General features: G+C 37.6%; 1 protein-coding gene and 1 long non-coding RNA gene across 9 annotated transcripts; one reads left to right on the forward strand and one right to left on the reverse strand.

Moving 5' to 3' along the window:
- Positions 1-213: 213 nt before the first annotated feature.
- On the reverse strand, positions 214-110,381 carry ATP11B (ATPase phospholipid transporting 11B (putative)). Of its 7 annotated transcripts, XR_011503268.1 has the most exons (32): positions 110,054-110,370; positions 89,006-89,122; positions 84,141-84,230; positions 82,398-82,478; positions 77,875-77,982; positions 77,558-77,686; positions 76,632-76,735; positions 69,803-69,850; positions 67,680-67,744; positions 64,709-64,790; positions 63,575-63,725; positions 62,491-62,688; positions 56,296-56,538; positions 55,529-55,704; positions 55,025-55,093; positions 53,642-53,715; positions 53,465-53,568; positions 50,762-50,943; positions 49,037-49,240; positions 44,243-44,396; positions 42,930-43,032; positions 40,129-40,274; positions 38,843-38,902; positions 37,145-37,272; positions 35,968-36,106; positions 20,232-20,297; positions 19,599-19,702; positions 18,163-18,328; positions 15,543-15,628; positions 12,246-12,371; positions 4,325-4,458; positions 214-531 (listed from the first exon to the last, which is right to left on the reverse strand). XR_011503268.1 is itself a non-coding variant. In XM_070509362.1 (31 exons), the coding sequence occupies exons 7-31, from the start codon at positions 76,659-76,661 to the stop codon at positions 450-452; spliced, it is 2,988 nt and encodes a 995-aa protein (XP_070365463.1). In that variant the 5' UTR covers positions 76,662-76,735; positions 77,558-77,686; positions 77,875-77,982; positions 82,398-82,478; positions 84,141-84,230; positions 89,006-89,122; positions 110,054-110,381; the 3' UTR covers positions 214-449. The 7 variants fall into 7 exon arrangements, 6 of the variants coding, with proteins under 6 accessions (XP_070365463.1, XP_070365462.1, XP_070365466.1 ...); XM_070509362.1 differs by lacking the exons at positions 12,246-12,371; positions 15,543-15,628 and adding an exon at positions 68,282-68,361 and having other exon boundaries at positions 110,054-110,381; XM_070509361.1 differs by lacking the exon at positions 12,246-12,371.
- A 65-nt stretch (positions 110,382-110,446) lies between these two features.
- Positions 110,447-146,364, forward strand: LOC106830647 (uncharacterized). Of its 2 annotated transcripts, none has more exons than XR_011503269.1 (3): positions 110,447-110,583; positions 133,855-134,035; positions 144,323-146,355. It is a non-coding gene; the product is annotated as an uncharacterized lncRNA (long non-coding RNA). The 2 variants fall into 2 exon arrangements; XR_001397959.3 differs by having other exon boundaries at positions 110,478-110,665; positions 144,323-146,364.
- Positions 146,365-288,358: the final 141,994 nt, after the last annotated feature.

Raw genomic sequence — 288,358 nt, forward strand, 5'->3', positions numbered from 1 at the left:
ATAAAAAAATAGAGTTTTCAAGGCAAACTTTTCAGCATAATTTACAGAAGCAGATTTAAATAGAACACTCAATAACCAAGCTAATACTAAAAAATACAATTAACTAGGAATTATCTCCCTTGTCTATCTTGATATTAAAATATAGTGGCCTTAGCAAGAGGCTGAAATGCCATTAAAGAGTCCCATAAGCACAAGGGACAATCCAGACAAAGAGATGGAAAATGTCTCTTTATTCAAAAATTTTAACATGTTTAGATTTAAATTAAGGGGGCTGGAAGGGGCTTGTGTTAATGCTTTTTGTTTGTTTGCCATTATAACTGAGTGGGTGTGAACTACTCCCCGAGATTTCAGAAAGCAAATCTGAGGAGCCAGCACGGCCATTACCAGGATGATCATGCTGAATTTGAGGAAAGGAGTTGAAATGGCTCCCACAAAGTACTACTGCCACTTTAACAAGTGGATGATTCCATTGTGGAGAGAGTCAAGATGCTCCTGTCGTTGCTACAGAAAGGATCCGATGCACTCCATAATCTAAAGTAACAGGAAGAGAAAAGTTTAGCTCACCAGGACCCATGTTTTAATTAAGAAAAAGTAATTTACTCTGAAACTTAAGACCAAAATGCAATTTGAGTATTAAAAAAGTCACTGATTGATTCATTTTTAAATGCTAAAGAGAAGTTCTTCATACTAGCATTGAATGGATATTCCATTTATATCATATAAAAACTTGGGAAAAATAAGGCTCTAATCATTATATAAAAATATTAGCCAAAGTTCAGACATTCCTTTGCATTAAAACAATTTCTAGAGGCAGTAAAGCATAAGACACTCTTAAAAATCTTAACAATTCAGTAAGAAATAAGTTTGTTTTAAGAGGTATGCATATTCAGTTTTACTGAAAAGCAACTAAGGTGTATTTTGATATCAGAGAAGCAAACCAACAAACAAAAATCCCATTTATCAAAAGTATGGAATGAAACAGTAGTATGTTCATACTATATTATTATTATTTTTTAGCTATAAATCCTATTCTAAAGATTTTAGTATAATTTGCTCGCACGTAGTAAATGCTTTATTCAATAGGTATCAAAGATACCTGTATGTCACTAGGGTTTTCACTTCACGAAAACAAGTGATCCTCTACTGGTCTGGAAAAGTTAACCACTGTCTGAATAATACAGCCTATTAGCAATCCATTACATAATATTTTATTTGCAGCTGTGCTAATTTAAGCTAAAATAACTCAAGAGCAAAAATAGCTCTCCATGCTTAAAATAGCCTAACCTATTTCAAGGACAATATTAGGATTACCAAGGCTAAGGTGCTTTTCTTAAAAACTAAAAGCACTTAACATTAAATACATTTTATGTAACTTTTTCCAGGGTTTCCACTTTCCTTAAACAAAAATGTTAGAGGAAGAGACTAGCTTTTTGGTTTTTTTTTGGTGAGGAAGATTGGCCTTGAGCTAACATTGGTTGCCAATCTTCTTTTTGCTTGAGGAAGATAGTCCCTGACCTAACCACTGTGGCAGTCTTCCTCTATTTTGTATATGGGACACTGCCACAGCATGGCTTGATGAGCAGTGTATAGGTCTGTGCCTGGGATCTGAACCTGCAAACCCTGGGCTGCTGAAGCGGAGTGCACAAACTAACCACTATACCACTGGGCTGGCCCCAAGAGACCATCATTGAAAATGGCCGAAATTCACTTTTACCAAATAATCTGCTGTTTCCTAGAGACTCTGTATGTAGATCAAGTTTATATCAATTAAGTGAGCACAGTTGTAATGAAGTTTGGAACCTAGAAACTCTACAAAGTTGGCAAAGAGGAAGACAAACTAGCAACAATCATACCAGTGGTTTACAGGTTCTCTAATTTTATTAGTTTCCAGAAAACCTTAAATAATATCTACCTTAGTTTAAGGAAGGCCTTGTTTACTACTGTCTCTCTAGCACCTAGAACTGTGCCTGGTACATAGTAGGCACTCAGTATTTGTGAAATAAATGAATGCAGTGAGACTGAGCATTTCTTTGAGTAAGTACTTATGCAAGAAAAAGTATGCTCAGACACATGACAAAACATAACTATCAACACCCCAATTATCTGGAGTCCTTTCCACTCCCAAACTGCCTATATTTTATATTAGCTTTTCTTCTTTTCCAACCATTGCTTACGTAGAAGAATCTTATTAGGTAAGTTTTCCTTCATTTTTGATCTTTTCAAAGCACATAGGTGCGTTCGTATGTTAAATATCATATCTGACAGAATATTAAAAATCTGAACAACATATTAACTATTATCTCCTTTCTATTTAGAAAATAGTTTTAATTAAGATAAAGTAACTGTTGGTAAAATAATAGAGAAAATCATTTATTGTGAAGTACAGCCTTTTAGGGTACAATATGGTATATCCTTTATACAGCACCCCGATGCTGCCTTTGAAACTGAGCTTGCAATAATGGCATATTTCTTTGATGACAACAATTAATAAAATGCAAGTAGAATTTTTGTGCCTGCATAGTAAAAGTTTAGTCAGCAGAGAGATCTGTCATATGAAAGCACTAGCTGTATTTCTCAAGTGATGCCCATTACCTCTGACGTTTCATATGTTAATGAATCTAAGGACGTCTACATTTTGTAATAGATGCATCAACCTTGCCTTCCTTTTAAATTAGAATGAAATAAAAACATAGAACAGAGGCTGTTCCAAAATCAAAACAGGAATGCCAAACATATTTCACTAAGACAATTATGTGTAAAAAACAAAAACAAAACTCTACATTTCAAAATGACTTTCAGAGTTTAAATATAATGTCAATGGATCTATGGCAATTTTCATCTAGCCCTTTGAGAAGCACCGAGTGGCTCTGCATACTGTGTGATTTTATCCACTAGAAAAAATGAACAGATCTCTAAAGACTTATTAGGTTATTCATTTGAAGAATAAAGGGACATAAGACAGTAGTAACCAAAAATACAACCTGAGATATCAGACAAAATTGGAAAGGTATTTATAGTCTGTCAAATAAGACATTAATTACTATTAAACATTATATTAGAAAAATAAAAAAATAAAGTCTTACAAAAAAAAAGCCACAATTTTAAGTGAAAACAAGTACGGATGATAACAGCCGTCTTCAAGAGAATATGCCAAACTAAATCTCATTATTCCTCGGGCAGGTTGAAAAGGGACAATGCAGTATAAAAATGGCTATGTGAAGAATAACGGAGGCATATTACCTAAATAATTGTTATCAAGAAAAATGGGAATATACATGAAGTAGAAAAATATTTTTTGGCTCATTTAAAATTAATTCTAGTTATTTTTTTAAATAGTGAAGATGCATATTGTCATTAAAGAGACCTTTCTGTTGAAGTAGAAATTTTAAAAATTCCGGAGAAGTTCAATAGTAGTCTCTTAGTCTAACTTCCACCTTAGTTCTGCACACTAAAGCTATCTTAAATAAAATATAATTATAAATTAAGTCCTTCTGGAACTTCCTTTGGGAAACTCATTGGCCTAGCTACATGACAGTGCTGCTTTCTTATAATACATTTTATAATACAATAGTGTAAGTCAAAACATAAGTCCCAAGAAAGTTAACTGCTCATGGTAATTCTTTTATGTAGAATAAAATTACCACAAAATGGAATCACAGCATTATGGAAATATTTTTGATCATACTTTATAATCAATAAATGGGGACTGAAACTATAGGCATTATAGTAACATAAGAATGCTATTTATAAATGCAACTGTACCATAAAGACATGGCCATAACTGAAGGCAAAGTGGGAACTAACAACTTTGCCAGTTACCTGAATTTTATGATACGTGAATGACATCATACTCATCATTTTTAAAACACAAAGTTAACCACATATTAAAAATTCTTTTATCAACAGATAAAAGTAGTGCCTCCTCCACCCTTTTCCCTGCTCTTAAGATACTTGTTCCAATCTCTTCCAAGCCAAGGCACATGACACTATTCACATGGCACGCTGTGGACTATGGAAATCACCATTTATATCTGCCCATATGTAACCCTTCACACACACCAGGACACCGCTGCTCTGCTTTTGGGAATATGATATCATTCACCTTAAGAACACCAAGGTGTGAAAAACGTTATTTCTACTCCTTAACATCCTCTAAATAATAATATGTCTCTTCGGGAAACAGATGAAGGAATGAATCCATTTCACTTTCAAATAAATTTAAGCCGCATTTGCCAAAAAAATTGGTATTTTTTGTTATGACCCACAAAAGAAAGCACTGATAAATACTCATCTGCAGCAAAGGTTACTTAGAGAAATTTCACACCTGCTGACATGGGTCGGACTACATCTTCCTATTACTCGTTCCAGCATTCTTCCAACAGATGCGCACACTGTTTCTCCTTCTGAGAAACAGCACATGGAGTCCAAGCACTTGATACTTGAATTTGTTTCAGCAAGCTGGAGGAGTTCAAGCAGAAAAAAAGAAGTTATTTACATATTTGGGCTTCCAAAAAGCATTAAAAAAAATTACAACAAGCACCTTAAAACCAAAGTAACGTATACAAATATACGCTTTCTATAGTATGGAAATATATGGGAGGCTTTAAGAGTAATCATACAAAAATATTTAAAAGGCACTGTCCTAAATTAGAGGTTGAGTACAATAATTATATAACAACAGCTGGATATTATTTAAATCTGCAAAGATTTTGGATTTTAACATTTTAATAATTTATTATGGCCAAAATAATTTACATCAACCACTTGGAAACTTAATGCACTCTAACTCTTTTCCATTTTTGTTTAGGTGAAACGCTCCTACAATTTCAGTTAAACACGTCTAGCAACTGAGAAAAGTGGAGCGTGAACGATTTGGCAGACTGGGAAATGACAACCAGGCAGGACCTACCCCCAGTCTTCAACAACAACAGTAACAGCAGCAGCAACAATACAGTCATGTGCCGCATAAGGACGTTTCAGTCAACAATGGACTACATATACAACCGTGGTCCCACAAGATTAGTACCAGATAGCCTAGGTGTGTAGTAGGCTATAACATCTAGGTGTATGTAAGTACACTTTATGATGTTCGTACAACAAGAAAATCGCCTAATGACACATTTCTCAGAACGTACCCCGTTGTTAAGTGACTCATGACTGTAGCAGCAAACACTTTATATGTAGTGTTTACTATGTGCCAGGCTCTAAGCACTCTACATATATCCAGTCCATAATTATCCTTGAAAAAAGCAACATTTACCTTAAATTGCTAAGCAACTATTAAGTGCTAACCATGCTCATAATCAGATCATCTTGCTTTTTAGAAATTAACTAATGGTATAAGTGACTAAGAAGTACTATTAAGATTTAAAATTGAATTAATTTCTGAAAGTGTGCAAGATTCATATGGATTCAGGGATAAATAATCCAGCAAGATAATTTAAAGCCATACTCCTAATAATTTTAATCCTGTTAAAATGAGGGAAAAAATGGTTATGACCACATAGCCCAGTGAATCCCAACCCCAGTTTTGACACAATCAAGGGTACCCCTCAATTTCTCAAGGGTTGTCATTTTAAACAAACTTATTTTCATTCACTCTCCTTTACATGCATAACATTGCATAACAAATCTTTTGAAAGTATGGAGGAAGAAAGACAACAAAAATAGATTCATTACAGTGTTGCAATTCACAAAGGTTGGGAATCACCAAGTGTCTAGTGTACGTGTGGCAACAGGGGACATTTGTGGAGACACTCACAATGGACAGAAGAAATGGATGGGATGGAAAGTAAATAACCTGGTATTCTGAACCTAAGCAACTGGTGTGGGCCTGCGGAGGGTAACCCTACCAAATACCAGGCAGACAAGAAAGCACGGTTCTTGTCTGGTGATTACCAGATGGTGCCAGTGTCCTAGGATCTGCTAAACACTGAGAAACAGCCAACTTTTACTTCTTTCATTGTAATACCTTGGTTTAGGACTGTTTATGGTACTGATTCTTAAATTGTGCTTTGTGAGATGTTTACAGAAACTTCACGAAAAAAAGTTCTTGGCCAATTAAGTTTGGGAGACACTAGTTCAACAAAAATCTACATTTTAGTCTAGACTTTTTGAGTAAAAGACTGCCAGTAAGTCAGGATGCATGCTCAGTCTCCAGAGGGAGAGCTAGACAGAGGGAAATTCTCAAATTTGGTTTTTCAGTAAACTCCCTCCTACTTAGGAACATTAATATTCAGAGGAATAGTTCAGGAAACGCTGGTTTAGGTAACAGGATTTCATCAGTCTTCAGTTTCCTCCTTGGGTCCCTGGGCTCTGATTCCTCCATCTCAAAATCAGGACTCTACAGCTCCTATATACTCAAAGGATAAGGTATGACACCTCAAGGAGGCCATTAAGGCCCTTTATAACCTTACCTCATGCTGCCTTTCCTGCTCCACTTCCCAATGCTCCTGTGCAGTCTGCACACAGCCAACCATGTGTTCCCTGCCTATGGGCACGTGTCAGGGCCTGTCACCAATTATTGTCAGAATGCTGACCCCTACACCAAATTCAGTTTAAATACCATCATCTCCACGAAAGGTCCCTTACCTCTCCAACTATCAATAATCTCTCTCTCTCTGTATTCTATTCCACTGCCTGTTTGCATCACTTAAATGGCACAAGCACTTAAATTCAACTTCTATTTATTGAGTAAGGCACTGTGCGGGTTCCTACAGGGGGTAGCAATCCTACCCTCAATCTACTGAGTTAAGGGTAAAGAAAAGGGTGGGAGATAAGTCAGGAACAAATAATAATGGCAGTTACATTAACAGGATGTTTACTGTGAAGGTGCCAGTTATTACAGAAGACACTTCTCATGAATTATTTAAAACTTAGAACAACCTTTTGGGATAGGCACCAACTCATACCAATTTTACAGATGAAGAAATGGACAGGTTAAGAATTTGTTCAAGGTCACCTAGCTGGAGCTTGAGTCTTGGTTTCTTTGATTTCAAAGCCCAAACCTCTTTACTATGCCATTATACTGCCTTCTTATAATTATAGTATGAGGCAGGCTACAAATATCAAAAAAGAGGAGGGAAAGCTCAAACCCAGCTGTTGTTGTTGGTATTAGTGGGAGGGCATGAAAGATTCGATAAAAAAGATGGCATTTGAAATACATCTTGAAGACTGGATGGGATTTCAATAGCTGGAGAAGGGGAAGAAAGAGCATCTTGGGCTAAGCGAAGAGAATGAGTAATTGTGTGTGGGCAGAAAAGCATGACGTGTCTTCAGCACACATTTAGCACAAGTGTAAGACAGAGTAGTTATGACTCCTCCTCTCTTGCAAAAAGACCAGTGCAAATCACAGTGTGACCCATGGATGAGTGCTGGTCGGAAAACACTGTCACTGGCCAATGAGGAGATAAGTGTTTCTGGTCTGTGAGACTAGAAAATTTTATGGCAACTTGACAGAATATTTTTATAACTGTTGAATCTGATAATAATTTAAAAATTGGCTTATTTTATGTATCTTTTGAGTTTCATTTCCTAGTAATTCATTTTTATTGTATTTTACAAACGTATTGGTCTGCAATGGACTGGAAATTAAAAACAACAAAACAAAACAAGAAAAAAACAAACTGGTCCTTCATCACATTTATCTGGGGAGCACTGAACTGGACCAGAAACTCAAGAGAGCAAGGAGTTCGTCTGGTACTTCTTAGTTTAACAACATGTGGCTTTGCCTAGGTAGCTGGTGCTCAATCAACTGATAGGGATTCACTGAAGTTGAAAGCCATAAAGTCAGCAGCATTTGAGTGTCTACGTAGGTGCAGAACACTGCTTGGGTCTGGATCTGATTTTAGGTAATCATCTTGCTTTGCATTCATCACCTTTCACTTTAAAACCTAAGGACAGGTGATAATATATGGGCAACCCAAAAGAGAGTAAACATCTCGAAATGTCAAAAATATTATAAAGAAATGACTCCTTCAGATCACTTTTTGAATTAAGCAAAATATATTTCCTTTTTTTCTTTACTTAAAAAAAAGTCCCAGCTGCTTTGAAAATACTGAATGCTGGTTAATTGTGTTTCCGTAAAGCTATCCACAGAAAACAGTATCCTGCTCTCCAGCAAACCTCCAAGCTCTACCACTTTCCCATAGACAGATCTCTGATCTCATATTCAGGAACTGGAAGCCCAGCGAGAGGACATGTAGCCATAGCTGCTAGTATAACTGGGAGTGGGAATGGGGGAGAGCATTTAGATCTCATTTCATTCAAAGCAAAGCAAGGAAATCATTACCTTTTTTTTTTGGACTACTTATAAATACCAGAAAAGAAAAAAAGTAAAGTAATGGGAGTAAGACTCTACCTGGTGGCACCAAGAAGTAACTTTTAATTTACCAGAAATTTTGACTGGTTGGTGAGACTCACTTTCCAACACACTTGCTTCCCAGGAATGAACACACAACTTAGAGCCGGAAGGGCTGCCAAGCAAAACAACTGTGGAGATTCAACATGACTATGTATGGCTAATATCAACTTCCATCTTGATAGAACTGGCCTTTTGAAATAAATTCTGGCTCACTGCTCTCATTTCCATTATTTTCATATCAATGGTGGTAAACATGCAGAAGTTTCTCCCATTGCTTCTATAAACTGTCTTCCTTAAATCTGCTAATGTTAAAACTGTCATATATTTCTACATTTTTTAAGTGACTCCTATGACATCTTACCTGTAAAATCAATTAAAGTTTTTTAAAATTTAGATAAGAATTATCAAACTATTAACCATATTTGTTCTTTTGCCCTTAAAACTGTTTCATATACTTCATAATCAAAGTGAGCACCTTACATAGCCTTAAAGGAGCTATTTGGGAAGAAGCCTTAAACTAAAATTAGGAGGGGAAAAAAAAGATTTATGTTTAAGGAAATGTTTTTCTTTTTAATGTGAAATCAAAAACAAGCAAATATTACTGATTTCCAAATTTGGTTAAGAATAATAAAACTTCTAAAACAAGTAATAGCTTCACCTCATTATTTAGAACTGCAAAAGGTGGCTGTCTAGCGATGGCATTTAGATAAATGCTGTTATCTCACTCAAGGTCTGTTACTCCAAAACATGTCTCAAGCTCACACTCAGTCTTCTAAACTCCCTTCCTTCTTTCTCCCCAAGTGAAATAAACGATGACTTTGAAAGGTAGCTATAAATATAAATAACATACCTCCCAAACTGTCTTTTAGGCATCTCCAAAGAGGAGGAGATTTCTGTATGTGTTGCCTAAATTTAGTTATGAAAATAACCATACAATAAGAATTCTATGTATTAGGCAAGCTTATTTTGATAATTTGGCTTATTCCTAGTTTCAAAAAGACTGAGGCCCTTTTATTTTAATAATGTGGCTACATAAATAACAATACACGACTAAGAATTTGTAGTTTAGGTGAAGAAGAGTATCAGTATCTGTGAAAAATGATAAAATTCCCAATTTTAATGGAGAGGGTAAATCAGAATAGCACTAACTAATGAACTAAGCCATGGCACAACTGATGTTAAGAATTCAATTTTCTAAGTATCAACCATTTACAGCATGTCACAGGATAACTATTTGGTAGAAATAATTCAATACTAATATTTTTCCTCATTTCAACCTCCAGATGAAAAAACTGCTCAATAAGTCTGCAAAGATTTGAAAATAAGATTAGGTTTGTGAATTGTCATATTTATCAGGTATGCATCTAGGTCCTGCTATTGGTGGCAGACTTAATATTATTAGTCTTTTAAATATCCAATTCTATTTGCTTACAAAATTTTATTGATTCAGAAAAGTGTAGCTTTTGGTGCCAAACAACTAAATATGGGCCATTAAGGTTTTCTGTTCCTTTGTAGTTCACTGCTTTGTTAAATGAGGCAGTAGCTGTAAGTATCTTTGTCACAGGAGACGGGGCCTTGTAGTCGGCTGAAACCGTTGAAAATGTTTGTTGCTGTTGTTGGTAGCCGGTTTCAGGTGTGGGGTGTAAGCACCCTGGTCCACAACGAGAAAGGTCAGCAGCTCCAGCTTCCTGTTGATAACTCCATGGTTGCTGGAAAGAGGACATCCAGAGCAAGGCCAGGAATTCAGAGACAAAGAAAGGACAAAACTATGGAGGCCTAAGAGGCAGGTGGCAGCAGGGTGAGATAACTAGAAGACCCTAGCCCACGGCAACATTTAGGGCTTAGCATAACACTCTGCCTGATTTGGCAAGGCTGAGCAGATTTTGATTAGAAAAACAACTGCCATTTCAAGATAGAAAAAATAGAAGAGGAATATTATATAAGTTATTTTTTTAAAGTGATTTTTATCTCAAAATTTGTGCCAAAGGCAGAAATACGTGAGAAGAAAAATAATCAAGATATATTTTATTTACCAATTAAAATTCAGTGATAAGCAGAAAAAAATTATAGATCAGGGCAACACCCCCAGCAATTCTACTAAAATCACATTCATGGTTTGGGGGGCCTTCTGGCTCCTTGTTTATAGGAAGAGAGACCGAACGTCACAAGATGATGAGAAAATTCACTTATCATCCCTTTCTAAAGGCAACCATAACAAGGCCCCTGTTATTTAATAGGAGCATTCTAAGAACCCAGTTCTCAACTGTACTGTACATTTAATGGACATACTAAAGCAGAGCAGCAACCAGATCCATGTCTTATGAAATATCCATTCCAACCTTTGGGGAACTTTTATGACAGAGGACATAATTTTACATTTTTAGTATAGTTAGGTCCCAAGTGGATTATCTGCTTTGTAGATTATACAGAGCATAATATAAATCCCAGCCAGCTCCCCCTCTTTACCCATTGAGCTCTTTGGCTGAGTTTTCCTTGCTGCCTAATCAGGGCATGTTTTGTTTTTGTTTTTTTTTTTTTTTTAAAGATTTTTTTATTTTTATTTTTTTTATTTTTTCCTTTTTCTCCCCAAAGCCCCCCGGTATATAGTTGTATCTTCTTTGTTGTGGGTCCTTCTAGTTGTGGCATGTGGGATGCTGCCTCAGCGTGGTTTGATAAGCAGTGTCAGTCCGCGCCCAGGATTCGAACCAACGAAACACTGGGCCGCCTGCAGCGGAGCGCGCGAACTTAACCACTGGGCCACGGGGCCAGCCCCCAGGGCATGTTTTAAAAACTAAAAACCTTTCTATATTTATCAAAGCAAAATATAAGATAAATATATTGTACAGATAATAAGAAGCATTGCAAAACAAAACAAAAATTCAGAATTCTTTTGAATTTCTTTCAATTAATAATGACTTAGAGTTGATTAATCTTCAACATTTTCCATTTAGGGGAATTTACTAAAGGAATATAATTTTAAAAAAATGTCTTCCAGAATAATTCAGATTTTTCAAACTATTATACCTGTTCCATGGTCTGATTTATAGTAGAGTTAAAGAATTTACAATCTTCAAGTAGCTTTGTTTTCAAGTTTCACCACTTATGAGGGTTTATCTCAGATGAGACAACAGCACCTTCTTGACCAGTGATTACAATATACAAAATGGCAAACAGTCCAAGTAAAAATATATTATTAGTAAGAATTTTTACCCTCCATAATTATTACCAATTAAAATATTTTGCATATCCCAATTAGGTCTAGAAGTGGTTGTTACGGTTTATTCCTCAAGAGGGGAGCGAATCAAGTCCTCATCAATTCATACTTCTTTATACAAAGATATAACTATGAAAGTTTGTGAAAACTAAGAACTGAGAGTTTGGTAAATATCAGTCAATAGAAGATTATTCCATACCGAGTCCAAGCACTCATTTGATCATTCAACTCAAAAGGTAGACTTAGGTAAGTAATTTAGTGTCTAACCACATTAAGATGTATGAAATGATACACAACTACAACTTCAAGTGGGAAAACTGATTTCAGAAATAATAGAAATAGCACGACATATTTTCAAAAGGAGAAGTGAAAAGAAATAATTTCTTGAATATAAGAAAATAGGTTGTGAGAATAACTTATTAGGTTAGAATTTGAGGTGAAATATGATTTAACAATATAACTCCAAAGAAGGCTTAATAAAATTTTCAGGGATGGACATACAAAAAAATGTAAAGATCACAAAAAAGGAAAACAAGTAAACAAAAACAACATACGAGAAACAGAGGAGGAGTTAGTAAAGTAAAAACTGAAATGTCAGGCCAGTTCTCCCATAGCATGCCCCAACGAGAACTTAGCGGATATGTGCCAGAAGGTCCAGCGCAGTACTACCTAGTGCACGCAAGAACTGTCCTGCTGGCTGCAAGCCTCAGCTAGCAGGTGCCTACTGTCCTCCCCTCTGTGCTTGCTTTCAGCAAATTCATATGCTGAGCTGACTGAACCCTTATCTTCTTCCATCTGGAAGGACAGAAAAGCAACAAGTCTCAGATTACAGAACAATACTCTCACTGGTATATAGGGTTAGAATCAAAACAGCAAGTTGGGGCCCACAATCTGTGAGGCACAAATGAATGTTTGCACAACACCACATTCATTTACTGTCACAAAAGAGAGCCAACAGCAGCTTCTTAAGGGTTATACAACAAAGCACACAAAACAAAGCCATGATATTCCACTGCAAAAAGTTAAATTAAAATCAGGTTTTCTTCACTAAAATTCAATTTCTTCTATTAAATTCCTTGCCATCAAGATGTAGGGTTCCTGTTGCAAAGGTATGTCCCATTTCACACTTCTCATGTCCCCTTTTCAGCAGACTTCTCTATCCTAACTGGACTTCAGGGGAGTAGAAGGGTCAATCACTTGGCCTTTCAAATGTCAGACAGTGGGTAAGGGGGTGCTGGATTGACTTGATTTATTTAACAAAATTAATTTAACCCTTAATTTGAAATATGTTTTTTTAATGAGAGTTTAATTTATACAAATTTCCATTATTTGCTTTTTCTATATTTGTATTAGAGACCTTCTAAGGAGTATGTAGTCCATAGCCATACTAATTTTAACCTTTCTTAAACTATAAAAAATGTCCTCAACGAATAAAAACATGTTTTTCCTCATTTCTATGTGTTTTCTCAGTTTTAGGACTACTAATTATTTCTATGAAAAAAATGCTATAGTGAATTTCTTACATATATAGAAAATAAAGTAGAATTCCTTGGTTTCAAAACTACAATAAGTTTATGTACAGATAATTTATTATTACAGCTTTGCCTATAATACAGGGAAGGGGAAATACTCAAAAGAAGTTTTCTTTTATTCAAAAGAATGTTGTTAATAGTTTTGTATTAATGGTTCTTAAGAAATACTAACCTGATGAAAGATGTGAAAGGTCTTAAAGACATTTGGTATCTGCACAATTTTCCTGTCACAACAGTAAACAAGCTACTGTGGATCACACCCAGGAATACTGTTCAATGCAGTTTAAAAACAAGATGCATTCAAAATTCACAGCATGTATCAGCAGACAGATGCAGGCGGGCACTTGTTCTTTGTGCAGCTATGAGCAAACGCCCACTCAGTGGTCACTCACTGCTCATTTAAGCACTGTTATTTCTGCCTGGCCTTTGACTAAGCATAGTATTTCTTCTTTTTGGTTTTCTATGATGCTTATAGTAAGTAAATAGTCCACAGTACGTAAAATGATCATTTGATAGGTGAAGAACGTGGAGGCTCAGAGAGGTAAACTAATTAGGTTAGGACATACAGGGAGCAGTGCCAAGGGCAGCTCTAGCATTCGGGCCAACTGTCTCCCCAACAGGGCTCTTCTCCTTTTGTTATACAACCTGATTGAAGAGCGGCTTGCAGCAAAGGCAACCTGACCAACATACTCTGCTCTCATTGTGTTCTTTCACAGATGACCATGAAGTTTACTACTTTATTACATTATTACGGAGTCTGGGATCTCTTTAATTTATGATCTCCTTATTTCATTCTTTTTTAGTCTGGTATTGCTCAAAAAATGTGGCTTGATTTAAGCCAACGTATGTGAAAATATGACTTCATAAAAATATTAAGACTATTCACAATATGAAAGTTATCTTCACTTGACAAGAGTTTGCCGGACTGTTCTTTCAAATAATGAGCTCTCCTACTGCCTTAGAGATAAATGATTAGATATTCAAAAATGTGATAAACATCCACTGTTTTCAGAAAGGCACAGATAAAATGTGATATACATATTTGGCTCAACCAAAGGTGAAAGTAAATCTTCAAATTGTTTTGACTTTAGTTCTTGTTTTAAACATGAAATTTAGTTGACTACCATTTGTTTGTTGTATGTGTGTATGTACTTATTTATTTATTAATGAGGACGACTGGGCCTGAGCTAACATTTGTGCCAATCTTGCTTTATTTTGTATGAGGGACGCCAACTACAATATGACTTGATGAGCAGTGTGTAGGTTCATGCCTGGGATCCGAACCTGTGAACCCCAGGCTGCCGAAAAGGAGCACAGAAACTTAACCACTACATTACTGGGCCACTCCTGACTACCACTTGTTTTAAACATGAAATCTAGTTGACTACCACTTAAACACCCATTTGTATATTCATCTACAATTATTACACCTTTGTAATTCAAAGTAGAATATTTCAAAGTAAAATATTAGCTTGAAGCTATAATAATAATTAAAATGGAAAGGTCTGGTAAAACTTTACAACAGCTCAAAATTATGAACTCATAGAGTTACATAAGAGGTCATTTAAGCAGTGTTTTGTCAAAGTCATTCATCTGATCAAGTGAACACAGACAGATCAGAAACCTTGAGAATAAAAAAGAATTTAAAAAATATATATGATTAAGAATTCACAAGATACTGACAGGGTGAGAAATTGAAGAGTGCCAAAACTAAAAAAATTTAGTTATACTACTTTCCCTTTTCAAATCAGACTGGAGATGAAGTTAATACATAGTTTTGGTAACGTAATACCAAAAGTCCTAGGATTTAAGCTTTCATTCTCTTTCATCAAAAGACATCTCTAGACTACTGGTTATTTTTTGTGAAAGCTGACAGAATGGATTTGTCTGTGGAGATAAAGGTCTATATAAAAGACACAAAATATATTTTTCAATTTATAGACGTACTAAACAATAGCAAGGATGTGAAATGCTTCAGTAGCCGCTACAGTGCACAAAGACAAATACGCACATCTATTTACAATACAGAGTAAGGCAAGATAAAAAATGGGCTACTCTCACTTGCAAGTAACTGAAACTTAAAACTAAATTTTACGATGAATTTCTGTAGCTTAAATTACTCAACATGCAGGAGCATTCTTAAATATGATAACATGACAAGCAGAAGCATTAGAATTGTGCTAGAAAGATAGGTACGGTATAAAATATATAACAAGGTACAGATCTCTGTCTTGTTATGCTGAATTTTCTTCTCGAAGAAGAAATGAATATATGTTTTAGGTTTTAACATATATATTAATAAAGGTCAAATTAGACAGCTGTGCTAACAAAATTGCCCCACTCATAATTCATGCCTCTGCTCATCTTTTGAATACTGTTTAGCTGACCTTTAGCATGCAGAAGAGTTAATGAGGTTCTACTCCTCCTACTCTACCTAATTTTGCTCAGCTGATTCCTTGCCCTCGACAATGGCTGCAGTGCGATGAACTCGTCACTTAAAGCAACTGTGTTGGAGTACATCTATAAGTGGACAGAAAAGGGATGGGACATACAAGTCAGTGGGCTGTATTCATCACCTAAGAGACAGAAACAGGACAAGCTTTGTAAAGACATCTGTTCCTACAACAGCAGGAAACATTATATACATATACATGACTGACATTTGTAGAGCTGCGGGCTTTGCCATTAAAAGTATTCTTCACTCTTAATATCATATTGTCATTCTGCAGAAAAACAAAGCTTAAAATAAATGCTGACAACTCTTCTTTTGATAAGATTTTTCTTGCTACTTTTGGTAAACAATGAAGTAGCTGACAATTTTCTAAATATTTCTTTATCATTTGAAATCAGAAGTGACAGTATAGGCTGAAATAATAAAGATTACTTCCTGTAGCAAAGGAATAACGTCACATATAGGCTTTGAATGTCCATATACTGTTTCAGCAAAAAAACACAAAATCCAGCAGGCTAGAAGATCCCTGAGTGGAAGGAGGGATTTTCTCTTTAGATAAGACCACAGGGGAACATCTGGTCAAGTCATTTAAAGGTGAATTTAGTGGGGCAAAAGGGGAGATTATATTGGCTTTCACATACAGATAAAATGATTGACTTACCACACACTCCATTTTTAATCAATTTTAACCTATGGTAAAAGAACCAAAATATACATAAAGTACTTTTAACTTTATCTTGTCTAAGGGTCCACCTTAAGGTACCAAATATTTCCTACGTAGTCCTTTAAAAAAGAGGCTACAGAAAAGGTAACAAGAACTAATTGTATCACCTTTTATTATCATTAAGAAATCTCTACAAAAATGCATCATAAGTTTGCAAATGCTCTGCCTAATGTAGAATTTCTAAGGATAAATGTAAATAAATCTGATTATTTACTTTTATAAAGAGTTAACTTTTAAAGTGATGTCATTACTATATTTTGGTGAAATATAATTTTATATAGGCCAAGAGGGAGAGACACAGGTGTTCTCCATACAATGGATTAAACATAGTACTCTTTTACTGTAAGTATTTATCTCTGAAGATCAAAAAAACAGATAGGCAGACCTTTTTTTGATATATATTTAAGTAATATATTGCAGAGTAGAAAAGTTTGTCCATACTAATATAAATATAAGCATAGGCAGAAAGAGTAATCAGATTATGCAAATCTTTTCAAGCCCACGGGAGATCAGTATGACAGAGCAACATCCTCATTGTCCTTATAATTATGTTTTTCCTGAGGACTTACTACATACAGGCCCAGGGTTAGGTGCTTTATATTTGTTATCTCCACCAGTCACGTAAGGTAGTAATGATTTTACAGAGGAGGAAACTGAGGTTTAGGGAAGTGACTTGATTAAGGACATACATTTCATAAATGGTTAAAACAGTATTTGCATTAAGTTTTTCAGGCTTCAGAGGCCTATGCTGCTTCAATGGTGTTAAAATGCGTATTGGCTAGGATTGAGTTACCAAAGCAAATAAACGTTAAAGAAATGTTGATATGATCAACTGAAATTAAAACCAATACACTGTTTAGGAAGCCTAACTCAAATCACTAAATACTTAGGGAACATATTCTATTTGTAGAACATGCAACTAAAATTTCAAAATTTAAATAAAATGTGCTTCCCATGTAGCAAATATGAGGAAAAAATCTCAACCTAGGCAGAACTAAATGATTAATAAACTCAGTTTTTACCAGGGCATAAAAGTCGATTAGAACGTATTCTTGAGGACAGGTATTCAATGCTATGCTATAGTTAATAGGACAAATTAAGATAGATTTCTAGCTCATGTCCAGGTCAAATATATAAAAAAGGCACATTCAACTAAACAGCTATCATTTCTTGAGCATCTAGTATGTGTTTGAACATTATTTCATTTAAATCTCATTATGAAGGCACAAAATAGACATTTCTATCATAATTTTATCCATGTGGAAACTGAGACGTAAAGTTACAAGCTACCCAGTGGTAGAACTAAGTTTTAGACTGACAATTATCAGGCCCTAAGAGATATATTCTTAAAAACTATGTAACATACTGCTAATATTTGCTGTACTTCAATATTTATTAATGTGTTTAGTGAGAATATATTTTATAAAAATCCATTCTGTGAAAATTATTTAACCAACTTATTTCATACTCTTTTATTGAAAACAATATAACCTGAAAAAGTATTACTCTGATTCTAACGTTTCTAAAGACAGGGATATATATCCCAATTATATATATAGCTGATAGAATACTGTGATATTATTTAAAACATATTTACTGTTATAATAGGGACATAACTTGATAGTTTTATATTAAAAATCTGCAGTTCTGCTAATAACACAATGTAAGTAAAAAAATTATAATTTGTCAGCAGTCATAAAATTAGTAGAAACAATAAGAAACAACTTAAAAAATATCACATTTAACAATTTTATATTGTAAAATACTTGATACAGGAATGGATAATTTCCTATTTTCTGAGATAAGTAAATTACAGTGACAGCTATGCATCTTTAAAGATCCCTAAATAAAAAGATATTGTATATAAAAAGTGGTTACCTGTGCCTTTTCAGTATTTGTAGGATGGAGCAGTCGGTCAAATACTTTCTTCACAATATCAAGAAATAGACAAGTAACAACCATGAGGATTATGGCAAACCAAGCAGAACCACTTGATAGGAGCTGAATAAATACAAAGTACATATTTTGGGAGCTCAAAAATGGCCTGCAAAGAAAAACATGGGCTTAATAAAAGTAGAAACTGACAAAACAGTTTCTTAATCAAGACATCATGTGAACTCACTATATTTGAACATTACCATTTCTAAGAATACTCCAGAAAAATGTTCAAGATTTGGAATCAGTATAGTTAATAACTAATAAAACAAAACAGACTTTATTGTTAAAAATAAAATCCAATTTAATCACTTTCAATGACAACCACAGATTTTATTATTAGGAAAGTGGCAAGTAGTTGACTAAATAACTCTTAGTGGTAATACAGACCTAAGAGACCAAGAAAAGCAAGAAAAAGTATGTAACAAAATATTTTCTACTAAGCAAGTAAAAGCCTGATTACGCAAATCGTAGGTTGAAAAGCTCTACCTAAAGCCTTTTCTTTCTAAATGTATTTTAAAATAAATGTACTCACAAATACTAGTTCTACATAGTAGTAGGTATTGTCAGGGCACTTTTTGGGTTTTTGTATCTATCATTTCAAAAGAATATGGGGAAACACAAAAAGAAAGGTAGAGATAAAGTGGAGTGAAAACAAACACGACAAATTATATTCACGAGTATCCTTTTATGATCTTAAACGGAAATTAATATTTAGCTAATCCAAGTTTTTTTGCCTGCCTTCTGTAATGTTTTTGCCTGATACAGGAATTAAAGGCATAGCAGGTAAATGTAATATAAATTCTCCAAATGAGAGACTTTAGTTGTCTATCACTTACCAAAGAATCTTAGGAGAGGTATTAATTTTTAATCTATCATAGTAGCTGAATATCTGATTTTACCAATGAAGATAAAGTATACTATTTATTTTTGAGAGAGAAGTTAATTCATTCATGAAAATTTAATGGTTCTATGTGATTTATTTTATTACATATATTAATAAATAATTTAGAGGTAGTATGGCTGGTGTAAAGAACATTAATTGTGGAGTAAAACAATTAGGGTTTAAATCCTAGCTTTGATACGTTTTAATCTTTGTGACTTTGGGGCTCAGTTTCCATACAGAAAAAATGGGGATAGTAAGATTATTGTGATGAATCAACGTAGTATCTTAGGTAAGACACCTAGAACATAGTAGGTATTTAGTAACTCTTAGTTTCTTTTTTCTCCTTACTAGTAAGATCAACTGAAAGAAGTAAATTCATCATCAAGATAGAGTCTCAACTATTCTGAGCAGAATTTGTTCATTATATAATCTATCACAATAAATTTTTATTACAGTAGAATCAATATAATTAAAATACAATATAGTCACTCACCAGAGAATCCCTCCATAAAACAAAGAAAATACAAAATAGAATATAATAGATCCCCAGGTAACAAGATGGTTGATCCAAGTCCAAAAATGAGTTTCCAAAGCCATCTGAAAAAAAAAAATTAAAAAATTCTTAATATAAAATAATACATCTTTAACTTCAGATAAAACTCAAGAATAAAATGTATTAATTAAAAGTAACTAAAGTTCCTACGGCAAAGTTCCTCAGAAGATAAATATTAATGAATTCTAGTATGAAATTGAACAATTTCAAGTTTACAATATTTTTCTTCTGTGAGAAAGCAGCATTGAAATTCCATGAGTACTTTATTCTCAACTCCAAGGCCTAAAACAACTAGTGTTGTCTTGCATTACATACAGACAAGCAAAATTTCAGAGATGAGTATTGTGGGGCTAACCTTTATGTGACCATAAAAATCAGCTGAGGCTTTCCAAAATAATGAACTTAAAAAAGGCTTTTTTGACAAAAATTAAAATTATTAAAATAGCAATCAGTGAAACTATTCATGAGTGAAAAGGGGAAAAATACCTATTTATGGTTAAAGAAATGAAGAAAATTAACTACAAATTATACAGACACAAAATGTGTCCAATGTTCCTAATTTCTGTACCATACCTTTACTGTGACTGTAATAACCATGACTGTGAAGACTAAGGTGCCAAATGTCCAGTTTCCAAACATCTAAAAAAAAGAAAAAACTATTATTGCATTACGTGTTAACAGGATGCTAAACCAGACGTAAAGCAAAAAGTACCTTCAGTCTTTACAAAAAGTCACTTGCGTTATTTAAGCCAGTTATATCTGAACTCTGTGACTAGATTAGTAAAGTTAAAGGAGTATGAGAAGAAACACCAGAAAGCATTATTATGTTTATTATTATTATGTAAAATGACCCTTCGGGTAACAACATCAGACTGGAAAGCCAAAGATGGGTTAGGAATTGTGTGGCACACTGTGTTTTAGTTAGAATGTTCTTAGCTGTTAGTGATTGCTTTATTCCTGTCACATAGTAAAAATAACAAAACTGTTCAATCACAGTTATTTTCTGAAACCATTCCAAGCAGAAGTTACAGCAGATCACCTGCCACTGTATTTTTGGACACAGAGTAGGCAGAGCAGGAAAAAAATTTACACACAAAACCAATACCTGAAAGGAAAGACAATGGTCAATGGAATTACTCCTCGAAGGACTCCATGTAAAAATGCAGTTAATGCCAGTCAGAAAGTATTCCCCTGGGCTTTATAGCCAAAACTTACTAAGGTTTATTAAAAATGCAGAATCCATTCCCAAAGAATGTCAGGATTTAATTCCCACAAATAAGAACACAACTAAAAGTTTACGTTAATTTAGTTTACAAAGTAGTCACAGTCTTTACCATCAGTTTAACAAAATTATTTAAAAGGATCTTTTTTAATTATAGATTTCGAACAATTAGCATTTATTTGGCAAATTACTTAACCTCTTTCCTTCACATCTTTCATTTGTAAAATGGGGAAAAACCTTATACGTTTCTATAAGAATTAGAGTATGCAAAAAGGATAGAGTGCCTAGTATGTAATAAGCAATCAATCAATAATAATAATCAACAACAATAAAATATCAGTTTATTTGTCAAGAGGAAAAGAATGGAAAAGTCATATTGAACCTCTCCTTATTTTCTTGCTTTTATCACCTCTAGAAATGACCTGGAAATACTGAAAATCAGTGGGTCTCACTCAACTCAGCTCTTGGAGGAGTGTCAGTCTCCTCTTTCAAGGCTACGAGGACAGATATTTGATGCAGCCGGAGAACCTGTGCCTGGAAGTGGTAACGACCACACACATCTATCCTCAGTAACTGGTTTTACGGGGCCCAGATTGGAGCAAGCTACGTGGTATCTTCCTAAGAAGCAGAGCAGGATTTAGGGCTCCCTCTTAGATTCAATGCCCTAGAGAGAGCTGCAGAAACACATTCACATGGTCTTTTTCTTTTTTTTTTTTTTGATAAAATTGGCAAAAGTAATGTATTTCAACCCCAGTCAGTCAGTTAAGACTGCTCTCTCTTTCCATTCTGACTTCCCCCTGAGTTAGGTGGTGATGAAACGAGTGGCAGGGGGCATTTTGGGGATCTGGCTAAAGAGAAGTTGAGTTGGGCTTATCACATTGGCTTGGGTTAAGTGGGACCTATTTATGTCACTCACAGTCACTTTCATGTATACTTAAATTAGTATTTCTCGTTGTAGGTTTTTTCCCTTAAAGAGGGCCTGCCAAAATGTTTGAGGTTTAGACTACTAAACCTGGATCTGCCCCTGCTCAGAAGAGACGGACATTCAAAACACTTTATATCACAATCTATCTGTTTTCTGGATCATTTCTTCTAACTGAATTTGTTACCTAATTACCTAATAAAGCCAAACTTATATTTTGAATTAAAAAGGATGATTCATTATTCATTTGTACACTCAACAAATAGTAATTGAGCATTTATTATTTGCCAAGTATCATTCCAGGCCTTGGGGATAAAGCAGTGATAAGATAAAGTTCTTGATCTCATGGAACTTACACATAGTAGAGGCGACAGATAATAAATAAATAAACCTAAAAATATATACTTTCCGGTAGCTATTAGTGCTATGAGGAAAAATAAATGTAAGTAAGGGGTCAGGAAGTGATGGAAAATGAGGGATATGGCATTTTACTGGAGCAGGCTAGAAAGGAGTACTTGAGCCAGTGACATTTCAGCAGACATGGATGAACAAGGAGTCAGTCATACGACCATGTGAGAGAAAAGCATCCAGGCAGCAAAGCAGCAAGTGCAGAGGCCCTAAAACAGGAACAAACTGGTCTGTTCAAGGAACAAGAAAATGAGTTTGGCTGGAGCAGAGGAATAAAAAGGAGGGTGGTAGGAAACACAGTTCAAGAGGTAGATGGAATGAGACCATAGTGGGATTTTTTTAATACTATGCGAAGAAACCCCTGGATGATTTTGATCATAGATATATGATCAAGTTCTCATTTTTAAAAGATCACTCAGGCTGTTGTGTAGAGAACAGACAGCAGGAGGGGAAGAACAGAAGCAGGAGCTGCAAGGAGGCAGTTCCTACGGTCCCAGAAAAAGACAGTGATGATTTGGACTGTGTGGATGAGGGGAGAAGTGGAAGCATTCAGGAGATGTGTGACATTAGAACGAATGTGACCGCATATGGACCGTGAGAGAAGTGCAATCAAGGATGATTCCCAGACTTTTGCCTGAGCAGTTGGGTAAAAGGTGTTTCATTTATTAATATAGGGAGATTGGAAGGGAAATGGGTTTGCAGAAGACATAAAAAAATTCTGTTCAGTTATATTAAGTTTGAGATTCCTATGGGACTTGTGAAGAAGGTATGTAGTTACTTGAACCTGAGGAGAGACTGGCAGAGATGTAAATTTGGGAGTTTTCAGTAAACAGGCAGTACTTAAGCCATGGGAAGGATGAGTTTACCCTGCGTACTGATAAAGAAGATGGCATAGCACTGAGCCCTAGGCCTCTACTCCATTCAGGGCAGTGGTTCTCAAGTAGGGGTGATTTTGCCTCCCCCAGGGGACATTTGGCTGGGTCTGGAGACATTTTTGGTTGTCATATCTGAGGGGGTGCATGCATATGTGCTACTGGTATCTACTCGATAGAGGCTAGGCATGTTGCTCAATATCCTACAATTCCTAAGATGAACCCCCACAACAAAAAATTATCTGGCTCAAAATGTCATAAGTGCAGAGGTTGAGAAACCCTGATTCTGAGGGTGAGAAGAGTGAAAAGGGACAGTCGGTAAGGAAGCCAAAGTAAGTTACAGAAGCCAAGAGAAGACAATGTGGGAGGCAGAAAGGCTTTACAAACTGTGCCCAATGGTCAAGTGCATAAGGGCTAAGACACACTCTTGGATTTAGCAATGTAGAGGCGGCTGGTGACCATGATAAGAAACCACTGGATGATTTTGATCATAGATATATGATCAAGAATATGGTTTTGATTTGACTGCTGGGGGCAAAAGCCCCACAGGAGTATATTCAAGGGGGAAGAGGACGCAAGGAAGTACAAATAGCGAAAAAGCAATAACTTCGTCAAATTTTGTTCTAAAGATACACAGCAAAATGTAGCCAGAGCAGTCTGTGGGTCAAAGAACTGTGGTTTTTATTAGAAGATGGGAGATATTAAAGCATGTCTGTATAGTGATTGGTTTGATCCAACAGAAGGTGACAGACTGATGATGAAGAAAAGAGAGGATAATTGCAGGAGCAAAGTCCTAGGTTAGGCAAGAGGGGGCTGAAGAATAAAAAAAAGATAAAAACTTTTTCCGTAACAGGTTTAACTTAACTATGCATCGATTTATAAAAGAATTATCTTCCTTAGAGTTAATCAGTTGTTCAATTCTCCAGTACAAACTCTCTTTCTTATAGATTTTAAACATCTGACCAATTGTTAGGTGCTATTGTAAGAAGCAAGGTATATTTTTCTGTTCTCCTCTAACGTATACTATATTTCATTTTCTATTAATTGCCTGGAATATTATTGGTGCTTTAAATATTTGTCTCATGAATAACTGTACCAGGAAATTCTATCATGAACTAGATAATCAAAGATACTGTAATCACATAACCTCTTCTTAAAAGAAATCTCTATCTACTTAGAGGAATTAAATTGCATATGTGTTCCTGAATGACGTGATTGGTAATTACAGTGGTTAAATCATTTCAATTAAAATAAAGGATACTGCATTCTCTGTGGAATACAGATACAACATAGCATATTTCTAGTCTCATCACAAAGTTCTTACCATTTAATGGTTAGGTTTTAATAGCTGATGACATGTATAGCATGAAAGAGAATTTAAGGACAGGAAACAAGGGGAGAAATCGTTAAAATTCCAAGAAAAAAATAGTAGTAAACACTACAAAAAGGTTTATTTTTCTCTTTCTCTCAAAATTACCACCTGAAATTTCATCTCCTCAGTCTATCCTGTGGTTGCTAAGTATTTCCCCCACAACTAATCTGGCAAATGTTCCAGACTAAGAAGGCTTGATGATGGGGTGAAGAATTACTTTTTCTTCCTTAATCCTTTCTTTCTCATTTAATTTTTGACACGGTGGAATAGTGTATAATATATATTTCAGAATAGTACTGAGTCTCACAATTACAACACCTCTACTGGAGAAGTCTAATGAGAATTAGAATACTCTAATAGTTTTTCCCTTTTTCTCCCAAGTGTCTACTTTTTGAATTTCAATTATTTTAGTTTTTCAAATTAGATATAATTTCATAAAGAGAAAAAAAAACATTAACGGTAGACATTTCTCTTTGAGTTCCTGTAAACTTCAGTAAAACAAAAACAAAATGAACAAACAAATTAAAAAAAAACCCTTGTTTGGGTGAGCTCTCATTTTTAAACAGCAGTTATCTAGTTTGTCATTTTCTTATCAAACCACTGAGAATGAGTGGAATATATATTACTGTTTGAGTTCCTGAGTTAACTAAGGATTCTTTTTTTCTTTATCCTCTTTTTCTTCTGGAGACTTCAGTTGAAATCACTTGAGTAGCAGAATGTCATGGAACTTTGAGATGGGAACTCAGCTACCTCTGAAACTATTCTCCCGATGTTTTCCTCCCTACATCACCTTAGTGTTCCACTCTCACCATGTGACTATAATTTCTACCTTTCTGTTTCCTTTATTATGATGTTTTTGCTCTTCTAATACATAGTCACGCGCTGTATCATGACATTTAGGTCAATGACGGACTGTATATATGACGGTGGTCCCATAAGATTAGTACCTATAGCCTAGGTACATAATAGGCTATACCATCTAGGTTTGTGTAACTACAATCTATGATGTTCGCACAACAAAATTGCCTAACGATATATTTCTCAGAACGTATCCCTGTCCTTAAGCAATGCATGACTGTACTCTTACCCAAGCCAGGATGCCTTCTGCCATTGCATTCTGGGCAAGTCTGTTTTAACTGGAGGTGAACTCTCTTAATCTGAATTGCTCCTCTCACATTTTCCTGTCACCTTCTCTCCTTATCTAAAATCTTAAGTAGTACCATCCCTTATCTACAATTTTAAATAGCTTCTTCCCTGAGAAAGTTTTCTTGCTGGGATCACAGAAAGGCAACATAAGCTATTTCAAAAAGTCTTCTGGACAACAGCAACGTTGTTAGAACAAGTGCGTCCTAAGATGAGATGACTTACTCTGTAGAGACCAACAAAGGAGGAGATAAATTCTTCTTTTTTAAAAAACACAGTCATTTGTTTTTAGTACCTCTCTAACTTAAAGTATACTTAATAAACATTCTTCATTGCTGTTTACCTCCCAATTATTTAGCTTTTTTAAAAAAAACGATTTCATTAGTAGCCAAATTCATAGAAACACAAAGTAGAATGGTGACTGCCAGGGGCTGAGAAGAGGGGGAAATGGACTATTGTTTAATTGGGGTAAAGAGTTTCAGTTTTGCAAGATGAAAAGTTCTGGAGATCTGTTGTACAACAATGTGAACATATATACTTAACACCACTGAACTGTACTCTTAAAAAAGTTGATTGTAAAAAAAGTATCACTTTGTATCTTTTAATTATGTGCAGTTTACTGTATACTAATTATACCTCAATCAAGTTATTTTATAAAAATGATTTCATGGAAGTCAGTATTTTAATTATTCTTGAAGGACTTAAAAATTTTTTAAAGTTACATCAAGATGTCTAACAAATAAATATAACAATTTTACCTTTTGTCAAAATTCTATTAATAAAAAAGAAATGGTGATTGTACTTTTCTATGAAGTCTTTAAAAACATCAATTAAAAAAACTGATCCTATCAGATTACAGAAATATTTTAAAGTTTTATGTTAAGCTCTTTTTTTCTAATCCTAAAACCCAGGGACCATTTCATATCTGAATTCATTTACTTATTTGCTTTTTTGCTGAGGAAGATTTGCCCTGAACTAACATCTGTTGCCAATCTTCCTTTTTTTGTATGTGAGCTGCTGCCACAGTGTGGCCACTGACAGATGAGTGGTTTAGTTCTAGGCCTGGGAATTGAACTCAGGCCACCAAAGTGGAGCATGCTGGACTTAATCACTAGGCCATTGGGGCTGGCCCTGTTAAACTCACCTTTAACTTTAAAACGTAAAATGAAAAGATTACCCAAATAATATATTCACCAAATTACGTTTGACAAACGTCTGTGATGATACTACTGTATAAGACAAGCCCCAGTTTCTAACTCATACTTATATTCCAAATATATATTACGGAGATTAACCCCTTATTGGATATATGATTTGCAAAAATTTTCTCCCAACTGTTGGGTTGTCTTTTAGTTTTGATACTAGTTTCTTTTGCCATGCAGAAACTCTTTAGTCTGATGAACTCCCCCTTGTTTATTTTTCCTTTGGTTTCCCTTGTCTGAGAAGACATGGTATTCGAAAACATCCTTTTAAGTTCGATGTCAAAGAGTGTACTACCTATATTATCTTCCAGGAGTTTTATGGTTTCAGGACTTATCTTCAAATCTTTGATCCATTTTGAGTTTATTTTTGTGTAGGCATGAGATAATGGTCTACTTTCATTCTTTTGCATGTGACTGTCCAGATTTCGCAACACAATTTATTGAAGAGACTGTCTTTTCTCCACTGTATGTTCTTGGCACCTTTGTCAAAGATTAGCTGTCTGTATATTTGTGCTTTTATTTCTAGGCTTTCAGTTCTCTTCCATTGATCTGTGTGCCTGTTTTTGTACCAGTACCATGCTGTTTTGACCAGTATGGGTTTGTAGTACATTTTGAAGTTAGCGATTGTGATACCTCCAGCTTTGTTCTTTTTTCTCAGGATTGCCTTAGCAATTCAGGGTCTTTGGTTGCCCCACATGAATTTTAGAATCCTTTGTTCTATTTCCGTGAAGAACATCATTGGGGTTCTGGTTGGGATTGCATCAAATCTGTAGAATGCTTTGGAGAGTACGGACATTTTAGCTATGTTTATTCTTCCAATCCATGCCCATGGAATCTCTTTCCATCTATTTATGTCATTATCTATTTCTTTCAATAATGTCTTATAGTTTTCATTGTATAAGTCCTTCTCCTCCTTAGATAAATTTCTTCCTAGGTACTTTATTCTTTTAGTTGCGATTGTAAATGGAATTGTATTCTTGAGTTCTCTTTCAGTAAGTTCGTTATTAGAGTACAGAGATGCAAGTGACTTTTGTAAGTTGATTTTGTACCCCGTGACTTTACTGTAGTTGTCAATTATTTCTAATAGTTTTCTGATGGCTTCTTTAGGATTTTCTATATATAAGATCATGTTGTCTGCCAACAGTGAGAGTTTCAGTTCTTTGCTTCCTATTTGGATTCCTTTTCTTCCTTTCTCTTGCCTAATTGCTCTGGCCAAAACCTTCAGTACTATGTTGAATAAGAGGGGTGATAGTGGACATCCTTGTCTTGTTCCTGTTCTCAGAGGGATGGCGTTCAGTTTTTGCCCATTGAGTATGATGTTTGCTGTGGGTTTGTCATATATGGCCTTTATTATGTTGAGGTAATTTCCTTCTATCCCCATTTTGTTAAGAGTTTCTATCATAAATGGCTGTTGGGTCTTGTCAAATGCTTTCTCTGCAACTATTGAGACGATCATGTGGTTTTTATTCCTCATTTTGTTAATGTGGTGTATCACAGAGATTGATTTGAGGATGTTGAACCATCCCTGTGTCACTAGTATAAATCCCACTTGATCATGATGTATGATCCTTTTGATGAATTGCTGTATTCGGGTTGCCAATATTTTGTTGAGGACTTTTGCATCTATGTTCATCAGAGATATTGGCCTGTAGTTTCCTTTTTTGTGCTGTCCTTGTCAGGCTTTGGTATCAGAGTGATGTTGGCCTTGTAGAATGTGTTAGGAAGCATTCCATCTTCCCTCATTTTTTGGAATAGCTTGAGAAGGACAGGTATTAAATCTTCCCTGTAAGTTTGGTAGAATTCCCCAGGGAAGCCGTCTGGTCCTGGGCTTTTATTCTTTGGGATGCTTTTGATTACTGTTTCAATCTCTTTCCTTGTGATTGGTCTATTCAGATTCTCTGTTTCTTCTTGATTCAGCTTTGGGAGGTTGTAAGAGTCTAAGAATTTATCCATTTCCTGTAGATTGTCCATTTTGTTGGCATATAGTTTTTCACAGCATTCTGTTATAATCCGTTGTATTTCTGTGGTATCTGTTATTTCTGCTCTTTCATTTCTAATTTTTTTTTTTTTAAGATTTTATTTTTTTCCTTTTTCTCCACAAAGCCCCCCAGTACATAGTTGTATATTCTTCGTTGTGGATCCTTCTAGTTGTAGCATGTGGACGCTGCCTCAGCGTGGTCTGACGAGCAGTGCCATGTCCGCGCCCAGGATTCGAACCAACGAAACACTGGGCCGCCTGCAGCGGAGCGCGCGAACTTAACCACTCGGCCACGGGGCCAGCCCTCTAATTTTATTTATATCTGAGCTTTCTCTCTTTTTTTCTTTGTAAGTCTGGCTAGGGGTTTGTCAATTTTATTTATCTTCTCAAAGAACCAGCTCTTTGTTTCATTGATCCTTTCTACAGCTTTTTTTGTTTCAATAGCATTTATTTCTGCTCTGATTTTTATTATTTCTCTCCTTCTGCTGACTTTGGGCTTTGTTTGTTTTTCTTTTTCTAATCCAATTAGGTATAGTTTGAGATTGCTTATTTGGGATTTTCCTTGTTTGTTAAATGGAGCGTGTAGTGCGATGAATTTCCCTTTTAATATGGCTTTTGCTGCATCCCATATGAGTTGGTATGGTTGTTTCCATTTTCATTTGTCTCCAGATATTTTTTTGATTTCTCCTTTAATTTCTTCAATGATCCATCACTTGTTCAATAGCATGTTGTTTAGTCTCCACATCTTTGTCCTTTTCTCAGCTTTTTTTCTTGTAATTAATTTCTAGCCTTATAGCATTGTGATCAGAAAAGATGCTTGTTATTATTTCAATCTTCTTAAATTTATTGAGGCTTGCCTTGTTTCCCAACATATGGTCTATTCTTGAGAATGTTCCATGCGCACTTGAAAAGAATGTGTATTCTTCTGTTTTTGAATGGAGGGTTCTATATATGTCTATTAAGTCCAGCTGGTCTAGCTTTTCATTAATTCTACTGTTTCCTTGTTGATTTTCTGTCTGGATGATCTATCCATTGATGTGAGTGGAGTGTTGAGGTCCCCTACTATTATTGTGTTATTATTAATGTCTTCTTTTAGGTTTGTTAATAGTTGGTTTATATACTTTGGTGCTCCTGTGTTGGGTGCATAGATATTTATAAGCGTTATTTCTTCTTGATGGAATGTCCCTTTGATCATTATATACTGCCCCTCTTTGTCTCTCTTTACCTGTCTTATTCTGAAGTCTATGTTGTCTGATATAAGTATTGTGACACCTACTTTCTTTTGTTCATCATTAGCTTGGAGTATCGCCTTCTAACTCTTCACTCTTTGCCTGTGTTTGTCATTGGAGCTCAGATGTGTTTCCTGGAGTCAGCATATTGTTGGGTCTTGTCCTTTAATCCATGTCGCCACTCTGTGTCTTCTTATTGGAGAATTCAACCCATTTACGTTTAGGGTGATTATCGATATATGAGGGTTTAATGCTGTCATTTTACCACTCCTTTTCTGGTTCTCCTGTATTTCCTTTGTTTCTCGTCCTGTGTATTTTGGTCTACCAATTGAGGTATGTCATTTTTTATGTTGTGTTTCTTTGTTTTCTCCTTATTTATTGCCTCTGTTCTGCTTTTTTGTTTAGTGGTTACCATGAGGTTTGTATTCAAAGTCTCATGGATAAGATAGTCCCTTTACTGATGGCCTCTTAGTTCCTTAGTCTAAACCGATTCAGTCCTTTTCCTCTTCCCCTCTTAAGTTGTTTTTCTCACATCTTATTCCATCTTGTGTTATGAGTTTGTGGTTAAAATTACAAGATTATTTTTGTTTTCGGTGTTTTCTTTCCCTTTGTCTTTAATGCTGTACTTGAGTGTTTGCTATCCTGCTCTGATTCTGTCTACCTATTTATCTCCTTACTCCATGCTTTGTAACCCTTTTCTCCCCCCTTTTTTTTTCAGGTATGAGGGCCTTCTTGAGGATTTCTTGTAGGGGGTGTCTCGTGGTTACGAACTCCTTTAGCTTATGTTTGTCTGGGGAAGTTTTTACTTCTCCATCATATCTGAAGGATATTTTTGCTGGATAGAGTATTCTTGGCTGAAAGTCTTTGTCCTTCAAAGATTTGAATATGTCATTCCAGGCTCTCCTGGCCTGTAAGGTTTCTGAAGAGAAATCCACTGAAAGCCTGATGGGGGTTCCTTTGTAGGTTATTTTCTTCCACCTTGCTGCCCTTAGGATTCTTTCTTTGCCATTCAATTTTGCCAGTTTCACTACTATATGACTTGCAGTAAGTCTTTTTACAGTGACATATTTAGGAGATCTGGCAGCCTCTTCCACATGGATTTCCTTCCCTAGGTTTGGGAAGTTCTCTGCTATTATTTCTTTGAACAAGCTTTCTACTCCATTCTCGTTCTCCTTTGGAATACCTATAATTCTTATGTTGCACTTCTTAAATGAGTCTGATATTTCTTGGAGACTTTCTTCATTTCTTTTTAGTCTTAGTTCTCTCTCCTCCTCTATCTGGAGCATTTCAACATGTCTATCTTTGATCATGCTGATACACTCCTCTATGGTGTCTGCTCAAGTATTCATGGAATCTATATTTTGTTTTATTTCTTCCATTGTGTCTTTCATCTCTAATATTTCTGATTTTTTCCTTATAGTTTCAATCTCTTTTGTGAAATAGCTCCTGAACTTGTTGAATTGTTTCTCTACATTCTCTTTTACCTCATTGAGTTTTTGATGATAGCTTTTTTGAATTCTTTGCCATTTAGATTACACAGTTCTGTGTCCTCAGGACTGATTTCTGGGTGCTTGTCATTTTCTCTCTGGTCTGGAGATCTAATATAATGTTTCATATTGCTAGAGGGAATGGCTCTGTCTTTTTGCATCCTGGTGTTATTTGGTGGCAGTTACCACCCATCACCACTGGGTGGGGGTCCAGAGCCACGTATTTTGAGCCCTCTGTCTTCAGAAATCCCAGGAGCTGAGGCCATGCTGAGTTGGTGGTGGGAGGGGCGCTTTCTCCTGCATGCTCTTGGGGTTTTCTCCCTCTGCTCTTGCTATCTGCTCTAGTGGGGTGTTGACTTGATAAGATCACCCCACCGCGAAAGTTTTTGCTCTGGTAGACGGCTTCCCTCTAGGCTGCAAGGGCTCTCTGAAGTCCTTGATGTTTCCGCAAATGAACGTCCCCTCCCCTGTTCCTTCCCTCTTGGAGGCTGCCTGTGGTCCTGGATCACAGTCTTTAGGGGAGGGAGCGAAGTTTTCTCTTACCCCATTCATCCTCCTCTGAGGGGGAGTGCAGCTTCTCTGCCCTCTGTCATATTGCTGTGTGAGTCTCTCTGACGTTTTTTGTGTTGTGTTTGGATGTCCTCTGTTGGAGTATGAATGTTCTTTTTGTCATATATTGGAAGGGAAAGATTACTGGGAAAACTCACTCCACCATGATGCTGATGTCACTCCTAAGCTACCAGGGTTTTTTTTTAAGGCATAAACCTGGCCACAGAGGCTCCCAGAGCAAATCCTCCACCACCTCTGCTCTGGCTTCTGCAGTCCTGCTTGCCCCCCAGCAAGCTCCCTTTCTCATCACTGCCTCCCCTTTTGCCGACCTAGAAATGGATCTGCTCCCTCCATCCCCAGTGTCTGCGAACAAAATGCATTTGTGAGCATTTTAAGCTTGCATAAAGCTAGGCAAATTTCATAAGTTTAATTCTACTCTTTTGAAGAAAAGCAATTTAAAAATTAGTCACTAGTTCAGTCCTCTTAATATATTTTTGTTCTCTGGCAAATTTTAAGAAGCAACAGTACAGAAATGTCACTTTTATGGTGTGCTGAAGATAAAGATCTGCCCATAGAAAAGCAGTTTGTAGTCAAATACACAAACAGGTACTCAGATATGTCACATACACTCTTCCAGTCTTTCAGATGTGAGAGAAAATTAATCAGGATTCTTATATTTTACTAAGGGGAAGGAAGACCTATTAAAAAGATCTGAGATAAACACACGAAGAATGAATAGTTCTTTCTTAAGTTAAAGAGAAATTAAGAATGAGTGAATACTTCAAAAACATTTTGAATATTAATCAATACTTATAATATTCATGATACTGCTAGACCTTTATACAAAAAATGGGGGTAGAATCTAAACTTCCCATGAACTGTCCTGTCCTACCTGGATGTCAAACTACTGCAACTCTTTCTCTTGCTCCTCTCTCAAGATGACTTATTTTGCATTGACTTCATCTTTACCTCCAGTCACTCCTCTTCCCATACTTCCCCTAATAATGTTTTCTACTCTAGGCTCTCAATCATTTGTAGATTTCTTGGGCAGACAACAATAATTATTGCAAAACAGAAAGCATTCATCATTGCTGACCAATGGGACAGGGACTAGATGTCTAAAGAGATTTTCAGTAGAGGGAGATGTGAGGGGAGCTGGAGCCAAAGGATAGGGGTCTGTGGGCTCAACCCTGAGGAATAGATGGTTGTAAGAGAGACTTTGGAAAGAAGAGGCGAGAGCATTCTAGAGAGGAAATGTAGTAATGGCTTAGAAGTAGAAACCAGTGCAAGTCCTCAGAGAGCCAGCAAGGTCAGTTTAATTTACACAGTTAAAGAGGAGAGTTTCAGGGAGAAGTAGATCAGGTGGGATTGGGGAAGACCGGGCCTTCAACATGATCTGACAGTAAAAATAAAAACAAATACTGCTAAGACTTTTTGAGTACTTCTATATACTAGCCACCATGCCTAATGCTTTACATATAATATGTCATTTAGTCGTCATAGCAAACCTATAAGGTAGGGATTATGCTAATTTTGCAGGTGAGGAAACCGAATCTTAAGAGAGGCTAACTCACTCATCCCAAATCACTCAAATGATAACTTCAACTTCAGGTGCCAGGATGGGAATCCATTTAACTGATTCCAATGTGTGTTTCTTTTCCACTATACCTGGTATACTGGTGGCAGAGAGAGGTAGATTAATTTCTACTGGTATATATCTGAGAGGGAGAACTGGTAGGCTAAAAGGGGAAAGAAGTGAATGACTTATAATTTGAGCTAAAAAACAAAAGAAACCAATAATTAACAGCTGGTAAAGAAAAAAAAAAACTTGTACTAAAGGCCAACAACAATTTACCCTTCATTAAAATTTTATCTTTTGCATAAAGATAATATACAAAGATTTGATACTGCATAAAGATAATATACAAAAATTTAGATAAAGCATGCTCAAAATTTAATTTAAAAAATTAACTAGAAACAAACTTAAACTCTCAAATTAAGAGAATTATGACATGTAATAGGACATTATATAACTGTGAAAAAATATTTTTGAAGCATTTTTAATAACATAGAAAATCACTTAGGCTATACTAAGGGGATAATTATAATATAGCTATAATTGAGAAATAAGGGGATATAAATTATTTGGCTAGTGAAAAATAGCAAAAAACAAAAAACAATGGAAGAAAATATGTTAAAATGATAGAAGTAATTATATCTGGGTAGAAGGATAACAGGTAATTTATTTTCTTTATATTTTTTCCTATAAATTTCAAATTCACCACGATGGGCACCTATTACTTTTAAAATCAGGAAAAAAAGTAGTAACTAGCAACAAAAGATTTCTTTAATTTTCTTTTCATCCAATGACATCTTCTGTCTTGACTCTTTTCCCCTCTTCATTCTGTCCAGTTTCCACCCCAATATTTCAGGTGGAAATGGGCATACTCACTATATGTTTGATGGTCCCTGCACAGTGGCAATACTGTGCAGAAGGGCACCAGGCTAATACTTGTTTCTCAAAGGAATTTAGGATTGTGGCTAAGTACACAGGCTTTGAAGCCATACAGATTTGAGTTTAAAATCTTCTCTTGTAATTTACTTACTGTGTGACCTGAGGCAAGTTTCTGAGGTTAATTTTCTAATACGCAAAAAGTAATAAATGATATTTTCTTCACACAGGTTGTTATTAGGATTTAATAAGCTAATAATGTAATACACCTGGCACAGAGAAAAAACTCAATAAAAGGTAGTTATTATTTGGGAAGTGCTGTAACCCTTATGCTACTCAAACTAGATTCATATTTTTGTCCAAATCAGGCTAAATATGGCCTCAAAAGTGAAGTGGCAGTAATATGTATGTTCCTACTCTACATCCTAAAAGAATGTGAATGGTTGAAGCCTCTCTACAATTGAAATCCATTTCCTTCACTGCACTTGCATATTGTGTTATTTTACTTGCTCAATTTCTGTATCCCTCACAAGACTTGAAACTCCATGACCGAATGTGTCAGTTACTCTCATATAACAGAGCCTCGTATAGTACATTGGAATGGTTTGTCCTCAATAAAAGTTTGTCAGAAAGACAAAACTTCATATTCTCCCAGCTGCAAATCTTGTATCTGTGTGTCTCCAAGTATATTTTGCAATACTACGTACTGCCAGTGGAACAGGGAAACTAAAGGTGACAAGCACTTTTAGTCCACCATAGAACACTGCTGTCATTTCCTTTCCGTCTACTCCATCTAGCTAAGCCTAGAAAGAGAAGTCTAGTTCTGCCAAGAGTCTCTCAACATGAGCATTCAATCAGGACACAGTAACAACATACTGTGCAGCACTCTTTTCTAATTCCACATTTCAGAAAAGTGGCCATTCTAAATAGTAACTTTTGACCTCCTCAGAATTGCTAGTGTACATGGAAGAGTATGGTAGCACTTCCCAAGCATGCCACAAGAATAATTCATGCAATTAAAAGCAAAAAACTAAACACTAAGTTCCTCATTTCTCATCTGAAGAAGGTGGGTCATATATCTTTCCAACAGGATTATTGTGAGGATTAATGGAGACGGGGTGCATAAAGCACTTAAGACACTAGGAAGGACTGAATTAACAGTGTTATTTTTATTAAAACGCAATCCTAAAGTGAACACCATGCAGGTGCATGAACATACTCCTGAATGAATTAATTTTTGAATAGAAAAATTGCCTAATAACTTGTTTCATATTAAGATTACTCTGTATTGCCTTTCTGTTTTAATCTTCATTTGCATGAAATTTTATTAAGTAAAAAAAAGTTTAAAATCTTTATAATTAAATTTTAACTTAATATCTGCAATTGAATTTTATTTTTTATGACAGAAAGTTATCAGAAACCCAACTAAATCAAATTATTAACAGGCATTCTTTAAAAAACTATATATTTTACCTGGCCATTTCCAAGCAGAGATGTATCTTTCTCCATTAGAAAATAGGATCCAAAAAAGAAAATAAAGGCATGACTGAAACCCAGGATGGTCCAATAAAGAAATGTTTTAATGCTTAGTTGACGGTTTTTACTAATGTCTCTGTAAATTAAAAAAAAGAAAAAAAAAAGAAACACATTAGGACTCATCATTTACCCACTAAATGATTATTACAATTTGATAATTAAAAAAACAAGATGGATTTTTAATTCAAAATTGCTTGAAAATATTAGCAGAAAGAATAAATCCAAATTTATAAACCACTGCTTATAATAACATCTGTGTAACAGCTTATAGTTCACATAATATATTTAAATACATTTTCTAATTTGATAAATATGATAGGCATAATACTTCAGTTTAATGGTGAAAAGTTGATTTATCTGTATTATATTCTATTGTGAACATTCTGCCACTCTGCCATGATTGTTTCTTTTTAGTGAAGTTATTTGAGTTAGATTCAGCACTGAGGCTCCTAATTGACTTCATGTCCATCAATAGATATTATGGAAAGAACAGTCTGTGCCAATCTTGGGTCAAGCCCAGTCCTAGACATCCTGCGAAATCAAGGAATCTTTTGCCATTTCTGGATAACTGACAGCTCTATAAGAGTGGGGATCAGGTTAATGTGGGAACTACCTGAGGAATAGTTCCACATCTCTGTGATTACTTGGTTCAGGGGATGCAGGAATAATCCAGGGGATATGGGACAGGAATTAATGTCCTCAACCCTGCATTTTGCATTGATTACTACTCATAAATTTCACAATGCTAGAACATGAACTAATTTTTTAGGAACTCTAGAGACAACCAATTACTGAATAACTTCTTTTGTGCACATGAAACAGAATATTGCTGGTTTGCAAGAGTAAGTGCAAATTACACAATCGCCCAATGCATTCCTAGGATGAAAGTGATCATTCCTAAAAACACTGGAAAAATTCTTCAAAATTTCTCTTTGATGTTCAACAATTACTAATCATATGACAACTAAAGTACTTTCGTCAGTAAAGTATTAATCACCAAGACACTTTCAAATGTATTCGCTTATTTTTAAGGTATTTTTAGAAATTGGTAACTATGTAATAAACTACTTGCAATCATAACTGTTATGGACATTTACTACTGGAAAATACTTACCGATACAGGGTGGGCTTGTTCTGTAAAACGTGAGGGTCTATATGCTGTTCCAATAGACTATATGTCAGAATAGGTAGGGAAGTAAAACAAATATTGTATAAAGTCAGGTACACGCTGTCATACAGTGTCTAGAAAAAGAAATTGGTAGGACTCTTGAGATTCTAAACTATGTATTACTACTATGCATATCATCACAAAGCAGCATATTAAAAAAAGGCATAAAAATTATGTAATCTGCTCAATTGACACAAAAATCCATTTTAACAATTCCAATTTGTTTCTTATATAGACATAAACATATAACGTCCCTAGATTTATATTCTTTGTGGGAAATGGAACATTCTGTTATGTCAAGTGATCCTGGAATTATAGTGAATTGAATCTGTATTTCAAGATTCTCTACAATTTGGTCACTGATGTAATTTTACACAATTCTCCTACATGTATCCTAGACTTCTTACTATTCCTTTGATATGCTACACATATAGTTCTGCTTTCATGGCTTTGTCTTCCCATCTAAGTCCCATATTTTCTTTAAGGTATGATCCAGGAGACTTTAAACATTGGCTCAAGTCCTTGATGATAGCTTCCTCTTCTCAACAGTCATATGTGCTACTGCTGGTATGAATTGCTTAGCACTTTGCCTATGCTTCATATATTGCTTTTATAATACTCTCTCTCAAATTATACTATAAACTCCCTGAAAAATCTAATCAAAATAGGTTAGGTTTCCTTTGTCATACGCTCTTAAAACATTCTTTATTTTATTCAAGTAAGCAAACATTGTTAATGGCAATCAATGCCCAAGCAAATATTTGGAATTTAGAGTTACAGGTTGTAAACAGAGGCGAAAATAGTGCTTAAGGATAGAATCAACTCATGAGAAACCTAAGATAGTTAAGCTCTTGTTATTTCGATAAATTAGAACGAATGTCTTGATCAATTAGAGATGTATAGTCTGGTATGTAAAAAGGGTGCTCAGTCAAAAACAGGTCTAAGTATGATTTAGTTATTAACTTAGCTACTATGTGATCTTGGGCAAGTTACTTAATCTCTGTGGATTTCAATTTCCTTTTCTATAAAATAAGAGCAGGTAAGAAATGGCAAATATGTGACATGTGTACAACTAAAGACCCACCATGTGTTCATTACAGCTACTGCTAACCAATTATGGGTTTTTTCCCTGAGCCTATAGCTTCAGAACCCTTTTCAATACAGCAGTCTTGGTGGCCTCTAACAATTATTTAGAGTTGGCTTCTGAGATGAAAGTTAGATGTCATTCCTGGACTCAATCATTAAAGTTCCCTCCAAATCTAAAAAAATTCTATGAGTGAAAAGATATATAATGATCTAATCCCCCAACAGTTATCTGGCCTGGCTTGACAGGGATTTTTACAGAAATATTACATGTAAGTTGAAAAAAGTTACCAAAATTCTCTCATAACCTGTAAAAAGTTAGTATCTATTTTTCAAAAGGCATCCAAATTAAAATATATTTTGATATTAACACTCACTTCAAACTGAAAATCAGAATAAATATTATGAATGCCATACTAATTAAATACACTAATTGGAAAAGTTTTGTCCTATTATCTGCAGGACTAGAAAAAATGGACAAAGTTCTTCCAAGTATCTACGAAAAACTGAACACACATACTTTATTCTAAAAGGATAAAACAAAAGCTTCTATTTACTTACTTGCTGAGAAAACAAACAGTAGAACTGATATAAAAATTGGGGTGTGATAAAGCACACATTCTGAAAAACAAGATTAAAACGAAACAATTAAAACATTTGGGCCTAAAAGAGAAACAATTTCTAAAAATGGCTATTAAAAGAGTTCAAAACACAATCTCAGTTGATATGGTAAGTAGAAGAACTGCCCATAAGAACTTGTCTATATAAAATGGGAAAATAGGATTCCCATTTTATTAAAAAATGCCTAAAAGTATTCTAAGCAGCACTGCCAAATGTCAGAATAAAGATACTCTTGATTCCTTTCCCTGCCAAGCAATACCATAATTTTGAATTTACAACTTTCCAACTATTATTCAGTACTTTTCATATATAGTACAATAAGTAAGGTTACTTAAACTGTTGGGCTATAATAGCTTTAAAATGCAAAAATATTTAAAACACAAAAATGGAACTATCAAAACATCTTTCCATTTTAATACACTTATGCCACAATAAAGCTATAATAATACGCTAGAAAAAAAAACTATCATCTATTAACACTATGCAATCTATCTTTTCTTTCAATGTCTTGCAGCTATTACTTAATTATAGGAATAAACGCAATAAAGGACACTCTGCTGTATTAAATGTCTCGGTAGTCAGGGGCTCTTAACATGGGTTCCACAGAACCCCGCCCTCCCCAAAAGGGTCAAGAGATAGAACAGTATTTCAACATAATTAGTTTTCTTGTAATCCTACCTATTTTATTTTATGCATCTAAAACCCCTACACTGAGCAGTAGTTTATACATCTCATTAGACTACCAAATGGTCATTCATGGTACAAAAAAGATTACAAACCTCTGCTTGAAACCACCATATTGAAGTTAAACAAAACTTATTACTGGTTCAGGACAAAACAACACTAAAGAAATCAAATTAGTTGTGTTCTAATCTGCATAGAATAAAATATATCAATTTTAAGTGTAAATTTTGATGTGCTTTGACAAATTTATACACCCATGTAACCACCACAATCAAATTAGAGAACTGTTCTATCATGCAAAGTTCTCCTATATTCCTTTCCAGTCAATTCTATCACCCGCACCCCCAGCCTCCAGCAATTACTGATTTGCTTTCTGTCAGTATACATTAGATTTATGACAAAATAATCAAACCATATGCCATAAACTGTTATTTTCACTTATAGAAACAATTTTTAAGAATATATGATAACAGCATTCCTTAAATTGAGACTTCAAATTACTATGGCAGTAATTGATTCTAAAATATCTCCATGAAACTCACCTTATAAAAAAAATACTGTACAAGGGTAGCTATTCTAATATAATAAAAATGACCATGAACAAAAAGCAATTTGGAGAGGAATTTAAATCTAGCTATTGCATAGTCACTGTTTCTTGCAGCTTGTCTTCCTTCTTTACCCATGATTCCTGTAATAAAGGAGACAAAAAGGCAAGTTCACTGATAACTGCTAAGCATAATTTTCATGATATATCTGTAAATATCTTAATTATCTATAGCAGCTGAACCTGGACTTAGGATCACTGTATCCTAATATACAGCAGATAGCAGATTCCCAAAAAGTTGTTCTACTTAAATCAAATTTTTAATTAATAAAAAGCTACAATATATACACCAGGTATATAACACAAATTTTCAAAGACTATAATAAAATAAAACACAATTAATATAAAAATAATATAGAAAGTTCAGCATCTAATAAGAACCTCAATTTTTACACTAATAAGCACAACGTACTAGTTAACAGATTTCTAATGGAAAGAGTGCTATAAAAACAAAGCTTTAACATCACTATTTCCAAAGAACATAAAAAAAATCCAAATTGATTTGAACCTAGCAAAAATGAGCATGTTTAACTGTTTTAAAACTTTCACACATAAATCAAACAAAATGTGCTTTTTAAAAGGAAAGTATACAAATCACTTGAAATCTGTACATAATGTTATCGATAAATAAGAGTACATTTCTTTTAGGTTACAATAATCTCTAGGTTTCAGAGAGTTATTGCCAAGTTTATTTTTTCAATCTGAAAGCAGCTTTGAAAAATTATTTTTCAAAATTAAAATTTTTAATTGTTTTCATAAAAGAATCAAAATGTTCTAAAATGTACAGGTAAAGACAATCACCTATATTCATAACACCTAGAGAAAAACACTATTTTTAGTCTATATCTTTTTAGAATTTTTCCTTCTGCATATTTTGGGCGTATTTAATATATATGGGATTATCTGTTTTATAATCTGCTTTTGTCACTTAATACATTATGAACATTTTTTATATTTCTTCGTCAACATATTCATTTATTTTCTTAAAAGAAATTCCTGGATGCATAATTGCTAGGTCAATAGGCACACATTTAAAATTTTGCTATACACAATAATGCAGAGTGTACCAATTTACACTCCCACTAACATTGGATTAGAGCATTTGTTAATCTATACCTTTGCCAATTCCAGCTTTTATCAATCTTTGTAATTTTTGCCAATCCGATAGGCAATTTTAACTTGCATTCTTTGATTAATAGTGAGACTAAACAATTTTTTCATGCATTTAGTTATTTGAGGTTTCTCCTTTTGTGACAACTAATGGCTCACATCCTTCCACACATTTCTATTAGAGTGTTTTCTTATTCTCCTTAATTTGCTAAGACCTCACATATTAGGAATATTAAGACTTTGTCATCTATTTTGCAAATATTCTTTACTAGCTTGTCTTTAAAACGTGTTTTTGAGGAGTGTTTCTGCCATATATACCAATCTTTTCCTTTATAGTTCTTTGCTTTGTTTGATTTTGTACTTAGAAGATCCTTTCATACCTCAAATTACAGGATTATTCATTAAATTTTTCTTCTATTACTTTCATGGTCTTTAAAAATTATTTAAACCCTTAATCCACTTGGAAAAATAATCCACTTGGAAAAATTTGTTTTGCTATAAGCAATGGAAAGGGACCCAACTTCTCTTTTTCCCCCCAAATAACTAGCCAGCTATATCAGTATTTTTTTTTATCAAATAATTTGTTTCCATACTTATTTGAAACATCTCCTTTGTTATACACTAAATTTCTAGATTTTTGAATCTATTCTAGTCACTGGTCTGTCTGTTATCATACTAGAGACAAACTGTTACAAATATTGTAGCTTTTTATTCTTTAACGTATGGTATAGGAAGTTATCAAATTGCTATGGAGATTTATGGGAAACAACAGCGTACGAACTAGAAAGAAAATTAAGTTTTCAAAATGAAGAGTCAATTATCCCAAAGAGGAAGGAGCGGATTTGAGACATACACTGGAAATATCAGACTCGATAATTACTCATCATAGGACATTATAGAGGCGATACCAGAGCAGGGACTAGCCTAACTCTACAATTCTACGTTTCAACAAAAAACTCATACTTTTCTCTTTAGCTTCTGTATTTGTATAATAAAATTATTGAGGAAGACAGGTCAGAACACGGTTTAAATAGCAAATGATTGATAATTTAAATATAATATTAGTATTCCGAATCCACTAAAAATTTTAGGCAAAAACAGAAAAGAAATTAGAATAAAGGTTATTAAATTAGAAAACTATTTGCAATTTTATATTATAGTTTGGTGTAATTTCCTGTCTTTAAACTTGTCTTTAAAATGAGTTGCAGAATCTGTAGGTTGACAAATAAAGTAAATAATAATAGCATCTAAAGCAAGAATTTAAAACCATGAAGGCAACTATGGAAATCACAAACTTAGAGGTTAAAAATGACAAAATAATGTGTGAAAGCACTTTAAAACGTACAAAATGGCATGTAAAAATAAAGTTACTTTATTATGAAGGAGAATTGACAAAGATAAAATTCACTTATATGGTACTTATTTCCTTGAAAATTTGGAATTAAAATATTCTAAATATTGGGCTTAATTATAATAGGCTTCTGATGGGAATATACTGTGATATATTACCATGTTCTATTTAGTTTTCATTCATATATTTGATATTGCACTTTAGTCTACAAAAGGAAATCTCAAAATCACCAAATAATTATATCAACTTTAAAAGTTCAGGAAAAAAAAATCAATCACCTATGCCAACATGTGCTTCTTGTATCATGCTTACGTCATTAGCACCATCACCAACAGCCAGTGTTATAGGTTTCTCAGGTGAGACTTTTATCAGTCTTATTACCTGAAAGACACATAACTAATTAGTTACTTATGATAAAATTTCAATTTTCTTGTATTTATATAAAGTCATTTATCTGAAATGACTCTGTTGTAAGAACAGTAGAGTAATAAAATTAATTTTATATTAGACAATAATATGCACTGGGGTTCATTTTTTGAGGGACGTCTCCATTAAGATGTCAGAAATGACACAGCAAAACAGAGTACTACCTTTGAATTTTATGATGAGAAGCAAGAATCTTTTAAACACAACTTAAATTTCTAAAAAGCTTAATAATAAAGTGTGCAAAAAAATAATTACACTTAATTGAACTTTGTCTGGCAAAACTTTTTCTTTCTCAAGAAATTATTCTTTCACTTGATACAGAAGATAATTATCTTCTCTTGTAATAAAATTTAAAAAAATTTTAAAAGCAATCAACATTAAATTTAATAAAATCAAAAAAAGGATTTCGTTAGAATTGTTGAACATACATTTATAAAGAACCTAGGCGTTAGCTCTGTTTGGTCTCCAGTTTTAGTCTCCATAGACTGGGGTATGTGAATTACAATAATATAGGCATTGTAGCAAAATTCCAAGAAGCCAAAAAAAATTGGATGTCTAATTTATTACCCCTGTATGTGAAACAATCAGTGTTTAGATGTGCACTGTGACAGTTACAGTCTAAGACTCCAAATACAAAAATATTTGTATAGGCTTTCATTTGAATCAAAGTTAGCTGAAATTTAATTATTTCCTGTATACAGCTTCACATCACAAGTTAATTGGCTTTTCAACTTTTTGCTAAAGTTCTATTTATCACTTAATAGCCATTTTCAACAAAGAGATTATTACTTTATGAGAACGCAAGAATAAGCAGAGATTAACAGAACTACCTGAAGGTGCAGATGAATTGAAGTCTCACAGCTAAGTAACTAGTTAAGTAACTTGTGAAACTTCAGTTATCACAGTTCAAATTTGTATCTTAGGAAAATCAGAAACTGCTATTACAGACTTTCTAGATCATTATGAATAGCTGAAACTTTAATATTCCTTCTGAAAATTCCAAAGGTTTAAGGTACACGGTTAAAATTCATAATATAAGAAGTAACTGACTCCTAGTAAGATTCATATATTGCATACCACCAAATGGAACTAGATAAGGCATTAACCTTAAAGAATACTTTTAGATCTAAATATCTTTATGGGACTTTTTATAACACAAACATACCTTTGCTTTCTGCAGTGGTGCCATACGACAGCATAATACAGCTGAACAATTTCTGCAAACATCCATAAATAGTTTTTCATGCTCCCTGAGGGCAAGAGAGAGGCTGGTCCCATCCACCACGAGGCCATGTTGAATCACGTGATCCTCTTTAATTCTAAGATAGAAAATAATTATATCTTCTGTAGGACACTTTGAAGCCATATTATTTACACTCATTTACTAAACAAAAGATTTTTACTGAACCATTCACCCATGGACTTTACTCTTACAAAACTGATAGATCAGGAAACAAACTGAGTTGTATTACCTGACAGTTGAGATTAAGCAGAACTGACAGTGACTGATATGATGAGTAAAACAGATGTATTCAATTTTACAATGAATTGATATATAGATTTAGTAACTATATTTTCTAAAATGTGAATTATAACACATAATCTGAGGATACTGTCTCAAATTGTATGAAAAGTCTTACAAAAATTAAAATGTTATTAGTTACACATTTAGCAATTCCTAATTAAAAAAATTAAATGAAATCAACAATGCTCAGGAAATTCAGGAGCTAGATTCATCATGTGTGTAAGTAGGAAGGAAAGGAAGGAAGGAATCATAACTGCCTCTTCATATTAACCCCTGTAACAGACTGTAATGCCAGATATTACTATGGTGGAACATGGATCACACTTCCCTTGTGACCATATGCTACACGAGTACTACTCAAAGTATAGTCTGATTACTGGCAGCTGGGTAAACTATTCATTGCCTGAAGAGACAAGAAGCTTGTATGAATATGTAAATCAACTACATTTCTGAGCACACTATTTTAACAGTTTCTCTTCACTCCCCGTTTGGTAATAAGACTTTCTCGATGAAAGAAGCAGTGCACAGATTTACATTCTGGTGCAAAGTCCTTTATGTTTTTGAAGGCCAGCACTCAGAGTAGCACAGTGCTACATCCACAAGGAAAATACTATAGTTCACCATTGGGTTCAAAGGATAGAAGACTGCTACAGAGAAATATCCCTCCAATTTTATTTTATTTTTTCCCCTAGCTTTATTGAGATTATTAGTGACATAAAACGTAAATTTAAGGAGTGCAATGTGACGATTTGACACATGTACATATTGCAAAATGATTACCACAATAAAGTTAGTTAACACCTCCATCCCTGCATGTAGTTACCATTTTTGTGTGTGTAGCAATAACATTTAAGATGTACTCTTTTAACAACTTTCAAATATATAATACAGTACTGTTAATTAGAGTCACCATGCTACACACTAGATCTCCAGAACTTAACCATCCTATAACTGGAATTTTGTACCCCCTGACCATGTCCCCACTTCCCCTAGACCCCACCCCCTGGCCACCATCATTCTATGATTTCTGAGTTCAGCTTTTTTAGATTCCATGTATTAAGTATTTGTCTTCCTCTGTCTGAATTTTTTCATTTAGCCTAATGCCCTCAATGATCTTCCACACAGTCACAAAAGGCAAGATTTCCTTCTTTTTTATGGCTGAATATTTGTGTGTGTGTGTGTATCTTTATACATCGTATAAAGATACACACACACACAAACACAGCTAAACACATCACATTTTTTTTATCCATTCATCCATCAATGGACACTTAGGTTGTTTCCATTCTCGGCTATTGTGAATAATGATGCAAGGAATATGAGGGTACAGATATCTCTTCAACATAGGGATTTTATTCCTTTTGGATAAATATTCAGAAGTGGAATTGCTGGATCATATGGTAGTTCTATTTTTAGTTTTCTGAGGAACCTCCACAGTGTTTTCCATAGTGTCTGTACCCTCGATTTTTAAATGAGAAGTAAATGAAATACAAGCTATAAAAACTAAATATATATTGATAGATTTCAGTCTTGTAATATTAATAAAAATCTTTTGAATTAAAATGATGTCTTTCATACTATGCCTAATCACTGTTGTGTTGCACTGTAACTAAAAAGTGGTAAAAAATTGCCTTTTATAACATAAACTTTTATGACGTAAATTTCTTAAAAATATATTTTTCTTTTCTTTATTAATTCTCTAATATCTGAAATCAGCACCTACAGTGACTGTTTTTCCTCCCTGGTGGCCAAACTTTACTTAGCAACCTGTGCTGCCTCCAATGTGTTCAGCGTAAGCACTGCCTGAGAACATGCCTCGGAAGAAGGAACAGCAGCCAAAAGTGGGACAAAGGCGATCAGTTTTCCTAGGGAAATTTCCCAAGGCACACTAATAAAGTTTTCCTCTGGCTGGGCTTCATAAATCAGCAAATTAGCTGAGAAGAATCCATGAGATATTTATGAAATATGGAAAAGCATCTCACAGTTCTGGCACATATAGATAGCACCTGCTCATCTCTGTAGCCTCATGTCTCAATACTTCCCATACCCTCTCCCATCTATTCCATTCTTTGGCCATACCTAACTAGAATCAATACCTTGAATGAGCCTCTTTCTCAGCTATAGGAATTTGCATACACTGCCTCCTTTGCTTCTCTGTGTTACTCTCTGATCATTTAACATTTCAGCTCTTAGGAAATAACACAGTCATGAGTTGTTCCACAAAATTTCCCTCTTCTGTCCACTCAAAGCTTTCTGTTCTTGCCTTAGTTACAATTCAGGTGTGACAGGTCTATGACAATATATTTACTTCTGTTTTTTCTACATTCTAAGTATTCTGAGAGTAAACAATACACCTTACATGACTTTGTGTTCCAAATGCCTAGATAGGAGACAATCAGTATATGTTTGTGAAGGAATGAATATGTAAATTAAAGCTTTCAAAGGTAGAGAATTCTTTGCTCCATCCAATGTTTTTAGAATAGACACTTCCTGAAAGCCTGTAAATCAAAATCCTATTGACTTACATGATTCTCAGAAAGTATGATTGTCTCAGAAAGTATATTTCACCAAAAAGGTGGTATCTTTAAAATATAAATAAATTTCACATAGCAAACCTAAAATTCATTTTAAGCTATAGTCTTCACTTTATAATACAGCTTTTGTACAAAAAGGGAAATGAACAACATCCATGATCTCAACAGATTTACTAAAAGCATATATATAGTAGACTTCCAGAAAATATTTTAAACACAAATAATTATCTTTAGATGGTTGATTATGTTATTAGCCATCATATCTTCTTTATCATTTCCAGCAATTTTTAAATGGACATTTATTACTTTTATGGTCAGGAATAATATTTTAGAAGGCATATTAAAGTAAATGATTCTGAGAAATTAATTTATATGTTTTAGAGAGCTCTCCTTGATACTTAAATGTTTAAGTAACCATAATGGTGCTAGGACTGCTCTCAAACTATAGTATAATTATCTAGATCAATCACCTTTTTGAACTCAAGCACTGAACCTTCTGAGAGGTGTAGTGTCTCTTTAAAACATCCCTTAAATAAGTTTTTCTTTGATGAAAGCCAGAGTTTAGTACCATATCAATGCCTGCATAACAAAAGTAAATAAAGCACTAAATGTACATTGACAACTGTGGCATAGCCTTTTCACGTTTGTTTTTCTGCATTAGTAGCACAAGACTGCAAATGACAGGTACTTGTAGAGATCTAAGATGCCTACACACGAGCAACACTGGTGCTTACACTGAAGCACTCCTTAATTTACTGTGAAAAAATTAGACTGCGTTAAGTGGGGGTTCCTAAATAAAGTTGATCTGCCTATAAACAATTGATTTAAAAAAAGAGAATGGATTTAGAGTACAAATACTTAAGAAATTATCTAAGAACAGTAAAACACAAATTTCCCAATTTGGTCATGTGAACTAGATCAGCGGCTGGCAAATGTTTTCTGTAAAGGGCCAAGAAGTAAATATTTCAATTTTAGGTTTTGTGGGCCAAGAGGCTAAATTGAGGATATTATGCAGGTACTTACACATAAAAGAGGAAATAAATTTTGACAAAATTTTTACTGAGACGGTAAAAAATGTAATAAAAATAATCAAATATAATTTTTTTTATAACAGAAGTCTACTGATGAGAAGAATGGACATTTTTTGGGGGGGAGGAATAACATTTTACTTAACTGGGGTTCAAAGTGAGTGTTCCCTAGCATCAAAATCAATTACAAACGTCCATCTGTTAATGCTGATCTGTAATGAGACTTACATTTTAATACAACAGAACTGTCTGTAATAAGATTTTATATTTCATCTTTGAATATGTCTTTTTAAAGAGGTGGCATATTAAAGTGTCACTAAATAATAAACACAATGCTTTGCTATCTAATTTGATAAAATAATCAACACTCCACTGTGCTTGAAAAGTGTAATATTAAAAGCCTGTTTTTCTTTTCTAGTTTGGACATGATGGGTAAATACCGATAATAAAAGTACAGTAAAATACGGCAATATGTGTGGCACTCAAAACACTACCGAGTTATAACTGTGTCTTTGTGATATGCAGTGTAGGAAGCAGCAGTGAGGAATGATAAAAGTGCTTCTTCAGGTCTCTGTCACAAATAGTACTCAACTGTGCTGTTGTAGTGCAAAAGCCTTCACTGATAATATGTAAATGAATGTATGTGAATGTGTTCCAATAAACCTTTATTTACAGACACCAAAATTTGAATTTCATACAATTTTCACAATGCAAAATACTATTCCTCTTTGGATTCCTTTTCATCTATCAAAAAACGTAAAAACTATTTTGAGCTCATGGGCTGTAAAAAACAGGCAGTGGGCCATTTGTGGCCAGTGAGCCATAGTTTGCTTGACCCCTGAACTCTGAGATCCAGATAATTATATTCTTACCTTCTGGCAAGCTGCCTCAATTGTTCAGCACAATCGCTGTCTGATTTCTGGTTTGTAAGTTCGAGAATGTTCATGGTTCTGTGAAAATGTCCACATGATAAACTCACACTAACAGCTGTTTCATGTTTATCTCCAGTAAGCACCCATACTTTGATACCAGCCATTCTCAACGCTTCAATAGTTTCTCGAACTTTATCTTGTAGTCTGAAAATTACAAAAAAAACAGAATTAGAAGTAGAGAATAATTTTTTGACTCTATTTTAAGTATAAACCACATAGTATAAGTAAGGTAAATTCTGGGCTCCTTGATCTAGGAATGTTACAATAGAGTAATACAACTGATATTTTTTCCCTTTAGGGAAGAAACAGGAATAACCAAATTAGCGATCATTTGATTGAAATAAAATCTACAACTTCCTATTTTAAGAGTATATCTTTGGGGCCAGCCCAGTGGCACAGTGGTTAAGTTCACACATTGTGCTTCGGTGGCCCAGGGTTTGCTGGTTCGGATCCTGGATGCGGACCTATAAGCCGCTTGTCAAGCCATGCTGTGACAGGCGTCCCACATATAAAGTAGAGGAAGATGGGCATGCATTTTAGCTCAGGGCCAGTCTTCCTCAGCAAAAAAAGAGAGGTAGATTGGTGACAGATGTTAGCTCAGGGCTAATCTTCCTCAAAAAAAAAATTAACAACAACAACAAAAAAGAGTACATCTTCAAAGTTGATTTTTATAGACCCAAACTAAGTATATGGTCTTCATAAAGTCCTGTTTTGTTACAGTCTTAAATTTCAAATTAGAAGATTTTCCTCTTTTTTTGATATGAAAATCTCATATCAGTAGTTTAATAATCAGACTGTGGACAATAAAGGACTACATAGCCTCAGGTGAATCTCAGAAATCTCATGAGGACAACTCAACAGTAAATGAAAACCTAAATTAAAAAAAAAAAGCAATCACCCTTAGATCTAGGGGGTAGAGGAAAATATAACAACAGGCTTAATTTGTAGAATTCAATTTAATTCAAGAAACTGTTAAACATACATTGAGATACATGCTGGGGAACAAAGACAAAGAATAAATGGACCTCAAGGAATTCACAAGCTAACAGAGAAAGTCTTTAAATAATTATAATATACTGCCACAAGGACAACATTGAACTACCTACAAAACATGGAGACTTCACAAAGAAGAGAATTTTTAATCCTGTTAGAGGTCAGAAAAGGTCTTACTGGAGTGGGGGTAATATCTGAGCTACACTTTATGAATAGGTATTCACAAATGAAAAAGAGAAGAATGGTCCAGGCAGAAGGTACAAGGAACAAAGGCACAGAATAGAATAGCTTTAACTATAGCTGTTGTTGAGAGGAGAACTACAGACAGTTTGGTACTGTTGCAGCATAAAGTGGAAGGGGGCTGTGGTGGGAGGTGAGTCTGGAGAAGTAAGCAGGTGCTTCAAGTCACTGTGTGGCACCTGCGAAGTATTCTAAAAATTTGAGCCTATAGGTAAAACCACAGATAGCTGGATTCTTTCATCTATTTCAGATATCTGACTAGAACAAAAATTCCATATACTAAGTGGGAAAAATTAAGGCTTGAACTGTCTATTTTGATTTTAAATACATTATAGGATGTTAATAAATGGAATTTACGTCATAAATTAGAAACACTTGGCTGTAAAAATCTTACAAGAGAAAAATGATACTGCCTATTTATCTGATACTTACCTGTCTTCTACTGCTGTAGCTCCAAGTAATATCAGGTCTTTCTCTATGAACTGGAAGACATGTGCCAATTTCTCTTCCCGTTGTTGCAAGGCAGTCCTGGCTTCAAAGAGGCGTCTGTCTATTTCCTCATACTCTTTAGATGTCAACTGTCTATAGGCCATACACAGAGTTCTTAGCCCTTTCTAAAACAGAAAAATTAAAGACAGAAATTGAACGAAAAAAACTACTGGGGAATCAAGAAGTCACTGAAATAAACTGAGGACCCCATTACCAAAAATCTATTTACAAATAACTTAAAAAGTACTATCATTTAGCGATAGGAAGTAAATGAAATGTCACAAAGCCCTAATGATCTGAGTTATGGGACACATATTATCACAGGTCTTTCAATTTCTGATGAGTTATTAAAAAGTTGCTCAAAATAATTAAGGTCACTAAATTGTAGAATGTTAGAGCCTGGTCAGGATCATAAAGATTATCTTATCTGTGTGTGGTTTTAAAACTGTTTTACCTAGAAAGCCAGGAAGTTCTATAATGATACGTTTAGGATTGTCAAGAGAGAGGCAGCGCCAGGTTCTACTCTCCTGTTTTTAACCACTATGAATCCAATTTTATTTACTTCAACAGAATTTTTTTTAACCAAAGGGGACCATAATTTCCTGAGGGTTCATGGTATGACAAATTCGCAATTCAAATAAAGAAGTCTGTAAGGTGGCCATTATTAAACAAACAATTCTTTCTAGAGTCAATGAATGAATGATTTTAAACTGTATCACTGGGGCCGGCCTGTGACCGAGTGGTTAAGTTTGCGGCCTCTGCTTCCGCACCCCAGGGTTTCGCCAGTTGAGATCCTGGATGCAGACATGGCACCGCTCATCAGGCCATGCTGAGGCGGCGTCCCACATAGCACAACCAGAGGCGCTCACAACTAGAATATACAACTATGTACTCAGAGACTTTGGGGAGAAGAAGAAAAAAAAAGAAGATTGACAACAGATGTTAGCTCAGGGGCCAACTTCAAAAAAAAAAATTAATAAATTCTATCATTATATCTTCACTGGTGAATTGGAATTACACAAAATTTAGGAATATATATATTTGATTATCTGCTTCTACTGGCTTCAAATTTTCTTATGGTGTTAATATTTGAAGTTGGCATCTAAATCTAAAAGCTTATAAAAAAGTTCCTTTTCTTGCTATATATTTTCCTCAGAAAAACTCAAAACAAATGTTCTAACAACAGAACTTGGAAAGGGTAGATTTCAAAATACTATAAGACACTATTTAGTAGATTTCTAAATATTTGCATTCATTGATTTATAAATGAACCACACCTATAACTGTTTCTCTTAAATAAAAGTTAAAAGACCATGAGAGTTATTAATATATAAAATTAATTAATTTGTTCTACAACAAAAATTTATTGAGTGTCAACTATGTGCCAGCATTGTTCTGGATATTAAAATGATAGCAAGGTAGAACAATGTCTTTGTTCTCATGGATGTTACATGTTACAGTGTGGTAGATGAACTAGATCATAAACAATTAGAAAACAAAAAATGGCAGAAAAGAAATGATAAGTAAAGGAGGCAGGTGAGTAGAGATGAGTATGGAGCATACATTTACAGAAATGCAGAAGTGAGAGATGATGAGGTCCTAAGAGTGACAGAGAGCTGCTGAATAATCTTCCTGTTCACACGAATTGTAGCACTTTGTTTTTATAAGACTCCCCCACATTCTTTTATTAAGAAGACATAATTCACAGACCATAAAATTCACTCCTTAAATTCAGTGGTTTTTAGTGTATTCACACAGTTGTGCAGTCATTACTACTATGTAATTCCAGAATATTTTCATCATCTCCAAAAGGAATACCATAGCCACTGACAGACACTTCCCTTTCCTCGCTTCCTCCAGCCCCTGGCAACCACTAATCTGCTTTCTGTCTCTATGAATTTGCTTATTCTGGATATTTCATATAAATGGGATATGTGGCCTTTTTGTGACTCTTCTTTCACTCAGCACAATCTTTTCAAGGTTCATCCATGTTGCAGCATGTATCAGTACTTCATTCCTTTTAATGGCCAAACAACATTCTATTACATGAATATGATACATTGTTTAATCCATTCATCAACTGATGGACATTTGGGTGTCTCCATTTTGTGGCTATTAGGAATAATGCTGCTAAGAACATCTGTGTACAGGTTTGGTGTGGACCTATGTTTTCGATTCTCTTTGTACACCTAGGAGTGGAATTGCTGGGTTACATAGTAACTTTATATTACTCTATGCCCTACAAGGAAGTGTCAAACTATTTTCTTAAGTGGCTCTATCATTTATAGTCCCACCAGAAATGTATGAAGGTTCGTTTCTCCATATCCTTGGGATTGCCTTATATATTTTTAGTAAACCTTCCTTCGTAATATAGTAATTTGAATGGTCCATACAGCCATAAGTGCCCTGACTGTAATAGGTTCAAAGAGAAAGCTCGCAAGTTAGCAGGTTAAAAGTAAAATTTTAACCAAAGAATGTGGAACCAACACATAATGTAACAGAACTGCAGAATTTCTATAATTTTTGATAAACTACCAATGCAAAGTAAAACCCAAATCTTTCACACATATATATACCTGTGTGTGTGTATATATATATATATATCTTTCTTTTACAGTTTTTTAAATCATAGAAATTTGTACTCACCAAAGCAAATTCATCTACATGAATTCTGGTTTTTTCTATTTCTCCACCTATACATTTAGGGAGAATTGATGACTCAGCTCCTTTAGCAAATAAAAACTTCTCACCTAAAAATAAAAATGAATCATTAAGCTTTTAATATTAAATAAATAAAAATTCATGAAAGTTTAGATTGGTTACCTGAAGGTGCCTGAACAATAACACTCATTCTCCTACGATCCGAATCAAATTCCAGAACATGAAGTAGTTTGTACCTAAGGAAAAAAAAAAATAAGACAAAAACTTTACTTTTTTTAATACTATTGTGCATATTGTAAAGAATAACTATAAAAGATAAAACGGTTAATTTAGAAAAAGAAATTAATCTCAACTACATTTTCAAGATGATGGGTTGTGAATCATTAATAACTCAGAAGATAGAAAAAGAAGGAACTGATAATTATCGAGCACTTAGCAAATGTCATGTACTTTACATACCTTATGTCATTTAATATGCATGAGAACCAAAGGAGGTAGGTTTTATCTCATTTTACAGAAGAAGACTATTAAACTCAGAAAGATTAAGTAATTTGTCTCAAGTTAAATAAGCTTGTGAGTGGCAGAGGAAGGACTGGAATCCCAGATCTGCCTAGTTCCATGTTTTTCTCACTAAAAAAGGTGACTGATTCTCAATTCTTTTTTCTGCCAAAACACACCTGAGAAATACAACACACTCAAATTAGTAACAGGGCTCATTAGAGCAGTGATTCTGAACCTGGGACAGGGCATGTGTGTACAGATGGGGGAAGAAAAGCTTCTCCAGGGAGCTGTAAAAGAATTTGTGTGGATGAGTCAAGTGTGGCTTGAAAAATCTTCTGGATGAATGTATACAATGATGCACATACAGAATGCTTTGCACATCTCAAAGAAAAACCCTGAGTGAGATGATGGTTTATAAGTTGATTAAATGAGCTAGACAAGCTCCCACATGAAAGCGGCCAAAGAATAAGCTCTATGTAGTTTGGAAAACCACAGCTAGAGTTGAGATATGATTGGAATTGATAAACCCATGAAAGGTATGAATATAAGAATAATGGACCAACTTATCAAACAGTGAAAATACCGGAAATAAGACAGCTGTTCCTTAATGTTTAAAGATGAAATCATAGGAAATATAAGGAAGTTTTTCTTTATTTAGTGAGTAGAAACCTAGGAAAGTCATTACCCCAGGAGTGTATAAAACACATAAGTAAATTCAAGAACCACTAAGCAAAAATACAGGTGAAAGATTCAGAGCAGAATACTGCAACGAGATGCAATGTAATAGTGACATCATTCTAGAGCAGCGGTCAGTAAACTTTTTCTGTAAAGGGCCAGATAGTAAATATTTTAAAGCTTTGTAGGCCATATATGGTTTCTGTCACATGTTCTTTTCTTAAAACAACTCTTTAAAAACGTAATGTAGTTTGCAGGCTGTACAAAACAGGTTGTAGGCCAGATCTGGCCTGTGGGCCACAGTTTACTGATGCCTGTTCTATACTAAATACTTAATATATGAAAAATTACAATGTAGAAAAAAATTACCGTTCCAGTTTTCCAAGTGTTTTAACTTCCACAGTTTCTTCAGAACTGCCAATAAACACAACGCCAATTCTATGGATTAAAAAGGAAAAGGAAAATTAGATTTAAGGGATAATATTTCATATTTCACAATGTCATTATAACTTAGCTTGCATAAAAACATTTAAAATATAAGTTTAAGACATATTTTAAAATATTTATTTTGAATAGAGCATTATTTTTAAGAACTTGAAGGATCAGAGTAGGGCCAAAACAATACACACACAAGTATTTCTCACAAATTATATTATTCATATTTCATAGTAACCAGATTTTTAAAGATACTTTTTCGAAATGACTCAATGCAAGCTTCACAAACTTCTGACACATTTCAAATTCTCATTTAATTTAAAATGCACTTCTCCTTTATGTGTTTATGAATTTCGTCTGACAATTTAAAGTAATTTTCTAGTGTTTTCACGTTTTTATTTAAAAAGCGTTTTTCGGAGGATTTGGAAATTAAACTACCTTGCAGCAGCTTCCACTAGTGCTTTTTCATCTGGTGAAGATGCATAGTACTCTAACTGGGAGGGTGCAAGGTTCGATTGCCAAGGACCATCACCAATGCCATCAGTCTGAACACTGCTAATCTGTACAGTGTGACAGAGACTGACTGCTTTAAAGAAGAGATCATGTTTTTTAATCTGCAGAAACATAATTAATATACACAATAAAAAAAAATCCCCAAATAACATTTAGGAAACCAGAAACAGAATTCTAAAAAATGTCAATAAATACAGTTAATAATTTGGTAACCTAAGATCTAGAACAAGAGTGTTACAATCTTGTATTGCCTGAATAATAATATCTGGTTGCTTCTGACTCCAAAATGTAAAATGTCACATTTGCTTATGACCCTTTAACATACGAGTATCTTTAGAGGAGGCATAACCAAATAGCAAGTAAAGGTGAAAACTCTTTTGTGAAAGAAGAGAGGTTTCAAAAAGAAATAAATTTAAGCTCTGTTTCTCAGCAAAGTCTTCTTTACTTCAAGGCAGTAAGGGCTTTCCTGAACTTAGTCCCATTTAAATACCCAGAAAAATAAGGCAGAAACATATTAAGTGACAAGTTAAACTGGGTTATGACTACAAATTCTCAGTGTTGAATCAAAGGATGTACATTTCATATATATCTTCCTTGCCCCACTAACACTTAAACTTCTCCTACAACCCACCAACTACCAAAGAGAACTATTTCAAACGAAACTCCTATTTATTAATTTAAAAATTACTTACTAGTTCAGTTTCATTTTCAGGACTGCTTCCAAAAGAGGAACTGGTTGTAAAATGGGATAAGTTATTAAGATGGGGTAAACTACTAAGATAAGATAAGTTTCCTTCTGAAGAGTCTGGTGATGGTCCTTCAGATACAAGTCTACCATTGATTTCTTGGTACTTTATGCCATTAATTGAACATTCCCGAAACTGCATCTCATTTTCCGTCAGTGTACCAGTTTTATCTGTAAACACATACTCCACCTACAGAGAGAAAACAAACCTTTGTGTTCTTGGTCCTATGTTAAACAGAAAAATCTTGTCCTCTGTCTCCTGAAGTCAAGTTTACCTATGAACTCTGATATACTGATGCTGAGATTCTTATAATCCAAGCACAACTGAATAATTAAAGATGCTATGGAAACAAAACAGGATAATACAAAATATTTTAAATCTACATATACTTTGAAGTTTCTAGCATCTTCAGGTGCATGTTCATCTGTAGAGTGGACTGATAATGTGGTATTAGTATTTCTTTTATATCTCCTGGATAAGGAGTTTTTAACTAGCAAAAAAGATCAAGAATGATCTTTGAGCAAGGGTGGAAGGGATGTTTAATAACCTAGAATGTGAAAGGGAATAGTCTAGGAGAAATGTTACAGAGCTGAGTACAGGAACACAAAATGATAGCAACACAAGAAGTCAAAAGTGGGAAGTTGTCTAAAATAGACAGGAAATTGAAAATAGGGAAGGAAACAAATTCAGTAAAAAGGAAAAATGATTAAAAGAGAATATTTTAAAGAGTAGACAAGACATATAATTTTATTACTCTTTGAGACAAACTCAAGAAAAACCCAAAAGAAGGAAGGTCCACAAAGAGAAGGATGACATAGTGAAGTCCCGATACAACTAGGATCATGGTGAGGATTTTACTACTGAAATGATGACTGAGAAAGAAGGCATTTAAAAAGGCAGGCAGACATCACAAAAAAAAAACTACAACAAACTTCAGACCAACACCCCCTATGAAAATAGACAAAAACCAAACCCAGAAACATATAAAACAGATTATATACCATAAACATGTAGAATTTATCCCTGAAATGCAAGATTGGATCAACATATACAAATCAATGAAACCCAACATATTAATAAAATGGTACTTGTCTTTTATTCTATTAATAAAATGAACATCTTGATAGATGTAGAAAGAGCATCTAACAAAATCTAAACCCTTTCATGATAAAAACATTTAACAAATTAGGGATAGAAGGGTACTTCCTCAACCTGACAAAATGTATCTACAAAGAACCCATAGCTAGCATCATACTTAATGGAGAAAGACTGAATGCTTCCTGAATCCCTAAGTTCAGGAATAAGACAAAGATGTCTGCTCTTGCCACTTTTATTCAACACTGTACTGAAGGTTCTAGCTGGGGTAATTAGATAAGAAAAAAATAAAAGGTATTAAGATTGAAAAAGAAGAGATAAAACTATCTCCATCTGTAGATAACATGACCATGTATACAGAAAATCCTAAGGAATCCACTAAAAAACCACTAGAACTAATACATAAGTTCAGCAAGATTACAGAGTAAAAAGATCAATACACAAAAAAGGGAGGTAAAGTTGGAAAAAAATTGTTTTGACCAAGATAATAAAGATAAGTGAGAGACTGTACTTTAAAGTTCATATTCTTGAGAATATTCAAGAAAAATACAACACCTGAGACACAGGAATTCTGCTATGTAAAGTAATAACAAAATCCAATGACTGTGCAGCACTCACTACATTCCAAGCACTGCTAAGTGTTCTAACTCATTTAATCCTCTCAATAACTCCAGGATAGGTACTAATAGTATGTATACTTTAGAGAAGAGAAAACTAAGAGTAAAGTTAAGCAACTTATCCAGTCAAAGAGCTAGCAAATGGTGAAACTAGAAATAAAAGATAAAATACTTTATCTTCGCTATGTTATGCTAAAGGTTGCCCAGTATCTACAGAAAATGTTTAATTCTAATTTCAAATGACATCTCTTTAGAGAGATGTCACTTACCTATGCAATAAAAAACTTTTAGATCAGGAAGAATAATGAGAATGAGGTATAAAAACATTACTATGATAAATATACGAGCGGTCAAACAGAAATAACACTCCAAAGTTGATTAGAATAGAGACAGACCTATCAGTCATGGAGGATTCTACAGAATTAAGATTAGATGAAAGGGACGAATAAAATAGATTAACATTGATTTAAAAAAATATAAAATCAACAAGTTTAATTTTTTAATTCTGGTGATAAAGAGATCACTGTACACCTTCATAAGAGTAGTTTCTTGAATAGTGAGGAAATGAAAGGACATAGGAGAGTGTGAAATAAAGTAGACTTCATAAACATAAAAATAGAATAGGAATAGAGGCAATAAACATATATGAAGTACTGGTAGGCTTAAAAGCTAAAAGAGGGGCTGGCCCAGTGGTGTAGTGGCTAAGTTCACGTGCTCTGCTTTGGTGGCCCACGGTTCACAGGTTCAGATCCTGGGTGTGGATCTGCATGCTGCTCATCAAGCCATGCTGTGGTGGTGTCCCACATAAAAAATACAGGAAGATTGACACAGATGTCAGCTCAAAGTCAATCTTCCTCACCAAAAAGAAAAAAAAAGTAAAAAGAGAGGCTGAGATGAATTAGAAATTAAAGAAAGTTATCACTTAAAGTTTCTTAAAAAGGGAGCAGATATAGGTATGCATACACAGCGTGAGCTTCTAGAAAAATGATATTCTATCACGAAGGAAAATGGAGGAGGAGAAAATTGGGATAGAAAAGGTGAAAGGAAAGAAAAAATGGAAAAAAATATGTTCAGCAAAGCAGGAAAAACAGGCTATGTTTTTAGGTCTTGAATATGTGATACAAAATTAAAGAAATGTGACATAAATTAATATTTAGCATAAATTATTAAAGCTCCCTAAACGCTACTAAAAATAAATGGATAAACTTCTGGTTAAAACCGGCAGGCTGAACAAATGTAATTCTCTCTGTTCCACTTGAAATTTCACCAAAATAAGAGTAAAGGAATAAAAAACCCCCAAAGAGAATGGCAGAAGACGCAACATGAGAAGGGAGACTTGATGAATTTGGAAGATGAAAAGGAGATGATGAGCGGTAAGTGACTTAGCAGGACTTAGAATCTGAAACCTAAGCACTGGGGGAAGTCTCTTCCTAGAAACTGCCAGGAGGCAGATGTGCCAGCTGCCACTGAATGTGAGAGTACAGGATGAGGCTGAAGGTGGAGGTATTAGGAGCTGTCTGAATCCTGAAATCTCTTCATAACTTGCAAACTTGAGACCGCCATGCACTCACTGGAGCAACAACTGGAAGGTTTATTCCCTGGAGGTTGAACCGGAGAGAATGTGAACTCTGCGAAAAGCTGAAAACAGGCATGGGGCAGCTTTTGGAAAAGAGAGGAGGCAGTGCACTAAAAATAGGAAGATTTCTACTTGACGACTGCAACAATCACAAGCAGCAAAAATACTAATTTCAGTGCTTCTCTCTGGGGAAACTGAGGAAAGACCAACACTGATATTTTGGGATACCCCAAAAAACAGCTGGGCTGCCAGGCTTTTCTAGGGAAAACTTTTAAACTTTTAAAAAACCCTGAAGATTAGCATTCATTTGAGGATCACCCTCTCCTCGAAAGGTAGAGTCTAAAACAAATTACAGTCAGTTCTGCTCTAACATTGTCTTGAAAACACAAATTTATTATAAAGCGCTTTATCAATATGTAAGGGAACAATTTGAGCATAATGTGACTTTGCGTTTGGTTATGCACATTTTTGTCTGTCAGAAACACTAAGTGAATGCAGAAAATTGCACCTAAGCTGTGTAGGAATACATGAAATGTACAAAATTCAAAGAGTTACTGGTTATCTCAGGTCATCATGTGTGTTATGAGCCACACCCATCCACATCTGGCGTTACAACTTTCCTTCTATTTTCAGATAACCTTTCTTCAAATACTTCACAATAACACTTACGTTGAAATATTTCTGATACCCACTTCCAAAAGTAAACCTCAGGTCTTTTTCAAGATAAAGTGCCATATTTATTGTAGTATTTATGTATTTCTTAACAATTTAGCAAGTGCTGTTTTTATTGGGTTCCTATCTTTTTATTTTAAATGTGTTACTGACAAAGTTTTAGTTGTACCCCAGTCCTATTTTCCCATAAGCCCTGTGGTTTTTTGTTTTGTGCTTGTTTTTGGTGAGGAAGATTAGCTTTGAGCTAATATCCATTGCCAATCTTCCTCTTTTTTTGCTTGAGGAAGATTAGCTTTGAGCTAATATCTGTGCCAATTTTCCTTCATTTTGTATGTGGGTCACCACCATGACATGGCTTAATGAGTGGTGTAGTTATGCACCAAGATCCGAACCTGTGAACCTGGGCCAGTGAAGCAGCGCACTGGACCCAACCACCATGCCATGGGGCTGGCCCCAGCCCTGTGATTTTTGCTGAGCAATTCTGCATAGTGCAGTGACTTTCAGGAATGCATGTCACATTAAAGCAGAACTGACTGTACTGAAAAAGACACTGGGAGCAAACACAGAAAATGCAGGGAGCAGAAGGCTTTAAATAGACTAGCATTAGTCTTCTCAGAGAGGTGAAAGAATAAATTATATTCACAAAACAGGAATAAGATACAGTCAAAAGAAGACTATTCAGGTATACTGGAATATTAGAAATTAAAAATATTACAAAAGAAATAAAAGAAATCAAAAGGTAAGTGAAAAGATAAAGTTGATGAATTCTCCCAGAAAGCAGATTATAAAAACAAATGAGTAAATGAAAATTGAAAACCAATGTAAGAGAATTAGAGAATCCAGATAAACACCCTGACATCCAAATAATAAATTTTTAAAAACCCCACAAAACATAAAAAGATGTTATCAAAGAATTAACACAAGAAAAATTCCTAGAACTGAAGGACATGTGTTACCAGATTGAAAGAGCTCAGTGTGTTTCCAGACTGAAAGGGTCACAGAGTACACTGCTCAATGAAAAAAAAAGGACTCACAGCAGGATACATCATCATGAGATTTCAGAATTATTGCATAAAGATCCTAAACACTTCCAGAGATTAAACAACAGATCATGCATAAAGAACAGGGAATCAGAACGGCACTGGATTTCTCAACAGCAACATTGGAAGCTAGAAAAAAACAGAGAAATGCTTTTGGAATTGTGAGGAAAAATAATTTCCAACCTGGGATGCATTACCCAACTAAATTATTAATCAAGTGTCAAAAAAGAAATAAAGATATTCTCAGATATCCAAAGTCTCAAAATATTTTCCTCTCACGCATCCTTCTTCAGGATGAAAAATTATTATTATTATTATACGTGTTCCACCAAAATGAGAGAATAAGCCACAGGTGGGAAGACATGGGATCCAAGAGACCAGAGATTCAAAACAGGAGAGAGGCAAATCCCAGGGTAATGGTAAAGGGAAGTCCAGGGTGACAGCTTAGAAGCAGGCCCAGAAAGAAGTCCAAATTGAAGCAGGAAGATAAAAGGCTCCAAAAAAACTGCTGCCAAAGAAAAAGAAAAAGAGAGAAATAGAGAGAAAGAGAGGAAAGAAATCCTAGATCACCTGATGTGTTTGCATATGTACACAGATGTTTCATATATTTGTCAGAGACTTGTATGTAGTATATGGAAATTAAGCAAATGAAAAACAGAGCAATTAACTCTAGGAGAAACAAATATATAAAAAAGAAAATGCAATTATAGTATTACAGGGCACATATAAAGAACTAGCAATTAGTGAGCAACACTAAAACAGTCATAATAATGTCAATAAATGAATATATATTAAATCGCAAATTATGATATAACAATATTGGGGGGCTATGGAGAGGTAAAGTGAGTATGCATGTGTCTGGGTATGTGTGTGGAAGTAGTGTGTAAGAGTTATATCTTTACATTCCATAGTAAATAATGTCTAAAATTTAAAAATCAAGAAAGAATATTATATAAAAATATAGTGTTAAATAATGGAAGAAATGGCTTAAGACTTAAAAATGGAAAACAGGAATTAGGTGTGCAGCAAAGTAGGGCTGTCTTTTGGTATGAGCCTCATAATATTTTCTGTTTTATTAGTCTTTGTGTAAGTACTGTTTTGACAAAAACAACAAATTAGAAAAACAAAACATCATTTTTACCTGTCCAAGCTCTTCATTCAGATCAGAAGTATTGACTTGTGCTTTCTGATCTGATTCTTCATGATAGAGATCAAGATCCCAGCCAATAAAAAACGATCCAAGAAATTTCTGCATTTCTACTGTCACGTATAATGAAATTGGAATGATGAAATTGTAGAGTACCAAAAAAGCAAGGAAGTCTGAAATAAATCTCAGAATCTACAAAAAGAAATTTTTTTTGATAAGAGAAAATATATGAGAATTTCTTCAGTATTACTGAAGAAAATTATCAGAAAGTTTCATGTCTAAACAGACAATCAACTACACTGAAATTCACTTATTGAACTATCTTATTAACACATTTCCTTTGGTTGTTTTGTTGCTCATTAGAATCTTGAACAAAGTGAAAAAAGAAAAGGTTAAATTCAAATTACTTAATTTATTACTTCAATGGCATAGAAGTACCACATTCTAACACACACTCTGTGAAAGGTAAAATAACTAATTGTGAGTGATACTGAAAATATGTTCCTATGATTATCTGTTTTATGGTCTCTTGAGATTCAAATTTGTCTCCAATATTTGTATTTTTAAAGTGAAATTTGGAGAAGAACTATTTACCAAAATTGCAGGTTAAATTCTCTTGGTAGTCCATATTTAATCAGTTTAAAACTTTATATGACATAATTTGTATTACTACTTCATACCATTAATAGACGGACAGGAAGACTCCTTGAATTACACTGACAGAATTGAAAATAAATCAACCTACTCTTTAATTCACTTATACAGTAAATGGAATAAAAAATTGAACTTGTAGTACTGAAATGGAATGCCAATGGAAACGATTTAAATTTTTGTGATCTCTTGTAACTATTCAAGTCATGCCATAGGGAATATAAGTACTTACACCCTAACATGCCAAAGGCATATAACACTACAAACATGCTGGCTTCTCTTCGTTTGCAGTGTCCTTCTGTCACCTTTCAGTAGTAATTGTTTAAGGAAATCAAAGTAGTCATTCCTATCAGAAGTCAGTACCAAAGCAATAACTGTGCCAAAGAATAAAGTTTCCTTTACAGGAGTCAAGAACACCATAAAATACCTTACTACTATTTCTTTGATGTTCTGTTTTTTGGTTATACCAAGGTTCATCCCATTTTTCTTCAGCTTGCCATGTATATTTCAAGATAGTACTGATGATGGCTTCAGCAATAAGGATTATGAGATAAATGATCAAAAATGTGTTCATTGACCTGAAATGAGAAAAAGAGAATGTAAAACATACCAATTACATGTTATTATATTCATTTGCTTGGAAATTAATACTGGAATTAAATAAGATAGAAAAATATGTAAGATATTACAGTAGCTATTTAAAGGACACAGTCTGTTTTTAAGAAATGATCATTCAATAGAATCTATTTACTAGCCATAAAAGAACCAATACGTAAGATTACAAACCTACTTACTATAGTTAAGTTACTGTTCAAAATGCTTATAGTATATAAACATAAAAATGATTATTTTTGACCTCCTCTTTTTTTTAAGATACGCTTTTTTTTTTGGTGACAAAGATTGGCCCTGAGCTAACATCTGTTGTCAATCTTCCTCTTTTTTTCTTTCTTTTTTTTTCTCCCCAAAGCCCCAGTACAAAGTTGTATATCCTAGCTGTAAGTCCTTCTAGTTCTTCTATGTGGGATGCTGCCACAGCATGGCTTGATGAGCAGTGCCACGTCTGCACCCAGGATCCCAACTGGCGAACCCCAGGCTGCTGAAGTGGAATGCACGAACTTAACCACTCAGTCACCCAGCCAGTCCCCCAGCCTTGTATTTTGAGATCTTGCTACACTCACTTATTAGTTCTAATAGTTTTTTTTGTTGAATGCTTATGACTGTCTATGCGAAAAATCATGCGTCCTCAATAGGGACAATTTTATGTCTTACTTTCTAATATTTATGCCTTTATTTCTTTGTCTTGTGGAACTGATAAGGCTTCTAGGATAATGTTGAAAAGAAGTGGTGAGATTGGCTATTCTGGATACAAGTCCTTTACAAACTATGTGCTTTGCAAATATTTTCTCATGGTCTGTGGCTTGTCTTTTCATCTTTCTAACAATGTCTCTTGAAGTGCAGACATTTTTAATTTTGATGAAGTTTAATTTAACAAAACCAAAATAATATACACATCCATAGTCATATTTGTGTGTAAATAAATGGAAATAGACAGTTTTCTTACTTTTCCACTGCAGATCGTTTCTGTGACTTGCTCTTGTAATTTAATGCCATCTTAGTTTCCATTCCAGTGTAGACAGCAACACCTGCAAAAAAAAGTCTTTTTAAAAAATCCTCTAGGATGTTTCACAAGAGAAGTGTACTCACTAGCATGAAAGCATCTAAGAAAATGTATTATCTGACAGTTGTTAGAACGTGGCTTTCCTTTAAGTCTTTTCAGAGTGTTTAAAAGGCTTTCCAAGTCCAGTTTGGGGGAACTGCAATCACTCAAGCTGCTGGATGGAAGGCATGGTGGTTCTGTTCTTCAGTTATAACTGAGACAGCTGAATGAAACAGATATTATTTGAGTTGGGATTGATGGAGGAAAAGGATTTGGAAAGATAAAGGTGGCAGGAAAGGCCATTAGAGATAGAGCAAACAATGTTAACAAAAAGAGAAATGGAATAGTACTTTTGTTAGGTTGGAACAATGGATGGAAGTCAGAGTTTGAAAGGTCCTGAAAGTCATAATCTGGAGTCTAGACATAATTTCATAAGTACTGAAGAGACAGTATGGAAATCTGTTAGAGTAAATGAAGTTAACACAAGGAAAGTTCTGTTTTTAAAATTTGTGCCTATGTGAATAACTTTGAGATGAGTGAAAATGACAGTAATAATGGGAATTAAACTGGGGAGTGAATGAAATTAGGCAAGACCAGCCTTATAAACAAAAACTTTGGAATTAGACCTTGGTTTGAATGCTAGTTATTAGTTCTGCATCCTTGGGCAAGTTATTTAATCTCTCTGCGTCTCAATTTCCCCATCTTTAAATGGGAAAAAGAATACCTCATAGAATTGTTGTGAGGCTTGTCTGACAAATTAGTAAAATGCCTAGAAAAAGACAAATGATCAAAAAATGTTCATGCCCATCCCTAAATACTAAGATTTGAGAAGCAGTGTAGGATTCATCGTGCCCTCTTCCTAAGGATTTGTCCTGGAACTTTCACCATTAGAATTATTCCCTGGGGCCAGCCCTATGGCATAGTGGTTAAGTTCGGTGCGCTCCACTTTGGCAGCCTGGGTTCTTGGGTTTGGATCCCAGGAGCAGACCTACATCACTCCTCAGCCATGCTGTGGTGGTGAGCCACATAAAAGTGGAGGAAGACTGGCACACATGTTGGCTCAGGGCTAATCTTCCTCAGGCAAAAAAACAGAAGATTGGCACAGATGTTAGCTCAGGCCTCATTTTCCTCAGGAAAAAAAAAATTCCTTAAAGGCAGGGATTATAACTCAAATGACAAAGGGCATTGAAATTATGGAAATGCAAGAAATCATCCAGAATGATACAACAGAGAGTGGTGCTGCTGAGGCAAATAACAGCAGACCTGTCTAAAGGCATTCAAATACACATTTTCTTTTACGAGTGTGAAAGCTGTTACTGTTAGAGAGGTGTGTTAAAATATAGGCTTACATGAAAGGATCTAAAAGCTCTGGAGGTTTTCTCTGGCTTCTGCCGTCAGAACATTATTATGGTTTTCTTTTTTAAATTGTGGTAAAATAATATATAACATGCAATTTATCATTATAAAGTGTACAATTTAGTGGCACTTAGTACATTCACAATGTTGTGCAACCATCCTCACCATCTAACTTGAGAACATTTTCATCACCCCTAAAGAAAATCTTGTACCCATTAAGCAACCATTCCCCATTCCCCACCACTCCCTGGCCCCTGGGAACCACTAATCTACTTTCTCTCTATGAATTTGCCTATTTTGGGTATTTCAAATAAATGGAATCATACAATATATGTATGGTCTTCTGTGTTTGGCTTCTTTCACTGAGCATAATGTTTCAAGGTTTATCCATGTTGTAGCATGCACCAGTACATCATTTTTTATGAGTGAATAATATTCCATTATATGAATAGTCTTCATTTTGTTTATGCATTCATTAGTTGATGGACATCTGGGCAGTTTATATCCCTTAGCTACTATGAATAGTGCTGCTATGAACATTCTTGTCCAAGTCTTTGCTTAAACAGTTATTTTCAATTCTTTTGAGTATATATCCAGGATATATCCTCAAATTGCTGGGTCTATAAGGTAATTCTACATTTAACTTATTGAGGAACTGCCAAAGTGTTTTCCACAAAGGCTGCAAGATTTTACTCTCCCACCAGCAACATATGAGGATTCCAATTTCTCCACATCCTCGCCAACATTTGTTATTTTCCGTTTTTTAAAGTACATGGATTTCTTTATCAGAGAGAATACTGAGAGATAAGAGATAGTACAGGTAATAGGAAAGAAGAGAATGAGGAAGAGGACCTCAAAAGCTATAAATATTCAGTGAATAACATAAGCTGGCTACTATATGGAGGGCCATTCCTGAAATGGGAGGAGCTAGTTGACAGCTAAAGGCTATCATCAACTTTACAATTTCCCTAGAGTTGACTCAGAGCATAGTGAATTAACTTGTATCTTCAACGCGGGAGCACTATGTATTTATCCTTTTGATTCAGTCAGTATATGTCCCAACAATACCTCGTATATAGTCATAGGTCACTAGGAATTTGTGGAACAAATGAATGGATAATTGAATGAGTCAGCAGTTTTATTAATCCAAGCTAAGAATAATCATAATGGAATTATACAGATGGCTTATTGCACCCAGGATGGTAGATTATATTGGTTCTTATCCACCATTAATAGAAGTGCCAGAATTATCTTCTTAACACTCAGTTTAGTTTCATAAGTACTCACAAAGAAAACGAAAGAGCAAGGTTCTAGTTCATTACTCAAAAATAGGGATTAACAAGAAAAAATACAATACAAAATTATATTAATACAATCTTTGTAAGAAAATTATCACAGACAACATTTAACTAAGTAGTAAATTATCCAACCAAAAGACCACAAATGCTATTCTTTAAAATATACTTCATATACAGCATCAATATGAATCCATAATTAAAAATTTCCAATGTATACAAACCAAAAATTTCTTTTGTGTTTTTCAGTCTGGCTCCACGAAGCAAGAGACTCTCTGGCCCCAGAGGTCTAGGGGAAAAAAATAACCAAAAGCATTGAAGATATTAAAAATTCAATTACATTCTAAAATGGCATCTTCAGCAGACGGTACTTGAGCTATTGTTACAAGACTGCTTTCATATAAACCCCAAATCTCAGCTACTTAAAGCTGCCTAGGTCAATCATGAGGTTAGTTACCATAACAACAAATATCTGCTTTAGCATTTCAGTCACTTTAAGATCAGTGGCTCACAAATAAGATTATGCCTGTACACAAACTCACAAAGCCACCAGTTTCAAAATTTTTAAACATAAAACACAGCAAAATGAAAGATTAATAAGCAATGAGTTTAAAATGTTTAACAGAAGATGAAATTTTGAGTAAAATTAATCAACAGTTTTCAAAGGGAAAATTCAAAATTAAAATGCAATGTAAACATAAGTTACAGTATGATTTGTGTATAAATGCATGAGTCTGCACAATTAAAATTACACTGGATTATAAAACATAATGTAGTAAGTGAGTTAGTACTTTTTCTAGATCAACACTAAAACTTGACTACTTGCATTGCATACTTCTTGGAGCACGGGTCTTCTTGGTGTTTGAATTTCTCTCCATTAAGGAGATATAAAACGAGAAGGAATAACTAGAAAGGAAATTGTATTTTCTTAGTGATAGCAAAATGATAAGACTCTGTTATGGATAAGTAAAAAAGCCTTAATTTTGTCGATATTCCTTATGTTTTTCTGAAACATACACACACAGTTATCCAAATCAAAGAGAATCTGAACCAATTCTGAAGATGTCTGCAAACCCAAAGACTCTAAAAAATTCAATGAGGTTAACAAGTATGGTTTTATTAGATAGTCATATTTGGAGTACACTCCACAGATATTCCAAAACCAATTATTGACGAGTCATAAAATAGCTCTTTTTCACTTGGTGTTGGTTCCAACAGTGAACAGAAAAACCTTGAGCTCACATTGGCATACAAAATTGGGACATAACGATAGAAAGCTTCAAATTAAAAGACAATTCATCATTTCACTCAGGTTGCTTGAGAAAAGAACACAGCTCATTTTTATCAACCATTCTAGGGGCTGAGGTAACATAATTGATCTTTTCCTTTACCAGCCATAACATCTTAACGCAGTTAAGACTATGTATCCACACATGTATTCTACTATGTCGCTATAGAAATCAAAATAAAATCCAGTCACAGTTATTCAGCAGGGGTCCTACACTTACAAACACCTTGTTACAGAGCTTATTGACTGTGTTCCTATGTTAACGTTTATTAAAAATGTGAATCAGTGCTGATGCATGTTTTTGGTGGCTTGCCTTGAAAATTTCATTAAACAAATGGTAACTCTTTATGTCAGTGACTTATTTCATGCAACCAGTATAAACTGAACATGTCTCCACAAAAGAATGCTAATTTGATTAGAAGTTCAAGGACTGATTCCAAGATTTATTCTAAATTCAGCTTTGTGGTCATGAGTAACAATGTAATCTCACCCTATCAGCGAATCTTTGAAATAACTCAAAGCCTTCTTTCATGTAGATGCCAGAAATTAACCTGAATATTGAGGAAATACAAACCAAAACAACCAGCCAAACAAAAAGTGAATCAGAAGAGTAAATAAGAGGTTCTGGATTGGACATTAAATACTATAGTTTGTGCTGAATGATTCTGAAATGAAGAAGACCATAACATTTATACTTGCTAAACATTACATAAAATACACTTTTTTATTCCAGACTTTAAGTGTGGTGGGTTTAAAAGTGTAAGGATGTGAATAAGAATGGCTATGTTTTCTCTTATGTAACTACCTAATATCACTGGGAAAAGAAATACAAGTACACAAATAATCTTACTAAATTATTTTGATATCATTTCATGGGATTTGTTTCATCCTCACTTGCTGCTACCGCAAATTACCAGAAGATAAAATACTAAATGCTTTAAATTAACCCTTTTGCATCATATGCTGCTTACTTACCTAATCTCCCTTTAACTTGATTTTAGTCCCTCCTCCAAACAATTCTCACTTAAAAGTAATTGGGTAATGCAAATTTATTCTTACCTTACAATTTCTTCCATTCTTTGAGTTATTATCATCCGTCCCATGAATCTATCAAAGAATTCACCATGTTACAAAAAAAACAATGATATATTACTTATGACATCAATGGGCAGAAATTTTACGTAGCTTTGGCACTATTCTTATACATGAAAAGAAACCAACTTTTTGAAGATACCAATGGTCCAATATTTATATTAGAAATTACAAAAGTAAATACTTATCAGTCACCAAGCTTTCAAATATTTAACATTCTTGCCATGTCCACTCCAGCTCTGAATGAGGTAATGAGTGAAAAAATGTTTTCAAAACAGCAATGCAAAATTTATATATTACTATTAGTTTGTTCACATGAGAATTTCTAATTGCTACACAAAGATGCATACATTATGTAGCTAACAATGAATGCTCTACACATTTCATCACAGTTTACTAAATAAAGCCTCCTGTGACCAGAATCATTCATTCACTCATTCATGCATTCATTCATCCAACAAATATTCACTGAGCAACTGCTATGTGTGAGTTAAGTGGTGGGGATACAGCAGTAAGCAAAAACCTATTGGTGAAATCCAGAGCTTCTTTAACTTTTGGTTGCCTGAAATCTAGAATGAGTGGCCTTTTATCACAGTGGACTTTCATAGCCTGGCCTTTCAGCACCAACTTCCACTACCACCACAGCTCCATAGGATAGAGTTAATTCATGTGTACAATTACTTTCTACTACAGTGGCAAGTAAATTCTGAGTTGAAGCAAATTCTAGACACAGCTTCACGTTAATCATTTAACTAGGCAAAGAAATATTAAGCATTCCTTTCCAAAAGTCCCCTATCATTCCTCCTGTTTCCAGGTCACAGGTGATTTATCCCTTGTAGACTTTAGCTTCATTGTTTCTTGCTAATCTCTTACTTTTACTTCCTTCAGCTCCCCATATCAGGGAGAAGTATTTTTTTTTTATTACCTCCACTTAATGGAATTTTACCTAGCCCTGGTTCCAGTCTCAACTTTGGATTTAGGTTCAAAGAACCAATTCAGCTGGTGTCTCCCTAGGCATCTTTCACAGACGATGTGTGATCAGTCTTTAGAATTTCCTGAGCTGAATTTCAACAAAAGATCTGCTTTCCTTCATTTTATCTGTCCTGTTAGCCTTGATTCTAAGGCACTCTTATATCTGTTCACACCAGTTCCATGCTGAATTAACTCATCTTGCACTTTCCTTAGTCCTTTCTCCAACCCACACTTTGATTTGTTTCAAAGAGGAAACAGCTTTATTATTCTCTTTTCTGATTATAAAGACTACACACACTCAAACAGATACATTTTATAAACTGATTCAGACAATATAAAAAGACACCAAAAGGAAAATAATCACTGGTAATGCCACTACTCAAATATAAACACCTAGTAATTTGGGGTACGTTATCCAGGAGGTTTTTTTCCATGCACATAGAGATAAATATACATATATGTTAAAAACAAAAATAGGATCACACTATAAGTACTATTGGCAACTGCCCACTCTTAACACGTCCTGTCAAAAACATAGGCCTATATCATTACTTTTAATGACCACACATAGAACTGCATTTGGGGGTTACTGCATAATTTATTTAAATAATTCACTCCTGATGAAAGTTTAGGTTTTTTCCAACTTGTGGACAGTCTAAACAATGTAGCCCTAAACAACCTTGTGTATATATCTTTTCCTATTTTCATTAAGATAATTCCTCAGAGTAGAATTTCATTAGAAAAAATTCTTAGAAGTGGAAGTGCTGAGTCAGAATCTAAAAAATAAAGAGGTGAAAAGAATAGAAAGAAAGAACTAAAGGAGCAAAGGAGCCAAGGAAAGAGGAAATGGTGAGTACTGTGAAAGAGGCGCCTGCTGGAGGCTGCTGCTAAACAAAAGGCTCTCCTCGTTTTTATTTCTCCCAGTGGTTTGGCAGAAACCATTTCTTTTCATACTCTAGCCTCTCTCAATAAGCTATTAAAGTTCTTTAAAAAGGAACAATGTAACCCTAATTAATAAACAGGTAATTGGGAAGAAACTGACAATGTCCAAAGGGGAGAAATTAATAAACAAACATAGAAAAATGCTTAGCAGTTCTAACAAAAAATAAATCAAAAGTAGCATTTTAAAACTATTATCTACAAAATTAGCAAAACTTTTAAAACCATAAAACTTAAGTTTTGAAATTATAAAAATCTCATAAAATTACACTTTGCTCATGTCAATAAAAATTCATCTAATGCTTTTGTAAAGTAATGTGTCAGTATGTTTTTAAAGGCCAAATTCTATTGGGGCTTTAATCCAATAATTCCACGTCTGCAGCTCTGTCTGTTCTTAAGGAAGAATCTAGTACTAGATTATAAACTGCAGGAGGCAGCAGCTACCATTGTTTCTTCACTGTTGTATTCTCAGTGTCTAGCACTATGCCTCAGTTCCTGGACGCACTCAATAACTGACGAATGAATGGACAATAAAAATGTTCACACATCTTTTGATCAAGTAATAATTTGGAACTCTATCATTCATCCATCCATTCAATGGATATTTATTGAGTGTCTACTACATGCCTGGTACTGTTTTAGGTACTTCAATTCAATAGTAAAGTGACACAAATCTTGCTGGCATATATCATAGTGAAGTAACTTAATGAAAGGGAAAACTTAAGTGCACAAATTAAGTATATAAAGATATTTATTCTTTCAACTGTCAACAAATATATAGTAATGCCTCTTATATGCCAGATCCATTTTAGGTGCTTGAGATACAGCAGTGAACAAAACACACAAAGATTCCTGCCCTTGAGTTTACAATTTTAGTTAGAGAGAGAGATAATAAGCAATAAACATAATAAGTAAATTACATAATCTACTAGAAGGTACTATGTGTTATGAACGGGGTAAGAAGGATTTGGTTGCAGTATTAAATATTCAAAGTAGGCCGCACTGAGGAGGTGATTCAAGCAAAGACTAGAAGGTGGAAAAGGAGTTAGACAAGGAACAGCTAGTGAAAAGGTGGGAGTGGATATGGCATGCTCAAGGGAAAATAACGAGGCCATTGTAGCTGGAAGATGAGCAAGAGGGAGCAGGGTCAGAAGTACGGCCAGAGAAAGGCTGAGGGTGGGGGTAATTAGTAAGGTCATATAGATTATTATAAAGACAGGGGTTCTGACTTGCAGTGAGATGGAAAAGCCACTGCAGGGCTTGAGCAGAGGAATGAAATGATCTGACTTACATTAAAAAGGATCACTCTGGCTGCTTTTGTGAGAAAAGACTGCAGGAGAAAGCAGGGAAAGCAGAAAAACCAGTAAGGATGCCTTTGACAGCAGTAATCCAGGCAGATGATGCTGGGTTGACCAAATTAGTAGCAGTGAAATTGGTGAAAGATGGTCAGATTTTGAATGTATTTTGAAAGTAAACCGATGGACTGGGATGAGATGTGGTGAGAGGAGGTGAGCAGAGAGGAGCTGTGGGGAGTTATGGCTGACCCCAAGGTTTTTGGCCTGAACAACTGGAAGGATGAACTGTCATCAACTGAGATGGGAAAGGCTGTTAACTGAAAGAGTTTTGGAGGGAAAATGAGGAGTTCAGTTTCCAACATGATTAATTTGAGATTCCTACTAAATATCCAAGTGAAATTGTGGAACAGAAAGTTAGATATAAGAGTCTGGAATATGAGAAAGAAGTCTGGGATGGAGATATAATCTGGGAGTCATCAACATGTAGATGGTCTTTAAAGCCATCAGCTCAGATGAGATCTCCAAAGGTTGAAAGCAAAACATTCAGGCAGAGAAGGGAAGAGGACCAAGGACAGTCCTGGGGCACTCTAACATCAAGCAGTCGGGGAGAAGAGGAGAAATCAGCAAAACAGATTGAGAAGGAGGGACTAGCGAAGTACGAGGAAAACCAAGATAGTGGAGCATCCTGAAGCCAAGTGAAGTAACTGTATCAAAGAGGAGGGAGTGATGAACTAGCCAACCACTGGATTTTGAATTGGTGAACTTCTTTATAATAAGGCGCTATGTAATATTTGTAACAGCAAAACAATGGGAGAGTTGGGTATTGAAAGATTAGGGAATGGTTAGGTTCTGGGACATTTATTTAGGACTATTATGCAGCAACTGAAAATGATCATTAAGAATACTACACAGTAAGATGGAAAATACTCTTTTTTTTTTTTTTTACCAGTGTGGTGCTGTTTTATTTTTATTTTTTAATTTTTTTGGTGAGGAAGATATGCCCTGAGCTAACATCTATGCCAATGTTCCTCTATTTTGTATGTGGGATGACTCCACAGCATGGCTGATGAGTGGATTAGATCTATGTCAGGATCTGAACCTGTGAACCCTGGCTGCTGAAGTGGAACACACAGAACTTTACCCACTCTGCCATGGGGCTGGCCCCAGAAAATAGGGTTTTTTTACATCACAAAAGCAATCCATATTCTTTCAAGAAATATTAGACAGTATGGAGAACAAAAAAGGTATTAAAAAGCAGCTGAAATTCTACCATCAGGAAATAACTACTAACATTTTGACATGTAATTTCTTGAGGATTTTCCTTTTCTCTGGACCTATCTATTTTTCTATCTTGCTACTTAACTACCTATCACATTTCTTTGTATATAATTGGGATCATACAAGAGCTACAACTCTGTATCTTATTTTATTTTAGTATGTTCCTATGTCATTAAATTCTTGGAAAACATCATTTTTATTATCTATACACTTCATCTTCCATCTGTACCACATACTCATTTAAGTATTCTCCTACTTGGACCTTTTTTATTTTTTGAGGAAGATTAGCCCTGAGCTAACATCTGCTGCCAATCCTCCTCTTTTTGCTGAGGAAGACTGGCCCTGAGCTAACATCCGTGCCCATCTTCCTCTACTTTATATGTGGGACGCCTACCACAGTATTGCTTGCCAAGCGGTGCCATGTCCGCACCCGGGATCTGAACTGGTGACCCCCAGGCCGCTGAAGTGGAATGTGCAAACTTAACCGCTGCACCATGGGGCCAGCCCCCATACTTGGAAATTTAAAATGCTTTCAAATATTTCCATTTTATATAGCATATAGTAAAGTGAAAAAATACAATGCTATGTATATAATGTCTTTACAGTTATGAGATCCTCAAGGATGGAAACTAAGCTTATTCATCTTATTTATCATCTATCATAATGAGCACAGAGGTGCTCAATGATAATTTGATGAATGAATGAATAAATAAAAACAGCAATAAAGTTTTTAAAGTAGTGATATAATTAATTATGAGCTATCTTTCTATTACAGAAGTCTTCTGTAGTAGTTACATTTATATTTAAAACAAAATATGGGGCCGGCCCAGTGGCACAGCGGTTAAGTGCGCACGTTCTGCTTCAGCGGCCCAGGGTTCGCCAGTTCAGATCCCAGGTGCAGACATGGCACCGCTTGGCAAGCCATGCTGTGGCAGGCGTCCCACATATAAAGTAGAGGAAGATGGGCACGGATGTTAGCTCAGGGCCAGTCTTCCTCAGCAAAAAGAGGAGGATTGGCAGCAGTTAGTTCAGAGCTAATCTTCCTCCAAAAAAAAAGGTTTTTTTCACTTTTGCCCCATTTTCCAAGAAAACGTAAAAATCATCCACCAAAGCACTTATCATATTTGATCTCATATTACTCTTATGCTTGCTTAATGCTGCATCATTTTTTAGTTTTTAATAATTTTTTTAGTAATTCATCGTCTGAGACCAGTAAACAATAAAAATCTTAAAGTTCTAAATTCTTCACAGTTAAATCTATTTTAAAGTTTAAATGCTCTTAAAGCATAGGACTCCAAATTTTTATAGTTAATTGGAAAACTCTATACTGCATTTGACTTTGATGAAAATGCAAGATTTTTATAACATCACATAGAGAAAACTCCATTAAAAATATATTGATCCAGAACAAAGATATGCAAGAGATTTAGAAAAGCTAATGACTAAGGATAAGATTTTGAAACATTTCAACGAACAGAGGAGGATATATAACATGACAAGAAGCTGAGGGTGACTTTTTATAATTTGGTTATAATTTACATTCTATGACCAGCTATTTAGTAAAAATGAGTTTAGTTTCTCATATAAGTCTCTAATAATAAAAAGTTGCTTCCATTCCATAGCCCATAATAATTAGCATATCACTGAAAGATGACTTACACGGTGTTTAATAAATTATAATATTAAAAGTAGTTAGTTCCTAGTGAACACAACGACATAGCCCTTGCCTTCATGGAGTACACACACACACACATCATTAGCTTATTTTCTTCTAAGGAAATAATCTTACTTCTCCTATAACTACTATTACAGCTATAAAATTTACTATTACAGTTAAAAAGCCAGTTCAAACTGAAGTAGAAGGTAATGGGAAGGAAGGTGTGATTAAAAGCACTGCTTTTTTAATTAATACTTTGGCTTAGAATTTTGGCAAACTCTGCTTTTAGTGTCTTTTTCCTCTTAAGTGATCTCCTCTTCCTCCCCTCAATCAAGTCTTTATTTAGCTAAAGATTCATTGTATGTTTACGATTGTAACAACAGGATCTGTAAACAGGATTTAAGATTTTATTTTTTCCTTTTTCTCCCCAAAGCCCCCCGGTACATAGTTGTATATTCTTTGTTGTGGATCCTTCTAGTTGTGGCATGTGGGACGCTGCCTCAGCGTGGTTTGATGAGCAGTGCCATGTCCCCGCCCAGGATTCGAACCAACGAAACACTGGGCAGCCTGCAGCGGAGCGCGCGAACTTAACCACTCAGCCACAGGGCCAGCCCCTGTAAACAGAATTTAAAACGAGTATGCTATCACACCATACCTGTACAAATCTGCTTCTGGCTGGTGACATTCTATGACAGCTTCAAGAGTGTCCAAATTGGCAACTGTTTGTAATACTGCTGTTTCTGGAACTGCCACATGTGTCTGAAAAAAAAAAAAAAAAAGGATTAAATTGAATAGTTTCAGGATCCAAATGGGACACTGGATATGATCTATTTCAAATCTCTTTTACAGATGAAACCACAGCATTCTGCACTTGAGATCACTCAGCTAGACAGCAGAAGAGAGGAGAAAGAAGAACATAAAATAACAAGTAGTAAAAGGAGCTGCTGTGATTACCTGTCTATAGACGCTATTTGCAGATAAGGAAATTAAGTCTGTGTTAACAGTCACTACTGCTCCAAGTTTATTATAAGCTATTTAATAGGAAAAAAATGTGAATTTTCATCCTTGGTTGTACTCTGAAAACTGAGAAAAATTTAAATGTGTCCTCTATTTAAAAAAGCACCAAGGGCCAGCCCTGGTGGCCTAGTGGTTAAGCTTGGTGTGCTCCGCTTCAGTGGCCCAGGTTCGGTTCCTGGGTGTGCACTTACACCACTGTCTGTCAGTGGCCATGCAGTGGTGGCAGTTTACATAGAAAAAGAGGAAGACTGGCCACAGATGTTAGCTCGGGGAGAATCTTCCTCAAAAAAAAAAGCACCAAAATATTAAAAGATTATATTTTTCCTAAAAACACTTTCCATTTTTCTTTACCTTGACTTGACTAAACCATGTGAGGCTACCCTTGAAATAAACAAAAAACATTATTTCTTTTAAAAAACTTAATTTTTTGAAGTCTCAGTAATTTAAAAAATTTCTCCTTTATCATGTCAAACTTTATTACCTTAACCAAAGGAAAATATCACTATAACCCAAAGGCAGTCTGTTTACCAAGAGCAACACTTTCAAACATATACATGTACAAACCTTCAGGTTAGTTTCTCCATCTAAACTGGCAGTTGTAACGTGACAAGAACCATCAAGTCGATCTGAGGACAGAAGCACCAAATCTGCAGGGAAAATTTCATCTTTGGCTACTCGAACAATATCACCCACCTATGAAGAATTTTGGGGAAAAGTGAATATAGATTTTAAAAGGCAAGGCCTTATTTTTATTGTGTTCTAAACAAATGGCCTATCACAATACTTTAATGTAGGAAAGCAAGCTTTTAACAAAAATATAATCAGATTAGAATTTGTGATACCAAAATATAATTGATTTCTATTATTTACTAAATGTATACCCGAATGTTTTTTGATCTGGTTTTTACAAGGCCACCACTTCGAACAACATAAACAGGAGCTCCATTTACTTCATTATCTGAGTTATGTCGTAACCAATCTTCATATCCCTGTAAATATCAAAATAATAAAAAATACCATTTTTAGTATAATTAGAAGATACTTTTATCAAATAAGACAAAGAAACATAAAAACTTTCCCAAAACATTTCATTCACCAGAATTGCATTCGGCTATTTTGATGCATATAATCACAGGCATCTGACATTCATTCCTACTAGAAACACTCTATGCTCTTGGTTCTCATTACACATGTTCCTGGTTTTCATAGTACCTCTCTAACTACTGTCTCAATTTCCTTACAAGAGGCTCCTTCTATGGCACATTTATGGGCCCTTTTTTCACGCCTCACTTTCTCACCTACAAGATTTCTTCTATCCATGTGTCTTCAAAAATTCTGAAATTTATATCTCTAGCCTATATGTCTCTTTTGGACTCTAAATGTGACTATCCAACTATATGCTTACTATCTCCATTTTGATGTCTCATAAATATACCTAAACATTTCAAAACTAAATTGATGACATTATCCCGCAAATCTGTTGCATCTCCAATGTTCCCCATCTTGACAAATGACATCGCCATCTACTGAACTGTTCATACCAGAAATCTGGGGAGTCATTCTTGATTCCCATCTTTTCCGAACAATTCAATCAATAAGTTCTATGGCTTCTATGTACAAATGATATTTTAGTCATAAAATATAAATTCACAGAGCATTATAGACAATAAATACAAAAAGTTGAACAGATTTTAAAACCAAGGTTGAGTTCTTTTACTTACTTAAACAGATCAAGAGAATTAATTATAACTTGTACTTCAAAAAAAACATGGTAGGCTATCATAAAAAAAGGACACAGACATAAGGTTTTCACAAAGAATCCTTTGATTAAATGTTAAGGAATGGCAATGTTTTTTAAGTGGAAAAGACTTCTTGTGCTATTTTAAAGAAAATTCAAGAACTCAGGGGTATAGCAAGAAGTACAGATAAAACAATATCCAAGAGATAACATTAAATGATAAAAGGTACAGAATGTGTTGTGCTCTATGCTACCATTTGTGAAAAAAATATGCTTGCCTATATGAACATTCTGTATAGATATCTAGACTAACGTACAAATAAATAATGGTTCCGGGGCTGGCCTCATGGCCGAGTGGTTAAGTTCGCGCGCTCCGCTGCAGGCTGCCCAGTGTTTCGTTGGTTCGAATCCTGGGCGCGGACATGGCACTGCTCATCAAACCACGCTGAGGCAGCGTCCCACATGCCACAACTAGAAGGATCCACAACAAAGAATATACAACTATGTACCGGGGGGCTTTGGGGAGAAAAAGGAAAAAGTAAAATCTTTAAAAAAAAAAAATGAGTAAATAAATAAAGGTTCCCTCAGGAGGAGAACTAGGAGACTGGGTGTTAGGAGCATAAGAGACTTTCACTATCTGTTATTTTGTAGTGTTTCCATTTTTTAAAAATATGTGGATGTATTACCTAAAAAATATTATAACACTATAAAATATAAAGCAAATATTAAAGATTGCTTTGAAGTTCTATTTTTTTCAGGGAGAAACCCTTTGAGAAAGTATTCTTAAGATACTTAAATTATGTTAGCCCCATTTAAGATGTGGTAGGGTCAACTTTAGAGAAATTTGAGAGCCAAAACATCTTTTCTGAAACTGTAAAAAGAGCACATTTCCTTTTAAAGTCAGATGACATTAACAGGAGAGCAATAATAATAAAAACGTTATCTTTTTTAACACAAGTTTGCAAATTCTAACTCATCCTACATATTACTGCCAGATTAATATTTCCAAAACATTGTTTTAATTCATTATCCTGTTCAAAACCCCCTCAATAACTTTCAATGCTTACAGGAAAGAATCTTTCAGCCTCCTTAATTTAGTATCAACCTACATTTCCAGTATTATCTTTTAGTACTTTCCTGTACAGGGTCAAACATTAGTTAGACATGTCACTTCCCAAAATAGGTCTTGCTGTTTCTAGCATTTGAGCCTTTGCCCAAGTTGTTTGCCTCTCACCCTTTTCACCAATTGTCATTTTACCCATATTCCAAGTCTCATCTCTAATATTTCTTCCATGAAATCTTGATTATCCAGATGAAGTATTCCACCTTTTCTCTGAATACCTACAGATCATTGGTTCTCACTACTACCTTATTAAATTATAATTATTTTTGTATTTGGTCTTACTTTCCCTACTTTGTAGGTTTAAAGCTCATAAAGGGCAAAGACTGATATTTACCAGAGCACTGTATCTTGCATTATACAACTAGACAGAAGACTTAATATGCAAACATGGTTGGGAGAGGTTAAAAAAAACAAAACCAACAACTTCATTCATATAAAGTATAAATAACTGGTAATACAGCTTTTCCTATTTTGATAAAGGGCAAAGGGCAAAGGCAGACGAAAAGGGGAGAAAAGAAGAAGGGATATGGAACACGGCAACTTTTACTTTTACAATTTTTCCAAAATTTATTCTATTGATCTAAAATAATGGATTTACAAACTTGAACAGTACATTCTAGTATGTTGTATGTTTATTAAATGAGTAAAACTTAGGAAGAGTTGCTGCAAAAGAGAAAACTATCAGTCCTGAAATTGTTTCTGAGAAGGGAAAAAATCCTTATAGATCAAATTTCTCTTTGAAAATTACATGACCTTTCATATTTCCCCTTTTGCCTTAGTTGTCAGGAAGCTCTCAAGTAAATTTAGTACTTACCTGCAATAACCGTCCTAACATAGGTTTGAGGTATAATCTGCCTGCTTCCTACCTTTAGAATTTATGTGTTTTTACTTAACCTATTTTGCAAGGAGACAGGTTGTCAATTATTATTATATAAACTCATTTTGCAGATATAAATTCACCAGCATTGTTTCAATTCAGTGAATAGCATCACATTCCAATTAAACCCAGTCTTTATTAGGCCAAATATATACTGGGAAACCAGGGCAAAAAGTATCAACATTTTACATTGCTTTAAAAAAATATATTCAATAGGTTCACTCATTCATTTATTCATCTATCAAAACAAACATTTTTTGCAGGTCCAATATGTGCACGGCCTTCGTCTGGTCACTGGAAGTAAACTGGTAAAACAAAGACTCTGCCCTCATAGAGCTCAATACTTGAATGCAGGCAACAGATAAACTAATAAACATTTACTCAATAGAACAACAGGTAGTGACAAATGACACGAAGAAAAAAGACCAGAGCAGGAAATGAGAGAGTGACATGGTAGTCAGGAAAAGCCTAAGACATCCAAGTGGAAATGTTGCACAAGCAGTTGTATACATACATGTATCTGAAGTTTAGGGAATAGTTTCAGGATACATATAAATTTGAGAACCATCAACAGATACATGGTACTTTAAGGCACTAGACTAGATAAAATCACCTAAGATGAAACTATATACAGAAAAGAGGTCCAAAGGACAAATATGTGTACTCTGATGAAATAAATGACATCTGCAAAACCAAGTAGATATGTAATTGTATGAAGTAACTTGGATGCTTACTGACGTACACAAATTCTAGTCTCCAATAAAAGAGTTAAGAAAGGGAAATCAAACTAAACGAGAGCAGCAGCATTATACTCTGACACACTAGATACATCACGTAATTGTTCATCTATGGACTCCTCTTACCCTTCTTGTGTAGGTAATAAAGAATATACTCATCCCAGAATTATAAAATGTTTGTCAATTTTATTTCCATGTCAATTTAAACCTTATCTCTAAATCTTATAAAATGAAAATTGATCATATTTACTGAAGAAAATTCAATTCTCTTTCAGGCAGAAGGGATCATCTCTGTGTAACTGAGCCTCCACCAAGATTTTTTGAGAAGTGGTAGTTATAAAGGCATGACATTTATACGAATTTACTTCTTACTCAGTATGTTTATACAATATTCCTGTTTTTCTACACCTATATTTTAATATCAATTCAAGATTTGGTTGAAGCTATTTCCCCTAGGGTTCTACTTTATGTAAAAATCAACTTGACCAAAGAAAGTTGTAAAAAGTAGGAATCACTACACAATTTTTATTCAAAATGTTCATGACAGAAGTACATGTTCCACTCCCTATAAACACATCTCTTTTAAATTTTATTTCCTTTAAATATTGCCTAACTCTACAAAGATAATTATAATTAAACTGTTACATATATAAATTGGTTAGTATATGTAAAATGCTTGTTTTTGGATGCTTCCTAGGTGTGTCAAGAGAACAACATATTTTAACAATGTAATCATTCCATGAGTCACCAGGTACATGAAATATAACAGAGAGGTTAAACTCAGTTTAAACTTACCATGTGCAACATCAAACAAATTTGCTGCTTTCTTATGGAAATTATTTTCACAAAAATAAATGTTAACTTTGAAGTGGAAATATTCAGCAACTTCTGAGTGACTTAGGGGTAAAACGATAGAAAGCCTTTCATACCTGCTTTATGGCGGTTACTGTTATCACAAAGAATAACGGAAGTCCACTGGTAATTGGACTGGTAGGTGTATCAATCATAAGCTAGATTTTAAAAAAAGAATGCAAAGTATTATATTCTTATATTGTGCACGTCACATTATTAACATCTAAAATCTCATACTTATTGGGAATTCTGAGAACACTATATAAAATGTTTATCATGGTCCAGAGTAAAAAGTAATAGGAGAGAATAATTATGCAGTCAGTATAGTTTAGTTCACAGGTTCACAAGTTCACTTAGCTTTTATATGGTGTTAGTAGAACATCCAAATCTATTGCATACCCACAAACATTGCCAGAGTGGACTCAGTCACTCTGCCTTCTTAACACAGAATACTTAACCTCTTCCTCAATATCTGCCTAGGCGGAGAGCTACAACTGCTCAGAATCTCATTTCACATTTATTTACCCATCCTGATAAACGCTCAAAAGTTTGTCAGCAATTTTTACCCTGGATTCAGAATAAACTCACCACTTAAGGAGAAAGAACAAGGAATGGGACCAAGGAAAGGGTTTTTTTCTTACAAGTGATTTTGTTACATCTAGTAGTGCCAGAGGGATACAGCTTGGAAAAATGATGCTGCAATTATTATCTAAATTATACAACTGAGGTTTCAATAAATTGCTGGAGAAGTAAAGAAATTTTTCCTGTAGTTATATTTGGTTAGTTAGAACATGGATCTAGCAATTTATTAATGTTCCTTTACTCTGGATAGGTCAATTAAATTTGTTCTTTTCCACAGACAAGCTGAATTCCTGATCTCAGCTAGAGATATCACAAATGCATGTGTTATGTGGGTATAGTTTAAATTTCTCACTTTTCTCAGAAAACTAAGCTGATGTTCTATTGATAGAAAATCAGAAAATCCTTCTCTGTTCATGAAGGAAAGCAATGTTCTTAAAAAGGAAATGTTTCCTCAAGCTTTAAAGTGATTACTTGGCAAGTTTTTTCTTCTTTGGAAATCCCAAGGTTCTCCTGAGAGAAAAGTTAGAGTTTATACAAAAATTCAATGCCACAATGAAAGAGACTGCTAAAGTATTATCAGAAAAGAATAATCTGTTTAAAAGAAAATGACAATCACTATTTTAAAATTTTGATTTATACTCAAGTTTTATAAGCTGTTGTCTTGATATTTTGATATTTTGGGAAAAAAAGCACAATGTGAAAATTAAGAAACCGTCAAACAGCTAGGAATGAATACAAATTTAAGTTAAGAAAATGGTCTACTGGATAAAAATCTATACTCATGGGGTTCTTACGAATTTTTAAAAAATTTTAAATAGAAGCGAAATTTAAGGAATAAAAAAAAGAAAAGCCAAACAAAAACTTACTTTGTACAAAGATGGTTCCATAGGCAGAAATGTGCCAAAACATGTGCTGTATGTTAAAAATCAAGATACTTATGCTCTGAGGCAGAGTATCAGAAAGATGATATTATTTTTTGGCCTTGATTATGGTTATCAGCAACACAGCACATCAGTGATGAAACAAAACACAATTAATCTTAGAACTCATAGGCTATTTTTTTAGAAATACAGATGTGGTTTAAATCATTGTATTCACTGAATAAAATGGGGAAGCTCTGCAGAAAAAAACTGGTCCCAAAGTCAAATGATTTAGAATGCAATTTAATTTTTCCCTGAAGACATATTTTTAGAAATCACGTCTAGAAATTTAACAAACTATTGAGTGACAAAGCTTACCTGAACCAAAAATATAATAAGAAAATAAAAGTTTGCAACTCTTCTGAATTGTTCAAATAAAGTTTTTGGAACAAAATTCCACACAGTATACTAAAAAAAAAGAGAAGAGATTGATAAATTAATATTCAAAAATAATATATACTATATAGATGTAACAACAAGGAAAGTAAAATCCAGATTTACTAAGCCCTTAGACAAATTCGTGTAACTCTTGATGCTACAGAAACTATTTATCTGGTTTTTAAGAGTTTCAGGACTTTTTTTCCTACTCTGTTTTTCTTTACAATATATTGGTAATTTTGGCATAATTTTTAAAAATGAGATAAAGTGGAACTTATCAATTTTGCTATTAAATTCTTGATTTTTTAGAAATTGAAGATGGCAGATCTAAAACAACATTTTAATAATTTATTTTGGACTTTGGTTACAGAAAACTAAATCTAATGCTAAAGATAAATAAGAGGTGATAGAAATGCTGATACTAGATACAATTCATTTCATACTTTATGTAGCTCATGTCAGAAATAGAGGAAATGGTATAATTATCCAATTATTCTTTAAGTGTGGAATATGAAAAAATAACTTAGAATGTGAAAAAGATTAAAAAATACTTTACATAAGTGATTACTGGTATAATCATCAAGAAAACCTCATAAAGGGCATGAAAATTTGTCACAATGTCAATGTTAAAAGTAAGATAGTAGAGTATAATGGTTAAGAACATAGATGGTAGGGGTTAAACTGCTGTAGTGTAAATCCTAATTCAAGGTCACTAAGTGACCTTGGACCAAATCTCTCTGCACCCACTTTGACCTCCATAAAATAAGGACAATAATAACAATAATGCATAGGGTTGTTATAAAGATTAAATGAGGTAATTAATTTATGAAGCACTTAGACAGAACCTGGCTCATACTAATAGCTATGTAAGTGTCTACTGTTATATTATTAATCAGCTTATAAACCTATAACTCTATATTATAGGTGCAGGGTAATACAATTTTACTTGTGTCACTCACCACTTACAACACAATTTCATAAATGAAACAGGGAAACACTTTATAGCACTGTTACTTTACCCTACGTACCTTCTCCCAATAGGATGTAAGATCCCTGAGACTAGGGACATTGTTTTATTTGTTGCTCTATCCCAAGCATTTACACTCCCACTTGGTACACCACTGGAGATCAAAACTTTAGCAGAACAGATGAATATAGCTGCAATGGGCTTGTTTTTTTTTTTTTTTTTAGATAACTACCCTGATGTCAGGCAATGAAGCCTTAATGGTTACTGATAAATTCAAGATTTTAAAGGAGGAGTTTACTTAATTTTCTCTGGTGCAATGTACAATGGTTTTGATTTCTGCAGTTTCGTATGTCAAAAATTCACTTCTTAATTAGTTGTTTGAGACCTGAAACAGCCTATCCCATATGAACAATTTTATAAACAGGGTTAGGTTCCCAGAAGAGCTCACAAAAGCCTATTTGACCCAAGGGTATATAAAGAGTAGTACAATACCTAACAACCTTTCTCTCTTAGGTGAAATTACATTTTCAGTTCTAATCCGGGATACCTGAAACATATTTTCCTGTGGAAGTGGTAGCACCAGTGGTTCCAGAATTTGGGGATGGGAACTATGCTCAGGGCTCTAGAGAAAAGAGAGGTATATATTTACTGAAACCAAAAGAAGCCACTGCTCAATGTGTACAAGTGAGACTGTAACTCTGGGTCAAATCATCTCCAGCCATCTTAACTGGAGTAAAAAGACAGCTGTCCCCACAGGGGTCAAAGTATTCCACGTAACCTCCTCAGTCACCGAATCAAATGTTTAAAACTTTCTAGAAATTAAGTTGGCAACATTCTAAGTTTACATCAATCTGTTTAAATCATAACAGTGACAATATATTGTGTCCTCCAGAATCTTGAAAAGAGCAACTACATAAACTGTCAGCAAGGTCATTGGTTTCAGGATATTTTCTCTGGCTAGCTCAATAATACAATGGAAAAATTCAGAATAAATAAAAATTTCTTATGAACACTAGCTTACAAATATTAGGACTTACTGTTTCCAGGTTTTCTAAAATACAAACATATTAATAGACGGAATGAGTCTGAATTTCTGCTTGTCCTGTCATATACAGAGGAAGGACTCTAGTAGAATAATATTAAATACAAAAATATTTTAAGAAAAATAATGATTTATTATGCTTTAAAATTCTTTTAATTATTATGTAATAATGGCCAAGAAAAATGAATTAGAAGTGTAACCTCTGTGGTTATATATATGACTAAATAATTGACCTTTTTTCCTCCTAAGGTCTAACATTAGTAAGAAAACCAAAGCATAGCTATAGAATTAAATCTATTGCAAAGAAGTTTAAATTTAAGATAAGGCAGTTAATATGGTAAATTAAACTAAACAAAGCTATATCATGCATCCACGATGTGCAAGACACTTGCACTATAAGAGGACAAAAGATAAGAAGTTTAATATTAAATAGAGGAGATTAAGAACAATTATCAGTAGCTGAATTACCAGTATTCAAAGATAAAGTAAATGAAGGAATACACAAATAATTAAAACAAAAGCAGTCAATGAGAGAAAAATTTAATGAAGAAGGTCATATTTGACATGGGCTTTAAGAGAGGAACGTTCAACAGCCTGAAAATGGCGCAAATAGAGGGAGAACATTTCAGGAAGGAAGGACAGCATGAACAAAGGCAGACAGGAGGACAGTTCATCATGGCTTTTGGGATAGAAGGTAATACAGTCTGGAAGGAGTTTAAGAGAACAATAGAGGAGTAGAAACGTAAAGGGAATAACAAGAAGTCAGCCTCATTTACGGTCAGGAAAAATTCCCGACACTGTCTATATAAATATTTACATTCTTGAAATTGTGGTCAAAAACATTTAATCCCCAAAGTTTTCCAGGACACACAGCCTGCAGTACAGGCAGAGGAGTTAAGTGGCCCTGTGAACTCCAGCAGATGAGAACTACAAAAACCAGATTTAAAAACACTATTCAAAATCCTAGACTGGGTCCAAAGCATAGATAGAAACTAAAAGAGAGTTTAATTTCAAAAAAACTGCAAATGGAAGGAGGATGAATTGTGAGCTATGGCTTCTCAGCACAGAGACGCTATCTAGTTCTCATAGCTATTGCAGGAAAACAGGAGGGAAAAACTACACCCTTATCAACAAAATATGACAGACATTAGAGTCCAGGGCTGGAAACGTAGCTCGAAATTTAAGGGGAAAATACTGGTAGTGAAAGGTCCATGAAAGCAAAATGACCCAAATTCAGAACATAAACTATCCAAACCCAGGCTGACGGCTAAACTATGCACTAAAAAGAAATGAACTACTGATACTGATACTTGCAACAACAAAGATGAATCTCAATAGTATTATGTTAAGTGAAAAGAAGTCAGACACAAGAGACTCGAACTGTGTAACTATTTATATGAAATTCTAGAGAACACAAAACTCTAGTTACAGAAAGTAGAGCAGTGGTTGCTAGTGCTAGAGGTGAGAAGGAGGGGGACTGGCTGCTAACATTTTGGAGCGATAGATATATTCTACAACTTGATTGTGGTGGTGGTCACATAATATTATACATTTGTCAAAACTCATGAAAGTGTACACTTTAAATTGGTGACTTTTATTGTACATAAATTATATGCAAAGTTTAAAAAAAAAACCAAAATTTTCAAAAAGGATTTTTATTTCTTGCACAATTTACTAAGAACTGTGTCATTAATTGAGAGCTCCTCTACTACCCTCGATTCTACTTCCCCTTCCTGCTCTTTGCTTTAGAACCACTGTCCAAAATGAGAAATGTCACCAACGGGTGTGTTGCATATGTAAATAATGGGAAGGCTGTAAAAAAGGGGCAGGCCAAAGGAACTACTGGCCTAAGATGACATCCTTGGGAAAGATGAGATCAGGATTAGAGAAAAAATATTAGTCACTCTGGAAGGGAGGGAAGGAGCAATGCAAAAATGTTTCTTAAGGTGGTCTATTAAGTAATAGCTATGATCTAAGGAGAACTCTATGATTAGTCTTTTTGATTTACATCCTCTACAACTACACTGTCCAAGACGGTAACCATTAGTTACAGGTGGCTATTGACATCTAATTTAAAGTAAATTAAAAATTAAGTTCCTCAGTCACATCAGCCACATTTCAATTCCTAAACAGACCTATTTGGCTAATGGCTATCATATTATAAAGCGTGGAAAACATTTCCATTACGAGAGAAAAGGCTATTGGACAGCATTACTCTACAATCTTCAGTTTCCAAATAAACTAAGACATCTTAAAAATAGAAAAAAGGAAACAAGGAAGAATATGTAAGAGTGAAACAGTACTTTGGTACTATAAAATGTTTACAGAAGAGTGATAAAATTGGAGGAAGTCAGACTTTAAAGTCACACAAAACTGAGTTCAAACTCCAAGCTCGTCGCTTACTAGTGTGCAACCCTGGGTAAATTATTTCCCAGCACTTCAACTGAAGAAACGAATACATAAAATGAGTATAACAACACTTTGCAAAAGCTATCTCAGAGTTGCTGTAAGGATTAAATGATATAAGAAGTACCTAATGAAGTGACTGACACATAGTATAAATATTAGTTCCTTAGTTTAATTCCAACTAAGGATAATTTTTAGCATGTTCGAAACCTGGTATTAGCAATTGGCAACTTCTTTTATTTTACAGTTCACAATTTTGATTAAGATAAATCTACCAACTACCATTTCCTTGAATTTTTAACGATATAAATGTATACTACAATACACAAATAAATCACTTTTCAAAACAAAATGGTATATATTTTTAATTAAAAAAGAGTTAATTCTTACCTTAGATGAAATGATCCGGTTATCTATAAATTTCTGAGGTGTGTAAAGGCCACTCTGAGGAAACCTGTTGGCTATGTAAATGGTTCTTGAGTCACTTTGATGTGGTGGGTCAAAACCCTGAGACCAAGCAAAAGAAAAAGTAATAATGGTCAACAAGGCTAGTTGTTACGATTCTTTACTGGTTTCATTTATTTATTTTTCTTTAAAGATTGGCACTTGAGTTAATATCTCTTGCCAATCTTTTTCTTCTTCTTCTTCTTCTCCCCAAAGTCCCCTAAAACATAGTTGTGTATTATAGTTGTAGGTCCTTCTGGTTCTGGTATGTGGGACGCTGCCTCAGCATGGCCTGATGAGCGGTGCTAGGTCTGTGCCCAGGATCTGAACCGGTGAAACCCTGGGCCACCAAAGCAGAGTGGGCGAACTCAACAACTTGGCCATCAGGGCAGCCCCTACTGATTTTATTTAATTGATTAGATTACACATATAATCACTGGCCTTGAACTGCATAGACATTCAATCTATTTAATTATTAGGAGAGGTAAGCCATATACTTTTTTCTTTCATAGGTAAACAGGCACATTATCTTCAGATATAAACCAACTTGATAATACTTCCAGTAATGAAAGACAGTCCATACTCTGTCAGAAACACCACCACAAGAAAAAAAAATCATACAGAAGACATACAGAAGCATTTGAGGACAAAGTTTCTTTCCTTCCCTTTCATTCCTGTGGGGTTTCTTGCTTTTTTCTTAGGATGGATTCCTACTCAGTGATGTGGAAAAGTCTCATGGAGCTCTGGCCTAGTCAGCACCTACCACATCTGATGACAAAAGTTTATATTTTATTTCTTCTACATCCAGATCAACTTGGTTTCAAAGTTCTTTGCTCCCAGAAGACTTACAATGCTTTGGGTAGTCTTGCCCAGATTCATTCTACAAAAAAAAATCATCTCTTTGTGCTAGTTACATTATCAATCGTCTCTCTGAAAAATGAATATATGTTATAATTCTAGCCTCAAGGTCCTCAAGACCATCTCTCAAGGTACATTTAGTAACGATCTCTAGTGGAAAAGTTTTCACTGGTGACAAGAATAGTGATATTTTTATTCCTACAGTATTGTACTCTTTTCCTGGGTGGCAAGTAAGTCTTCAGTACTCTTTTGTAGATCTTGGGAACTCCTTGACAGGCTGAAAGCAATCATCAAATGCAAGACCTTTTTTGGGTTCTAATAGGCAATGATTTGAAATTTCTTAGATTTTCATTTTTTTCATGGTGGCCAAGGGCTATGTACTAGTATTACTACGTTATTAAAAGGTCAATTAAACTTGGTATTCATAAACTACAATGATTCATTTTTAGACATTAAGGACTCTAACTTAGTAATCTACTAATTAAGTAATGTGGCTGCCTGATTCAATACTTAGCATCCCTGTAAAATTTCCATTAAGCACACACGTAGACAGTTGACATCCCCATATTATGTAGAGGATTATTTTGTTCAGTACATCAGAATATTAACAGTGTTATGTATGGTTTCCAATTGCTGTTATTCTTGGTTTTAAAAAATTTATTTTGTGATCTTAGAAACAACTAGTACAGGACTGTGCAAATTAAATGCTTTGTATGCTCCATAAAAAAAGCATGGTTTAACTTTGTTTATGCTATTGATATTGATGACCAGATTTTGTAGATGTGAATGTGCCATTATTTGTCTGATTTCAAAATCAGTTTCTTCAAGGACAAAATGTGGCATGCATATTTATTTTTCTCATAAATTTTCTTTTAAATATTTCACAACTGTGCCCTGTAATAACTCATGGGGGAAAAACGGCATGTCTCACAATCAGAGTTGGAACTCATTCCTCCATCTAGAATATCACAATCATTTTAAAGATACATGCCATTTAATTCATTCAACAAATATTTATTGAGTTTAAGTTCTATGTTAAGCCACGAAGAATTACGTGATTTGTTATATACTCAAGCAAACCATAACACGCTCAAACTCAATAAATAATTGAATGAACAAACAAATACTTGGAATGTGACTGCTATGGTCTATGGCTGTATTTCTCAAAGGGGGTTCACAGGAAGTTTGCCTGTGAAATTCATCAAGTTATAAGAGGGACACACAGGTAACTGAAGCATTAGACTGCAAGAGGCACATTTATTCAACATCCACCCTATAACCATGTTAACATAACACTAAGTTACACAACAAGCATGTGAGCTTCTGGGATAAATGAAAGAAAAAAGAAAGTAAATTTGAGCATGTAAAAGAATATATAAATCTTTAAGAAGATGCCAAGACAATGGAGACTGAGAACCACTGATACAGAATTTTATTTTTTGCTAAATTCTACCAAGATTGAATTTTACTACTAGGGACATCTAACATGAAGAACAAAAACAAAATGAAGACCCACCTAAAAATATATATATTTTTTATTTTTTACTACATATTTATACATATATATGTATGTATATATAAATAAATGCATGCACTTCCCAGAAGCAAATGCTCATGATTCTCCATTCATTTCTACTGGATATACCAGTGATCAATGCTAAAGTTCTGGAACTCTTGAGATTTATACAATTACTTCAAGGGGACACATTGAAATGTTCCAAAAATAAAATCAATTTTAAATTAAATTTTAAAGTCAGCATGATCTTATCCAATCACGTTACAATCAGTGGCATGCATATACACGTGGGTGTGTGTATTTTTCTCCCACACAAAATAGTTGGGTTTTATATTTGTTACTGTCATGTAAGTACAGCTAAATGTCCCTTATGGAAATTAAACCTATAATTTCATTTACTAGCATCATCATCTTTGCAACAAATCAAACTAGCCACAAATTAAATAAAAATAAAAGAATAAAACTGTCCAACAGTGAAGAAAGTGAATTAGAGCAGGGTCCATAAATGGGGTTCAGGTCTGTGAATCTCTGAAACTGCATGCAAATATGCATTTTTCTGAGAGTGAACACCGTTTTTTATCAGATTTTTATGATGTAAAGAAGCTTAAAGCAACTTAAGAAAAGTCTTGCTTTTGTAATCAATTCCCTATCTCAATATCCGTATTTTAAAAATGACACGAGAATCCTTATGTTTCAATAACACCTCTACTTTCTTTAACAGCAGTCAAAACAAACCTCTGTTATCAGAATTAATTGTGTAACTATACTGTTAGTGTGAAGTTCAAGTATAGTTTCACACTATTTCTAGCAAGATCAGCAATTCTGTGGCACTGAGAAAGAAATACAATCTGAACTCCCTAATCACTAGGTCAAGGCTACATGCCAGGGTTCAGAAACCTTTGGCACATATCACATTTTCTGTTGTCATCCCACACTACCCATTCACAGCCTCAAACCCCTGATGCTTGCCTGCTCCTTTCTCCTCTGATTTCATCTTGTCCCAGGCAAAGGAACTAAGACAGATTAATGCTATTCTAGCCACCCTGATTTTATTTTAATACCTGCTAAAAAGTAGAATCTATGCTCTGCAAGCACACATATTTAAACTATTTAAAAATAAACACTCATACTCCAAAAAAGTATGAAATTCAAAACCTCTTTTCTCTTCTGTTTGGATTTGTGAGCATATGGCAAATCCACAGGTACTAAAAAAAAGAAAGAAAGTGGGTGAGTATTTAAGGTAGAAAAAAATCTCATAGTGGCGATCAGGGGAAGAATTGACACATGGGACTGATTTGCAAGAGACTCTTGTAACCAAAAACTTATGAGGCCTAGGGAAATCAAATCAGCCAAGAGCTTTATAATTTTTAGAAGTTGATCTTTGACAGAAAGCAGTAGTTGGAAATGAATCATAACATTTTACATTTTCATACCAAATACACCAGCCTCTATACTATGTTAAAATGCCAAAGAGTTTATGAAAAATACAAGCATTACAAATAAAGGACCTAAGAAGAGATTAAAACTATAGTCCTATAACTATTGTCACACTTTTTTAACATAACTAAAAAAAATCATCTTTAGAGTTCACAGTGATCGAAGTAAATCTGTGACTCTTAAAATTCTTATATGTGATCTATTTCCTCCATAATAGAAAGAAAAAGCTTCAAAACAGACACAAAAAACCCCAAACACAACAAAAAGGTGGCTATTACTAAAAAAAAAAATAAAAACAGAAAACAATGAGTATTGGTGAGGATGTGGAGAAGTTGGAACCCTGGTGCACCGCTGGTGGGAATGTAAAGTGGTGCAGCCACTGTGGATATAGTATGGTGACTCAACAAAGGAAACACAGAATGACCATATGGTCCAGCAATTCCACCTCTGGGTATATACTTAGAAGTGAAAGCACAGACTCCAACAGATATTTGCACACCCATGTTCATGGCAGTATTATTCACAACAGACAAAAGGTACAGGCAATCCAAGTGTTCACTGACAGATGATGGATAAATACAATGTCGTACACACACACAACAGGATATTATTCAGCCTTAAAGAGGAAAGAAATTGTGACACACGCTACAACATGGATAAACCTTGAAGACACTATGTTAAGTGAAATAAGCCTGTCACAAAAGGACAAACATTGTATGATTCCTTTTATATAAGGACTAAGAGTAGTCAAATTCATAGTCTGCCAGGGCTTTAGTGAAGGGAGCTAGTGTTTAACGGGTACAGAGTTTCAGTCCGGGAAGATGAAAAAGTTCAGGAGATGGATGGCGGTGACGGCTGCACAACAATGTGAATGTACTTAACGCCACCAAACTGTACACTTAAGAATGGTTAAAATGGTAAATTTTACATTATGTATATTTTACCACAATTAAAAATAACAATTTCACCCATTTGGGACTTTACCATGGATTTTCTGGATTAGAAGAGTCCTATTTAGCCATAATTTAACCATGAGTAATAAATGCCTCATTTGCTAGACTGGTAATTACTATGTATGGAATTACATAGATGGAATCAAAGAGACATTTATGATAAAAATAAATGTGTGAGGTTTCAGTTCAGATCAAATTTAAAAGTCATAGGCCTTAGTAAGTAAGAATTTAAGGTTTCTATAACCAAGAACCCTAAATTTGATTTTTTTGCTCTGCCTATCCAGTTGAACATTGGCTGGATAAGGAGTGAAACTAGTAAATCGTGGAACTGTGGAATCCAGTTTGGAGATAGATGGATAAAAACAAATTTCTACCGAGGTTTCTCAAACATTTTCACAATCATAAACAATGGCAATGAAGACAGCTTCCTAGGTCCTCTTTAGTACATCAGAAGCAATGGTGCACAACTCTGAGACAGGCCAGAGACATGTAGTCAGTCAAAAAACAAATCTACACAATAACGAAAACCAACAATCTGTACTTCCTACCAACCCCACTTTCCACAATCTAGACATTCTACCTTTCATCTTGCCATAAGAAACATTTTTCATGTTTCTCAAAATCCATAACACTTGTTCTTACACAGAATGAAAGTGTATGTTGTTCCTGTTATCAGATAGGTACAATGTAATACAAGCATTCATATTTAGCAAATCAACCCACCTAATACTATTACTGAAACAATATTGCTGAATGACCATGCCCTTTGCTCTACAGGCTTTCCCAGTCACCCACTGTTTTCTGATTGGTTGCTTAAATGTGATTTCCTGTTCTCATTGAGAGAACTGCATGTCACAGTCCTTTATTACAGCTAGGATACTATATATGCCTCAAAGTCAAAATTGCTTTTGGGGAACAAGCCCAAGGGAAGAAACGAAGATTTCTAGGGAACATTTCAGAAATAAGGTTGGTACTGATTTTCACAATGATGGGAGGGGGGGTCTACTGGCATTTAGTGGGTGGGTAGATGAGTAGGTGGGGAAGAGAGACTACACATTCTGTAATGCATTGTAGTCCTGCCACCAAAGAAATGTCCTGTGAACCAGACAACTTCCAAATGCCCTGCCTAATATTCATGTTGATAACAATCTCTTTAGAATAATATGAACCTCCTATTTAAATATAAATACACAATATTTTGTATGGATTTGTGAATTTTTCAGGAATGTAACTACCATGCAAATTGAAAGAAAATATTTTGCTTTGTCAGACTTTACAAAGAGTTGTTCACTATTTCAGAAAATTGCATCACCAATGGGAATGTCACTTGAATTTGAGTCACCAATACACTACACTTTCAGCATCTTCATTAGGAGCCATGCATTCACAATGATTACAGCAACTGATAATTCATTACATCTAGTGTGGTTATGATTGAGCATTTACATACTGAAATAGACTTTACTTAATATAAACGTTATTTTTCCTTCAAACAACAACTAGGGTTTTAATGTTGATTTTTTTAAAGAAGTTATTTCCATAGGCAGGTTACATATTTAAATTTTATTTCAGGATGAGAAAGAAAGGAGCATTTATAAAACATTTGTAAGAAATTGGGAACATTGGGTGCGAAAGGGCTGAAAAGCAACTATGTACTTAAATGGCCAAAATGTAAGTCATATTACAAGTATTCACTATCTTGAGTGTATAATAGAATCCCTCAAGCTAGAAGCTGCTGCTGATACCAGCAGCATTCAAATCATGAAACAATACAAGAATACAACAAGTATTTCCAAACACAGATTTAAACAGGTTAATATATTAGGTAAAAAATTTTAAACAATAACAACATAAAAAATACATTGGGGCCAGCCCAGTGGCATAGTGGTTAAGTTCACATGCTGTGCTTTGGAGACACAGGGTTGGCAGGTTTAGATCCCAGGCACAAACCTACACACCACTCATCAAGCCACGCTGTGGCAGTGTCCCACATACAAAGCAGAGGAAGATTGGCACAGATGTTAGCTAAGGGCCAATCTTTCTCAAGTAAAAAAGAGGAAGATTGGCAATGGATATTAGCTCAGGGCCAATCTTCCTCACCAAAAAAAAAAAAATTTTTTTTAAATTGAAATCAAAACCAGAGATACTGAGTGAATCCTTTTAGTTATTTAGACAAGAACCGAAACAAAAGGTAGAAAGAAGTAGGGAAGGATAAAAAGGAGAGAAGATACACAATTGTTTTATTAATTTTATATGCTAGGAACCTGAGAAACATGCTTAAAAGAAAGTAAAACATGTCTATACAGCTCAAAAAAAAAAGGAATTAAAAAAAAGAATTCAGCAAACCCTAAACTATTGCTATGAAAATTTGAAAATTAAACTTTATGCACAGAAATGACTAGCAACACTGGGTCAAATATTTCTGGAAATGTATTTAAAAAACACAGAAAAGAATATTTTAGTATATTTTCAGCAAGCAGTTCATTTTCCCTGCATAATGACTATTAAAGCATAATTGCTGATCTATAATTCTTGCCTTCTGGTATCTTCCTGCGTGTAGAGAGTTTACTTTAGCAACCAATCAAAGAGAATGTACTGAGTACTTTCTATGTGCTTTGCAGTGTGCTAAGGACCACTGATGATAAAAAGAAATATATGACTTAGTCCCTGCCTACCTGCAGTTGATGAAACCTTAGTGATTCAGGCCTCCATTACTTACATTAGATATCATCTAATTTCCTCTTTCCCTCTCACATATTTAAGATCAAACTAGACTTATTTCTGGTTTCAGTGTGAGACACCCTGCATGGATATCTAGTAAGCAACTGGATATGTTTATTTAGAGGTTGGGAAAGAGGGTTGGACTTGAGATTGGAACCCAGCAAGCATAATGATGATGGTTAAAGTCAGAAATACGTATGAGACTGCCTATTAAGAGTATATAGAGGAAGAAGAGGATAGGGAAGAGAGAATTCTCAGGGCTATCATTTAAGACACATGTGAGAGAAAAGGACTACGCAAAGAAGAAAGACCATCAGAGAGGAGGGAAAACAAGAGTGGTGTGGCAGAAAACCAGGAAGAAAAAAGCACAAAAGGAATTATTTCATATGCTGCAGAGAAAGATGAGAACTGAAAAAAAGACGACTGAATTTAATAATTAGGAAACCATTGGTGGCTTTGGCAATACAGTTTGAATAAAGTTAAAAGGACTACAACAGACTGATGAATGTTGGCAGAGAGATGGATGGGGAAGTGGGGATAGTGGTTAAGTACTGAAAAGCTAAATCAAGTGAAAGATTTTTAGTGTAAGCAAATTATAAGCATATTTTTAGGTCTGAAATGAAGCATCTGGTAAAGAGGGAGAAAAATAAAGTTATGGGAAAGAAAAAATTACTGAAGGATCAAGGGGGGAAAAGAGAAAATGATCAAGAGCCAAGGTGTAAAGCATTAAATTTGGAAATAGGATCTCTCCTTATTTGAAATGGAGATAATTTTTTTATTTGAACATGAAAAATGAAGAAAGCTGAAATGATATACTATCACATTTTCCATTTTGGTAATTCTAAATATCTTTGTGATGAGGTAATACAGCCATCACTTGAGCAAGTGAGTTCAGTTACTCAGTGTGTGTTTACAGACTTCTCTTCCTATGGCTTTCTGCATACACTCATACTCCTAATAGAAGCTCAGACTGCTGTCACAAATCACATCACCAGTTCTTTCCTTTGTGAATCAATTAAATCTAAAATTCACATTCACTTTTTTATTACTAATAGATATTTCTTGTACAACAAAACTAAGAAACTTATAGACTCTTCAATTACTAATGGTCATCATAATGACTTCTGATAACCAAAGGCATTGCGTTCTCACAGTTTTGGATGTCAGAGACCAGTAAAAAAAATTTTTAATTAGGAAACTGACAGAAGGTTGCCAACTTTTATTCCTCCAAGCAAGAATATTAACAAAAAACAAAGTAAGCAAAATAATCTAAGACTTAAAAGATAGTTCTTGAAAATCTGAAAAACCGTCACAGTCCAGAGGAAACTAAGAATGCATGATGACTAAATGTAATGTGTTATCTCAGATGGAATTTTGAACCAGAAAAAGGATATCATTGAAAAACTAATAATATCTGAATAAAGTAAGGAGTTTAATAATAATGTATTAATATTAGTTCATCAGTGTAAAAATGTAGCATAGTAATGTAAGATGTTAACAATAGGAGAAACTGTGTGAGGGAAACGTATGGGAATTCTCTGTATTATCTTTGCAACTTTTCTGTAAATACAAAACTATTCTAAAATGAAAAGTTTATTTTTTAAAAGTTAAAAAAAGACTTCTCAAAAACAAGGACATCTACAAATTTAAGCAAAGACATACACACACACACGCATGCATGTTAGATTGACCTAGTTTTTTCTCATTTCTCACTGAAAACTTTACCTCAATCTACAGAAAACCTCCTCACTAGGGAATTCATAGTTTAGGAGATTATAAAGACTGTTAAAAGCATCTCTGATTGTTTAAGAACTTTTACTTTTACTATCTCATAATAAATTCCTAAGGGTTTTTTTTAATTCTGCAAATACATGCTGGAAAAAAAAGTTGATCAACACTGGCAGGTTAAACACTGCATCAGTTTCCTTTAATGCTGCATATAGAGTTGGATCCACAAAGTCTGAAGGTCTCCTGCACATCTAAGTTAGAGGCCAGAACCTTTACAACATTTAAATTTCAATACGAAAACACAAAGTTAGAGAATGGCTTCGCTGTCTTTCACTAGTAAAGAATCAGGTCCACCCTCATATCTTTGATACAGTTTTCAGAACTTGTATATTAAAGAGCATAGTGGAGAACTGAGATAAGCAAGAATATCTACATTCCCTTTGCAGTTCAAGAGATGCAAGAGTGAAGAGACAATTTTCTGGGTAACGTGGGATTAAGACCTAAACTGACTATACACTTCTCAAGCTTTATCTGCCAATTACACTCATTGCAAAAGACTCTACAAAGCAAATTTTAGAATACTAATACGTAACACAAGTATTTATTGAGAAAAATGTGCTTGATACTATGCTAGGCAATGTACCAAATTTAAGTAAAAATATTTGACTATTCTGAAATATCAAGCTACTTACTATGTCATTTGTTATCTTATAATTAATTTTTAAAAATTCAATTTATAAATACTATGAGCACTGACTATATGCTAGGATATATGCTTGGTACTGTGGAAATACCAAAATGAGATGTCAGGGGCCCTGCTCTGAACAAACCTTGATTTTTTAAAAATAAGGCCTCTTAATAAGCAGAAAAAGTGAAAAAAATATCAAGTAAAATTTTGACTGAAATAGCAGTAAGTCATTAAATGACTTTTTTCCCTATAGAAAATTATCAAATACATTCTTGTGAATAAAGAGTTAAAAGTATAGCATAATTCCATTACAGAGGCAATAAAAGTTATTAATAAAAATGGACAACTATCCTATCTCTTTGCAGCATTTCCATTTTCTGTTTCCACATCATAAACTTCAAACTAATTTTTGGGCTCCTAAGGTTCAAAATGAAAAGTAAGAAATTAATAACTTTGAAAAACTTTCAAAAAAATTTGCCATGCTGCTAGGTCGATTTAAACATATTGCATTTTACATTAGATAACATTTTCAAAAGGAGACATATAGTCATGCATCACTTAATGACAGGGATACATTCTGAGAAATGTTCTGAGAAACATGTCGTCAGGTGATTTCACCATTGTGCAAATGTCATAGGGTGTACTTACACAAATCTAGGTGGCATGGCCTACTACACACCAAGGCTATATGGTACCAATCTTACGGGACCAAGATCGTCAAATAATGATGATGGTTAAAGTCAGAAATACGTATGAGACTGCCTATTAAGAGTATATAGAGGAAGAAGATATATGCAGCAGTCTGTTGGTGGCCGAAACATTGTTATGTGGTGCACGACTATACATTAAGGTACAAGCAAGGCCTAATGTCTTCTGGTATCTAAAATATGTCAAGTTGAGAATAGCTATGGCTGATTATCTACAGGAACTCTAGATCACTTCTCTCCATTTCCTCTATAAACTTGTCACTCCCATCTCCAGAGTACTACTGCTGCTAGAAATGTCTTCCCCTAACCCACTCTCTAGTCTTGCATCTCTCTTGGGCAGACTTTAGATGGCAGGATGGGGAAAGAGAGATATGGGGAAAACTGCTGTTACTGCTCATTTTCTTCCACTCTGCTAAACTCCCTGGAAAAACTCTCTGGGTTCCAGTCCTGCCTCTGGCACTAATTAGTTACTAACCTTGGAAAAGTCCATACTTTGAACACTTCCCTTGACTTAACAGAAGCAAAACTGGATAAAATCTTTTTTCTTTAACTAAGAAGACTGAGCTAGGCTTAAAATAAGATGATATTTCTGTAATCACGGGCTGACCTTTTGGGACTCTGAGTCTGGAAACAGGCAGCCTAAAGTTCAACTCCTACAGCATGATAAAGATTAACAGCACTCCCATTGTACCTGGGTCCTAGCATCAGGTTCAATTGACAGGAGGCTGAAAAAAGTTGTATACCTTTAAATATGTATAAAACCTCCAAAGACAGAATAATATCTATGTTTTTTTTAAAAAAAGAAGAAAATATTATGAGACAAATCAGGTAGATATGCATCAAGAATAGAGGGAAAGGAAAGAGGTTCCATAATAAATTCTGAAAATGAAAAAGAGTCCACTTAAATTAAAAATTCAGAAGATAGGATGAACTCTAGATTGGACACAGGTGAGAGAACTAGCGAACTGGAAGCTGGAACTAAGGAATTCACAGTGAAGTAGCCCAGAGAGAAAATAGATGGGAAATATGAAAAAGAAGTGAAGAGCTATGGTGGACCGATTAATGTCAAACAAGTTCTGGAGTAAGAAAATTAAAGGCTAAGAAGCAATTTTTAAAAGAAAAAATGGCCGAAAATTGTGTGAAGTATAGAAATACGAGCCTTCAGATTGAAAGCACACACAAGTACACAGCAGAAAAAAACCAAAAATAATATGAAAAAATTTTATGGATACAGCATAGTAAAATTGTGAAATATCAAGGACAAAGAGATAATCTTAAAAACAATGTGAAAGAGATTATCAACAAAGTAATGACAATTAGATTAAAAACATATTTTACAGCAGCAATAATAAATGTCAGAAAGCAATGGAATAAGTAGTAGTTTCAATATGTTGAGCAAAATTAACCATTGATCTGGAATTCTGTATCTACCTAAATTAGTATTAAATAGAAATTATGAAATAAAGTCATCTTAAGACATAAAAACTTACCACCCATAAACTCTTGCTTAAAAATAACTAAGGGACGCATTTCAGCAAGAATAAAAGTAAATCCAAAGGGAAGAGGTAGTATGCAAGAAACAATGGTGAGTAAAAGAAATCACTAAATCCTTGTAGGAAATTAAAATGAGCAATTATTTAAAAGTTACAAAATGTTTTGAGTTTAAAAAGAAGGAGAACTAAAAAATGCATTATAGGAGAAAATATCTGCAAATCACATACCTGATAAGGGTCTTATATCCAGGACATACAAAGAACTCTTACAACTCAATTAAAAAAAATTTTTTTTAACAGGCAGAAAGATCTGAATAGGCATTTCTCTAAGAAAGATACATAAACGGCTAATAGGAACATAAAAAGATGTGTGAAATCATTAGTCACTAGAGAAATGTAAATCAAAACCACAATAAGATACAATTTACCTACACTATGATGGCTATAATAAAAAAGACAGACAAAAACAAGTGTTGGCAGGGATACAAAGACACTGGAACGCTCATACATTGCCGGTGGGAATGTAAAATGGTGCAGCCATTTTGGACAACAGTTTGGCAATTCCCCACAAAGCTAAAAATAGAGTTACCATTTGACCCAGTAATTCCATTCCTTAGATATATAGCCGAGACAAAAATATATATCCACACAAAAACTTGCACATAGGCAGCATTATTTCTAATAGCCAGAAAGGTGGAAATAAACTAAATTTCACATTAATTGATGAATGGATAAATAAAATGTAGTATATCCATACAATGGAATATTATTTGGCAATAAAAAGAAATTAAGTACTGATACACGTTACGACATGGATGAATCTTGAAAACATTATGCTAGGTGAAAAATACCTAGTCACAAAATACCACATATTGTGCAACGCCATTTATGTGAAATGTCCAGAGTAGGCAAATCTATAGAGACAGAAAGTAGATTCGTGATCGACTAGAGCTGGGGGCTAGAGGTTTAGGGAAATGGAGAGTGAGAGTTAATGGGTAGCAAGTCTCTTTTAGGGAGCATAAAAATGTTCTAAAATTAGAGTGTGGTGATGGCTACACAATTCTATGAATATATCAAAAAACTGAACTGTATACTTTAGAGGGATAAATTGTATGGTACGTGAGTTAAATCTCAATAAAGCTGATAAAAGAAAGAAAGGTAGAACTAAAGTATAATGTAATAGTAATGTGGAAGGTGAGAGGTGGAATTTTGGGGCTAAAATCTTCTAAATCACTATATTATTTGTAGGCGGATAGAGAAACAGGCATAGCTAGAAAATAAATAAAGGATGAAAATACAATCCATAGCTTTTACATATCAAACGGAAAAATATGAATAGAAGAAACGTAACAAATTCAATGTAAAGCCAATCTAAATCCTAGAAAGATTTTCCACAGAATTAGACAGTGATTATAAATAGCATATGGAAGAGTAAAGATCCAACGCAATTCTGCAAAAAAAGAAAAAGGACTAGGGGTTCTGCCTGGCCAGATATCAAGACATCATAAAAATACTGTAATTAAGATAGTGCATTATTGGTACACCAATAGGTAACAGACAAATGAAACAGAATAGAGAACCTAGAAAGAGAACAAGATACGTGACAGAGAATGCTGGTATATGACACAGAAGGCAAACAACACAGATTAGTGGGGAAAAGATAGCCCATTCAATAAACAGCAGTAGGTCAAATAACTTTCCATATGGGATAAAACAATTCCCTACTTTATTCCATATAAAAAAATCAATTCCAGATATATTAAAGAGCTAAATGTTGAAAGACTAAATTTTAAGACAATTTGAAGAAAACATTAGAAAAATAGTCTTATGATCCTGGTATATGAAAGGAATTGTTAAACAAATAATAAAAGGCAGAAATCATTTGCCTAATAAATTTACCTACCAATAAATTTAAAATTTCTGTATCAAAAAGACACCATCAACAAAGTTAATTATAAGGGACAGACTGGAAGAAGATACCTATAATATATACAACAAAAAATTAGCATTCAGACCACAGAAGAAACTAATAAGGAAAAGACAAACTACCCAATAGAAAAATGAGTAAACTATTCATATGAATGAAATACAGGACATCTGAATCTCACTAGCAATCAGGAAAATGCAAATGTGGACAAAATGAAATACAATTCACACCCACCCAATGGGTAAGCTTTTTCAAGTCTGACAGTACAAAGTGTTGACCAAGATGTAGGGAAAGGGGAACTCTTGTGTTTCGGAAAATAATTTGGCAATATCTAGTAATAGTTATAATGCGCACACCCCATGACCCAGCAGTGACACTTCTAAGTATTCCCATTAAATAAGAACGGTCACTGAAACATTTTTTGTAATAGGAAAAAAATGATCACAATCTAAATGTCCTTTAGGGAAGAGTAGACTCCTAGAAGAGTGGCTAGGGCAGGGGTTGGTTCATCTGCTTGTTCCAGAGCCTAGCAAAGTGCTATCACAAAGTAGGTGTTCTGAAAATGTTTGGGTCAATGAAAAAATAAATGAGAAAGAAATGGTGTCACCTAAGAGTGGATAAAGAATTGGGAAACAGCTTTTGTTATATGGAGAAGTAAAATAAAATAGACAAAAATCCCTGCAATCATGAGATAAATGAGACAAGTAAATTATAGAGTATAAATAGTGATAAATGCTAAGAGAAATAAAAAGCAGGGAAGGGGGATAAGGAACTATTGGGGTGGGTTACAATTTTATATTTAATATCCAGAAAAGGCTTCACTGATAAGGTAAACATTAATAAAGACTTGAAGGGAGTGAAGGAGCTAGCAAATAGCTCGAAGAATATTCCAGGCAGAGGTAGCAGCCAAGGCAAAGAACCTGAGACTCAAGTATGCCTGACACTTCTGATGAATTGCAAGGTGGCCAGTGTGGAGAAAGCAGAGTGAAGCATGATGGGAGATGAGAAGTGGTTTGAGGAGGACGGATACAGATCAAGCAGACTTTGGTTTTCACTCTGAGCAAGAAGCCAGCTCTTTAGGTGGTCTTAAACGTAGGAATCACTTTGGCTCCCATGCTGAAAACAGACTTCAGGGATAGAAGGGATATTTAAAAACAAATGGCAATCAGAAAGCTCTTTGGAGCATCTGGGTAAGGTCCGTACTTCAGTGCTGCTGGGATACTTGGGATTCCTCACATGCTTGCCCACCCTAACCAAATGAAAAAGTGGGTATTTAAGAATATGTCTGAACATAGAGATAAAAGAAGCCAATATTCAAAGCTCTAGGTTCTTAAACATTAATTCCTGAGGTTAAAACTTATTTAGCCACACCAAAATACTACCACCATAGGCCTATGCTTCCTTTTCCTACTCATTCATTCCTTGAGAGCAAGGCAAAGAATGCAGGCACTTCAAAACTGATGCTGAAATAAATCCGATAATCATTTATTCAACCAACATTTGGAGGGTAAGTACCTACAAGGGGCAGTTGCTGTCTTGAGTGGAAAGAAAATAAGGATGAACAAGATATGGTCCCTGCCCTAAGATATTTAGATATTTATAGTCTAGTCTAGTGAGTGAGATATCTAGACTCAGATAATGTGCTATCTAGAAACACGAGCTCATTTTTAATGTTATACAGCAGCACTAACAGAAATATAACATGAGCCACAAATGCAAGCCACATATATAATTTTAAAATTTCTAGTAACATTTTTTAGAAGTAAAAAGAAACAGGTAAAATAAATTATAATAATGTATTTTACTTTACCCAATATATCCAAAATATTATTTCAACATGTAACCAATATAAAAAAATTGATATATTTTACATTCTGTTTTTTATGCTGTTTTTGAAACCCTGTATTTTATACTTAAGAATATCTCAATTCAAACTAGCCACATTTCAAGTATACTGTACAGCACAGTTATGCAGAATAGACCTATTTTTTAGTAAATTGAAAAAATTTGACAGTTACAAGTACAGGACAAAGTAAAATAGCAGAGGGAGGCTTGAACATGTTGACAGCCTAAAGGAAAAGAATGAGAGAGTAAACGTATTACAGATAATTGATGGGGAGTGTGGACAGCAGGTGAAAGAAGAGGATTAAGAGCACAAGTGGACTCGTTAGCTTGGAAAAGAGCATGATCACATCTTCCTTTGTGACAGGTGGAAAGGGAAGAAGTACAGACATAAGCAAGCTTGGTGAGTGTGAGTGCTGAGAGAACAGAAAGTTGAGAGTTTCGGTTAAGAGTTTCCCCATTTTTCTCAGTGAATCAGAAGACAATATTATCAGCCCTTCCACCATTGCCAATACAAATTTGAAGGGATTACATTTATGAAACAATTTAAGAAACAGCATTCTAATATGACAACACTAAGTTGTACTTTTATAAAATTACAGTAATTTTCTAGCTTTCTTCTGGACTGGTCAATCTTGAATTCTGTCACCTTATCTCTAAACACAGAAGCAATAGTGCGGATTCACTCTTCCTTTCCTGATCCATTCAATTATTCAGAAAAGGTGCCCCATGTCTACTCTACGTCAAGTACTATGTGAGACACTGAGCATAGAGATGAAAAAGGCCCTCAATGACCTACATTTGTATCCTCACTATTTAGCATATTATAACATCTGAATATAGTAAGTGCTTTAAAAAAACACAGTATTACATTGCCCTGTAAAGAAATATTACATGGCGTAGTGGTTAAGTTTGGCACATTCCACTTTGATGGCCTAGGTTCACAGGTTTGGATCCTGGGCGTGGACCTAAACAAATCATCAGCCATGCTGTGGCAGCAACCCACATACAAAATAGAGGAAGACTGGCACGGATGTTAGCTCCGGGCGAATCTTCCTCAAGCAAAAAGAAGACTGGCAACAGATGTTAGCTGAGGGCAAATCTTAAAAAAAAAAAAGAAAAAATATTACATGTCAACTAAAATATGTATGACAAAGACTTTCATTTGAAATTTTAAAGTAGTGCTGTCCAATAAAACCTTCTGTGATAATGAAAATGTTCTACTCTGAACTGTCCAATATGGTAGCTAATAGTCATATGAATTTTTAATTTAATTAGAATTTTAATTTTAATAGCCAGTGTGGTTAACGGCTACCATACAAATCTAAATATTAAATTACAGTGCATAGCTAATGGCATTTCCACTATTATAATCACAGTGCTTCCCCTCTAATGGGTTAATACACATAATATGCTGCTAGAAATGAGCACACCATGAATAATAATTGTACCAGAAATACATCATAAGAAAATTTTCTTAGCATAAAATAACTTTAGCATTGTGAGCCAAAACAGAAAGAGTAAAAGAAAAAGAAAAAGGAAAGGATATTCCAATCTTTTCCTTTCATTCACTTCCCTAAGGCAAAACATCAATCTTCTGACCACCTCTTTTTTTTCCTGATTGTGTCAAGTAGCGAAAATACTTTGTGGAGATAAGGAATCAAACATTTTTTTTTAATTTGAAAGAAATGACTAAGAGCACAGGAGTTGTTTCTGTAACAAAATGACAATAAACTTTTTTGGGGGAAGACAACACAAGTTGTTGAAAATCAGGATTCATATAATGAATAAAGTGTGTTTATAGCTCCAAAGAAACTTGTCCTTGTGATTTGCTTATCAATGTCCCGAAATAAGCCCCATTTATCTGAATTTTAAAAATAAACCTATTGCTAAAAGACATGGTGACTCAATTCATTGAGCAAATGGAACTATAATCTAACTGAGACTTTGAGTTGCATAATTCCTGATGTAGTAACTAGAATAGCTGTTTATGACTGAGATAGTAAAAGATACTATTATTACTCTTTGTATCCACTATGCTTAATGTATAACATGATTGACTGTACAAACTTAATCTATAGGCAAAGGTGTCAGACAAAGGTGCATTTTATCTCCAGCTGTTTAATCTGCATGCAGAACATATCACACAAAAACTGGGCTAGACTCAGACGAAGGAGTGGTGAAAATTCATGGAAGAAATATCAACAATCTAAGATATGCAGATGACATCATCTTACTGGAAGAAAGCAGCAGTTACTTGAATTGACTTGAAGTGACTTCTGACGAAAGTAAAAGAAGAAGGTGCTGGGCCAGCCCTGACGGTCTAGTGGTTAAAAGTTCGCCATGCTCCGCTTCAGTGGCCTGGGTTCGGTTCCCAGGCATGGAACCATACTACTCGTCTGTCAGTAGCCAAGCTGTGACAGCAGCTCACACAGAAGAACTAGGACTTACAACTAGAATATACAGCTATGTACTGGGGCTATGGGGAGGAAAAACAAAAGAGAGAGACGCAGATTGGTAACAGATGTTAGCTCAGGGTGAATCTTTCCCAGCAAAAAAAAAAAAAAAGTTTAAGATGCTTGATTTTAAAATAAGAAGAAAGTGCCAAAGCAGGACTGCATTTCAACATCAAGAAGACAAAAATCATGACTACAGAAGAACTACACGACTTTAATGAAGGCATTGAAATTGTTAAATATTTTCTCTACCTTGGTTCAGTCACCAATTTAAATGGAGACCGCAGCCAACAAATCAAGAAAAGACTGAGACTTGGAAGGGCAGCAATGAAAGAATTGGGAAAGATGAAATGTAAGAAAGTATCATTAGAGACTTAGGCCAAGATTATCCACACCCTCATATTCCCAATTACCATGCAGAGGTGCAAAAGTTAGACAGAGAAGAAGATTGACAGGAAAAAAAATGGATTCATTTGAAATACAGTGTTGGAGGAGAGCTCTACGGATGCCCTGGACCGCCAGAAAGACGAACAAGTGAGTCCTAGAGCAAATTAAGCCTGAACTATCGCTGGAGGCAAAAAGAGTAAAGCTGAGGCTGTCCTACTTTGGGCACATCATGGAAAGGCAGGATTCTTTGGAGGAGACAATAATGACAGGAAACGTAGAAGGCAGCAGGAAAAGAGGAAACCAAATATGAGATGGATTGATTCCATAAAGGAAGGCATAGGCATGAGTCTACAGGAGCTGAGCAGGACTGTCAGGACAGGACATAGTTGACATCACTCATTCACTGGGTCGCCAGGAGTCAGAGCTGATTTGACTGCACAGCTGACTTGACAGCACATAAAAACAATCTTAATCAGACATACAAAGTCCTACACTGGCACAGGTCTAATTATATACTCAGAAGATTTGATAACTTAAAAGTAAAACCAGTAAGGTGAGCAACTAAATGTCCGAGAAAGCATTTTTGATGCCCAGCCACTCTGTTCAACTTGTTAACCACCATATAAGGCAGCTGTCACGTAAATTAACCACACAACTTCCTGCCCTTCCTTTTAGTTGCATCGTTTGAAGCCATTTTACAAAACATCACCAGACAGTCTGTCTTGAAGATGAGAGTGGTTATACAACCAGGATTTCATTCAGGTTAACAAAAATACCTAACACTGAGAAGTAGTGTGTTAATCTACTAGGAAAGGGTTTAAGAGAACCACTTTAGAATGATCTTCCTACCACACAGAAACACCATCAGGTAAATAAGCCTTCCACACATGAAGACTGGCAAACCCAAAGCATGAGATCAGATCTGTAATAATTAACTTTCAGAGTTAAGTTACTGTGCTACGCCTTATTGCAACAAAGCCAAAGTGTCACAACAATATGGTATTATGACATCATTAGCTTGGTTTCTTAATAAGGGATTTTTCTGGGATATCTGAATTGACAATTAGCTAAAAATAGAGAGCCAACACTTGCTGGAGGGAGTGGCAGGCCTTTCTAGTTTTATTTATATATTTTTTTGAGAATGATGCCCACTGCAAAATGAATTAACAGAAGGCTGGCTCTGAAACAGCATACCTCTTAGTCAACATCAAAATGCTGTTCTAGAGCAAGGAAAAAGAGGGGTCAATGCTTTAATGTCACAAAAATCTTCCAGTCCCACAAAAATCGTTTTTGCTCCACTGCCCTTTTGAATTAGTAAATGAAAACACAGAATTGTAGAAACATTTAATTAACGCCATTTAGAAATTAAGCAGCAACCAGTTAACAGACCTCATCATGGAGATAAGGACAGGCTTATCCAGCCAGGAGCAATTTCTGTCCTAATTGTTACTGTCACCTTCCTCACTGCTGCATTTTCTGGGCTGTAGTTGCCAGGAAGCAGGAAAGATTTTTCTCTCTGAATTAATTCTGAGAAAGGTGGCGCTTTTTAATTTGCCTTCAATCACCCTTTTCTAAGATTTTTTTTTCTTCAGATGTTCCAGTAAAACTGAAAAGTTAACCATCGATTCCAAATCTGTCTCGTTCAAACAGCCTTGAGGGGGATGGAAAAAATTAAAGTTCGCATTCCAAAAGTTTCACTCGGGGTGGGGTGAGGACACGGCAGGAAGGGAAACAGTCCTTCACAATCGCACATCTCTTTTCCGAAACTAGACCGGCTGGTGGAATATTCTTTCTTTCCCCCACCGAGGCCTCGGGTGAAATTTCCTTCGCTGAAAGTGGTTAGACTAAAAAAAGTCCCCTCCTCCTCGATAATCCACACGATACCGAATCGTGACACCCTAAGCGAAAACAGTGGCGCCAGGGGGCTGCAGGCGAGTCCCCCCCGCCCGCCTTCACTCAGACGTGGCCCGAATTGTTAGAGGCAGGAAGCACAAGCTGCTTTTCTCTGCCGGAGACCTACTCTCTCTCCGTTCCCTCGCCCCGCGACCTCACGGGGGACCCCGGCCGCGGCGAACAGGAGGGAGGAACAGAGGAGCGCGGGCACGAAGCGGCCGCCCCGCGCCGGCCTCGGCGGCCCGGGCTCGGAGGCGAGACGCGTGCCGGCGGCGCGGGCTCCGCCGGCTCCGGGCCCCGCGCCCGCCTCTGCCGCGGCCTAGCCCGGGCCTAGCCCGGGGCCACGCGGGAGAGGGCGTCCTGGAGGCGGAGGGGCCGAGGCACCTACCAGCTGCCGCCGGATCCAGCACCACATGCCCCGGCCGTCGCCGTCCCGGGCCCGCGGGACGCGGGAGCCGAGGGGCCGCAGGTGGAAGCCGCCGAGCCAGAGGGGGAAGCGGGAGATCCCCTCTGGCTAAAGTTCCGCTCGCCGCCGCCGCCGCCGCCACCTCACTCCCCGCGCCGGGTCCCCATCGCGCCGCGGCGGCCCCGAGCTCCTACAGGCGCAGCCTCGACGCCGCCCCCGCCCGGCACTGCTGAGTCTGCCGCCGCGCCGCAGCCACCTTCATTATTGACCGTTGTCGTCCGAAGCACCGCCAAAACCCCGCCCCCGCCCCGCCCACCCCGGCCCCCCAGTCCTCTAGCCCCACCCGCCCCCGCCCCCTGCGCCTCGGGCCGCCTCCGGACGTGACGTCAGGGGCCACGCAGACGCTGAGATCAGCCGTGTGGGCGGGGCCGGCGGCCAGCGTGGAATGCTCCGTGGTTCTCGATCGTGGGTTGGCTTCTCTGCCCCTTACCTCCCCCTCCCCCGTTCCAAGGGTAGGAGTAAGTGGCGTCTGTGTGTCTGTCTGCGGAGTCTGTAACTTCTGGCCGACTCCTCTGTTTCTCCCTCCTGTTGCAGGTCTGTCTCTGGCTCTCTGCCTCTTTTGGTCCCCCGGTCCCCCAGCACGCACACGCACAGTCTGGAGGGTGGTGACTGAAGGTTTATCCCCAGAGGTCTCCAGTTTTGGTTCAATTAAATTGCCGAAGCCTTTGTCTCAACGCATAACGCAGCCTTTTAGCAAACGACTGAGCTGGGGCTACGGCAATTTTGTTCACTCCCTTTAAGTAATTTTGAAAAGGGTTGCAACTCTCCTATGCCTGGTCCAGTGTGGACCAGTGCTTCCGGGAGACCGGACGAGACCCTGTGTTTTACGGTGCTAAATTGAACAGGTTAGAAGGAAAAATACTTTCTATTGAAAGGTAGTTGTTTACTGTTAACTGCCAGACTCTTGCAGTCAAAAACACCTTACAAGTAGCAAGACTTAGGTAAGATAAGGATGTGGATAAATAAAGATAAGAAGGACCATAAAAGCAACTGGAACGAGCCTTTTACTTGCAAGGCTGACATGAAGCGCCGGGTCTCGGTTTGTTCAAAAGCAGCCCCAGAGATATCTTGAGTTTTATGTATATGCATTGTGTGGAATGTTTTTGCTGAATTAAAGCATACTTCACCATTCAAAACACAAGAGTTTGTGTTTTTAAAAAAACATTAAGCGAAGACAAATCTAAATGAGATTAGCTTGACGAGGCAAGTTATTGCATATATATATATACAGTCTTTTAGTTTCAGTAGACATTCGTCATTATATAATGATTATCCAATACCACAAATAGAGCCTTTCCTGAGGGATATTTATGATCAATAAAACCAGCAGTAGAATTTTATATTATAAATGGTCGAACTGCAAAAAATTAGGTAGATATTTAAAGAGAAAAAGTGATCTTACTTTTGTTCTTGTGACTGAACCTTGCTTTATGACCCTAAAAGAATGTTTGAGATACGTTTACTTGTTATAGTGATAAAACCTTACCACCGTTCATGGAGCACCTGTGTGTCCCAGGCCCTGTATTAAGCTCTTTACTTGCTTGGTCTAATTTAACCCCCCATCAATCCTTGGAAGCAGATATTACTATCCCATTGAATGGATGCAGAAATGGAGGCTCAGGTTAAGTGCCTGGGTCAGGTTAAGCAACTTGGCAAAGCTGGGATTCAGATTCTGGATGGTCAAGCAACAAAGCTCAGGCTCTTAAGATATGTAAAGAAACAAAAATATGACCACACCTACTTTTATTCATCTGCAAGTGGTCTGATTAAAGTTAAGCCTGGAAATATTTATTTATATGCCACTAAAGTTTGTCAAGACAACATAAGAAATAGAAATCTAGAGGACATATGGTGCATTATTTAACCATGTCCCACATTTCAAAAGGTAGAAGTGGGAGGTGGAGTGATCCTAAATGCTGTGGTGGAATATTGTAAGAAGTGATCTCAAGAAAACTGTGAAGATCATAATTATAGCTCACACTGTCAGGAACAGAATGAGCACTCGAAGCAGTGTTTTGTGCTAAGTATTTTTCAAGAGCAGTGTTATACACCTCGGATTAATCCAAGGAGCATAAAATACTTTTATACTGTAGAGTATAACCCTTTAGTGGTGATGAAATCAATTTAGTGTGTCATGATCAGTATTTTAATAAACAGAATAGAAAACATTAGAATATATTGCACAGTGTAAGTAATATGTATTGTTTTGTGACTCTTGTTTTGCACAGTATTGGGAGAGTTTCTGGCTAGTCACAAGAGTTCACGGGAAATGGGCAATCCCTGGAATTTTCTGAACAAGGAAATGGCAGGATGAAATCAGAGTATTATCCCATAGACATTGTATATGGTAGGTTGGAGAGAGAAGAAAGGTCAGATAGGAAATTCCTGCTAGTGTGAAGTATTGAGTTCGAAAGTGCTGGACTGGTGAAGAGCCGGAAGTAAAGCATGTTAGACTGCTCTGGTAACAGATAAGGAAACCTGAAACATAGGCCATTCCATGTGAGGTGACAGACCTTCCAAGAGAGTAAGTTTACCAGCATCACTTAATGGCCACTGAATTAATAGTAAATATGGTTCTTTTTATTGCGTAAACTTGTTAATATAATTCTCTGCTAGTTATACTTGTGAGATGTGTTCATTCCCAGGAAAAAAACATCTCCTGGTTAGGTGTAGTAGAGGTTCTTAGGTATAACAAAGACAAAGCAAAGAGGGATATTTTTCTTGATCAGAACATCTTGGACTATCAATAGAAAGCACAGACTGTGAACTGGTTAAGGTCAGGATTCCTGGCTCATTCATTTTAGTACCCATAGTGTCCAAAGGGTACTTAATAAATGTTTGTTAAGTGAATTAATAAGTTAATGTCAATGACTGAGTGGTTAGGGAAAAATTATCTAGTTCAGAAATATCAAAGTGATATAAAGCAAAGCATGCTAAATGATTTCAGTAGGTCCTAAGCTGTGCTGTAAGACCAGTGGTCACCATCCTTTAGACTCTATAGTGTGTCTCTCAGAACTCTTCAAGGGTCAGTCTGTTTGGAGGACACTGAGCCTTGCCAATCTGTTGCCTTAATTATTTCTATAGTGATGGAGCCATCAGATGGCCTTAGAATCTGCTCTATCTCATTTTTTGTTTTTTATGTTATTTTTTGTGGGGGGGGGGAGATTGTCCCTGAGCTAATACCTGTTGGCAATCTTCTTCTTTTTGCTTGAGGAAGATTGTCCCTGAGCTAACATCTGTGTCAATCTTCCTCTATTTTGCATGTGGGATGCCGCCACAGCATGGCTTGACAAGCGATGTGTAGGTCTGCACCTGGGCTTCCGAACCTGCAAACCCTGGGCCAGCGAAGTGGAGCACACGAACCTAACCACTACGCCATCAGGCCAGCCCCTCTTTTTTTTTGGAGAGGAAGATTCACCCTGAGCTAACATCTGTTGGCAATCCTCCTCTTTTTCTGCTTGAGGAAGATTGGCTCTGAGCTAACATCTGTGCCAGTCTTCCTCTATATTTTGTATGTGGGATGCCTCCACAGCATGGCTGCTGAGTGGAGTAGGTGCCCACCCAAGATCCAAACCTATAGACCCAGGCCGCCAAAGGGGAGCAGGTGCAGCTTTAACTACTCAGCCACGGGGCTAGCCCCCTCTATCTCATTTTTTACAAGGGCAACTTTTCACTTTCTCAGAATCATAAATATAATATATTACAAATTATTCCACTTAAAAAGCAGTTTCTTTCTGATTATCATTCCAGAATTTCCAGACCAGTCTTTAGGCAAAGAAAAGAGACTTCAGTCAGGCAAGCTTTTCCAGTACTGACTGGGATTATATATTTTATCAACTGTTGAAGAAATTCGTTAGGAACAATATACCATTACATATCTGCAACTATTCTTGAAAATTTCTGCAACAGGTATCAGTTGTGGACTAAGTTATATGAACTCAGTTTTAATCTTTGGATATTTGTGCTTACAAAATTGAAACTCAAAACCACCGTGAGAGTTAGGATTCATAGAAATGATCTCTTTCTTGAAAAGTCAGAGTATGCAGAACATATGTTCTGCATTTTCCTTATTTTTAAGTTGCCCTTTAATAGCTTGATACTACTTTTGCATCAACTAGATGCAGCATCCTATTGTTTCTCTTGTAAAAACCGGAAAGATTATCTAGTTGTATACTTTTTTGACTTAGTTTTACTTGTCACGAGAGAGGAGGAGCTTAAATAGACAAGCGGCCTGTGATTGAACTACTGACAGAAAGACTGATGGCCTCACGTCATCTGCAGCAAAACCAAAGCTGCTATCCTCATAGTCTCCAACACGTAACCGACTTTCAGTTACTAGTGCTACACAATAGATCAAATTATTTAGCCATCTAGAGGCGTTAATTTCGTAATGCTTTATCTTATGGACATCACAAGGGGATTTCATTGCTTAAGGTTAGGTATTTTATGAGTGTTTTTTTCCCTTATTAAAATGACCACATTAGGTCAAAATCATAGAGACAAACAGAGAATGGTGGTTGCCAGGGTTGCGGGGAGAGGGGGAATGGGAAGTTATTGTTTAATGGGTATAGAGTTTCAGTTTTACAAGATGAAAAGAGTTATGGAAATAGATGGTAGTGATGGTCACACAACATTATGAATATGTTTAATACCACTGATCTGTACACTTAAAAATGGTTAGCTGATAAATTTTTTGACGTGTATTTTACTACAATAAAAAACTGAGAATGCGTAGGTAAATGTTTGCTAACAGTTGCTGCTTCATAGATTTTTCTAAGCTAAACCATCACAGTTGTGTTCAATGGCAAATCTTGGCATTTGCCCTTTTATCTATATTAGAATGGATCCGAAATTGTTTTCTGTGCAAAATCTTGGCTTAGCCCACAAATATTTCCTCAGTTCCACTGTTTCCTTGTCTTTTATGAAACACCATTAACCCTATCCCTAATTCTGCTGAGTTCTACTGGAAATGAATGTGCCCTAAAATTGCCAACACAACTGTCTGCTTTGCTGATTTATCAGAAATGCTCAGTTTCAAGAAGTAATGTTAGTGGAGGATTTCCTGAAGACTATGCACTCTATTTAGGTGATCTAAATTTTTATGTTTTGATTAAACAAAAATGATGAGAAATCTGTCTTTGGATAGTCTCGTTTTGGCTCCTGCATGATTACTTTTGCTGACCTGCAGTTTAGGATCCTACAAACAGCTGAAGTCTAGGGCAGGTAGGAGAGGCAGCACCCAGGAACCCACGACTGTTTTTACTGTGGAGGTGCAGCTCAGAATGCCGCTGCCTCATCACACTGTGTGCTCTGAACGAGAGCCTGCAGAAATTCATTACCACAAATGACTGTGCTTCTCTTGAGCAACTAGTTTGTGTTATAATCTTCTGAGCATTTTGAATTATGTAATCGAATGTGCTTCCTTCTGTCATGTGTTGGTAGTTTAAAAATTCAGAGGCTTCCTTACAGCAAGTGCCCAGACTCTACAGTGTACGCTTTGTGAATTACTTTTACCCTGTTTTATCTAGTCTTAGTTTCCCTTTGCTTGGTTACTCTACTTCCTTAATATTCATTATACTGTGTGTATTTTGTAAGCCGTCTTTAATCTTTTTTGGATAGAAGGAATAAAGGAAAATATAAGACCATAAGCATTCATTACTATAAATGATAAAGATTAGTTTTAAGATGAGGTAACAATGAACCCCAAATAATCTAATCTGAAGATTATGTGATTTCCTTTGCCCCCACCACAATTACATATGTATTTTCACTACTTTACAATGACTATAAATGTTAATTTACATGAGTAGGAGTTTCACTGGAAGGAAATAAAACAACAAATAAAGTCTAAAGCCAGGTAAGGCAGTATGTGAAAGGAGGAAAAAAATGTGAGCAAGAAGAAAAATTGCTGACTCTAAGAGAGAAATCAAGCACTGTGTTTGTTAAGATTGCAAGAAGTAGAATGGGTTGGAAGTTGAATATTGAGACATAGTAGTTCAAAGAGACTTCTGTGTGGGAAACAGGAAGAAAGTGGCCTCTTGTTCAAGGCGTTAGCCTGAACATCTGATTTTGGGAATAGCCAACCACTAAGGAAGGGTGTGGGAGATTCATGGTAATAACAGTGAGGGGCTGTCAGAAAGTAAATGAGGGTGTGGTGGGGCCGAATCCTGGGTAATCCTGGATAACGGGCTGGATAAGATGGGCTGAAGACAGTGACTTGGTTGGTTTGGGATTAGGGGAGAGAGGATGCAGGGGCAGAAACAGAATGTAACTAGGAGGAGAAGCCACGCTTCTCAGGGGGTCAGGTAAGAGGAAGACCTCAACTGGAGAGAGCTGATATCTGGCACTGGATCTACAAGAACCCAGAACAGGAGAAATCCTTGTGTATCCCCAGCACCCAACCTGGGGCCTGATACATAGTATGTGCTCAGAAACATTTTTTTTCATATAAATAGAGTTGGACCAACTATCTGTGTTACTGTGACTGGCCACTTGCCTGTGCTTAATGTCCCTCTCTACATGGCTCTCATGGCAAGACAGCCTTTCCTTGTGCATATATGACGGGATCTGGATGAGTCTGCCTTTCGAAATGATCCCTACGGAGGAGAGGAAATAAATGAATGAGGCCAAGACTGGTCTCAGTCACCTTTGGGTCATTTCACATGCTGCATGTACCTCTGTTTGGAAATCTTTTCTGATAGCCTCTGCATTCTTCCTCAGCCAATCATTCTTCATCGTTTAATTCTTAGCTTAAAAGTTACCCTTCAGAGAAGGTTAGGTCCCCTTGCAGAGCTGGGTTAAGACATTTATAAACCCTAAGCACTTAAAAAGATTAGATTGGCTGCCTCTCTCCATCTGAATATGAATTCACACACAAGATAAAAGTGAAACAAACATTTACTTTTTTTTGAAATGACATACAACGAAACGTGTACATATCCTTAATAACTTCTTTCCGGATTTTCTTCTGACTCAAATTATCTCCCCCTATCTCTCCCTCACAAACATGCTGCCCTGTGCTCTTTCTCTCTCTTTTTTCTCTTGGTCCTCTGCTGGTGCCCCATGCCTGTGCTGAGTCAGCTGGCCGGGTGATTCTGCCCTCTCCCCAGTAAGCCTTCCACAGTGTCCCATCCCTGTCCAGGTACTCTGCACGCTGGTGATCATGTGATCATTTGCTACACTCTGGTTAATGTCTGTCTGCTCTATGACACTGTAGTCTCAGCGCAGGATTTCAGTTTGTGAAGTTCCAGAGCTCAGGTATTTGTTTGCTTGACCAGCTGCTCTGTAAAACATAAACAACTTTTAAGTGACCAGTGAAGAAATCAGGGAATCTTCTAGAGTGATAAATTGGACTTTTGTGAGTAAAAAGGGGATTAAAAAAAGATGATGACTTACTAGGTGAGAAAGACAAATGAATTAAGAGGTATTCTGCATGATATTGATGTAATCAAAGACTTCACAGCATATTTAATGTTGCTATTCTGGTGAGGTAAATTGATTTGCTCTAGATAATTTTTAGTCAAATACATCATAAATTTGTCATTAAAATCAATCTACTGTTGTGAGTTTTATAAGACTCATTCATAAAATCATGCTAAGGGTTTTCCTATTCTGGTCCAGATGCTAGATTCTGGCTCTGTCCCTCCACCCTCACCTCTTCTGCCACCATTCAGTTACTCAACAAATATTTGTTGAGCATTCAGCAAATCCTAGCCATTGTGCTAGGTGCCTGGGCTAATGTTCCCACACACCTTGCCCTCAAGGAGTTCAAAATTTAAGACCTGGGGCACTGTCTTAGAATTAAATTATTAACAGCAACACAATTTTATGTCTGTCATCTCAATGTAATAAAAATATTATATGTGGAAGTACTTGGAAATGTACTAACTGTATCTATGTGGAAAATTACAGGTTACATAGAGTAAAGAAGGTCCGTAAGAAGATAAAGTTTAGAAATTACTTAGTTCTGTCACCTCCAACTTAAGACCTGCTTGTTCACTGACCACATCTTCAGTGATTCAACTGAGAGAGGATAACTTTTCTAGATGGAGCAGTGTTTCTTGCCAATCAGCATATACACACTCATTGACTTTGAATGAAGAACTGTCTTGTCTATAGAAAAGGAGACTGCATCTCATCTACATAAAGCAGGGGTGATGGTGTGATCAGTGTGCGTGTGTGTGTGTGTGTGTATATTTAAGTATGTATATGTATATGCATGTGCCAAGAGGGGAACATGGGGGAGGCGATGTGTGCACATTTTATTACCTAGCTCACTTGATTTTTACCCAGAGTTATTAATGAGTGTAAAATTGTAAGCTCAACCCTCAGAGGTGGTTGTTATCTTTACACAAAGAAAAACTCTGTTTCATGATCATAGCTTGCACTTCCAGCCCCAAAATAGAACAAGAGAGAGCAGGTAACTCGTCACCAGTATGACCAGAAATTCAATTCAGTCATACAATGGTGGGTCAATATTATCATTGTAAATGAAAGGGAAGGGATTACGGTTAGCTGCATCACTCTGTGACTTTCCACCGTACTGTGGAAAAAAGAGGGAAAAACCCTCACAATCACAATGGGAAAGGTAAACAACTTTTCAAACACACACCTATCTATATGTTTTCCTCTATTGTTTTATATATGTTGTTTTTATTTATGTACCTGTACAGAAAGATGTAAATATATTTTAACCTTGAATACTATAGTTGTGTGAATTCTAATTAATAGGCCTTAGTCCAACTCAGTAATTAATGACAACTTCAGTGAATGTGAGAGCTCCACAAAGTTGCATTAGAATTCTCGATGGCATCTTGTTTTTACTTTATTGAATTGTTTTGATATGTCAGACAAGAAAATGCAACCTTTCTCCTGTGTTAATTAATTAAATAGCATATTGGGAGAGATGCCGGTTTTTAGGTTGCATCCTTCAGTATTAGCTCCATCTGTTGTGTTTTATCAAGTTGCTGTTTAAACTGATAGAATACTTAGTTTATAGTTTCAGTATTGTCCCCATTAGCTTCCCTAAAGTGAATACTCCATTACTAACCCCTAAACATGCTCTTGTGCTCCTCAGCATCAGGGTGGCTGTGCTGGTCCAGTACCAGAAATAATCTGTTCTTGTTGAGGCCAGATCATGGACACATGAGCATCTCAGAGTCTAACAGTCCTAATTGGGGCTCTTTGTAGAATATATAGATGGAATTTATCTCCAGTTAAAACATGGAAACAAAACCTAGAAATCTCTTCTCCTGGATTTCCCCTCTTCCTCTCGCCACCTCTGCCCTTCCCCAGAATCCTGGTTCCCAGCCTCTCTCTGACCCGTGGGTCAGAATCCAAGGAGATGCATCACTGAATCCAGTCCAGGAGAGTGACAGAAAGTACTTGCATTGTTCAAAGTGGGGCATTTGCTGCTATTGATCATCTCTTTTAATATAACTTTGATGCTTTATTAATTTTAATATTAATATTTATTTAACATTATTATTAATTAATAATAATAGTTATCAGAGGTGAGCAATTACAGCCTGCTCTTTAATTCCTCTCTATTCACCTGGCTTAAATTTCTATTGATTAAATGTTAGACGGAGAGTAAAAGTATAATTAAATTAAATTTGGCCACTTACAGAAAGATGCAGCTTAACTATGATGTAATAATCACACTATTAAACGCTGCACATTCTTGTAACTAATACGGAAGTTTTCTTCATAATAAATTTAATTAATAAATGGGAAGATCTCGGTATGGTGCTTAGAGAAAATAATTGTGGAGTAAAAGACATGTTTTGTGAATATACAGTGCTGGAGGGCTCAAAGTCTGTATTATTTCTTTGTATTTCTCTCTCCAACAATATGGTCTCTGTGGATAATAACAGATCTTCAATATCTTGCTCTCACCTGTCGTTCTCTTCTGTATCCCCAGTTGGTTTCAGCTTCCTTCTCTGCAAGCAATTGTCTTTATTTCATCATTCAGATAGAATGAGCCTTTTGAAAGCTAGTGAATCAACAGAAGCCAGAAAATTATATATGCACACTGTATGTTTAATAATGGTGTGCAGTCTGATTACTGTTGAGTATAATTTAAAAAATTTTTCTGTTTAAACAGAGTTCATGTGATATCAACCTCTGTTCTCTCAGGATTACTTGTGTGGAAAAATCCCTTCAAGGCTATAATAGAACTTGTGGTATAACATTGATTTATCAGTAATGCAAATTAGCTTTGAGCTTACCTTCAAAGTGTGGAAAGAATAATTTAAATCAAGATCGAAAGTAAGACCCTCCGTTCTGGCTCTGGGCTTCCTTAGGTGGTTGATGCTCTCAGGCACAACTCCTTCATAACAATGGGGAAGATTGTCACTTATGGAGTAAAGAAATAATCTGTTGACTTTTACTATTGTACCTGAAATAAAGCTGCTAAGAAGAAAATACTGTCAATTTTAGTTGCAGGTAAGTTCAATAGAGTTTCACTTCATCTAACCTGCATTTTCCAAATCCCTAGGCCACTAACTGTTCCCTGGAGACTTTGAGGGCATTGTAGAGTGAGATAGCAACTTGGTGATTAATTGATTTAATATCAAGTGCCAAGACACAACTGAGGCTCAAAACTCGCAATCCCTAAATCCATTAAATTATCCTGTATTCAATGCCTACTTTAAGTAAAAGAAGCAGGTGATTTTAAAATAGCTGTTTCATTTTGCATAACCACAGTCTGAGAAAGCTTTCAGAAGACTGTTAAGGTTTGAGCTGATCTGTTTGGTTAAGGAAAAATCATTACCTACTTGCTAATTTAGCCAAAAATATGATTTATCTCTAAACTCCCAGAAAGAAAAAAGTATGCCATTGAATTTTAAATTATCAATAACAATGAATCAAGATTCACGTTTTTCAAGGATGCTAGAATTGATTTGATCATTTTGTCACTTCCTTTATATTGTGCCCTCTCTGGGTTTGCAGTCACTAATTTGTCAGATGTAATTGTGTTTATGAATTTAATTTTCTTTTGCACTATTTGACAAACTAGGTGTGTTCCCAGATTATAAGATGTTTTGTAGGAGTTACTCTTTGTTTTTCTTAAGATTTGTCACTAGTTTTTCATATTATTTCCCATAATCTTAGAACATGAGTGCAGTAATCATTTAGTAGGTGGAAAAGCTATGATATATTCAGTATTTGCTCGGACCTGATTGTTCTTTTAATCCGCTCTGTCTAATTTAATCCACACACCAGGCATTATATTATAATAATAGTAATAGTAACAGCACTAATAATACCAGTAATAATGCCTACTATGTGTTAAGCACCTACTAAATAAAGCACTTACTAATGCCAAGCCCTGAACTAAATAACACATTTTCTTCTTTAATCTTCACTGTAATCCTGAGGTTGGCATTAGTTTATTCCTATCATGACACTATTATTAATATTATTATAGGTACCATTTATTGAGCTTAATATATGCTGAATGCTTTACCTATATTATATCATTTAATCCTCACATCAACTCTGCACCATGAGAATGCACAGCCGTGTGGCCAAACTGGTTGTTAAAACACTGAAATACTTTGATCATGGGCAGTGAAGAGCTGCTGCCCGAAATTCCCCCAGTGCCCTTCCCACCCTGTTTCTCTGGTTGCCTGGCTCTTCTCCTGTGGACCCCTCAGCTTTGTCCTCCTCACATTTAGAAATTAGAGTTCACACTAGGCCCAGTAGGAGCTCTCCAGGGCCCTGCTCCAGGGCCAAGGCCAGAGTCTATTCTGAATGATTGGTGCGCAAGCTGCACTGGTTGTTAAATATTTTGACTGTTAGCAGGGATGTAGGTATTATTCCCATTTTGCAGGTGGGGAAATTCACATGAGTCCCTAAACGTTAAACACCTTGCCCAAGATCACCCACCTACGAAGTGTCAGGGCTGGGATTCAAACCCAGGTCCTTCTCAGGTTAAAATCCCTGTTCTGAACTATTACAGTGCACTGAAAAATGAAGAAAGCCAGCTGACTTATGCGGTTGACTTCCCAGGCCCAACATGAATAGCTCTGAAACTCTGTACCCTATGTCTGACTACTTGTACAGGGAATTTTAAATCTCATACTGTTTGTAATATTTACCTTAAAGTTGTAAGAATATCATTCTCCTATTACAGTTCCCAGCCATAATAATGAGCATGTAAGTACTAGGATGATGGTATTACTTTGCATTATTCTACCCACCAGCCAATATCACTGATTTAGCCAATATTGTGTTTTGTGATAATCTCTCTGTAGGTAGAAATTACCTTATTCATTTTATGACTGGGCCCCCAAAATAGCAGCCTTGGTATTCAGCCTAGCCAAGAATTTTAAGTTATGAAAGTAACATTTTAATATACTGTTAAACTAGATTTACTTTTATCTAATTTTGATATCCACAATCCAAATACCAAAGGCTGAAATCCCTTGGCATTACATTTTGCTCTCTACTTCTGTGTCTCCTCTATCATGTCTTTCTCTCCATTCCTAATAAAAAGCTAGCCTCCAATTTAGTATATAGAAATGTCCCAGTCACTTATATAACCCCATCCTTAGTGTTAAAGGAAATTCAATGCTGTTATTACAGTGCCGTGTATCTTTTAAAGGCAGTTACTTAGCATCAACATATGAATCAACAAATCTGCTAACTACAAAGTTCACTTCTATTTAACAAAATTCAGTAAGCCTCCCCCAATTGGATATGCCACGTCCATGCACCAAAGCAGGGAAATTTGTCTAGGGGAAAAGCAGAAATCCCCTGGACATGGTGAGAGCAGTCCCTTTTATCCATATGCAGCATTTGGAGAGAGAATAAGCAGGAAGACCTCTGGAAGATGTGTCTGGCATCAGGGGCAGAGCCAAGAAAGTTTCTTAATGGAGGCTCCAGTCTGGCTCTTTTTCTGGGCCAGCAGCCTGTGTCTATCTCTTGCTGACCCATTCAAGTTCACAGCGGTGCTTTTCGCTCTGTCTGAAACCCCTGGGACCAGTGGAGGAGTCAGCCTGCAGCAGCACCAAGCAACATCACCCCAAAGCCACAGCAGGAATGAGATACCCACCTGTTCTCTCTCCTGGGCCCTGAGCAACACCTGGGGCCCTCAGGCTCTCTGGTGATGGTTAATCCTGGGACTCCCAGTAGGATTTAGGAAGGGACACAGCCTGCCCCATGGTCACCTTTCCACAAGTTCAAGGTGGCTGCAGGCAGGATCTGAGCTCTGAGAGTTGGAGGGACACACATGAAGCTGGAGTTATTATTCCTCACCATTCCACCCAAGGAGATGAGAATTGGTGAGGAGCAGCCAAGGTAGGAGCTATTGTGGTTGCCAAGGACTGGAGCAAGGAGAGTGTGGGAATCCCTGGGGGCCCTGAGGGAAGACAGAAGGGACCTGAATCTCTAGCAAGCACCCTGGAGAGGGCCTGAGTTGATGGTGATTGTATTATCCTCGTTGCATTGTTTTTTTTCCTGGAACCTGAGGAGTGTCTGTTAAAAAAAAAGTCACCCAAGTTGTGGGAAGTTCTGTCTCTGAGACTAAATGGGCCAGTCCTACATAGTCACAAAAATACTTTCAGAATGGCGAGTTCCTTCATGAAGTGAGAGACCATCAGACATGCACAAGGGCAGCCATCATTTCAACATATATTTATTGAGGCCCTGCTATGTGCTAGGAGCTGTATTTGCTATTATATAGTTGAAGGGAGATGGAGCAAGTGAGTTCCTTTTCACTTGAAAGAGACAGAAAAGGAAGTTAACTTCTGGATGTCATCTCCATGCATCCACCATTATGTTTACATTCTGCAGTTGAAGTGTGACCTGGAGTGTATGAGGCTCACTAGTAAGGGTGGAGACATTTTGAAACAGAAAAGGTTTGCTTGACACTCGTCAGTGCAGAGGGAATTACCTGGGAGAGACTTGAGAACTCACTGTTCTGTAGAGTCTGCTCCAAACATCGCTGATTAGAAAATGTTTCATCAGTGTTTTGAAGTTGGTCAGACTGGGGATGTTCAATTTAGCAAACCTTCCCAAAGACTGACATATGAAACCAGAAAGGTCTTTTATTAATTTACAATTAGAAATAAAACCTTCAGGGATCAGGGAGCCCATTATTTAATTTTTCTTCCTCTCCTTCTCTGAACTAGGACCCTGTAAGATGCCAGACTATCAGAAGCTACCTTGAGGAGCATAGGCTTAGAAGAGGAAGTATTTATGAGAGACTTATATTTAATGACATTATGTTAAGAGAGCCCAATGCACACGTTTCTACTCTAGGGAAATACCTACCAGGCAGACCAGATATTTACTAGAAGCTGGCTGGGTTCCCTTTCCCCAAGACACAAATTAACTGGGTTCTGCCAATGCTTACACTGTGACTCTTCTTTTCATAGATCTATATATATATTCTACATATGTATTTTTTTTAGGGGGGGAGATGAGGAAGATTCGCCCTGAGCTAACATCCATGCCAATCTTCGTTTATTTTGTGTGTGGGACACCACCACAGCATGGCTTGATGAGTTGTGAGTAGCTCCATGCTTGGCATCCGAACCCGGAACCCTGGCCCACCTAAACAGAGTGTGTGAACTTAACCACTATGCTGCTGGGCTGGCCCTTCCTTTTCCTATATTTTTATGGCAGACCCAGACCAGGTCTCTCTATCTTTCTTATCTTCATTACATTAATTACATGGAAGGTTATTTTATTTCTTTAAGGTACATCTCAGTGTTGATTTTTGCTTTAACACACAGAAGGCAATCTTATTTCCCATTCTTTGAGAGTATCTCTTTATCCCAGGTGTTTCTTATAAGAATGATTACTGAACTTTTAGCTATTAACTATTTTGACATCATTTCCAGTTTTATACTAGTTCCAGAGCAGGGAAAGAGAGTGCATTGTTAACAAGCTAAATTTAAAATTAGGGTTTCCTAATGCCTAACCCTTTGATAAATTCACTAGTTTTTAAACTTAATTATATGTTATTTTGCTATTTTAGTTAGCATGCTTATTATTTCATTGGGCACTAAGGTGCCAATTAACAAAGAAAGGTCTATTATATACTAGGGAAGACAATTGGTTAAATTTCCGAGAAGTAAAATCTGTGGAAGATACAAAATATTCTGTAAAACCGTTGTCAGCTGGCATTCCCTCACTGTGATTGCTTCTCTGTGGGTCAAGAAAATTGCTGAGGCCAATAATCTGTTCAAAATGGATAAGCAAAAATTCCTATCAGTTGTCAGTCAGCTCAAGTCAATTTGGTTGCTTGACACGAGAACCCTGGCTAAGTCCACAAGGGCTAGCCTAGAGCTGGGTCCAGCTAGCTACTCTGAATGCTTGCTTCAGAGCCTCCTCCTCTTCTTGCTTGCTCCTCTGGATTCGGCCAGAGCCGTGGTTAGGCTTGGAAAGTCACCTTCCCAGGGGAGCAGGCGGTACAGTGATCTGTATCTGGATGGCCACAGGGTTGGTGGTTAAATCCACTGGGTTTTCCGATGGAAAAAAAATGAGAGGGAATGCCATCATATATTGCAGCCCTTAAGGAGTCTTCCTTCCCAAAACAGTACCCCCTGCTCCCACCCTCCAGAAACCCAATATGCTAACTAATATTTGCTAAATAAATTATTTTTCAGAAAAACTAATTTTTAAAAAACTTTGAACTCATATCTACTCCATTATTTTCCCTAAATAGGAATGTATAGAGGTGAATAGTTTTATTATTCAGAGTAAATTCCTGATTCTAACTTCAGAGATACAATTGAATGTAAGAAGATTCAGGGTTGATCTTGGGTTGACATTTTTTTTGTAATGCTAAATTCATATTTTAAAGTCATACTTTTTTTTTTTTTAAAGATTTTATTTTTTCCTTTTTCTCCCCAAAGTCCCCCGGTACATAGTTGTGTATTCTTCGTTGTGGGTTCTTCTAGTTGTGGCATGTGGGACGCTGCCTCAGCGTGGTTCGATGAGCAGTGCCATGTCCGCGCCCAGGATTGGAACCAACGAAACACTGGGCCGCCTGCAGCGGAGCGCGCGAACTTAACCACTCGGCCACGGGGCCAGCCCCTTAAAGTCATACTTTTAAAAATACTTAAAATAATGATTGGATACACTCATTTTCATAAGAATTTAAGGTATATAAATTCACTGAATTTTCTGAATAGCCTTCTGTTGTGGTTAAAGTATAATCAGCTCAACTTTACAAAACAAATTAAAACCAGAAATACTTATATCCACTCCTAGTAAGCCAATTTGTGAACACTGAGAATTCAGCAGTCTGAAATTCCCTGCCCCTGTTATATAGTTAGGTTGTTTGGACATGCCTTTTAAGAGTTCAAGAAAAATATCTCTTCTACTCAAGAGGAAATATAATTAGTAAACAAATACATGAAAAAAAAAGTTCATGCTTGATAGTAATCAAAGGAATGCAAGTGAAAGCAACTTTAAAATAGCATTTTATATCTACTAAAGTATCAAAAGAGTATAGCTTTTTGTTATAACAATTGTCAATGTTGAAGTGAAATTATATACTCATTCTTGATGACATTGTAAATTAATACAATCCTTTTGGAAAGGAGTATGGCAATAAAGAACAATATACATAAATATAATCAAGTCCTTTGTTCCATTAATTCTACTCTGAGGAATTTATCCCAAGAAAATAATTCAAAAGAAGTAAAACATATATACCTGAGTACATTCATTACCTCTTTATCCACAATAATAAGACATTGGTATAAAGTTAATAATTGGTATTTGAGGTATAGATTAAAATTTTGGTTGATCATCTTTGGAAATTAGGTACCACATTCCTTCATCAACCTTACTCGAAAATGAGCATCTATTTCATGATATAAATGTGTAGGACAGAGACTGCAGATACAGTCCAGTAGCTGACAGTGGTGAAAAATGATTGATTCTGCAATATAATGTTGAACTTATAAAATTTAATTTACTAAAATTTTAATATAGTTTCAATATCAATGAGCCTATTATGACCTGTACCTCAGAATATCCTAATAGTGATGAGGGAAAAGTTTCTCTTTTATAGTTTTACAGCCAATAAATTAGAAAGAAATAATAGAATTAAGAGTATCTCTATATAGGCATTGCCCAATAATGGCTGCTTGCATCCCAGGGAAACAACCAGCCATGTACTCTCTGATGGACGTATATAAACACCTATGTGGTAGTTCTGTCCTCACCAAAAAACCAAAAAAGAAACCAAAAATGATCAAGTCTCAGATTTTGATTTATAGAAAATATGTAGGCTAGAGGAATATGTTTAATGAGTCCATGGATATTCAAATCAGCAAAATCTGCACAGTGAAAACTTCTGAACTATAACCTTTTTTTCCAACAATAAAACAAACAAAAAAAAATGAGAGAGATCCAGGGGGAAACTTATATGTTAAAGAAAGAAGTCCTCAATATATATGTCAACCAATAGCAATATATGGACCTTGTTTGTATCTAGATTTGAACAAACTTTTGAAAAAAAGGTTTTATAATTACCATAAGGAAAATGTGAGCACTGGGTTTTAGTAGTATTAAGGAATTTTTCCTGATTTAGAGGGAGTGATAATATTGCACCTATCTTAAGAAGGAAGTCCTTTTTTAAAAAAAATGCTTATTGAAATATATATAGAAGAAATGATACAATATCTTGGATTTGCTTTAAAATAATCTAGAGTTTCTTTAAATAGAACTCACATTAGTGTTGTTATGTGACTGAAGTTGTAGAATGCTGCACATGTTCCAGACCTTTCCGTCTATAAATTTGTTTATTCCTTTGAAGGACCTTATCTTTTTTCACCAGCGCCTATTTAGAGCTTATTTCTGCTTCATGGATTTTGTCTAGCTTCCCCCAATAGCATACGAACTCTTTCCCACATTTGTTTCTTTAAAAAAAATGAGCACAAACTCTACTATTAAAATGTTATCCTGCCCCTGGCATTCTCATCATAAAAGGAAAAGTCATAGAATCTGAGGCCAGTTAAACCCTAAATACTTATGAGATATACATGATGGATTAAGCATGGAATGTGATTGAGACAGGTTAGAAATAAAGTCTCTGGCTTGAGAAATTAACCATCTAATTAAGGGAGAAAATCATGTGGAAGTAATTATGACAATGACTAACAATCTATGCACTTAATTTTAATCTTCATAATGACTCCATGAAGTAGCTCGTATTATTATTATTATTCCTAAAATACAAATGAAGAAACTGAAATGTGGCAACTTTGGATAACTTGCTGAGTGTCACACAGATAGTAGATCAGGATAAAAGGGACTGGAACCCAGGTCTCTGTGAAGCAAAAGCCCCTGCTATGCACAGTCACACAAAACTAGCAGCAGTCTAATCAACTGAGATTTACTCTGAACCTGCATTGTGTAGAGCCATATACAGTGACCAGTGCCTGTATAGACACTGCCACATGAGTATTATGATGGTTAATTTTGTGTGTTAACTTGACTGGACCATGGGATAACTAGATATTTGGTCATACATTATTCTGGGTGTTTCTTCAAGGGTGTTTTGGATGAGATTAACACTTTAATCAGTAAGCAGATTGCCCTCCATAATGTGGGTGGGCCTCATCGAGTGAGTTGAGGGCCCCAGTAGAGCAAAATGACTGACCCTCCCCTGAATAAGAGGGAATTCTCCAGCAGACTGTCTTTGGACTTCACCGCACAATCAGCTGTCTTGAGTCTCTGCCTGCCAGCCCACACTGCAGATTTGGACTTGCCAGTCTCCATGATTGCATGAGCCAATTCCTTTTACAAAATCTCTTTCTCTTTCTCTATGTATATAATTAGTTCTGTTTCTCTGTAGAAGCCTGATTAATACAAAGGTACTTCAAGAAACCTAAATAGAAAGCAGCAGTGTTTAAATTACCACTAAATTTTGCAACACTGACACAGTAATTTTATATGAAAGTGGTCTTTCCTTCCCATGAATCATACTCCTGAAAAAATGTGCTTCTAAAAGTCATAAATAGATGATCCTACCTGCTATGTTTGATTCCATCTTAGAAAAAACTAAAGGAAATAAGTTTTAGTTTTGTCATCACCAATTTTTTTCCAAATCATTCTATTGGTAGAAATGTTGACCTTATATTCATCTTGTACTACTACTTTATGGAATAAAATTATTAATTCCATACACATTGGCAGGCCCCACGCTAGGCACTGAAAAACCACAGATAAAGTAGTCCCTGACCCAAGGTAGCTTATAATCTTAGTTTGAGCCAGAAAAACTAAAACCTTTACAATATAGTGCTGCCTGCTGTATTAGTGGCATGTCTCAACTGCAATGGGTATGAAGAAGCAGTGCCTAAATCTACAGGAGTCAGGAAGACATCCCAGAATAGTAGTTTTAATATTTAAAAAAATGTATTTTGATAGGTGATTACAGACTGATTTTCCTTTCAGACCTTCACTTAAGGCAAGTTATAGGCAAGTTAAAGCAAGCCACTCTGTTACCCAGCCCACCAACCCCATAAGACATTAACCAGAACCCTGCTCAGAACAAGCCTAACATATTATCTTCGGCTTACAGGAAACCACAGAGAGAAGGGAGAAGATGGCTGAGACTTAGTCAAAAACAGTTAAAATCAATTGAAGGCAACATAGCAGTCTGACTTGACCTGACATGGGCCCCGCAGCTCATTATAAGCTCATTGTATTACATTATCATGCTATGGAACACACCTACCCACTGCCATGACGGGAAATTCCAAACCAAATAAGGGAAGAAAAGAGGTGGGACCCCATTTCCCAGAAAAGCCTGCCCAGTTCCCTGTATTGCTATGAATATTCCTCCCTCTTATTACCTTGACCCCTTATAACAGCTGCTTGATCACCTCGAGAGCTGAGAAAGTGATTTGCAAACTTTGCTCCCACCTCTCCATTCTTTGGCCATTGAATAAAGCTTGCACTGTTGAACGCTCAGTTTTGGTCTCGTTTCAAATTCCCAATACCAAACAGAGAAAGGACCCTCTGAGCTTAGGAGGGAGCTGAATTGGTAATAACTCCACATTATATTAACACAAAAGAAATCTTTTTTTTTTAAAGGTAAAATGGTTTTTTTTTTAAAGATTGGCACCTGAGCTAACAACCATTGCCAGTCTTCTTTCCCTCCCGCTTCTTCTTCTCCCCAAAGCACCCCCCAGTACATAGTTGTATATTCTAGTTGTGAGTGCCTCTTGTTGTGCTGTATGGGACACTGCCTCAGCATGGCCTGAGGAGCGTTGACATGTCCGGGCCCAGTATCCAAACCAGCGAAACCCTGGGCTGCCGAAAAGGAGTGTGCGATCTTAACCACTTGGCCATGGGGCTGGCCCCAAGAAATCTTGATCCCTTTTTTTTTTTCTTATTGATTGGCATTTCTACAGTTAATAAGGAGTCTACCTTAATATCCATGAGGAACTTATGTTTTCCTAGGCAATTTCATTTTTTCTTTCTTTTATGGAGATCTGGAAGATAGGTTTCAGAGCAACATTATACTGAATGAAGTTACACATGTCCAAAATGGAGTCACGTCCCTTTTTCTCTTCTATATTCCAGACTGTTGTTAGCCTCTGACTCCAATAGCAGACCTACAGATAGTGAAAAAATGATTCATTTCCCCATTGGTTTTCCAGACTCAAATGCAATTAAGGATTTTGAAATTGCTTAAAATAATTAACAATAAACCCTCCTACTTTTCTCCCTTCTTTGGCTTAGTTTTCCTTGGGAGCCATCCCTGGGAACTCATATTTAAGAGCTTGATCTTCATTGACATTAATGAGACTAACGTTACCTTACAAGCAACCCCTTTATGCCTATTTGCTCCATAAAAAACTAATTTAATCACTGCATTGTATGCTGTGACTTAGACGATGCCCTCAGATTAGACTCTGCCAACTTGTGTCTCCTAGTATCTTTCTTGATCTAATTAGAATCTTGATAATAGAAAAGATTTTCACATCTATGGACAAGAGAGTAGAAAATAATGGTCAGATTGTAGGCATACTTCTATGATTTAAAACTGACTTAATTTTATATATATTTTAAACCAAGAGCATTTAGGTTAGATATCTTTCATGAACATAAAAGTTTCTGCCCTTTGCACTCCATCTTTCCTTCAGAGAATGGCATTCTGAATGATAACACTAAGAAAAGAGGAAATGTTTTGAGCGGAGACAGACTTTTGCAACCTCCTGGCCAGGGATACACTGACTGGATGTAGATGTGGCATTTTCTTATTGGAAGGCATAACAGCTTGATAATATCTTGTTCAGGGTGGAGGGGTGGCATGTGACAAAGTTCAGTTTGTTTCATGCAGGCATCAGTGGCCAAGAGGACCTGATTTGAAGGAGCAGAGCAGGCAGCACTAGTTCTGCATGTTCTGTGGCCTAAGATTGTAAAACAGAGAGGTGTGTTTGTGATGAGTTGAGGTATATCGTGGGCAAGCCCTGGAAATGGGGCCGGCAGCAGCCAGGAGACAATGAGCATCCTAGCCAGCTTGCTGGGGTTCAGAGCTGGGCTTCAATCTCACAGAGGTTCAGGAGGGAGGTGTGACCAGGCATCAAGGACCAGCTGTGAATCCTGGTCAGTTTTAGTGGAGCTAGGTAGGAATAGTGGCTCCATGGTGCTCACGTGGCACCCAGGATTTGCTTTTCATCATGGGGAACTCAGAGGAGCTGATGAGCATTATCCCAGGGGAGGAGCAGGTCTGAATTAGGCTGGGGCTGGGGAAGCGTAAAGGTTCCAGCCAGTTGTGATGGATCTCACCGTTGGAGTCTAGTCCTATCGGGAGTGGCCTGAAAACTAAGAACCAGGGACTCAGAAGGGAGGCCAATGAGGCAGGCTGACCAAACACTATGCTATGCTATGAATACTCCCCAAAGTTCTATGAGACATTTCTATTTACATCTCATTGTCCAGAATTTAGGCACGTGGCCACAACTAGCTGCAAAAGGCTGAGAAACATAGTCTTTTGTTCCAAATGACAGTGCTCCCAGATGAAAATTGGAATTCAATTAAGGAAGAAGAGGAAAATTGATATAGGGGGACAATTCCTTTCTTCTACCACAATCCCCACATCCTCTGTAAGAGCATTGGCTTTTTCTTTTTAAATCCTGAGTGCCACTTGCCAGTAGTATGACCAAGCACAAGTTAATGAATTTATCCAAATCTCAGTCCTAGTATCTGTTAAATGAGCCTGTCAGTACCTAAACCACAGGTTTGTGAAGATGAAATAAAATTAACATGTAGATGGTACTAAATACTTGTTGGTTTCCTTTGCCATAAAGGTGGTTCTGCTTTTCTCTTGACCGTTATCCTTTACCATTTTCCTGGTATTATTTTGGTTGCTTGATCAAGATTGCCCTAGTGAATCATCTTAGCTAGATCTTATCCATGAAGATAAGGAAGAGGACTCATCCAATTCAGTTCTTCTTAGGTCCTAAACCCTCAAGGAAGGGAGTTGGTAGTGTAATAAAACACATTATATGGATTCTTGGCATTTAACAATTGTAGGTTTCATGAAAACTTTTGAAGAAATTTATTAATTGGGGTCCAAATTGGTATACTCCTGAATGGTGCCTTAAAGGCAGTTAAGTGTGTCATCCTGAAGACAAAACAAAGGTTAGAGTTTAGTAAAAATAGTTATATTTGGTGTGTCTGCCCTAAATGAAATCCACTTTATAGGACCTAAAAACGACAATACTTGCTGCTTTACAGTAAGACATTTATGGCAGCATGTTTTTCTTGTCGTATGACTGTCACCTGTTCTACCTTATAATCATGGACCCATACCTTTGGCTCCAGTTCTTGTTTGCTAGGGCAGTGTTGAAATTAGATAAGATATGAATGCTTTGCTAAACTCATTGGTTGGAAAAGGCCCTTCAGAAGTGCGGTACTTGATTGTCCTCCTTTTCACCTTCTCTGCATTTTCTTTCTTATCTTGGTAACCATAGAAATAGTGAAGAGAGGTGGCAGTGGCCCAGATCCACTCCGTCATTGCATAGAAGATGATAGTTGCACTAGTCCTTTGTCAATGATGATTTGATAGAAAAGGGGAAGGGTTGGACCTTGAACAGCAGCTATTCTGGTTTTGAAGGCGTGTGGGAGAAGGGCTTACTGCCCCTGCACTGTTATCTCTGCTCTCACCATTCAATGCACTCCCAAGTCTCCTGCGCCCTTCACTCTTCCCTCTACTGTCACTGATGCCCACCCCTGCTTGATCAGTCTCTCCCACGTAGACTCCTCCATTTGTCTTTACCTCCTTCTCTTGGTCTCTCTGACTCTGTCCTCTCTCAAGGTGTACCGTGAATGTGAGTTTTGTAGTTAGAAAGATCTCCTATGAACTAGTGCATCAGATCCTCAACTTCCTGCTCTCTAAAGTTGTAATAAAACCTACTTCTCAGTTACTCTGAGGATTAAAAAAAAGATGTATTTATGTATACATTTCTAGGCATTCAGTAGGCATTCTATAAATGTTGGTTTATTTTCTTACATATCATTGTTTCTCCTCTGACCATGTCCATGTTCTTTTTACCTCTAAAATTTTACTACTCAAAATGTGGTCTGAGCACCAACAATGTGGAAAATGCCAAATCTCAGGCCCCATCCTAGACCTACTGAATCTGAATTTCAACAACATTGCGGGATGTTTTATCTGCATGTTAAAGCTGGAGAAGTGCTGCTCTAAAACAAAGACTCCTTCTCTTTCTATCTTTTTTCCAAAGGGGAAAGAATAATGGACACCACTGATTGCATGTCTACTCTGTGTCAGGTGCTGGTTTCTTGCCTGCCATTTCCCTCATCCTCACTCTCTGAGGTTGGCACTGTCATCTCCCTTTACCTGTGAAGAAATGGAGACAGAGGAAAGTTCACTCCCCAGCCCAAGAGCAAGCAGGCACGGCAGAGGTGAGACTCAAACTCAAGTCTTTTTCCTGAACACTTTGTAGTACTTCAGAACCACAGCGGCCTACTGGCTTTTATTGCTGGAGAAGAAGACAGAAGTGGAAAAAAAAAGTATAAAATGAAAACAAAACAAAACAAAAAGAGAGACACGAAAGCGTGAAAGGTAACCTTGAGTTTCAGTGACATCAGTAGAGAACCACTTTCTTGATGCTGATTCCAGCTGTCCTCAGTTCTTTTCCAGGTTCTTTGCCCTTTATTTGATATTGGCATACATTTTGGCACCTAATAAACGATGGCAAAATATTTTACAAACATGAAGTGGTTATTTAGTTTTCAGTCTGTTTGCTGAAATGATGTATTAGCTGATTGTGGCATCTAACCCAGCATGTGATTGTGTTACTTTGTTCATGAGTTTTTTCCAGCAATATTTTTTCTCTCAACTACATTGTGAGATGGTTGGGGGCAGACAGCTCCTTCCTTCATTCCTTACGGCAAGGGGAAAAATACGCTATAGTATTTATATTTCTGGAATGGGAAATGAAATTTAATTTCAGGTTATTTAATAGTTTTAGATCATTTGCAGTTAACATTACATTTTATTATTAGTGCTTCTCCTTATTTGAGCAAGGAATCCATGCCAGTCAATTTCATTTTAGATCAAGACAGATTCATATCTTGTCTTCTGCACTAATCTCGATGTCTTAAATTTCTTGCTATGTTAATAAACTCCCTATGACTTTCGAAATTAAAAAGGCATAAAACATTAATTAACTGAAATATTTGAGTTTCCCATGTGGATTTTAATAATTATACCAATGATTCCATATGGGTCAAAATAAATACCATCTGATAATTGACCCAGGTAAAATAAGGTAGAACCTTCCTTATATTCCTCTATAATGTTGTTAAGCAGTAAGAGGTATCCTGGATCCACGAACTGATTTTTAAACTTTTGGAGGGATCTTTCTTAGAGGAAAATATTTTATCCTAACGACATTCTTAAGACTCTTGAAGAGCTCATGATATATACTATAAGTACAGATATATTCCATATTTGAGCTACCAAGTTAATAAACTGTACCAACCTACCAATTTTCCCTCTCTTACCAGTTTTTCTATACTTTGAAGCTTAATTCACTAGACAGTGTTCCCTAACCAATCAGAAATGGGAAGATAACTGCTCCCAATAAGTAATATTTTTAAACCTCTCCACTCCACTTATTTATTTAAATTTGTTAAGACATCATGCTGTAAGGGGGATGGTTATCTGAATTTATCCCCTCTGGACACCAAAACTGTGTCCGTGAAAGTCAGGAAAGTCGGGTATCCATCCAGTCCAGATACCTACTGTTGTGGGAATGAGTGAAAGTTCACAAACAGCGGTGCAGGAAATGTCACATTTCTTTATTTTCCCTCCATCAACTGGAATTGCACTCTGAGCCCCCATCCTGTAGAACAAGCAGAGAATTCACTCACTCTTCATTGGCTCTTGCCACAGGACCGTGCTAAGATTCTGGGGAGGTACTGACCACTCTGGTCAGTGACCGTTGGCCCGCCTTGGTTTCTGCTGGCGTGCCTGTGTCTCATCAGCGTGGGTTAAGGGCCTAGCTTGCTTCTAGACCATGCCTGGGGAAGGAGAGTCTTGGGGGAGCCCGAGGATCCCTTTGCCTAGGGTCTGCCTTCCTTACAAGCACTATAGGCCTTCCCCTTGGGGGCCTTGCCTCATCCTCTGGACACTGCCATCAAGCTATACAGCAAGTCTCGGGGCTCCACAGAACCCACTGACTTCTGTCCCGTGTCTAGTCTCTCAGAATCTTGGCTTGCTTTCTTTTCTGATTTAAAAAATGCTTTCCTCTCTCTTCTTCCCCTCCAAGACACGCAGGGTTATGTCTTGTATGGATTTAGATTTTTCAAAAGACCAGAAGAGCCTCTGACTTCATATGTATATGTTTTTAGTTCTGTAAAAATTCCCAAGGTAAGAAGTTAAAAAGGACTTTCCTTCTTACTTGAGACTGGAGGAGGAGAAAAACAGGAGAACTGGGTAAATCAGAATTTAAAAAAATTATCCCGACCAGTGTCAAAGAGGTTTTTATCTTGGGATTCTATGAAAACAATAAAGGCATTTACGTTTGATTAAATGTACTCTAGGTTGAAAACTCTTTACTGTAAACTACATTAAAGATAAATATACAATTCTGATAGAAATTTCTAGTGCCTCCTGGAACTGGGAAAATTTGTAGCCCAGGTTTAGGTCTGATCTGTGTTCCTTTGTGGCATTTCCTCTCTTCTGCTTGTGGGGTCAGTTTAGGTTTCACATGTTACTTTTACTTGGACGACTAAGGAAGAGACACTTTACTTGGGGACTAAGGGGAAAACAGATTCCCAAAGTGTTTCCTTTGTAATATTATTAAAAATATGTAAATATTCCTCCTGCTCTATATATGTATTATATATATAATATATATATCTCATCATGTTTTTGTTTCATGGATTCAGTATTTCACCTTTTTTCTTTGAAGGTACTAATCATAGTCTTTATGAAATTTATTTGTACCCTGCACTATTCTCTAGCACAGGAAACTATGTTTTATATATATACATCTCCAAATAGATAGTCATATTTTTTAAGTTTGTATTTCAGGTATATTAAATAAATATCCATGTATAGATTGATTTAAAGGCATTTCACTGGATAACTTGAAGGTGAAAATTATTTTAAAAGGAGAATAATATGCAATTTTTTCAGAGCGGTTTCCATAAAACCAATTTTATGCTAGTAAGATATGTGTGATACAAGATTTTATATAGTATATTATATTTTAAAAGCATTAGGATATGGGCTGGCCCAATGGCGTAGTGGTTAAGTTTGTGTGCTCTGCTTTGGTGGCCCAGGCTTCATGGGTTTTGATCTGCATACGGACCTACACACTGCTCATCAAGCCATGCTGTGTCGGTGACCCACAAACAAAGTAGAGGAAGCTTGGCACAGATGTTAGCTCAGGGGCCATCTTCCTCACCAAAAAAAAAAAAAAAAAAAGAGAAAGAAAGAAAGGAAGGAAGGAAGGAAGGAAGGAAGGAAAAGCATTAATATGCTGATAAAACTCTGGAAACTCTTTTTGGAAAGTGAAGAGTTAGCCAATAATTTATCTCTTTGCATCATGAGGGATGGATAGTAATATGGGTTCAGGAATCAGACTGCATGGTTTTGAATCTACTTTCACAACTTCTGTGTGATGCTGGTAAATTACTTAACCTCTCAGAACCTCCATAAAATGAGGATAATAATATCTACATCACAGAGTTGTTGTGGGGATAGAATGAAAAAATACTTGTAAAGTACTTAGAACTATGCCTGACACATATTTAGTACTTAGTAAATGTTAGGTATTATTAATATTTTTTATAGAATGAGGGACCACTGTAAATGATCATGGTATGTAATCTATCCCACCAATTATTTATGGATAACTGTTACTTATTCTTCTGTTAAAAATTATTGTATTTGATATATTTGACATATTTGCTTCTTAGAATAATGAAGCTTCAAAAAACTCACCATGTGTTATCAAATATGATTGTCTTGAAGAGCTATTGAGTGTGATCTCAATTGTCAGAGTGGAAAAATCTTAAGACAGAATCACATGGAACTCTGCCACAAGACTTTCTGATGCACACCCACCCCCTAAACAACACCTATACACTCACATACAAACTCACATCTTTGAGGCAAGCAAAGATACTGCTTGCCTCAATGTTTGCATGCAAAAACAAACAAGAAATCTATGTCTCTGAAATAAAAAGTTAACTTTTCCTACCAACATAGGTGTTTATTGTTTGGGGGAACATCATTTAGGATACAGGCATTAGAATTTTACAGTTTGTTACTTCGGATACTGTATTTTAACTCAGCTTCAATCAGTCTTTCTGAAATGTGACGTATTTTCTTCCTTCTTTAATATTTGTACTACTAATAATGGTACCTGACATTCATAGGCCAATTACTACATGCCTGTACTTTCTTTGTATTAACTTGCAACAACTCTATGAGCTGGATACTCATTATTTCCATTTTAGAGGTGAGGCACAAAAGTTTGAGTAACTTGCCGAAGGTTAATAGCCAGTGAGTGGAGGAGCCAGGATTTGAACCATGCCTCTAGCACCAGCTCATTTTACACCATACCGTACTATACAGTAAGATATATGTTAGTGGGTGATATGTGTAAGGTTCCACAAAATGCCTGACTAGGGTTTGTGTTTGCTGTGGAGCTGATTTTAAATCAAGTGAAAATCAGAAGTGTGACTCTGAGATTATATTACAATGAACTTTTATAACATTTAAAAAAACATTTTATTTGGAAATATAGCTTATCCTGTTAACATAGATTTTGTTTTTTAAGCTCTAAGTTGGTTCTTTAAAATAAGAAAAAAAGGCTCCATAAAGAAGCTCACTTTGTCAAGCAAAGTGTTGAAAGAGACTGTGAAAATAATAAAAATGGCACCTTGTATTTGTCTAGTGTTTTATTTTTAAAATGTTTATGGGGGTTGAACTCGCTGTTACAGGAGGATTACGTTATTACGTTCATTTAAGAATTACATTATCACATTCATTTAACTAATGAACTCCCTAAAGCTTTACAAGTATCATCCACTGTTCTCTGGCAGCAGAAAGGAAAAAACATGTGTCACTGAGTTGCTGGCCTCAGGAATGTTGAGCTGATGGGGGAAAGTTTACTCTCTTGTTAATTTCAAGGTGCTTTAAGAAATTAATGGCAGTGATGTTACCTGTTGGTTTCCATCTTATCCTTTGCTTCGTTAATCAGAACTCCATTTGGTGGAAAACTTTGTCCTGTGGAACTTGAGGTCTGATGAAGTCTCCACAGTGCCCACTTTCACGTCTCAGGCCATCTGGGCGTGTTTGAGATGGAACTTGGTATTAGGCTAGTGGTAAAAACATCCCCTATCTGCAAGCTGATTTGATGCTTGAATTCCCCTTATCCTCCTCCTTATCTAAGGTCTGCCTGCCCTTTCTAGAATAGCCCTACAGACATGTGGGAGCTCCCTAATTCTCAAGGCAGTCCCTAAATCCTTCCTCTGTTCTTTCCTTTCTGCCTTTCCTTCCCTCTCCCTCCCTTTTCTTTTCTTTTTACCAGAGCCTTATAACATCCACTCGTTTTTTCTTTCTTCCTTCAGGGCCACACAGAACAATTCCATGCCCTCCTCAGACTGAGAGTCCTACAGCTAACTGGAGGCAATTGCTATCTTTAGTCATCTCTCTCCACCTAAGATTAAAGAATCACTCTGTATTACAGGCTATAGATTCCTTCAAGCATTCTTTAGAAAGCAGTATTAGCTATTATTATGGAGCTAAATATTAGCTCAGTATTAGCTAAAATTTATTGAGCCAGGTACAATACCTATACCATTTCTAATCCTTACAACTTTGCCAGGTGAGTTAGTGATAACCAGTATTCACCCAGCCTTTACCATCAACTTGTCTAAGATATGGTAAACACAAGTAAAGCCCTTATAATAGTAGTTGACACTTAGTAACACTCAATAAATGTTCATTGTTTTTATCTTCTTGTACTTCTGTATGCAGATGGAGAATTTTTGACTCAACTACAGTTTTTTTTTTTCTTTTCAACTTGATAAAATTAACCTGAGGAAATCATTTGGCTCCTTTTATTAGTTCACTATTTCTCGGCTTTGTATTAACCACATATTTTGTCCTTAAAGTCATTCAAAAGGATGATCAAGGATCAAGAGCTTCAGGTTGTTCTGGGCCTGGGCTGCCTTGCGCAGTTTTCTGAGGTCTGTTTCTTCCGTGGAGGAAGCACTATCCTGCACAAGGAGAATGGCACCTGAAAGTTGAGTTTCAGCTCTAACAGGAGAACACTGAAAACACAGCTCTAGTTTGCTTTTCACATACTAAAATTCATTTTGAAAAACACAGCTTTTCTCAGCTCAATTAAAGGGAAGGAGAAAGAGTTGGTGCCCTTGGTGATCAGGTGCGGGGCTGCTGGTGGCACCTGCCACTCCAGCCTGAGAACTGGTGTATGTAGGCATTACATAATGTTTGGGGAACATTATTTAGTAAACAGGCATGAGAATTTTACAGTTTACCATGTAGGATACTGTATTTTAACTCAGCATCTCTCTTTTTCCCCTGCAAGTATCAGCTTGGATTTTTGGGCCAATTCCCTTGGGCTCACATTTCTTTGAACTGGGAAGGACTCACAGAACTGGTCTAGGTGGTTATAGAAAACCTCAGCAGTTGGACGCCTGTGGCTGCTGATCTGGTCTGTTACCCGTTGGGAAAGGAAATGCTCTGGAATGAAGAGTGTCTGGGTCAGATTTAGGCAATACGGGAAGAAGCCTGCTGGAAGGAGACATGGGGTTTGGTTCCTGGGCACTACACCCAATCTCAAGTCGTGTTGGGAGCTGTTCTTACCCTGAATATGAAGCTCAGTTCCCCAACTCCTTTTTTTCTATTTTTCTTTTTTTGTATTCCACCAGATGTCCTTCAGTCTGACATAGAGAGGGTTAAGGTGCCTTCCAAAGCACACAAGGTCACCCTTATTCACAAAATGTCAGGGCTAGAAGCAGATCTGGAAATATATTTAGCAGAGATTTTAGTAAGATATATTTACATGGTTCACTCTCGCTTCCATGGGTGATGTTATTGCTAGCCATTCCAGTAAAGGAAATGGAATAGCTTCTAAGAATATTCCTACCAACGCGTGTGCTGACTCACATGACATTCTCCGTCCTCTTTTGGACCAGATTCTTATCATGAGATGTATGTGTTCCACAGGGACCAGTACCAGTGACAGTTTGTGGTGGAGGAGCAACAAGGTTTAAAATATTAAGAGCCAGTAGCTAGTCTGTGAAAAAACTTTCCAAATCTAATAGATCATAAATTAAACAAAACTTGAAGATAGAGCTTTCCTCTAATTTGACAGCATCCTAATATTTACATTACATTAGCAAATATGATTTGTTAAGTTTTGCAATAAAATGCAAAAAGCCTCAGTGAGGCTATAGGAAATACTGAATTGTCTTTCTATTTTCTTCATAGGAAATATTGCAAAATAATTGTCAAATGAAGACCTGATTAAAGAATATACAGCCAGAAATGTACCAAACAAGTATTATAAAGGGATGTCAGGGGGCCGGCCTAGTGGTGCAGCGGTTAAGTTTGCACGCTCTGCTTTGGCGGCTTGGGGTTTGCCAGTTCGGATCCCTGGTGCGGACATGGCACCACTTGGCAAGCCATGCTGTGGCAGGCGTCCCACATATAAAGTAGAGGAAGATGGGCATGGATATTAGCTCAGGGCCAGTCTTCCTCAGCAAAAAGAGGAGGATTGGCAGCAGATGTTAGCTCAGGGCTAATCTTCCTCACACACACACACACACAAAAGATATAATAAGTAAATGTGTTGCAAAAATGGAACAATGTGATGATCTGAAGGGAGAGGTAAGTCTGTAAAAGAAGAAAGAGCAATGGGCTGATGAACAGGAATGTGAGGAGGAACAGGGCAAGGAATGAATCAGGTCTTTTTCCCCTGGCAGACATCTAGGTTCCACCTGCTGCAGTTCCAGAAGCAAAGTCTGTGAAACCGGGACATGCCGCTTGAGTCAGCACACCTGCTTTGCTGTGAGGTCTATGAGGCTAGAATTGAGCAGTTGGAGACCCGAGGGTGGGTGAGATTTCTGGGAGAGTGGTTGTAGGGAAGAAAGTGATGAAGAACAAAGAAAACAGAGATAGGAGGATTGACTAGAAAACTCTGGTGGAATTCAAAGAAAGCGAACCTCTCAAAAAGGGGATAGTCAACTGTAGAGAACTGAAGAGACAAGATGAACACCACTGGAGAATGTAGATTTGTTGGAGCTCTGGAGATGGATCTAGATTAAAGTGGGTGGATGATACAAAAGTGGAAGGAGTGGGTGGAGACCAGAAGTTTGGCAGAGAAAGGAAGGAGGGTAGTTTACTAATGGAGGGGCTTAGCTAAGGTTTTTTTGTTTGCTTTGTTTTATTTCTGGGACAGAGGAGGCATGTTTCAGGGAGTAGACAGACGAGAAGGGTCAGTGAATTAGGAGTGAAGATGTTAGAGAGAGAGAGGACTCAACTGAATAAGGAAGGAGGTAAGACAGACAGTGGTGGAGAGAACAGATGGGAAAGGAAGCAATATGTCCCCTGTTGAGACTGGTGGAGAGGAAGAAAGAAAGAGTGTAAAGAGAGACGCTTGGAGGTAGAATGGAGAGGAGAGGAGGCATCTATCATGAGTTTTCAGGATCGATAAGACAGTAACATGAGGTGTCTGCTGCATTCAACAGAGTCTGTGAATCAGGTTACAGTGGGGATGTCCAAATTGCTTTTCTCCCCATGAGACTAAGCAGAAGATTATGTTACTGTAAACTGATGTTTGAGCTACAACAACAAAAAAAGATACACAGTCTGTTGCACACCTTAGCTTTGTAGCTTTCAGAGAAAATGGGGCAATTGTCTGTCTTTTCATGGCAAGAAGCAGATAATGCAATCTCATCACGACATGATATATACACCTTGTGATCACTTATATGAAGTAAAAGTAGAGACATAATGGGAGGTGACATAAATTTCATAACTGTATGCTGTGGAGTATGTACTTCTTTCTCTGGGAGGATTCCAATAAGCCAATTATCAAGTTTTGTAACTGTCGCTTACTTTGGTGAGTAACAAATTCATCATCATCAGAAGAAAGACTTGTATGAATCAGAGGCAGAGCCAGGAGGTAGTCTATCCTTGGTTCTTACTATCAGATCGAACTAAGAAAAGCCAGAAGAACTGGCGAAACCTGCTGGGAAGGAGTGAGTCATTGTGCCTTGTTTGATAAAGCTTGCTGCATTCTCTCATTCTCTCTCTGAGAAAATTCGACTATTCTTCAAAGCAATGCCTTTTGCCCTGAAAAAGTAGCCCATGCCAATGGTGTGATGGTGTTAACCCCCACCCAGATCCTCCCTTTTTGAACCAGTCATCTGGTATGCAAGCCCCTCTAACCCTGTCACTTCCTGGTACCCTTTGTGCTCCTGGACACACTCCTCCTTGGGTGTATGTAAGAAAATAAAAAGCACAACCAGTGGCAGGACTGGGCGGGCAGGTGAGTGAAGCAGGGCAGGACTCTCTTATTAAGACCTTCTTACTTAATCACAGCTACTTCAAAGAAGTGTGGGCCCAAGGGAATTGGCCGAAAAGTCCAAGCAGATGCTTGTAGGGGAAAAGAGTACGGGAAAACATAATTATTTCTTGCAAAATAAGTATCCGGAACCGTGTCAGCATCATGGACTTGTGCTGACATAATTGAGTTAGGTCATGCGAGTGTGACAGATGAGATGCCCCAGAGTCAAGGGGTCCTAACTTGTGGATCTTTGCCGGGATGGGTCAACACTCCCCAAGGGGTGTTTAGGGGGTGTTTTGGTTGTCACAGTGGGGGTGCTACTGGCGTTTAGTAGGGGTGGGATGCAGGCATGCTAAATGTCCTGCACTGACTGCACAGACCACGCGGCCCAAGGAAGAACGGTCCCACTGAACACGCTAGTATCACCCTATTGAAACACACTGAGTCGGAGATACCAGAGAATGCTTCCTCATGGCATTAGACTTCATGGCTTTTAATTTAACACATCAAATTCTTTGAAAACAAAATCCAATTAAGTTGGATGCTTTAGACGTTGATTCATTTCAATGCCATTTCCAAATATGAAGGACAAGTATCAAGGGGATGACCCTGAGTTTGTGGCGAATGAATAAAGTTGTTTGGATCTACCTGAAAAATAAAATATAAATGGGAGAGGGAGATGGATAATTAGTGACAATGGGTATAGAGTTTCAGTTTTGCAAGATGAAAAAGTTCTGGAGATCTAGTGCACGATGATGTGAATACCCTTGCTACTGAACTGTACGCTTAAAAATGGTTCAGATGGTAAATTTAATGTTCTGTGTTTATTACCATAAACAAAGAATGTCAGTGAAATAAGGAAATAAAAAAAGACATAAATGGCTTGGGAATTGGTCAAGACCCTCATTTTAAACCTTTGGAACAGAATCTCCATATAGCCAGGTCAGACTGTAAGTGAACATAAGTAAGGCCATCTTGTTGCACTAGATGACCCCAGTCCCTCCTTTGTGAGACTACTCGCTGCTCCGCACGTACTCAAAAAAAATTCATATGCTCTCTTGATTTATGGCCTCTGCCTTCTGCGTACTCCCCTATAGCTTGATAAAACTTTGTTCTTTGAATTTCTTTCCAGGAACAGGCTGACCACTGGTGGGAAACACACCTACAAGATATTCATCATCACTGACAGAAGAACAATGAAAGACCCTGGAGTCCGTCATGCCTGAAGGCTGACATTTCTAAACACCCTCCTTACTGCCCATTTCCCCTATATAACTGCCTGAAGATTCTGTAATCCTTGAAGATGGGTTTTTGAGACATTAGTCACCCGTCTTCTGATTTGCCAGCTAATCTAATGAAAACTTCCTTTCTCATCCCTGACTTGTGATTAACTGGCTCAGATCACTGTCAGCAGAGTGAGCCCATTGCTCAGTATTAAGACGTAAGCAAGTCATGGAGGAGAAGTTTGTATTTGGGGTCCCTGAACATCAGCCATTTTGTTATTTGATCCTTTTTTTCTACCTCTTTCCCAGCAGGAATCTTCTCTGCCCTCCCCCAGGAAGCCATAATCTAGTGATAATTCCTTAGCTTTTGACAGTGCATTACAGTTGAGCAATCCTTTGCCCTTACGTTGTCTCATTTGTCTTCCTCGCTTCCTCCCTTTCTCCATACACCACCTCTCCTCCACATTCCAGCCTCCCCCAGCCCTTAGCCTCATTGTCTCTCTCCTAGACTCCAGCAATGGCTTTTCACCTGGTCCCCGGCATCCCTGCTGCCTCTTCCCCACATTCCAAATCCCTTCTCCATACTCCAGTAGTAAAGATCTCTTTTAAAAATTATTCAGATCATATCACTCCTTAGCTTCAAACCCTTTAATACCCTCCTTTGCACTTAAAAACAGTTTCCTTACACACCTCTCTCCTTCCTCATTTCTACTGATGCGGGATCGGTGAGCCAAGGAGTCGAAAGAAAGATTTCTTAGACTCTCAAGATCTGGCAGTAGTGCTCTTTTATTTAGAGAATAGTGTGGAATAGCATGGGGACAGGACCCATGGGCAGGCAGAGCTGGTGCGTGGGGACAGGACCCACGGGCAGTCAGAGCTCCTGCTGCTGCCCCTGCTGGCATGGGGACAGGACCCATGGGCAGGCAGAGCTGGTGCGTGGGGACAGGACCCACGGGTGGTCAGAGCTCCTGCTGCTGCCCCCGCTGGCATGGGGACAGGTCCCATGGGCAGGCAGAGCTGGTGTGTGGGGACAAGACCCACGGGCAGTCAGAGCTCCTGCTGCTGCCGCTTCTGCTGCCCCCGCTGGCATGGGGACAGGTCCCATGGGCAGGCAGAGCTGGTGTGTGGGGACAAGACCCACAGGCAGTCAGAGCTCCTGCTGCTGCCCCAAGTTGAGGGTTAGGGCTAATTTTATAAGGCATGGGTACGTGACTTATTTTTACTGGAAAAAAAGAAAAGATGATGTAAAAAGTCATTAAATGATTTCAGTGCAGATGGGGTCTGGTTATTGTGCGGTCATATAACGTTAGATACGAATCTGGCCATATAGATCGGCATGTAGGTGAGGATGCCCTGGGTTTCGCTCCCTGGGGCGGTCCTAATTCATACCATAAAAAAGTCCACTGGGTCGTATAGTTTGGCATGTAGGCCAGGTCACCTTGGGCTTCTCTAGCTGGGGCAGCCTTAATCCACATCACTACCTCTTGCCCCTTGTGCACTGTGCTCCAGCTCAACGACCTTCCTTCTCTTCCTCAAACAAGCTTAGCTCATTCCCACTGTGGTACCTTTGCACTTGCTGTTCCCTCTGCCTGGAATGCTCTTTAAATTGCTGGCTGTTTGTCATGCTTTACATCTTTGACTGAATGTCACCTTTTCCAGAATCCTTCCTGACCCATCCCCCACCAACTCTTCTAAAATAGCCTCCCTCCTCCTAGTCACCCTGCTTACTGCAGTTGCAATTCCTGTCTCAGTCTGAAATTGATTTGTTCACATTTTTATTATTTGTTTTCCTCTATTAGAATATAAGCTCCATGAGGGCAGGGTCATACGTGTTTTATTTATCATTTTATTACCTGCATCCAGAATAGTACTTTTTACATATTAGGCACTCAACTAATATTTGTTCAATGGATGAATGCATGAGTGAATAAATTTGATTTTATAACACTCCTGTGAGACAGGCAGAGAAAATATTCTCAATCTTATTTTACAGATATTTTCAGTTATATTTTACAGAGTATCTGTACTTGCCAGTCATGTAAGTGGTGGAGCCAGGGCAGAACAGAAGTCTTCTAAGTCCCCTATGCTGCATTCTTTTTGACAGTTCATAAGCGGTTCATCTTAGCCATCTTAGAAGATGGAAGAGGACGCGGGCACTTGGAGAGAAGATCAACCGTCACGCTATACTCACATTCACAAAATTGTAGCCAGAGATGGAAGAGCGGGAGGATTCCCTGCCAGTGTGTTCCATCCTCACCATGTCTGTACTGGGCGCATGCATAGCATGGCTGGAGGAGGCAGGAGAGCATGGTGGTTCAGGGCAGGGCTTTGGAGGAAGACAAACCTGGGTTTCACTCCTAATTCTACTACTTACCAGCTGCGTCTTTAGATAAGTTCGTTATCTTTTCTGAGACTCATTCTCCTTTCTTATAATGTGGGAATAACATCACTGACCTTTTAACGTTCTTTGGGGGATTAAATAAGAGAATGTCTGATGTTTCGTGTATAGTAAGTGCTGAATAAAGAATATGGTGTCAGAATGTTATGAAGATAGGATTCAACAGGCTTATAGGAAGTTTAGCTTTCCAATGCCTCTTTCCTCTCTCTACAGAAATGGAAGGGAAGTTAATTCCTGGTATTTAGAACTGACAAACTCTCAGTGATCATCCAGTCAAGCTACTTATTTTGTACTTTGAGGAAACTCAAGACCAGAGAAGGTGGTGACTTGTCTGGGTTTCCTTGGCCAGTAGTGGGGGAATTGGCAACGGAAATGGAACCTAAATGGACTGACTCCTGTTTGTGACTCTTTCTATTCACTGTTGACATCATAAGGCATGGAAATCTCAGATTTCCACCTGTTTTTTTCCTTGGCCAAAGTACACAACAGCAGCCAGGAGGGTCCCCTCAGGGCAGATGGGATTGCATAGAGAGGGGCAGGGCCTGACAAGTCCTGCGGCCCTCTCCAGGGCCCGCTTGTTGGCTGTGTGACTTGGGCCAGTTATTTCTTCTCATTGAGTCTCAGTTCCACTATCTACAAAACAGGGATGATAATAGTAGCTATATCTTAGGGTTGTCATAAGAATTAAATAAAATAACCCACATAAAATTGCCTGCAACATAGGAAAGACTCAATAATAGATCTATTTCTAAACTTGTATTAAAAGTGATATTAAAATGGCTTTTGTAGGGGCAAATATAGTTTTGTTCATATAATCTATATACAACATATAATAATATTTGACTAACCTTGGAAAAATATAAACTACATAATTCTAAAGAAATATATTGATTACCATTGAACACTGGTTTCTGGTAGAGAATAAAACATCCCAAACTGACTGGTAAATGAAATCCCCTGCCCTACATTTCGTGTTGTAAAAACAAATAATGAGGCTGTATTTTATTAAATGTTAGTACTAAAAAATGAGTTAAAATACAAAATACATTAGAATAAATTTCTGCAAAGTCTATACAGACGGAGGGAATATATCAATAAAAATGAGCGCAAAGCAACCAGCGACATAGCATATATATGAATGAACTTTTTTAATTTAATTTTTATTGTGGTAACATTGGTTTATAACATTATATAACTTTCAGATGTACGTCGTTATATTTCGATTTCTGTGTAGATTACATCGTGTTCACCACCCAGAGACTAATTACAATCCACCACCACACGTGTCCCTAATCACCCCTTTTGCCCTCCTCCCTCCCTCTTTCCTCTGGTAACCACCAATCCAATCTCTGTCTCTATGTGATTGTTGTTTTTATCTTCCACTTATGAGTGAGATCATATGGTATTTGATTTTCCCCCTCTGACCTATTTTGTTTAGCATAATACCCTCAAGTTCCATCCAGGTTGTCACAAATGGTTGGATTTCATTGTTTCTTATGGCTGAGTAGTATTCCATTGTGTATATGTACCTGATCTTCTTTATCCGATGAATGAACTTCTGTACAGGGAGTCACAACACATATAGTCAAATATTTCAGTAAAAACTAGCACAAAGTACAGGAGCAAACTATTACATTGGAAGGAATACCAATATCATAGTGACGGGGGCAGTTATATCAAATAGTTCACAGACTATTAGTATGCAGAAGGCAGCAAGGGAACAAATTGAATTCCAGCAGAATCCAGTATTACTATTAATACCATATGCCCATAACGATGAGCAGAAACATTTAAAAAAAAAAAAGGTATCGTAGAGGTTTACTCTTAGTCCTTAGAACCCAGCAAACCTTCTTCAACATTCATCAACCATCAAGCTCAAACCCTTTGTCGCCGCTGAATCCTGATGTGTCTCTTCATCGCTGGGTGTCACCACACTAGAAATGAGGCCAACACTTCTTCAAACCAGTAAATCCACATTTCTAGACTGATTTCACCACTACCTTTTGTTTTAAAACAGTGTGTTCACTAGCAACTCAACACTTTTCTTTTTGTTTTCAAGTCTTTGTGATTTTCTTGGTTGTTGCAAAATCTGACCAATCTGTGATACAGGAAAAAGAAATCCCTGTTAGTGGGGCCACCCTGCCAGGCCAGCCTCTCTCCTCAGCTCAGAAAAGCCCTGGAGGAGGGGTAACTAAGAAAAACATTACAGAGAGCTTCCTCTGTCAGGGAGGAGGGCTTCAGACATCCCAAAGGACAGATGAAGCCAGGGGTACTTATTCCTGATAGAAAACATAAATTAGACTCAATGAGGGTAGAGGATGGATGCTCATTTTTGACAGAATAATTTCCTACCATATAGAAATAAAGATTTGACCAACTCCCCACCCCAAATTCAGGGCAAGTTCTTCATGACCAAAGTTTAAGCAAAAGTGTGAGTTTCTATGGTTTATTCCTTAGTTCAAGATCATTTCTGAACATGTTAACTATGGGAATCAGAACACTCAGGGAGGAGCTAGGCAAATGTCCCTGGGGACCAGAAGGCTACTCAGGCATGAAGGATCTGGGACGGTTCTGATTCGACAGGTGGAGGATGCCACAGAGTCATCTCGGATTTTTGGCTACAGAAGTAGTAAGCTTTCATGATAGGCATTTCTAACCATTGCTGGGGTTTTCTTCGATGTCGATATATGTCTTGGTATATAGCAGTGGGTTTGTATCTCAACAGTAACTGTTCATGACGGTGGTCTCCCCGGTGGACTACTCACAGAGCAATGATGCAAGCGGACCCATTCCAATGTGGAAAGAAAGTCTTAGAACTTGGAACTGCTGAAATCTCACATTATAAATTTTACTTTTGTGTTTTTTTCTATGAAATAGTGCCAATATATACTTTATAAAAAATAAGTGTGTGTTTATTGAGGGCATGTGCACAACAACTTTTTACTGACGAGGATGCATAATCAAAAAACATTGGAGACAACTGGCCCATAAGGCAATTGTTTCGGTGTACAGAGCAGAATAATATTAGACTTCAATTTGCTGAGCAATTTCTCAGTTGTGTGCCCTTTACTTGTCATTTAGCCATCAGTTTGGTGGCTAGGATTATAACCATGTAACTAAGGAATAATCTGCTGGTAAATAAGGAACTCCAAAACAAACCACTGAACCGTGGCCATGGTCAGATGCTTTCTGTCTTCCCTTCGCTTAGGGGAGGGGTACAGCGGGAAAACAGTGGTTTAGTAGTCAGATACACCTCAGTATGACTCCAAACTCTGCCTCTCATTAACTTTATGATTTTGAGAAACTTAAGCTTTAACCTAGCTGAGCCCCAACTTCCTCACTTGCATGATGTAAGAACAAAATGAAATAACATAAGTAAGCACCTAGCATAGTGCCTGGTGAGTAAGCACTCAACACGTCGGTTCTTTTGTTTCCCTAATCTCTTACTCGTAGATCAGATCACACATATATTGAGAGAATTGCCAAGTCTATACGGCTAAGTGAAATATTTAAGAACTACGTGGCTTGGGAATTACATGACATAAGCCTTGCCAAATTAAAAAAAAAAAATCTGCAATTAATAATGACAGGGAACCATGACAGATAATGCTGTCTAAAAAGAAGCTCCTTATCCACACAGAGGGTCTGATACCCCCATCCGTGCCCAAGGGAGAAAAGCATGTGTAGTCCCATCCTTTGGTGTTGGCTTTGGCTGGCTTCCTGGTTTGTACTCCAGAGGGAAGAAACCCTCCCTGGCCTCTGTTGGAGTTCTGCTGCCAGTCTGCACACCCTTGGCATTTTCAAATAGCCCCAGCTGGGCAGGCAAGGCACAGGTGACAGAGCAACAGCTGTGGAGATTCTGCTGGGCCAGCAGTGGCCCTTTTCCCAGGCTTCCTGACGACCACAGCTATGACAGGGTGGCTTGTGAAACTTCCTCTCCTGGCTTGCCGTAGCCAGTATAGGGCTATCTTCCTGTTCAGTTGGTTATGACCCAGGGTGAAGAAGGATATGGGAGAGCCTGGGTGGCAGAGGCCCTTTATATTCAATATACTTGATGAGTTTACAAGAAAATCACTGGATTTCCCTCCTTTCCCAAAGCATAATTTGTTGATAAAACCTATGGTAAGCTGAATGATGGCTCCAAAGACATCCAGGTCCTAATCTCTGGAATCTGGGAAAGTTATAATGGCAGAAAAGAGTTTGTAGATCTTTTAAAAGATCTATAGATGGGGAGATTATTCTGGATTATCCAGGTGAGCCCTAAATGCAATCACAAGTGTCCTTTAACAAAGAGGCAGGGGACCGGCCCGGTGGCGCAGCGGTTGTTTGCATGTTCTGCTTCGGTGGCCCAGGGTTCATTGGTTCGGCTCCCGGGTGTGGACATGGCACTCTTGGCAAGCCATGCTGTGGTAGGCGTCCACATGTAAAGTAGAGGAAGATGGGCACAGATGTTAGCTCAGGGCCAGTCTTCCTCAGCGAAAAGAGGAGGATTGGCAGCAGCTAGCTCAGGGCTAATCTTCCTCAAAAAAAAAAAAAAAAAAGGAAAGAAAGGCAGAGGGAGATTTTGACACAGAAGAAGAAGGCAAGTTGACACTGAAGCAAAATGCTGCCTGGCAGGCTTTGAAGAGGGAGGGGGCCCATGAAACAGGGAATGCAAGAAATGCAGCTGGAAGGGCTGGAAGAAGCCAGGAAGTGGATTCAGCCCTAGAGCCTCTGGAGGGAGCGCTGGCCTGTTGACACATTGATGTTGCCAGTGAAACTGACTTCAGACTTCTGATCTTCAGAATTATAAGAGAATGGATGTGTTATTTCAGTCCCAAAGCGTGTGGTAGTTTGTTACAGCAGCCATAGGAAACTAATACAGAAGCTTATATATAATGAATTTTGTTTTTTCCCCAAAGCTTTTCTATACACATAATCTCACTGGATCCCCACAATGACCCTACAGCATATATACACCATTATAACCCTTTTATAGGTGAGGAAATCGAGGTTCAGAAAGGTCAACAAATGGCTCAAGATCATCCAGCTAGTAAGTAGGGTGGCATTGGGATTTGAACCCAGCTTTGTCTCCTCCTGGAGAGCCTGTCTTGTTAAGACCATGTGCGTTTGCATGTTGTTATGTACATTTTACTGTTGGGAAAGGAGTCACAAAGAAGTAAGCACTTGCCTGACAGAAGCAAATAGCGGGGCTACAGGCAGAAGCTAACATCACTGATTATTTTCTAGGGTCTTTACCAACATATAAAGGGTAAGGAGAATGTGGGAAGCAGATAACTACCTTTCCTTTTTGTCAGACGGGTTCATTTCTGAAGAAGAACCACACTCGGTCCTGTAGGTGGCTGTAAGGGTGGTGGATTCCTCTCTTTCTTTTTCTGTCCCCAAGTTTCAGTTTTTGTGTTTGAGTCACAAACCAAAAGCAAGGGTGACACTCTTCTCTGGGCTGCCCCTAGTTTGTGCGCCTTAAGGTGGAAATTTCAGGACACAAAGAGATTAAGTCAGTCAAAGGGTTATTTGCCAATCTCGCGTCCACTTAAACCAACGTTCAACAACAGTATGATATTTTCCTGTTTTCAGCCCTCTGCTTGCGAGACCTTCTTTTTTCTCCTCCTCCTCCCGGATATTTGAGAGGTTTCACTCCTCGCTTTTTGGTTCTGGGTGGGGAGGTTGTACTCACAGGGCTGCGCACCCTCTGGGAAACTGCTACAGAGAAGGACGCTCTCCCTCCTTTCTCACCTCCCTTTGGGAGGACATGATTGGCAGTGTTGACCTTCAGTCCTGAGTCCCCTCCCTCAATGCACGGGTCCCTCCGAGTCTTTTAGAAACAGTAGGAAAGCATAACTGCTCTTGCTCAGGCCAGTGTCCCCTAAGGCTGCCTCCTCACCGCCTACACACACTCTGAATCACAACCAGATGCTGGCGAGGGGAGGGTTGTCCAATGCTCCATGCACGGACTTCCAACAATTCTGTTTTTAGACCTTCATAGCATCTCTCACCTTACGTGGCTCCTGGTGCCTCCAAATTTAAGCTTCTCAATGATTCTGCAAGGCAAATTGCTTAGCTTCTCCTTGGGATTCCCTTCTACAGTTTCCATAGCTCTCTCCCCTTTGCTGAGATAAATTTTCGTTTTGTCTTATAAAATCTCATTACATCTACTGATATCTCCTCTCCTATTCTCTTTGCCCTTAAGGATTTATACCTTTTTCCTTATTTACTGACATTTTAGTGAGGACTTATTGAATAGGAAAGGAGATAAATGTATGTGATCAGTCTATTTGTGTAACCTTTACCTTGAGGGGTTCAATTTGTTTTTAATTATGTCTTGTCAGGGCAAGAAATGATGGAATTAAAAAAAATTCCTTTCCACGATCCTTTTAATTTTAAAAGGAAAGCTTAGCTCTTTTAACGTTTTGATTGATAGATTTATAAATTGTTGCTCTCTGCTGAATCCTTTTGGTTATGTCATTTTAATAGCACATTTTAAAGTCTTCATTTAATTCCACGTGGATGACTATCAAATGTTTGAAACCTAGCTCTTTAGCTTTAATCTTCTAAACACCTCTATTCTATAACTCCAAATTTGATTTAATTATCTTTAAGCCCTCTCTGAAATTTCAACCTCCCAAACCAAATTTACCCTTTTATTTTTTTAGGAGGAAGATTGGCCCTGAGCTTACGTCTGTGCCAATCTTCCTCTATTTTGTATGTGGGATGCCACCACAGCGTGGCTTGATGAACGGTGTGTAGGTCCACGCCTGGGATCTGAACATGTGAACCCTGGGCTGCCAAAGCAGAGCATGTGAACTTAACCGCTACACCTCCGACTTGCCCCCCTCATTTTTGTTAGAAATTTTTGTCAATATTTTCCAGTTAGCTAAATTTACCGTTAAGGCATTTTATTCTTTCCTAACACAAACAATAATAATATCCATCCTTCATCCTCAGAGGGGGTTTTGCTGTCCTCTGCCACCCACTGCTTCAGTTGAGGTCACCTCTGTCATCTGAGATGTTCTCAGAATGGAAAGGTATCAGGCAAGGATAAAAGTTACACATTGCACAAAATACGGAACCAGTGAGCAGTAGCTGGGTACCCTACTACTTTTATTGTTTTAAAAGTATTTTCATGCATACCATACAACTTTCTTCTCCCAGCAATCCATAAGGGAGGCAGTGAAGACATTCTCCAAATTGACAGAGGAATGGCTAGAGTTGGGAGGGGTGACTTAGTGACTCACCTAAGAGCCCACAGCTAGTGGGCCACAGCCAGGCCAACTCACCCAGCTCCTGGTAGGGTGCTTGTCCCACTTCTCAACCCTCTGACATTTGTTCCTCACAATAACCAAATAATTTCTCAGACACATTGCTCCTTCCTGCACCATTAGCCATTAGGTGCACTAATAGCCACCATTTATCAGGTGCTTTCTATATGTCAAGGCCATATTAAGAGCTTTATATATATTAATTCATTTAACGGACTTATCAATTCTATATGTACTACCATTACCATTATCGTTCCCACTTTACAAAGGGGGATGGAGGGGAACATAAAGAGGAAGTAATTTGCAAAGCTGGCCACACACCAGGTGAGTGGCCTGGTCATGCAGTCTGCCTCTGGAGCTTTGCAGCTTCCATAGTCTCACTTTGGTATAACTTCCAGCTGCTAAAGACCTTCATACAAAACCCCCTACCTCCACCCCAGCCTGAAATCCAGATGGAATCTCAAAAGCAACTAGTTCAGTTTTTCTCTCACTAATTCCCTGCATCTTAGACAGTCAATAATTTTTGTGAGTGCCAAAGACTAATCTAGGACTTTTCTAGTTTTTGCTCACCATCTGACCTCCTAAAGAAGGGCTCAGGGTCGCTTGGACCCTGTGGCCAAGTCATTGAAGTTGACGTTGAAGCTGAAGGTCTACTCTGACCCTCCACATCTAGCTTGCCCTCTTGTCACCCATAGCACTAGGCATGGTGTTTGTTCCTTGGAACATGCCCAGGGAGTCCCAAAGTCACAAGGTTTTTAATTTATTTCCTTAGCATGAGCTTCCTTATTGGCCCATTTTCCACTGGCTCCCTGTACTATGGACAAGATTGCTTAAATTAATTTGAACTAAATGCATCAAAATGTTAATGGTTAAATACTTTTTTGGTTTATTGTTTTCCTTTTTTAAAAATTAAAAATATTTTTGAATTGGGGTAAAAAAACATGTAACAGAAAATGTACCATCTTGACCTTTTTTTATTTTTTGCTGAGGAAGATTGGCCCTGAGCTAACATCTGTTGCCAATCATCCTCTTTTTGCTTGAGGAAGATTGTTACTGAGCTAACATTTGTGCAAATCTTCTATTTTATGTGGGATGCTGCCACAGTGTGGCCTGACAAGTGGTGCTAGGTCTGCACCCTGGATCCAAACCTGTGAACCCCGGGCTGCTGAAGTGGAGCATGTGAACTTAACTACTACACCACTGGCTCAGCCCCTATCTTAACCATTTTCAAGTGTACTGTTCAGTAGTGTTACGTGTATTCACATTGTTGTGCAACAGATCTCCAATAAACTGTCACAACAATGGGGTTCTAGGTGGACATTATTGTGTTCTTTTTGTTTTTGCTGAGGAAGATTTGCCTTGAGCTAATATCTGTGCAAAACTTCCTCTATTTTGTATGTGGGTCGCCACCACAGCATGGCCGCTGACAAGTGGTTTAGGCCGGTGCCCCGGAACTGAACCCAGGCTGCTGAAGCAGAGCATGCCAAACTTAACCACTAGGCCACAGGGCCAGTCCCTGGATATTATTGTCTTCGTTAGGGAAGAATAAAATATCCCAAATGTTATAAATTTAACTAACTGGAAAACATTGGTACTTCTGACAGAAATAGGGAGTTTGGGAGGCTAAAATATTGAGGAGGGATTAATGGCTATCTCTGGATTGTGGTATGATGCATGGTTACCTTCTCCTAGTATTTAAAATTTGATGGCTTTCCTACACTGTGTATGTTACTTTTGTTTATCAGAAATGAAACCAAAGAACCAAAGGGAAACCAGCACAGCTTCCTGGCAGGTGTCAAGCATACGCTCCAGTTTAATAATATCAGTACAACCAAAGGTTACTTTTAGGCACACTTTTGTAGAGGAACTTTCCTGGGTTTGTCCGAGATGAAGCAATTTCACAAGTTTGGGCACAGAAGGTTCAAAGAAGCTGCTGACAGTCTCAGCTGTCAAGCCTCCTCCTTGGGGATGCCAGGTTAACTTGGCAGCTCTTGCTGTATTCCTAGACTTTCTGGTTATCCTGGAACGTCTTGTCCAACGCATAGAACCATAGATTAAAACATCCTCTGGCGCCACCTTATGCTAACTTGAATGAATTGCACCTATTTAGACTGGTTTCACTGTACTAGACTCAGTAGCTATAACTTCGTGAATTAGAGAGACAAGGAACCTATTTTTGTAACTACACACCCTTAATCTCTTTACTTTTCCAAAAGTTTACTGTTATGTAATGTGATACTTGAATTGTTTGATACCAGGATTCATGATTCAGTTAAACACCTGTTAGGACAAATATTTGTGTGGAATTTATATACATTTGTATCAAGTTCTCCTTCTGCTTGTGTCACAAGGATGTCCTAAGACTCGCTTGGGATGATGAACATAAGACTTTGTATATGATATGATTGCCAGGGGAGGACAGAGCTAGGGCGTCACGGCTAAACTGAAGGAGGAAAGTACTTTATAATAATAGAGTGGTCAGTCATTAATAACAACAATATTAATAACAACAATAATAACAACAACAAACTCATATGGTGCTTATTACATGCCAGGGCCTGACTGAAGTACTTTTTATGCAGTAGCTCACTCAATCCTCCCAACAACCCTATGAGGTAGGTACAGTCCTGTCTCCATTTTTTTTTTTTAAAGATTTTATTTTTTTCCTTTTTCTCCCCAAAGCCCCCTGGTACATAGTTGTATATTCTCAGTTGTGGGTCCTTCTAGTTGTGGCATGTGGGACGCCACCTCAGCGTGGCTTGATGAATGGTGCCATATCCACGCCCAGGATTCGAACCTACGAAATACTGGGCTGCCTGCAGCAGAGCACGAGCACTTAACCACTTGGCCACGGGGCCAGCCCCAGTCCTGTATCCATTTTAAAGACCAGGAAATAGGACACAGAGAGACCGAATAACTTACTCAAGAACACATTGTTAAGTCAGTAGCCAAACCAAGATTTGCACTTTGAACTTATGCATTTTGACTGCAGAGTCTATAGACATTAGGCATTACTGCCTCCAGCATTAAAACAGTAGAAGTACTAGCTTCCATTTATTGAGCCATTAACTGTGTGGACTCAGTGCCTCAGATGCTTAATCTTCTATCATCCTCACACTAACGCTCTGAGGGACTAATTATCTCATTTTAGAGATCAGAAACCAAGGCTTAGGGTAGTCAAGGAACTTGTCCAAAGTCATACAGCTGTTAAAGAACTGAGTCCAGCTCTATCTGATTTTAGACCCCTGCTTCTTTTTTTGTGAGGAAGATCGGCCCTGAGCTAACATTTGTTGCCAATCTTCCCCTATTTTTTGCTTGAGGAAGATTGTCACTGAGCTAACATCTGTGCCAGTCTTCCTCTTTTTTATGTGGGATGCTGCCACAGTGTGGCTTGACGAGTGGTGCTAGGTTTGTACCTGGGATCTGAACCTGCAAACCTGCAAACCCCAGGCCGCCAAAGTGGACCACGTGAACTTAACTCCTATGCCATCGGGCCAGCCCCAAGAACCCCAGTTCTTAGCCACACAATCATGTGGCTTCTTAGAGTGTCATCCATCTAATCACTGCATGAAGAGAAGAAAAAGTTACTACAGCAACATAGTGGTTTGAAATAGGTGAGTTATACTCCCATATGCCCTTGTTTTTCAAAATGAATCTTGACTATGTTTTAGTGAGAGTCTTTCTATAGTACAATACGCATTTCTTGCCCTTCTCAAGAAAACAAAGCGTTATGTTGATCTTTAAGGGAAAATCATCATGCACTTCAGTTGTTGTATGACGCTGTAATGCCGTAATTAAAAATTGTAGTGCCATTTGCCCATAAATAAAATGAAACCAAACTGCCATATTTTTTGAGACATTGCATCTGTATTTTCCAATTTTTACTCTGGCTTCTTCATGTGAGACTATCATTTCTGGTTGCTTCCTACGTATTTCATACGGTAGCCCATCTCTCACCTCTGATACCAATACATTGTACATAACTAAGAGAAAAAAGAACATTGATAAAGGAGAATTGAGAGAAATATGAATAAACTAGGAGAAAAGAAACACTGAAACAGGGTGCAAGGGATTCTCCTGTGAGTAAAAGCCTAGAGTCTCAGAGAATAAAAGTTGTTAAATCTATTTGAGTTCTTTAGATAATTTTTTGTTTACTCCCTTTCTTACCTGCATTCCGGAGAGCTGAAATAGCTGGATAGCTGGATTCTGAAGAGATAAAATGTTACCATACATGGGAATAAAATGGCTACTTTGACTTCATGGCCCATCTTGAGATCCAGAGTGGTCAGAAAACCGCCCTGTCAAGTTTTGCCTCAGTCTGTTAGTGTGCTGTCTCTGCGCAGTAAGATTGATCGGGTGTCCAGCTACTGCTCAGTGGTTCCCTCTTTTGTGCAATCTGTACCTGCTTTATCCTCGCCTGATCTCTTTCCATTCTGAGAACATCTCAGGTGACAGAGGTGACCTCACCTGGAGCAGTGGGTGGCAGAGAACACCGAAGCTCTGTCTGGGGATGAAGGGGGGAGAAATCAGGCCTGGTGATCTAGGTTGAAAACAGGACCTCCATTGTCTCAGGGGAGTGGCTGGTTCCTAGAACAGTCTGGGGCTGAGGCTGCAGCACTTTCCTCGGGCTCTTGCTGTAGGTGTGGCCGCCTGGGGAGGCCAGACCCCGGATAGCAAGACAGCAGGGCTTGAGTCCTACACACCCAGGGCCGTTAGTTTCCCAGCTTGGAACATGAATAGGGGTCCTCACTGTCTTTCACCACGTCTAATGAAATACCTCACATTTCTCTGCAGTTCCTCTATAGTTGCATTACTTAGGATTTTTTTCTTTTTTTGGTTTTATGACTCTAGCAATTTAGGAGGGAAAAGGAATTTACTGGAGTATGTTAAATCAGAATCAGTGAAAAGATCTACAGGCTATTTTCCATAAAGCTGCCAGAGCAATTTAATACAAATACAAGTCATTCGAAGTCTTTCTCTTGCTCAAAACACACCAAGAACTTTTCAATACACCTGGAATAAAAGCCTACCAGGTCCTCCACCATCTTGCCTTGGCTACCTTGACCTCATCTCTCCTCCCTCGACTTACTCAGTCTGCTCCAGGTGCTCTGCCCCCTCTGCTGTTATTTTAAGCACCAAGCACTCTCCTGCCTCGGGGCCTTTGAACTTATTTCACTTGCTGAAGAAACTCTTCCCCAGCATTTATATAGTTCACTCCTTGACTCTGTTCAGATATGTTTACTTGTTTATCATCTCTCCCTAACTGGAATGTCAACTCTGTGACGGCAGGGCTTTCCCGATGAATTTCCAGAGCTTAGAACAGGGCCAGGCACACAGGAGGCTCTCAATGAGTACTGGTTAAGTGGGTGACCAGGTTATAAGTAGCTCCAGGAACCACAGTGGCAGGAACTAAGAGTCAATCTCTAAGGCACTGGAATGAAAGAGCTGACTGGAATATATTAAATTTTTTTTTCTAAAAAGCATCAAAGAGCAAACAACACAGTGAACTATCATTGGACTGAGATCTGGCAGAGGATGGGAGCTCAGAACGTGACTGTATCGTGGTCTCTTTTGCTGCTGATTCAGAAGAGGCAGCCATGAGACTGAGCTGAGGTGTCACTGAGCCAGGGGTGTGAGAACTGGAGTCCAGGGCATGCAAATGGTGTGTATCTTATTTAAAAAACCCCACCCCTAGTCCTCGGACTGGGAAGATAGCAATAAAAATGAACCAGAAGTAAGTCAGCTCCTGTATGATCTATACCTTTCCGGTCACATGGGCAGCCCAGAAAATCACATGCGAGGGGATCCTAACTCCTACTGCCTCCACGGGCCTGCATGAAGCAAACAACAACAACAAAAATACCTGGAAGACTGTAACCCTACTCTTGGCCTTAAATTATTTCGAAAGATAATTTTTCAGTTTACATTAGACTTTATAAGTTTAAGCCATTTTGTAAGTTCTAGGGTAATCGCTAAAAAGAAAAAAATCTAAAAAGAGTGTATATATTTCAAACTAATAGAGAAATTGGCACACACACAAAAAATCAGTACCCAAGAAGGCAAGACAGGAGAGAAAGAAAAAGGAGCATAGAGTTGGTAGACAAATAGAAAGCACACAGTAAGATGGTAAATATAATCCCAAATACAATAGTAATTACACTAAATATAAATGGACTAAATGCTTTGGTTAAAAAATTGTATGTATGACTGCATATATATGAAGTTTTTTCAAGCAATATACCTCAGTGATAAAGATGATAAGGACACAGAAAGACTGAAAGTAAAATATTACCCCCTCTGTCCAATTTGTTTTAAAACTGGAGCAGCCACCACTTTGGCAGCCGAGGGTTTCTCCAGTTTGGATCTGGGGTACTGACATGACACCGCTCATCAGGCCACGTTGAGGTAGTGTCCCACATGTCACAACTAGAAGGACCTGTAGCTAAAAATATACAACTATGTACTGGGGGGGCTTTGGGGAGAAAAAGAAAAAAAAAACTGGAGCAGCTACATTAATAGACAAACTGGAGTTTAGGGAAAAAGCACCCTTAGAGTTAAAGGGCTTTACTTCACAATGATAAAAGGTTAAACTCATCGGGAAGGTATGGAAATTCTATATGTGCATGCTTTTAATATGACAATGTCAACATATATAGAGCAAACTCAGGTAGAACTACAAGGAGAAACAAATTCACCTTCATGGCAAAGATTCCAATACATCTTTTTCACTCATTGATAAAGCAAGGAGATCAAAAAATCAGGAGGGATATCAACGATTTGAACAACATGGTTAACATGTTTGACCAAACAGACGTATGCAGAGTACTGCACTGACAGTTGCATATTGCACGCTATTCAGAGCCATACGGAATATCTACAAAAATTGACACTGTACTGAGCTGTAAGGAAAGGCTTAACAAATTTAAAAGTACTGAAATGATACAGAATACATTCTCTAAGTGCATTTATGCTAGAAATCAATAACAAAAAGAGAAATAAAAATCTCCATATGTTTAGAATTTAATCATTATGCATCTAAACAACCATAGGTCTAAGAAGAAATCATAATGGAAATTAGAAAATATTTCTACCTGAATAATCGCAAAGGGCTACAAATTAAATCTCTTAAGATAAGATTAGACGAGTACCTAGCAGAAGATTTATTGCCTTAAATGTATATATTAAGAAGGAAAAAAAGGCTGAAAACTATTTAGCCATACATCAATCTCAAGAAGTTGGAAAATAAGAGAAAAGTGAATCCACAGAACTTAGAAGGCAGGAAATAAAACAGATGAGAACACAACCTAATGAAACAGAAAACAAACATTCAATAGAAAAGATTAACAAAGCCAAAATGTAGTTATTTGAAAAGACTAATAAAATTGATTAACTTCTGGTGGGACTTATCAAGAAAAAAAGAGAGAAGGAACAAATAGTTGATAATCAATATATAAAAAGATTATAAAGGGGCCAGCCCTGGTGGCCTAGTGGTTAAGTTCATGTGCTCTGCTTTGGCGGGCTAGGTTTGGTTCCCAGCTGCAGACCTATATAACTCATTTGTCCGTGGCCATGCTGTGGCAGTGGCTCACATACAAAAAGAGGAAGATTGGCAACAGATGGTAGCTTACAGCAAATCTTCCTTAGCCAAAAAAAAAAAAAAAAAAAGATTACAAGAGGATAATATAAACAACCTTATGCCAGAAAATTGAAAGTTTAGATGAAACGTTCAGATTCCTAGAAAAATTGCAAACTTACCAAAACTGACACAAGAAAACATAAAAAACCTAAATATTTCTGTAACTATTAAAGAAATAACATTCCTAACTAAAGCTTAGGCTGCAACGAAAGTCCTAGGCCTGATTGACTTAACTGGAGAGTTCTACCAAAGAATTAAAGAGAAAAAAATGATGACATTCTATGGACAGTTTCTTGATATAGAAGAAAAAGTTACACTTTTCAGCTAATTTTACCATAATCTTGTCCTAATATCCAATAGAGACTGCACACACACAAAAGGAAAAATACGGACTAATTTCACGTATGAGTATAGTTGCAAAAATTCTAACAAAATGTTAATAAACCAGATCCAATATATAAAATGAATACATCATGACCAAATTGTGTTTATTCTGGGAAATAAAAATGTAGCTTAATATCAAAAGTTCAATAAATGTAAATAATCATATTGATAGATTATAAGAGGAAAGTCATATAATCATTTCAACTGATTCATAAAAAACATTTGATAAAATTCAACATGTGTTCATAATTAGGAAAAAATACTGTTGGCAAACTAGGACTAGAAAAGAACTTTTTAAGGATAAAGGACATCAAAATCGAAACAAAACAGAACTAATGGACTGTTGGAGGCTTTCTGTTTGAGATCAGTGTATTAATCGTGTTTTATATTTTCTATATCTTATTTTGTTTCGACAAGTTAAAAGTCTTGCTGGCCAAGGAGAGGCTGTGCTCCCAGGGCCAGCTAGTTCCTAAAATTAGTAAATAACATACTTGGGAGCGTGCCTTTCATGTGCAAGTCAACCACCTCCTTTATCTAACTCTCGCACGCTAAGCCAGTATGTTCCCTGGCCTAAATCATCCCAGGGCCAGGTACCAGGCAGCTAGAGACCACCCCAAAGCCCAAAGCCCACCATTTATTGCTCAAACTAGCCAGTCTTAAACTGCTCACTCTGCCCTGCCTTTCCCACAGAAACTCCACTACAGGCTCTGGCTCTAGGCTTTTCCCTCCATCTTGTTCTGCCTCCTGACCACACATCGTGGTCCTCGTGTGGTCCTGTGTGATGGGATGTGGCCCCTTCTCTCAGGACATGTAAGTAATAATGTTTTCTTTCAATGGCATTAACATCTCTGTGTCATTACTTAGTGACTTCCGTAAATTAAAATCCCACGGGTGTAATGAGACAATCAGGAAAAACACAAGGATGTCCACTATTACTATTTCCATTCAAAATTTTAGCTGAGTCCCAGTCAGAGCAGTTAGGTAAGAAAAAGAAATGAGAATTACAAAGATTTGAAAGGAAGAAACAAAACTGTCATTATTTAAAGATGATGTGATTATGACATACAAAATTCAAAAGAAACATATGAATACATTATTAGAATTTAGAACTAAATTGAGCAGTGGATACAAAATCAATATAAAAATTAATTACATTTCTATATAAGAGCAACGAATATTCAGAAAAGGAAATAAAAGATACCACTCAAAATAACATAGAAAGTCATGTACCTAGGTATAAATCTAAAAAAAGAATTTGCAAGACCTTTGTGAAGAAAACTATAAAACTTAATGAAAGAAAATAAAATCAACTTAAATAAATGTACCATGTTTATAGATTTGATGACTCAATAGAAAAAAGAGGAAGAAGAAGAAAAAGAAAAAAGGAAAGATTTTGGACCCATAATCGACACCATGATAAAAGTCAATTTTAGGTGGAAAGTAGATCTCAGCAGAACAATAAAGCTTTTTTTTTTTTAAAGATTTTATTTTTTCCTTTTTCTCCCCAAAGCCCCCCAGTACATAGTTGTGTATTCTTCGTTGTGGGTTCTTCTAGTTGTGGCATGTGGGACGCTGCCTCAGCGTGGTCTGATGAGCAGTGCCATGTCCGCACCCAGGATTCGAACCGACGAAACACTGGGCCGCCTGCAGCGGAGCGCGCGAACTTAACCACTCGGCCACGGGGCCAGCCCAAGAACAATAAAGCTTTTTGAAGATAATCTAGGAGAACATTTTTATGCTCATGGGCTAGGGAAAGACATTTTAAAATAAAGCACAAGAAAAAGTCTTGCTAACTTTTACTACATGTGTCAGAAGGCACGTTAAGAGAAGGAAAAGGAAAGTCACCGAGAGGAGGAAACACTTGCAGCACATCTAACAAAGGATTCACAACCAGATATAAAAAGAACTTCTACAATTCAATAAGGAAAAGAACCAGACAGCCCAAGAGAAAAATGGAAAAGACTTGAACACACAATTCGCAAAAGAGGCCAATAAACATATGACAAGACATTCAGACTTATTGGTAATCAAGTCATGCTAAATAAAACTACAGTGAGGCACAATTGCATACCCACTTGACTGCGGGAAGTTAAAATTCTAACTATGAGAAATGTTGGCAATATGTGGAGCAACAGGAACTTTCAAACACTGCCCGTGGGCAGAGGGTGGTAAACTGATTCAAGCATCCCAGAAAACTGCTTGGCTTTATCCAGTAAAGTTGTAGATTTGCATATCCTATAACCTAGAAATTCCTCTCCTAAGTATATACCATAAAGAAAAGTGTGCTTATGTTCACCAGGATACGTGTACAACGATATTTATAGCACGATTAATTGAAATAGCCTCAAACTGGAAATAATCCAAACACCCATCAACAAAAGAAGGGATAAATAAATTATAATCTATTCATAACATAAAATCTATACAGTAAGACAAACATGAAGGAACAACAGCCACACACAAGCACATGGATGGATTTCAAGTACATAATTTTGAGTGAAAGAAGCTAGACGCAAAAAAGCAAAAACAAGAAAACCCCACACTTTATACTCTACTTAAATAAGATTCAAAAGTAGTCAAAACTAAATTATATTGGTTTAGGAATTCATATTTGGGTAGTAAAACTATAAATTAAAGCAGGGAGAGGATTACTGTAAAATTCAAGAGAGCTGTTAGGGAAAGGGTAAGAGATTGGGTCATGGCATTCCCAGGATTTGCCCAGGGTTGGGAGGGTATGAGCTGCAAAGTTTATTTGAATCCACACCTACATTGATGATTACTACAGTGTGACACTGTTAAGGCATATGGAATGGAATTCTCTTTTACTACATAAAGTAAACCCCTGAGGCAATGAGATTCAGGACAGGTAGGGAAAGAAGGGTGAGTGGAGATAATCTGGAGCAGGCAGATCCCTCTTGGGAGGGCAGAGGGCAGCTGAAGGAGAGGCTCTGTCCAGTCAAAGGATCTCATGAGGGGCTTGAATGGATACCAGAAAGGGAGTTATAGTGTTGGTACTGAATAAAACATTACGCATTTCACAATTTCTCCTCAGACTCATTTGCACAAGAGGTAATCATACAGCCTAGATGTTTTAGGACACTCTTGATTCCAAGTGTTCATTTGTTACCTGCAACAGATATATCACTCACTGAATTGTGTATTTATTTTATTTTGTATTTCTCTTCATACAATTTACTGTAAAAATGATTCATTAAATGTACAGATATAAATGAGATTTATTATGTATCCCTTGAATACTTTCCAAATAAATAAATTCACATTTGAGAGAGGAATCTTTGCTAGATCAGGGCATTCTGACTGTTGGTTTGGGAATTTTGATCAACCATCACCCCAGCCCCAGGATCATGGCTCTGGTCTCCCCGCTCAGAACAACTTCCTCAGCTTGAGCGGTGAAGCTCACAGCAGGAAGTGTTCCTAGCCACCAGAGGGCAGAAGTCATGCACGTGAAATCTGTGAAATGTTTGAACCTGCACCTGTGTTGTTCCTCACCTAAGTCTGAATGAAAAGGTTAAATGAAAGCCAGTGACAGCAAGTATGGCCAATGCCCATTTAAAACAACTTTTTGGTTTTAAGTTTTAGAGAAGACACCTCATCACTTGCTAAAATACCCAGTATTTTCCTTTCTTTTTCTTTTTTATTGCTTTTTCTCCTTAGTTTCCTCAAGGCCTATAATTTCCTGTGGGCTTCAGAACAAACAGTAAGAAACAATTCTGTGTTACTTGGGTGGGTGGGGGTGTGACGGTGTGGATGAGAGAGAGAAGAAGAAAATGCTCACCTTGAGATGGCTGTTGAGGCAACTCAACTCAGAAATGATGACAGAAATAATGAGGAAAATCATAGTGGGTTTAAAAATGGTTTGGCAGCAATTTTATTTGTTGTGCAATAAAATGGCTGGCCTGTGGCAGTACATGTAGATTTCGCAGTAAACTTTCAAAGCATGCTCAGGAGGCATGCATGGTAATCCTATTATCTGATAACAGGATTTGTGCACATACCTCCCACATGCAGCATCAGTAACCCACCCTCTTAGTATCGCTGTGAAATGCAATTTGTGTGCAGATGAAAAGTTTACAGAACATGGGCCTGTGCCATGAAGCTCAACAAAGCCAGCACACTGTGTGGCAAGGCTTCTGAACCCAACCCCTGTCGTTCCTGCTGTCTCCCTCCTTATTGATTTCTGTCCCTTGGCCAAGTGGGCTTTGAGATAGTTTGCATTGACCCAGAAACTTGCAAAATGAGCTAATCAAATAGGTGCAGTAGAAACCAACGTGGAATTTCTAGGAGGCTTTGGAGATATGCCATACACAGGAGATGGAGAGGTGATTGGGTCAAATGAATGGTGGCAGAATGTCACAGGTGAAGAGGCCAAATGACACGAATTTTGGTTACTTATTTTACAGAAATAGGTAAAGTGAAAACTAGAGGTGAATGCTTGATGGACTACGTCTTAGTCGCTAGAGCTGCCATAACAAAATACCACAGACTGGTGGCCTAAACAACAGAAATTTCTCACAGTTCTGAGGCTGGAAGTCCAAGATCAAGGTGTCAGCAGGCTTAGTTTCTCCTGGGGCCTCTCTCCTTGGCTTGAAGATGGCCACCTTCTTGCAGTGTCCTCACATGGCTTTGCTTCACCAGACCCCCTGGGGTCTCTTCATTGTCTTCTTATAAGGACTCCAGTCATATTGGATTTCGACCCCACCCTTATGACCTCATTTAACCTGAATTACCTCTTTAAAGGCCCCACCTCCAAATATAGTCACATTCAGGTTTCAACTTGGGAATTTTGGGGGAACACAATTCAGCCCGTAACAGTAAATGAGATAGGTAGTGCTTTGAAAATAAGGTCTTGCTATTCACATTTTAAGGTTTTTATTCACACATGCTCTACCATCTTCCTTTTTGATAGAGTTTACAATCACTGGTATGTATCTTCACATAAACATCATATAAAGAGCAGCAGATGTTAATGACAAAAGCTGCCATGAAAAATATAGAAAACAATACACTTGTTACTTCCATTGCTTTTGAGTGAGAAAATACAGATTCACATTTATTTTCCAGAAAAAGGATTATATGGTAAATTCATACATTGACATGTGAATTTCTTGCTTCTTCCCAACAAGCCAATCAGGATGGGAATGTTATTTTAATTGAATGTATTTATGACGACTGATGCTCTTAATAAAATGTGATTGTATATGGTTTAAAGAATGTGCAACCATTCAATGTACAATAGATTATCCAATGAGTACAGCACAAATAGATTAAGTTAGGGAAGACTCTAAATCATAAGGTAGTAAGAAACTTGGATGCAGGGACTCTGTTGGTGGCTGGTGGGGATATAGGTTATTCTAGGTCTTTCTCTTCTCCATAAAAATTTTGGAATCAGCTTGTCTATCTCTGCAAAAAACCCTGCTGGGATATTGGTTGGGAATATGTTCAATCTGTAGATCTATTTGGCAAGAATTGGTATCTTAACAATATTGAATATTTTGATCTGTGAACTCAGTACATTTATTTGGTTCTTCAGTTTTTCTGAGCACTGTTTTATAGTTTTCAGTCTACAGCTTTTGCACCATTTTGTCAGATTTACCCTTAAGCATTTCATGTTTCTTGATACAATTGTAAATAATTCTGCTTTTAAATTTCAGTTTCCAAGTGTTCACTTCTAGTATATAGAATTATAATTTTTTATATCCATCTTGTATTCCGCAATCTTGGTAAACTTTTTTTTGGTATATTCTTTAGGATTTTATACTTAGAAATTTGTCTTCTGCAAATAAAAGCAGGCTTATTTCTATCTTTCCAATATATATGCCTTTTATTTCTTTTTCTTGCTTTGATCCATTGGATCTCCATTATATGTAGAATAGTAGCAGTGTGGACATCCTTGTCTTGTTCCTGATCGTAGGGGGCAAGCGTTCAGTCTTTTATCATTGTGTATTATATTAAATGTAAGTTTTTTTTGTAGATGTCCTTTATCAGCTTCCACCTTAAGAAGCTAGAAAAAGCAGAGGAAATCAGCCCAAAGTAAGCAGAATAAGGGGAAAAAATAAAGATAGCAGAAATCAGTAAAATAAGAAACAGAAAATAATAGAGAAAATCAGTGAAATCAAAAGCTGGTTATTTGAGGAGATCAGTAAAATTGATAACCACCAGTCAGATTGAGAAAGAAAAAGACACAAATTATGAACGTCAGGTGTGAAAAAGGGGACATTACCAAACATCTATGTAAATCAGAACTTTTGCTATTTCCTAGGTCAGTGGTTCTCAAACCTGAGCATGCATCAGGATTGCCTTGAGGGTTGGTTAAAACATAGATTGCTAGGTCCTAGGGTTCTGCTTTAGCAGGTCAGGGGTGAGACCTGAGAATCTGCATTTTTAACCATTTACTAAGTGATACTAATGATGCTGCCCTGGGGACTATATTTTGAGAGTTACTCTCTTAGATACAAAGGCTTTAGACCACTTTGACTCTACTTACTTTTTTCTTGACTTCTGTGCTATTACTGTAATATATGTATTTAATACCCCATGAGGCATTATTATTCTTGTATATATAGTAAATATTCATTTATCTTTAACCACATATTATGTTCTCTGTTGTTCTTCATTTTCTTCTTGCACCTTTGAGCTTCCATTTGGGATTATTTGCCTTTCCGCCTGAACACCCTTTAACATTTTCTTTAACGCAGACATGCTAGGATGAACTCATCCAATTCTTGTATGTCTGATTATACCTTTATTTTTTTATCTTTATTTTTATCTTTGAAGGATATTTTTGGTGAATATGAAACTTGAGGTTACTGTTATTCTCTTTTAGCACACCATCTTCTGACTTTTATGGTTTCTGGTGAGAAGATGGCTATTCATCTTTCTGTTGCCCCTTTGAAAATGTCTTTTCTTTCTGGCTGCCTTTAAAATTTGCTCCTTGTCTTTGGTTTTCAGCTTTTTTATTCTGATGCGCTGGTTATGCTTTTCTTTGTACAGGCATACATTGTTTTATTGTATTTTGCTTTATTGCACTTTGCAGATACTGCCTTTTTGACAGACTGTCCACCAGCAAAAAGATTACGACTTGCTGAAGGCTCAGATGATTGTTAGCCGTTTTTAGTGATAAAATATTTTCTAAGTTAAGGTATTTATACTGTTTCTTTAGACATAATGTTATCGCACACTTAAGAGACTATAGTATAGTGTAAACATAACTTATATCTGCACTGGGAAACCAGAAAATTCGCGACTCACTTCACTGCAATATTTGCCATAGTGCAGTGGTCTGGAACTGAATCTGCAATACACCTGGGGTATGCCCGTAGTTACTCTCGTCAGGATTCACAGGACTTCTTGAACATGTGGCTTGAAGTCTTCCATCAAGTTTGTATTATTGTCCTACAACTTTTCAACTGTATTTTTGCCAGAGAATATGGTCTTCATGATAGCCATTCTTCAAGATATGTTGAGACCGCTTTATGGCTAAATAAGTGTTTGATTTTCGGAGATGGTGCTTGGAGCTGGAGAAAAATATGTATTCTCTAGCTGTGAGATACATAATTTTAAATATGTTAATTATAGCAATTTTGTTATGTATGTTCTTTATTCTTTATCTGTACTACTTTGCTGTCTTCTAGACCATCAATAATTACCAGAGATGTGCTAAAATATCCTATGATGATTTTAAGGTAATTTTATTATGTGCATCCAAGTTTTAAATTGTTATATAGTGAATTGAAAACTTTTATCATTATATAGTGATCTTCTCTATTCCTAATAATGCTCTTTGTCTTACATTCTGTTTTATCTAATATTAATATAGGGATCTCTGCATTATTTTGGTATTTATCTGGTATTTAGTTTTTAATCTTTGTACTTTTAACCTTTCTAGATCTTTATATTTTAGATGTCACTATTATTAACAGTATAGCTAGATTTTTTAAAAAATGGATTTTTTATTTTAACTAGTGTTTAATTCATTTACATTTATTGTTATTATTGATATATTTGGACTTGTTTCTATCATGTAAATTTTCTTCTATCTGTTTCACTCTTGCCTCTTTCCTCTCCTTACCCTTTTAAAATTAATTCAGCTTTTTAGTGAAATTTTTTTCTTAACCAAATTTCCCCCTCTACTAAACATATTATTTTATTTTAATAATTTACATTGAAATTTTATCATACATATTAAATTTAAGTGAGTTTCAAGTAAGTTAACATGTTAAATGTACTTCTGAAAATTACAAGGATCTTAGAACACTTCCCATTGGCTGCTCACTTCTGATCCAAATGCTGTTGGAGGCTAGGACTTTAGGTCTATACTTTATTTTTTAAACACTATAAATTAGATTTCCTCCTCTTCCCCCCACTTCTTTTTCCTCTTCCTCTTCCTTGTCCTTGTCTTTTCTCTTTTTCATATATATCATGTTATTTAAAAGTTACCCACATCTTTACCAATTTATTCACTATTCTTTTTGTATTTCAGACTTTCCTTGAGCCATAATTTTCTTTCTTACTGAAGCACATTCTTTAGAAATTCCAATGGTGAAGATCTGTTTGTGGCAAACTCTCTAAGCTTTTGTTCAACTGAAAATGTCTTTTTTTCTCATTATTTCTGAAAAGAGAGTTTTGCTGAATACATAATTTTAAGTTGGGAGTTAATTTCTCTCAGTGTGTTGAAGTTATTATTCACCTTTCTTTTGCTTTCTGTTGTTCACTGTTGAGATTCTAAGCATCATTCCTTTTCTTTCATTCCTTTCTTTGCTTTTATAATCTTGTTTTTGTCTTTTGTGGTCTGAAATTTTGCTACAATGTGTATCTTTGTGAATTTATTTTTATTTATCTTGCCTATTAAATGTTGACTTTTTTTTACCTTGAGTTTATATATCTCATCAATTCTGGAAAATTCTTGGTCATGTTCCCTAATATTGCAGCTCCTCCATTTTCTATATTCTCTTCTTTAGGACTCTGACTGGATGTATTTTAAAGTCTTTTATTCTCCACATCTTTCAATCTCTATCTTAATTTCTATCTCCTTTTTCCTTTTTTCTCTATACTGGATCATAGATATTTCTTTCAGCTATATCTTCCAGTTCACTAATTCTCTCTTCATTCACATCTAATCTGCAATCTGAACCATCTGTTATGTTTCCTCTTTCAATAATTATATTTTTTATTTCCAAAAATTCTTTTTGTCTTTATTTTTAAGATCTGCAGAATATTTTTTTACAATCTCTTAACAATTACTCATTTTTGTGAACACATCTTTAATTATTTAAACAGTTTATATATAGCAGTTTTGTATTCTGTATCTGACAATTCCAAAATATGAATTATTTGGAGACTTGAATCTGTTTGTAGTTACTCATGATTTGCAATAATGGTGTCTTCTTTCTATGTGTATTTTCAGATTTTGGTTTTGAGCTCATATTTGCTTGCTCTTAATCTGTAGGAATCTTGCGGGAATTACAATGGGGATGGTTTTCTCCAGAAAACATTTATTTTTGCTTTTGCTAGGAAACAGGGAGACTACTGACCTGGAACATTTTAGTTCCCTTTGAGAATATCAGCTTAATGTGGGACTCTCAAGTTCAACTTTTGTACTTGCTTCTAGCCCAAGAGAGTCCAGCTATTACTGCTCTGATATTAGCTTTTACTGTTAGCCCAGTCCACCTTTCTCTTTTTATTACTGTTCATCATTCTGCATTTTTAAAATGTATTTTTGAACAGAGTATCCTGAAGATTTCCCCTTTCTATTACAAATTCAGAAATGCAAGAAAAGATGGTTAATCCAGGATCTACTTGTTTTGTGGTGGGAGGACCTTTCAGAATACTTAGTTCCTCTTACCACCAGAAGCAGAAATCTGAGGACTTTATTTCAAATGTCTCTTTAATAGGGTTTAAAATATTTACAGCTAGTTCTTCAGCTGAGTTTAAAAAAGATAATTCAGACAACAAAACCTATCTTGCTCAGCATGATCAAGCAGTGTTCCTCAGAGCTCCAGTCTTATGATTCCCATTCACTTTATCTTGCATGTGTAATGTTAAACATGCCACGGAAGGCCAGATTTAGAATGTTCAAATGAGCAATTATCTTTTAACACAAACACAAGTCATGCATACAGTCTGGCAGATTGGAGATTACATACAGAAGAGACTTGAAGTTTCTTGCAAAACAAATAGAGGAGTGAGAACATTACTGAGTGAAAGCCAATGAGCTCTGCCTCTTTAAAAAGTTAAATAAAACAGCAAAGAAATCAATGGTTTGACATTGATATTGATAGTCTTTAAAGTTTTATAAAAATTTCTCTTAAATCTTCATACACATCCAGAGTATTCAAAGCTTTTCTGTGAATGCAGTAATGTGTAAAATTTGTTTTCAAATGTAAGGTTGAGTATGTAGAAGATTCATAGGTGTGTCTGAATTCTATACTTAAAGCTAAAAATGGGTTATATATGGTGGAATACCACTGATACATCAACTACAGTCTCAGCCTCAACAATAATCTTGGTGAAACCATGAAACCATGCCAGTTATATTTTCCTATAATATATAATGTATCCTTTGTTGTATGTATATTTCAATTCAGAAAACACCATATTAAGGCAAGAAGAAACTGTGGGTATCAGAAGGAAGTGAGCTTGCTTTCTGAAATTGGACCACAGAGCCCTCTTTGGGGGGCGTGGTTGGTCTGGGGTGGTTTAAGTTTTGGGTAAGACCCTGCTTTACAGCTACTGTTTCTTGACAAATAAAGAAGTCTGGGTGTGCAGAGACTCGGTCCCCTTTCCCATTTTAAAGTGTCTCTTCAGTTCTCATAAAATGAAGTTTATGTTCACTCCCTGTCCCAGTACACTGAAGAGGCAGGACCGAGTATTCTGCATCAGTTTCATGTGAAGCCAGGGGTATGTGTGGGTATTCACCACTCTCCTCTTAACTACCATACTAAATATTGTATAATAGCAAAAGGGAAGACAGGTTCCTCCACCATAGATCTCAACAGGTTCACAACAGAGTTTTTTTTTTTCTTAAATACTGTTTAATCCATAGATCATTTCGTGAAAAAGTATCTCGATTCAAATGACTCAGTCATTTTCACCTGTGATTCCTTCTTAGAGAACATTAAGTTACATCCACACAGCTATGACAAGGTTGGCGATTTCATTAATCCTCCTTTAGGATGAAGCCAATACCTGGGAAGATAAAGCAGAAAAATGGAAAGAAATTAGCCCTTTGGTGACACTATCGAGCCTCTGCATCAATCCTTGCTTGAAGCTTGAGCAGGAATTTTCAGTTACATGAGCTAATGCATTATCTTCATTGTATAAGACAGATGTGGGTTTTGGTCACTTGGAGTTAAAAGCACCCTAATGAAAATCTCTCCATTTAGAGTATAACTTGAATATATGACTCAGATCAAGGTTCATCATCTCTGAGGGAAATGAAGGCTCTAGGCCATACTTTCTGGGTTAAGAAAACCAATTCTACAAAAATCCAGCTTTATAAAACAGTAAATTATTTGTATTTTAAGAGGAGTTAAAATTTTTTTGTGGGAGCTTCGTTCCAAGGTTTCATTATTTAGCCAGTTTCTCCAGTGAATTAAAAATGTGATTCACCTGATGTCTACTTTTTCAGGGACACTCAGTTGTGTAAAGTGGAAACATGCCTGTTCTGGGCTTCTGGGTACCTAAAATGTCATCTCTGACCTCAACTTCTGAGGGTCTAGAAGTCGGCAACCTTCTGTGGCAGATATCTAAGTTTCCTCCATGAGTTGGCTGGAAGCTTGCAAAGAGTCTGAGATTTGTAGTTAGACATGTCTGCTGTCGAGCGAACAAGAGTAAGTGACTAGACAGCCCATACACTGTTTCTGAAGAACATTTATTGGGGGAATTAACTTAGATGCGAGCTTAGTAGTTGTGTGGTTACCTAGGGGCTCATCACATTCTGGAGTGGACAGGGATCCTGGCCCTTGAACTCTAGAGTTTACAGGCAGAGTGACCACATCTTCTGATTTGCCCAGGATAGCTCCAGTTTATGCCACCATAATAATAACTATCTCTCTCTACTAGTTCCTACTTAGAAGCTGCATGACTGGAGAAGCACCAGCACACGGAGGGGCACAGATCAAAGTAAGTTTGAGGAATAGAATGGCATATGATGGATGGAACAGGTCAGCATCTAGAAAACTAGGGTAGAGGCTATAGCAATAATTATTGAGTGCTTTTTAATTTATCACATAAATAAAAATGGGATTTATTGTTTGGTAGGGTTAAAGGGGTATGATGAATACACCGTTTTGACTTTTGAGATGAAAACAAAGACAAATAAATTAAATAAACTCCGTGACTATTAGCCAACAGACAGCACTGTTACAGATCCAGAATACAAGGTTCAGCCTCTAGGGCAGAGTGATTAACTTCTTTTCTGCACCTGCTCACTCACTGCATCATGCTTTTCCTTCTAAGCCCAAACTTGGCCTCTGTATCCTTCTGTGGCGGCCACTGCCAACTGTTGAGAGCTGGGCCATGAGATAACACCTATTTGTGCTCTTTGCCATTTCATTCTATCTGCTCCTAAATGTCAAAACGGGGACTAACAACAGCTGTGAGTTTTACGAGAAAATAAATGGTCTTGACTTTTATCAGCTGGAAAGCTCTGGGAGGAGAGGAGACAAAAGGATTCATACATTCTTTATTTTCAACAAATATTTATGTTTCCATGGAAGAAAAGAAGTGAGATTCAACTCACAGACGTTAACGGAAATGTAACATCCGACCTGATGGTGGGCAAAGGTAAAGAACTACAAGGTTCCCAAAACAGCAGCCGCAACGAACTCACCTGTAAGAAAGAAATTGTAGCCCTCACCTTCTTCCACAGAGGGGCACTCCAAGCTCATCACTGAAATGCCTGCTGCGCAGTTTCCAGTGAACGGTTCAACAAGCGCTTCCAATCTTTTCTCCATCCCTAGGGATTATTAAGTGGGTAAAATTAAAAGTACATTGGCAGGGTTCTGTGTGAACAAGGCAAAGCCATTTTAATATCAATTCCTATGCTGCTAGCAACCTCTTCTAAATTAATTCACATTTAAAAATGTAACAGAAATGTGTAAAATTTGAAAACACATTTCACTTAAGATCTGTTTGCGTCTCCATGATACAAAAGATGGAATAATTATACAAAGGATGGAATAATTTGAAGGCAATATGGTTCTCATTTAAAGGCATAGCGTGGCTTATCAGTAAACTATAGTTAGCACCCCCTCAGACGCTCCTGTCTCCATCAGAATGGGCAATATAGACTTCAAATTACGTCTTGGATAAACAGAATTTTAAATAAATGTGCGTTGTGTTTATGAGTTATGCCCCAACACGTATTCAACATCTTTATCCCTGTGTCTGGGACAAAAATCTTTCAACGTTTCCAAAGGCCCAGTAGCATTCTCAGATCAGCAGTGGGTGAAGGTGTGACTGCGCTGCTTTGATGATGAGAATACAAGGGTATGGGTGGCCCTTATAATTTGTTTTTCACGTTACAAAATGAAACCATCAAAGGGGCTACCCTTACCTTTCCTAGTAAATAAAAAAAGACCTTGAAGACCAAAGCCTGGAAGGCTGCGCCCCGCGCGCTGCCCCCCTTTGCACGAGCCGAGGCGCGCGGCCCGGGAGCCCAGGCGTTTCCGCTGGCGAGGGGCGCGCGGGGCGCTCTTCGCTTTCCCCCGCTCGCCCGGGCGAACGGAAAGGGCTAATTGGTTTGCAGCTGAACAGCGATTTTAAAAGGAAGCAATAAAAGCCGGAGGAAGCAGCAGCCCAGATTGTGGAGCAGGCAGAGCGGCGGACTTTGAGGGTCCCCGGGGCGAAAGGGGAAGGGGCGGGCCGCCCGGCCGTGGGCAGATGGACCTGGGGCTCCCGCGGCCAGCGCGCGGGGGGGCGGCCGCATCCTCAACTTCACACTTGGTTTGAGTTTATTCTGGGCCGCCGTGAGCTGGAACAGGAAATGTTCAGTCTTTCATGTGCAGTGGCGGGTTGCCGTTTTGCACCTCCCGGCGAGCACTGATGAGTCGGTCGAGTTCTGCCGCATTTGAAGTTCACCATTCATTATTAAAGAGCAGTGGCAGTGATTAGTTCTGAGCCCTCAGAGAGGGAAATAAATATTTACTAAATAAGAACGTGCAGCCATAAAGGAGCGGCTCGAACAGGTTTCTGGAGTCTCGGCGAGGGCCCGAAGTGCCTCCCCCAGGCAGGGAGCGGGGTTGCGGCTTCCCGCCCGAGGCTGCGGTTCTCAGCCGGCGGCCGCTGGGGCCCTGTGTGAGTCGGCCAAGACGGAGAAAATCTCAGTCCTGAGTCAAACTCCGGGGTCTGGGGTTTGCAACGATTTTACAGGCTATGTTTCTCTTACCGAGGCAGAGGTGAACGTCAAGCTAAACTTTGAACCTTCCTTTAAAAACAATTTAAACAATAAAGTCGCATTTTTGCTCAAAGAGGATTGATTTGTATTGCTTCCAACATTAGGAGGATTTTCGTAGCCCAAGTATGCTCCAAAATATACCGAATTGTGAACATTAAAAAGAGCGTATTGAGGTGGGATCATTCGACAATTTACTTAAAGGTGGCATCGTTGTCAAAAGCATTCATGCAGGTTATTTTAAAAGTTCTTTTCTTCATTATTAGATTAACACTTTGTAGACAATATAGAATATACATATAACCACACATGGATATCATGCTATCGCTGTCTCCAGTTCTGTAGGATTTTTTTTCAGCCACACTTTTTTGGTAAGAATTTTCTAATGATATTAAATAGTTTTAGAAAAAATTCCTGGCTATTGAACACCAGGGTGGTTTCTAGCTTCTACTATTTATAAATAGCACAATTAACATCCTTGTACATAAATCTGTTTGCATCTTTCTGATTATTCCCTTAGGAGAAATTCCCAGGTATGGAATTACCAAGACAAAGCATATGAAAAAATTTTAAGCTTCTTGGTGTGTCTTGCCAAATTTATAGAATGTGAAGTGAAGGCATTTAATAGGTAAAACACCATTTTGATTTGAATTTCTTTGGTTATGAGTCGAGTTTAATACACTTTGAAGTCTTTCAGAGCAGTGCCATTTTTTGCTCATCACCATGTACCTGGTGTCTTGTGTAATGCCAGGCACATACCTGGTACTGAATAAATATTTGTTGATTGAACAAATAAAAGATGAATAAATATTAATAGGATGTTTGAATTTCTTGTTTTTTCAATTGCTTTTTTCATGTTGTTCATTGATCTATTATTATGACTGTTGTTTTTTCTTATGAATTTGTAAACTGTGTTTTACATAATAAAGATTTAACCTTTTGTCACATATGTGGCAAACTCCCTTCCCTCCACAAGTGTATGTGTGTTTATGTGTGTGTGTCTGCTTGAGTACTTTTTGATTTCCAGAAGTTTAAAGAAAAATAATTTCGTAAGTATGTATTTGTGACACTCTTTATCACACATACAAATTAATTTCCTATAGCTGTGCAATCTAAGACTTGAGGCAGTTTTACATATTTTAGACGGTGTATTTTCCTTCTCTTATTTACCAAGTTTTTTCTTGGCCTTGGAGTTTTTTTCAGGATATAAGCGTCAAGTAAAAACATATGGCAATCTTAGTCTGACAAGCACTCGGCTCAAGACCTGTTGTCATACCAGAGAAAGATCTGTCACCTCCTTAGTTCCCAAACAACTGTGCAATAAATGCTTCTTGCTGCTCTTCCACTTGCCTCTTTCTTTTCTTGTTCATTGTTATTAAAGACATGAATAGAAAAAAGATCTTTGCTTCTTAAGGGTTTTTCTGCACATATCTCATTCCAACTGAACATACAAACTCCTTTGTCGGGGCTGGCCTGGTGGTGCAGCGGTTAAGTGCTCACGTTCCGCTTCAGTGGCCCGGGGTTCCCTAGTTCGGATCCTGTGTGTGGACATGGCACGGCTTGGCATACCATGCTGTGGTAGGCGTCCCACCTATAAAAGTAGAGGAAGATGGGCATGGATATTAGCTCAGGGCCAGTCTTCCTCAGCGAAAAGAGGAGGATTGGCAGCAGTTAGCCCAGGACTAATCTTCCTCAAAAAAAAAAAAAAAAGAAAAGAAAAGAAACTCCTTTGTCATCTCACCTGGTTGTAGTTGAAATGACACAGTGTTAGGGACCATGGGATGGAGATGGGGTGCAATTATTCCACGTAGTAATGATTTAAAACTTCAAGAGTTTGGATATCTAGTGGAAAGAGAGATTAAGCCTTAAATTTCTTTTCTTTGCATAAGTATTCCCAGAAATAAAAGCATGATATAAAAGCCAGAAACTCATCCAAGGCAAACACTACAGCATTGAAGTCACAAAAGCCAACAAGATTCCACATTCCATGTACTTTTGTCAGGTTAGGCTTGAGGCTTGGAAATGGGAAAGGAGCTTGCTTGGAGTAGATTTTTTTCCTTCTCTCATCAACACTAGTTAGGGTTACCCGCAGCTCTGCTTAATTTTGTCATTGCTCTGGACGTAGAGCCGTCTTTATCTGGGACACTGCTTCTCTGAACTAGAAAGACCTCGGTGAACCACACACAGCGATTACAGCTTCTACTCAGAAGTTATACACATCACGTGGAATTGTTTAAAAATAAAGTTATTAAATTCAATAAGCTTTTAGCAGTTGCTTTCTGGGTTACTTTGATTTTTGCAGATGCAGAAGGAGGTAGGTTTTACCAGCGAGAAAAATAGTGAAGGAGAGCTAGCTCATATCCCGAGTGGTTTTACCACTATTTGTCTGTCGAGGCCATTTGAGTTCCTGGGGTCTTCTTGGATAACTCGTCAACACTGACCTGCTTCTTCCTGCCTACCTTTCACTCATTTACTCATTCCATAAATATTTATTGGAGCCAAGTACGTGTCGTGGACAATACAGACATGGTTTGTGCTTTCGTGGAGTTTATCATCTAGCAGGAGGAAACAGACAATAAAAAAGGACATAAGTAAATACGACAATTTCAGATGGTGAAAAGTATTGTGAAGAGAACACACGCCAGAGAGTGTCGCAGGTGGGGTGAGGTGCTGGCTGACACTGGGTTGTCCTAACAGCCCAGGCCTTTCTCAGTGGGTAACACAGGTCCTGAGACCTCCCTGAAAACAAGCAGCCAGCTCTATCAGGGGAAGGGCTGGCCAGTACGGAGGCCCTAGGGCAGGTGAGAGCTTGGCATGACTGAGGAATGGAAGGAAGGCCAGTGTGTCTGATGCTGGCGAGAGTGGAGATGTGTGGTAGGAGATGGAGTCTGGGCCATGAGAAGATTTCAACTTCACAGTACAAGCTCTGACTTATGTTTTTAAGCCATCTCTCAGATTGCCGAGTGGAGAATGGGCAGAGAACAGTGAGAAATGGAGGCAGAGGGACCAGTTGATACTTTGGCACGTGCTCATTTTCAGATGCTCTGAGGGATCCCCCAGTAGTGGGTTACAAGCACCTTTAGGACGGGAACATACTGCCTTCTCCTCTTCCTCCTGCTCCTTTTCCTCCTCCTCCCTTTTTTCTTTTATTACTGCTAGAGGCTGTAACCGTGTTAGCAACATAATGGGCTGAACCAAGCCTTGCTTTGAGTTGGATGATCCTCTGCAAAGTATTGCCATAACCTTTTGGATTTAGAATTGGCCTGGCATATTTGCCATTTGCCTTGAGTGCGTGGAATCAAATTCTTTTGGAGATTTCAGCTCCTTGGAAGTAGTGAACTGCATAATGAAGAGGTGATGTTTTCTTTCCCTTTTTTTCCTTTCAGCGTTATTGAGACATAATGGACAAATAAAACGGCACGTGCAATGTGATGATTTGATATACATTGTGAAAGAACTCCCATCTCACATATTTATCATTTTTGGTGAGAACACAAATTCTATTCTCTTCACAAATTTCAATTATACTATAGAGTGTTATCAACTATAGTCACCATTTCATACACTAGATTCTCAGACTTTACTCATCTTATAGCTGAAAGTTTGTACCCTTTTACCAATCTCTCCCTATTTCTACCAGCTCCCAGCCCCTGGCAACCACCATTCTACAGTCTGTTTCTATGCGTTTGACTTTTTAAAAATTCCACATGTAAGTGATAACATGCAGTATTAGTCTTTCTCTGTCTGGATTATTTCACTTAGCTTAATGCCCTCCAGGTTATCTGTGTTGTCACAAATGGTAAATTCTTTTGTTAGGGCTGAATAATATTTCACTGTATATATATATGTATATACCACATTTTTAAAAATTCATTCATCCATCAATGGACACTTAAGTTGTTTCCATATCTTGACTGTTGTGAATAATGCTGCAATGAGCGTGGAAGTACAGGCGTCTCTTCCAGATAGTGACTTCATTTGCTTTGGCTATATACTGAGAAGTTAAATGAATGGATCATATGGTAGTTCTATTTTGAGTTTCCTGAGGAAACTCATACTGTTTTCCACAGCGGCTGTACCAGTTTACATTCCTCTCAATAGTGTACAAGGATTCTCTTTTCTTCATATCTTTGCCCGCATTTGTTACCTCTTGCCTTTTTGACAATAGACATTCTAACAGGTGTGAAGTGACATGTCATTGTGGTTTTGATTTGCATTTCCCTGCTGATTAGTGATGTTGAGCACCTTATCCTGTACCTGTTGGCCATTTGTATTTGTATGTCTTCTTTGGATAAATGTCTATTCAGGTCTTTTACCCATCTATTGATTGAGTTATTTGTTTTTTTGCTATTGAATTTTATGAGTTTCTGGAATATTTTGAACATGAATCCCTTATTGGATGTGCACTTTGCAAATATTGTCTCCCATTCCGTTGGTTGCCTTTTCGTTTTGTTGATGGTTTCCTCTGCTTTGCAGAAGATTTTAGTTTGATATAGTCCCATGTGTTTATTTTTGGTTTGCTGTTTTCGCTTTTGGTGTCAAATCCAAAAAATTGTTGCCAAGACCAATGTCTAGGAAATTATCTCCTATGTTTTCTTCCAGGAGTTTTATGATTTCATGTCTCACATTCAAGTCTTTAATCCATTTTGAGTTGAATTTTGTGTGTGGTGTAAGATAGGGGTTCAGTTTCACTCTTTTGCATGTGGATATCCAGTTTTCCCAGCACCATTTATTGAAGAAATAATCCTTTCCCCATTGTATATTCCTGACTCTTCTGTGGAAAATTAATTTAACATACATGCATGGTTTATTTCTGGGCTCTCTATTCTGTCCAATTGATCTATATGTCTGTTTTTATGTCAATACCATGCTGTTTTGATTGTTATAGCTTTGTAGTATACTTTGGAATCAGGAAGTGTGATGCCTACAGCTTTGTTCTTCTTTCTCAAAATCGCTTTGGCTATTTGGGGTCTTTTGTGGTTCAATACAAATTTTAGGATTGTTTTTTCTGTTTCTATGAAAAATATGATTGGAATTTCGATAGAGATCACGTTGAATCTGTAGGTCACTTTGTGTAGTATGAATATTTTAACAATATTAATTCTTCTAATTCATGAATTTGGGATATCTTTCCATTTGTTTGTGTTTTCTTCAATTTCTTTCATCAACATCTTACAGTTCTCAGAGTACAGGTCTTTCACTCCCTTGCTTCAATTTATTCCTAGACATATTTTCTTCCTTTTGATGCAATTGTAAATGGGGTGGTCGTCTTAATTTCTCTTTCTGACAGTTTGTTAACAGTGTATAGAAATGCAACAGATTTTTGTGTATTGATTTTGTATCCTGCAACTTTACCGAATTTGTTTATTAGTTCTAAAATTTTGTTGGTGGAGTCTTTGGGGTTTTCTATATATAATATTATTTCATCTGCAAAGAGAGACAATTTTTCTTCTTTTTTTCTGATTTGAGTGCCTTTCATTTCTTTTTCTTGCCTAACTGCTCTGGCTAAAAATTCCAGTACTATGTTGAATAAAAGTGGAGAGAGTGGCCATCCTTGCTTGTTCCTTAGGGAAAAGCTTTCAGTTCTTCATCACTGAGTATGATGTTAGATGTGGGCTTGTCATATATGGCCTTCATTATGCTGAGGTACATTCCTTCTATATGCAGTTTGGCAAGAGTTTTTATCCTGAAAAGATGTTGAATTTTGCCAAATGCTTTTTCTGCATCTGTTGAGATGATCATGTGATTTTTATCATTCAGTTTGTTAATGTGGTTTATCACATGGATTGATTCGTGGATGTTGAACCATCCTTGTATCCCTGGAATAAATACAATTTTACCATGGTGCATGATTGTTTTAACGTATTGTTGACTTTGTTTTGCTAATATTTTGCTGAGGATCATCTCATCCACATTCCTCAAGGGATATTGGCCTGTAGTTTACTTTTTCTGTAGTGTCCTTGTCTGGCTTTGGTATAAGGGTTACGCTGGCCTCATAAAATGAATTTGGAAGTATTTCCTTCTTTTCTATTTTTTGGAAGAATTTGAGAAGGATTGCTATGAATTCTTCTTTAAATGTTTGGTAGAATTCACCAGTGAAGCCATCTGGTCCTGGACTTTTATTTGTTGGAGGTTTTTGATTACTGATTCAATCTATTTCAGTCTGTTCAGATTTTCTAATTCTTCATGATTCAGTATTGGCAGGTCATACATTTCTAGGAATTTTCTAGGTTATCTAATTTGTTGGTGTATAATTGTTCATATTCATTTCTTATGATTCTTAGTATTTCTGTGTTATTAGTTGTAACGTCTCCTCTCTTATTTCTGATTTTATTTGAGTCGTCTCTCTTTTTTTCTTAGTTTAGCTAAAGATTTGTCAATTTTGTTTATTTTTTCAAAGAACCAGCTTTTATTTTTATCCATCTTCTTTACTGTCTTTTAAGTCTCTATTTCATTTATTTCTGCTCTGATCTTTATTTCCTTCCTTCTACTAACTTTGGGTGTAGTTTATTCCTTTTTAGTTCTTTTATTTGGAACACATTCCTTTGTTTCTTTATTTTCCTTGATTCTCTGTGTTGGTTTCTGTGCACTAGATAAAATAGTCACCTCTCCCAGTCTTGACAGATTGGTCTCACGTAGGAGACAAACCCTGTCAATCAGCCCAGCCCAAGCTCCTGGTTGTCTCTCAAACTTTGGTGATTGTCTAAGCTGCCATCTTTGTTCTTTGTGGCATCCAATATTTGAAGATGTGCCAAGACCCATCAGTGTCCCAAAGAAGAGGATCACAGTCAGCACCTAGAAGGAGGCTGATTAGCAGCTGGACAATTAGCAGCAGCTGGAAAGTATGTAGTTAAGCCCCTTCCAGGGAAAAATTGGGAGGTGGGCATTTTTGCCTGCTCCCTCTGCACTGATCCTGGGGGAACAGACATGGTGAGAGCTTGTGTTCCTGTTAAGAACTGGTTCTTTGTTTGTTACAGTCCTGTGGGTCTCATGGACCCCACTGGCTTTCAGAGCTAGGTGTTTTGGGCTCCCATCCCTCAGATGGGATCCTTAGAGGATAGTTTGCTAGATGTGCAGTGCAAATGCTTTGCTCCTCAGGGAGAAGCTGGGAGTTGGGTGCTCCCTCCTGATTGTATGGTGCTGTGCCAGGGGTGGAGTTTATAGGAGGAGCATGTCTCCGTCTTTCCTACCTGTTTCGATGTGGGTATTTTCTCATTTGCCCTCTGTGTGGGAGTCACTTAGTTTCTGGAATTCTCTCAGAAGGAATTGCTCTATGTGTAGCTGTACACTCTGTATGTCCATGGGAGGAAGGAAGTTCAGGACCCTTCTATGTTGCCATCTTGTTCCCTCTCTTGAGGTGGTTTTTTCTTACCCCTATAATAACTAAGAGCACAAATGTTGGTGTCAGAGACAACTGGGTTCCAGTCAGGACTTTGCCATTTACTATGGGACCTTGAATAAATTCTTAACTGAGTAAACCTCAATTTTCAAAGCAGCAACATGAGGCTAATCATAGTACATACTAACTATAGACTGAATATTTGTTTTCCCCTAAAATTCATATGTTGATGTGATGGTATTTGGAGGTGGGGCCTTTGGGAGGTGATTAGGTCATGAGGGTGAAGCCCTCATGAATAGGATTTGTGCCTGTATAAAAGGGACCCCAAGGAGCTCCCTCTCCCCTTCCGCCTTGTGAGGACACAGTGAGAAGACGCTGTGTATGAATCAGGAAGCAGGCCCTTACCAGGCACCAGCTCTGCACCTTGATCTTGGACTTCCCAGACTCCAGAATGGTGAGAAATAAATTTCTGTTGTTTATAAACCACTCAGTCAATGACAGTTTGGTTAAGCAGACCAAACAGACTAAGATAGTACCTCATTGTGCCCTTTTAGGAATTAAATGAGATGGTACATATGAAGCATCTAGCATATTGTAAATGCTCAGTGAATGTTAACTACTGTTATTAGCAACACTTTCTTATTATAGTAGTGATAACTATTCATTACAGCCAATTAAGAAAATACAGACAAACAAAAGGAAATAAAATTATACATAATTCCATCATCCAGAGATAAACAGAGACATTTACTTCCAGTCATTTTTCTCTGCATATATTATTTCATAAAATTTGATTTTATTATATTGTATCTATTATTAACAACTTTGTACATCGTTATATGATCTTCTAAATCTTATCGTGACTGGATGAATAAGATTCCATCCTATAGCCGTCTTGTACTGTAGTTTATCCTACCAAACCTCTGTTGTTTGTCTTTTATGATTGATTCCAATTTTTTACCATTTCAGAGAGTGCTACAATAAACATTCTTACACAAACATTTTTTTTCACATATCCATGATAATTTCTTTGGCTCAATTAGAGAGTGTGTAGTTGCTGGGTTGAATAATATCTATGTTTTTAAAGCTTTGGATCCTTACTGCTCAATTAGCCACCAGAAAAATTGTTAAAATTTATATTTTTATCAGCAGAATATGAGAGTAACTGTTGCCTTGTACCCTCACCAAAGATCAGGCACTAGCTTTTGAAAAGCATTTTCATTCATTCCCTGAGTACTTTTTGAGTGCCTGCTGGAGACCAGGCACTATTCTAGGCATGAGGGCACAGCAGTGAACAAAACAGACAAAAATCTCCCTGCTCTCGTGAAGCTAACATCGAGCAGGTTAGTTGATGTCGTTGCTATAGAGGAAAATAAAGCACGGCAGGAAGATACAGAGTGTCTGGTTTGGGGGGTGGGGAGGTGCAATTTCATATAGGGCATCGGGGAAGGCCTCACTGAGAAGGTGAATTTGGGCAAAGACCTGAAGGAGATGAGAAAGTGGGCCTTGAGGATCTCTAGGGAGTGAGCTTTCCAGGTAGAGAGAAGAGCAAGTGCAAAGATCCTGAGGCAGTAGCATTCTTGACATGTTTAGGAAATAGCTAGGAGACCAGTAGAGCTGGAGCAAGACGAATAAGGAAAAAAAACAGAAGGTGATAAGGTCAGAGAGATAACTGGGGCTCAGGTCATGTAAGGAATATCACATCGTTGTAAGAACTCTGACTGTCACTCTGCGTGAGATGGGGAGTCATTGCAGAGTTTTGAGCAGTGGAGAGGCATCATTTCACTTTTGTTTAAAAGGATGTCTCTGGCTGCTGTGTTGAGAATAGATTGAAGGGAGTCAAGGGGGAAGCTGATTAGAAGGCTATTGCAATAATTTAGAAGATAGGGGATGGTAGCTTAGACCAGGCGGGTAGCAGAACAGTTGATGAAAAGAAATCCAAAAGTAAGTGCAGTGAAATGACAGGATTCGCTGATGAGAAAAAGAGCGGAGTCAAGGGTTTTGATTTGAGCAGCTGGAAGGATGGAGTTACCACTCACTGAGATGAGGAAGATGGCACAAGAACAGGTCTGGGGGAAGATTAGGTGCTCAGTTTGAGGTTCCTTTTAGACGTGTGCGTAGAGGTGTTACATGGGGAGTTGAATAGATGAATCTGAAGTTCAGGGAGAGGTTCAGTGTGAAGGGAGTAGCGGTTTAGGGAGGTGGGTGAGTGAGGTTTAGGGAGAATTTTCTTTTGAGGGTGTGATAGATTACAGTGTATTTGTTTGCGGATGGGGATGATCCAAAAGAGAAGGAAAACCATGATGCTGGAGAGGAGAGAGTCATTGGGGCAATCTCATCAAGCAGGTAAGAAGGAATGGGATCTAGAAGACAAATGGAAGGGTTGCTTTTCGATAGGGACAGAAACAATTCATGGTGAGTAAGGAAGAAAGGCAGAATGAATGAATATGGACTCAGGGAGGTGGCTAGATGTGGTGGCAGAACTTTGTGGAAGCTTTCTTTAATTTTCTTCTATTTTCTCAGTGAAGTAAGAAGTAAGTTTATCAATTGAGAATGAAGGGGCTTGCATAGACCCACTGAGGTGTATCTAGAGCACATCACTCTTACGGCAGCGTGGGGCTTGTGCTGGGTGGGGCAATGCCCACTTGAAGAGACCATTGTAGTCATTCTCAGTAAGAGATGCTGAGGACCTGGATAGGAAGGTGGTGCTAGACATGGAGGGGATGCATAACTTCCAGGTACGTTTTGGAGATAACACATGCAGAACTTGCTGATAGATTGGGAGTGGATATGAGGGAAAGCGGGGGCGGGATCAAGCATAATACTGTTTTGGAAAGCATCCTAGAAAGGCAATAAATTACAATGGCTTTAACTATATCTAAATGAAGGCCTGGGAGGTCTTCCTATTTTGGCTCACACAACTGGAGTATACTATAGCTCTTTTCTTGTCTAAAAGCCCTTCCTGACGTTCTGGTAATCTTTGATTTTTAACATCATATGGTTAGAAAACAGCACACTGGATTTAGAGAAGTTGCTGGCAATCACTGGGCTCTGTGAGTGGGTAGTACATCCTCATTTTGCAGACGAATAGACCAAGGCCCAGAAAGGTTGATGGAGTTAATTCCAAATGCTGGAGAAAAGAAAATCAAACAAAAACCTGTTTATTAATTTAGAATAATGAAAAGTACTTTACATCTTAGATTGCAGATCATTAACTACATGCTTATTTTGTTTTGTGTAATGCCTAGGACAGAATCTCATGCAAATAGATGCTTAAGAAATGTATTTGACAATAATTCTGCGTGATGGATTAATTGCCATTGATTGTTAAAAAACCCTTCTAAATATCTATAAAGGAACTCACAATATTGGCAGTCTCTTACATTAGCGTTGTCAGTCTCTGGCTCTTTCTGGAAGCAAGAGAGACAGGAACTTAGGTATCCCACAGGTAAAATACTCTTCATTAGATAAAAATGTGAACCTGAATATTTGTCATGTCCTGAATCTCTGCTTTTAGCAGAAAAATAAAAAGCAGACAATAGCTTTAAAATACTAATTTATTAAAGCTTTACATAGGATCTTAATTTTTTTAGTTTATACCTAGCTCATAAAAGCGTTTGATACTGGAGTTTCATTACCACGTTTTTAAAAGACTTTTGCTATGCCTGTCAGCCTTGTCCTGGAATACGGTAGTGTCCCCTAGAAAGCAAACGGTGGCAAAGTACTACAGTATAGTATAGTTCATATTTTTTTATTCTTTGCCTTAGAACTTGTTCCTTCATTGTTGACTTAAAAATGTATCTCTTAAGCACTCTCTCAATGTCCAGATTGTTTCTGGGAAGGCTTTGTGTTTCCAACCTGAATATCAGCCATTTGAGGGCAGGAAAGGTTGTTTACTTCTGAGCATGCTTCACACAACACCATACATAGTAGCTGTTCATGAATGTTACTTGAATAAAAAATTATTGAAATCCTTAAACTGTGGTTTCTTTTCATTTAGTAGATACGTTTTAAGATGTCACGGTTTCCTCTGTGTACAAACAAGCATGTAGAGAACCACGTTGTCTTTGGCTTCATCTACCTCTGACAATTAACTATCTAATTAATTAATCATCTGATAATTAAAATGACCTCCTTTTGGCTGATATTGGATCCCAAGAAAGTTTCAAAAGAAACTTGACACGTCATGTTGTGTCATGTTCCATTGTGAGACACCAGTGCTGTTTATCACATTATGTCATATCTGATCACATGTGGTAACGTTAAGTTGAACAAAACATGGTGACATATCAGAGAAAAATTCAGTACATTAGATTTAAGTCATCCATTCTTTGCTCTTTCAAAATGTTATCATCACTAGGCAAAGTTGGTAAATATAGCATCTTTTAACTATCAACAAATCTAGGACTCTATTCATCAAGTAAGCTCATACACTGGACTTGGCCCTGTCCTCAATTTCTAGTCTGAGTTTTGGGTTAAGGCCCTTTGCACAACATACGGGCTTACGTGGTTTGCCGTTCTTGCATGATCCTGTACTTTTACCAAGATCTTAAGTCAGCGTTAGTTCTCACAGTGGAAGAAATTTAGAACACAGAGATTTTTATTGGATTTGGGACCCACCATTTTTCTCCCTCTGTCTCCAAAAGGGATGAACAAGAATTAGGATTGCAATAGAAGCTCTGCAAGAAAATTCAAATTTCACAGTCTTCATCTGCAATTCTGGATTCATGGGAGCCTCAGTTATGGTAGTATTATCACCTTTATATGTATGGAGACACTTTTGGTTTCAAGATGGGCTACTGATTTCCAGCATGAAATTAGGATTCCAGGGCCCCGTGAAATACAATGAGTCCAGAGAAATATCAAACACTTTTAACATTGTATGTTAAACACTTTAACATACAGTATGCACAAACCTTAGTTCGAAACTCTAATTTTCACTTACGCTGATTAGTGTATCATGTTATTATGGAGCGATGTGGAATTTAGGGGAGGCTTACGCAGTAAAAGTGACCTATGGCTGACACACTGTATCTTTAATAAGCTACAGATGACATGGGTCTCTTCTCAAAGGGGATATTGGCTTTCTGTATATAATTAATAACAAGAAAACTGTATCCTGACTTTAAGGTCTGCAGTAGCATCCTGGAACAAAAAGGGCCATAAATTAACATCAATTATGTATTAGAGTTCCAATTAACCTGGCTGACACTGATATACTTTAACAAGGCACATTTAGATAAAAGAAGAAACTCTCTAATTACTTGGAACAGGACCTTATGACCCATTCTGCTCTTTTATCCCAATTCCAACCTAATGAAGAATGAAATGAGAGGGAGAAAGTTCCACATGAGGTGACAATGAAGCACCAGAGATACCCCCACCCCGGGATACCCTTTTACCATTAAAAACTCTCCACGATGAATATTTTATTGTACTTGGCTTCTTAAAAACAAATATACCCACTGAAGAAAAAGGGTATTTTAAGGTTGAAAATTGTAGTATCCTTTGAGATTTCCCACTAGAACTGGTTGAACATATTATAAACATTTAACAGGAACCCCCATTGTGCCTGGACCTGCTTTAGCCACGTTCTTCAGGAAAGGAGCTTATTGGTCATGATTCCCTCTGCGTTGCTCACTCTCCCTGTCCCTCAAATCTTTGGACAGGCTTCCTGATTTCCATTTGATTTGGGAAGAGTATTCTGGTGCCCGGTCCCCATCTGTTCCCCAGGTGGCTCTTTGGATTTTGTTCATCTCTGTCTTCTGTCCGCTGCCTGGGCATCTTGCCCACTTAGTTCTCTAGGTTTTCGTGTCCCTCCTGGTGTCCCTTGGTCAGTAAGTTTCATCTGCATTTGCACACATATCTTCTAGCCTGCATATTACATGCACTTCGTCTGAAGTGTTTCTTCGTCTGAAAATACAGAAATAGCAGATGAAGGTGTTCGTAGAATGGATGAGAGAAAATGCGGTGACTGTGGGCGACGGGGAAGGAGTGGGAGCAAGACAGATCTCAAAAGCTGCAGAGACAGAGGAGGGAAAGACACACAGAATAAATTAAGAAGTTGTTTGTCTTTCTTGCACTTTTATTTTTCTGTGGATCGTTATCAAATGTTATGATTTGCTTTCCGGCAGTGATCTCCCGTTAGATACCTACTCATTTCTTGACATCGTTCCTGAAACCTATGCTCTAACTCACCCTCCGCAGTAGGTGGAGGAGCCTTGTCTCACTTACCCTGTGTTCAATCAGGCTTCCCTGCTCATCGCCTCCACTCCCCCCACCAACTAGCCAGAGGCACAAATCCTTCCTCCAGGCTCTTCCCTGCCTACATCCAAAATGAGACTAACTTTTTATAGATATGAACTCAGCTTTTAGCCAAAGATGAAATAAAAAAATCAAGAAATGCATCTAAATAAAGCAGAATTTCTACTTATACATTTGAATAAATATATCCAAGTTCTTTCAAGGCCACAGATATGTGTGAATAGATACTTTGGTTTATCTAAGTACCGAGTATCCAGCACAGATGCTTATGAATAGAGATGAAAGTAGACGTAGAGAAATAAAATGTTGGCAACATATGTGGCCAATGAAATTATCTCCAAATATAATTCTGACCACATTTTTTTTTTTTTTTTTGCAAAGAAGAGTGATAGTAAAAGCATAGGATGCATGATGTTAATCCAGCTTGAGGGCTGGGATGTAAGGTTAACTGGTTTGAACTGATGAGGCTCCACGTGGGAAGCGCAGCTGCCCTGCAGCCAGGTAAGGACAGAAACGACCTTCTTCAAAAGCTGGCTTTCTGTCCCTAACCCATTTGCTTATGTGCTCAGGCCCACAGCTTCCAATAGTTTTCTTGTCCCCAGCTTTGAGTTTTTCTGACCTTGATTTGACAACCCAACTCCAGCCTTTGGTACCCCACTTAATGCATCTTCTCTCTGTTTCATTGGAAACCTTAGTTCAAGGATAAACAGGAAAGTATTACAAGCTTCCAAACAGAAGAAACAAGTTATGTAACAATGTAAGAAGACTAAGATGACTCAGACTGGTTTGTCCTTTCCCTTTGAATCATGAATGCCAGAAGACAGTGGACTATAGAATCTATAGAAGACTGAGATAAAATTATTGTAATCTAATTCATATGAGATAGGAAAAAAAACCCAAATCTGTGAACCTTTGTCCCAAACAACTGGTCCGAGCCATCCATATATGTCACCTGCAATCACCTTCTAATGAGTCTATTCACCACCCAACAGCCAGAATGGTCCTTTTAAAACATTGGTCAGATTGCATCCCTTCTGTGCTCAACTCCTTAGTGGTTCCCATTTCAGCAGCCCTCCTCTTTCTTCTCTCACTTCATCTATGACCCTTCTCCCCTTGCTCACACCTCACCAGTCACAGTGGCCTCCTTCTGTCAGCCTGGAATTCACTTCACCTGGCTCCGCCATGCCTCCCTCCCTTCCTTCAGGCCTTGGTTCAATTGTAGTCTTATCAAGGAAGACTTCTCTAACTCCTGTATTTTAATAAAATAACACCTCCCCTCCTGTCATTCCCTATCTTTCTTACTTTGCTTTGTTTCCTACCTAGCACTTATCATTATCTGCTTTACCATGTATTTGTTTGTTGTATCTTTTCTCCCACTGGAATGTAAGCACCAAGAGGAGAGAGGATTTGTGTGTTCACTTTTCCCACCTAGAACAGACCCTTATAAGCCCTCACTATTTGTCCAAGGAAGACAAAGATTCCTATACCCAGCCGAGATATTCTCCTTCATGGAGGGGAAAAAAAAGAGACATTTGTTGATATGCAGGGTCTCAGAGATCAGATTACCCACAAACACCAATTCTGGAGAAAGACCCTGGAATGATCCAGGATGCTTCTTAAAAAAGAGTAGATTCTCGGGCCCCAAACCAGATCAATGGAATCAGGATTTCCTGGGGAAATACCTAGGATCTCAATATTTCAAACTATTAAATTGAATATTTCCAAAGGGCCTCATGTAATTATCATCATAAGGCAAGTTTGGAAAACTCTGTGTCTAATTTTATAACAAATGAATCTGAGTAGACTTTCAGTAGCAGTAAACTTTGTCATTTAAGTACGTGTCTGAGTTGTATAAAATACAGTGCATTATCTATTTTTCTGTCTATCTATCTTTCTATCTATCTATATCTATCTTTCTATCTATCTATTCCTACCTGAGAGTTTAACTGAAAATTCGCCATATAAATCCCATGCAAGGATTCTTGAAATAGAACATATTTTTATCTGATCCATTCTTTAAATTGCTCATTTTTCATTACAGTTTCAATTACAGTTAGCCCAGCTGTTGTGTTTCAGTACTAAGTTCCTTTTATCAACAGACAGATACAGCTGGAAATGCATACATGTGATACTTGTCCTTGTTAAAATGAGCTCACCTGTCCATTTTTACAGGAGGGAGGAGAGAAAAGGAATTAGATACATGAGTCTCACAGGTAATGCTTAATATAATATACAGTGGGATTCCGTAGCTGATGTTTGGTGTAAGGGCAAATTCTTCTATTCCCCAATATTCTGTGAGATCATCACTATGTTACAGCACTGTGTTATAACTGATATTCATACTGATAATACATGTTAGAGGAAAAAGTTAATTATGCTCACAATACTCAATTTAAGAAGGCAGAGAATTGTTAAAATGACTAAACATAGTTAACGCAAAATGCCATTTGATAATTAAAGCAAACAATTGTTTGGAAAATACAATTATGGTAAAAACTAATTCCTGGATACCAGATAAATAAAGTACTATTGCATAACACAAAGTGCTTGGTGGAAAGCATAATCTTGGAGAGACAAAGCATGTAAAGACAAGAAATAATTAAAGAGTAATGAAACAGCGCGCTTGTACAAGTTACCTAATCACTCTGGAACACACAGTATCCTCCTCAACGAAATGGATATATTAATGTCAGTCTCCCAGGGAGGTTTGAGGATTATATGAGATAATTCATGCCCTTGATTAGTGGCATATAATGCCACTAACTGAGGAGTGACAGAGGTCCAGAGAAAGAAACGATGGCTAAAGATCAATATAGCCAGGGAAGCCCTTATAGAGATGGTGAGGTTGAAACATGCTCTTGGAGAAAAAGGAGATGCGAATTCTAAGTCAGAGGATCAGTATAAGCAAAGATGTGGAGGAGGGAAAGATCATGGCATTTTGGAGGGACAATGAGGAGACACCTGACCGAAGGTGTGGGTCATAAACGACAAGGCTGACCAGGTAGCTACACTTCTTCAAAGTGGAAAATAGACATAAACAAAGGAGAGAAAAGAACAATAGCCCATGATTGTACTACCCAGAGATAACTATGTTGCTATACTTTCTTCTAGTTTTTTTCTATGCAAATATTTACTTTTATAATCAAAACATATAATTCTATAGATACACTTTTGTGACTTGCTTTTAACATTACATTATCAGCAGTTTTGCATGCCATTACATATTTTTTGGGAGCACGATTTCTGATGGCCACATGATACCACATTTTGTGATCTCTCTCTGTTAATCAGTCTATTATTGTTAGACTTTAAGGTTCTGTATTTTTTTCCTCCTCTAATATATATGAACGCTATCATGAGAGTGATTTAAAAAATAATGTGATTTTTTTCCCTCCATACAAGGAATTACTAGAAAGGACACATCTTTGTTCAAAATATACAAATATTTTAAAAGTTATTGATCTATTTTGTTAAATTACTTTACTGGAAGCTTGTGCCAATATATATTTCCACTAGCAGAATATGACAGTGAATTTCTTTCCAGTCTTGGCAGAGAAATTTGGTCTCAGTGGAGTTCTTGGTCAGAGGAAGAGCAATCTGGCAGCAGCAGGTGGAGGGATGGAAGGAAGAGATGCTGGAGTCGTGCAGCAATGCAAAAATACAGTGACTGGGTACCAAACTTCAGTGGTCCAAGTGAGAACAGAAGAGAAGGAATAAATCTAAGAAATTCTCCCTGCTGTCTCTCCTCTCTCTCTCCCTCCATTCTCTTTCTCATTCCTTTCCTTCCTGCTCTCATTTATTAAAAAATACATATTATAGTAGAATATTTGTAAAATATACACATGTAAAAAGCTGTGCTGGGCTCAGACAAAAGAGCAAGGAAAATTGGTAGAAGAAATAACTCTCTAAGATATGCAGATGCCAACATCTTATTGGTAGAAAGTAGCAATGACTTGAAACGGCTTTTGATGAAAGTGAAAGAAGGAAGTGCCAAAGCAGAACAGCCTTTGATTGTCAAGAAGACAAAAATATTGACCACAGAAGAACTATACAATTTTAACATAGACAATGAAGACATTGGAATTGTTAATATTTTCTCTACCTTGATTCAGTCATCAATTTAAATGGAGACTGCAGCCAACAAATCAAGAGAAGACTGAGACTTGGAAGGGCAGCAATGAAAGAAGTAGGAAAGAACATCAAGTGTAAAGAAAGGTCCTTAGAGACCAGGGCCAAGACTATCCACACCCGATTACTATGTACAGGTGTGAAAGCTGGACAGTGAAGTGAAGAAGGCTGATAGGAAAAAAATGGATTCCCTTGAAATACAGTGTTGGAGGAGATGTCCTGTCTTCTATGGATGCCTCAATGGATGCCCTGGACTGCCAGAAAGATGAACAAGTGGCTATTAGAGCAAATTAAGCCTGAACTATCGCCAGAGGCAAAAGTAATAAAAATGAGGCTGCCCTAGTTTGGGCAGATGATGAGAAGGCAAGATTCTTTGGAAAAGACAGTACTGCTGGGAAAAGTAGAAGGCAGCAGGAAGAGAGGAAGACCAAATATGAAATGGATTGACCCCATAAAGGAAGCCACAGGTATAAGTCTATGGGAGCTGAGCAGGGCTGTTGAGGACAGGACATTGTGGACATCACTCATTCACAGGGTCACTAGGAGTTGGAGCCAACTTGATGGCATGTAACAATAAAAAAGCTAATATTTTATTGTATATCTTTTCAATATGTCAATCAATTTATCTAATAAGCATTTTCACATGTTAAATATCCTTTGCAAAATTGAAAGCATTTCCCTTTACAGATATAACAATTTATTTATTCATTTGCCATTGATGGATGTATGTGCCAGAGATTTTCCATGAATTTTTACTATCATATATAATGCTGCTATAAATATCTTTGTTCAAATTGTTGTCTTTATTTCTGATTTTCCTCTAGCAGAAAGGAGTTACTGAGTAAATGGTATAGATAGATTTTAGATTTAGGAAGCATTTTCAAGCATCAGTAACAGAATTTATTCCATACACACACACACAAATACACACACACACACACACATACACACAACTAGGACAAACTTGAAGACTGAACCATGACATAGAAATTCCGAGTAAGAATTGGTTTTGGAGGGAAGTCAATGAGTTCAGTTTTGAATAAACTAAACAACTAAACAAACATAAATGAAAGTGAAATTAGGGTAGAAGTTGTTTAAAAAAATAAAGAGTTCATGTAGTCAACTAATTCTATTTTCATTACTGAAATTTTGCATCTTATTACAAAGTTATAGCATATTAACCAAAATTATAAGAACAATATGAAGAGATCTAGGGCACTTTTATAATCTTCCAGACTGAAACATTATTTCTGTAAATAGCTCCCAGCAGAAAAATTGAAGAAAAATACTTTAGATTTCATCCTCCTTATAATTTTATGCTCATCCTATCTTTTAGTCTTTCTTATACTCAATCATCACTTAGTAGGAACATTAACATCTATCAATGTGATCACTTTTTGTATGTGAATGAAAGAATAACTACTTTTAAAAAAAATTTTAGGTGTATATCATTTATATTTGGATTTGTGTGTAGACTACACTGTTCACCACCAAAAGTCTAGCTGCTGTCACCATACACATGCGCCCCTTCACCCCTTTCACCCTTCCCCCAACCCTCTTTCCCTCTGGTAACCACCAATGCATTCTCTGTATCTATGTGTTTGTTTGTTGTTTTCATCATTTTATCTTCCACATATGACTGAAATCATATGGCATTTGGCTTTCTCCATCTGACTTATTTCACTTTGCATAATAGTCTCAAGGTCCATCCATGTTGGCACAAATGGCAAGATTTCATCTTTTTTTTTAAGGCTGAGTAGTATTCCATTGTATTTATATGCCACATCTTCTTTATCCATTCATCTGTTGATGGGCACTTAGGTTGCTTCCAAGTCTTGGCTGTTGTGAATAATGCTGCAATGAACATAGGGGTGCATGTATCTTCACGCATTCATGTTTTAATGTTCTTTGGATAAATATCCAGAAGTGGAATAGCTGGATCATATGGTAGTTCTACTTTTAATTTTTTTTTTTTTTGAGGAAGATTAGCCCTGAGCTAACTACTGCCAGTCCTCCTCTTTTTGCTGAGGAAGCCTGGCTCTGAGCTAACATCCGTGCCCATCTTCCTCTAGTTTATACGTGGGACGCCTACCACAGCATGGCTGCCAAGCAGTGCCATGTCCCCACCCGGGATCCGAACCAGTGAACCCCGGGCCGCCAAGAAGCGGAAAGTGCGAACTTAACCGCTGCGCCACCGGGCCGGCCCCTCTATTTTTAATTTTTTGAGGAATCTCTGTACTGTTTTCCGTAGTGGCTGCACCAGTTTATATTCCCACCAGCAGCATATGAGTTATGAGTATTCCTTTTCTCCACATCCTCTCCAATAGGTGCTATTTCTTGTCTTTTTAATAATACCCATTCTGACGGCCATGTGTTGATATCTCATTGTGGTTTTGATTTGCATTTCCCTAATAATTAGTGCTGTTAAACATCTTTTCATATGCCTGTTGGCCATCTGTATATCTTCTTTGGAAAAATATCATATTCTCTCCCCATTTTTTCCTCGAATGGTTTGTTTTTTCTTGTTGAGTTGTATGAGTTCTTTGCATATTTTGGCAATTAACACCTTATTGGATATATGATTTGCAAATATCTTCTACCAGTTGGTAGGTTGTTGATTGTGTCTTTTGCCATTTATTTTTTAAATTTTCATTTCTCTATGTTCATTTTTCTTTTGTTCCTGAGGAAGATTCACCCTGAGCTAACATCTGTTGCCAATCTTCCTCTGTTTTGTACATGAGTTGCCACCACTGCATGGCTGCTGGAGAGTGGTGTAGGTCCACACCCAGAAACTGAACCATGGCACCTGAAGCAGAGCGTGCCGAACTCACCCACTAGACCATGGAGCTGGCCCCAGGAGCTTTTTAGTTTGATGGAGTCCCATTTGCTTGTTTTTTTCTTTTGTTTACCTTGCTTGAGGAAACATATTCAAAAAAATACTGCTAAGGTCGATGTCAAAGAGAATACTACCTATCTTTTCTTGTAGGAGTTTTATGGTTTCAAGTCTTACCTTCAAGCTGTTAATCCATTTTGAGTTAATTTTTGTGTATGGTATAAGATGCTTTCATTCTTTTGCATGTGCTGTCCACTTTTCCAAACACCATTTATTGAAGAAATTTTTATTCTCCATTGTATGTTCTTGGCTCCTTTGTCAAAAATTAGCTGTCCATAAATGAATGGGTTTATTTCTGGCTCTCAAATCTTTTCCATTGCCTGTTTCTGAGCCAGTACCATGCTGTTTTGATTACTATAGCTTTGTAGTATACTTTGAAATCAGGAAGTGTGATGCCTTCAGCTTTGTTCTTTTTTCTCAGGATTGCTTTGGCTATTCGGGATCTTTTTTTGTTCTATATAAATTTTAGGAGTTTTTGTTCCATTTCTGTGAAAAATGCAATTAGAATTTGATAGGGATTGAATTGAACCTATAGATTGCTTTAGGAAATATGGACAATTTAACTATGTTAACTCTTCCAATCCATGAGCACAGGATATCTTTTCATTTCTTTGTGTCTTCTTCAATTTCTTTCAACAATGTCTTATAGTTTTCAGTGTACAGGTCTTTCACTTCCTTGGTTAAATTTACTCCTAGGTATTTTATTCTTTTTGTTGCAATTGTAATTGGGATTGAATTCTTGATTTCTCTTTCTGTTATTTTGTCGTTAGTGTATAGAAACACAGTGATTTTTGTGTGTTGATTTGGTACCCTGCAACTTTACTGCATTTGTTTATTACTTTTAATAGTTTTTTGGTTGATTCTTTACCATTTTCTGTATGTTAAAATCATGTTATCTGCCAACAGTGACAGTTTAACTTCTTCTTTTTGAATTTGGGCCCCTTTTATTATTTTTTCTTGCCTAATTGCTATGGCTAGGACTTCCAATACTATGTTGAATAAGAGTGGTGAAAGTGGACATCCTTGTCTTGTTTCTGTTTCTCGAGGAGAACTTTCAGTTTTTCTCCATTGAGTATGATGTTGGCTGTGGGTTTGTCATATATGACCTTTATTATGTTGAGGTACTTTTGTTCTATATCCATTTTATTCAGAAGTTTTATCATAAATGGATGCTGAATCTTATTGAATGCTTTGTCTGCATCTATTGAGATGACTATGTGATTTTTTTAAAAGATTTTTTATTTTTTTCCTTTTTCTCTCCAAAGCCCCCCAGTACGTAGTTGTATATTCTTCGTTGTGGGTCCTTCTAGTTGTGGCATGTGGGATGCTGCCTCAACATGGTTTGATGCGCAGTGCCATGTCCGTGCCCAGGATTCAAACCAACGAAACACTGGGCCACCTGCAGCGGAGCGCGCGAACTTAACCACTCGGCCATGGGGCCAGCCCCATGACTACGTGATTTTTATTCTTCATTTTGTTAATGTGGTGTATTGTGTTGATTGATTTAATTTGTGAATGTTGAACCATCCTTGCATCCCTGGAATAAATCCCACTTGATCATTGCCTATGATCCTTTTACTCTATTGTATTCAATTTGCTAATATTTTGTTGAGGATTTTTGCATCTATGTTCATCAGCAATATTAACCTGTAATTTTCTTTTGTTGTGTTGTTCTTGTCTGGTTTTGGTAGCAGATAATGTTGGCCTCATAAAATGAGTTAGGAAGCTTCCCTTCTTTTTCAATTTTTTGGAAGAGTTTGAGAAGGATGGATGTTACACCTTTGAATGTTTCGTAGAATCCACTGGGGAAGTCATCTGGTCCTAGACTTGTTTTTTGGGAGGTTTTTGATTACTGTTTCAATCTCCTTACTAGTGATTGGTCTATTCAGATTCTCTATTTCTTCTTGATTCAGTCTTGGAAGGTTGTATGATTCTAAGGATTTACTATTTCTTTTAGATTATCCAATTTGTTGGTGTATAGCTTTTCACAGTATTCTCTTATATCCTTCGTATTTCTGTGGTATCTGTTGTTCTTTCTCCTCTTTCATTCTGATTTTATTTATTTCAGTTTTCTCTTTTTTTCTTAGTAAGTCTAGCTAAAGTTTTGTTAATTTTATTTATCTTTTCAAAGAACCAGCTCTCAGTTTCATTGATCTTTTCTGTTGTCTTTTCAGTCTCCATTTCATTTATTTTTACACTGATTTTTACTATTTCCTTCCTTATATTGATTTTCAGCTTCATTTGTTCTTTATTTGGTTCTTTTAGGTGTAATGTTAGCTTGTTTATTTGAGATCTTTCCTGTTTGTTGAGGTAGGCCTGTATTACTATAAACTTCCCTCTTAGTACTGCTTTTGCTGTATCCCTTTTTGACATGTTGTATTTTCATTTGTTTTCAGGTAATTTTTGATTTCTCCTTTGATTTCTTCATTGACCCAATAATTATTTGGTAGTATTTTGCTTAATCTCCACATATTTATGACTTTTCCAGCATTCTTCTTGTAGTTGATTTCTAGTTTCATACCATTGTGGTCTGAAAAGATGCTTGATGTTAGTTCAATCTTCTTAAATTTATTGAGACTTGTTTCGTGGCTGAACATGTGGTCTATCTTGGAGAATAAGAATAACTATATTTTACTATAGAAAGTATCTATTTGAGAAGTCTTTTCCCAACAAAGACCAGCATATAAAACTGACCCATCTCTTCCAAAGCTTCCCAAGTGAGCTGGGGTAAAATTCAGTTTACTCTGCTTTCATGTAACTCAGTCTAACTCATCTTGTTCAAGGCTATCTCGACTTTCCTTACCTTTCTTTACTCCCCTATATTTTTCATAAAAAACAAACACTTTCTCCAGAAGAAAGAAAAAAATTAAAAATTTTCTCAGTAATATATTAGAGCATAAATAGTCATTTTACCAAATCATAGTTACATTGTCACTGTGACTGTTTGGTTGCTGTGACAGAATTACAAATAGATTTGCCTACTCACTAAGACCTGTTCCTTTTGAAGGACTAAGTTTGAGTCAAAAAGTGGATTATAGCTTTGCTAAAGTACAATATCTCTATCCTCTCCTGTGCTTTATCCTGCTGTGGCAGTTGAAGGTTTCTCAGTGTATTCATTCTAATGTGCTTCAAAGGTATATTTTAATCTGGTAGAGAATAAAAAAAAATGGGAAATGTTTTTCCCTTTGTCCATTATTGAATTGGTGGTGTAGTCATTTTGCTTTATGGTTTTGAAGCAAAACTTGTTTGAGTTGATGATTTCTTCTGGTGTAACATAAACTTTTAGTTAGAAAGCAGGAGCTGAGGTTCTTTGTCTCTTACTTGTTCTGAATTCTATGAACGTGTTCATTAAGAAACATTTATTGGATGCCTTCTCTGTGCCAGACACTTTGTTAAGTACTAGGTATGTGGCACTGAAAAAAAATAGGCTTGGTCCTGGTCCTGATGGAGCTTATAATTTATGGGTGAAAGAGAGACAGTAAAGTTGAGCACAGAATCAAAATACGATTATAAATAGAATTATGAATGCTATTATAAATTATGAACAGAATTACAAAAAGTGTTATGAAAGAAAAACAGGGTGTTCTCTGAAGCCCTGAAGAATAGCCAGCTCGAGAGAGGGAGACATGGGGAGGCCAGTTAGGATGCTGTGGCAGCATTCCAGGTTAGAAATCCAAACTGCTATTGAAAATTATCTTTCATCCAAGATACTTATATACAACATAGAGTAGATTATTCATATTTTAAATTTTCATCCCAATTTTGGATATCTTTTGGCATTCTGTATCCATATCAAGAAAATATATGCCAGTCCCTGACATAGCGTGACACTATAGGATAGCGAGCCAGTGTGAGTTTATCCCCTCCTGAGAAGCTAATTTGTGTAGGGAAGTAGTTTTTTTTTTAGCAGTCTCTTGAGTTGGCAATTATTTCTGAATGGACTTGTCCATTTCTCCATGTAGTTCTACCAATAATTGCTTTATATATTTTGAGCCTATTTTACTGGATGTATATAAGTTTAAAATTGTTATATAATTCTGAACAATTGAGCATTTTATCATTATGTAGTAACCTCTGATCTCTAATTATGCTTCTATTAAATTCTATTTTGGCTGATAATATAGCAACTCCAGATTTCTATTTTCTAGGAATATATTTTTCCATCCTTTTATTTTTAACCTTTCTTTGTCCTTTTGTTTTTAATGTGTCTCATAAATAGCATATATCTGGATCTTTGTATTTTGTCCAACATGTCAATATGTATTTTCTGTCTTTAAATTGATAATTTTAGTTTACTGAAGTTTTTACTTTTTAATTATTGATATATTTGAGCTTGTTTCCATCTTTATTTTGCTTCTATTTTCCTGCTTTTGTCTTTTTACTACACCAAACATGCAGATTGTTATTCTATCCCAGTAACTTTCAATCATCTATCAATCAGAATCACCTGAGAGAATTTTAAAACTATTAATATCCAGGCTCCAGCACTAGAGATTCTATTTAAGGTCTGGAGTGGGGCCTGGACATTGGTATTTTTTAAAAGTTCCCAAGTGATACGTTATAGGCACTTTTGGATATTCAGAATTTTCCATGTCCTTCCTATCTCACATCATAACCACCAACAAACTCTAGAGAAGCTACCTTTCTTTGTTTATTCTAATGAAATTCTTCGAACAATCTGGCGTGGAGTTGGTATTCACGCTATCTCCACTATGTTCTCTGGGAACTGTCTCCCTGACTTGATTCCCATTCCCCACGGCCTCGTAGTTCCCAGGACTCCCCCATTCAACCCGTTTCTTGACAGAGTCAGGTATTCCAGGTATTCCGAGTCAGGTATTGTTCAGCTCTGGTCTTTTGGCTGTCAGATCCTCCAATGGAGGTCAGAGTTGGGGACAGCTGGAGCTGGAGCTATGGACTTGATCCTGTTAGTTTCTCTTAGATTCCTTTCTCCACTCCCCTGGAATTACTAACTCCCACGCCCTAACCCTTCAGCAGGTTCACCATTTTCTTAGCTCTGGTCTACCAACTTGTTGCTGAAGGGGCCAATAACAACATCATCGAAATATTCACTAGAAAACTATAGATCCTGGTAGTTTTGGAAAGTGGAGTTTCTTCTATCTGTTAAAGCTAATAGTTAAGAATAGTGTCTTCTAATTGAGAACTTGTTAGAAATGCAAATTCTGCAGTCCTACGCCAGACCTACTAAAGCAGGAATACTGGGAGGGGGTAGGGCACAGCAATCTGTGTTTTAACAAATCTGCCAGCTGATTCTGATGTTCAGTCAAGTTTGAGAGCCACTGCTCTAATCCAAGAGATTTTTGATGTTCAATTTAATTAAGAAGAAAGGAAATTATCTTTGTAGTGGCAACTGGTTAGTTAACTAGGTAATCAAGAATGGTGCAATTAAGGGGCTGGCTGGTTGCTGAGTGGTTAAGTTCACGTGCCTTGCTTCTGTGGTCTGGGGTTTTGCTGGTTCGGATCCTGGGCGTGGACATGGCACCGCTCATCAGGCCATGCTGAGGTGGCATCCCACATGCCACAACTAGAAGCACCCACAACTAGAATATACAACCATGTGCTGGGGGGCTTTGAGGAGAAGAAAAAAAGATTGGCAACAGATGTTAGCTCAGGTGCTAATCTTTAAAAAAAAAGAAGAAATGTACAATAAGACTCAAAAAGGGAATAAACTATTCGGCAGGTAGTACTGCATTTTGTTATTCGGTATTTTAATTTACTTTGGATGTTACCCCCGTGTTCAAGCTAATCTGCATGTTAACCTACTTTTTTTGAAATTGAAAGTTAGTGTATGTTTTAAGTCAAAGGGGAGGGTCAAAGCAGAAATTGTGAGCAAATTATCTAAGTGGAATGCGGACTGGTACAAATTATTCAAATCCAAACCCCCTGCACAGAAACAATTATTGTGACATTTTAAGATTTAATATAGAGTCAAATTCTTTTGTTTATGCTTCTACTGACTGTGGTTTCCAAAACAGGAGTAACAAAACTCTGTTATTTATCCTTAAATTACACTCATTGGACATTTGCTAAGTATACACCAGTACACAGAGTGCTATGATAGAACTAGGCCTCAGTGAAGAGAAAATGTACTAAAAAGCCTTCTCTTGTAAAATTTGGTCCTAGAAAAAATAAATTTGGAGCTGGAAAAAAAAATGGAGTTTGACATCTAAGTCTTAAATATCATACTTGTTTTAGCTCTGAATTTATTTAAAAAAATCTACTTTTGACCTGTTTACTAGTTTCTGAACTCATTTTCCTTTGCTTAGATTACCCTTTAGCTATCCAGATAGCTTTTAATGGAAATACATTTTTCCACTAGCAGTAAACTGAGGGGAAAGAAGGTAATTCAGCCATTGAATTTTTTTCCACCAAAATCTAGTTTTCATATGTGTAATACCATTTTATCACACTTAAGGAAAGATAACTCAGTATGTGTTTATAGACTAGTGAGCCTTTGCAAGGCCATTGAGGTGGTTGTTAGTGGGACCACAGGCCACGTGGAGGAAGTGCTATGGGCTGTATAGTCATAGTGTGACGGGAGATGGGGGGGTGGAGGTGGGGATGGGGACGCATGTGATACCCTCCTGTGCAATAGCGTGGCAGAGCACACTGGGGAGATCACGGAGAGCCCTCTGAGCCAGAACGGGCATTTATGGAGCCACATAAACAAACACATAGGCCATTTCTGGGATGGTAAGTATCTTGTGGAGGCTGTTTTGCAAACATTGAGGAAAATAAAAATTTATTTAGACAGATATTTGATTATAAGTCTGTAACTAAACACCGGATTAAGGGACCAGGGACTCCTGCAGGTGACAATAACCTGACTACTAGAGCTTCCTTAGCTGTAGAATAGCCTTCCAGTTCAGACCTTGTAACTCCCCTGAACCTGGCGGTTTCATTTTCTTAGGTGCTCAGGAGGTCTGGCCACATATTTGAGTTTCCTATTTTCCACCCCCCACCCCCAATATGTATAAATGCAAATCAAACAGGGGATTATTGTTCTTACCTCTTAAGTGCTTACAACCTAGGTGGGAACCAAGCTTATCAAAGTGAAAAATACTCCTGAATTCTCAAATGCGTCTGCAGGTAAGCCAGGAGTACAGTAGATGTTCTCTGCAGGGTCAGGACCAACCTTTTCTGTTGGAGGCTCCAGTCCTTTCCATGTGTGGCCCGCTCTGCTTCTCTCCCATTCCCCCTGTTCCCTGTAGCCTTAGATCCTCAGGCCTCTCAAGCAAATGTATCCAGTAACCTGTCAAATCATCTCAATCTCATCCCTGAGAGGTCTCCTAGGCTTTTTCCTGTTTACGTCACCCTCACCCCACGTGCTCATCAAATCACCCTGAAGTCAGGGTCTTCTGGAATGCCCAATACTGTCACAATATCATTATGAATACACTTGCCACAGATCACAAGCTCTTTCAGGCTCCACGCTGTCTGCATAAATAAATCCCATGACTTTTCTCCCCTTTGCACCACTTCCCTGTGAAAACTACTTATGCTGCGTGGATGTGGAATCAATGGGGACATTCGTGTTAACTTCTTTAGTTTATGTGTATCTGATGGTTCCTGTGCGACCTGGTTTAGTTGTGTTAGAGTTGTCTTTGATCGTAAGGGCCTGGAGGTCAGAATCTGTGTTCTACTTGGTTTGAATGGTGCTCATCTAGGGCCACACGCAACTGAGTGCTTCCCAATGATGGGAGGATGAACATTCTGCCTTTGGGTCTGCCTTGCATTGTCCTAAAAGGTTGAAGTCCAGCCCCTTAGCTTTGTGGACGTATCTATTTTGGCTGTAATACAACAGCTGGTTGTTAATTCCCTTCTTGTAGCCCTACAGAAACTACACGTTGGTTTATGCCTCTGACATTCAATTTTGGTTTTGTAAAATAGTATCCTTCCACTAAAACACCCTGTACAAATAGTAATATTCTTCTGTTTTGTCTGATGACAAAGTCTTCTGCCCTTGCCACTCAAGCATATTCAAAATGAGAAAGGAAATGCTTCCCTTTATGTAATAAGGATTTTAGCTTACATTTCAACACCATGGAAACTAGGCATTGGGATAAGATCTTTTCTGTCTAAATATATCCTTGGCTTTCAATTATACTTTCTATTTCACCGAAATGACTTTAAAAATTTTTCTGTCTTCACAACATCTTTATTTTGGGTTGGCAGGATCACCTTGAGCTCATCCCTCAGCTTTCATCAGCAAATATTATCACTTCAAGAGAAGCATAAATTGGGGCGATCTGAGGGCAAAGGAGTCTCTCTGAGGAACTATTCTGGTGCCATAGTGTGGAATGAGATTAAATCACATCTCAGATTAGGAGTGGCCACTTTTAACTCTGTAACTTCCAAAGGAAATAGAATCCTGGAATAAAAGGATAAAGAGTTTCCTTTGAGAGAGGAGAATCAGGCCCTCCTCCAAGAAACACCAGCAAGATGTTGTGGAAGCACTAGATACTTGTGACTTTGTGACTTGTGACTTTGGAAAATCATTTTGTGCCTCTGTGGAATAAACTGTTTTTTCTAGAGATTTTCTTTCTTTTATTTTCTTTCTTTTTTTTTTTTAAAGATTGGCACCTGAGATAACATCTGTTGCCAATCTTCTTTTTTCTTTTCTTCTTCTTCTCCCTAAAGCCCCCCAGTACATAATTGTATATTCCAGTTGTAGGTCCCTCTGGTTGTGCTATGTGGGACGCCACCTCAGCATGGCTTGATGAGTGGTGCCATGTCTGCGCCCTGGATCCAAACAAGCGAAACCCTGGGCTGCCAAAGGGGAACGCCCGAACTTAATCACTTGGCCATGGGCCTGGCCCCTAGAGATTTTCTAAAGTTCTTTCAAACTCCACTTATTTGTCAACAAATACTTATGAGCACCTATTAAGTTTTGGGTACTTGGGGTGAAGAGATAAACCATGGAGATGGGGTCTCCAGTCTCCCAGAACTCAAGGCTAGTCTTATATTTAGTAGTCTGTCTATGGAAGGAAGATCACCAATTACATTTAATAAGGATTTTAGTTTAATAATGGCCTTTGGATCATCCCATCTTATGCCAAGTCATACTTCTTTTGTCCTTTTTCTACTTGCTGGTCTTCCTCAATCATTCCAGAGAAATACAATGCCATGGCACTAAATCAAACACTCGTCTTATAAGACGCATTGAGAAAATGCCAAATATGTTTTATTGGTTAGAATTTGTTTTGATGAATTGTGGTTGATATCACCTGCATTCATGGGTGTGATTTAGGGAGAGAGAACAGCTATCATGACCACATTTGGGTCTTACTCCCCTGTCATAATTATATGGCTGGATGGATAAAGCATAGTTCAAAATAAAACTTAGCTGAAATCTCTCCTCATCGTACGTTTATAAAAAACTTTTCTTGAGAATCTCTTAGACTATGCCTACATAGATTGATCTATTGCATTTAGGCAGTGGGTTTATATTTTTGAGTGCCAGTCTGTGTTATTTTCCTACACAAACAGCTACGCTTAAAGCTTAATGAAGTAGGAAAGGCATTCAGGAAGAGCTAGAGCCAACGTCTTGTATGTTTGAACCTGTCTGTTCTGCCAGTGACCCATAGAGTGAAGAGCTGTGTCAGCTAACCATTTAGCTGACCATTGCTGACAGACAAATACCGTGTGCTGAGCTAAGAGGGAATGCCACAAAAACATCACAAGTCAACAAGATGACACAATTCCTGTGGGGTCCTAGACTTATTTTTGCCATTGCTTGGAGCCGAGCAATTACGCATAAAAATGTATCTTATCTGCAAATAACATATACATTTTGAGTTTAAATTACTTTGTTTTCAGAAGGTGTTTTTAAAACTACTTGGGCACATATTTTTCCAATGATGATAATTAGTGGATTAATAATATCATAGTCATCAAAAGAGATAGCAGGTTTTCAAAACCATGCAACAATAGATGAGTCCTTCCATGGCTTTAACTGGAACACCTAATAATTATAACCTAGCAGAAGAAATGTTTTCAACTGTAAACACAAACACAGAAAACAAAACAAAATTTTGTGAGCAGAAGACTGCCTGCTTATGTGACTATTAAGCCAGAAAGCGGCTGTTTTATTTAATGCATTGTTTCAGGGGACATAGGACTCCAGTGAAACCGTAGAAGTAGTGGTTCCCAACATTGCTAAGAGTAAGAGTCCTATCATCCACCTAGCCCATGACCTCAAATTTTGAAAGATTTTTTCCCCATTAAATTGTATTTATTAAGTAATTATGAGTTCTTTTCATTTTAATAAGCCAAGACAATTATAGCTACCACTCAACATGTGACAAATGTGGAACAATGATATTCAACAATAAATTGCTATAATTCCCACACAAACCAAAGAAAGTTGTGTAGATATCACAGACTCCCTTACGGTGCCCAAGCATGTGATTTCCACCAGACGTTTGAAAATCTTGGAAATGGTATATGGAACTCGTTGCTACTTTTTCAGAGGTTCTAGAGTTTCAGAGATCTCTTATGAGGAAAGTCAATGATGCATAAAAATTGTATGTGTGAAACTCTCTTCTCTGTATTGAATGCCTTGGGTTCAGGGAAAGGTATTTCTGGGGGAAAAAGGAGAGATACTTGAGGTGAGATCCCTTCTAGAAGGTAAGAAGTAGAATTGCTGAGAGTGGGAGGAGGTTTGCAAGACAGAGATGCTCCACTGGAGAGGCATGGTTCTAGGTATGGCAGAGCAAGATTAGGAGCTAGGATGCATGTGATTATGAGGGCCCTCCTCCCACCATAAAGTATTTTCTTGCATGGTCTAACCTTGAACACGGGGAAAGCCACATAAAATTTTATGTCCATCAGCCCACCCTCTTCCCACCCCACCCCACTATAGTTTATTATTTTTAGTACAAAATTCATTGCAACCATTCAGTTAAGTCTGATGTATCTCAACAGGCTTGGTTTTGGAGGACAAAGAAACATGAAGGAAAAGAGCAAATGACTTTCATTTCAAATCTATTAGTTGTAGAGGAGGATGATGCTTTCTTCAAGGAGGGTGAGCTGACAACCCAGCTTTACCCACATATTGCCTCCTACAGTGTTCCCCAAACAGTGTCTCAAACCATATTAATCAGTGTTCTACTCCAAGAAAAGTTTCTATGGCCATTAAGTTTGGGATATGTTGCATACCATAGGAGAATCACAACGTACGTTAACAGGCAAAAAAAAAAAAAAAAAAAAAAAAAAATCTGAGGAGTACTGCAGTAAAGAAAATTGTTTAATCTTTGCTTAATTTTGCTTAATCCAGTATTTCCTACTGGATTTGACTAGACTTCTTTTTTGCACATGACAAGTTTTTCATGGAATAAGATTGACATATGGAGAATGCTGCTACATCTTCTTTCTTGAAACAATTTCCTCCTTTACTTCTATGACATCACACTCTTGGTGTTCCTTTTACCACTCTGGGCACGCCTGCCTCCTTTGCTGTCTCATTGTTTTCTGCTTGGTCATTAGATATTGGAGTTCCTCAAGGTTTGGCCCTAGGCCTTCTCTCTTTTCATTCCTCATTCTTCTCTTCTCTCATTCATATTTGTGGCTTTAATGACTCCCTCACGGAGACATCTCACAGATGTTTAGCTCCTGTCTAGACCTCTTCTCTGAGCCTCAGTCTTGTCAATCCACCAGCTTACTTGACATCTCTGCTTGGATGTCTGAAAAGTACTTCCAACTCAATGTTAAATCAAGATCATTGTCTTCCTGCCTTTGCCTAGTCTTCTTGTAGTGTTTGTTTTCTCAGCAAATGGTATTACAATTCATTCTGCAAATTAGAAACCTGGAGTCTTTCATGGACACCACCCTCCATCACACTCATCAAATCATATAGATGTTAATTCCTAAGAATCTTAAGTCCGTCCACTTCTTTCTGTTTCGATTTCCCCATATTTGGTCCATGTTACCAACTTTTCACCCCTGGGATCCTACAAAGGCTTATCTGGCCTTGCAGCATCCACTCTTGCCCTCTCTAATCCATTATCCACAATACAGCCTGAGCCATAGTTCTTTTTTTTTTTAGATTAAAAAAAATTTTTTTTCCTTTTTCTCCCCAAAGCCCCCTGGTACATAGTTGTATATTTTTAGTGGGTCCTTCTAGTTGTGCCATGTGGGATGCCACCTCAGCATGGCTTGATGAGGAGTGCCATGTCCGTGCCCAGGATCTGAACCAGTGAAACCCTGGGCTGCTGAGGCAGAGCACATGAACTTAACCACTCGGCCATGGGGCTGGCCCCCCAGTGATAGTTCTTATCACAAATCTAATAATATCTCCCTCTCCCTTAAAAGGCTCCATTACTCTTAGAACAAAGACCAAATCCTTAAGTCACAAAAGCCATGTGAGATAGGCCCCCCTTATTTCAGCCTCGTTTTGTATTACACTACCCATAACCCTATTTGCTTATCTTCTCTTGACTTACTTTTTAAAAAACATCAAGATATCTTTCACTCTTTTTTGATATTCCCTTTTTATGGTATATCATACCATAAAATTTACTCTTTTGAAGTGTACAGGTCAGTCATTTTAGTATATTTTTGAGTGCAACCGTCACCACTATCTAATTCCAGACTATTTCCATCACCCCTAAAAGAAATTTATTAGCAGTCACTCCCCATTTCCCTCTACTCCAGCCCCCAACAACCACTAACCTATATTCTGCCTCTGTGGATTTCCTATTCTGGACATTTCCTATAGGTGGAGTCATGTAAATAGAATGTGGCTTTCTGTGTTTGGCTTTCTTTCACTTTGCTTACTGTTTTCAGGGTTCATCCATGTTGTAACATGTATTAGTATTTTATTCCTTTTTATTGCCAATTCTATGGATATAGCATATTTTGTTTATCCATTCACCAGCTGGTGGACATTTGGGTTGTTTCCACTTTTTGGCCATTATGAGTAATGCTTCTATGAACATTCATGTACAAGTTTTTATATGAACATATTCTTTTGGATATATACCTAGGGGTACAATTGCTTGGTCATATGATAATTCTATGTATAACTTTTTGAGGATCTGCCAAACTGTTTTCTAAAATGGTTCTACCAGTTTACATTCCTACCAGCAATGTATGAAGGTTCCAATTTCTCCACATCTTTGTCAACTTGTTACAGCCCATCTTTTTGATTAAAGCCGTATAATAGTTACGAAGTAGTATCTCACTGTGGTTTTGATATTCATTTCCCTAGTGACTAATGCAGTTTCTGATTTATTTTTAATTTCTGAAGTGCATCATATTCTCTGATATCTTTAGGTCAATTCCATTGACTATAAGCTCTCATAGGTTCATGTAATTCTCACTCGCAGCACTTACCACAATTGTAACTCCATATTTATTTATTTTATTTTTTGGTTAGTGTCTTCTCTGCCAGTAGACTATAGGTTTCATGAAGGTAGGAAACCTGTTTCTATGACTCCCCATTGCATTCTCAGCACAGACAGTGCCTGGCATATAGTAGTTAGTCAACAAATATTTTCTGAATGAATGAAAGAATAAATAGGTGGATTCTGGGTTGTAGAAATAGCTTTAACAAGTAAAGACATTCAATGCCAGTATGTATTCCTGTGCGATTTCTCAGAAGAGTTTGGGGTTACAAATCCTCTCTGTGTGTGAATGATTATGTACTTTGGTGAGCTAGAAAAGATAAATGGGAGGAGAAAATCAGAGACGAGGAAATTGTCTGTAGGGATGAAGGATAGACAATTTCATCAAATTACTTTTGCATACCTTTATGAATTAAAAAGCGGTGGATTATTATGATTTTGGACAACTTATAGAAATCAACTCATTTGTCTTTTAAAGATTTTTATTTTTTTTTTCCTTTTTCTCCCCAAAACCCTCAGGTACATAGTTGTGTATTCTTAGTTGTGGGTCCTTCTAGTTGCAACTCATTTGTCTTTTAAACTAATTTACTTATGAATTAATTTCCACAAAATTATTAAAATGCAGATTCAGTTTCCCTGAAGTACATTGACCGTTCTTCCATCAATCATTCTTACATTGGCATATAGGCGCTAATCTGCCAAGCCTTAGACTTAAAAAAAGCAAAATGGAAGAGTTCTAGCAACCTTTATCAACTGATACAAGTGATCTCCATTGGTCATTTCTGTCTGAAACCTAAGATTCTTATTTATTTCAGTTGAATGCTTTTGCTAAGCATTAGATGACAGTTACTTATACAAATGAAAGCTAGAATTTCAGGAAAATCTAATCTAACATCCTCCCTCATTTATCATTTCAAGTCACCCACACTAAAGAGTACCATGCATATCTTAGCACTCTGACACTCAGTGGGGATATCCGCTGGCAGTTAGGACCCTTTACTCAAACACATTGTATCTAGCAAAGGAAGAGAGTGACCAGTTCTCCATACACATCAGCAAACAAGGACACCTTGAAGCATAATGACCACAAGCATGGTAGCCCCCACCTTACCTGTGGTCAAGTGTAGCCTTGGGTAATACAAATGGAAAACAGAAATACTAAAGAAAGCACACCTGTAAAAGGGCTTTTACTAAATTGCTAAAGGTGTCAAGCTTCTTTTCCTTCTCCCTGTTAGCAAACTCTGCATGGTTGAAGGCATGGAGGCCTAATGACAGGAGATGGACATGCCACAGACAGAAGTGGCCCTTGGACCCTGGAGGTCACGGTATGACAGTGTGTGTGAAGGAATGTGCATCCTTTTCACGTCTTTGTTCCAGTGGACATGGTCCACTGGCAAATCCTGTTGCACTAAGATCTGAGGGTGCAGATAACCCAAACACAATCCAGACATGTGGACATTGTTTCCGTGACACGGCATTCCGAATCCAAAGTGCACCACCCCTCTCAAAAAACAAACAAGCCTAGCTTCTTTCTGCGTGTAGAACTCTGGATCTGTTAAGTCTCTCATTTTCTCTATTTCTAACTGTTTTTCTTTCTGTCTCTTTTGCCTTCACTCTCCTTCTCTTTGTCTCTATGTCTCTATGTCTCTCTTCTTATGTCTCCATCAACTAAATACTTATACTTACAGATGTCTTATGAATATATCTGCTACACATTGTGTGTACATTACCTGTAGATACAGACTATTTAATATATATAAAACATGTAGGATGCATATGTGTATATATATATATCCTAAATACTTATAACCTCCAAGTAAAAAGGAAACTCTCAACTTAATCACTCATTGAATGGGCAAACACAAATTACTTTATCTACCTTTTTATAGGAGAAGACAAGACTAGTTTTATCAGAAATAGTGTGAGCACAAATTGGAGTTTATAAGCCTTGTCTAAATAGACTTTGTGGCCTTATTTGGGCTTCCCTGCCAAGCAGATTTTGGAAGAGCATAGAACCCTTCTTTGGTGGCTCAGAAGGTGTACCTGGGCCCCAGTGCCTGGGTTCTCAGGACCAAGTGCCTCAACCGAAGGCCTCAGAACCCTCCAGAGGCCACGGAGGGACATGCCATGCTTGCTGTGATCCCCTTGGCCTCCTCCTCATCCCATAGCCAAGGGAGCTCATATTCTAGTGCATAGCCTAGGACACCTGGTCCTGCTGGCATTCCTGCTGCCCCAATCCTGTACCAGCTGCACTGGGAGCAATTCACCTGCAACTCAAAGACATTGCTGCACTTTATTCCGCAGGTACCATTGTATCGGAACATGGGGACATATGGTCTCATGGGGGTAATGTGGTTTGCCTTGTATTTGGTGAAAGAAGCAGAAGTTAAATAGAACTTTTCTCCCAGATTAGTAATCCTCCATTTGAGGACTTTTTGAATCTTCTAGCATCATCAAGGCACAGTTTGGGGTTGTGCTTGGTGTAAGTTGTCCTCAACATTATGATGGTTTTGCCTAGAGGTGGCAAAATGGCCAGCTGTACCACATCATTTCAGAATGGAATGATGAAGTCTTAGACTAGTTTTAGGAAGGGCTGAGGGCATGATTTTTGATGAACTGGAATGAGATCTTCCCTAATCTCTGACCAATCTCTCTCACATTGGCCAAACCCCGTGGGGTGGAGGATGTTCTCGCCAACACTGCACTCATCACCCTGCACTTCTCAGGTCCTGCTCCTATCTGCATCCAGCCTAGTTCAGAGGGCAGGTTATGAATTCAGACTGCACGGATTCAAGTCCCACCTCCAGTGTTTACTTATTTTGTGGCCCTATGGAAGTCGCTTCTGAGCCTCAGTTTCTACCTCTGTAAAATAACAATAATAACAGTAGGTACGACATGGGATAGAGCAGTACCTGGCACATGGAAAGACTAAAAAGTATTAGCTATTGTTATCGTCATGATCAGTGCCCTCATGGGTCACCCAGAATCCTAATGTATGACATGACTCTCACTGGTCCAGACCCTCAAAATCTGTCCCTCTTGTATGATCTACACTAGCAGTTGACTAAAACTGTCACCAGGTGTTCGAAGAGGACCTGCCTTGATATATCTGCATAGACCTATCTTGACACAGGGCAAGTCATACACAAGGAAATTCTCACAAAAAAAGAGCTGAACTTCTATCAGAACATCTGGATTTGGAGCAGTTATGGCATTTACCTCTGCTGCCTCTGGGTACCTCCACACTACTCCTGCAGTGTCAGCAGGGCCCTGGCAGTTGACCAGTATCTGATAGTTCATGGACCTCCAGGACACCTTCTGGCCTGCCAAAGCCAAGACCTGAAGCTGTCAGCACCAGGAGCTTCAGAACACCATCCTGGAACAAAAGCATGCCTGACTCTTCCCCTAGTGTTACACACCCAGAAGCTGGAGGACAACTTCCGGGGCCCTTTCGGGTAGATAGTGACCACCAGAAATTGTCCTCACCTTTCATTGCCTTCAAATAGAGCACTATTTGACCCAGCAAGGTCAGATTTCCACCAGTGCCCTGGTGAATTGTCCCAGCAAGCTTGCACAGGGTGTGAGGAGTATTGTGTAGAAAATGTTGGGCTTACAATGATACCAGAGTCAGCTTCTGTATCTAGTCCACTGGAATGGTAGCCCAAAGGAGCCATCACAGAAACCCACCTCTCAACTTTGAAGGACTTAAACTTACCACCAATCAAATGTGATGAGCCCTCTGATCCCTAGTATAAGGGCAGAAGGGAAATGCAATGGGTAGTGCCCTTGATACTGTGTCAGTATAATTTTTACTGGTTTGAACCCAGATGTCTCTGACTTCAAAGCCTAGAACTCTCTGTCACACCTCACTGCCTCTTTCTGAGGATACAGCCAATCCCAACCCTCAAAGAGACTTAACTCCTAAGAGAACATAAGAAATAATTTAACTTATCTCAGTACAACATTTCAGCAGCCCTTTGATGAGTAGGTGAAATGTAGTCATGAGGAAACGGGGAAAAGAAAGGACACTTCAGGCAGAAGGAACAGAGTGAGGTGGGGCACTGGACAGCATGCGTGGGGAGCATGCGTGTGAGTGGTGCATGGACCAAGGGGAGTAACTACACTGTCTCCCTGGGATGTAATGTATTTGTGTAGTATGTGGACTAGAAAAAAGGACTGGGAACGAAATACCCACACTGTAAAGGTGATTGTGCAGTACAGATGGATTATGGGTAATTTTTTTTCTTCTTTTCTCCAATTTTTCCTGTGTAACCTCCAGGTTTGGCTGTGAGTCAGTCCCCTGTGTCTCATACTGCCTCTTGTGTCATTATCACTGCTCTGGGCCCTGCCTCATGACTCCTCTGTGCTACTGACAGTATTTGCCTACCAGCCATGCTTTTGTATGCTTCGCCCAGGTCACCTACACTAGAAGAGCTATGCATCATATTCCTTAGGTCTTGGCCAACCCAGGCATCGTGCCCCCTGTGGCACTCTCCTCACTGCTCGTGGCCCTGACACCCCCACATCTCCACCTCCACCTCCACTCCCTTTTGCCGCAACACTGCCTGCTCTGGTCCACTGCTCATCTGGCTACTGCACTACCCCCGTGTGAGTCTTTTTGGAGTGGCCCTAGACACAGTTGCTTGGGACCAGAGGTAATACAGCTCTTTTAGTGTTACCCATTGCTGCCTTTCTCCAGGGCACGTATGCCCATTAGGGTGGCTGAATTGGTGGTTTCAGTGCCTGCCATGTGCCCAACCACTATTCCAGGTGCTGGGACACACAAAAGCAGATGAATCCAAGTCCCACCCTCACAGAACCCACATGACAATGGAGGAGACTGCCCATAAACAAATCAACCAACAAACATAAAGAGCATACTTTCAGATAGTGACAAGGTGTACAAAAGTCAGGTTAGGAGAGTTGATGGCCAAAGCAACTACTTATGAGGGAAGGGATGTCAGCCTCGCACACCCAATCTCTACATGAAAAGGCCTTCTTTAATAAAAATGTAACCAAAAAATTTTTATATTGCAATTGGTAGTATATTAGATCATCTTTGTGAAATTGAAGGTAGAAGTGTTGCAAGTATTTATTCTACTTTTATGGAAGTACTCCTCTTGGGAAAACTTGACGTCAGTTCCGGATAAATCATCAACTGGCAACTTAGGCACAGAAATATACATAATAAAGTTATTGTCTTGGAATAATTTTAAAACTAAGTTACTTTAGGAATTCTCGATTCACAGTATCGCTCCCAGAGTTGAGCTGAGCTCTTGCTGTCGCCGCTCATTACCTTGTGTTCCCTTTTGTGTTAATGATAATGCTAGTTACCTGCAGGTGTCTTTATTCCCCCATTAAGGAGTAGGGGTTTCACCTGGCTCAATTCCAATTAAGGTATTTACCTTTTCTCTATGCAAATCTTTCCAGCAACTGGAGGTATTCAAGTAAATTTTGCCTCCAGTTAAGATTGTGCTACTAAGATAATATTTAGATTTGAGGGGGTAGTTTCTGCTGCCTATTATTTTGCATTTTACTGCATGAGGGCAACAAGCATAGTTTCAAGGTGATTTGTATTTAAGCTAAAAAAAAAAAAGATGATGTGATAATAGGAAATATTAGTATAGTGCTTTTTAGTTAGAAATTTCCAAACCAAAAATATAGTTCAAAGGTTAGTCCCCCTAATACATATATATCCTCTTCAGAACTGATTGTGTTATCTGTAAAAATATACATTTCTCCTACAAATCGGGTGTTCTTAACATGGGTTGGGTACAACGGGATTATAATCAATTCAGGGCCATGCTTTAAAAAACTAAGGTAAAATTTACAGGTAACTGTGCAAGTGTAATATTCAATGAATTTTGTTAAATGTATTCGCCTATGTCACTACCACCCCAGTCAAGATATAGAACATTTCCATCATTCCAGAAAATTCTCTCATGTGGGGGCATAGTTTGGAGTATGTAGACTATATTTGATTATAAAAATAATGCAGTCAGATATCCAGCTTATTCATGCCAATAAGTTAAAAAGATAGGTCTCGTTATTACATTTTTACCAGCATCTCAACCAAGCAAGTCATTTTCTTTAACATTTGCTGGCAGTTAAATATTGTCTGTTGCCCATGGGTTTATCAGCAGTGCCAAAATCATTTGAGAAAAACTTTACTCCTGAGGTAGCAAAAGCTTGCTGATTAATTTAACACAAGCTAATTATACTAGCTTCTTATAATTAGTCCAAGGCAGGGGGTTTTGTTTCATTTACATCAAACACGTCCATCATTGGTATCTTTTGGGCCCAGAAAGTAATCTCAGTTTTCCTGGTGAAATGGCCCATTGCCACCTGAAGAGACACAGGCTGAAGGAAGAACAGCACAGATTTTATTTTCATTCATTCAGCAGATTAAGCTCTTACTATTATTGTGCCAGGAACTGCTATGTACTGGGGTTACAGCAGTGACCAAAACAGACAAAATCTCTCTCCTCACAGAGAAAAGTGACAAAAAAACAAAACCAAGGGGCCAGCCTGGTGGTGCAGTGGTTAAGTTTGTGCACTCTGCTTTGGCGGCCCAGGGTTCGCCAGTTTGGATCTGGGGCATGGACCTACCCCCGACTTGTCAAGCCATGCTGTGGCAGGCATCCCACATATAAAATAGAGGAAGATGGGCACAGATGTTATCTCAGGGCCAGTCTTCCTCAGCAAAAAGGGGAGGATTGGCAGCGGATGTCAGCTCAGGGCTGATCTTCCTCAAAAAAACAAAACAAAAAACCAAAAAAACCCCACCAAAACCAAACCCAAATGAGTCCATGATATAATGTCAGGTAATGGGAAGTACGAAGAGAAATGAAGCAACACAAGGGGCTGAGGAGTGAAGGGGATGAGGGCGAGAGTGGTATTTTAATGTGATCATGGAAAACCTCTCTGAAAAAATGACATTTGAGCAGAGGTCTGAGGAAAATGAAGGAATGGGACCATGTAGGTTTCTGGGAACAGAAAATTGCATAGGCCCTGAGGCATGAATGTGCTTGAAGCTTCCAAGAATTGGAAGGTGACAGGAATAGCTGAGGAGGAGGCAAGGATGCTTGAGAAGGAAGAGGGGTCAGATCATCAGATTGCGTAGGGTCTTCTAAGCTGCCATGAGGACACTGGAATTGGGGATGTGGGCATTATTAAAGTTTTTTGGCTTTTTTTTTTAAACAAAAAGCAAGTAAATTTTATTTTGGAAGTATCTTGGTTACCTCAAAATGGTAAAACTAGAAAGTTTTCCATTATTTACAGAAGTGGGGTTTCAAACACTAAAGTTGATTATAGAAATATAAAGAAAATGACATCTCTGCGTGAGTTTTTAAAATAAATACTTATTTTGGAATCATTTCAGATCTACAGAAAAGTTGCAAAGATGGTACAGAGAATTGCTGTATATCCCTTATCTGATTTTTCTTCTTGTTAACATCTTAAATTTCCATGTTTCATTTGTCTAGACTAGGAAATTGACACTGGTATATTACTATTAACTGAACTCCAGACTTTATTTAGATTTTGTTAGTTTTTTCATTAAGGACCTCTTTCTATTCCAGGATCCAATCTATGGTACCACATTGCATTTAGTTGTCATGTCTCCCCAGCCTTCCCTGGTCTGTGACAATATCTCAGTCTTTCCTTGTTTTTCATGACTTTGACTGTCAGGGGTAGTACTGGTCAGGTGTCCTGTAGAATGTCCTCCAGCCTTGGTTTGTTTGTTGGTTTTCTCACGATTAGTCTGGGGTTATGGATTTTTGGAAAGTATACTACAGAAGTGAAGTGCCCTTCTCATGACATCATATCAAGGGTACCTGACAGCCATATCATCTCACTGGTGATGTTGACCTTCTTTACTTGGTTGAGGTAGGTTTGCTACGTTTCTCCATCATAAAGTTACTATTTTCCCATTTTCCTACTCTATTCTTTGGAATCTATTAACTCTTAGGAGAAGGGGGAGTGTGGGAATTAAGCTTTTTTGAAGTGTTTTCAGCAAAGGAGTAACACAATCCTATTTATGCTTCTTAAAGGTCTCTCTGTGTAGAGAGTAGATTGTAGGGCCAAGAGCAGAAGCAGGGAGACTAGGCGGCATCCAGGTGAGAGATGGTAGCTTGGACTAGGGTGAGAGTTGTGGAAATGATGAGAGTGGTTGAACGTGCATATACTTAGGAGATACACCCTACAGGTCTTACATTGCCATTCTTCCTTCACTGCCACGAGGGCAGTGGCCATTGGTAGTGATAGACATTATCTTGTTTTACTAACTATATCACTTCCTGAAAGGTCAATGCTCTCTATAGTTGTTGGGTATTACAATTACTGCTGATTGATTTGCTTGCATTCTCAAAGTAAACTTCATTGTTTTCTTGAGCCAAGCTATAGATGTCACAGACTTTAAACAGAGAGAAGCATTAGCACGAGAATTAAGCTAATCTAGGCTAGGGAAGCTACATTCTTCAGAGCCTCCTATGCACTAGGTCTCGTGTTAGGTGCTTTACATTTGTTGCGAGTATGAGTTTCAAAGCCCACAATAAACCAAGAATATAACTTTATTTTTCTGTAAGTGAACTTATATATACATATATTTTTTTAAAGATTTTATTTTTTCCTTTTTCTCCCCAAAGCCCCCCGGTACATAGTTGTGTATTCTTCGTTGTGGGTTCTTCTAGTTGTGGCATGTGGGACGCTGCCTCAGCGTGGTCTGATGAGCAGTGCCATGTCCGCGCCCAGGATTCGAACTAACGAAACACTGGGCCGCCTGCTGCGAAGTGCGCGAACTTAACCACTCGGCCACGGGGCCAGCCCCTAAGTGAACTTATATTTTATCTTAAACTTTTTTTTTTATGTAAAAAACTTAGTTCAGTTATATCTATATAAACTCAGGCCCACTAGTGATTATATTAGTCATTTCAAATTTAAACCACACGAATCTGGATTTCCCCTCTCCTTCTCCCTGATGTTGATCCTGGGAACTGCAGAGATTTGTGAGTATGCTACTGTGGATGTGGAGGAGAGGGTGACATGTCTTTCTCAATTCTGATCTGTTGAGGTCTTGTTCCATCTCCCATGCGATATAGCCACTTGGCTTAATGTTTGGGCATGTCCTTTTCCACACTGGCAATCTCCTAAGAAAGCTCGTTAGCTTTCCCGAGGGATTATGCTTTCTCGTTAGCTCTCCTGAGGGATTGTGCGTGCTGTATCCTTCCTGCAGTGTCTCCTAATTCAGCCTTGAGACCCCCCGTATGGTCTACCAGCAGACCATCTCAGAGCAAGTGGGAGTCAAGCCCCTCTCTACGGGGATCCTCAAGCCTACATCTGCCCCCTCCAGTGGTGCCTCTCCTTACCGGGACGTGGCCCAAGGGTGCAGGATCTTGGCTTCTATATCAGCATCTATCTTGTTCTTTCCGCTTCTCTCAGCTTGTAGAGGCTCTTGCTTCTGAAGGGCTTGGAGGAAGAAGTGGAGGAAATGAGACGGGAACTCACTCAACCTATAGTCTTCCCAAGTCTATTGTTTCTTAGGAGCTTTGGGGAAGTAAAATCAAGAATTTACTTATTTTGTATGCACCAGGCAGTGAGAAATGGGAGGCTGCAGTAGAGGCTGGGGTTCAGTCTAGGCCAAGGTCTCATTTGAAGAGTTGGGGAAAAGAGTGCAGGAGTGGAAAATGGACTGGCAGGGCCACACATGAACAAATACTTCACACATCACCTATCACCTGATGTTTCATTTGCTCTTTAAATTGATGCTGTGGGTTTTATCTCCTTCTTGCCACTTTCTAAATGAGAAATTAGTTAAGAGAAGTTACAAAAAATTGTCCAAGTTTGTACAGATAGTACGTGTTGATAGGACCAGGAATCAAGACCAGATCTGTTCTGACGCCAAAGCCTGTGTTTCATCCATATGGCTCATAATCAAACTCGTATACTAACATTTTCCTTCCATGTGAATGATCCAAAGCATTCCAGGGAAAGCAATGAACGCATGTGGGCTACGCGTAGGAACTATTGAGGGCACCTTCCTGGTCAGTAGGTGTCTGACATCTCTCTTTCTTCCTCTTTTCAAATTCCAACTTTCAACCAATACTTGTTGAGTGCCCATAGTGTGGTGCAGGGGTACAATAGCGAACAAGTCAGTCCTTGCCCTTATGAAAGTTAGAGCCAGGGAGAGGGGAGAATACGTTAAAAGATGCTTAAAATACAGTGTAGTGAAATGCCTCTAATGAAGTGAAACAGCTCGAAATGAAGGACCTAGAAGAGGCTTAATTCTGCCCTGGGGGATCTGCAAAACCTTCCCGGAAAGGAGGGGATTTAAAGCACAGAGCACAAGAGACTGGATGGAATGTGATAGTCCATTACAAACGTTCCAGATCTTTCTGTAAGTGATGTTCTCCTCCTGCTCCTTCAAAGCAGGGTGAACTGAGCTCCAGGTGAGGCAGGGATGAAGGAGGCCTTCTATTCTTGGGGTGACCCTCTCAGATAACGGAGTCCTTGTCTGTAACCAGAGGTCAGCTGTCCCTGTGCCTACTCTAACCATCCTCCAATGAACACTGCATCCTCTGCTGCCAAAGCCACCGCTACTTCCTATTGATTGCCTTTGAAAAGGCTTCCGCTGTTCGGCATCCAGCCTGCTCACCTTCTAGCCTGTGGAGTTCTTTTCATTGGCTTTGCCTCCCCTCTGGCCTGAACTAGGCTGCATTTGTGAGGTAAACACCACCAGGGCAATCAACTCCTGCAGAAATACAGCAGAAAGATGCAAAGCAAACCACACCCTTTCTTCCTCCCTGGATTTAGAGGCCCTAGGAAGAGCCAAGGGGAGGATGCTATTGGAGATTGCTTCTTTTTGCTTGAACAGGCAGTGTTTAAGAGAAAGAAAATAAATGTAGTTATTTTCGAAATTTGGCCTTTTCCCTCCATTCTCTCCCGGCTGCAGGCTTCTATTCAAAGACTCATTTTCTCCCTCAGACATTTCAGCTTCTGAATTTATTTCACATAAAAAGCATGACATATGTTTTCTTTCTTATATGTTTTTTAAGGTGACAGTGAATTTCCCCCAGTTCCCAGCGTTTTCTTCTGGTTGCTTCTGCAGGGGAACACAGAACACACTTTAGCAGCCAGGGCTGCTGGTACCAAGTCTAAGGGCCAGTGGCAGGATAGTGATGCTTGTCCCGGGGGGTGGAACATCTTACCAGGATGTGCGGGCTTTTGTGCTCCCGCAGACAATGGAGTCCCTGCGGCCAGGGGAAGAACAAAGTATGATCCAGTAGCCTGCATGCTGGGCTGGGAATCTGGAGCTGCCTCAGGTGAGGGATCCTGCAGCAAATGCCCTTCCATCTCTGGCTGCTCCTGGCCATGGGAGTTTGAATCTGCCACAACCACTCTCCCACCTGCATATTTTCTGGAAGCTACACTCTAAGAAACAGAAAATTGGAATTTATGAAAATGATGGTGAGGAGAGAAGGGCGTGTCGAATATTCAAGCTGCCACATTTGTTCCCTTGTATAACAATATCTAAACGATGACTTAATTTAAAAATGAATGTGAACTACACCTTCTTCATGGGCACATGCATGTAGTTGACAGAAGAAAGGAGACAGAATTTGTTGAACGTGTTTGTCCACTGACCTCATCGAATCTTCACAAAAACTGTACATGGTGGGTATTATTACTCCCATTTTCGAGGTGAGGAAATTGAGGCAAGAGGTCACATAATCAGCAAATTAAGTATCTTCCAATTGGCCAAGCCAGGATGCCAGCCCAAGAACAGGGCAGGTGCTGTGAGCCTCCTTAGGGTTTCTGCCGTGAGTCAGGACCCCAAGGTTTGAGATTTGGCTTCCCTGCTAGTGCCCTTGGCAATCACTTCGCTCCTTAAAGTCTGATTTTCAGGATGATCCTGTCCTTTTGGCTTCACAGCGTTGTTGTGACAACCAAGATCACAAGACAACACAGGGAAGTGCTTCGTAAATGACAACGCGTTATACAAATACCAGAGGGAATCCTTATTACTTCATTGCCACTGAGTGAGGTACACCAGTTGATGAATTACTGAATACTTAGCTGAATGACTTGCTGTGTGGTTTTGTCTCCTGTAGCAGGATACGGACTGCGGCCTCTTGTCACCGGGGCACATTGCCTATGCTGGTTGGTTTGTTTCACACTGATGCAAAGTGCAGGCCATATGGTAGGCACTTAATGCCCATGAAAAGAGTGTATGGGGTAATCCTTAAGAGCAAGGCTGCTGGAGCCAAATTGCCTGCCTTTGTCACTTGCCAGCTTTGTGGTTTTGGGTGAATTACTTAACTTCTCTGTGTCTCAGTTTTCTAATCAGTAAAATGGGGCTAATAATAGTATCTACTTCACATGATTACTGTGAAGATTAAATGAGTTAATTCAAGCATAGCTCTTAGCACGATGCCTAGAAATCAGAAGTGCTATAGAAGAGCTGGCTGGCTATTACTACTTGTTAGCTGATTTAGACCAACCTTGATAGAATTTGCAGGAACCACACATTGGTGGCCATAGTAAGCTTCATGGTAGAGTATTACAGTACAAAAGGCTCCAGATCAATGGCTTTCCCTACAAATAGCATTTTTTTTGTGGCTTACAAGGAAATATCATCTATGACTAATGTTCCCATGTGGAACAAATGCTGTGCCAGGCCTAATGAAGAGCTAGATGAGACCCTCCTCCACTGGGCTCACCTCCCCAGCCTCATCTCATCCCACGTCATACTGGAACTAAACATCCACCCACGCTGAACCCTGGTAGATCTTACAATATGACCTACTCTCTTCCCTCTCAAACCCATTCTTCCTTTTACTTGGAATGCTCCTTTTTTTGGCTGTTGTAGCCCAGGCCCACCTGTCAGCTTGCTGCCGTCTGTCTACAGATCCATCAGGTCTCAGTTTAGCTGTTATTTCTTAGGGAGGTTTGTCCTGATGTCCTTAGACCGGTTAGGAAAAAAGTGTTAGGATGCAACACGGTCTCTAATAATGATTAAAATGAAAATGGTTAACTTCAACACTCTGTAGAGTAATGGCATTTGCTTAACCAGTTGTACATTTGTTTTTCATAAATGATATGCTATTTTTTTTTTTTATCAACTAAAGGTAATTTGTACATTATATCCTTGGCTTATTCAAAGTAGTTTAGTCAGTTTCTGAATTATACAAATTTCCTTTTTCCTTCTCTTTCTCTTTTTGGCTACCTATCCCTTTGTGCCAGGTCTTGACAAAATCATGATTGATTCTTTATATTTTTTCTGAGGAAACAATGAATGGAAACTTTCGTACCATTGAAAAATCCAGAAAATGTCAAATGGCTTCTACTACTCTTCCTTTTGAAAAATGTATCTGAAACAGGATTCCACTACATTCAGACATTGCTCGTTGTTTTCAGCCCTCATTTTGTAAGCAAAAACAATAGAAAAAAGGAAGATTTATACATATGCCTAACAGTGTTATCTGTGAGAGGTAGATAAAAGTGAATTTTATTTTTCTCCTTTTGCTTCTTCTGTATTCTCTAAATTTTCTACAATTAACACACTTTGTAATAACAAGCAGTTACTAAAATTTAAAAACAAAACAAGGACAGCTTCAGTGTTCTCTAAATTCAATTCCAGTCAAGAAGATCCAATAAGCAATGAGGATTGGGAAAGAGGAACATTCAAATGAAGTTGACGGTTTCCTGCCTTTAAGGAGATGGCCATCCAGAAGACCAGCCCATCAGAGAAGAGCCCGCAGGAAGACACTCCTTCAGCTGCTGCACTGAATTTTCCCCCATATTCTTCTTCCTTCCAGCTCTCCCATCTCCCACTTCTACTTCCCTTTTCTGCATTTTTTCTTTCTTTCTTTTTTTAACCCACCATACCTGCCTTCCTGCCCCCTAACTCAGTCCCTCTGTTCCAGTCATACCTCCTTCAGAGAAGATTGTTCACTCGTCTTCTTTCCATGCCTTCCTCATCACAGTGTTTTTTCTTTGTCTTCCACTCAGTTACTCCTGACTTTTTCTCAATAATGGGGGACAAAGAAAGCATATAACATTGAAATTTTAATGTATCCAGGGATCTCTTTTTAGTTAGTGCTTGGAAAAGTTTCCTAAACACAACTTTTCAGATAAGCTTTATATAGGCATAAAAATGGATTTTAGTGTTTTTTAAAAAATTCTATCTATAATACAAGAAATATAGAAGAGAAATTAGCTATTTGAAATTGTGTTTTCAGAGATCCTTGGCTAGATTTCCTGTTATAGGCCTAAAGAATCTTGACCCCACACGTTTAATGATATTTACCTCTCTCTTGCAAAGATCTGAAAATAGCAAGCTGTGACTCTTATCCACTCTTTTCTAGTACGTTGCATCAAGATCCATCTGCACCTTTCCCAGAAAGAGAAATTTTGAATTTCAGCAAATAAAACATGTAATGCTTATGAAGTCCTTGCAAAAATCTCTGTGCAAAAATTGTGCCAGCTTCTTCTTTTAATGCTACAACTGAAGACCAGAAGAGGGTCTGCCCACTGAACCCATCTCAAATGAGTAATTGTGCTATGATTGAACTTCTCCATTGCCAAACGTTTCTGTCTAAAGAGAGGTCAGACAGGGGGTCAGAATGCCTTCCCTCTCTGAAGCAAATACCCTAAAATTCAGTGTGTCTGTTCTTCAAAAAAAATGGGGATCCAGATCTGTTTGGATATTTGATTTAAATAAAAGTAGAAACCAGTATTATAGGTGCAACACACTAGCTCATTCTTTGAACTGGCATTTCTTTCATTACTTGTGAGTCCGAACATATATTTATTGGTCATATATATATATATATATATATATCTAATTTTGAATATTTTCTATTCATGACCTTTGCATCCTTTTCTAGTGCCACGATGGCCTCCATATTGATTTATACCAACTCTTCATATACTAAGACACTATCCTTTTGTCCTGTATGTTTCAAACATTATCATTTTCCAGTGTATTTGCCTTTCAGTTTTGTTTCTTATACAGAAAATTAAAAATGTATGTAGTCCAATCTTTCAATCTTGACCTTTTAAAAACGTATTTTTAAAAACTACTTCTTATTTTTCCTGTTTCCAACACATTAGAATGAGAGAGAGAGAGAGAGAGAGAGAGATGTAATCTGGTGTTTTCAGTGAGTTAATAATCAGCTTCTAAATGTTATTGAATCTGAGGGTTAGAAAACAATTATGTCCTACTTACTTATTTAGAAAAAAATCAAGTGGTAGGAGGAGAGGCAGAAACATAAATTGGCGTTAATTCTGAAGGAGAGTGGCTCTGGGTGTGCTCATTGACACGCCCCATTTTGCCATGTCAGAATAGAAAGGGACCTCAGGTGTCAGAGGTCATCTCTTTCAACCTCCCATACTCAATGCAGGAATCCACACTATTTCCATCATCTCCTTGACAACCATCAGGCCAGCTCAACTCTCCCACAACAACTTTGGTTGTCAGCTGGGCATACCTTTCTTATACTGTGCTGAAATTTGCCTGCCTATGAGTTCCACACAGCAAGCCTAGCTCTGCCCTTTGTAGTCACAGAGGCAAAGTTGGTCTAGCCAGGAAAACTTCAACAATTCAGAGAAAGCTGACGCATCACATCCAAGATGTCTGTTTCCCAAGACACATGCCTTGAAATCTTTTCTCTATTCCTCCTCCCACAGGATGTTGAGATTCATCACCACTAGCCTATTTGCCATCTCCTGGACACATCCCGGTGTTTGTCTGTCTCTTCTCTTGAAGGGGCCCAGCACTGAACCCAGAATTCTGTGTGAGCCTGATAGGGGCAGAACTGGTACAAATACGACTTTCTCAAGTTGTTTTTCTCTGCCTAGACTCATCGCCGCTCAGTCTCCCTTAGCTGCTTTTCCCTTTCTCAACCACTGCCTCTGTGTCTCAGGAGCCCTAGAGCTGGTGGCCTGGGTGCCCTGCCTTGCTTTTACCCCATTCCACCGCCATATGGAAATTTGTTTGTTGGGCTTGTTATTGTCAACAGAACCTTGACAACCTCTTACTCAGCCACTTGGCAAGAGCTGGTTGGGGACCACGTATTTGCTTCCAAGGCCCTCTCTTCTAGTTTGAAAGCCCCTGCCTTCTGCTGGCAATGGCAGCAGTTTTCAACCTGGGTTTGTGGGTCAAGGTTTTGGACCTTGGCCTCACTATCCAGTTAGACTGGTGCTCAGGCTTGGCTGGTCCAGAGCCTCCTGCTGAGACTTACCCAGGGTGGCTGGGGAGGGCAGGGCAGGGCAGGGTTGGGGTAAAGTAAAGGTGGGGCAGGTAGAGCTGGGTAGGGCTGGGTTGCATGGGAAACCAACTGGTTTCTCTAAATCAGTTGAGCCTGGTGATGGCAGAGCTGGTAGGTGGCAGAGGTGCCTCCTACCAATGGCAATGGAGGGAGTGGACTTAAATAAGTCACAGTCCTGTCTAACTAGCTGGGAGACCCTGGGCAAGCCACATATCCCCTCTCAAGGGATGACACTGGCTAGCAATGCCAAGTGCTACCATCTATCAAGCACTGATTCTGGCACTGTGCAGCTAGTAGCATCCTCATCATGTGATTACAGTAGCAAACTCAGAAGGAAGGGCCTGTCCCTGTGCTCATTGTACAGAATAATAGATAGTAACTCAGGGAGGTTATGTAAGTTGCCCAAGGTCACAGTGTTTGTAAGTAGCTGAACTGAGATTTGAACCCAAGGTTCTGAGGGCCTGTGCTCCTAACCACAATGCTATGTATTGCTCACTCCCCCCACCCCCCTATTTTGCTCAGTTCTATGGCCTGTCATAATTCAGCGGCAGCTCTAAGGTCTGAGGAGAACCATGTTCAGGCCATTTGTCATTAGTGTGACAGCAGAATCCTGGAGACCTGTGTACTTATGCTCCTCAATTTTGCACCTCTGAGCTAAGGCCGCCTACACTCTCCAAGCCTGTGGGAAGCAGCCAGCAAAAGTTCAGGTAACAGGAGTAAATTTCCACCAGAAATGGTTTTATGTCAGTTTTGTCATCAGCTTCTCCGTATTCAGGGATAAAAACCCAGAAACAAAACCAAGTTTAAGTTTCTCTAGAGTGGGAAGCCTCACTAACACATTGCTATTAATTATTCACGTTGGCTGAGGTTGTTTACTTAAAATATTTTTTCTTTTTGTAGACATAAGAAAAATTAATTGCTCTGGCCTTTTCTTTGTGATTTTCTAATGTCCTGGCATGCCAATGCCTGAGAGAACTTAACCCACAGGATGAGTAATAACTCTGTAGCTAAGGATGGTATTTCAATTGCCCAAGGTTGTAGAAATGTTATTGCAACATGGGAGTTAGCTCCTTGAAAGAAAGAAACAAGAAGGAAAGGAAGAAATGAAGAAAGGAAAGAAGGAAGAAAGGAAGGAAGGGAGGAAAGAAAAGAAAGAGATATTATGTTCCTTCCATCCAATATAATATCGTGGTTATCTCCTTGGATCTACACATTATATCGCAGGACTCAGTGATCCTTGGGTTTGCGTAGAGCCTTCCTAAGAAGGCAGCATTTTTATCACAGAGTGTGTGCATGTGTGTGTGAGAGCCAGGAGTAGAGAAATGTTTTCACATTGAAAGATAGCACGTGTGAGGCATCAGGAACTGCCAGAGAACTGGTGAGGGGCAGGAGAAGAAACCAGAAAGCCTTATTTTTGTAGATTCGGATACTTTCTGTCCTAGAGACAAAGTTCAGCCTCCCCCAAAAAAACACCTAAAGTCTTGGCACAAATACCCTATGTCACACAGTAGGTGTACTCAATACATGTCAATTCTATTCTTCTTCCCTTCCAATAATAGCATCATATTCACCTTTGACTTGCCATTTCCTTAACAATGAAAATTAATTAGTGCCGTCACACAAAAGTCAGATTTCTGTGTCTCTGTAGTTGTTTATTTTGATCCCAATTACATCACTAGGAACGCTCCAGTACCGTTTATCTAAATATGGTTCTAGCTTGCATGGCTTCTCCTATGTTCTCTCGCTCATCTGTTTGTACCTGGGTATAACTTAATCTTCTGCCTTTTTGTTTTCTTTCTGCCTAAGTGAAAAACAAGAATGCCGGGATTGCTCCAGGACACACCTGTGCGCGGCTGCAGAGCGGCTGATCTTGAGGGAGGGCTGGTTTTGCCACACAGGTGGTGACTGGGGAGGCCGCAACAAGCCTCCAAATAAAGGGGAAAAAACAAAGCTGGTGTGTGTGGAGGTAGGGGCTGCAATGGGGGAAGGAAACACCTTTGACGGGTATTTAGCAGATGTCGCTTAATTACTGAGTGCCAAAGTGTAATTAGAAAGCCAAATGTCACAGGGAAGCAGAATTTTATCACGTGTGCATGTGCACACGTGCCCCTCCCCCGCTGAGTACGCTTTTCTACGTTTTCTTTCTCAGGTAGTTCCTCTTCCTGGATATCATGATAGAAGATTAAAGATTGCGAGTCTCCATCCAGTTAGCTCCATGCACTCTTAGAGCCACGGGTCAGAGAGGATTGGCCCTAGATGTAGCTAATTTTTCATTGGGGTTGAACTGCTGCGTTTTTCCTCAACACCACATGTAATCTGTCCCCATTTTTACACCGCACACTGAAGAAGAACTGAACATGGCGTGAGTTACTATGGGCATTTTCAGTGCTAGTGCAGCGGACGAAACAAGGGGCCTAGATTTTGGAGTCTTGGAACACAAACTCAAATGCTTTGTCAGCTGGGTATTTTTTGTTGTATATGCAATTGGATTCTGTATGGCTTGGATTAGAATGGGGATAAACATGAGTCATTTAATATTTCCGATTTCCACTTCCTGTCTAGAGCACAGAGTACTGCCCATCCACTGTTTTTTTTTGTTCCAGAAGTAGTGTTAGCATTAGGAGGCTTGTCAACTATTTACTCGCTTTTAGCCATCTACTTAACTTTTTTTTGACTCATCTTCTTCATCTATAAAATGGGAATGATTCTTTAATGTCGTGATAAATGGATAGTAGCCAATAAAAACAAGGGGCAGTTTCAATCTGTAAAACAGCATGTGAAGAATTTTAAGCTTAAGAAATTAGATTTCATTACAATATTAATGAAATAGTCATCTGAAAATATTCTGTTTCACTAACGAAAAAATTCACCTGAAAGAATAATGACATTATATTTGATCATTATCAGATTCTCAAAGACAAAAAATAGTGATTATATGTAGTATTTGTGAGACTATGGGTATGTTGGATCAACTTTTCTGCAAGGTATATTGTCAATATATTTTAAAATTTAAAATGGTCATACCTTTTGGTGTAGTGATCCCTTTTTTAGAAATTTATTCTCAGGAGAAAATCAGAAAGATGTTCAAAGATATATTTATAAGCTTATTCATCTCAGCTTCATTAAGAAGAGTGAAAAATGGAGACTAAGACACATGCCCACTACTAGGAAATGATTTAAATGAATTATGATATACCCCCAAATGGAATAAATACTCAGTGGCTGTTCAAAGGAGGATGTAACACTATATTTATTGATATGGAAAGATATCTAGAATATATTGCTAAGTGAAAAGTAAATTATAGAACTGTTTAATATTATTCCACTTGGATGGATATATTTATACCTATATTTATACTTATATACATAAAGAATGTATTTGTATACAATGATTTTTGGAAGAGGGAGTTATTGGGGCAGGATTTTTATTTTTAACTTGCTTAAACATTTTCTCATAGTGAATAATGTTGTGTTTTATAACCCACCAAAACAATAAGAAGAAGAAAAAAGAACCCAAGGGGCACTCAAATGAAAGAAACTCTCAATTCTACTGCTGCTACTAATTTCTCTCATTTGTAATATGACCATTGAATTGGATACACTCAACTTCTGATCAGCTAAGTAGGTACACGGGCCTGGGCTGTTTACAATGGACTAAAGAAACAGTCAAAGATAAACAAGTATGAGATAAACAGTACGAAGATATGATATAAATGGATGGGGACCGCCATAAATAACACACTAATCTATTTAATGAAACAATATATGACAGGCACCCGATGAGCTTGTGAACTGAATATCATGTGAAAATAAGGTGGTTGAGTGTTGGAGTAAATGATAGGGGCTGGGGTGGGGGATGGCAGGCACCGTATTCAATGCTGTGTGAAGCGTGATTCTCTCTCCAACCTCTTTTCTTTCTGAGAGACTCAGTGGGCACCAGAGACTTTCAGTCTGCTTTGCCTTTATTTTGGACTGAGACCTAGATGCTATCGTGTAAAAATATCCCCGTTAATGCATATTAAGATGTGACATGCTTCCTTTTTTTATTTTGTATGCCTTTGTATCGTTAACCTGAGAGGAAAAAAAAAAGAACCCATATCCTGATGTGTAACTAAAAACCTCCTGGAGGGATTTGTTTAGTGTGAGAGAGTGATTAGTAATTTTTAGTGATTAGTAATTTTCTCCCTGAGGTGGTTTTTCTGCATTCCTGTTGAGATCATGTACACAACAGGGCTGCCAAGTGAGAAGAAAAGGCTCGGGCAGAAAATATCACGCTTTAGAAAACAGTATGTGTGTGTGCTTGCGTGTGCATGTGTGCGTGCTTTAAACAACTATTTTAGTCATTTTGACAAATAAAGTGCTTTGATTTGGAATCATTGCTTTTATGTCTTATATAATCTCTGGTCTTGCAAAAAGTTCCATTACGCATAATTTTATCAAGGGACTTCTATCTGTGTTCCCATCCACTCACAACCCCGTCTCCCTCGCATGCTTTCTATTCCCCCATTGGTTTTGGAAAGCAAGCCAATTCTAAAAATCTTAGCTTAAGGAGGCTTCAGGGCTTTATTTGCAGTTTTTTAGGGCCCACGGTAGAAATCATAGGATCGAGGCAGGAGGAGTTCGGATTTTTCAATTAACAAAAAGAAAAAAAGACTGCTGAGTTCTACAATGAGAGCTCCATGAAAGAGGATCATTTATCAGTGTCTCTCCAGGTCAATGCCATCTACTTCCCAATGAGGTGGGCATTCACATGAACTGATACACCCCCGGAAGTTGGGTTGCTAGCGAGAGCATGCAGTTGTTTTTCTTTTTGCCACTCCCTGGGGATTGGAGTTATTTAGCACAAAGATTAAGCAACCTGTGTGGCCTCAGGATTCTCCCACTTGAAGCTTCCATGATTTTATTTTTGCATATCCATGGACACATCCCCTGAGCCCAGTGACCTCATTAGTAACTACTGGCTTCTCAGAATGTTGCTTTCTGAATCCAAGAAATTGATACACTGTGTTTGGGTTACTCTTTGGTTTCTAGGGGTAAAGCTGGCACTTAGAACAATAAATGAAATAAGCTTTAAAGAAGAGTGTTAATTCACTTATACCAACAAAATCAAAAACTTGCTGACTAATGTTGACAAAATCGAATAATCTGTTAACCATTCTTACCCAGTTGGTGGATTTTAGCCATGTCCTCCATCACCATCATCATCATCATCTCTTATATATGAATTGCACTTTGTAGTTACAAGCATTTTCTTACACATTTTCTTATTTGGTCATTATGGCAGTTCTTTGAGATCCAGGAGGGTGTTGATTGTCTCACCATTTTGGATATGAAGATACTGATTGTGTAAAACCATACATTTAGCATCAGAGCAAGGAAGAGAATCTAGATTCTTTCTGAAGCATCTCAGAGCAGGCTCTGGGAAGGGTACACCGAGCTCTTTAACCCTAGGTTGAGGTCCTAGGCTGCCTTAAACTCTGATCTTGAGCAGAGACTAAGGTTTCCCTTGGAATAAAAGCCATGGCTTTGAACGTATGGATTAGTCATTCTGCAAGTTCAGTGTAATGATCTAAGAAAGTATGATTTCCTCCCTCTTTTGTAAAGTGGCCCTGTGGTGGGGCAGGGAGGTGTTCTGACAAGCCTGAGGTGTCACATTGTGAGGTACTCTCCAGAGATGGCTTTAGGTTGCCTGTTACATGCAGTGGGTGGACCACTCCCCCAGCCCTGTCTCCATGGATACAAACACCGAACTTACTCTCTTCAGTTCTCTGGATTTGAGCGTACATGGCAATCCCAAATCGGTTGTCCTAAGCTACTCAGGACAGGAGGAAACACTTAATTGTTCAACATGTTAAATAAACCAAAAATAGAGATGAGTGAGACGGACTCATGGCTGGGGAAGTGGCAAAGGTGGATGACTTTCCGTCACCCTAGCTGCAGACCTTGGATGAGGTAAAATGCATCCTGTGTTTCGACACATCTCCCCTTCCATCCTGGCCGTCACCCTGGTGTCACACCAGGATTGTAAGCTGTTGTGCACTGTGGAGAGAAGAAAGGGATCTGGGCACACAGCGGGGGCTCAGAATAAAAGCTGGAACCAGGGAGCATTTAGAAGTTCCAGAAGACAAGGCGGAGAGTTTCTCACTAGACGGTGAGCAACTCTAACATCAGGGAGGCACATTGTATTTATTTTTATATTTTCAAGCCTAGTGCAGTGCCAGGTATGTGGTAATAGTTGCTCAATAAATATTTATTGAGGGAATGATAATAAACTGGTGTGGAACTTTACTAACTTCTCCTGCTGGTTCCTTTATGGATCAAGCTCTCAGTTTGAAGTGCTGGCTCTGCCTCATGGCTGCCACTAGAATTGTAACTTCTGATCTTGCTCCCATTTGTACACCCCTGGGTTATGCCTGGCTTTGGGGCCCTTCTGGGGCCCCCAGCCCTGGCCCTATTTCTGCCGTCTGCACTAAATTCTGATGGGACCCTTGTCAGGTAACCTGTTTCAAAATTTCTCAGCTTTCCATTTAGTTACAATAAAACCAAAATTGTTCTGGAAAAAATGTAGGTCTTTTTAGAAAACTATTTGTGAAACAATGCTTTCTGTAACAACATGACACTCCACATGTATGGTGGTGGTTTTAGCAAAATTTTAGGTTTCATTTGTCCTGGCAAAAGAAGTAAAAAGTTTAGTGTTTTGGAAGCAACTTGACAGTATCTATCAAAATTAAAAAAAAGTATAAACACTTTGTTTCAGTAAATTCAGTGTCAGAAATCTAACTTACAGAAATACATGAGTGTGGAAGAGTATAATTGCAAAGCTGCTTAATGCCACATTATTTGTGACTGTAAAAAGCTGAAGTCATTGTAAGTTCATTAACAAGGAAATTGGTAAATAAATTATGATGTATCCATACCATAGGATATTATTCATCAAGTAAAAGAAATCAGGGAAATTCAGGATATATTTTTAAATTTAATATGCAAGGGGTTGAATAATATGCAAGGGACTGAACAATAATAGTATTGTTTAGAAAAACCTGTATATAAGTGCATATATATGCATATATGTATGTGTTGTATTATTACATCTATGCATTATCATATATATACATATATGCACGTATAACAACATATATGTATTTTCTATTGTGTATATTTACTTATATTCACATTTGTGTATATGTGCATAGAGAAAGGTCTGGAAGGATACACATTAAATTGTTAGTAAAGGGTATCCATGGAGAGAGGAAATGGAACAAGATGATTACATGATTAGCTAATCGTCTACAGCGCTAACAGCTTCTCTTTCCTTCCACCATTTTGGACCATGTATCTCATAGAAAGAGGAAATGAAATCATTTGCCTCTGTCTCTTTTCTCCCCCATGGCCTGTATGTGTGTGCATGCATGTGCGTGTGTGTTTGTCTTTGTGTATAAATTGAAATTATCGGGAAACTACTGGTGAATCTGAGGTTGTTATCCATATTTTTATTGTTTTCTATGATCACTGATCAGAGATAATACATACAGACAGGAGAAGATAAAGATATTTATAAATGTGGGTAATGTATAATTTCCAAGGGTTTCTGTTAGAATGTAGATGACTCCTTTCTCAGGTTCAAAGAAAGCCTTCAGCAACATGGGAAGAAACATGCAGTTGTTCCCCTTTCAATACCTGGCTCTCTTGTTGTCTTGAGTGGCAGAGACTTTTGAGCAAACCCAGGTTTGAATGTCAGCTCCATCAGTCACCTACCAGGTAAACTTGGGCCACTCATTTAGTCTTCCAAATCCTTAGTTTTCTCCTAAGTCGCACCACAGTATTCATTCAGTAGTGCTTTTGTGAGCATTAAGTGAGATACCTCGTGTGAAAATGCCTAGTACACACAGCATATGTTCAATGACTGTTTTCTGCCTTATGGTGCTTATTTTAAGGAGTCTTTCAAAAATGCTTCTTTGTTTTGCTGTTCTCAGAGCACTTTAATCTTCACCGGCATCCTATGGTGGTTTAGGAATATTTGCAGTTATGTCACCCCTTTCCCTGCGCCCCCTTGACTCTGTTTCCCTTCTTTCCTCTCCATTCTTCTCTCCTTAATCTTCCTCTTGCCTTCTTCTCTTCCTCCTTACTTCTAATTCCACTTGGTTTTCTCCTTTTTCTAATTCCATGCCTTCTTACATTCTACTTCTCCACTTATTTCCTAAGGCTGCTGGGGAAGAGATATGGGGTTCACAGAGAAAGAGAAGGAAACACAGTGTAGACAGGGAATAAAACCAACTCTTCCTCCTTCACACTTGAACCACACTGAATTTCTTCCTCTTCTCCAAGCTGTGATTTGTCATGCCTCCAGGTCTCTGCACATGCTGTTCCTTCTTTGCTTTTCTCTCCTTTAATTGGCTAAATTCCATTTTGCTTCAGATCACAGAGGCATTTCTTCTCTTTCCTGCTAAACTATAGACTTTCATTCACAAAGAATGTGTTTCACTTCTTTATTTTTGCATTTCTAGCGCTTGGCTCAGTGCATGGCACTTGGTAGGTGCTTGTCGAATGGAGATGTAACTTGGTGTGTTCATTGTCAAGATATCTGGGAGAGCAAGCTTAGCTTTTCTCAAGCCGAATTCTACTCTGGGACCTCTGTCCTGTTCTTACACTAAAGCTTTGGCCACAATATTGAGCAGCTCAAATAAAAGCAGGAAGAAGTATCATATACTATCTGTGCCTATTTTATTAGAATAAATTTCCAAACCTCCTTACCCTGGGAGGTAAGGCTTCAAATCAACTTTTCAGCCTTTTATCCCTTCATGAACCTGATGATAGAGTCATACAAATTTGCCAGCTACTCTTGTTCTTGCTCATGCTGTTTCCCCAACTTGCAGGTTGATTTCCCTCATTATTTGCCTATGGAAAGTCTTCGTATCCTTCAAGCTCCAGTTCGAATAATGGTTCTTACTTCTTGGAGTTATTGTGAGAATTAAATGAGATAAATTGCATGAATGCACAGCACAGTGGTTGCCATAGAGTAAGCACTCCATAAGATTAGCTACTAGCATCTTTTCTCAACCAGATTCTAAGCTCAGAGAGGGTGGGAACCCTGTTTAGATTATTTATATCTGTACTCTAAGCACCCAGGACAAGGCTGAGTACCTAGTAAGTGCTCAATAAATGGTTGTTGAAAAAAAATGAAAGGATAAATGGTCTAAATGACCATCCGATAGGGCAGACCTCCAGGCTATGCCAATTACCAGGGTGTAGTGGGTTTATCAACATGAGTTATTGAAAATAGCTCCAGTTGTTTAGATACCTAGATATGACCTAAAAGATTTTCTGAGGATCAATAATAAATGATTGGTTATATATGCCTGGATGCTACAAAAGCACAAACAATATATATTGTTTATATATATATATATAAAAATCTGTATAGATTTCTTTGGTTAGGCAAAGGTTCTGCTTTGAATGTGGAAATGTTAAGGTGAAAATGATTAAAGGAGATTTCATGTTTAATGTGTTCTGTTTCACCAGGACCTTACAAAGAATCAACTATAGAAATCCTGCTTATTTCCATTCTCCCACCCTTGTGATACAGATAGTTTAAAGCCAATGTTAATAGTGAAAATCAAATATTCTGTGTTTTGTATGTTGAATTCCTTTAGAGGAAGTTTGAATTGGTGAACTGAATTTTTTAACTAAACAGAGGGCAAGAAAGATCTTTTTGAAATATATTTCACCTATTTCTTTCAGTTTGACAAAAAATCCACATAAAACATGAGAATATTTTAAATGTAAGAATATTACTTTGACAGCATATTCATGCTTGTATGCAAAAAGCCAGACCTTTTAGCATATATAGTAGTATATAACACAGTCTGTAGTATTTTGGGATACAGTTCTCTACAGCTTACAGGTACAATTACATATGGTCTTTCCACAAGTTCTTTTCTTGTTCTCCTTCCTCCTACATTTCTTTTCCTTTTCTCATGTCCCCTGCCCCTGACTGATAGAGAAACACTTATAGTGACATTATAACACCGACTTCAAAAAGGGAAGCATTAAAAATTAAATTTAGAATGACATGGTCCTTCTTAATGGTAGCTTTCATTTTTGACAATAAACAAAAACCTTCATTTTAAGATGATCAATGCAACTGGCACACCAAACAAACAAAAATTAACAGCAAATAAGGAGCAACTCTAAGTCCTCTGACATCGAGTAGTAATGTCTCCCTGGGCTGACTGTCCGGGTGGTCAGGAGCTGGCACGATGTTGTCAGCTGTTATGACGAACTAGAAGAAGCAGGGGAGCCCTCTGCTCCTTCTTGCACTGGGAGTTAAGGGGGAGAAGTGATTCAGACCTATCGGCCTTTGGGCATTGTTCTGGAAATCTCGTTATTCCTCTTCTACAGACTATGGAAGGTGTTAAATCAATTTGTGTAGAGAGATGACCACTTCTTCTCAAGGTTGAGGCCCATTCTCATCTTCTGCGAGATGTCAAAAACTCCTGTGAGGGTCCTGAGACCTTGCTCTTTCCCAGGGCTCTGAATTTCTTTCTTTCTTTTTTTTTTTGAGGAAGATTAGCCCTGAGTTAACTGCTGCCAATCGTCCTCTTTGCTGAGGAAGACTGGCCCTGAGCTAACATACATGCCCATCTTCCTCTACTTTATATGTGGGATGCCTACCACAGCATGGCGTGCCAAGCGGTGCCATGTCCTCACCCGGGATCAGAACTGGCGAACCCCGGGCAGCCAAGAAGCAGAACGTGCGCACTTAACTGCTGCGCCACTGGGCTGGCCCCCAGGGCTCCGAATTTCTGATGAAGCCCAGTGCTTTTTCCCAGAACACAGCTGCCTTTGGTTTGGGTCACTGCTACTAGTCATTCACCCTTCCTAGTCACCATTATAACCGATATCCATTTTCTAGCTATGTTCTCTCTTTGTTGCTTTAGTGGGGTTCTCATCTTAGGAACACTGACACTTATGTAGTGTGGTTGTCACTGCACCCCAATAACCTTTGAGAAAATAAGTTGACATAAATAACAGTAACTCACATTTCAGTGCTAATTTGTCTTCCTACGTAACACAAATCTTCAGATCCTCTGTTCAAAGTCTCTCAGTTACTCCTGGTATTACTCAGATGTTTCTCAGTTATTTCATGGGGGCTTCTGTGAGCTCATGACCAGTTCTATACAGTTCTTCTGCTCTAGAACCCGCTATTTTTTGGTGAGGAAGGTTGGCCCTGAGCTAACATCTGTTGCCAATCTTCCTGTTTTTGCTTGAGGAAGATTGTCACTGAGCTAACATTTGTGCCAATCTTCCTCTATTTTGTATGTGGGACACCACCACAGCATGGCTTGACAAGCAGTGTGTAGGTCCACACCTGGGATATGAACCTGTGAACCCCAGCACGCTGAAGCAGAGCATGTGAACTTAACCACTATGCCACCAAGCTGGCACCCTAGATCCCTTTATGAGGCCCACAGCCATCAAAGCCAAATTTATGAAGCCAAATAAAAATCACTCCACAATTTCAGCCACTCTCCATGAGGATGCTGATTCTTTTCTAGTACATTCCAAGGCTGCACACCTGTGAAATGCCAAAAAGTCACCACATTTAGCTTTCATCTCAATAGAGCCACACTGCCTCACATAGTAATAAGGAGAAAGCTCTTCTTTCCCAGTATATTGCCCCTTGTTATCTGGTATGAAGAAAAAGGACTATCTGTGCTCCAATGTTTCACCAAATCCTCATGAAAACAATGCTTTTGTCTTCTGATTGTAGCTCTGGTTTTACATGGCTCACAGCTGGTATTTTGGGCTGGGTAAAGGAAAACAAACTACTCTTCATCTTTCCTTGTCTTGCTCTACATGTCTATATCAAAACTCTTCTCGCAGAGCTTTGGCTCCTCTTTGTGTGTGTAGGTTCTGGGGACACTCTTTCTCCCTTTTAAGGAGACTACCCAGAATCCCATAGAATGCTTCTGGAACCTGATCACCTGGCTACATCTAGTTGCAAGGGAGGCTGAGAAAATGTGTTTTTTTAATTTCATGTGTTTATGTACCTTGCCAAAAATCAGTTAAAAAAAAAAAAAGGAGGCAAATGCATTTTGGTGCAGACAACCAACAGTCTCTGCTATAAATTTTAACCCACTTCTCCAGTGTTTTCTCCTACCATCCCTCCCCTTCATATATCGCGTGTGGAAGACACCCAGTTTGCTCATTAGTCTGAATGTGGTACAATTTTTCCTACTTCTCTGACCTTGGTCATCATTTTCCCTTGTTTGGAATGCCTCTGGACTCCTCTTCTTGTTTGGAGTTCTCATCTTTCAAGGCTCAGATTGAAGCTTTCCTCCTACATAAAGTATGGTGATTATATTTTCTTCCACATTCCAGTGTTCTTGTCTATACCATTCGGGGCAACTTTCACCATCTAAACTTATACCCAATGCCTTCCTTGTAAGCCTGTCAGGGCAAGGGCTGACAGGCTTTCTGAATCAAAGAGCCTAGCATTAAATCTTACTGACAGCCAGTGCTTGTCAATTATTTATTTTTGTTGTTGCTGATAACCTAGGCTAAGGTTTGCTGTGGAGAATTAAGGATTGTGCAATAGTTCTGGACTGAGAATAGTTGAGTCAGGTCGTGGAACTGTGTTAGCTCCATACTCCTCTTCTGAGAGTAAAAACAACACTGGGAGCGTTAGTTCATCACAGTGGGATAAGGAGAAGGATTAAGGAGTTTCAAAAATTATTGTAACCACAATCAAAACATTAAGCCCTCCTATTTCTGGATGACGTCAGTATCAAGATAATCACAATGCATTTGTTTTTATTTTTATTGTTTTTACGGAATTTTTTGAATTGGTAATACATTTTTGTTTTAAAGACAAAACGTATAAAACTATTGATTAAAAGACTCTTTTCTTTTCCTGCCCTTCATCCAACCATCCCTATTCCTCTGATGGGTAACCATTATTATTGATTTTTTATTGTCTTTTTTAAAAAAAGAGATATTTTTTATAAAAATAGAAGCCAATATATTCCTTTTGTTTCACTTTTTCCAAAAAGAGTAAAATACTATACATATCTTACTTCTGTTTTTTTTTTTTTTGCTGGGAAAATTCACCCTGAGCTAATATCTGTTGCCAATCTTCCTTCCTTTCTTTTTTTTTTTCTCTCCAGAGTCCCAGTACATAGTTGTATTTTCTAGCTGTACGTCCTTCTAGTTCTTCTGTGTGAGCCACTGCCACAGCATGGCTGCTGACAGATGACTGGTGTGGTTCTGTGCCTGGGAACTGACCCCAGGCTGCTGAAGTGAAGCGTGAGGAACTTTAACTGCTAGGTCATCACAGCTAGCTCTACACGTTTTACTTTTAATTAGTATAATTTAGAGATTTTTCCGTATCAATACATCAATAGTTTCTTAATTTTTCTTTTTACAGTTTCACAGTATTTTACTGTGTGGATTTACCATAATTTATTTAATCAGTTCCTTGTTGATGAGCAATATTTTTCTGTTACCATAGTGCTGAAGGTAATATCCTGGCACTTAATTCATTTCGCATTTGTATATCTGTAGCATAAATTTCTAGAAGTAGAATTGCTGCACCAATGGGATATGTATTTGAGCTTTGATAAATACTGTCAGACAGCCCTTCATAAGAATTCTACCAATTTGTACTCTCACCAGCAACACATAAAAGTACAATTTTTACCTAGTCTCACCAGCATAGTCTTCCTAACATAGTCTATTATCAAATTTCTAGAATTTTGCCAATCTGTTAGGTGGAGGAAAAAAGCCCTAACTTCATCTAGTTTTAATTTGTTTTTATTACCATGAGTGAAGTTGGGCATCTATTTTTTTCACATATTTAAGAACCATATCTATTTTCTTTTCTCTGAATGCTCTGTTCATATCTTTGTGAACTTCTTGATTGGATAAATGATCTTTATTTTACTCTTATGGATTTGTAGATACTCTTTATATATGTGGGGGATTAGCCCTTCGTCTATGTTTCCACTTGCACATATTTTTGCCTAGTTGTCATTTGCCTCTTTTTACCTGGCTTATTTTTTTCCCCAGAAAAAGATTTTTTATTCTTATAGAGTAGACCTTATCAATCTTTTCTTTCACAGCTTCTGGATTTTGTGTCAGTTAGAAAGTCTTTCAACACTCAAGGTCATAAAATAATTGTCTCAATTTTTCTTTCTTTATTTTACATTTAAATATTGAATCTGTTTGACATTTTAGGCTCCCTTTAAGTCATTTTAAGCAAATATATCCTTGGGATAGGGTTGCTAGATTTAGTAAGTAGAAATACAAATGCCCCATTTAATTTGAATTTCAGATAAATCGCGAATCATTTTTTAGTACAACTATGTCTCTGCAATGTTGGTAGTTTTCCTTGGGACGTACTTATACTAAATAATGATTCGTCATGCATCTGAAATTCAGATTTAACTGGTCATCCTGTATTTTATCTGGCAACCCTAGGTTAAGCCAATAGTCCATCTGCTTAGACATTTTAGATTGGCCTGATTCTCAGTTTAGGCTTTCAGGTCCCTATTACTCTTTCTCATCTGCTATTTAAAAGTTTAATGGTATTATACAATGTCTGCATCCATCTTTTACAGGTTCTAAAGCCTGTGCACACCACTGGTATTAGACAAATAAAAAATAAGTTCACTTTATGAATGAATGAACGTCTACTTCCCTCTGACATTCTGGTCAATGTCTTCGATATGTACTACAAGAAAACCATTTCCAGGAGCAGGAGGAAACTTGTGGCAGTGGAGAGCCAGTCCCGTCTGTTGTGTTTTAATGAAATAACTGAGCTCCTAAGAATGTTTGTTTATCAAAATAACTGTCTCAATTATTATTTCAAGGGGATAGAGGTTGGAATTTCATATTTATATAATAAAGCTATTTTTTTTTCTTACAGGAGATTAAATAATAACATTTAAAAATTATAAGCATATTTTGTTTGATTAAATTGTACAAAACCAAATTTAATGTCTCTTTTTTAAATTGCTTTTGAAAACACATACTCAGGATCGTATCTCCCTTAGCGCTCGCATTAAGATTAGCAAAGCACAATGTGGAGATAGTACTCCCTGCCCTCCATAGACCTGGAGCACAAATCTCAACCATCAGGATGAATAGAGACTGTGACGCCAATGAAGCAGCAAGGTCCTTGTCATGTCACAACCAATGGAGGACAGTATACTTACCCCTATCTAATTCACTTGATTGTATCTCATTACTCTACTAATTTATTCGCTCAACAAATATTCAACAAATATTTCTACTGACTGTTAGGCACTGTGCTAGGTGTTAGGTTGAACAAAACAGTCATGGAACCTGTCTTCATGAGGTTTTGCAGTGGTGCCCTAGAGCCACCTTCTACTGGCTGGTTGAAAGCCCATTATTAAATTTTCAGGAACTTTGTGAGCCTTATACCCAGCAATGGCGAGAGTATTTATTCACAGAAATTGTCAAACACTACAAATCAGGGCTTTCTTTGTTTTTTTTTTTTTCTCCTCTGTTGTCCCTTTTATTTAAATGTATATCTGGTTGTTAAACACGGATCAGCACACCACTGAGTTTACAGAGATGTCCTTCAACTGAGTCACCCTCCCTGCCTGTCTCCCACCACACGAGGGCCCCACAACACCAATACACCTTGCTTTTTACAAACAATAGCTTCTTGAAATGTTGTGAAGGAATCAAATTATTATATTATGGTTGACACGTGTTATAGGTTCTTGGCTATCTAAAGAAGCCCAAAGTAAAACTTTTAAAAGAAACTTAGCAATGTTAAAAAGATTATGAGTTTATGTTTAGCTTTGTAAGATGGGGATAATAATAGCACCTCTCTTTTAGGGTTGTTGTGGGGATTAAATGAGCTAATATGTGTAGAGAAGTGCCTGGCACAGAGTAACATAGGGTAAACATCATACAAGTCAAGGTCAATCCTGTTCTTATGATGCATGTTGTTTACAGAAGTTTTTTTTGTGGTATTGATAATGTGGAAGGTAAATAGAAAACTTGAGCTACGTCTCTTAGCTCCATCAATAAGCCAAAATGACCTCTTTAATTTAAAAAGACCTTTACAAGATTTTAGATCTGGAACCTTAACTGCTAGAAGAAAGGTGGAACATTATGTCCTTGGAGCCAGGAGGAAAGCTGTATTTGCTTCTTTTTGCATCTGACAGTATTAAGGCTTTTTAATTTTTTTTGAAAATCCTTACGTTTTCCCCCTTGGTTAGTTCCTTAGCTTTCCTAAGTGAGTTAGGGCACTCTAAGTACACCACACCCAGTTATCGTTCTCTTATTCTGTAAGAAGAGCCCAGAAAGGAGAAGAGGACCACACAGCCTCTGATGCACCAAATCTTGGGATTTTCAAATCCAGAGCCTCACCTCTGGCAGAATTCTCCAGTCTTTACACAGAGAAAGCAGATATTTTATTCCTGATTTTGTTAACCCATTTTTATATACTAGAAAGTTTTTTCTCTCCCCATGGAGGGTAATTTTTCACATGCAGATCCTGTATCTATTTTGTTAGATTTATGCCTAAGTTGTTGTTGTTCCTTTTCTTGGTAGTATTGTAAATGGTATTGTTTCATAATTTCATATTCAAGTTGTTCATTGCTGATATGTGGGAAAGCAATGACTTTTATTTATTGATCTTATTTCCTGCAACCTTGCTATAATCACTTATTATTTTCAGGATTTTTTGGGTACTTTTTTTGGAGTTCTATACCTTCACAATCATGTCATCTTCAAATAAAGATGGTTTTATTTCTTCCTCTCTAATCAGTATACCTTTTGTTTTTCTTGTCTTATTGCACTAGCCAGGACTTTGAATAGGAGTGATGAGAGAGGATATCTTTGTAGTGTTACTGAGTTTTGGGGAAAAGTGTCTTGTCTCTCACCATCAAGAATGATGTTAGATGTAGGTTCCTCATGTATACTCTTTTTTAGATTATGAGAGTTCTCATTTTTTGAAACCCCCTGAATGTAAATGGTTTGTTTTAGTCTAATCTATTGTGAGATTTGATTTATGGTCATTCCTTTCAGGGCAGGGGTGGTTTGAAAGTGGTAGAGGGAAAGAAAGCCATTCCACCCTTGATCCCTGTGATAATGAGTCCCTGAGCCTGTTGTCTGCTGCCTTCGTCCTCCACCCCTTGTCATAAAACCAGGAATCTCTACCAGCTGCATTTTGGAAAGAGACATGAGGTGGAGTGATAAACTTGCTTTTAAATTGGAAGAGCTGCCTCTTTTTATCCGTGTGACCATTTCTAAAGGTAGGGCCATAATCAAGTTATAGGGCTGTGAAGTTAGGTTGAAATAATGTAAACTCTAAAGTACTCTACAAATTTAAGTTGTCTTTTAGACTATAAGTTCTTAGAGGGCAGGATCTGTGTCTGTTCACTTTTGTATCTCCTAAATAGTCTAGGGCACAGTAAATGCTTAATATGCATCTAATTATTATGTTATTACGTATCTGTGTTCCTTCATGAGCTCTTTGTTTACCCTTGGCTGTGTGTGGGGGGTGCTAAATAGTGGGCATTACTGCATGGGCTGTCACTGTCAGTCTCTATGACCTTTAGTAAGTCACCCAAACTCCCTAACAAATAATTGAACTCTTTGGATAGCTATGTGAGATGACCCAGGTAAAGGACTCTGCAAAATATCGGCTTGTGGAAAATGCTCAATAAATGCTAGTCGTTATTTTTATTTGGGTAGGACCTTCATTATTGAACTAGAGAACTAGAGAGGGAAAACTATAGGGGTTTGGGTTTATTTGTTTGTGGGTTTTACTTTTGGTGTCTCCTGGAGGGAACTTTCTTGTTTGCTCATGGATGATGGTAGAGGGTGGGAGTGAGGGAAAAATGTTGCCCAATGCTGACAGCTGGCCCCAAATTTCCATTTGTGCCGATTCACTAGTTTTCTTCTTTTCCTGTCCACTAGGTGACACTGTTTACTCATCTATGGTACTCTATTTAGGCCTTTCCACAAATCTTAATTCAAAAGTAGCATATTTTGTTTGAGGTAACGATGAAGGAAGTGTGTGGGAAAGAAAATATAAATGAACTGCCGGTGAGCAACCTTTGAGGAACAATTAGGGGCCAATTGGCACCTATGGTTATGTGACTTCATGGGCTAGTTTCAAACTACTTTCTAAACTGATTTTAAGAGCAACATGCAATTAGTTTCCACTTCTATTCCAAGAAATGAAGGAAAACATGGTCTGATCCCCGTCCAAGCCTTCACCAAACCAAAGGATAGAATAAAATGTTGTGGCTTTGAATGTAGAGTTGCGTAGATGCTCTTAAATGTCCATGTTTTCTTCTCTTCAATGATAGTTAATGAGGGCACAGACCACTAATAAGTGGTTGAAGAGGTTTCCAGCCTAAGCTTAAGTTGAGCCTTCAAATCTGGTCAAAAGTGGTCACCGCTGAGAAGAAACCAAATTCAGTGTATTCATTTGGATGTGGAGTTTTCAGAGGTCCACCTTGTCTTCCACGTCAGTTACGATCCCATTTCTGCATTGTTGTATTGCCCCATACTCCCGGGAAGCTGTCGTTTATCTGGATACCACCCAGTTGAAACTTGTGGTGATTCCAAAATGGTACATGTAACTTTTGGACAGAAAAAATTCAAAATGATTTTCTTCCCTTGCATTTCCAGGCTGTGAGCCAGGGGAAGTGTGTCAACCACATCGAGCCAAAGGATCAAGAAATCAGATATTTTATCCTGTTGCCTTGGAGTTTGGGGTCTGTCTTTTTTATTTACCATCACTTCTTCATTGTCCATTAAAACTTTAAGTTGCTTATGCTGCCTGTTATGCTTGTTTGTGCTGCTTGCTTATAGCTTTGATTTTTTTTTTTTTTTTGTCCTCGGAAGTAACACAATCAAAATTCTCCAGCAAATATTCCCCAGTTCAGATTTTTCCTAAAGCTTTCCTGGCGTCCCTTCCTAATAAACCCTAATTTTCTTTGCTTTTCTGTGTGTCTACCACTACGCACCACCTTGAACTGGTGTGTAATAAACAACTAAATATAGTCACAGTTTTGGCAGCTAACTTTTGGAAGACTGTCACAAGACCCCCTGAAACAGAAATTAAGCAGATTTAAAATGAACAGGCAAACTCTTTTCACTTGGGAAGGGGGACGTTTTCAGATGTTGTGAGCAGTCGTTCCCACAATGGCTTCTATGTGTTTATGCTCCACTTTATTTAAGTAACAGTAATAACTTTAACGATTGTTAGCAAAGCACTGTTAAATGCTCAGCACCCTTCTCTGAAATGGGACTTCTTCCAGACAATTCTTGATGTGGAACCAACGCTGTGTGATCGGCAGTTGCGTGAAGAGGTGCGGGGAGCAGAGCAGATAACAGCAGCTACACACAACGGTCATGGCTGAAAGACATTTTGTTCTTTGATTCTGTGGAGAGCACCCACGACATCTGGGATCTGCTCACTCACATCTCCAGCTTGCATGGTCCTCTGAGAAAGAAATGAGAGAATAGAAAAAAGAGTAGAGGGAAAAGGGAGAGAGAAGGAGACAGAAATTCAGGGCTGGCTTCTGGACATCTGAATTCTAACTCTTGAGGCATTCTCCTAAGTAGTGAATACCAACCATACTGAGTGTGTCAAATCGTGTCCTGTTTTCATAAATCAAACAAATGTTCCCAGGAGATAGGCAGAGGCCACTAAGCCCATTTCACTTGTGATGCAACCTGAATTGTAAGGCTGACTCTACAGGGGGTCGATGGTGTGAGTTGATTTAATTTTATCACGTGTGTCTTGTACCATCAATGCTGCCTAGACATAAAGGCTGCTTCCATTTGAACAGTTAATATGCAATTAGGGATGACTATGGCACTTTTTAGGGACATTGAACATAAATTGCTTTGAGAGACATGACTTGTAGTGCTTTTCTCAGGGGCAAACGAGAAATAGATCATGGTGTGTGGATGGTGTTGCTCTTATCAAAGGTGCCTATAGATCTTTAAAATAAGTTTTTCTTTCTGTTGCCAGGTTGATCTTCCTAAAGCACCCTTGCTCTTCAAATCTTCACTGGTTTGCTGTTGTTTACTAAATAATGTCTAAAGTTAGTAGAGATAAGAACCTTCCTGAACTAGCAGTGCCTTTTCCAGTCTCTGTGCTCATGCTCCCTAAATTGTACATGCCCACCCGGTGGGACCCTGGATTGGCTCTCCCAGTCTTTGTCGAGGCCAGTCACTCTTCCTGTCATGCTCTTGGGGACTCTCCTCCCTAAAACTCATCTTTTATCATTGGAATCCTGCTAATCACTGAAGCACCAGTTTAAACACCACCTTCTTCAAGAAGTTCTCCCTGATTTTCCTCTGTCTCCAGCCAGAGTAGCTTTTCCCTTTTCGGGATGTTGTGACTCTTTTATGGCACTCAAATCCTGCTTTGGTTGGTAGGTGCTTGTGTATGCAACATCTTTCCTACAAGACTACAAGCTACCACGCCTTGGGGATTAGATAACCTGCATCAGCCTCAGTGATCTGCACAGCATCATGTACAGTATGTGTGGTCATCAATATCTTTTGAGTAAATGAATAACATAAAGCATACACACTGTCTTGCTGGGCTAATTTCAATCACTGTGTCGAAGTGCCGATAATATAAACTAACAGTGTCAAAAATAAAGTAATTAGGAGTAAATTTCTTCATATAGATTTTGCTTCAATGATCTTTTTCAAACAGTTGTCTTCTTTCAGACGTGTGTGACACTTAGAGGGTGCTCAGTCAACCAGCTCATGGCTGCTTGAATGCAGTATCATAGCAAATGAGGTTCCACAACGAGGCAGAGAGAGTTTTTAATCAGACTTTTTGGATCTATGAACTGAAGAAGAATTTTTCCAGGTTTACAGAGAAACCTGAAAGTTTAAAAGGCAGAATGAATCATGGAAACATTCTTGATGCTCATGAACCTCTGGACTGTTGACAGTAAAGGATGAGAGATTTTTAAATGCAATAAGAACTAACACTAACTCGTATTGAGCACTTACTGTATGTCAGGCATTCTGCTCATCAGTCTACATGCATTACTTCATTTGGCTCCCCGATAATTGTTATTTCCATTTATAGATAATAAAACAGAGTCTTAGGTAAGTTAAGTAAGTTGCTGAAAGACACATCACAAGTAAGTGGCAGAACCAGGATTTGAACCCAGGTTGAGTAACCCCAGTGCATATACCATTCTGCCTCTTTGTACAAAGTTATGTCCTTCCAGAAGAGAATATGGTATAGTGTCCCTTGGGCAGTCTTAGAAGTTTCCATTCAGCCCAAACATTCTCAGTTCCCCTATTTTACAGATGAAGGAACTGAGGCCCAGAGGGATTAAGTGACCCATATCGCAGAACTAGTGGGATGTGAGATTCGACCACAGATATCCAGACTCCCAGTCTAGAGGACCCCTTTGGAAGATGGGGAGTTATCACACAGATTTGGATGTGCGTGAATCTAGCTAGTTTCCTTTAAACATAAGTCCTATGTGCAGTGAAAGCAGAGGCAGCTCAGCTGACCCTCAATGGTGTTAGTGCCGTCTGCTTTATAAAGAGGTCTGATTACCTCTCTTCACTTCCTGGTTAATCCAGTAGTACTCATCTCAATCTGGCATCATGTGACCTATTTACTTTAATCTTTCTGAATCTCTAACCACAGCAACCAAGGGTGCCAAAGTTGGTCATTCATGCAGCAGAGACCAAGATATTCCCTCTTCTGCTGCTGACTTTGCCCTCTTATATGACAACCAGGGTGTGAAGAGCTGACCTGGGTTTCTGTTGAGTGTGTGGTTGCCTGTGTGGTGCCATTTGGAGGCTGCTCTGCTACTTGAGGGCCACAGGTATCTAAAATATCCGCAATGAAGGGTCTCAGGATTAAGGCTTTTCCTTAGTGATGGATGCTGAGGTTGTGGAAACAAAACAAAATAAGCGAATAGAGACAGCACTAACAACACAACAGAGCACCTGGAATCAGAAAGCTAGACGGCCAGACAAAAGGTCAGGACTTGAGGGTGAGTGCTGCTCCAGTCCTAGTTCTGCAGGGGATGGCCCTGCTTGCGTTCCACCAGGGAGATTATAAATACTCAGGTTTCCAGACGTTGAGATGAGATTTGAAATCAGAAATACCTCTGCCTCCTAGTGTTGGGTGATCCTGGAAAAGCTACTTAATTTGTTTGGACCTCAGTTTCTTTATCTGTAAAATGATATAAATCTTATGGGGCTGCTGTGGCAAATTAGGTTAAATTGGACGATGTATCTGATAGCTCTTTGTAAATGCAGTGCCATACACACTCCTGCTCTCCATTAATGACCAATTGGCTCATTTGAGAGGTCTGCATTAAAATGAAAATAGACATTCTAGAAAAGAAAACAAATTGAGTTTTTTTAATATCCACACTATCTTTAAAAAAAAATCAGCTTTATGATAAAGGATGACTCTGGGTAAATGGGGTAGAGGAAGGGGCATTTCTTTGGTTGGGGTGAGTGGGAGGCAGGATAAGAAAGAGAAGTTAGGAGCCAGAACCCAATCTAAGCGGGGGTCTGAATAGCAAATCAATGTGAAGGCTGTGGGTCAGGGGTACAGATGAAGAATTGGAAGGAGTCAATGAGGGCAAATATTTCTCATATCAATGGCCCAGGGCTGTCCTTTTGTAAGTGTCTGAGTTACCTCATGTGGTCTTTCTCAATCACTGGGCTTTCAAGCTGCTGATATGAAAATTACTGTGATGACCTAGCAACTTATAGATGTTGTAGTTATCAGATAATGGGGCCTGATATCCCAGTAGCAGGAGCACTGCGGGGAGGGAAGATCGAAATGAGTTTTAACCTCTATGTTTTCCAGTTGTGTTTCACACACCTATCACTTCTGTTTGGTGAAGTTAGGTTAGATTTTACATTTTCAATTTCAGAGAGAAGCAGACAAACCTCAATTATCAGGGTGATTTTGCCCTTACATATAGGAAGACTCCCAATATCAGACAGACAACAAATATCAGGTAATAGTAGTCATTGTAATATCTACCTTCCTCTATATTATAAGTTTCTCATCAAAGTATCAAATCAAGGTTTATAAAATTTTAGGATTGAAAAGTAGCTTAAAATATTTTCTATCTTATGTAAACACTTAAACCATCCTAAATAAAAATGAAATTCTCCTGCCTCTAATGGGAGATTCCTAGAGTCTCTTGAGAACTCACTTCAATATTTTGTTAGTCTTTCCACTGTGTGTTTAGTCCCTCTAAACCAATTTAGTCCCAATGCTATTAATTTTTCCCTAATCGAAGATGGAGACTACCTATTGTCATACTTCCTGTGGGTGATACTTTGTGTCGTATTCATATTTGCATTCCCATCACTTACCATTGTCCTTGGCACAAGGCAAATATTCAATTAGTGTTTGTTGAGTGAATGGATGAAAAAATACATGAATGAATGAACAGTTCTTGCTTCTAATTCACTGTATTGGTGTGTCTCCTTTTTAGTCAGAATAATTCTAGTTCTCTAATGTCTCATGAGGAATCTGCCTTCCTTTTGAACATCTGAACCTTTTAGTTGGCTCTTTACTCAATCCTCTCTAAGTTTTTCATGTTCCTCTTTGGTCTGAAGCCCAGAATTGGAGATCAGTGAAGCTATCAGGTAAAAAATGCTAAAAATCTTCCTCGTTTATAGAACTGAGTAAAAAGCTTCAGTTTTCAGGAGTGTGTGGCTATAACTGACTAAGGTCTAGCTTGTGGGAGGTTGTGGGCCTTGAAATGCTACAGTTGAAAGGGAGTAAAGGAATTATTGTAAGCGTTTTCGCTCTTTTGTCTTTGGTTTTGTTGGTTTGTTTGTTTTGATATAATGATAACGTAGTTAAGGCAAAAGTCTTTACCTCTTAGAAATACTCAAGTATTTACAGATGAAATATTATGATGTCTAGAGTTTGCTGTAAAAAAACATCAGCAGGAAAGAATGTGGGAAAATTATGGCAGTATAGATGAAACAAGATATACTGATAATTTTTGAAGCTGGGTTAATTATACTATTCTCTCTACTTCTGTGAATGATTTTTTTTTTCATAATACAAAGTTAAGAAAAATGTATGTGGACAAACCTGCTATTTTAGATGATAAAAACCAAGATGCAGAGAGGTGAGGAGTCACACCTAACATCGCAAGCTAGATAATGGAGAACCTGGATTGGGGGGCAAGGCCTCTGCTTCCCACTCAGATGCTCTTTCCACTCATATTATGTATTAGTTCAGCTTGCTGTGCTCGCTCTGTAGACTTTATTCATGTCATGTCTTCCTCCTAATGATAACTTTGACATGCCAAGACCATTTATGATTCTTGTCTACTTCCAACCTAACTTAGTTTACTGTCCTTATGATTTTAGTAAGCACAAAGATTTTCCCACTCCAGGTAACAATCAAAAGAGATAAGACCATTGATGTAACTCTTTGTTGTATAGCATTTTTAGGGACTAAAATAAAACAATAATAGACAACAAAACAGAAAAACATATGTGTAAGGAATTTCAACTGATGAATAGTCACTAAACATAAACTTTTAAACAAGAAATTGCACACGGCAACAAAATCTAACTGATGTCGCAGAAGTAATTACTAATTTAAGTATGTAATAAAATGATAAAATGCTTTGATAGGGCTCTGCCCTGCAGAGTCTCTGTGATACATCCAGCAGCTTGGCAGCCATCCAAAGCCCAGAGTGGCTTCAAGTTTGGAACATTTATCTCATCAGACGCCAAGACCACCTCAGGAATTTACCTGCGCCCAGAACACTTAGGGTTAGGTGGCTTTACCCATGTTGCTCTTGAAAAAGAAAGAGCAAGCATCTCTTTATTTGGCGGAGAGTAATAGGGGTTGATTTAAAGAAGGGAGGGAATGGAGAATTGTCTATGTCTAGGGATGGGGGTGGGGGCAAGAGGGAGCAAATTTTCGGGGAGTTAACTCATTTGGTGTAGCCTAAGATAAATACCATGAAACGGTTAACAGCAAACCGTCAGAGTGGTATAGCCCAGAATACAAGTTTGCTAGTGGGAAACCTAAGGCAGGCGAGTTACAACAGTGAGAAGAGCTGTTTCGGGGAAAGCCTAACCAGGAAGTTATCCCTCTGTTCAGAGCCAGGGGAGACCACTTGCGAGATGGCTCTGTAAGTCAGTAAGTGCCATGCGGTGTTGGAGGCATGAAGGGGGAATTTTTGAACTAATGTGGAATTCAAATAGTACTCACTTCCTTAAATTGGTTTCAAAATATTTTTGTATAAGATTTAAGACATTTTCTTTAAGTGATTTGTTCTTCACAGGTAAGACATAGGTATTTTGCCCATTTTTTCCACGATCAGAATTAATTCTCTTTGCTTACAAAATGCATGGCATCAGTGTAAAATTGTGCTTTTCTCCCAATAATTTTTTTGGTTGTATCCTCCAATTCCCAGGGCGATATAAAACTTTTTAAGAGGTTAACGTTAAGTATGGATTCCAATTTTAAACAAGCTTTTCAATGAGAACCAGCTAGACATGAAAGTATACGTCCGAGTGCATTGTGTATTCATTTAAAGTTTAGGGAAAAAATAAAAACAAACCCTGTTCCAGCCCCACCCAGAGCGTGATTCCAGGTCACCACCCTCGGAACATTGTGCTTTTGAGCTTTTGACTGGATTTGCTTCTGAGGTTAAGAGAAGTGTGTGGCAGATGTTGGGAGGCAGCTGGGGACGGGGGTGGGGTGCGGGGATGAAGGGGCTGCCAGATGTTGAGCGGGAGGGTGGCGTGTGAGGATAAAAGCCTGCCAGATGTCTGCAGAGCAGAATGTTGGGGCACCTGCTTTCCATGATCTTCAGAAGATGATTTATGTCACATCAGTAGGATCTCGTAAAGGTCCTACCCCTCCTCAATAAATACTGAATCCAGGGCTCACATAACTATTTTCTTCATGGTTCCTTGCTTAGGATTATGCCTTTATCAAAACCCAAGTTGAGGGTCATATGAATGAAAATACACAATCAGCTAATAGACTCATTTGTAAATAAAAGAGGGTGAGGAGGGGCTTCACATTTAGATCTGTTGTTCTAAATTATAAAGACAATCACCTTTTATTTTCTATTTATTTTATCTTTCCAGTAAGGAATGATTTGCTCTCCTCTCTTCCCTATAATGAATTTAATAGATTTATTCATCAAGTTTTCTAAATTTAGACACCAAACTGATGTTTTTCTCCCACTGCTTAATTTTATTCTTAGCAGCACTTACATAAAGCCAGGCAGTGGAAGATATGGCAAAATTACTAACTTGCTGTGACCTGGAATGCACTGGTAGAAGAAAATAACAATAATGAAGATTGATGTACCAGAGACACTTAATACCAAGCGCCTCTAAGGAAATCTGTTTTATGCTTATGGTTTTTTCCCATGGTGCTTTTGGCTACATGTTTCCTGTGGTTTTTAGGAGTCTGAGTTTTCGTTGTGATGCCAGGAATAGGCTCAATTCTTAGCCTAATAGATGGGCCACACAAAAGAAAGTATGTGGATCTTATTATTTCCTTGGATTTTAGGAAACTTTAGTGTTTTCTAGGACTAGATTTGATTACAACAGATGAACTTCCTCACTCTGATCTTGTTTGAAAGCCTTATAAATAATAGCATTTGGGGACTTGGAGAGTGAACCAAGAGACTGGGAAGATTGAAAGAGCAGCTACATTTGTCCCAGTGGCCTCTCAATCTTCAGAAAGCAGGGGCTTGTCATTCCCCGTGGACCACAGTGAGCAGTGTTGATCACAGCTCCTCTAGACAGCACTGACATTCATGCATTCAGTGTGTGATTACTGAGCACCTAGCGGGTGCCACTCTGCTAAGTTCTGGGAATATAGTGGTGAAAGAAGTCCCTTCCTTGTTGGCACTCCCCGTGTCCTGGGAAGATAGACATTGAACAGATAATTGCTCAAATAATTATTCACAATGTGTGTTAGAAAATATAATAGTGGGGCCTTGATAGATGTCATCAGATAACCATGGAATGAATTGCTTTATGATTTGGCAAATTGGTCCTTCATTTAGGATCACCAGATGGGGATAGATCCCCTTGTCTGGGTGAGTCAGCTTTCAATGTGATCATGTGCAAGCATTTTGTCAGGTGGTACTTTCTTAAGTATCACCAAGAAAACCCATATTTGCCTGCTTTCCAGGTTCTTCTAGGGTCAATCCCAGAGCTGAAACTTGTCTTCACACCCAGCCCCTGTACTTTTTCAAAGATAAAGTTCTAATTTTAGAATAGTTTTAGATTTATAGAAAAGTTGTGAAGATAGTACAGAGAGTTCCCAAACACTGCACACCCAGCTTCCTCTATTACTAACATTTTACGTTAGTATGGTACATTGTCACACTTAATGAACCAATGTTGATACATTACAGATTTTCTTAGTTTTTACCTAGTATTCTTTTCGCTCGACAATCCTGTTCAGGATACCACATAACATTATCTGTGATGTCTTCTTAGCTCTTTGGCTATGACAGTTTCTCAGACTCCCTTGTTTTTGACGACCTTGACAACTTTGAAGAGTCCTGCTCAGGCATTTTGTAGGATGCTCCGTTAGTGGAATTTGTCTGATGTTTTTCTTGTGATTAGATACGATTATGGGTTTTGGGGAGAAGGACTGCCAAGGTAAAGTACCATTCTCATCACAGCATATCAAAGGTACATACTAACAACGTGACTTATTGCAGTTGATGTTGAACTTGATCACCTGGTTGAGGTGGTGCTTGTTAATTTTCTCCACTGTAAGGTTACTCTTTTCTCCCTTTTCTACACTGTAGTCTTTGGAAGGAAGTTACCACATCCAGTCTGCACTTAGGGAGTGGGGAGTTATGTTCCACCTTCTTGAGGGTGGAGTATCCACACAAATTATTTGACAATCTTCCGCATGGGAAATTTGTCTGTTCTCCTTCATTGATTTCTTTATTCAATCTCTTGTTTATATCAGTATGGACTCATGGATATTTATTTCATACTTTGGGTTATAATTCAATACTACTTTATTTTGTGCTCAAATTGTTGTAGCTTTGGACAGTTGGCTCTTGTGCCCTTTGAACACACCACATCATTGTGTGTGTATGTGTTTTCTTTTTGTGAAGTTTTTGAGCTCCTCACCACTTTATGGCACAACAAGACGCTCCAGGCTCATGTTGTCTATTTCCTGCTACAGTCCTAGACTCCGCCATTTCTCCAAGGAATCCTGGTTTTCTTTTATTGGAGAATAGTATTAGAAACCGAGATCTGTCTGGGTGCCCCTGGTTTGTTTTTCACACTATAAATTACCTGTGAACTAGTGACTGAACAGAAATGTGGGCTGGAGAAGGAAGTCTGAACTTCAGAGTCAGGTCTTATATATTTCCCTTATTTTCTACTTATTAATTGCAGAGTCCTGGGCAAATAATCTAATTTCTCAGGATCTCACCTTTAATATCTATAAAATGGGCATAATATTACTTGCCTCACAGGGTTGTTGTGAGAACTAGAAAAAAAATATTTGTAATGGGTCTGGCACGTAGCATCTGTTTAAAAAGTCATTTCTATGGGGAGTAGGTCCATATGGGTGTCACCACCCCAGAGCTGGGTGAACACCAAGGAAAATAAATGTTTAATTTTTTAAATTGCATAAGCAAAACCATATTATCCATGAAGGAAATAAAAAGAAAGGATGTTTTACTTATAATCCTACTACCTTAACACATGCTCCTTTTTATTTCCTGTCCTTATGTACTTAGTTTAAAAATATTTTCATCACATTGCATGTAATAAGAGAAATAATGTTATACCAAAGTACATATGATAATAATAAAGCGGCAGCACTTATTGAGTGCTTATATTCAAACTTCTACATGGATTATTCCAATCTCCATTTCATAGTGGAGGAAACTGAGTCACAGAGAGGTTAAGTATCTTCTTAGGGGGCACACAGCTGCTGAAAGGGGAAGAGAGGATTTGAACCGAGGTCTGTCTGATGCCAGAGCTGGAAATCCTTGATCATTATGTTACATTTTCTCTATTATGCAGACACCCACACCCACACAGTCACCTGTAGACACACATGTGTGTGTATTCGTTTCTTTATGCAACACATATGGAGAGTCTGCCATGCTAAAGGCTTTGGATGGTGTTGGTAGTAAAAAGTGAAGTATTCATAGTCCCCCCCTTTTTTTTTAAGGTGCTCAGGATTTTGTAGGAGATATCACACACGGATAAATGACGGCCATGCAATTCCATATGTAATAAATACTGCTGGAGCTTTGCAGAGTTCAGCATTTGGAAAAGAGGATGATTATATGTGCCCAGTGACACTGGGGAGAGTTTGAAGGAGGAGCTAACTTTCCAACTGAGACTTGAAGATGGGTCAGATTGAAATAGGTGGGTTTGTGAACAGTACAGGCATTTCAGCCAAACGGAATAGTAAAAATAAAGCTGTCGAGGCTTGTGGTAGATTTGATCCCCGAACAGCAGCTATTCATTTTATTCCCCAAAGTGTTTGGGGTGGAGCCCACTCCCTTACCCTCAGTGACTTTGGGCTTGGCCCTGTGACTTTCTTGGGCCAATGAGCTGTGGGTGGAAGTGACATCATGATACTCATGAGTCCAGGTATGATAAGTTTCTGCCAGCTCTCTCGGAGCTTCTTCCCTCTGTCATGAGAAGAGCATGCCCCAGGTCACTGTTGCTCCTTCAGCCTGGGACCTGGAATGAAGGTATATGAAGGCAGAATTGAAAGTGACCTTGTCTGAGTCCAGCCTGGCCCAGATGAGCCCAGCTGAGATCACACAAACTTTAACAGACATGCAGACCTGTGAGGGTCAAATAAATGTCAGTTGTTGTAAATCCCTGTGATTTTGGGGGTTGTTTGTTATGCAGCATGATCTCAGCAAAAATCTGATTCATATGAGGCCAGAAAGGATAGGCCAATTTAGAAGAGAAGATAACTGTCCAGTTGGGCTAAAGAATATATGTGCATGCCTGCACCTGTATACAGAGAAGCATTTGAACATCAGTCATGAAAATAATGAATAAAATGACTCAGACTTTGTTGGATTTTGTCTGTCAAAACGTCCATGAGTGTTTTCCAGGCGTCTTATATGGAACTTATGAGAAATCTACAAAGTTATGGACTTGGAATAAAAGCACAGAATGTCTGAGGTATTGTTCCTTCTCTCCTTTCCCCTTTTGTGGGACCCAGCACGTACCAAGTAAACATTAGCGACCTGGGTCTTCCCTCAAAGGAAATGTAACAAGTAAGACGGACACATACACAAGATATAGAAGGGGAGTTCTTGTAAACAAGAAAGTCGCAGGATTTAAGGTAAAGAAGGAATCTGGTACCATTTTAACTTAATGACATAAAGAAGACAGGCTAGCAAGAGGTTAATCACAGCAGCGTGATGGGTATAATTAATTCATAAATACCCTTTCCCGGGGCCATGTAATTACCAAGAGTCCTCTACTGTCTCTACTTCTCTACTTTCAGAGTCCAGGAACATAAATGCTTATTGGTGATGATTGACGAGCCACCTGGATGCCTAGCTCAAGGTAGAGCCCTGGGTGGGAGGAAAGAAAACATTTCAAAAGCAAAAAAAGGTGTGAGGGAAGAAAGATTGAGTGAGTGGGTGGCTCTGTGGGAAAGGACCAGGAGAGGGCGGCTTTTTGGGAAAGCCCTAGAGTAGAGAACTAAACCTTTTGTGCTGGGTCGGGGATGGGTGGAATAAACTAGAGAAGCCTTTCTTTAATCTCCATCCCTTGTGGTCTCAAGTTGGAAGATGTTAATCCAACTTCAGATAAAAGACTGTGTTTCCTCCTAGTTTTGTTGTTGCATTTTGCTCTCAGTAAGACCATGTGGTTCTGGACGATGCGACCCCTCCCTCCTACTTGCGAGTCAGCTATATCTCATCATGGTAAAAGAGCTTGTCTCCTCTTTGCCTTCCAGACATTCCCTTGTATTATGTGTCTCCTTTATGAGACATACTTGTACCATTACTTTTCAGCTAATGAATTCTGCACCATGGAGTAAATTTACAACCAGAACTTTCCTGTGGCTTAAAGATGAGGGAAAATTTGTGTCTTTGGTACGTGATTCTGAGGTGCTTCCAGCAGTGCCTTGGTCTCTAATGAACCAACCCTGACTCTTTCCAGAGTAGGCAGGAGAAATGTAGCGTCCTCTGGCTGAGTTCTGACTGAGCACTGCCCCGAACCCTCCACTACTGGTGTGACCACAGGGACCCTGACTGCAGCCATAAACCAGCTCTGCAGGAAGCCTTGCCACTGAAAGAACTACAAAACATATTTCACTGACGTTTGTTGAACACTTGCTATTTGACACGCATTATGGTAGGCTAGCAAAGGACACAAAAATGTATAAGTCGTGGTTCTCTCACCTGTGGGGGTTTATAATCTGCTGGAGAAATAGATAGGCACAGAAGCATCATAAGGATGTGGGAGGCTGAGTGATGAGTTTGAGCATGGGCCACATATGGAACCACCCAGACTCTAGGTTCAAATTGGAACATAGTGTAACGGAAATCCTCTCCTGGCCACATGGAAAGCCAAAAGCAGGGCTGATGGAGAGGACTGATTTAAAACATTATCCTTGCAGGGTGGTCAAAGCTGAGGTATCCTATGCTGGTCTGGGAACAGAAGAACAGATCCAATTGAATAAAATGCCTTCTTTTTAAAGACCCACGTCGGCACTTTTTCTTCCTAACTTCCTCAATTTTTGTTTACCTCCAGAGACACCATGTACGAGGCTCCTAGAACATTCTTCATTTGTGATATGAAGGTGATATGATTCTAGTGGGTCTCAGATCAGAGTCAAGTGGGTTTGTATTTTTAGCAACAAAACTACTGCCCCACCAGGAGCTGGTTTCTCTTTGGATTGAATAGAAGTGAAGGTAGCTAGCTCTCCTTTCTTCTATGTAGAAGCTGGACTCCTCTCAGCTTCAGTGAGCTCTCATGGAGATCACCTCGGAGATCTGGTAGTAAAATACTGCTCGCGAATAGCTCATTCATTTTTTTCTTAAATGGAACAGTGTTGGAATACAGGCCTGGGAACTAGGCTTATAGGCTGGGAAAACAGACAGGGATTCAGGCAGCAGCTGTTTTTAATGTGCTTGAAGACTACATATGTACTATGGAGAGAACACATTGCATTCAGTAAGATCATAAAATATGCATGTGAGTGTGGTAAGAACACGACAGTAAAAATGGTGCTGCCAACACAATGGAAGCGCTGTTATGCTGGCTAAGCCCTGTGGCTTCATGTCTCAGAACATGGCAGCCAGGCCGTATTCTTTAGAGTTGAGATTCATTATGTTCTACAATCCTCTATTTTTGCCACATGATTAGTATACAACACTGATAGAATTGTTAGTGGTACCTTATAACCTCCGGGGAGAAATCAAGGTGCCCCCCACCCCCGGATCTTTGGAGTTATTTAAGGACAACATAGTTAAAGACAAAATCCTCAGATACAGGCACTTTGCCACACTAGCGAGGGATAAAGCTTTGAGAGGAGGGTAAAGTGTATCGTGATTATAACTAGGTGAGGTGAGCAATCTCTTAAACTCTCATTCAGTGTACCTAAAGTTAGTCCTTTTATTTTAATAACTTTTTTATTTTGAAAGAGTTTTAGATTTACAGAGAAGTTGCACGGAAAGTACAGAAGAGTTCCCTTATACCCCTCAAGTTTCAGTTTTCCCTAATGTTGTGATCCTACAGTATCATCGTACATTTGTTAAAAATAAGGGACCAGTATTGGTATGTTGGTACATTGGTACATTGGGAGAAACTGCTTTCTGTCTTGGAAGCCAGAGAGGAATCATGGGGGATCCTCGGGGAGTGAAAGCATGGAATGAGGACACTGAGCCTCCTCTCACTCTGATCTTCTGCTAAGGTGTGTGAAGAGCACTGAGGACCATGGGTGGTCCACTGTATTGGAGGGCAACTCATGGAGTTAGTGGTCTAACCTCACTATACATTAGAATTACTTGGGCAGCTTCTGAAAATACTGATGCCTAGAACTCACCCCGGACCAATTAAATCAGACTTTCTGGAAATGTGGGCCAGGCATGGGTGTTTTTCAACAGCACACCAGGTGATTCTAATGTATATCAGGAATTGAGAACCACAGGTTTAGCTAGTACTAAAGAATATATTTGCCTAAGTATCCTAGATATGGCCATGGAGGTGCAGACCCCAGGTGTGCGACTGATCAAGAATTTGGGATTTGGAATCCAGGAAGTTTCTTCTTCATAGATTTAGCTGTTTTACCTATTTTTCTTAATAGCTTAAAAACTGAGTGCCAAGCAATGGATTGTTCCCTTCCTCATCAATCTGCCATAAAACTAAAACAAGTGAGCTATGGAACCTTGTTCCCTACTGAATATCCTGCTTTCAGTTGACTAGTGACCAGAGCCAACCATTTGGAGGTGCAAGCTATTGCTCAGATAAAAAATATTGAGCTGCAAATTGGGAAAACTGGGTTTCTGTCTTAGGGTTGTAAAAGCCATTTGACCACTAGCTAGTCAAGTCATTTAATTTCTCTGGAACTCAGGGCCCTCACCAGAAAAATGGAGGGTTTGAATTAAGTCACCACTGAGATCTCATCTGGCTCTAAAATTCTCTGATTCTTTTAAATCTCAGTTTGTTATTTACCCAGAGCCAGCCTCTTCATCTTGCTGGGCCTCATTTCCCACCTGATCAATAGGGATGGGGAAAGCTCAGCCCGGGGTCATCATGGGCACTAATTGAGACCATTCTTTCTGAAGTGCTGCGTGATTCTAGCAGTAATGTTTTCTGAAAATGTGGGTGATTCTTCCCTCTCTTGGGGATCATTGTATCACCATGTATATCTTTCCTACACCACATACACTCCCAAGTACTCAATAAATATTTGTGGTTTGAGTAAATGGCTTAATTTGAAGACAAAACTTTAGTCAACATGGCAGTGGATTACAACAGTGGCTTCCCATTAGATTCACCCGAGGAGCTTTAAAAACCATGACTCTTCCATCACACCCCCGACCAGTCAAGTTAGATTCTCTGGGGATGGGATCCTGATGTCAGGTTTTTTTCTGAAGATCCTTGGGTGATTCCAATGTGCAGCCAAAGCTGAGACCCGCTCCTTTATGACGGCCAGTTTTTCTTGCTCAGCAGTTTGAAGAAATGGAAGACTGCCAGAGTGTTAAAGGCTGCCCAGGACATGCATGGCATCTTTATTTCTCTTTCCATCTAACACAATACTTAGCACAGGTACACGGCAGAAACTCAAAGTGAATTTGTTGAACTGGATGGAATTAAAAAAGAATTCCCAGAACGCCGTTTCTTCCCTCGGCCATTTTACTATGTGATACATTGTGAAAAAGCAGGTGACATCAAGGGCTCAAACCCATGTTTCCTCCTTAATCATATTCTCACTACAACATAGGTTCTTTTCGTTCTTTCTTTTTTTTGCTTTTAGTATTCATACAATTTAATGAGTCTAGTTTGAGAAAGAGCCTTCCTCATTCCACCTCCACTCTGCGTCCTCTTGCTGGTCCAGCTCCCCAGTCCTGCAGCAGATTGGAGCCTGGGGCTCCAGAGCGAGGTGAGCTTCGGCGTGAAGATGGTGGCATTTTCCATAGCTAGAGTGACTGCGATGAGCCCAGTGCAAGTCACCGCTTCAAGGTGTTTCATCCACTGACCGTAAGGCACCCGATTCGATCTCCTCACTCCCTTAGGTTCCCAATGCTTTATTTATCCTCATATTAAAAACGCATTTTTAAAAAGATTCTGAGATGCTCCTCTTATTATTAATACAGGTGCTTACTTAGTTCCAGATAAATACAGACCCCCCCCCTCCTTTTTTTGAATGTGTTGTAGCTTTATATGAAGCTAATGGAGCAAGGCAATGCTCAAACGTCAAATTAAACTGCACAGCTCTGTAATCACTCAGACTGACATGGCATAAAAGGATAATTAGTAGTTCATTACATGGAACATTGTTTGTTCAGCTAAATTGATTTCTCAGCTGCCCATGTTTTCTGTTTACTTAGTAAGCGCTCCACTGCACATTTTTATTTGAGAGCTAGGAAATCCCTTTCCCTGGACTTTTTTTTTTTTTTTTTTATCAGTGCAGTTTTAAAATATAATTTGCTTGAGCTGGGTGAACCTCCGAATGACATACAGGTGTATGGTAACAATCCTGAGTGTGGATTGATGCTCGGAACATGAAACTGCCTGTGGTTAGAACCCTGTGAGACTCTGCCTAAAAGCCGGAACATACCCAGTGGCTTTGTACCTGCAAATGCTTTTGTGGATGTTTGCTTTTCAACTTAAGAGTGAACTCCCCTCTCAGAAGGGGAGGGAGGGAGAGAGAAATTGGAATAGACACCTAATCCCTTGCTGTTCAAAGTGGAAATTTTCCAACAAAGTTTTCTTAAACCCTTCATGTTGTCTGTTAATGCCAATATAAAGAAAACAGTGGCTGTTTTAGGATTTCCTGCAACCCTGCTCGCCATCAGCAGGATTTAGAAAAAAGGCTAAATGCTGACTTCAAAACTTTCTGCACTTGCTACCTTCCAAAGATACCGTGAATTTTCTAGGTTGGTGTAGCATAGCTGTCCATAGCACACGCCCCTTGGCTGTTTCTATGTCCTCTGCGCTTCTCTCTGGGGACTGAGGCATCCATGTGGATTCTGCTGAAATGTGATTCCAGGCAGCCTGTCAGGCTGATAGACCTGCCACAAAGAAGTTTGTTTCCCAAAAGATTCTCAACATTAGCTAGGTTTTGCTGCTCCTTGGAGGAACTTAGAAATCTGCTGTTTGAAATTAAACATTTACATCATCTGTATTAGATGGAGCAGGGTGGGTCAATGTGAGGAGAGGGGAGGCCTTTTGAGGCTGGGCAAAGAAAAGCTCAGTGGTTCACCCTGGTTAAGTATTCTTTCAAAATACGTGTGTGCAGCTGGGGTTCACGCTAGGGGAACTAAAGACTGTATTAAATTCCGCCACCATCAAGTTCTGGGTTTCTTTCCTTGGCCCGTTAGAAGGCTCATATAACCTAAACACAAAATATTGAGCAGGCGTCTCTCCATTCCCAATATTAATGGGAGGAAATAGAGCTGCATGAATGAAATCTGTGGATAATCCCCAAAGCTCACCAGCGCTTTTTGATTTAATCTTCTTTCCTAGCAATATCCTTAGGTGCTGGACTCAGAGTTGAAGGTATACTCAGAGGAAGAGAATTGTGACTTTTGAAGAGAGCATGGGCAAATTATTGTTGTCGTCTCGGTGCACAAAGACCCAGCAGAAACTTTGAAATTCCATTTGAAAGTTTTTTCTGCAAGGAAAGTTCAATTTGGGTCAGAATCCCAGGCAGGCCATTCTCTTGTAGGCTTTGCGTGTGGAAACCAGTCAATGTGAAGACGTGTGATCACCCCGTATGAAGCAGGAACTTGCTCTGGTTAAAACAATGATAATTCATGAATGTACGTCTCATGAACTGCAGCCCTATTATGTGTCTGGAACTGTGTGCTGCGTGTTTTGTGTCTGTCATTGTGGTCCCTTCCCTCCCAACTTTAAGTACAGGCTTCCTTTTCCTTCTTGGGCTGGTTCCAGTATTCTAGGTTTAGACAACTGGGTGGCTACCAATAAAAGACTGTCCTTTCTTCCTGAGAACTACCTGACACCTGGCTGTGTGCCCGGATGCTTGCCCACCTGTTCTACTCTCTTGACATCCTGCAAACACCCTGGGTTATCTTGCCATGGCTTGGACCTTCTGGCTCCCTTTTTCATCCCCTATCTCATTCTTCTGTTGCTGTTTTCCCTAAGTTTTGACAATCAGATTAGTTATTGCTGGTACCGTTCCTCCTCTGCCCCCCTTTGCCCACCACTAATGCGGGAATGGGAACTCAAACATAGCCCACTTCCTAAGCTGATGCCGACAAAGGCAGAATGTAGGTAAGCAGTCCTCCCCAACTTGCTCATGCAGTGATTTTATTAAAGTTCTGCCATCAGAACTGAATTATCTGGATGTCTTTTTACAGCTCCTGGTTTCCTGTTTCCAGATAACTCTCCCTGGCTGCCAAAGAGACCCATGAACTGCTTCTCTGGGGGCAAGTCCTGGGCTCCATATATCTGTCTCCTCAGTTACAGACTCTCTTCAGCCCTCTTGTATTGGCCCAGGACACAGGTCAAGATTGTTCCCAGACGGCTCTTGAGGATTCCTGATTGACTGCCATTGCTATAGTCCCTTCTTAGCTTCCTTGACACCAAAATTGCCTCATTTTTCTCCTCTCTCCATAGCTGTTTCTTTTCCTCCTCTTCCCAGGCTCTAAGAGTTGGGGAGACCAGGGACCAGTCCTAGGCCAGGCTCTTGTCTTTTCCTCTCTCTTTACATCCTTCCTTTCTCCATGTAGGTGCTCTCATTGGGCCCCAAGGTTTCAAATCCCATCTGTAAACACTGATGTCTCTGCATGTGGTATCTCTAGTCTTGACCTTTCTCCTGAGCTCTAGACTCATAGCCAAATGCCTAATCAGCATCTTGGAGTGTAATAGGCGTCTTAATCTTAACGGAGCTTAAGGGAATTTGGGCTTTCTTGAAACATGGCTTACTCTTTTCATCCTCTAAGTTAATGGCTGCATCCAGTTGCTAAGGCTAAAAACCTAGGACTCATCCTTGGTTATTCTCTTTTCTTACTCCCACATCCAATCCATCAGTGATTCCTGAAGGTTCCTATATGCAAAGCATATTTCCATTGTGTTAACTTTTCTCCCGCTCCGAGTGACCATCATCTCTCCACTAACTTATGGTCATGCCGTCCGCACTAGTCCTCTCTGCTTCTGCTCTTTTCCACACCATCTATTCTTTGCAGAGCTGACAGAGCACTCTTTCAACAATAAAATTCAGGATTATATCATTTCCCAGTTTGAAAGCCCCTATGATGTACACCGTACCTAGAATAACACCTAAGTTCCTTCTCATGGCCCACTGGCCCCACATGATCTAACCCCTCTCACTTCCTAATATTATTTCACACTTGCTTTTTTCTATTCCCTGAAATTGCCAGATTTCTCTTACAGCAGAGCCCTTGCATTTACTGCTCCCTCTGCCTAGAATGCTTTTCCTCATATCTTTGCATGACTGTCTCTGCCTCACTCCTTAGGTTGCAGCTCAAGTATCACCCTCTCAGAAGGACCTTTCCTGGACCCTATCTAAAGTCACTCTTCAATCAAATTATCCTGTATTATTTCCTTTGTAGCATAAATCACTACTTGATTTTCTCTATTAGGGAGTAGGTTCCATGAGGACAGAGCCCTGGTTTTCTTCACAACTCTATCCCCTGTGCCTGGAATGATGCCTGGCATGAAATATATGCTCATTAAATCCATGTTGAATGAACGGAATCCAGCATCCTTGTCTAGAAGGAGAAAGGGTCCCACCTTGCACCTATTAACACTCATGTCTCTGCTCTTATCCATCATCACCTTTGGAGCTGGTTTTCTTGGCCCATTTCTCTCTGCCCTGTTTTGCTCTGTGTGGCCAACAGAAACTATGATCTCTTATACCTGAGTCTACAAAGCTGAGCTACAACACCTTTGCCCTCTAGTTTCTCATTTGAATCACTCAGCTTTCATCTGTGCTCCAAGCTTCTGAGTTTCTGGACATCTGCTTCAATCATTGCTTCTCTCATACAACTTGGGTTTGTCAAGCTCTTGCTCTCTCCCTGATGCTGGCATAAAGCACTAGGTCTTGCTTCATATTCCCTAGAGCTAGCTGCTTCCCACATTCTGGAGAAGCAAGGCATCGGGAGGAAGTAGTTTGAAGCTAAACTCTAACAGAGCCTGAAGAAGGCATGTTGACTTTTCATCTCAAGCAGTTTCCATTGCGTCATATTCCATGGGTGTTCGCCACCACTTCCCCGAGGCATTAGTGAATGCCTAGGACTAGATTCCCCTAGACCCTTTCTGGTGAAGAGCAATCACATGGCTAAATACATTAAGGCCAGTTAAACTGCAAAATCTAGTTGTGATGGAAACCAAGGAAAGGAAAATTTACAAGATTCTCAGCTTGAGACACAGTGTAGAAGAACTGATATGGAAAAAGAAGTGTAACAGAAGCTTCAGAATTACAAAGGAAATTCCACTCTTAGGTCCTAGCTATTGTTTGGCTTTTTGATAGCAGGTGTGAATACATGAGTGTAAATAATTTGCATATATCTATACTTCAATTATCGGTTTATAGACGATATATGTAAAGTGTAGGTGATATTTATATTTTACTTTAATGAAAAGTTATAAAATGAGTCATATTTATTCAAGAACCTGAATAATTCCTTTGGATTTACTTGGATGATTAGACAGGAACATATTCAGAAAGTTATATATATATATAAAATCTTTCTGAAAGAACAAAGTGTCAGTTCTGCAGCATTTCAATCTGTCAAGCAAAGATATAGGAACATGTTTTTCTTTTGAAAGGCATATTATTATGAACCCAGTAAATCAAAATGAGCTCTTCTGAGTGATTTACATCTTTCAAATAAATAAAATTCGGTCCCACAGATATACATATTACCTGTTAGACAAATCCAACTTGGGGACAAAACTGATTCAGTTATGCAATGCCTGGAAAAACAAAAAAATTAAAATAGATGTTTATATAGTAAAATAAAACCAAACTTGTTTAAAAAAGAATTATATTTCATAGTATGGATAATTTGTAATTTCTGTAACCATTCTGCTATTAATGGACATTTATGATTAATCCATTATATGATTGTAAACAATATTTATATTTCTGTCCATGTAAAAATATTTCTATAAGATTTAATTCTTAGAGTGAAATTGCTGTTTTAAAGGGATTATGCATTTTAATTGGTAGATACTGTGAGATTTAAGCTCCAAGCAACACAGCATGAGAAAGTTCATAACTTTATACTGTCTCCACTGCTGGACTCTTGGTTTTTCCTCATTTGGTGAGTGAATAGTTTCCTTTGGTTTTATTTATTATTTTTTTACAGTTTTATTGAAGTATAATTGACATACAATATGACTTCTTATGTGTGTGTGTGTTTGTATGAGAAAACTATTACCACAATCAAGCTAATAAACATGACTATTATCTCTAAAGATTTCCTTGTGCCCCCTCGTAGTAATTTCTCACTACCCCTCCCAGCCCCTCCCTATACTGTCCCCAAGCAACCACTGATCTGCTTTCTCCCATTATCCTATTTTCTAGGCTTTTATTTAAGTGGACTCAAACAGTTTTCTTTTATGGCTGGCTTCTTTCACTCAGCATAATTATTTTGAGGTTCAACTATGTTTTGCGTGTATCAATACTTCATGCCTTTTTATTGCTGAATAGTATCCCATCGAATGGATATACCTCAGTTATTTTCCATTCACCTGTTCCTGGATATTTTAGGTTGTCTGCAAATGTCTTGGCTGTTAGAATCGCGTGTCTCTGTGCTTTTATTTCTCTTGGGTACCTAAGTGTGAAAGGGTGAATCAGATGGTAGGTTTATGTCGAACTTTTAAAGAAACTGTCAAATGGTTTTTCAAAGTGGTTGTAACATTTTATATTCCCGCAGTGAGAGTTCCAGTTGGACCACATCCTCTCCAACGCTCTGCTGTCCGTCAAATTTTACTTGTTCTAGTGGATGTTTAGTGGTGTCTCATTGCCATTTCAATTTGCATTTCTCTAATGACTAATGATGTTGAACATCTTTCAGATGCTTATTTGCCATCCTTATACAGTATCTTATTTGGTGACAAGCCTGTTTGACATTTTGTCTATTGTTCTATTCAGTTGTTTGTCTTCTTCTTATTAAGTTGTAAGAATTCTTTATATATTCTAGGTACAAGTCCTCTGTCAGATATGCGTTCTGCAAACATTTTCCTCCAGCTTGTAGCTTGTTGTCATCATTGCTGCCTCCTTCTCCTCCTTCTTCTTGTGTAATAGCGTCTTTGGAAGAGCAAAAGTTTTTAATTTTGATGAAATCTACTTTATTGATTTTTTCTTTTATAGTTTGAGCTTTTGTGTTATATTTAGGAAATCTTTGCCATATCTAATATTACTTGCTGGCTTGGAAGGCGGAGGGAGGGGGCTACAGTCTAGGAATCAAGCCGACTCTGGAGGTTGGAAGAGACAGGGCAATGGTTCTCCCCTAGAGCTTCTAGAAAGGAAAGCAGCCTTGCTGACTCCTTCCTTTTGTCCCAGTGAGGCCCACCTCAGATTCTAATCCACAGAACCTTAACACAATAAATTCGTGTTGCTTTAAGCTGAAAAGTTTGGGGTAATTTGTTAGAACAGCAATAGAAAACTAAGACAGTATGGTATTTCTAATTCTAGTTTCTGATTTTTCTCACTAGTATATAGAAGTAAAATTGATTTTTGTAGATTGACCTTGTATCCTTCAATCGTGTTAAACTTATTAATTCTAGTAGCTTCTGCCTAGCTTCCATGGAATTTTCTACATAGATGATCATGTATAAATAAAAATATTTTTGCTTCCTTCTTTCCCATGTGGATGCCTTTTTTTCTTTCTTCTTTTGCCTTGTTGTGCTGGCTGGAACCTCTAGTACAATGTTGACTAGAAGCAGTAACAGTGAACACCCTTATTTTGTTCCCGAACTTAGGTGAAAACATTCAGTCTCTCACTATTAAGTATAACGTTAGCCGTAGGTTTCGCCTAGATGCCCTTTATCAATTTGACAAATTCCCTTCTATTTTTAGTTTCTTGAGAATTTTTATCAGGAATGCATGTTGGGTTTTGTCAGATTCTTTTTTTGCATTATTGAAATGATCATATGGTCTTCTTTTTTAGTTTGTTAGTATGGTAAATTACATTGATTGACTTCAAATGGTAAACCAAACTTCTATTATTGGAATAAACCCCATTCAGCCATATGTTATCCCTTTTATTTATCATTCGGTTCAATTTGTTAAAATTTTATAAAGAATTATTGCATTTTTGTTACTGAGAGCTATTGGTCTGTCATTTTCTTTTCTTGCAATGACTTTTGAGAGGTTTTGAGAGCAGGGCAATGCTGGTCTCATAGAATGAGTTGGGAAAGTATTACCTTCTCTTTAATTTTCTGAAAGAGTTTGCATAGAATTGATATTACTTCTTCCTTATCTGTTCAGTAGAATTCACCAGTGTAGAATGCTGTGCCTGGAGTTTTCTCTGTAAGAAGGTTTTAAACTTCAAATTGACTTTCTTTAATAAATATGGACCTACTCAGATTATCCGTTTCTTCTTGAATGAGCTTTGGCAGTTTGTGTCTCTCAAGGAATTTGCCCATTTCATCTAAGTTGTGGAATTAATTGACATAAAGTTGTTTATAACATTCCCTGTCTATCCTTTTATTATTTATAGGTCTGTAGTTACGTCATGCCTCACATTCTCATTGTTAGAAATTGTCTTTTCTCTTTGTTTCTTAATCAGTCTGACCAGAGTGTTATCAATTTCATTGACATTTTAAAATAACCATCTTTTTTTATTGATTAAATTGTTTTTCTGTTTTTCATTTATTTGTGCTCTTTTCCTTATTATTTCCTTTCTCCTGTCCACTTTGAGTTTAATTTGTTCTTTTCTTGTCTTAAAGTATGGAAGCTGAAATCACCTCTTTGAGACCTTTCTTCCTCTCTAATACAAGTATTTAATGCTATAATTTTTCCTCTAAGTACTGCTTTAGTAGCATCTCACAAATTTTGAGGCAGCATGTTTTTGTTTTCTTTCAGTTTGAAGTATATTCTGAAGTCTCCTTTGATTTCTTTTCTGACCCATGGATTACTTAGAAGTGTGTTATTCAGTTTGCAAATTTTAGGGGATTTTTCTAGTTATCATGTTACCGAATTCTAATTTAACTCCATCTTTGTCAGAGAACATATTTGTAAGATTTGAACCATTTAAAATTTATTAAGACTTGCTTTATGGCTCAGAATATGTTCTATCTTGGTAAATGTTCTGTATGCCCTTGAAAAAGTATGTATTCTGCTGTCATTGGGTGGAGTGTTCTGCAAATGATATTTAGGTCAAGTTGGTTGACAGTGTTGCTCAAGCCTTCTAAATCCTTACAGATTTTCTATCTACTTTTTTTAACAATTCTGGAGACAGGGTTGTTTAAACTTCAGTGATATATTATGGATTGATTTATTTATACATTTTAAAATAAAATATTTATTTAAATAATTAAATTAATTACTTGTTATTTATTTTTATTTTTAGTTCTATTAGTTTTTGCTTCATGTACTTTGAGGGTCTACTAAGTGCGTAAACATTTAGGATTATTATGTTCTCTTAGTGTATTGACTCCTTTATATGGATATAGTGGCTGCAGATTTCTTTCAATTAGTGTTAGTGTGGAATATCATTTTCATTATTTTACTTTTAATCTATTTGTGCCTTTCTTTTAAAGCGAGTTTACTGCAGGCAGCATATTGTTAGGTTTTACTTTTTCATCCAATCTGATGGGTAGGAACAGGAACAATTCCCAGCCCTGTGTGAGTTTGGGTGGTTATTTTCCTGGTTTCAGATTTCCCCACAAGCATGTGCTGAGGAGTAGTTTGCTGAAGATTCAAGGGCGTCTCTCTGTAGATCTCTAGAATTCTCTCTCTACGCAGCTCTGTCCTCTCTAGTTCACCACCCTGAAAAATCTAGCTACCTTGGCCTCCCAGACTTTGAACTCCATTTCCTCAAGATTGCCAGACAACACTGGGGTTCTCCCTGCACTGTGACTGGGCATCTTTCTCAAGGCAGTAAGCTGAGACCATTGTTGGTCTTACTTTCTTTGTTTCTCCTCTTTCAGGTATCCCTTTCTTTTACTACCTGATTCCAATATCTGAAAGTTGTTGTTTCAAATATATATATTTTGTCTCACTTTTGGTTGGTTTGGGCAGAGGGTAAATTCTATTACTCCATCTTTGCTGGAAGTGGAAGTTCCAAGTGTCATGATTTTAATTTTCCTTATTTATAGTAATGCCAAGCGTATTTTTGGAGGTTTATTAGAGATTTAGGTTTTTTAATGTGAATTATATTTTCACATTTGCCAGCTATTTATATATTTTTATATATTAATTTATAGGAGTTTAAAAAAATGCCTTCCAGATATAAAATCTTAGTCTGTTTTATATGATGCAAACATTTTTTGTAAATCTATTATTTGTTCATGGTGATGCAGAGGTATATGTACTGCATGTTTTGATATGGAAAGAACTCCAAAAATATTTTCAAGTAAGAAAAAGCAAGATGTAAGATAATCCATATAGTATGATTCCATTTGGTAGAAAAATATTTATGTATAATACATGTGTGTATGTATACTGAACAGAATATAGCTTCCTCCACTAAACTGTAGGCTCCTTGAGGCCAGGAGCATTCTTTTGTTCAATATTTTATCTTAGTACCTATGACAGTACATAGTGGATAGTTGGGGGGGAGTCAATATAACCTGTTGAATGAATGAATGAATAATCTATGGTGTTACTACATTTATATAAAATAAATATATAGGTACAGATTATGTGAAGGAGGTTGCATGTATAGCTATGCATATTCATTTATATATTTAAATACATGGAACAATGTTTGGGAGACTATATACTAAACTTTTATCAGTGGTTATCTCTGGAGAAGGAACAAGACTGAGTGGAGGGGAAGTGAAAATAGACGTTTACTATTACTTGATATATTTTTGAAATTGTGTGTTCATATCATCATGTATTATTAGTATTATTTTTGCTTGAGGAAGATTAGCTCTGAACTAATATCTGTGCCAATCTTCCTTTACTTTATATGTGTGGGTTGCTGCCATAGCATGGCTGAGTAGTGACAAAGTTCCATGCCTGGGATCTGAACCCGCGAACCTGGGCTGCCAAAGTGGAGCACACCAAACTTAACCACTTGGCCACAGGGCTGGCCCCCATCATGTATTATTTTTGTAAATGAATACATATATCTGTAAAGAAAATAATTATTGACTCAATTCTGATCAAAGATCTCTACGTTTGATTTGAAGATCCTATGTTCTATACCATCCAGCACTGTGTTTGCCCAGGAAATTTTAAAGGGACACTTAAATCAGTATTAAACAAAATTAAAACCCAGGCAATTCTTATCAAGAAGTGCAAACTAGACTTGGAATATGGAAGAAATAAAATATGGGTGTATGGTGAATTGGGAACATCAGTGTTCTTTCCATCATCAGGCTTTGGGCAAGAGCCAGGAGGTGCTGTCATAGTGGGTAGATCAGTGGGGTTGTAATGAGTATTATGTGAGGAGACACTAGAAGTTATTTCATAAAGGAACCAGTAATCTGGTATCCAGAGATGAAGCTTAGTCAGGAACTAGAGAAGAAAAATATACAATTCTACTGATGGACTGAGTTATGAGACATGAGGCAGCTTGGATGATTCTTGCTTGCTGGATTTTATGGACAGCCATACATGTGGCAGTTCTCAAATTTGGGGTCATTGTAAAGGTTTCAGGTAACTCACATTAGACCAAACCATTCCTTTTGGTTAGCTTCATAATTAATATTGATTGCCAAGGATGAATGTATCATGTGAAGATTCAGATTTCATTCAAGAAGAGCTTACGGGTTGCTTATAGCTCGCGGGATCTGGAGTAGGCTCTGTCAGAGATGCAGAGACAAGTCAGGCATAGACCCTCTTCTCTAATAACAGAACCTTGGAGGTGAATCAAAACATAAACAAGAATTGCCATGAAAGGATTAAAGTGATGAAGATACAAGGTTATGAAGTTGTGAAGTGACATAGTATCAGTGGGAAAGAATGTAGGGAACGAATGTGAGAGGAATTGAAGAGAGAGAATGGAAAGAGCATGGCCATTGATTGGGTATAGTGACTATAAGAAAGTGTCCAAGAATCTGCTCGATTCACTGAACATCCCAGGTGACTATCTTCATGGAGTGGCTTCATCAGGCTTTGCTTAGTTCCCAGGATTCCTGGAATACAGAGGGCAAATACTGCTATTAAGTAAAGGGGGTCTGCATCTTCTGTGGGCAGTGAAGGAGCCATTCAAGTCACTGACCTGGCCAGAACAACTTGTATTTTAATTATTTGACTCACTCACCAAGGCTGGTAAGTTCCTTCTGCGAAAGGATTTGTAGTTATCTCTATATTTCTAGTGTCTTACACAGTGCTTGGTATATAGTAGACACTCAATTGTTTCTTGAATTGAACATAAAAGCAATAATTGGTCATTAGGAAGAGAGAATATGAACATAAGAAAGCACTTAAACCTCTTTGATTTGTCTGGAAGGACAGTGTCCATGGCCACAAGTGATATTCATTTTATAGAAGGCAGAGACAGTATACACAACAGAATACTACTCGACCATAAGAAATGATGAAATCCGGCCATTTGTGACAACATGGATGGACCTTGAGGGTATGCTGCTAAGTGAAACAAGTCAGAGAAAGAAAGTCAAATACCATATAATCTCACTCATAAGTAGAAGATAAAAACGACAAACAAACACATAGCAACAGTGATTGGATTGGCAGTTACCAGAGGGGAAGTGGGGAGGGGGCAAGGCCAAAAGGGGTGATTAGGCACACGTGTGGTGATGGATAATTAGTCTTTGAGTGGTGAACATGATGTTATCTACACAGAATTTGAAACGTATTATGATGAACATCTGAAAGTTATATAGTGTTATAATCCAATGTTACTGCTATAAAAATAAAATAGAAATTTTTTTTGAAAAAGAAGGGAGATACATCAATTCAGCCCCAACACTGGAGTTATAGAGATCCATTGTATCTGTTGGTTTTGTAAGCAGACTGCTCCTGAACAACCAGTAAAGGAGATCTTTCAAGGTCAGAACTTATGCTAATTTTCTGGGGGGCATAGATGAGATTGCCATAAGGTGCCTCCTCCCAAGGAACTTAGAGTCTAACGAGAGTTCATCAGATGTACTAGATGGATGCAGAAGAAAACTACAACTCAAAAAGGGCGAGTAGTTTTGCTACCAGTATACCTACATGCATTATTCAGGATGGGCTAGGTTATGCCGTGGCAACAAACAACCTCCACAGCTCAGTGGTCCCCAAGGACAGTTTTTTTGCTCATACCACACGTCCGTTGTAAGACTGGCTGCAACTCTGCTCCCCATCTCTACTCAGGGACCCAGGCTGAATAGGTTATCTTTGTCACCTGGGACCTTGCTGATCATTGTAGCAGAGGCATGCGCTGGCTCTTAACTTCTTCCTGGAAGTGACGCACATCACTTCACACATTTCATTTCATCAGGCACAGCAGGTCACATGATCATGCCTGAGTTCAACAGGCTAAGTAAGTATAATGATCCCACAGGGCAGGGCAGTGAATATTGATGAATAGCAATGTATTCTACCACATAGCTCCTCTGCAGTTTATTTTCTCCACCCTAGGACTCCATGTCTTAGAGGAGAATATTGAGATTTTATGATATTTCTGGAGAACAAGGAAAAGGGCATAGGAACAAAGAGGCTGTCTTGAGAGAAGCTGGGACTGTAGGAGAAAATTCAGCTAAAGAAAGGAAGCATCAGGATACATGTAAGTGAGGACTTTTAATTTAGCCTTATACCTAATGGGGGAGTTGGTTGTGAAGTCACGGAATTTTATTTTTCTCTGAAGATGATATTATCATATGCTTGTCACGACTAGGCTGTTACTGTGAATTTTTTAAAAGAAGAAAAATGAAAAGATTTTGATCTAATGTCATCTTTATTTCAGAAAAAAGATAAGAACACTAATTGTTAAGACTGACAAAGAATTAATTTCTAGTTGCATTGAGAGGAAAAAAATTAACAGACTAACAAAATTATAACCTTACCGTGATTGAACTCATTACTCTTGAAATGTGGAGCAGAGACTTGGTGTTGGTTTTTTAGTTTGTTTATAGAACTGGAAATGACTTTAGCGTGTTAATATTTTAGCACATTAAAATTAATATCATTATGTTTTGAGAATCAAAATGTAAATGTAATGTAAATGCCATTATATATGTTAGAGTATGTGCTTCTTTTTTATAAAAATAATACATGCTTATTATCAAAATTTCAAGTAGTATGAAAAGTACAAAAACATAAAAAAATTATTTATAAATATCCTAGTATAACATTTGGTGAACATTACTTCAGTTAACTCTATATGCATCTATAAAGATTGACAGATGAATTAATAGGCAGGGCGGTAGATAGATAGCTATAGAAATGATTTTGTAAGAATGGAATCATCCTCTACCAGCTATTAAAAATATATTTAATTTTATTCTAATTTACTAGATTTTGAAATGCAGGATTTTGAATTTTTGCTGAATGCTTTTCTCCTCAAGAGAGATTACTCTGCTAAGATCCTAAGCTTAAAGAAAGATTTTGAAAACTAAGACATTAGCAACATTAACTTTTGAAACTGAAATATCTCCATTTCTTAAATTTTTTATTTTATTGAGGTCATAATAGTTTATAACATTTGGAAATTTCAGTTGTACATTATTATTTGTCAGCCACCATATATATGTGCCCCTTTACCCCTTATGCCCATCCCCCAATTCCCTTCCCCTCTGGTAACCACTAATCTGTTCTCTTTGTTCATGTGTTTATCTTCCACATACGTGTGAAGTCATGCTGGGTTTGTTTTTCTCTGCCTGGCTTATTTTGCTTAACATGATGCCCTCAAGTTCCATCCATGTTATTACAAATGGGATGATTTTGTCTTCTTTTATGACTGAGTAGTATTCCATTGTGTATGTATACCACATCTCCTTTATCCACTCATCTGTCAGTGGGCACTTGGGTTGCTTCCACGTCTTGGCTGTTGTGAATAATTTGGAATGAACATAGGGTGCATAAGTCTCTTTGAATTGTTTATTTCAAATTCTTTGGATAAATACACAGTAGTGGGATACCTGGGTAATATAGTATGTCAATTTTTAATTTTTTTGAGAAATCTTCATTCTGTTTTCCATAATGGCTGCACAAATTTGCATTCCAAACAGCAATGTAGGAAGGTGCCGTTTCTCCACAGCCTTTCCCACATTTGTTGTTTTCTGACTTGGTAATTATAGCCATTCTAACGGGTACAAGGTGATATCTTACCACAGTTTTGGTTTGCATTTCTCTGATGATTGGTGATGTTGAACATCTTTTCATGTACCTGTTGCCATCTGTATATCTTCTTTGGAAAAATGTCTGTTCACATCCTCTGCCCATTTTCTGATTGGGTTGTTTGCTTTTTTTGTTGTTGAGTTGTATGAGTTCTTTATATATTTTGGAGACTAACCCCTTGTCAGATACATGATTTGCAAATATTTCTCCCAGTTGGTGGTTTGTCTTTTCATTTTGTTCCTGGTTTCTTTTGCCTTATAGAAGCTCTTTAGTCTGATTAAGTCTCATTTGTTTATTTTTTCTTTTGTTTCCCTTGCCCAAGTAGACATGGTATTCAAAAAGATACTGTGAAGACTGATGTCAAAGAGTGTAATGCCTATCTTTTCTTCTAGGAGTTTTATGGTTTCAGGTCTAACCTTCAAGTCTTTGATCCATTTTGAGTTAATTTTTATGTACAGTGAAAGATAATGGTCTACTTTCATTCTTTTGCATGTGGCTGTCTAGTTTTCCCAACACTGTTTATTTCAGAGTTTTTCCTTTCTCCATTGTACATTCTTAGCTCCTTTGTCAAAGATTAGCTGTCCATAGCTGTGTGGTTTTATTTCTGGGCTTTCAATTCTGTTCCATTGATGTGTGTGTCTATTTTTGTACTAGTACCATGCTTTTTTGCCTACTATAGCTTTGTAGTATATTTTGAAGTCAGGGATTGCGACACCTCCAACTTCGTTCTTTTTTCTCAAGATTGCTTTAGCTATTTGGGGTCTTTTGTTGCCCCACATGAATTTTAGGATTCTTTGTTCTATTTCCATGAAGAAGATCCTTGGGACTGCATTGAATCTGTAGATTGCTTTGGGTAGTATGGACATTTTAACAAAGTTTATTCTTCCAATCCATGTGCATGGACTATCTTTCCATTTCTTTATGTCATCATCGATTTCTTTCAATAATGTCTCATAGATTTCTCTGTATAGGTCGCTCACCTCCTTGGTTAAATTTCTTCCTAGATATTTTATTCTTTTTGTTGCAACTGTAAATGGGATTGTATTCTTGAGTTCTCTGTCTGTTAGTTCATTATTAGAGTATAGAAATGCAACTGATTTTTGTAAGATGATTTTGAACCCTGCAACTTTGCTGTAGTGGCTATTTCTAATAGTTTTCCAATGGATTCTTTAGGGTTTTCTATACATAAAATCATGTCATCTGCAAACAGTGAGAATTTCACTCCTCCATTGCCTATTTGGATTCCTTTTATTTCTTCTTCTTGCCTAATTGGTCTGGACAAAACCTCCAGTACTATGTTGAATAAGAGTGGCTAGAGTGAGTACCCTTGTGTTGTTCCTGTTCTCAGAGGGATGGCTTTCAGTTTTTCCCCATTGAGTATGGTGTCGGCTGTGGGTTTGCCATATATGACTTTTATTATTTTGAGGTACTTTCCTTCTATACCCATTTTATTGAGAGTTTTTATCATAAATGGATGTCTGATCTTGTCAAAAGATTTCTCTGCATCTATTGAGATTATCATGTGGTTTTTATTCTTCATTTTGTTAATCTAGTATATCACATTGATTGATTTGTGGAAGTTGAACCATCCTGCATCCCTGGTATAAATCCCACTTGATCATGGTGTATGATCCTTTTGATGTATTACTGTATTCAGTTTGTGAATATTGTGTTGAGGATTTTTGCATCTATGTTTATCAGTGATGTTGGCCTGTAATTTTCCTTCCTTATGTTGTTCTTGTCAGGCTTTGGGATCAGGGTGATGTTGGATAAAATGTAAAATGTGTTAGGAAGTGTTTCATCTTCTTCAATTTTTGGAATAGTTTGAGAAGGATAGGTACTAAATCTTCTTTGAATGTTGGTAGAATTCTCCAGAGAGCCATCTGGTCCTGGACTTTTATTTTTTGGGAGGTTTTTTGTTACTATTTTAGTCTCTTTACTTGTGATTGGTCTATTTAGACTCTCTATTTCTTCTTGATTCAGTTTTGGGAGATTGTATAGTCTGAGAATTTATCCATTTCTTCTAGATTGGCAGTTTGTTGGCATATAGTTTCTCATAGTATTCTCTTATAATTCTTTGTGTTTCTGTAGTATCTATCGTAATTTGTCCTCTTTCATTTCTAATTTTATTTGTTTAAGCCTTTTCTCTTTTTTTCTTAGTGAGTCTGGCTAAGGGTTTGTCAATTTTGTTTATTGTCTCAAAAAATCAGGTCTTAGTTTCATTGATCCTTTCTACTGTTTTTGTTTTCAGTTTCAATTATTTCTCTTCCGATTTTTATTATTTCTATCCTTCTGCTGACTTTGGGCTTTGTTGTGTTCTTCTTTTTCTAGTTCTGTTAGGTGTAGTTTAAAATTGCTTGTTTGAAATTTTTCTTGTTTGTTAAGGTGGACCTGTGTTGCTATGAATTTCCCTCTTAGGACTGCTTTTGCTGCATCCCATATGAGTTGGTATGGTGTATTTTCATTTTCATTTGTGTCCAAATAGTTTTTGATTTTTCCTTTAATTTCATCAATGATCCATTGGTTGTTCAGTATCATGTTGTTTAGTGTCCACATCTTTGTCCCTTTCCCAGCTTTATTCTTGTAATTGATTTCTAGTTTTATAGCAATGTGGTCAGAAAAGATGCTTGATTGATTTTAACCTTCTTAAATTTGTTGAGGCTTGCCTGTTTCCCAACATATGGTCTATCTTTGAGAACGTTCCATGTGCACTTGAGAAGAACTCGTATGCTGCTGTTCTTGGATGGAGTGTTCTATACATATCTGTTAAGTCCATCTGGTCTAGTTTTTTGTTTAGTTCCACTATTTCCTGGTCAAATTTCTGTCTGGATGATCTATCCATTGATGTAAGTTGGGTGTTAAGGTCTGCTATGATTATTGTGTTGCTGTTAATATCTCCTTTTTGGTCAATTAATAGTTGTGCTTGGTGGGCAGGGCCTCCCCTTTGGGTCCAAGCCTGGGCTGCTCCCTGGGGGCCACAGCAGCACTGTTGGCTCCTCCACTGGGTGGCAAAGTGATCACATAGGGGCTCAGGGCTGTTGCTGCATGCCCCCACAGTCCTGTCAAGATGTGCTCCTCCCTTTCGGGCTGCAGCAGTACTATGGGCATTTGCAACAGCTGGGAACTTGTTTGCCCAGGTGTGCAGATCCACTGCCATCTCCTCCTGGGTCACACCAGCTGTTGTGCTAGGTGGGTGGGGCCTCCCCACTGGGTCCAAGCCTGGGCTGCTCACTGGGGGCTGCAGCAGCACTGTGGGCTCCTCCACCAGATGGCAAAGTCATCACACAGGGGCTCAGGGATGTTGCTGCATGCTCCCACAGTGGGCTTTCCCACTGGATGGGAAAGTGACCACACAGGGACTCAGGGCTGCTGTCACTTGTTCCTGCAATTGTGCCGAGGTGCTCTCTCGCCCTCGGGGCTGCAGTGGTGCTGTGGGGCATCCAGCCAGAAGAGCCGTTGCACTCATGCACAGAGCTGCTGGGGGAGCCAGAAAGTGCTCACTTATCTTCACCACCTCCTGGGAGTAGTCCATCCACCTTCAGCTGTATAGCTGCACAAGTCTCTCAGGCGTCCTGTTGTGCTGTGTGGGTATCCTTCACTGATCAATGAATGTCCATTTAGTTGTGGTTTTGAAGGGGGAGAGATAAAGGGAAGAGCTCACTCCACCATGTTAGTGATGTGACTCTGAAATGTTTCCATTTTTTTTGTACAGTACTCACTGATTTCCTGCTATGAAAGAGGAAGACTTTAATATTTTTATCTTTCCTTCCACCTCTCTTTCCTTCACCTCTATTTTTTGCTCTAATTTTATTTAATTTTCATCTAATTTCAAACTTTCTTCAAATTTGTAATAATAGTGTAGGGCATTACTTACCTATTACCCAGATATACTGATTTTTTATATTTCGTGCTATTTTTTATTATTCTCTTTCTATATTTTACACGTAGGCATATTATTTTTTTCTTGAACCATACTTAATATATAGTTAAATATGTATTTCTGAAGAACAAGGACATTCTCTTTAATAATCACATTGCAATTTTCAAAGGTAAAGAAATTTAATGTTGATACAATAGTATCATCTAGTCTGCAGTTCATAGTCAAATTTTCCAAGTGTTCAATATGCTTTCTATGCTTTTTCCTAGTACAGGATCCAATCTAGCATCATGCATTGCTCAGTTACCAAGTCTTGTTAGTCTCCTTTAATCCAAAGCAATTCTTCAATCTTTCATTTTTCTTGATCTTGACATTTTTGAGTTTAAGCCAATTATTTTGTAGAATGTCCCTCAATTTGGATTGTCTAATGTTTCCCCATAATTTGATTCAGGTTATGTATTTTTGGCAAGAATACTACTGAGTTGATGTGCTTTCTCAGAGCATCATTTTAGGAGGCACAAGATGTCTGTTTGTCCCAATGTTGGTGATGTTAACTTTGATCACATAATTAAAGTGGTGTCCACCAGGTTTCTCTTCTCTAAAGGTAACATTTTCCCCTTTTTAATTAGTGAGTATAGTGAGCAGAGATATTCTAAGACTATTTAGTATCCCACAGCATCAAAGTTTTTCCCAGTAATTTTAGCATGTATTGTTAATTTTTTATTTCCATTGTTCCTTCTCTATTTATTAGTTGGCTTTCTACTACAAATAAGAATTTTACTTTATCCACTATTTATTTATTTTTTCATTGCAGTATGCACTTTTTATAGATTGAATTGTGTCTCTCCCACACCCCCCCCCCCCAAAATATGTTGAGGGTCTAATCCTCAGTACCTCAGAATGTGACCTCATTTGGAAATAAGATCTTCTCAGATTTAAGCAAGTTAAGACAAGGTTGTTAGGTTGGATCCTAATCCAACATGACTGCTGTAGTTATATAAAGGGGAAATGTGGACACAGACACACACACGGAGGGAAGATGCTGTACAGACACACAGGGAGAATGCCACGTGAAGGTGGAGGATCAGAGGGATGTGTTTACAAGCCAAGGAATGCTGAATACGTTGCTGCCAAGCCACGTATGAAGGTGCTAAGAAGAGGCAAAGAGGGATTTCTCTACAGGTTTCAGATGGAGCACAGCCTTGCCAACAACTTGATTTTGGACCTTTAATCTCCAAAACTGTGAGATGATAAATTTCTGTTTTTTGAAGTCATCCAGTTTGTGGTAGTTTGATACAGCAGCCCTAGGAAACTAATACAATACATGTGGATGTTTATTTTATTCAGTTACGAGCAATTACCATCATTATTTATTTTGATGCAGAAATTGTCCCAAATTTTGCCAGAGGGAGCCCCTTCGAGCTAATTCATGTATCCTCTTAATATGACCCCACTGTTCTTTGAGCGTTTCCTTAAGTTTTGGCACAGGAAGATGGTCCTGCTCATCTTGTTACTCCCCTGCAATAGCCCTTTAACTCTACAGCTAAGAGGTATTTCTCTTTCTCTTTCTTTCTGTCTGTCTCTCTCTCTGTCTCTGCTTCTGTCTCTCTCTCTAATCTCTCTCTTTCTCTCTGTCTATCTGTCTGTCTATCGATCTATCCATCTAATCTCCCTGAGGTTATACTGATACTCTCAGTTTCAACACAACACCTCAGGATACATTCTTGTCTTCCTCGCTTTCATATTTGTAACTCCCTTTAACTACAAAGAGAAACCTGGTTTTTATTATGATCAACATATTTACTCATTTGCTCAAGTTGAAAATATGTTTACCCATTTGTCTAAACCCACACAAATTAATTCTAGAATTGCTAATCCATATCACTGAAAAAAAGCAAATTTACTAACAGAGTTCAATATTTGTATATAGTTCTTTTACTTTTTTGGGGGGTAAAATTTAAATACAACTAGATACACAAATCTTAGGTTTACAATTTAATGAGTTTTGACAAATGTATACAGTTATGCACCCCATACTCTATCAATGCATAAACCCTTCTAGAATGTCCATTACCAGTTAATCTTCTCCCCCAAGACAATATGTTTTCCAGTGTTTTTTTTTTATCATTGTATAGTCTTGCCTGTTCTAGAATTTTATAAATGAGATTATACATTATGTAGATTTTTGTGTCTGGATTCTTTTACATGACATGAATAATGTCTGAGATTCAGGCATGTTGTTACATGTATTTGTGACTTTGCTAAACTTGCTTAAAGTTTTAGTAGTTGTTTTGTAGATTCTTTAGGTTGTTCTATGTACACAGTCATGTCATATGTGAATAAAGACAGTTTTACTTTTTTCTTTCCAATATGTATATCTCTTTATTTATTTATTATTATTATTTTTTGGTGAGGAAGATTAGCCCTGAGCTAACATCCACTGCCAATCCTCCTCCTTTTGCTGAGGAAGATTGGCCCTGAGCTAACATCTTTGCCCACCTTCCTCCATTTTATATGTGGGACACCTGCCACAGCATAGCTTGATAAGTAGTGTGTAGGTCCATGCCTGGGATCCGAACCTGTGAACCCTGGGCCGCCAAAGTGGAGCATGCAAACTTAACCACTATGCCACTGGGCTGGCCCCTACCTCTTAATTATTGTTTTCTTGCTTTGTTGCGTTAGCTAGAAACTCCAGTACAGTGTTGTATAAAAGTGGTGAAATCCTTTCCTTGTTCCCAATCTTAGTGGAAAAGCATTCAATATTTCATCAAGTATGACATTAGCTGTAGGTTTTTTTGCAGATGCGCTTTATGAGACTTAGGAGGTTGCCTTCTATTCTTAGTTTGCTAACAGCTTTTATCATAAATAGGTATGAAATTTTATCAGATTTTTCTGTATCCATTGAAATTATTGCATGGTTTTTCTCCTTTATTCTGACATGATCTATTACATTGATTGATTTTCAAATGTTGCACCAATCTCCCATTCCTAGATAAACTTCACTTGGTCATGCTGCGTTATCTTTTTTATATGTTACTGAGTTTGTTTGGCCAATATTTTTTTCACCATTTTTATATATATGTTCATTTAATTGTACTGGTCTGTAATTTTTGTTTCTTGTAATATTTTTGTCAGGTTTTGGTATCATGGTTAGGGTGGTCTCATAAAATGAAATGGAAATTTTTCCTTTTCTCTCAATATTTTAAGAGAATTTGTACAATATTGGTATCATTTATTCCTTCAGTGTTTGACGGGATTCATGGTGTAATCATCTGGGCTTGGAGTTTTCTTTTTAGGAAGTTTTTTGATCATGAATTCAATTTCTATTGTAGGTACGAGGTTCTTCAGATTTTCTATATTATCTTGTCTCATTTTGTCAAGTTGTGTATTTTACAAAAAATTTATTCTTTTCTTCTATGTTGTACAATTAATTGGCACAAAATCATCATTTAAAGTCTCTGTTATCTGTAGTTGTAACGTTTCTTTTATTCCTGATATTAGTGATTTTTGTTATTTTTCTTGTATTTTCTAGATTTCTCAAGCATTTGTTTCCCATTTCATTGATTTCTGCTCTTTGTTCTTTCCTTCTTTGGGAAAGGGCCCCAGGAAGGAAATTTTGGATTAATTAATTAATTTTCAAAATCTTGTTAAAAGTAGAACTTGATTGCAAACTTTTTCTCTCATCTAATGTAACTATTGGACACTATAAATTTCCGTGTAAGCTCTGCTTTAGCTGCATCCCATAAATTTGGTGTATTATAATTTAATTATCATTCTGTTAAAAATATTTTATAATTTCTTTGCATTTTCTTTAACCTATGAATTATTTGGAAGTATGTTGTTTAATTTCCAAATATTTGGTAGCTTTTCTTGATATTCTATTACTATTGATTTCCAGCTTAAGTCCTTTATGGATAGAGAATATACCCTTTAAGATTCCAAACTTGAAATTTATGGAGACATTTCATGGCTCAGGATATAGAGATTATTTTGGTAAATGTTCCATGTGTACTTGAAAAGAGTATGTATTCTGAAATTTTGGAGTGTTCTATAAATGTCAAAGTTCAAAGTGGCTAATAGTGTTGTTCAGTATTTTTATGTTCTTACTGAATCTTTTTAGCAGTTTTTCTCTCAATAACTGAGAGAGGGATGTTAAAGTTTCCAACTAGTCAGTTTGTGCTTCATATCTTTTGCTTGTCTGTTAATTAGGTGCATATGCATATTAAATTGTTATATCTTTGTGATGAATTGACCCTTTTAGCCTTATGATATTTATCTTTTTATCTCTGGTAATAATTATTTAAATTTCGTACAGTCAATTTTGTCTGACATTACTATATCCGCTCCAGCTTTCTGTTGCTTATTGTTTGCATAGTATATATATTTTTCATCCTTCTACTTTTAATCTGTCACTTTACCTTTAAAGAGCACCTATTATTAGCAGCATATAATTCCATCTTGCTTTGTTATACAATCTGTCAATCTCTGTCTTTTAATTACAGATCTAATCCATTTATATTTGATGTAATTATTGATATGGCTATATTTTTGTCTATCATTTTGTGCTTTGTTTTCTATTCAATCCATTTGTTCTTCTGCTCCTTTGTCAATTATGTTACATCTGTATATGAAAAAAAGCCACAACAAAGTGTTATAATTTTTGCTTTAAACAATCATATGTTGTTTAAAAAAATTAACGAAAAGCAAACACAGGCTTTTATATTTACCATTTTTAGTGCTTTGTATTCCCTGCTATAAATCGATATTTCCATCTAGTGCAATTTCCCTTTAGCCTAAAGAATTTTCTTTAACATTTCTTGTGTAGATCAACTGGCAACAAAATCTTCCACTTTTAATTTGTTTAGAAATTCTTAAATTCACTTTCATATTTAATGAATAATTTGGCTGCATATAGAATTATGGATTGAAAGTTTTTAATTTTTCTTTCAACACTCTAACAATGTTTTTCTGGTTAACTATTGGTGCCTCATAAACTCCCCCAAAATCTAGTGTTTTAAAACAACAGCAATTTTTATATTATAACTAATGAATTTGTTGTTCAGAAATTTGGAGAGGACTTGGCTGAGTGATTCTTTGCTCTGAATGCCATTGGTGTGGTCACTTGGTGGTATACAGCTGTAGCTGGGCTGGTCAGGATGGTCCAAGATGATTTCATTCAAATGCCCGTCACCTTGATACAATGTAAGGAAGCTGGGGCTCAGCTACACATTCCTCCCTTTTCATGTAGTCTCAGAGCCTATTCATGTGGCCTTTTAAGCACGGTAATTGGACTTTTATCTGACATCTTAGGACTTCGGGAGCAAGTGTTTTAAGAGATGAGAGGAAGCTGCCACTCTCTTAAGGCCCAGGTCATAAATGATACTGATCACTTCCACCGTATTCTTTTGGTCATGCTATTACATAGCCTACTCAAATTCAAAGGGAGGGGATCCCTCATTGGGAGGAGTACCAAACAAGTTTTTGCCATCTTTAATCTACCATAGTCCTCCACAATTTTCTCCTGGCCTCCATTGTTTCTGGTGAGAAGTCAGCCATCATTGCTATCATTCTTTCCCTCTTTTATGTAATGTGTTGTTTTCTCCTTGTCTGTTTTCAAGACTTTATCTTTATATTTAATTTTCAGCTGTATGATTACAATATATCTAGCTGTGATTTTCTTTGTGTTTATCTTGCTTGAGGTTTATTGAAGTTTTTGGACCTCTAAGTTTATGTTTTTCACTAAATTTTGGTGATATTTTCTTCTTCCCTTTTTTCCCTTCATTCTCTCTATCCAGTCCACAGGTCACTGAATAGTTGCTCACATTTTCCTTCTATTTTTCCCTCTCTTCTGACTGGATAATTTCTATTGATCTATCTTCAAGTTTTTAGACACTTGCTTCTTTTTTCTTAAATAGTTTGTGTGGTGAATTTAATTTGAAATATTGTACTTTACCATTTTAAAATTTCCACTTGGTTCCTTTTCACAGTTTCATGTCTTTGAGATTCTCCATTTGTTCATTTATTGTGATTGATATTTTAAAATGTTCTTGAACATATTCATAATAGCTGCTTTAAAGTCCTTGCCTGCTAATTCTAACATCTAGGTCAACTCAGAGTTAGTTTCTGTTGACTACTTTTTTCTTGACTGTGGATCATATTTTTCTGCTTCTTTGCATGCCAGAGGAATAGTCTTTGTTATATATTTAAATAGATTAAAATTTCACCATCCCTTTTCTTACCATATCTTATTTAATGATCATTTATTTATTTAGGTTTCACATGGTATTATGGGTATTTTATTTCCTAAGTTCTTTCATGTTTAGATATATCTGGCCTGTTGCCTTTCTGTTTGAATGGCAACGTGATTGGATATGATATTCTTGGTCACAGATTTTTTTTCCCTTCAACTTTTTAGGAAAAAAAGTTGAATTCAGACACTGGATGATGTTGCATAGATGTCAGAGGCCAGGCTGATATTTTTTCTTCTTATAGGTGACTAAACTTTTCTGCCTAGATGTGATAGGAATTCTTTCTTTATCCTTAAAGTTGAATAACTTAATCAGGATTTATCTTTATGTCTGTGGTTTTGTGTCAGTTTCCCCCAGTATATGATATGCCCTTTTGATTTTCAGATTTGGTTCTTCCTTTATGTTAGCATTCCTACATATCTCTGAATTTTTCTTTCTGTTATATTTGTTACATTCTCTGATACAAGGGCACCGATTATCATTATGTTGTAAAAATTTTCTCTCTCCTTACATCTGACAGTTTCTCTCTTGCTTTAATGGCTTGTCTTTTTCCTTTTATATTAAAAAAATACGTAATATAATATATAAACATGTATTTTCTTTATATGTAATCATCTGAAGCCCTTCTTCTTTGCCATTAATTTGATTTATTTTTTGCTATATGCTTGCTGTTGCTAATTTATTTATTAGACCTTCAGTGTTGATATTTTACTTCTCAATTTGTTTGTTGACCTGATATCTTCTTTGCATTGATGTTGTTTAAGATTCCATCTTTGAATAGATGTTCTTTTAAGTTCCTATACAGATAAAACAGTCTTAGACATCTTCTACTCTCGGATAGTATTTTCTGAGTTCTTCATCAGGCTTTTGCCTCCTAAGATATTTGATACATCTGAAATTTTTTTCTGTAGTATTATTATCAAGTTGTTTGTATCATTTCTTATCAAACTACTCAAGCTTAATGTAGGAAGCTCACCCCAGATGTTACATTTACTGTAACTTTTCTTTGACACAATTTCCCTCCATTTTTGGGTCTTTCTCCCTCTGATCAGCATGGGGGCAAAGTGTTGCTTTCTCTGTACTTTCTCAGAGCGGGAGGGAGTGTGGGTGGAGTGGGCTGAGCTTCCTTGGTGCCGGCATAGCCACTCCCTGGGGGACCAAAGATCTCCTGTCTGTTTTGAGAACCCACTGTATATTCTATACCAGGGTCCACTCTATCTTGCCAAAAGTGTATCATAATCCCACAAGCTTCAGCTTGTTCCCCCAGCTCAGCACGGAACCCTGGGACATGGCAAGCTCAGGCTACTACTCACGCTTACTAGAGGTTCTGGCGCATTATACAGGAGATTTTTCATTTGGGAGCTCTTCCTTGGAATATCCTAGGGTGTTTTACTCATCTTAGTCTCCTTTGCTCCAAGAGCACTGTTCGAAATTTTAGAGATTTTGTTGACACACTTTGTTTCCTCAGTTCTGCTTTTAAAAGGTTAGAAGTTGTGGGGGCAAGGTCAGAAGTTGGGCTCTGATAAGCTAGAATCTTTTATTTCTTTCCCTGGCCACAATTTTTTGAGTTTAGGTCATAAAGATGAAATCTGTTGTAGGTTTTGTAGTTGTTGGTGACTTTTTTTTTTTTACTTTGTCTTTTTTTCTTTTTTAAGATTGGCGCCTGAGCTAACAACTGTTGCCAATCTTTTTTTTTTTTTTTTCCTGCTTTATCTCCCCAAATTCCCCTCGTACATAGTTGTATATCTTAGTTGCAGATCCTGCTAGTTGTGGCATGTGGGACGCCACCTCAACATGGCCTGATGAGTGGTGCCATGTCCCCGCCCAGGATCCGAACTAGCGAAAGCCTGGGCCGCCGCAGCGGAGCACGCAAACTTAACCACTCGGCCACGGGGCCAGCCCCTACTTTCTCTTAAACAATTTATTTTTTCTTTCAAGCTTCTAGGTACTGGGGGAGGGAAATTTTGTGATCCTGATTCATTTGGCCATCTTTCCCCAATAAGATTTTATAAAGATTTTGTTCATGTTGATACCTGCAAAATTTCACTTAAATCATAATTATACCTTTAAGAAAAGCAGTGAAGACACAGTTCTTTCCACTACTGTAAACATCATAACTATCTTGCAAGATCTCTAAGGACAACACACCACCGTATAGATGTTTTTCGAAGTTTGGGTTTAATTACTTAAATTATTTTTTCTCATAAAATTAAACAATTATCTCTAAGAACAAGTCATGTTTTAATAGAATTTCTTGATATTGTTTTAGAGGAATAAACCTCCTGATGGGCAGAGGCCATGTTCTATTTGAGAGTACTAGTGTAGTG

This window comes from Equus asinus, chromosome 5 (genome assembly GCF_041296235.1).
Source record: "Equus asinus isolate D_3611 breed Donkey chromosome 5, EquAss-T2T_v2, whole genome shotgun sequence".
In the NCBI taxonomy this organism is placed as follows: Eukaryota; Metazoa; Chordata; class Mammalia; order Perissodactyla; family Equidae; genus Equus; species Equus asinus.

What these genes read in the sequence shown, in the direction of transcription:
- ATP11B (XM_044771136.2), bottom strand. Translation starts at nt 110,080, where the DNA reads ATGTGGTGCTGGATCCGGCGGCAGCTG. An exon ending in AGAATGGAAGAAATTGTAAG is followed by an intron (nt 67,745 to 69,802) that starts GTAAGAATAAAT and finishes TTTTTCCCCTAG; the next exon opens with ACCTCTGGGGCCAGAGAGTC. An exon ending in ATCAAAGAAATAGTAGTAAG is followed by an intron (nt 62,689 to 63,574) that starts GTATTTTATGGT and finishes TTCTTTTTGTAG; the next exon opens with ATTCTGAGATTTATTTCAGA.